This window comes from Delphinus delphis, chromosome X, assembly GCF_949987515.2.
Source record: "Delphinus delphis chromosome X, mDelDel1.2, whole genome shotgun sequence".
Taxonomy (NCBI): domain Eukaryota; kingdom Metazoa; phylum Chordata; class Mammalia; order Artiodactyla; family Delphinidae; genus Delphinus; species Delphinus delphis.
This window is the reverse complement of record NC_082704.1, coordinates 84,364,746-84,653,103: the sequence shown is the minus strand read 5'-3', so window position 1 is coordinate 84,653,103 and position 288,358 is coordinate 84,364,746. Positions and strand designations below refer to the sequence as shown.

The 288,358-nt window shown below is 40.6% G+C and overlaps 2 protein-coding genes and 2 pseudogenes across 2 annotated transcripts; 2 read left to right on the top strand and 2 right to left on the bottom strand.

The window, feature by feature from the left end:
- The first annotated feature begins 39,090 nt into the window (after nucleotides 1–39,090).
- Nucleotides 39,091–40,931, top strand: USP27X (ubiquitin specific peptidase 27 X-linked). Its single transcript, XM_060002054.2, has one exon. It carries the CDS (start codon nucleotides 39,323–39,325, stop codon nucleotides 40,637–40,639), a length of 1,317 nt encoding a protein of 438 aa, XP_059858037.2. The 5' UTR covers nucleotides 39,091–39,322; the 3' UTR covers nucleotides 40,640–40,931.
- Nucleotides 40,932–83,229: 42,298 nt separating this feature from the next.
- LOC132418197 (cleavage and polyadenylation specificity factor subunit 1 pseudogene) lies at nucleotides 83,230–83,921 on the bottom strand (annotated as a pseudogene).
- Nucleotides 83,922–93,756: 9,835 nt separating this feature from the next.
- Nucleotides 93,757–253,282, top strand: CLCN5 (chloride voltage-gated channel 5). Its single transcript, XM_060002985.1, has 14 exons — nucleotides 93,757–93,885; nucleotides 95,977–96,133; nucleotides 206,749–206,895; nucleotides 226,015–226,166; nucleotides 228,787–228,886; nucleotides 232,282–232,469; nucleotides 235,177–235,299; nucleotides 236,499–236,705; nucleotides 239,538–239,618; nucleotides 239,849–240,391; nucleotides 242,745–242,931; nucleotides 244,146–244,544; nucleotides 244,992–245,208; nucleotides 246,554–253,282. Exons 2-14 carry the CDS (start codon nucleotides 96,118–96,120, stop codon nucleotides 246,642–246,644), a joined length of 2,451 nt encoding a protein of 816 aa, XP_059858968.1. The 5' UTR covers nucleotides 93,757–93,885; nucleotides 95,977–96,117; the 3' UTR covers nucleotides 246,645–253,282.
- Nucleotides 253,283–283,802: 30,520 nt separating this feature from the next.
- On the bottom strand, nucleotides 283,803–284,448 carry LOC132418923 (peroxiredoxin-1 pseudogene; annotated as a pseudogene).
- Between the last annotated feature and the right edge of the window lie 3,910 nt (nucleotides 284,449–288,358).

Genomic DNA, 288,358 nt, shown 5'->3' with positions numbered 1-288,358 from the left:
AATATTTGCAAATCATATATCAGATAAGGGGTTAATATCCAAAATATATAAAGAACTCATACAAGTCAACAACAAAATCCTCAATAGGATTAATAAATGGGCAGAGAAACCAAACAAGAATTTTTCTGAAGAAGACATCCACGTGACCAACAAGTACATGAAAAGATCTTCAACATCACTAATTATCAGGGAAATGCAAATCAAAACCACAATGAGCTATCACCTCACACCTGTTAGAATGGCTATCATCAAAAAGACAAGAGATAACAAGTGTCGGTGAGGATGTGGAGAAAAGGGAACACTCTTGCATTGTTGGTGGGAATGTAAATTGGCACAGTCACTGTGGAAATCAGTATGGAGGTTCCTCAAAAATTAAAAGTAGAACCACCCTATGATCCAGTAATTGCACTTCTCAGAATATATCTAAAGGGAATGAAAGCAGGATATTGAAGAGATATTTCCACTCCCATGTTTATTGCAGCATTATTCCCAATACATAAGATATGGAAACAACCTAAGTGTCCACCAATGGACTAAGGGATAAAGAAGATGTGAGATATATATAGTGGAATGTTATTCAGCCATGAGAAAGAAGGAAATCCTGCCATTTATGACAATATGGATGAACTTTGAGGACATTATACTAAGTGAGATAAGTCAGAGAAAGACAAACACTGTATGATCTCACTTATATGTAAAATCTAAAAAGGCTGAACTCCTGAAAACAGAGTAGAATGGTGGTTACTAGGGACTGGGGGTGGGGGAATAAGAGAGATGTTGTTTAAGGGTACAAACTTGCAACTGGTAGATAAGTTCTGGAGATCTAATGCACAGTATGGTGAATATAGACAACAATACTGTATTATGATCATCAAACTTGCTAAGAGACTAGATCTTAATTATTCCCACCACAAAAAAGAAATGATAATTATGTGAGGTGATAGAGGTGTTAGTTAACCAGTGATAGCAATATGAAATCAACACACTGTACACCTTTAACTTACACAGTGTTACATGTCAATTATATCTCAATTTTAAAAATTAATAGAAAGAGAATAACTCCTGAAATTCTGAAATACATGCAAATATATAATTTTTTAAAAGCTTAGAAAATGCCACAGAGCATTTAAAAATTAATCAAATGTCCAAATGGAAAGCCTAGGAACGTTCACATCCTCAATTTTGATAGAACGGTGTATGGTATCAAAATAATATCAGAGACTGATAAAATTGTGAAAATGAAAAGCTTACTGAATATGAAAGAAGCATTCAAAACAAAATCATTGTTTCAATTGTAAGTGAATTTTTAAGAATCCACAAATGAAAAAGTGTTTTGATGCCAGAACAGTAACATAAAATAGTTCAAATATGAATACAGTCGGGGCTTCCCTGGTGGCGCAGTAGTTAAGAATCTGCCTGCCAGTGCAGGCGGATTCTTGGACCAGGGTTCAAGCCCTGGTCTGGGAAGATCCCACATGCCGCAGTGCAATTAAGCCTGTGTGCCACAACCACTGAGCCTGCGCTCTAGAGCCCACGAGCCACAACTACTGAGCCAGCATGCCACAACTACTGAAGCCCACACGCCTAGAGCCCATGCTCTGCAACAAGAGAAGCCACCGCAATGAGAAGCCCACGCACCAAAGCAAAGAGTAGCCCCCGCTTGACACTAGAGAAAGCAGCAACGAAGACACAACACAGCCAAAAATGAAAACAAATAAAATAAATAAACTTATTTAAAAAATGAATACAGTCGGGAGATATTTGCTTTGAGCCAATTCAAAAACTCAAAAGGCTTATAAAAACTTTAGAAATCAAACAGAATAAAACTACTTATCTTAAAATGAAATTGAAATAAAAGTAATAATATCAAAAGAGCCACAACAAGGAAATGACTCTGCAAAAAACCTGAAACAAGTCTACTTGACTCATAAAATCATTGAAAAGCAAACCCCAAACCATTCAAATTTATTGAAAGATCCTAGTTATTGATTGGAAACGTTTAATTTCAAACCAATTAAAAATTTGAGAATTTTGCTCCAATTGAACAATGCCACACCCTAAAATTTCTTCTTTTCCAAGTTCCCCTGTACTCTATTCAAACTAAATCCCCCATCCAATTAGGCAGCTGAGCCGGCCAGGAGGCATTCCTTTGGCACTTATAAACAGCAACAGTCCACCCAAAGGTCAGGGCTCTCACTTCTGCCTTTCACACCATGACACAAGTTTGCCAAATCAAAACTCTCAAGTCTGCTCTTCACACCATGAAGATGTGGGTCTTTGCCCATAGCGAGACCCCAGAGAGACCCCAACAGTTTCCAAACAGACCTAGGTGCCCCCACCCTCCTCAGTAGCATTCTCTCACCCTGGATTGAACGAGGAGCTTTGTCCAGAGCTTCTGGCAGTGCCAGATCACGTGATGTGATGGGACGAAAACCCTACCTGCTTCTGCTCCCAGATGGCTGCTGCAGCTGGGTGATGATGGTCAACCTTGGCCTTTTCCCCCTTTGTTGGCTTCTGGAGGTGACTCACAGATTCTTTTGCTTGTTGTGAATGTCTTCCATAGGCAGGCCAAAGGCTGGAGCAATTGGGTGGGGTGTTGATGGAGAAAAGGTGAGGTCCAAGTCTGGGGATTGGAGGAGGTTGAAGAGGACAAGTGCTTCACGTTGTGGGGAGCAGAAGGCAGGGCTGGTCTGGAATGGAGCTGCATCATGGTCAGGTGAGAGTTGTCTGGGGTGGGCTGCCTCATTCCAGGAGTAGCTGATGCATGGGTCCTGATCTAGGCATGAGCATCCTCAAGGTGTAAAGGTCAGAGGTGAATGACTTGGTCAGAGCTGGGCTGTAGGAAGCAAAGATATTCACCCAAGTCTAGTTAAGGGCTATTCCTAGATACTGTATTTCACCAAATCTGTCATTGAGTGTAAGATGTACCATTATTTTATGTATCACTACACTAAGAAAGTAAAAAGGCTGCCAATTAAACCATGCCATAATGTTTTCTTTGCACTTATAATTTAAAATTTTTACTTATTGAAAGATTTATTTTAGTCTTATATAGACATAGTATCTTATCAGATATCACTCTTATGAGTGCTTTAAAAATATAAAGAATATAAATTGCTTAAAGTATTTCTAAAATTCCTTCACATCTATAACCTGAATATTCTGAATCACTTTTCAGCTCAGAGTTGGAATTGTCCATGTTTTCCCACACGATGCTGTCCTCTGTGCCATCAAGATTGTTGGTGATGTAGCATTTCTTAAAAGAAATGTCCAGGGGATTTTCTTCCAAATTGCTTCCAAGCTACAAGTTTGGACATTGGCTTGCTCGCTAGGCTTGTAAAAAGCAATCTGGTTGATCATATCTGAACAACAAAATACAACGAGTGTTTCAGCTACGTGTAAGTATCTTCCTTGTTTTGGATTCAAAATACACTTTGTCGTTGCCCTGCATGAAAATGTGGAATTGCAATAATTTTTCCATTTTTTCAGGTGTCTATTGCTTCATGACAAACCGCAGCTACACAGATCACCATTTCTAGCCTGAGGGTGCCCATTACTCTTTGTGCTAATATGCCTCTGAGAGTTGAACTTGCTCCAAAGCTCGCTCTTTTTTTTTTTTAACTTTTGAAATACTTTTAGGCTTGCAAGAAGTTGAAAAAAGAGTACAGAGAGGTCCCACATACTCATCACCCTGCTTCCATCAATGGTGACATCTTACACAGCTTATTGTCAAAACCAGGAAACCAATTGGCACAACACAATTAACTAGACTACAGATCTTAACTCATATTTTACCGATTTTTGCATGCACTCGTTTATTTTGTATGCTTGTGGATCATTCAATGACATTTTATCACATGTATATATTTGTATAACCACCACCACAATCAAGATGTGTTCTGGCACCACAAAGATCTCCCTCATGCTACCCCTTTATGGTCACACTTTTTATGAGGGCAAATACTCAGCCTTCTCCTCCATTCTTGGCTTTATCTGGTTGTAGGTGCTAAGCAGTGCCTTTGTGGACTACCTGTCTATTTTGCCTCCTAAGCATGCCATGTTCACCATCTCCACAACACGCTACATAGCAAGCCCCCTTGGCTTCTCTTCTGACTTAAAAATACTGTCAGTCATTATGGTGACTGCAGCCTCCTGGCTTCTGGCAGTTAATTGCCGCCACCTGGCTCTGTTAATTCAAGGCTCCATGATTCCCATGGACATTAATGAGCAGTAACCACCTCTCCTACCCTCAGCCCTAGCCAGCAAGTGAGAGCCACCCCTGAGCTTCTTAGTGATGCTGGTGTCCCTCTCACCAGTACATTCCTGATGGCTTTGGTGAATAGTGAGTTTTCTTGGCCCTCCATGGAACATAATCTTCTGGTAGTATTTCTGACCTCACAAGGTCTGTCCATTGCAACATGTTCAATTCCTTCAGCCTCTCTATTCCTTCTTCTACCATCCTTCAGGTAACACAGGCATTTCCACTTCAGCCATCATGAGCCTTTGTCTACTCCCGGCTTCTAAGAGCCACCCCAGCAATGACTTTGCCCCATCCCTTGGGTGCTTGCCAGGGTGTTAAATCAATCTCCTAAGAAAGTACCCTCAAATTGATAAATTCTTACTTCTTCAATGTTATGTTCCAGCTACCTTGATCGAGCAGCTCAAAATCTAGTCTCAGTGGTAGTCACTGAGTAAGTACTCACTAAGTACTCAGGGGTACTTAAACTGGCTCATGCCAATCTGTGTTAGCTAATTCTTCCAGCTCCTTCAGTATACAATCTATTTCCTTCTTTATCAGGCCCAGCATATCTCCAGTTGGGTTATCCTGGGATTTAACAAAGATTATTATCTTGGCAACCAGGAGAAAAGATTGGGGCAGCTCCTGAAAGGGAAACCATTTGTTTTGTGGGGTGAGGACTTGTTGATATCTTCCGGCATGAGAGATGTGCTAGTTCTTACTAGGGAAGGGTGAGCTACCTCTGCAGTTTCTGAGAGTTCAGTTTCTACAGAGCTGACATCTTAGAAGTATCCATCCAGATGTCTCCATCCTACTTTTCAGGTTCCAGGTTTTTCCAACCAGGGCTCTGACTTTAGCATGACAGACTTGCCTGGGATTGGCATTTAATCATTTTGAGGCTTTTGCTATCAAGTCTAGAGTCTACTCCTCTGATGTGTCTGCTTGTTACTGAGTCCACACTCTTACTGCTCACCACATAGCAGGCCAATAAATCAAGAGACAACTTTATTCTGAAAGTCAGCAGACCAAGAAGATGGTGGACTGGTGTCCCAAAGTACCATCTTGCCTGAGTTTGGATGCTAGTTTCTTTTACAGAGGAAAGAGTGGGAGGTGAGGAGGTAAAGTAAGAAAGACAATAAATTGTTGTAACTATTTCCTGGTTCCAGCCAGACTGGGGAGGGGATGTGTTAACTTCATCTTTCCTGCAGCCATTCACAGGTGGCCCCGGGTCAGGATGTTTCTTGTGAGCTTAAACAAGGGTATTTCAGCTTAACTCTCAGGCATGGGAAGGCAGTGTTCTGGGAGATGGGCATTATGTATACTTTAAGATATAAGCAACATTCCTTTAGTGATTAACTTGTAGCACAAGCAATAGAATACAAAGGTTAAAGTAAAAGAAACAGATCCAATATGGAGTCATATTTGTTCTTCCCTATTACATGCTCTTCTACTGAAGGAGAAAATTGTGTCTTTATAAGCTATCGACAAGATCCTTTGGCTCTTACACTTAGCCGTCAATTGCTTGTTAACAGCCCTCAATCTCATTATCCATTTGTAGGACATTAATACAAATTAGTAATAACCAGTCAACTTTGCTGACCTTTCTTTCAAATGCCAGAATCATCATACCTGCAATAGTGTTCCTTTCCACTGGACATTTTCCAAGGTCACTAATGATGAAAGAGTCAGCATTTGCATTACCGCCTTGTGGAAAGGAATACCTGTTCCCATCTACAACTCAGGATGGCATCTTCTTTGCCCAACAGGTGGTGAGTGATCCAGTCCCTGAAACCCATCTGACCATCTACTTTATTGGATCCCATCAACAGTATACTTTATGTCTATTCAAATGTTCCAAGAAGCTGATGCCAAGATGGGATTAGATTTGCAAGAAACTTATTGGGAGAAATGCCTGTGGGTGATAAAGAGGAAGAAGTAGATGTAGGCAAGGGAGAGCTTTCAGATTACAATGTAGGTCTGACACCAGTGAAAGGAGAGTGGGAGGAAAAGGATTGGCTCGAGAGAGTTCCAGTCTGTAGCACAGTTCAAAGAAAGTTTGAACCCATCAGAAAGGTTAGAGAAATATTGTGTACCACAAGAATGGGCCAGCACTAGTATTTGCACCATGTTCAGTCAGTGCTATTGGCAGCCTGGGGGAAGCATGAACTTGGTGCAAACTTGGTGGTGGACCAAGTTGGGTGGAAGCTGGGGCTATTAGTCAACCATGCTTCCTGCATCAGAAGATCTCAGTGGTACATTTTTATGGCTACTACAGGTGGCATTCTACGAACAAACCTTGCATCTATCCCTGGTTTTGACCCCTGGAGAAAGGATTGAGGGCTTCTGCCTATGCTTCTTTAAGTGCAATGCATGGACAAACCAGGGATATTTTTATGCCCCTTGAATACACCCAGTATGAGCTTCCACATTACCGAGAAAGGCTCCCTCATCTTCCACCCCTCACTCAAGTTTGGGAACAGGAATGGGACCTAGAAATGTGCCATGACCAACTTTCAATCATTTTAGGGCCTTCTCTTTGGCTTGTGTAGAGCCCTGGCCTGGACCTTAGACTCTACCATACACCTTATTTATTTAAAATGTAAAACTCTGGACTAACTTTTGTAACTCTTTGCCAAACTATGTTTTACGTCTGACTCCCATTCTTGGACTCTCAATGTATTAAGGCCTCCACACAAGGTAGTCAGCCAGGCCTTAATATGTATGTTTTTTGCTTTCTCAGGTTTATCAGCATGAAAGGAAGGGATTTAGCACCATTAAGCCCTAAGACATGACAGCCCTTAGGCAGAGCAACTTTAGACCTGATTCATTGTCTCTATGATGTCCACAGAATTGAGGATGTGAGAGATATGTGTGACTGTCCATCCATTTCTGTTGCTGTTTATCAGGGTGTTTCTTAGTTGAAAGTAACCCCCTTGCCTTAGTAGCAAAGTATCTTAATTGGATGAATTCCAGTATGGGTGTTGGGGGGGAAAACCTCCTTCATAGTTAGAATGGTCTCAACTCAAGAAGAGTGGCTGTGAACTACCACCAAGAACAGTGTTTTACAAAGATTACCTTAAGCTATGCCCCCAACTAGAGGTTGCCTGAAAGGAATTCTTAGAGAGGTTGGTTTGGGGCCATCTCAGGGAGAACTCTAGCATTCCCCTTCAATGTTTACTTCTTTCCACCATCCAGTATGTGTGATGGCATAATTGTTTCAGGTATACTAAAATGTTTGTTGTCCTAGATCCTGTCATGGGTTGTGTCTCTCAAAAGATATGTTGCAGTCTTAATTTCCAGTACCTTATTTGAATGTTCCCTTATTTGGAAATAGGATCTTTGCAGGTGTAATCAGGTTAAGATGTGGTCATTATGGTGGGCCCTTAATGTGATAGGACTGGTCTCCTTGTAAGAAGAGGAGAAGACACACAGAGACAGAGACACATTGGGAGAATACCATGTGACAACAGAGGTAGAGATTGGAGTGATATGTCTACAAGCTCAGGAATGTCAACCATTGCCGACAACATCAGAAGCTAAGAGAAAGGCATGGAACATCTTCTCCCCTGGAGCCTTCAGGGAGAGCATGGTGCTACTGACACCTTGATTTTGGACATCTAGCCTCCAGAATTGTGGGAGAATAAATTTCTATTGTTTAAAACCACCCAGTTTGTGTTAATTTATTATGGCAGTCCTAGGAAACTAACATAGATGCCTATACTGACTTTGGTTAGTTATGGTAGGACTTTCCAGAAATATAAAGGGGAAAGTTGGGACCTACCCATCAGAGAGGAATGTGTGCAATACTTTGATGTTCCTGGCCCTCCTCCAAGTTTTATTAGCCAGGAACAAAAATGCAGAGAAGAGGATCCAGCTCAGGTCTCTGGTTCCGAAGTCTTACTAGTTAAGAGTCTCACTGCACACTTTGGCCAAGGTATCCAGTGTTCCCAATTCTTATTTCTCCACTTGCTTTGGTACTTTGGGCCCCTGGAAATGAAAATAGTAATACTACTAGATAATACTTATCAGAGCTCTTGCTTGTTCTGAGTTCTTTTACATTTATAAAGTTGCAACTCACAACAATGGTAAAATGGAGTCATTGGCATAATATATCTATTTTTACATATGAAGAAACTGAAACAGAGATGTTAAATAATCTGCCAATGGTCCCATAGCCAGGGAATGGCGGAGATAGGATTTGAACACTGGCAACAATGGCTCCAGAGTCTGCACTGAACTGTTATGCCAGACTACTTCCTTCTCGAACAGGAAACATGGCAGAGGTGGTAGCAAATAGAATTCACCAAGGGCTGGATGTTTCAGTAGTCCCGCAACCTACTGACTGTCAGAAATATATAGGCTGACTTTGTTGCCATGGTGTTTTGACATCCTCAAAATGGATTGCTCTTTTGGAAGCCCCAAGGCCACAATTTCAGTCTCCTAGATCCAATTCCATTTTCCAAGGTAGCTTATTGAAATCCCAGGTCCCTGGACTCCCATTCCAGCTTTTCCTTGTACAAAGGAGTAATCCTCAAAATATAATTTGCTTTCTCCTGCAGTTAGTAGTTCTCTCCCAAGATTATTTAGAAGATAATAATAAATATGTTATAGAAACATAGTCATTGATTGATATTGATATAGCTATTTCCCATGGAGAAGTTGGAGGCTTCTCTGAGAATTTCTCCACTCAATTAATGGTCATAGGCTACCACTAATGCCAGGAGTTTTATGAGCAAATTGAAACCTCCATAATAGAGTGTAGTTATTCACCAAGTTCCATTTGGCTTCCAAATCAGGCAGGAATGGTTATGGATGAACCTTGTAATAGTGCTATTTCCAAGCCAAAAATTTTTGGACTATTGTCTTCATTTCTTCAATGACATCAACAGCATTGGGGTTATGTTTCTGTTGGAGTTTGGGGTATCCATAGTCCTTATACCAACTTGAGTTCAAATGTGAATACATGACTTGCCATCTAGCTGATTCCTCCATCAAAATTAATTGTATTGTGGCAGCTGTTTCTTTCTCCACACCCTATTACAAAACTTGATGACTCTATTAGGTTAGAAAAAGAAGAATAAAAAAATCCTTGAGGTTCCTAAGACATGCTCACTTTAAGCCCAATTCAACCTTGGGTGCTGCTTGTGGGATTTCAGGTACTCCTGCCAATTTTCCCATCCCATAAACAATACCTACAGTTGAGAAGTTTTAAATAAATTATATCTGTACCCAGAATTCAGTGGGGAAGTCCAGGTATCTATTCCTTCTGTATTCTTCTCAACAAGCCCATTGTGGCCTTGGGAAGTAATTATGTGCTGGGAACCCACTACTCCTGCTTTCTTAGTTTGAAATTTGCGAGGCCTAAATGTTCAGATGTTTCGGAATATTCTTGGCTCAGAACCAAAACAACTTCTTCCATTTCCCCCTGGATGCAGAGTCCCATACGTAAAGTACAACAAGAGTCAGGCAAAATGTATTGCTCATCATAATGCCTCAGAATATATCCATTTTCCCTGAGGAGTATAGACACTGGTCTCTTCCCAAGGATGATAGATGAGTTCACGTGGGTTTTTGGTTTGGGGCTCTGCCCTTGATCTGAAACCAGGTCCAAACAGGAACCAACCAGACTGGCCTATTTGATCCAATGTAGCCTCTTTGGATAATCAGGGTTTTTTTTGTTGTTGTTGTTATTTTTGCGGTACACGGGCCTCTCACTGTTGTGGCCTCTCCCGTTGCGGAGCACAGGCTCCGGACGCGCAGGCTCAGCGGCCGTGGCTCACGGGCCCAGCCGCTCCACGGCATGTGGGATCTTCCCGGACAGGGGCACGAACCCGTGTCCCCTGCATTGGGAGGCGGACTCTCAACCACTGCGCCACCAGGGAAGCCCTGGATAATCAGTTTTAAATATGTTTTAACTCAGCATTTTTAAAAGTCAGGTTTATCAAGATACAATTTATATGTACTAAGCCTCCCCTTTTTCAGAAGTACAGTTGCATGAGTTTTGACAAACTTACACAGTTGTGTAATCAACACCACAATCAAGATATAGAAAATTTCCATATCACAAAAAGTTCCCTTGAGCCCCTTGGTAAACAGTCCCTCTTCTTGCCCCCAGATGCTGGTAACCACTAATCTGTTTTCTATCCTCATAGTTTTGCCTTTTCCAGAATATAAATAGAATTACACAGTATGTAGCCTTCTGATTCTGGTTTCTCTTACTTAGCATAATGCATTTTAGATTCATCCATGTTATTGTGTGTATCCATAGTTCACTCCCTTTTATTGTTGACAATTGTCCTTTTATTGTAAGGACATACCAAAATCAATATATCCATTCGGATTGTTTCCATTTTGGGACTTCTATAAACATTCATGTACAGGTTCTTGTGTGAACATAAATTTTCATTTCTCTAGGGTACATACCTAGGAGTGGGATTGCAGGGTCATATAATAAGTGTGTATTTGACTTTATAAGAAACTTAACACCCTTCTATTCTTCCCTAGTATCTGCCCATTCCTCTCTGAAAAGATAACTACTGTTGGCTTGTTGCAGGGATTCACCATCCCCAAGCCTTTAGTTCAACACCAAAAATTTGTTTTCTAGAAGGTTTCTAGAAAGTATCAGCATCAACCATTTGTTTTGACTTTCTAGTTTTTCTGGTTGTAATAATTGAAAAGTCATATAGTTTTTCCGTATTTCACATTACTGGGGGCAAGTGCTGAATTTTCAAGTTGTCTTTGAATGTCTATTGCCATTCTTGGGGTTGGTAAGACCAGGGCTTCCATCCTAACTGAATGGCATGGCTGCCCAGTGTGTAGCCCTTGTGATGATCAGCAAAAAGGCTTCTTAGTGATTCTCATGAGGATCTCTCTCTTGATTCACCATTGCCTTGTAATTGACACAATCCCTAAACACTCCCTATATGTTCTCTGACCTCCTTCTACAGATCCCCATACCAACTGCCTGAGCAAAGGCCCCCATAACTTCCTCTTGTCTCCAGTGTTATGTTGCTCCATACCTAAGCTCGCTCCATCAGTCACTTGGAAAACTTTTCAGTTCTTAGGGCACCCTCCCTGGACTTGAAAACCTTCTTGGACTCACTGGACTTCAAGGTTTTCAATGATAAATGTCCACTTCAGTGTGGATGGATGGCAGAGCAGAGTAGGTTTTGGGGGTGTTTCCCCAGGCTGCTCTGTCCCCCCTCCCTCCTGCAGGTTTGTTGTCTGCCTTGCAAATCATCTTCCTTGTTTGATTCACCTTGACAGATTCATGTGCAGACCTGCCCTCCTAGTGAAGCACAACTGGTGGTGGGTGCACCATAATGAAAGAGGTTTGTTCCTTGCCTTGGCATTCTTCAAATACCTCATGATTTTCAGGCAAATTCTTTCCATTTACTTCTTGGGGTGGAGTCCCTAGTGAATCACTGAGACTATCTCTCCAGCTCCTCACAATTTTCTCTCCATTTGTTAGAGCTGTTGCCCTTTGACCTTTAAAAGCTGAAACTGACTGGCCTGCCACTTTCATCTGTCCACGAGAAATCTGTCAGTATTGTACTATGCTTTATTCAGTTTGTTCATGCTCCCTCTCCCCATCTCATGGAAAGGGAAAGCTCTGTCACAAATTCTGGTAATGTGATCCCTTTCTCTGTTTTTAACTTTCCTGTTTCCTGCCCCTCCACTAGGGACATTGTCTTCACCCAAGAGAATGTAGCTCCAGAATCTTCTGCCCATCCCTCCCCAATCTATCTTGATCTGACTCTTAAGTAAAGTAAGCTCATCCTAGGAATGAGTCTTTCTTAAGAAACCCCATCCCAGTTGATCACTCAGCTCTTAGTGAAACACTCCAAAATTCCCCAGGATGCTGAAGTCCCCTCCATGTCACATTTATTGGCAGCAGATTTTTCTGGCATTCTTAGGGCTCCCCAAACCCATATTGACAATGTGAAGATGTTAGAGATCTTTCCAATTCTGTGGGAGGTCTTCCTGATAAATTTGCTGACTCAGGGCTTACCTAGTTCTGATCTGCTGCTATTCCACTCAAAAATAATAATAATTTTTAAAAAGGATGAATTTATAACTGGGTAAATGAAATTCTTGTTGTTGGTGTTGTTTTTACAATAAAAGTCACAGAGGCATTTATGATGATAGACAGAAAGAGCAGCACTTGGATCTTCTACTGCTCTCAACTCCAGGTCCTGAGATCCAGGTTAAATATCTTGCCTAAGCTCACCTACAGTGTGACTTCATGAAACCATTTCCTCACTTTATCCCTCCTAGAAGGACAACATGGTGGTCAAGAAGTAGCAGAGTGCCAGCCAAGATAGCAGACATGGGGTTATATTTAATTTATACAAATCACTTTGGTGTGAATGAATGAGCATGTTTGTATGAAAAGATCTAGTATTCACCAGTCACTGATTAGGCTGGATTGGAGGGTATTTAACTCTGATTTAGCTGGAGGCCTATGGCCTAGAGCACAACAAAAGAGAGCCAAGTCAGTCTGTTAAGGCTCCTTGTTGTGGAAGCATGTCTAGTGAGAGCCTGCATGGTTCTGAAAGCTCCTCCTATAGCTGTGGTCTTGGATGAAGGCCTGGGCTTCCTGTATTCCACCAGTGTTGCCCAGGGGAGCAGCAAAAGACATGTTGTCACATAGACCCTTGGAGTCAGGCTTATTAGAGCCTCTGGAGACACTTGGGAACCTCTGCTTTCAGGAAAAAAACCCTAACATTCTAGTTAAAAACAACATGATAGAAAATTATTGCTGTGAATTCAATTTCCTCTTGTTTTTATTTTAAATTCCTTTTTCAAGAGATTATATTTGTTTTGTATAACCTTAACCCAGTTTCCCCCAAAACTTACATCTTGTGTGACAAAAAATTGGCATTGGAACAATGTGTGTGCATAGTTCTATGTCATTTCATCATGTGTAGTTCGGTGTAACCACCACCACAATCAAGATACAGAACTATTCTATGAAGTTCTATGAAGATCTTCCTGCTACCCCTTATATTCACACCCACTCCCCTCCCACCCACCATCCCTAAACCCTGGAAACCATTAACCTGTTCTCCATCTCTTGATTTTGTCACTTTAAGAATGTTAAATAAATGGAGTCGACCTTTCGAGATTGACTTTTTTCACTCAGCATAATGTCTTTGAGATCCGTCAAAATTATTGTGTGTATAGTTTGACTTTTTTATTGCTGAATAGTATTCCATAGTATGGATATACCACAGTTTGTTTAACCATTCACCTATCAAAAGACAGTTTGGTTGCTTCCAAATTAAGCTATTACTAATAAAGCTGCTATGACCATTCAAGTACACATTTTTGTGTGGGTGGAAGTTTTCATTTCTCTGGCATAAATGCCTAGGAGTAAGATTACTGAGTCATATGGTAGTTTAGTCATTTAAGAAACTACTCTTCTACAGAGTGACTGTACATTCCCACCAGCAATGTATGAGAGCTCTAGTTTCTCTGCATCTTTACCAATATTGGTATTGTCACTATTTTTAATTTTAGCTGTTCTAATAGGTATATGGTGATATCTCATCATGGTCTTAATTTGCATTTCCCTAATGGCTAATGATATTGAACATTTCTTGATATGCTTATTTGACAGCTGTTTATCCTTTTCAGTGAACTATCTCTTCAAGTCTTTTGTATGCTTTCTAATTGGATTTTTTTTACTGTTGAGTTTTGAGGATTCTTTATATATTCTAGTTATGAAATCCTTGTCAGATAGGCGTTAGGCAAATAATTTTTCCCAGTCTGTAACTTATATTTTAATTTTCCTAAGAGTCTTTTACAAAAGTTTTTATTTTGATTTAGTATAATTTATCAATTTTTTAATTTTCTGGATCATGCTTTTTGGTATTATGTCTAAGAATTCTTCACCAAACACTAGGGCCTGAAGATTTTTTCCTATGTTTTCTTCTAAGAGTTTTATAGTTTTACATTTAAATCTATGATTCATTTTGAGTTAATTTTGGTGTAAGGTTTGAAGTCTAGGTGGAGGTTCTCTTTTTTTTTGGCCTATGGACATACAATTACTCCAGCACCATTTGTTGAAAAGACTATCCTCCATTGGTTTCCTTTTGCACCTTGGTCAAAGATCAGTTGGACATTCTTGTGTGGGTCTATTTCCAGGTTCTCAATTCTATTCCACTGATCATTGATTCTTTATCACTGATCTCTATTCTTTTCCATTGATATGTCTATCTCCATGCCAATACTACACATTCTTTTTTTTATTAACATCTTTATTGGGGTATAATTGCTTTACAATGGTGTATTAGTTTCTGCTTTATAACAAAGTGAATCAGTTATACATACACATATGTTCCCATATCTCTTCCCTCTTGCATCTCCCTCCCTCCCACCCTCCCTATCCCACCCCTCTAGGTGGTCACAAAGCACCAAGCTGATCTCCCTGTGCTATGCAGCCGCTTCCCACTAGCTATCTACCTTACGTTTGGTAGTGTATACATGTCCATGTCTCTCTCGCGCTTTGTCACAGCTTACCCTTCCCCCTCTCCATATCCTCAAGTCCGTTCTCTAGTAGGTCTGTGTCTTTATTCCTGTCTTACCCCTAGGTTCTTCATGACATTTTTTTCTTAAATTCCATATATATGTATTAGCATACAGTATTTGTCTTTCTCTTTCTGACTTACTTCACTCTGTATGACAGACTCTAGGTCTATCCACCTCATTACAAATAGCTCAATTTCGTTTCTTTTATGGCTGAGTAATATTCCATTGTATATATGTGCCACATCTTCTTTATCCATTCATCCATTGATGGGCACTTAGGTTGTCTCCATCTCTGGGCTATCGTAAATAGAGCTGCAATGAATATTTTGGTACATGACTCTTTTTGAATTATAGTTTTCTCAGGGTATATGCCCAGCAGTGGGATTGCTGGGTCATATGGTAGTTCTATTTGTAGTTTTTTAAGGAACCTCCATACTGTTCTCCATAGTGGCTGTACCAATTCACATTCCCACCAGCAGTGCAAGAGTGTTCCCTTTTCTCCACACCCTCTCCAGCATTCATTGATTCTAGATTTTTTGATGATGGCCATTCTGACTGGTGTGAGATGATATCTCATTGTAGTTTTGATTGGCATTTCTCTAATGATTAATGATGTTGAGCATTCTTTCATGTGTTTGTTGCCAGTCTGTATATATTCTTTGGAGAAATGTCTATTTAGGTCTTCTGCCCATTTTTGGATTGGGTTGTTTGTTTTTTTGTAACTGAGCTGCATGAGCTGCTTGTAAATTTTGGAAATTAATCCTTTGTCAGTTGCTTCATTTGCAAATATTTTCTCCCATTCAGAGGGTTGTCTTTTGGTCTTGTTTATGGTTTCCTTTGCTGTGCAAAAGCTTTCAAGTTTCATTAGGTCCCATTTGTTTATATTTGTTTTTATTTCCATTTCTCTAGGAGGTGGGTCAAAAAGGATCTTGCTGTGATTTATGTCATAGAGTGTTCTGCCTATGTTTTCCTCTAAGAGTTAGATAGTTTCTGGCCTTATATTTAGGTCTTTAATCCATTTTGAGCTTATTTTCGTGCACGGTGTTAGGGAGGGATCTAATCTCATACTTTTACATGTACCTGTCCAGTTTTCCCAGCACCACTTATTGAAGAGGCTGTCCTTTCTCCACTGTACATTCCTGCCTCCTTTATCAAAGATAAGGTGACCATATGTGTGTGAGTTTATCTCTGGGCTTTCTATCCTGTTCCATTGATCTATCTTTCTGTTTTTGTGCCAGTACCATACTGTCTTGATTACTGTAGCTTTGTAGTATAGTCTGAAGTCAGGGAGCCTGATTCTTCCAGCTCCGTTTTTTGTTCTCAAGATTGCTTTGGCTATTCGGGGTCTTTTGTGTTTCCATACAAATTGTGAAATTTTTTGTTCTAGTTCTGTGAAAAATGCCAGTGGTAGTTTGGTAGGGACTGCATTGAATCTGTAGATGGCTTTGGGTTTTAGAGTCATTTTCACAATGTTGATTCTTCCAATCCAAGGACGTGGTATATCTCTCCATCTATTCGTATCATCTTTAATTTCTTTCATCAGTGTCTTATAATTTTCTGCATACAGGTCTTTTGTCTCCTTAGGTAGGTTTATTCCTAGATATTTTATTCTTTTTGTTGCAATGGTAAATGGGAGTGTTTTCTTGATTTCACTTTCAGATTTTTCATCATTAGTGTATAGGAATGCAAGAGATTTCTGTGCATTGATTTTGTATCCTGCAACTTTATCAAATTCATTGATTAGCTCTAGTAGTTTTCTGGTAGTGTCTTTAGGATTCTCTATGTAAAGTATCATGTCATCTGCAAACAGTGACAGCTTTACTTCTTCTTACTGGTTTGGATTCCTTTTATTTCCTTTTCTCCCCTGATTGCTGTGGCTAAAACTTCCAAAACTATGTTGAATAGGAGTGGTGAGAATGGGCAACCTTGTCTTGTTCCTGATCTTAGTGGAAATGCTTTCCGTTTTTCACCATTGAGGATGATGTTGGCTGTGGGTTTGTCATATATGGCCTTTATTATGTTGAGGAAAGTTCCCTCTATGCCTACTTTCTGGAGGGTTTTTATCATAAATGGGTGTTGACTTTTGTCAAAAGCTTTCTCTGCATCTAATGAGATGATCATATGGTTTTCCCCCTTCAATTTGTTAATATGGTTTATCACATTGATTGATTTGCGTATATTGAAGAATCCTTGCATTCCTGGAATAATCCCCACTTGATCATGGTGTATGATCCTTTTAATGTGTTGTTGGATTCTGTTTGCTAGTATTTTGTTGAGGATTTTTGCATCTATGTTCATCAGTGTTATTGGCCTGTAGTTTTCTTTCTTTGTGACATCCTTGTCTAGTTTTGGTATCAAGGTGATGGTGGCCTTGTTGAACGAATTTGGGAGTGTTCCTCCCTCTGCTATATTTTGGAAGAGTTTGAGAAGGATAGGTGTTAGCTCTTCTCTAAATGTTTGATAGAATTCGCCTGTGAAGCCATCTGGTCCTGGGCTTTTGTTTGTTGGAAGATTTTTAATCACAGTTTCAATTTCAGTGCTTGTGATTGGTCTGTTCACATTTTCTATTTCTTCCTGATTCAGTCTTGGCAGGTTGTGCATTTCTAAGAATTTGTCCATTTCTTCCAGGTTGTCCATTTTATTGGCATAGAGTTGCTTGTAGTAATCTCTCATGATCTTTTGTATTTCTGCAGTGTCAGTTGTCACTTCTCCTTTTTCATTTCTAATTCTATTGATTTGAGTCTTCTCCCTTTTTTTCCTGATGAGTCTGGCTAATGGTTTATCTATTTTGTTTATCTTCTCAAAGAACCAGCTTTTAGTTTTATTGATCTTTGCTATCGTTTCCTTCATTTCTTTTTCATTTATTTCTGATCTGATTTTTATGATTTCTTTCCTTCTGCTAACTTTGGGGTTTTTTTGTTCTTCCTTCTCTAATTACTTTAGGTGCAAGGTTAGGTTGTTTCTTCGAGATGTTTCCTGTTTCTTAAGGTGGGCTTGTATTGCTATAAACTTCCCTCTTAGAACTGCTTTTGCTGCATCCCATAGGTTTTGGGTCATCGTGTCTCCATTGTCATTTGTTTCTAGGCATTTTTTTATTTCCTCTTTCATTTATTCAGTGATCACTTCGTTATTAAGTAGTGTATTGTTTAGCCTCCATTTGTTTGTATTTTTTACAGATCTCTTCCGGTAATTGATATCTAGTCTCATGGCGCTGTGGTCGAAAAAGATACTTGATACACTTTCAATTTTCTTAAATTTACCAAGGCTTGATTTGTGACCCAAAATATGATCTATCCTGGAGAATGTTCCATGAGCACTTGAGAAAAATGTGTATTCTGTTGTTTTTGGATGGAATGTCCTATAAATATCAATTAAGTCCATCTTCTTTTATGTATAATTTAAAGCTTGTGGTTCCTTATTTATTTTCATTCTGGATGATCTGTCCATTGGTGAAAGTGGGGTGTTAAAAGTCCCCTACTATGAATGTGTTACTGTCGATTTCCCCTTTTATGGCTTTTAGTATTGGCCTTATGTATTGAGGTGCTCCTATGTTGGGTGCATAAATATTTACAATTGTCATATCTTCTTCCTGGGTCTCTCCCTTGATCATTATGTAGTGTCCTTCTTTGTCTCTTGTAATAGACTTTATTTTAAGTCTATTTTGTCTGATATGAGAATTGCTACTCCAGCCTTCTTTTGGTTTCCATTTGCATGGAGTATCTTTTTCTATACCCTTACTTTCAGTCTGTATGTGTCTCTAGGTCTGAAGTGGGTCGCTTGTAGACAGCATATATATGGGTCTTGTTTTTGTATCCATTCAGCCAATCTGTGTCTTTTGGTGGGAGCATTTAGTCCATTTACATTTAAGGTAATTATCGATATGTATGTTCTTATTCCCATTTTCTAAATTGTTTTGGGTTCGTTATTGTAGGTCTTTTCCTTCTCTTGTGTTTCTTGCCTAGAGAAGTTCCTTTAGCATTTGTTGTAAAGCTGGTTTGGTGGTGCTGAACTCTCTCAGCTTTTGCTTGTCTGTAAAGCTTTTAATTTCTCCATCAAATCTGAATGAGATCGTTGCTGGGTAGAGTAATCTTGGTTGCAGGTTTTTCTCCTTCATCACTTTCAGTATGTCCTGCCACTCCCTTCTGGCTTGCAGAGTTTCTCCTGAGAGATCAGCTGTTAACCTTATGGGGATTCCCTTGTGTGTAATTTGTTGTTTTTCCCTTGCTGCTTTTAATATGTTTTCTTTTTATTTAATTTTTGACAGTTTGATTAATCTGTGTCTTGGCGTATTTCTCCTTCAATTTATCCTGTATGGGACTCTTTGTGCTTCCTGGACTTGATTAACTATTTCCTTTCCCATATTAGGGAAGTTTTCAACTCTAATCTCTTTAAATAATTTCTCAGTCCCTTTCTTTTTCTCTTCTTCTTCTGGAACCCCCATAATTCGAATGTTGGTGCGTTTAATGTTGTCCCAGAGGTCTCTGAGACTGTCCTCAGTTCTTTTCATTCTTTTTTCTTTATTCTTCTCTGCAGTAGTCATTTCCACTATTTTATCTTCCAGGTCACTTATCCATTTCTGCCTCAGTTATTCTGCTATTGATCCCATCTAGAGTATTTTTCATTTCATTTGTTGTGTTGTTCATCATTGTTTGTTTCATCTTTAGTTCTTCTAGGTCCTTGTTAAATATTTCTTGCATTTTGTCTATTCTATTTCCAAGTTTTTGGATCATCTTTACTATCATTATTCTGAATTCTTTTTCAGGTAGACTGCCTATTTCCTCTTCATTTGTTAGGTCTGGTGAATTTTTATCTTGCTCCTTCATCTGGTGTGTGTTTTTCTGTCTTCTCATTTTGCTGATCTTATTGTGTTTGGGGGTCTCATTTTTGTAGGCTGCAGGTTTGTAGTTCCCGTTGTTTTTGATGTCTGTCCCCAGTGGCTAAGGTTGTTTCAGTGGGTTGTGTAGGCTTCCTGGTGGAGGGGACTAGTTCCTGTGTTCTGGTGGATGAGGATGGATCTTGTCTCTCTGGTGGGCAGGTCCATGTCTGGTGGTGTGTTTTGGGGTGTCTGTGGACTTATTATTATTTTAGGCAGCCTCTCTGCTAATGGGTGGGGTTGTGTTCCTGTTTTGCTAGTTGTTTGGCATAGGGTGTCCAGCACTGTAGCTTGCTGGTCGTTGCGTGAAGCTGGGTGTTGGTGTTGATATGGAGATCTCTGGGAGATTTTCGCCGTTTGATATTATGTGGAGCTGGGAGGTCTCTTGTTGACCAGTGTCCTGAAGTTGGCTCTCCCACCTCAGAGGCACAGTATTGACTCCTGGCTGCAGCACCAAGAGCCTTTCATCCACACGGCTCAGAATAAAAGGGAGAAAAAGTAGAGAGAAATAATTAGTTGAAGTAGGAAGAAAGAAAGAAAGAAAGAAAGAAAGGAAGGAAGGAAGAAAGAAAGAAAGAAAGAAAGAAGAAAAGAAGGAAAGAAGGAAAGAAAGAAAGAAAGGAGGGAGGGAGGGAGGGACGGTGGGAGGAAGGAGGGAAGGAAGGAAAAAAGAAAGAAAGAAAGAAGATAAAGTAAAATAAAATAAAGTAAAATATAATAGTTATTAAATTAAAATATAATTATTAAGAAAAAAAATTAAAAAAAAAAACGGACGGATAGAACCTTAGGACAAATGGTGGAAGCAAAGCTATATAGACAAAATCTCACACAGAAGCATACACATACACACTCACAAAAAGAGGAAAAAGGGAAAAAATCATAAATCTTGCTCTCAAAGTCCACCTCCTCAATTTTGAGATGATTCGTTGTCTAAAGGAGGGAAGGAAGGAAGGAAGGAAGGAAGGAAAGAAAGAAAGAAAGAAAGAAAGAAAGAAAGAAAGAAAGAAAGAAAGAAAGAAAAGAAAGAAGATAAAGTAAAATGAAATAATTAAAATTAAGTATTAAGAAAAAAATTAAAAAAAGACGGACAGATAGAACCCTAGGACAAATGGTGGAAGCAAAGCTATAGAGACAAAATCTCACACAGAAGCATACACATACGCACTCACAAAAAGAGGAAAAGGGGAAAAAATCAGAAATCTTGCTCTCAAAGTCCACCTCCTCAATTTGGGACGATTCGTTGTCTATTCATGTATTCCACAGATGCAGGGTACATCAAGTTGATTGTGGAGCTTTAATGTGCTGCTTCTGAGGCTGCTGGGAGAGATTTCCCTTTCTGTTCTTTGTTCTCATGGCTCCCAGGGGCTCAGGTTTCGATTTGGCCCAGCCTCTCCGTGTAGGTTGCTGGAGGGCGTCTGTTTTTTGCTCTGACAGGACGGGGTTAAAGGAGCCGCTGATTCGGGGCCTCTGGCTCACTCATGCCCGGGGTGGGGGGGGGGGGAGGGAGGGGCGCGGAGTGCGGGGTGAGCCTGCGGCGGTAGAGGCCCTCGTGACGTTGCACCAGCCTGGGGCTCGCCGTGCGTTCTCCAGGTGAAGTTGTCCCTGGAACCTGGGAACCTGGCAGTGGCGGGCTGCACAGGCTTCCCGGAAGAGGGGTGTGGATAGTGACCTGTGCTCGCACACAGGTCCCTTGGTGGCGGCAGCAGCAGCCTTAGCGTCTCCCGCCCGTCTCTGGGGTCCGCACTTTTAGCCGCGGCTCGGGCCGGTCTCTGGAGTTCCTTTAAGCAGCGCTCTTAATCCCCTCTCCTTGTGCACCAGGAAACAAAGAGGGAAGAAAAAGTCTCTTCCCTCTTCGGCAGCTCCAGACCTTTTCCCGGACTCCCTCCCGGCTAGCCATGGTGCGCTAACCCCTTCAGGCTGTGTTCAGTCAGTCAACCCCAGTCCCCTCCCTGCGCTCCGACCAAAGCCCTAGCCTCAGCTCGTAGCCCCGCCCGCCCCGGCGGGTGAGCAGACAAGCCTCTCGGGCTGGTGAGTGCTGGTCGGCACCGATCCTCTGTGCGGGAATCTCTCCGCTTTGCCCTCCGCACCCCTGTTGCTGTGCTCTCCTCCGCGGCTCCGAAGCTCCCCCCTCCGCCACCCGCAGTCTCCGCCACCCGCAGTCTCCGCCCGCGAAGGGGCTTCCTAGTGTGTGGAAACTTTTCCTCCTTCACAGCTCCCTCCCACTGGTGCAGGTCCCATCCCTATTCTTTTGTCTCTGTTTTTTCTTTTTTCTTTTTGCCCTACCCAGGTACGTGGGGAGTTTCTTGCCTTTTGGGAGGTCTGAGGTCTTCTGCGAGCATTCAGTAGGTGTTCTGTAGGAGTTGTTCCACGTGTAGATGTATTTCTGGTGTATCTGTGGGGAGGAAGGTGATCTCCGCGTCTTACTCTTCCACCATCTTCCTTCTTTTTTCTACTACACATTCTTGATTACCATATAGGAAATCTTAAAATCAGGCATTGTGATTCCTCTAACTTTATTATTCTATTTCAATATTGTTTTAGCTATTCTAGTTCCTTTGCCTTTTCATATAAGTTTTAGAATAACTTTCCCTACATCTGTAAAAAAAATCTTGCTGGGATCTTCATAGGAATTACATTAAAAATGCTGTATATAAATTTGAGGGAGAATTGACATCTTTATATGTTGAGTCTTCCATCCCATCAACACAGTACATCTCTCCACCTATTTAGAAAGAGAGAACTTTTTCTCTAGGTATTACACATACATAACTTATCATAGTCTACTGGTATCAACATTTTCCCAGTTTGGATGAAATGTAGAAACCTTATTCTAGTTCATTTATAATATAATTGTCTTATATATGTCCACTGCATACATTGAAGACCACATCAGATAGTATTTACAATTTTTGCTTCAACCATCAAACATAATTTAGAAAAGTCAATTGGAGAAGGAAAACCTGTTGTATTTATCCATATTTTTACTCTTTCTGTTATGCTTTTTCTCCCTCCTGATGTTCCAAGATTCCCTCTTTGATAATTTCTTTTCTGTTTAGACAACTACTTTTAGCCATCCTTTCAGGTCAGGTTTGCTGGTGGCAAATTCTCTTAGTTTTCCTTTATCTGAGAATGTCTTGATTACCCCTTCATACCTGAAGGATATTTTCACTGGGCATAGAGTTCTCGATTGATAGTTCTTTCCTTCACCTCTTGAAAAATATTGTATCTGTTTCTTCTGAGCTCCATGGTTTCTGATGAGAAATCCTCTGTGATTCAAGTTGTTTTTCCCCTAAAGGCAAGGCATCATCTCCCTTGCTGCCTTTTTATTTATTTATTTATTTTTATTTTTTTGGGTACGCGGGCCTCTCACTGTTGTGGCCTCTCCCGTTGCGGAGCACAGGCTCTGGACGCGCAGGCTCAGCGGCCATGGCTCACGGGCCCAGCCGCTCCGTGGCATGTGGGATCTTCCCGGACCGGGGCACAAACCTGTGTCCCCTGCATTGGCAGGCGGACTCTCAACCACTGCACCACCAGGGAAGCTCTGTGTGGATTTCTTTATGTGTATACAGTTTGGAGTTTGTTCAGCTTCTTGAATTTATTGGTTTACGTCTTTTGGGAATTTTTCAGCCATTATTTCTTTGAATACTTTTTCAGCTCTTTTTCCTCCTCTCCTTTTCTAACTGTGATGACACAGATGTCCAAACTTTTGTTATAGTCCCACACATTCCTTAGGATCTGTTCATTCCATCCTTTCCTGCCCCCAGTCTATTTTCTTTCCATTGTTCACACCGGATAATTTCTATTGTTCTATCTTCAAGTTCACTAATTTTTTTTTAACATCTTTATTAGAGTATAATTGCTTTACAATGGCATGTCAGTTTCTGCTTTATAACAAAGTGAATCAGTTATACATATACATATGTCCCCATATCTCTTCCCTCCTGCATCTCTCTCCCTCCCACCCTCCCTATCCCACCCCTCTAGGTGGTCACAAACCACTGAGCTGATCTCCCTGTGCTATGCGGCCGCTTCCCACTAGTTACCTTTTTTACGTTTGGTAGTGTATATATCTCCATGCCATTCTCTCACTTTGTCCCAGCTTACTCTTCCCCCTCCCTGTATCCTCAAGTCCATTCTCTAGTAGGTCTGCATCTTTATTCCTGTCTTGCCCCTAGGTTCTTCTGACCATTTTCTTTCTTTCTTTTTTTTTTTTTTAGATTCCATATATATGTGTTAGCATACAGTATTTGTTTTTCTCTTTCTGACTTACTTCACTCTGTATGAGAGTCTCTAGGTCCATCCAACTCACTACAAATAACTCAGTTTCGTTCCTTTTTATGGCTGAGTAATATTCCATTGTATATATGTGCCACATCTTCTTTACCCATTCATCTGATGATGGACACTTAGGTTGCTTCCATGTCCTGGCTATTGTAAATAGAGCTTCAATGAACATTTTGGTACATGTCTCTTTTTGAATTATGGTTTTCTCAGGGTATATGCCCAGTAGTGGGATTGCTGGGTCGCATAGTAGTTCTCTTTTTAGTTTTTTAAGGAACCTCCATACTGTTCTCCATAGTGGCTGTATCAATTTACATTCCCACCAACAGTGCAAGTGTTCCCTTTTCTCCACACCCTCTCCAACATTTATTGTTTCTAGATTTTTTGATGATGGCCATTCTGACCAGTGTGAGATGATATCTCATTGTAGTTTTGCTTTGCATTTCTCTAATGATTAATGATGTTGAGCATTCTTTCATGTGCTTGTTGGCAATGTGTATATCTATCTTCTTTGGAGAAATGTCTATTTAGGTCTTCTGCCCATTTTTGGATTGCGTTGTTAGTTTTTTTGACATTGAGGTGCATGTGTTGCTTGTATATTTTGGAGATTAATCCTTTGTCAGTTGCTTCATTTGCAAATATTTTCTCCCATTCTGAGGGTTGTCTTTTCATCTTGTTTATGGTTTCCTTTGCTGTGCAAAAGCTTTTAAATTTCATTAGTTTCCATTTGTTTATTTTTGTTTTTATTTCCATTTCTCTAGGAGGTGGGTCAAAAAGGATCTTGCTGTGATTTATGTCATAGAGTGTTCTGCCTATGTTTTCCTCAAAGAGTTTGATGGTGTCTGGCCTTACACTTAGTTCTTTAATCCATTTTGAGTTTATTTTTGTGTATGGTGTTAGGGAGTGTTCTAATTTCATACTTTTACATGTACCTGTCCAGTTTTCCCAGCACCACTTATTGAAGAGGCTGTATTTTCTCCACTGTATATTCTTGTCTCCTTTATCAAAGATAAGGTGACCATATGTGCGTGGGCTTATCTCTGGGCTTTCTTTCCTGTTCCATTGATCTATCTTTCTGTTTTTGTGCCAGTACCATACTGTCTTGATTACTGTAGCTTTGTAGTATAGTCTGAAGTCAGGGAGCCTGATTCTTCCAGCTCCGTTTTTTGTTCTCAAGATTGCTTTGGCTATTCGGGGTCTTTTGTGTTTCCATACAAATTGTGAAATTTTTTGTTCTAGTTCTCTGAAAGTTCACTAATTCTTTCCTCTGTCTTTTCTATTCTGCTGCTGAGCCCATCTACTAATTTCTAAAATTTCAGCTATTGCATTTTTTAGTTTTACAAATTCAATTTACTTCTTTTTTATACATTCTATTTCTTTGATGAGACTTTCTTTTTAAAAATTTGTTTCTATTATGTTTGTAATTGCTTATTGAAGCATCTTAATGAACATCTATGTCATATTGTTTCTGTCTTTTAGTTGTCATTTCTCATCAAGCAGAGATTTTCCTGGCTTTTGATATGATGACTGATTTTTGATTGAAATCTTGACATTTTGGATAATATTTTATGAGACTCTGGATAGCATTTAAATCTCTTATTTTTTTATGCTTCTGACACTGCTCTGGCAGGGGTAGGGGAATGCCACTTCATTGCTGCCAGGTGGAGTGGAGTCCAGGTTCCTAATTCTGCCTCCATTGACACCTGGGGGTGAGGATCTCCTCATTAATACCTGGCAAGGTGGGAGTTCTGGCTCTCCCCTATGCCTCTGCTGATACTCTCTCACGCTGGCTGAGAGGAGCAGGAATGCCTTGTTGTAGCTCTCATGACCGCCACTGGCACCACGGTGGTGGAGTGATACTAGTTACTGCTAGATGGCGGTAAAAGTGCTGATTCTCTACTGGGACTCCTCTGATAGCACTCCAGTGAGGAGAAGAGGAGGGGCCCCTTGTTATCACCAGGTGGGCATGAAGTCCTGGCTTTCCATGTAGTCTCCACAGACACTGCATCAAAGGGGCCTTTTTACTGCCCAGTAGGAATGAACGTTCAGGCTCCCAACTTGTCTTTCTCTGACACCATCCTAGCATATTACAGCCTGCCAAGGGTGGAAGTTTAACCTTTCCATTTGGCCTTTGTTGGCATGGATGGTGGCTCAATTTTTTCTGTGGGATTTGCTTGGAGTAGAGTGGTTATTATCTAAAACTTTTCTGTCTTGCAAGGTTGCCCCTTTCCTGGTCCTCTGCCTAGAGAGAGCAGGCTTTTTTTCTTTGCCTTGTCTTTTCTTTTCCTTTCATTTCCTCTCCTTTTCTTTTCTTTTTTTCCTATACCCATTGATGTTTCCAGGTTTTCAGCTTCTCCAGCACCCAGCATAGGATATATGAAGCAAAACAAAACAGAACAAAACCTCAGGGAACTCACTGCTTTGTCATTCCTTGGGTTCTGAGTTCTAAAGCCAGTCTGCCTTCTTGTCTACTTTTCAGACTCTTTTTACGTTTGTTTTATAACCAGTGTCCAGGGTTTTAAACTGTACTTAGCAGGAGAAATAGGGAGAAGTACACCTACCACATCTTTCTAGAAACAGAAGTCTCACTCGTTTTTTTTTTTTTTTCGGTACGCGGGCCTCTCACTGTTGTGGCCTCTCCCGTTGTGAAGCAGAGGCGCCGGACGCGCAGGCTCAGCGGCCATGGCTCACGGGCCCAGCCGCTCCATGGCATGTGGGATCTTCCCGGACCGGGGCATGAACCCGTGTCCCCTGCATTGGCAGGAGGACTCTCAGCCACTGCGCCACCAGGGAAGCCCTCACTCGGTTTGTTTTTAAACTTCATTTTATTATGGAAAAATTTAAACATACACAAAGGTAGAGAAATTAGTAGAATGAATCCCCTTTACTCAGCTTCAACAATTTTCAATGTTTTGCCAATCATGTTTTATTTATTTTCTCCACCCCAAGGTTTGTTGCAGTCTTTTAACTCAAATCCTAGATATAATATTACCTCATTCAATGTGAGTGTGTATCTATAACAGAAAATAGTTTTTTTACATAACCACAATGCCATTATCACAATTTACTAACTAATAATAATTCCTTAATGTAATTAAATACTAATTCATATTCAAATTTTCCTGATTGTTTCAAGAAGTATTTTTAAAATTGATTTGTTTCAAAATAGGACCCAAACCAAATGTAATGTTGCATTTGGTCATTATCTCTCTTAAGTCTTTTTTAAAAATCTTTAAATTTCCTAAGCTAGGCACAGAAAGACAAATACTACATGGTGTCACTTATATGTGGAATCTAAAAAAGCCCAACTCATATAGCTGAGAGTAGAAGGGTGGTTTCCAGGGGTTGGAGGGTGGGGGAATGGGGACATGTTGGTCAAAGTGTACAAAGTTTTAATTATGTAGGATGAATAAGTTCTGGGGATCTAATGTACAGCATGGTCACTGTAGTTAATAATGCTGTACTGTATACTTGAAATTTGCTAAGAGAGTAGATCTTAACTGTTTTCACCATTAAAAAAAGGTAACTATGTGAGGTGATGAACATGTTGATTAGCTTCATTGTGGTAATCATTTCACAATGTATACATATATCAAAACATCACATTGTACACCTTAATATATACATTTTTTATTTGTAAATTATACCTCAATAAAGCTAGAAAAGAATTTGTAAGTCTCCCATCTTTCTTTTCCTCATTCTCTGTTATTTTCAATTAAAAATACACTTTAATTTTTAGAGCAGTTTTAAGTTTACAGCAAAATTGAGTGAAAGGTACAGAAAATTTCCATATACCCTCGTCCCTCACATATGCATAACCTCCCCCATTATCAACAACTCCCACCAGAGTGGTACATTTGTTATAATTGATGAACTTACCTTGACACGTCATGATCATCCAGAGTTCATAGTTTACATTAAGGTTCATTCTTGGTATTGTACACACTTTGGGTTTGGATAAATTTATAATGACATGTATCCACCATTATAGTATCATACAGAGTATTTTCAGTGCTCTAAAATCCTCTGTGCTCAGCCTATTCATTCCTACCTCTCCCTAACCCCTGGCAACCACTGATATTTTTACTGTCTCCATAGTTTTTCCTTTTCCAGGATGTCATGTAGTGGAATCATACAGTATTAGTTTACCTTGTAGTTGTTTTATTTAAACATTTATTGTTTTCCTCATCTTCTTTTAAATGCCACTTATCATTTAAAAATGGGTCATTTTTCCTATAAAAAATTCCACATTCTGGATTTTGCTGATTGTTTCTTAGTGGTGACACTGAACTTGTTCTTCTATTTCCCATATTCACCATCAACTGGGAATTAGAGCTAGATACTTGATTAGATTTAGGTTCAGTTTTTATATTTTTGGCATCAATATATAATAGATGATGCTGTATGATTCCTACTGCATCACATCAGAAGGCACATAATATCTAGCTGTCCCACTCTTAGTGATGCTAAAATTGATCAGTGGGTTCAGGTGGTATCAACCTGATCCCTCCATTGTAAAGTTCCCCATCATCATTTGCCTAATCTTTCTTTTCAATCCATTCATGATCATTGCCCTAGATTAGTGGTTCTCAACCAGAGATGATTTTGTCCCCCAGGGGACATTTAACGATGTCTGAAGACATTTTTGATTGTCACAAGTGGGGTTGTGTGTGTGGTACTAATAGCATCTAGGGAGTAGGGACCAGAGATGCTGCTAAAAATCCTACAATGCATAGATAGTCCCCAAATAAGGAATTATCTGGCCCCAAATGTCAATAGCACTGGGGACGAGAAACCATGGCCTAGATTTATTATTTCACTAGGGATTATAAATAGTGATATAGTAATTCTATCATTCCTTCTGCATTTGCTATCTGGAATTGTTGCATAAAGAAGAATATTATTAACTATGGGAAAGGTGGGATAAGTTCTTAATTTTTATCTTTATTAATTTTTGCAACAATAATTTGGTGCCCTAGCATCACCCAAGGGTGACCAATGTTTTTTTTTGGTTTTTGGTTTTTTAAAGTTATTTTTGGCTGCGTTGGGTCTTCATTGCTGCATGTGAGATTTCTCTAGTTGCGGCGAGTGGGGGCTACCCTTTATTGCAGTGCGCTGGCTTCTCATTGTAGCAGCTTCTCTTGTTGCGGAGCATGGGCTCTAGGCACGCAGGCTTCAGTAGTTGCAGCACGTGGGCTCAGTAGTTGTGGCTCATGGTCTCTAGAGCGCAGGCTCAGTAATAGTGGTGCATGGGCTTAGTCGCTCCGCGGCATGTGGGATCCTCCCGGAGCAGGGATTGAACCCATGTCCCCTGGACTGGCAGGCAGATTCTTAACCACTTGCACCACCAGGGAAGTCCCACCAATGTTTTTTTAATGTCATTATGAACTCATATTTTATACATTTGATGGTTGATTAATTGCAGATTTTTTGATGCTCTAATATAGGCAATAGGAATATATAGGCAAATATAGGCAAATAGGAACTCCCCTTCATCTTGGATCCTGTGTTCTTTTGACATGACTACTTTAGTCTTTGCTATCTTCCTTGCTCTTTGACAAAAAAAGATGTCCCAGGATCATTTTGTACATTTCCTGTTAAATACCTATAAACAATTATTTCTTCAAGGAAGATTGGTTCCTTTTGGTAGGAAATGAGATTTAGAGACCACAATCTAGGCATTAAATATACACACTGCTAGTAGGTTGTCATTGTTGCTATATCTTTTCAGTGGACAGAGCTAGGAAATATTTATTTTTAGAAAGAGAAAAATAAATAAATCATAAGTTCATAATGTTTCTGTAAATATTTGTATTTCCTCATCTTTCTTACACAAAAGCTAACATACTACTGTATATATAATATTCTATACTTTGCTTTTTCCACTTAACAATATATCCCAAATATTACTCCTAAATATTATATAGAAATCTATCTCATTCCATAGTATTCCATTTCATTTTATTAAAATTTTTTTGCAGCTTTCCATTTTATGGCTCCACTATAATTTATTCAACTGGTTCCCTAGTGGTGGACATTTGTTTTCTCCCAGTCTTTTGTTATTTCACATAGTGTTGCCCTGTGCATATGTCATTTTGCACTTTGTGCATAGTGTTGCACTTTGTGCATAGTGTTGCCTCGTGTATGTGTCATTGTACTTTTGCTGGTGTATGTTTGGTTTATATTCCTAGAAGTGGGACTACTGAGTCAAATAGTGAGTGCATATGTAATCTTGCTAGACATTGCTAAACTCCCCTCTATTGAGGTTATATAATTTTGTCTATATTGCTTTTTGTGGTTTTAAAAACGAATAATACTTACTTGCAACTAGTAGATAAATAGATCTTGGTGATCTAATGCACAGTGTAGTGAATATAGACAACAATATTGTATTATAATCATCAAACTTTCTAAGAGACTAGATCTTAATTATTCCAACCACAAGAAAGAAATGATAATTATGTGATGTGATAGAGGTGCTAACTATCTCTACAATGGCAATCCTATTACAATATATAAATGCATCAGATCAACACATTGTATACCTCAAATTGACACAATGTGGTATGTCAAATATATTTCAATAAAAATAAATGAAATAAATAAGAATTTAAAAAATAAAAATAGGAATAAGGTTTTGAAAAAGAGGAGAAAGTGTGATTAAGATTTTAAGTACCAGTTTTGGTACAATACTACAAGATCTACCTTTCCCACCCTTTGAACTTGAAAGAGACATTTAGAACAAGCACAGAAAGTCAGATTCCACACTTTGGTGAATAAAATGGGAGAATATGTTTTTCATTGTGCCTCTGTCTAAACTCAGACCCAGGGCCATGCTATATTCCACAGGGCCAACCTCCAGCACTGGAAACAGATTTTGGGATTCAGTGTTTTTCTAAAAGGCAGAGGTAAGATAGGTGGTTGGCCAGATGTGCACCAGCATGCAGGAGGCTGTTCAGAGCCCATGTTATGAAGCAGAGAGGTAAGGAATCAAAAGTGTAAGTCATTGCAGCAACACGGATGGACCTAGAGATTATCATAACAGGTGAAGTAAGTCAGACAGAGAAAGACAAATATCATATCACTTATATGTGGCACCTAAAAAAAATGATACAAATGAACTGATTTACAAAGCAGAAATAGATTCACAGACATAGAAACCAAATTTATGGTTACCAGAGAGGAGAGGGCAGGGGGAGGGATAATTTAGGAGTTTGGGATTAGTAGATACAAACTCATACAAACTACTATATATAAAATAGATAAATAACAAGGACCTACTGTACAGCACGAGGAACTCTACGCAATACCTCATAATAACCTATAATGGAAAAGAATCTGAGAAAATAATACATTATATATATGTATAACTGAATCACTTTGCTGTATGCCTGAAACTAACACAACATTGTAAATCAACTATAAATCAATACAAAAAAAGAAAGAAAAAACATATAAGTCAAATGGGGCAGCAGTCTGAAGAGGTATAGTCAGAGTTGCTGAAGACTGAGGGAAGCTAAGAAACAGACTACTGGAAGCAATATGTGGTGAAAACTGGGAAAATGGCTGGTTAGCATATGATGTAGTATATAACCTACATCTTTGCTGTCATCCCTCACACGCCTGACTTTGCTCTCTCTATGAGCCTTTCCTTTCGTTCAGCCAACAAAAGGCCTGGGCCATTGGAATCACATGGGTGAGGCTACCCAGGGCTCTATGTGTGCTTGAAGAAGGCCTTAACTTCCATTCTCTGCCCCCTTCCACACCACTAGGCCTGCTGCTTCCTTTTATAGGGTTTGCATCTCCCGGAAGCCTGTGGTGGATCCTGATGAGCCCATCACTTAGTTCCCTGGTTGCTGGTATGGCTCTGGGGATGCAGGGTGCAAGGCCCTGTCCTGCTACAACGATGAGCAGGGCTGCTGAGCTGGCTACCTTGGTCATTATGACCAGGCCAGGAGGCTGGCTATTCCTGAACTTAGGGCAGCTTGGCATGGCCCAAATGGGATGGGAAGAGCTCAGCTGACCAGCTCCCAGACCTAAGGGCCTTAGTGCTGAGTGAACTTGCCTTTTTCCCTTTCTTTAGCCCAGTGAAGACTTGCGGACCACTAGTGGGACGTCAGGGGCCTGGACAAAGTAGGTTTCGGATATCTTATTGTTGATGGTAGATATATTCTGAATGGGAACAGGTATAGAAGCAGAGAGTAAGCATGAGCAAATTCAAGGTACTTATTGTTTTTGTGCCTTGGTTTCATTTGTACAGTGAGAATAATATTGGGACCTACCTCATCAGGGTGTTATGAAGTTTAAATAACTTAGTAAAGTACTTATCAAATAGGTGTGCCTGTAGTATCAGAAACAATAAATGTTAGTTACTTTTACTTGATTATAATTATTGTATGTAAATCATAAATTATATCATGTCATTCCCTTGCTAACCCCCCCAATGATTCCCATCATAATTGGGATAATATTCAAATCCTATACAATGGTCTATGAGGCTGCAGGTGATCTTGTCCCTGCCTACATCTCTATACTCATCATCTTGTACCACTCTCCGTCTTCCAAATTCAAGCCAATCTGGCCATATTTTCATTTCTTAAAATCATCAAGCTTCTTGTCTCAGGACCTTGCACTTGCTCTACATGTTTATACTCAGAAAAACAAAACAATACAACAACAAAAAACGTGAGAAACTAAAAATCCAGAATCCATAAAGTTTGTGAATCTTGACTACATAATAATATTAAACACCATATGTTTAATATCACCAAATGAAATAAAATATAATAGTTAAATGATAATTGGGAAAATAAACATATGACAGCCAAAGGACTAATACCTAGTAATCTAAACTCTAGATTCCAACTGCTGGGTTTGAATCCCAGGTACATCATTTACTAGCTGTGTCACCTTGGGTTTCATTCAATCTCTCTATGCCTCAGTTTCCTCATCTGTAAAATGGGGATTTTAACAACACCTACTTCTTAATATTGTAGTGAGGGTTAAGCAATTTAGTAGAATGACTCTTGGTATACTTCAAGCAACATGTAAGTTTTACTTATTATTAGGGTTACTAAGAAGCCAAAAGAAAACTAGGTAAAGGATGTAAGCAGGCATTTCACACAAAAAAAGGTAATACAAAATAATCAATAAACCTGAAAATATGGTTGACTTCACTCATGATGAAAAGCATTAATTTGTTTATTTCACATGTATTTACATATGTTTTAAGTGCCAAAGAGGCATTGGGAATAGAATAGTGAACATCTTACTCTCATGGAGTTTACATTATAGTAATTGTGTGTGTGTGTGTGTGTGTGTGTAATATTTAATACATCATGTGGTAATAGTGTTTTGAAGAAAAATAAAGCAGGGATGGGGTATCATTTTATATAGAGGCCAAGGAAGGGCTCTGAGATAAGGTGATAGTTAAGCAGTGATCTGAAGAAGTGAGGGAGAAAGCCATGAGGATTTCTAGGGCTAGAGCTTTCCAAGCAGAGTGAACAATAAGGGCACAGGCTTGGAAGCAGGAGCCAGCTTAGCTTATTCAAGGAACAACAGTACGTATAGTTTGTTTGAGGCAAGGCTGAGTTGATAGAAAATGAAGTCTAAGAGACTGAGGCCAGATTCTACAGGGCTTTACAGAACAGGATAAGGACTTGGGACTTCACTAAGAGTGAAATGGAAAGCCTGCTCACTTGGGAAATGTATTCAGCTACGCATAACAGGGATCCAAATAACAAAGGCTTAAATAGGATGATGTTTCAAGTGTTATATTGATTCCAGGACACATCATTATTTGATGTACCAAGAAAGAGGAAAAAAATGCTGGCAAATATAATCCACAAGCTGTCATTCAAAGATTTCAGAGATGTTGAAGCATGAAGAGATGTACCTTTTAGAGTTGGTAACATACGGCATTTTTTTCTCATGTAAGATTAGGTCCTGAGGTAATCAGTTTTTTGGTTGCAAGATGGCTACTCAGCTATAGACATTAAATCCTCATTTCCAGGAGGAAGAAGGAGAAATGAAGAAAGGGGAAATGCCTTTTATTCTTCCATATTAATTTTGTAAAATTCTCCTCCAAAAATCTCATTGGAATTTTTATTGGCATTGCCTTGGTTGTGTAGATCAACTTAGAGAGTGCTGCCTAATGTCCAGCATATAGTGCTAAGTTGCTGGTCCATACGTATATTACAGTCTCATTTATTTTTCATAAAAAGGATAAATGTATAAAACATGCTTGTATTTGCATAGAAAATTTCCCAAAGGATACATGACAAACTGTTAATAAGTGGTTATTTTAGGGGAATAGAACTGGGTTTGATTGGCAGGGGAGAGAGGGGCTTTAACTTTTCATGTTATGCCTTCTTTTATCCCCCTTTTAAAAACCACAAATATTGTATATATTACTATATATATATACAATAATATATACAATGTATATATTATTTTATAATAACAAATATAAACCAGCAACCTTAAAAGTGGAGTGTGGGGCTTCCCTGGTGGCGCAGTGGTTGGGAGTCCGCCTGCCGATGCAGGTGACACGGGTTCGTGCCCCAGTCCGGGAGGATCCCGCATGCCGCGGAGCGGCTGGGCCCGTGAGCCATGGCCGCTGAGCCTGCGCGTCCGGAGCCTGTGCTCCGCAACGGGAGTAGGCCACAACGGTGAGAGGCCCGCGTACCGCAAGAAACAAAAACAAAAACAAAAACAAAACAAAACAAAAAAAAGTGGAGTGTGTATTACCCTGGGGCTATAGGACTTTCCAAGGGGTAAATAAGCACTTACAGTTTTAAGGGGATCGATTTCTACATCCTCAAATTTCATTTTCATATTTCCTAAAATTGATCTGCCAGAGAACACACTAGCCGTGGAAGAATCAAGCTGGATCTCTTTTTCCATCTCCCTTTTCACAATAGTCCTTTTTGCACTTTACAAAAGAAAAGCATATCTTTGAAAAAATCCTCAGGGAACCAGAGAGACAGTTCCAAACACTGCTGCCAATGGTGAAGAAACAAATTGCTCAAACAAATGAATATATTGGTATCAAATCCTTTTGCAATTCAGATGGCTTCCAGTAAAATTGAAAGCGAACCCAATGGAGCTGTCAGCTGGCTAATCATGAAAAATAATTTTGAAGGTAAATCATTGTGTAATTTCCCCCCATATATCTTCAAAGGAGTTCAAATACTTGAGTGATACTGCTAAAACAAAATATTCATTCCCATTTACTTATTTATATAAAAGAGGTTTCTGTGTGCTAACGTTTAACCAAAAAAAAGTAGGAAGAGAACTGATGCTGAATCCTGCCTCACTCTAAAAATAAGCAATATTTATCTATGGATACACCAACCTTTAAAAAAAAAAGACTTATCTATCTTTAGTAAATTGTTGTTTTTATGTTTAATAATTACCCATCAAAATTTGTAATATGTTTACAATTTTTTGTAATATGTTTACAATTTTTTTGATCTATCATATTGCAATACTAATTGTCATGATAACTTGAGCAAAAGTAAATTCTGAACAACACTTAGAGCTTTAGGATCACAGCAACATTTAAAAAGCATTTAAATAGCAGAATATACACATATTTTTGCTGCAGGGAAATACGATAGGATAATCAATAAAATCATTTCAAGTGCAAAAATATATATTATAAAGATAAAATTCTATTAGAAGAATAAAATGGAATTGAGAATCCAGGGAGAAAAGGGAAAATGTACACCTTCTAACTATCAAAGAAGAGCTCGGTTATGAATTTTTAAAACATGACGGTGGCTCTCAAATCACTAACGTATTTAGGCTTCACTGCTTTCACGTAAAACTGTCACGTTTTGTTTGTGAATGTTAATATCTGTCAGAAATCACATTATGTGCAGCTTGACATTTTGGATGCAAAATTTGAGATGTCAACCTAAATGTGTGTGAAGGAGCACAACGTTAAAAAATATTTTAGAGAGCATTTTGATATAAACCAAGTTTTATATAAATATACAAAACAAATATCAGAGGGAGCATCATATACTCTCTTGCCACCTTGTGGCCAGAGTTGTATTCAACCCTAGGCATGGCAGCTGTAATGAGGAGGGGGGTCTCTTCTTAGGTCAGTCCCTCTGGCTAGCCTTCAGTCAGGTCTTTGTGAGGCAGAGATGGTGGCATTCGCCCAGGACTGAATCCAGACCCATACAAGCACGAAGCATCGAAAGGATTATGCTGACCCCCCCACCCGCCCCCGCATGTGATTCAGAGCAAAAGCAACATGCAATCAGGAAAGGAATGCAAGGAAGTACAATAAAATTCTGACTTTTCCCATGAGGACTGTTTAAAAAAAATTGAATGTCAAACTGTTTCTGATATTCTTTTCTTGATTCTTTTGTTTTTGGTGTCCCTTCTCTGCTGGTGGCCTAGACACTTCCTCAGTCTGCCTTTTGGGGAACCCAGCCCTGATTCTGGCCCTGGAGCAAGTGTGTTTGGTACAGCTCCTAGTACAACACCTGGTCTGGGTTGGAGCTGAATAGACATTTGTCGAGTGAGTGAATGATGGCAGAGTCGCCCCTTCCATTCCAGAACATGCTGGACGTGGGGCCTTCTGCAGGAAGATGATCCGTAAAGCAGTCAGGTTGCCATGGTTAGTCTTCAGTGGCAGATAGCCTTGGGTGCACTGAGATGTTTAGGTCTCTTTGACGTCTGTTACTCTGTGGAGGTGGGATGAGAGTATCTCCTGTGCTTCCCCGCCTCCACCCTTGCAGGAGCAGGATTCCTTCAGTGGGTGCTCTAGTTGCAGTTCCTCTTGTTGCAGGCCAAAAAGGGCAGGCATTTATTGGAAGGATGCTGAAAGGGGAGGCACCAGGGCAGCTCTGGGGACCTCAGGTGTATGGGAACCAGCATCCTATCCTCCTTAGGGGCTCCTGATTCCTGACAAGCACCTCCTGCTGCTGACCCCAGGAGGCATAGGCACATCCCCCTACCTGGAGGAAGGGGCCAGGTGGAGGGGTGATATCCAGCGCTAACCAGGGAGAACTCTGCCACAATGTAATCAGGCAGCACAGCCCCACGGGCCGGGCCGGGCAGTGCAGTGTGTACTGGGCCAAGGCCGGCTTTCACCAGGACTCAGGGGCCAGACTCTTCCTGGAACAGTCTCCCTGGCTCTCGAGCATGGGCTATCTGCTTCTCTTGAGCCTTGTGCTGACGCCTGCCCTGGGCTGCACTCCCTGGGACCAGCACCTGCGGTCGCTTCCCAACATCCCCCAGCTGCCCAAGACCTAAGCCGCTTGTCCTGGGCTCAGTCTTCGTGGGCCCCTTGGTGCTGCTGCCCACTGCCAGCAGCTCTCAGCGCAGCAGCGCTTCCCAGACGCGTGGCCGCCCACTCCCCCCACCGGTAGCTCCACAGATGGAAGCTGCTTCCCCGCCCCTCCCACCTGCTGCCCGACCCGGGTCTCTGCTACGGCTTGAGGGTCTTGGGACAGTGTCCTGTAGTTCAGGCCCCTCTCTCAGCTGTAGGGGAGATGCCAGCAGCAGGCATGGCCTTGCTGTGCCTTGTTCCTCCCACTGCTCCCGGGGCGGCTCAGCGTCTGCTGGGCCAAAAGGCTGGCTGCCAAACCCTCAGCCCACCCTTGGCCTTGGGAGCCCGAGGAAAAGGTGAAGAGGAGGCGAGGAGCAGGCACAGACTGTGCAGAGCACCAATAAGATGGGCGTGGGACATGCCTCTTCGGGCCCGGTGGCCTTGGGAGCTCTACCCCTCTGGATCTGGGGTCCAGGCCTGTCCCAGAATGGAGCTGGGGCTTCATCCTTATGGGGCAGAGCAGAACCTAGGGTGGGCGGAGAGCCTGGGACAGGGATGGGGACACGCTCAGTCTCAAAGATGATGGCCTATCACAGCTTCTGCCAGCGCTCCTCAGGACCCGGCCTCTGGGGGCCCATTGCCCAGCCCCAGGGGCGTTTCTGGACTTGGCTACCCTTCCGTCCCTGGCCCCGCAGGGCTGGGGGAGGATACATGGATGAAGGGAAGGACGAGGAGAGGGGAGGAGACGATGAAGGGGGTCAGAGCAGCGATTGGAGCCGAGAACTGGAAGCGCCTTAAAGAGACTGCGCGGTCCCCGCCCCCCTTCCCGCCAGCCTCAATGAATTAGAGCTGTGTTTCCCAAACTTGCCTGATCATAAGAATCCTCTCGGGCCCTAGTTAAAGATACAGGTTCCGGAGCACGTCCCTTCGAGACTCTGATTCAGTGGGGCTGCGGGTGGAGCCAAGGAATCTGTAATTTTAACACGCTCCCCACGTGATTCTCGTGAACAAGCAAGTTTGGGAAATATTGAATTAAAGGAAACGGGGCCTGGCTGCCGAGCGGCCTCCGCTAGAGGGCTACGGCGGGAGGATTCCCGGGGGCGTCGCCTGCTTCCGCCGCCGCCTCCTTCAGTGAAAGTCCCTTTTGGTTCCAGCTGCCACAGCCACCGCGCTCCCTCAGGCCGGGCGGGGGACACCCCAGGTCTGCGTGGCCCCCGCGCCACCACGCCCAGTGGCCGCCCGATCCCTGCGAGCAGGGGGAGGAGCCGCCGCCAGTGGAGGCGGAGGAGCAGAGGAGGCGGAGACGGCGGAGACGGCGGAGAAGGCGGAGAGGAAGGTGGAGGCGGAGGCGAAGGTGGAGGGGAAGGTGGAGGCGGCGGGGAAGGTGGAGGCGGCGGGGAAGGTGGACGCCACCGAGAAGGTGGAGACGGCAGGGAAGGTGGACGCTGCCGGGAAGGTGGAGACGGCGGAGGGTCCGGGCCGCCGGGTAGAGCTCAAGCTGGAGCCCGAACCCGAACCCGAGCCGGCACGGGAGGCGGAGCAGGGGCCGAAGGGGGAACCGAAGCAGGAGCCAGAGGATGAGAACCCGGCGCGGAGCGGCGGTGGCGGCGGCAGCGACGAGGTTCCTCTCCCCACCCTTCCCTCCGACCCCCCGCGGCCCCCCGATCCCTCCCCGCGGCGCAGCCGTGCCCCCCGCCGCCGACCCCGGCCGCGGCCGCAGACCCGGCTCCGTACCCCGCCGCAGCCTAGGCCACGGCCCCCGCCCCGGCCCCGGCCCCGGCGCGGCCCTGGGGGCGGATGCCTGGATGTGGATTTCGCTGTGGGTCCACCAGGCTGTTCCCACGTGAACAGCTTTAAGGTGGGAGAGAACTGGAGGCAGGAACTGCGGGTGATCTACCAGTGCTTCGTCTGGTGTGGAACCCCAGAGACCAGGAAAAGCAAGGCAAAGTCGTGCATCTGCCATGTGTGCGGCACCCATTTGAACAGACTCCACTCTTGCCTTTCCTGTGTCTTCTTTGGCTGCTTCACAGAGAAACACATTCATGAGCACGCCGAGACAAAACAACACAACTTAGCTGTAGACCTTTATTACGGAGGTATATACTGCTTTATGTGTAAGGATTATGTATATGACAAAGACATTGAGCAAATTGCCAAAGAAGAGCAAGGGGAAGCTTTGAAATTACAAGCTTCCACCTCAACCGAGGTTTCTCACCAGCAGTGTTCAATGCCAGGCCTCAGTGAGAAATATCCAACCTGGGAGACAACCAAACCCGAGTTAGAACTGCTGGGCCACAACCCAAGGAGAAGAAGAATTACCTCCAGCTTTACCATCGGTTTAAGAGGACTAATCAATCTTGGCAACACGTGCTTTATGAACTGCATTGTCCAGGCCCTTACCCACACTCCGATCCTGAGAGATTTCTTCCTCTCCGACAGGCACAGATGTGAAATGCCAAGTCCCGAGTTGTGTCTGGTCTGTGAGATGTCTTCGCTTTTTCGGGAGTTGTATTCTGGAAATCCATCTCCTCACGTTCCCTATAAATTACTGCACCTGGTGTGGATACACGCACGGCATTTAGCAGGGTACAGGCAACAGGATGCCCATGAGTTCCTCATCGCAGCATTAGATGTCCTGCACAGGCACTGCAAAGGTGATGATGCCGGGAAGGCAGCCAACAATCCCAACCACTGTAACTGCATCATTGACCAAATCTTCACAGGTGGCCTGCAATCTGATGTTACCTGTCAAGCCTGCCATGGTGTCTCCACCACGATAGACCCATGCTGGGACATCAGTTTGGACTTGCCTGGCTCTTGCACCTCCTTCTGGCCTATGAGCCCAGGGAGGGAGGGCAGTGTGAATGGGGAAAGCCACATACCAGGAATCACCACCCTCACGGACTGCCTGCGAAGGTTTACGAGGCCAGAGCACTTAGGAAGCAGTGCCAAAATCAAGTGCGGTAGTTGCCAAAGCTACCAGGAATCTACCAAACAGCTCACAATGAATAAATTACCTGTCGTTGCCTGTTTTCATTTCAAACGGTTTGAACACTCAGCCAAACAGAGGCGCAAGATCACCACATACATATCCTTTCCTCTGGAGCTGGATATGACACCATTCATGGCCTCGAGTAAAGAGAGCAGGATGAATGGACAGTTGCAGCTGCCAACCAATAGTGGAAACGACGAGAATAAGTATTCCTTGTTTGCTGTGGTTAATCACCAAGGAACCTTGGAGAGTGGCCACTACACCAGCTTCATCCGGCACCACAAGGACCAGTGGTTCAAGTGTGATGATGCCGTCATCACCAAGGCCAGTATTAAGGACGTTCTGGACAGTGAAGGGTATTTACTGTTCTATCACAAACAGGTCCTGGAACATGAGTCAGAAAAAGTGAAAGAAGTGAATACACAAGCCTACTGAAGTGACACACAGACCTACCTACCTGTAATGGAAGATGACAGCACCCATACTACAACTGGCATTGAGATTTAAAGGACCTACTTGCATGGCCCACGGGCCTGACAGAGTAAGAATTGAACAGTTCCCAGTGTCTAAAAGGTCCTGATTGGAAGAGAAATAGAAGGGGCGGGAGAAGAGGCTCTAGTCTAAGCAGTCATTTAAAGGAAGATTAAATGGCAGGATGCTCTGGGTGGGGAAGGCAGGAGCAGGGAAATCTTGACACTGGTACATATCCTATATTCCTCCAAAAGATTGTGTGGGAAAGTGTGGGGTGGGAGGGGGGTGGTGTGGGGGGGGGTGTGTGCCCTTGTAACCATAAAACATCTTTCTCCATGGGTGTTTCAGCTTCAACTGACCAATCACATAACAGTTATATGTCTGGGGGGAAAAAGGAAAAGTTCATACAAATGTAGCCCATTACATATATGGGTATGAAAGCGGAAAAGTGGAGGAGGCAGGGATATCTCATTGACAAACACCTTTGCCAGTTTCTTTGTATTCGTGATTTTTTGTGCTATTAAATGCAGTATTAAACAAAGAAAAGCCCACATGGGCCTGTGAAACAAGAAAGAAGGGGGCTTTTGTATAAGGGGAGCAATTGCTCCAAAGGTAGAGAAGACAAGAGACACTGTAAGATAAGCAACCAACACAGACAGGCCTCAGCTAAGAGTATAGTGTGTGAGTGTTTTTTTTTTTAAAGCTGTATGATATACTTGAGCAAATCAATGAACCTCTTTGCGATTGTTTTCTCATCTGTACAATGCAGATAATTCCTACCTTAAAGGGTTACTGTTAAAGATTAAAGGATATAAAATGTGTCAAAGTATAAAGTAAAAAGGCTTGGAACTTTGTAGGGGCTCAGTAAGTGTTCGTTGGATCTGAAACTTCTTTGGACCAGGACCAGAATGCATTAGAGGTGAGGGTCAGCCCTACCTGAGACCCATGGACAGAAGGGACACACATTGTGTCACATGTAGTCACACACACACACACACACACACACACACACACACACACACTCTTATAACTCCCTCCCTAGTACTGTCTACTTGGAGCCCCAAGGCAGTGGATCCCACTATTTTCCCTGTGTACAGGGCATCCCAGTCGGTTCCACACCTGGGACTGGGGGGAGAACCACAGCTGTCCCCCCAAAGTCATTATTCTGTCCATTTGGAAAACTGTCATGTTGTTATCATGACTCAGCACCCCAGTGATGGGACTCAGGGCCAGTAGACTGACAGGCTTCCACGTGAGGGTGTTGGTGGTCTTTGCCCTCCAAAAGCATTATGGGCATAGCTATGTTCACCTACAGGCATAGATCAGGAGAAAGACTGTTTTCCAAAGCTCACTGGTCCATCAGCCCAGAGGTAGTGGGGGAGTGGCATGTTGGCCTCCTCTCTTGATTCTCACGGAGGGCAGAGTGGCCTGTGGAGGGCTAAGCTCAAACAGATGGGATGTGCCCAGGATGGGTTAAGCACTGGTGGTGGTTCCTTCTTTTCTCCTCAGCATCAGATACAAAAGGACCTAGTACCTAGAAAATCCTGAGGGGGAGGAGGGGAACTGAATGTTTCAGACCCATGGGGCTTGGATTCACTGGCTCTGGTAAGAGGCTGGGCTCCCCCAGGGCTCCCCAAGTCTACTTCATGGTCAGCTCATTTGGAAATGTATATTTATTTGTGTGGTTGTGGATGCATCCCCCGCTAGCTCATAGGCATTTTTAGGACAGGGGTTTTGTCCCCTCTTGTACCCCGGGCTATGTCCTCAGCCCCTAGCACAGACCCTGGCACATAGTATTTGAAACATTTTCCAGATGGATGAATTAACCGAATCACCTTCCTTTCATAACCAAATTTTCATCATCCCCCCACCCCAAGGCTCATAATCCTCAGGAGAAAATGTAAAAAGTGTTATTTTTGATATCTTGTAGGCTGGGGGAGAGCAAGAGGTAAGTGGCCTCAGGTGCCACTTGGCACCTTCATGCAGGTATCTGACTCCCCTTTGGGATGTGCAGGAGCCCTGCCTGGGAAGACCGCCATGTCCTCCTTCCTCATCTCTGCCACAGGAAGAGTTCAGTCGGGCATGTGCCACCAGATCCTGACTGCTTGCACAGATGCTGTCTTTTACATTTGTAAAACGTTTTCATTTGGAAATAATTTCAAACTTACAGGAAAGTTTCAAAAAAACCAAATAGTATAAAGAACAGATTTACCTATTGCTAACATTTTACCCCATTTGCTTTATCGTTTGCATGTATGCACTCCCGTGTGTGTCTGTGTGTCTGTGTGTGTGTGTGTGTGTGTGTGTGTGTGTGTGTGTGTGTGTTTGGACCGACTGAGGACAGATAACATCATGGCCCTTTATGCCCGAGTACCTCAGTGTGCACTTCCTAAGAATAGGCATGTTCCCTACATCACAGTATAGTTAACAGCTTCAGTAAGTTAAACATTGGTATAATACTACTGTTTACCATTTGTACTCCAGTTTTGTCTGGTGACCCAATAATGTCCTTAATAGCATTTTTCCTCTTCATCACAGGATCTGGTCCAGGATGAGGTATTGCTTTTAGCTGTCATGTCTCTTTAGCCTCCTTTAATCAGGAATATTTTCACAGCCTTTCTGCATCTTGTATGGCATTAGCATTTTTAATAGAATATTCTTCATTTTGGGTTTGTCTGATACAGAAACTGTCTTTTAAATACCCTGTACTCAGGAATAGTTCTAAGAGATATGAATGGCGCGAGACTGCTGAAGCTGATCTCCCTGTCTCCACCAGAGGGAGCAGCTGTACCTGGCAGTTCCTGATTGAAGCATTCACCTCTGTCTGGAAAACACCATTGTCCCTCAGCAACAGGGGAGCCATTCAAGCCCAGCCCTATGCCCCTACCCATCACCAACCCCCAAATTGAGCCATGGAGTGTAACAGCAGCAGGGCCTGCTTTCAGATCACATCACTGTGGGAACCAGGGCATCATGTATTTGGCAGGTATGTGGTACCTTGAGCTCAAATGCCATTCAGGCATGTTTGAGCATGTCTTGTACATGGGCGGGCACCTCCATGGTTGGGGCCTTTAGGGGGATCAGGAGGTAGCACCCTTGGCACCTTCATCAATATTCCCATGGTGGGCACAGCAGCAGTGGGGTGGCAGGGAGGGCGTAAATACTCCTGAAGGAGATTCATGGGCAAAGCACATAAAAGTGGGGCCCAGAATAAGTGAGGAAGAACATGGGAGATGCCCAAAACAGATTGGTTTGTGACATACTGGGGACTTTCAGACACAATTGGGCTATTTTACATGGGGGCTGGAATTCCTGTGTGAGCAGATGTGGGCAAGAGCTGGTGAAATTTAAGCTAATTCTTTAACTGAGACTCTCTACTTCCACAAGCTGATAAAGCCAGGGAAACCCAGTTCATATGTAGGTTTATGATCTGGGCCCAGAAGGGTACAGGCAAAAGATGGGTGCTCACAATTGGGGGCCTTATCCACCCATAGAGCTCAGGATGAGGGACCAAACAATGGGGTACTTACCTTTTACCCACTACACATGCTTCCCACAGTTTCTTGGCCTAAGAAATTGGAAATCCAATTTCCAATTGGATTTGGAAATCCAGAACCCTATCACTTCCCATTTCCTGGAGTAGCCAGGTGCTAAAACTTACTCTGGCCTATAGTTCACATTTGGTAACTGCCTCACTTCTTCCCCATCCACAGGGAATCCTGATCAGGGATGCCATCAACCAAGAGGTCTTTTCCAATCAAGAAAAAGCACTGTATAGCACATAGAATTCGACTCAACACACTGTAATCACTGTAAGAGAATATATAAGACTGGTAAGAATATGGAAAAGAATATATATATGTCTCTCTGTAAGTGAATCAAGTGGATGTACACCAGAAAGACACAGCATTGTAAATCAGCTTTACTCCGCTATAAAAATAAAGATAAATTACAAACAAACAAACAAACAAAAATGGACCCCATACTACTCATTGTCATAACGCAATAGACCTGGTGCCAGGAACCTATGTTTGCACCAAATGTGTATTTCACACCCAGAAGCAAAGGCCCTGGTCCTCTGAGAGTATGTATCCGAGCACCCACAGTAGTGTGTCATTTACACACTGACCTTCCCCTGCAGGTGACCTAATGCTACTTTTAAACTCTTGCATTGAAGCATATCAAATATACAGGAAATACACATATCATCAGGGTACAACTTCATGAATTTCTACAAAATGAACACACCTCTGTAAACAGCACTCAGATCAAGAAATAGAACATTACCCATAAGTCAGGCCCCCTTTCTGCTTCCTTATAGTCAATAACCCCGAAGGGTAATCCCTATTCTGACTTTTTTCACTGTAGATCAGTGTTGCCTTTAAAGTGCCATCTATAAAAGGAACTGTTCAGTATGTACACTTTTGTGTCTGGCTTCTTTTGCTCAACATTATTTTATGAGCTTCCGATCTGAAGTCTTGTTGTCAAGAAAAATTATGTAGAGTGTCATTATTTCTGCCTAATGAACTAAAAGTAAGGGTTTCCTACTCTTCCTAGTGATTTCTCACTTATTGAACCAATTCAAAGGGACCCAGGCCATTGCAAAGTTGGACCTTGAGAGGGTCTTTAATCACCTTCATGTACAAGAAAACAGTGGATGGAAAACAGCCTGCCAGATAAGTTTGGGCTTATTTAGGCACCCAGAAATGTTAATTTTGGGCAAATACTCCAACCCTGTTCCAATAGCTCCTGAATAGGCTACTCTATTCTAGTGAGGCCTCAAACTTAAACGTGCGTCAGAATCACCTAGAGGGCTTGTTAACATGCAGATTGCTGGGTCCCACCCCAGAGTTTCTGATTTCAGTAGTCCTGGGATGGGGGCAGCATTGAGAATTTGCATTTCAAACACATTTCCAGTTGATGCTCATGCTTCTGGCTCTGGGACCACACTCTGAGGACCACATTCAATTTCTTTTCACACTGTGGTACTTGGTGCCCAAGGAATCTATGAAGATGGCCCTGGAGAACACCTTGGGGAGCTAGAGGAGGGGCAAATTGGTGAGAATCAGGAACTCTGAAATATAAAATTAATAAGAGGGAGTTATTGATTTTATATTTGGGGGTTCCAAGTAATATCTGAAGAAAGAGTTCTGCTACTAAAATTTTGTGAAGTTGAAAATCACTCTGCTAAGGAACTTTAGACCCCAGGGGAGTGATGTATTTAAACTACATAGGTGGTGTATCCAGAGAATGATCCAACATGCTACAGAGACCTGGCCTCATATGTACCCTTAATCTACATGGTCCTGAGGGGGACTTAATTTCCTTGGAACTCAGAGAAGTGCATATTTATGAGGATGGATGTGATAAGAGAAAATGCTTAAGTATAACTACAGTGCAAAATCATATGTATAAAGTATGATTTTCTTCTGGCAATATAGCACACTAAGACGACATGAATAGCGCCCCCCTCAACTACAAACACATAATAACACTAGATAAACTGTAACAAAAATTTTAACTTATAGCTGAGCTTAAAAAAACAAAAGGTAAAATTTCCAGAGAAAAAAGAAAAAGCCAGTCTAGTAATTGTAAATGGACACTGCAATAACCTATTTGTGGTATTGGTTCTAGATATCAGGCCGTAGGGGCTGGGGCTCAGAGCTGCGAATCTAGTGCTCATGCAGGTACTGGCAACACAGCCTCAGGTCCACCAGAGGCAGAGAAGCTGTAATTAAAGCCTCTGGATAAAGCCTTTAGTAGCTTCTCTGTTCATTAAAAAGGGGTTTGGAGAGTAAGCCATGAAAAGTCTTATGCTCTCTCTGGAGCCACAAGAAGAAATAAAAATCCCAGGCCTATGTCATATGTGGATATGGGGTCTAAATTTACCCTACTGTGTATAATGGGAATCACATGCTGAAAAATTAAAACAGAAATTGGAGCAGAACAATTCAAACCTCTAGAACCTCAGCTAAAGCAAACACATTTTTACAATACTGGGCACATAGAATCCCACAGAAAAAGACAATATCTGCCCAAGATGTACTCAGAAACAAACAATAAAAAGATTGTACTTGCAAAGAAATGACATGCCACGAAGGTGAGTCACCAGTTGCCACAAGGAGGAGAATTAGTACTCCGAAGAAATACTGATGAGATGGACTTCTACTCTTTTTTTTTTTGAGAGTGGAATAAGGACGTTTTCAGAAAAAATAAACCTAAGAAAGTTCAGCAATAATAGACAACTAAAATAACTACTGAAAGATGTACTTCAGGAAGAAGGAAATTGAAATTGGAGAGGAGGAATGAATAGGAGGCAAGGAACAGTGAACAAAAATTGGTAAACATGGAGCAATCTAAATAAGCATTAAGTGCATAAAACAATAATGTTGAATCATATGGAGGTATAAAAAAACTGGCACTAGAGCACAAAAACCTGTAAAACAGCAGGAGGCTATTAACATTTAAAGCATTCTAAGGCTCTTGTATTGTTTGGGAGGAGAGTAGAGATATTGCCTGCGTTTGGACCTTGTTAAGTCAAGTATGAATGTTTAAACATTTAAGAGTGTGGACTTCTAGTTTCTGGCAATGGCAGGCTTTGTTATTTGATTCAACTTTCCTACTGAAGTAATGAAATATACTGGATAAAAAGTTTCAAAACCACTGAAGAGCTGAGAGGACAAAGGGAAACTTTCAGGCCAAGTTTTGGATGAAAGCTTGTAACCAGACAGGTTAAGTAGAGTATTGGCACACCAAAGCCAATTTGCTCTGAGGGCATTTGCCTACATTGCCCACCTGAGCTTTGAACCAGTGGCCACACGGGGCTGGAGGGAGAGAAGTTAAGGCTCAGGGCCAGCCCATGGTAGGGGTTTAATAGGAGACCCTCTCCACATTAAGCTGAGACCCCAAAGAACTACATCAGCTGTGTAAGGGCCAACCAGAATGAAATCTGCCCCTGTTCCCAACAGTCCCAGAGAACTGTACAAAAGGCTGTCTAGGCACCAAGCAGAGCTCTCTTGCTAAAAATAAAGGGTATAAAAAAGGGGAGTGGGGGGGCTTCCCTGGTGGTGCAGTGGTTGAGAGTCTGCCTGCCGATGCAGGGGACATGGGTTCGTGCCCTGGTCCGGGAGGATCCCACACGCCGCGGAGCGGCTGGGCCCGTGGGCCATGGCCGCTGAGCCTGCGCGTCCGGAGCCTGTGCTCCACAACGGGAGAGGCCATGACAGTGACAGGCCCGCGTACAGCAAAAAATAAAAATAAAAAAAAAATAAAGAAAAAGGGGGAGTGGGATGGAGAACAGTATGGAGTTTCCTTAAGAAACTAAAAATAGAGTTACCACATGATTCAGTGATCCCACTCCTGGGCATATATCTGGGGAAAACTCTAATTCAAAAAGATACATGCACCCCAATATTCATAGCAACACTATTTACAGTAGCCAAGACATGGAAGCACCTAAATGTCCATCAACAGAGGAATGGATAAAGAAGATGTAGTACATATACACAATGGAATATTATTCAGCCATAAAAAGAATGAAATGATGCCATTTGCAGCAACATGACCTAGAGATTATCATACTAAGTGAAGTGAGCCAAACAGAGAAAGACAAATATCATATGATATAGTTTATATGTGGAATCTAAAAAAAAATGATGCAAATGAACTGATTTACAAAACTGATATAGACTCACAGACATAGAAAACAAACTTATGGTTATCAAAGAGGGAAGGGGAGGGATAAATTAGGAGTTTGGGATTAAAATATATACACTACTATATATAAAATAGATAACCAACAAGGGCCTACTGTATAGCACAGGGAACTATACTCAATATCTCATAGTAACCTATAATGGAAAAGAATCTAAAAAGAGAATATATTACATATATATATAGATGTATAACTGAATCACTTTGCTGTACACTTTGCTGTAACTAACACAACATTGTAAATCAACTATATTTCAATAAAAGTAAATAAATAGATTATAAAATTTTTTAAAAGGGGGGAGTGGGTAAAAAAAAGTCATCCCTGAGAAAATGAGGCCACACTCCAGTCCTCAGATTTGCACCCCTATCACCCATGGCCTGAATCAGCCAGGGAACTTCAAGCTATTACTTTGGATTTAAGTGGCTTCCAGACAGGTAGTACTCCATAGTACTCAGTAGAAACAAATACAAAGCCTCTGGAGGAGAATCTATCCATTCCAGGCCTCAGGGAACCCCCACAAATAAGTTTTCAAGGGCACAATGACCAGAAAACAGACTAAAATTGGCATACAAAGAAACAAGGCAACTTGAGTTAGAAACAGCAGGGATGAGAAATAACAGAAACAGACTCACACAGATTTCAGATAAGGGAATTACCAGACCCATATTTTAAAACAACTATGCGTACATGTTTAAAGAAACAAATTGTTAATTTGAAAATATCCACAGGGAAGAGAAATCTATAAAAAGTGATATCGCATATTGGGAAAAAATGAAAAATAACTTCTAGAAGTGAAAAATACCAACTCAGTAAATGTATCTGGCAGAAATGTGGACATAAGTGAAGAGAGCATTAATGAATTAGAAGATAAACCCGAAGACATGATCAAGAATGCTTTATGGAGAGACGAAATGAAATAGAAAATACAGGAAAGAGAGTAAGAGACGTGGAGGATACAATGAGAAAATCTAGCACACATCTGATTATAGTGTGAGAGAAAGAGAATATGAATATTGATGGGGCAGAGTCAATATTTGAAGAGATAAAGGCTGAGAATATTTCTCATCCTAATAAAAGAAATCAACCCACACATTCAAGAAGCCCAACAAATCCTAGGTAGGATAAATAAAAAGAGGTCTAACCCAGACTCTGCAAAAAAACAAAGAGAGAGAAAATGAAGTCAGAGAAAGATGACAGATCATGTCATAGGAACAGTCATTAGACTGACAGCTGACGTCTCAACAATCAGAAGATAGTGGAATGATCTTCAATTTGCTGATTGTTAACTTAGTATTCTATGCTCAGCAAAATTTTTTTTAAAGAATGAGAGTGAAATAAAGACATTTTCACACAAACATTGAGATAGTTCCTCACCAGCAGATACTCACTGAAGGAAATTCAAAGGAGTGTATTGTGAGTAAAAAGTAGAAGGAAAATTATCCCAGATGGAAGATATGGGATGAATGAAAGAATGAAAAGTAAAGATGATGGTAAACATGTGGACAAATGTAAATAAATATGAGGTATTAATAATCATTGGTAGTCTAGACTTGAAATACTAGACAATAATAAGCATGTGAGTTGGGACAGTCAATGGAGTTAAAATGTTCTAAACTCTTGTATTATGTGGAAGGAAGGTAAAGGAATTTTTTTTCATTTTAGACTTTTGTAAGTTAATTATGCATGTCATTATTTCTGAGGTAATCATTAAAAAGTAGAAACATAGTGCAGTGCATAATTTCCTAATTTACACACTAAGGGAGGGAGAAAATGGAATAATTTTTTTTACTTTTTTTTTTTTTTGAGGTAAGTGGGCATCTCACTGTTGTGGCCTCTCCCGTTGCAGAGCACAGGCTCCGGATGCACAGGCTCAGCGGCCATGGCTCACGAGCCTAGCCGCTCCATGGGCAAGAACCTGTGTCCCCTGCATTTGCAGGCGGACTCTTAACCACTGCGCCACCAGGGAAGCCCTGGAATAATTTTTTAAAGACTATATAGGGCTTCCCTGGTGGCGGAGTGGTTAAGAATCTGTCTGCCAATGCAGGGGACATGGGTTCAAGCCCTGGTCCGGGAAGATCCCACATGTCGTGGAGTAACTAAGCCCACGTGCCACAACTACTGAAGCCCGCGTGCCTATAGCCCATGCTCTGCAACAAGAGAAGCCACCATGGTGAGAAGACTGCGCACTGTAACGAAGAGTAGCCCCCACTCACTGCAACTAGAGAAGGCCCGCGCACAGCAACAAAGACCCAACACGGCCAGAAACAGAAACAAAAACAAACAACAACAACAAAACCTATATAACTTCCAAGCTACTGAACGGGAAAAACCCCATCAATCAAATTGAAGGCAAGAAAGGAGAAGAAACATAAAGAAGTGCTGAAAAATTAGGGTAAATAGAAAGCGCAAATAAAAATGGTGGTAACAAATCCAAATACAATAATACAAGACAACAATAATCCACATGGATTAAATTCTCCAGTTAATAGTGTCAGATTAGATTTTGAAAAATCTAGCCATGTGCTCTTTAAAAGAGACATATCTAAAACAGAAGGTCACAGACTGGAAGTATTAAGGAATGAAAAAAGATATTCAGGAAAATCCTAAATGAAAGAAAGCTGGCGTAGCTCTGTTTATAACATACAAAATAGAGTATAAGACCAAAACCATTATTAGTGAAAGAGAGCATCACTATGTAATGATGAAAGAAACAGTTCAGTAGGAAGATATAAAAATTATAAATTTTATATAGTTTGTAACATAGCTTCAAAATATATAAAGGAAAAATGGTCAGAATTATGAGGATAAACTGACAAATCTATAATCATAGTGGGAGATTTTAGCATACCTTCCTTAGAGACTGTTAGATTAATCAGACAAAAAAGCCAATAAGAACATATATCTGAACTGTACAATTATCAAGTTCAATCTAATGGATGGATATATATATATACACACACACAATAATATATATTACACACATATATATATATACATACACAAACACACACACACTCACAAATACATTGCCATGCACATAAGAGGTAATACATACACTTTGTTTTCAAGCACACTTGGGATATTGACCACATTCTTGGCTATAAAGTAAGTCTCAATAAATACCACAGAATTGGTTTCATCCAGATCACTTTCCCTGAACTAACTTAATTACAAATAAACAACAACAACAAGCTTTAAAAATTGTTTGGAATGTTTAAAAAACACTTTTAATTAGCTCATGGGTTAAAGAAAAATCATAACGTAAATTAGAAAGTATTTAGAACTGAATGATAACATTGATATTGAAACTTGTGAGAGACCGCTTAAGCAGAACTTAGGGGGAACTGTATGGCCTTTAATACTTTTTATTAGAAAGAAGGCTGAATTTTAAGGACTTAATCATCTAATTCAGGAAGTTAGAAAACTGACAACAAATTAAATGTAATGAAAGCACAACAAAGGTATAAGCTATGTAAGATCATAAATCAATGAAATAGAAAACAAGAAAGCAATAGAGAAGATCAATAAAACCCAAATCTGGTTCTTAGAAAAGATAAACCTCTAGCAAGACTGAACAAGAAAACAAGAGGCACAAGTGAATAATATTAAGAATGAATAGGGGGCTTCCCTGGTGGCGCAGTGGTTAAGAATCCACCTGCCAATGCAGGGGACACGGGTTCGAGCCCTGGTCCGGGAAGATCCCACATGCCACAGAGGAGCTAAGCCTGTGCGCCACAACTACTGAGCCTGCGCTCTAGAGCGCGTGAGCCACAACTACTGCGCCTGCGTGCAACAACTACTGAAGCCCGTGCACCTAGAGCCTGTGCTCCACAACAAGAGAAGCTACCGCAATGAGAAGCCCGCGCACCGCAACAAAGGGTGGGAGGGAGATGCAAGAGGGAGGAGATATGGGGATGTATGTTTATGTATAGCTGATTCACTTTGTTATACAGCAGAAACTAACACGCCATTGTAAAGCAATTTATACTCTAATAAAGATGTTAAAAAAAAGAAATAATAAAGAGTAGCCCCCACTCACCACAACTAGAGAAAGCCTGCATGCAGCAATGAAGACTCAATGCAGCCAAACATAAATACATGAATAAATTTATTTAAAAAAAAGAATGGAGTGACAAAATACAGGTACAATGGATTTTAAAAATAATTTTAAAATACTACAAACAACTTTCTACCAATAAATGTAAAATTGTAGATGAAACGAGCAATCTTCTAAAAAAATATAACTTTGCAAAACTTATTTAAGGAGAATAGAAAGCCTAAAAGTTATATAAATATTTTAAAAATTTGAATCAATAGTTAGTAAAAATCTTCTCTCCCCTAAACTAAATTAAAAAATATGTTTCTAAGGTGAGATCTATCAAATCTACCTAATAGAAACTGTTCCAGGAAATATAAAAGGACGGAATACTTTCACATCATTATGTGCAACAAATATATAATCTTTATGGATAATAACCAACTTCACTTAGAAACCTAGACACAAGAATCCCCAAAATGCTAGCAAACGAGCAATGTATAGCAATGTATATGAAAAAGGTATATCATGTCCAAAGGATGCAAGGATGGGTTAATACTAAAAAATCTATTGAGACATTTGGCTAAAGATGGAGGGTTGAATCCCGCATTAGCTCTTCCTCTCTCCCAAGACCCCACTAAATTAATAGTAAAGGAATTTTATTTATTTGTTTGTTTATTTAGTATTTATTTATTTTGGCTGCACCGGGTCTTAGTTGCGGCACGCAGGATCTTTTAGTTGCTGCACATGGGCTTCTTAGTCGCAGCATGTGGACTCTTGTGGCATGCATGCAGGATCTAGTCCCCTAACCAGGGATCAAACCCGGGACCCCTGCAATGGGAGTGCGGAGTCTTATCCACTGGACCACCAGGGAAGTCCCTAAAGGAATTTTAAAAAGCAACAAATCCACAAAGATAAGGAGAATGAGAGAGTATATAACAGCAATAAAGTTGGGAGATCTAGAAAGTAGCTTTGGTTTCAGCTCCAATATGTAAAAAGCTTAGAAGTTATTACTCCCATTCTTACAACAAGAAAGCTGGGTGAACTGAAAATAGATTATTTTCTTATACCGTCAGAGAACTGAAGTCACAGGGCAAACTACCATCTTGAAATCTAGAGAGACAGGCAGATTCAAAGAGATTCAGCACCCAAGATGTGCTTACCTGGAATAGAAGCCAGTGGAAGCCATAGCAGTAAGGCCACTTACTTAACGAGTAATTTTGACATATTGCTGAAAACTGAGTTTGGAGAGGGAGAGAGAATATATATATATACAGAAGAAATATTTGAAGCAATAATGGTCCAAAATTATTTACATACACAAAACTGCAGATCCAGGAAGCTCAGAGAACACCAAACAAAACAAAATAAAACACAAAAAAACCCACACCTAGGCATATTCAAACTTCAGAAAACCAAAGGCAGAGAAAGTCTTGAAAGAAGCCAGAGAAAGCAGATGGATGAATGACAACTGACTTAGCAGACCCAATGAAAGCTGAATCCTAAAATGGCAGTGGAGCAAATAGAGAGCCAACCCAATTTATGCCAAGAAATTCTCAAAACTCTCAGGAATTGATGTCGCCAAGAACCTCTGAAATTAGGGGTGATGGTGAGACCAAAAATAGAGGGTTTATTTGAAAATTTAAGAAGCAGTTAGTACTCAAAGAAAAGCCCAGGAGCAAATGGTTTCGCTGGTAAATTCTACCAAGTGTTTACAGTAGAATTAACAACAATCCTTCATAACTCTCCCCCAAAATACAGGAGGATGGAACACTTCCCAACTCATTCTATGAGGTCTGTATTACAACTCATACCAATGCCAGACAAAAATATTACAAAACTATAGACCAGTAATATACTTTATGAAAGTAGATGTGAAAATCCTCAACAAAATACTAGTAGACCAAGTCCAGCAGCATATAAAAAGGATTATACACCATGACAAAGTGGGATATATCCCATGATGCAAAGTTGGGTCGACATATGAAAATCAATCAATGTAATATACCCTATTAATAGAATGAAGGAAAACAGGTGATTCTCTCAATAGATGTAGAAAAAGGATTTGACAAGAAAAAAAAAGACAATAACAAGAGTTGACAAGGATGTGGAGAAATTGGAACCCTCGTACATTGCTGGTGGGAATGTAAAATGATGCAGTTCCTTGGAAAACAGTTTGGCAGTTCCTCAAAAAGTTAAACACAGAGTTATCATATGACCCAGCAATTCCACCCCTAGGAATATACCCAAGAAAGGTGAAAACATATGTTCATACAAAAACTTGTACATGAGTGTTCAAGGCAGTATTATTCCTCATAGCCCAAATATAGAAACAAGCCAAATGACCCTAAACTGATGAATGGAAAAACAAAATGTGGTATACCTATAAAATAGTATATTATTTAGCTATAAAAAGAATGAAGTACCAATACCTGTTACAACATGGGTGAATCTTGAAAACATTATGCTAAGTGAAAGAAGCCAGACACAAAAGGTCACTTATTGTATGATTCCATTTATGTGAAATGTACAGAATAGGCAAATCCACAGAGACAGAGATTAATGATTGCTGGGGGCTGGGGGAGGGGAGAGTGGGAGTAACTGCTAGTGGTTGCAGGGTTTCCTTTGGGGATGATGAAAATGTTCTGGAATTAGATAATGGTAATTGTTGCACACAATCCTGTGAATATAGTAAAACCCACCAAATTGTACACTTTAAAAGGGTAAATTTTATAGCCTGTGAATTGTACCTCAAATTTAAAATGTAGATTATAATAACAGAATATTTCTCAAAGAGTTGTTGTGAAGGTTCAAAGAGATAATGCATGTTTAGTCTTTAGCAGAATTCCTGGCATCATCACACTATCATAAGTATTCAATAAATTAAAGGTGCAATTCTTTCAAAAAAAAAAAAAAAGAAGCAGCAGCAGCAGTAGTGATACCAAGCAGGACCCTGTGGAGCTCCTTGGCACAAAAGCCTTCCTGTGTCCGCCATTTCTTTGATTACAGGAAATAGGCTTCATTCAGCCTCCAGGAGCTTCCCTGAGTTCCAATGGGCAGGTTCAAACAGTTGCTAATTAGGGAAGGGAGGAGATGCAAAACCAAAGAGAAATAGTCAAGAGAAACAATAGTGCAGGCTTGGGGCAACGTCTTGGTTCCCCACCGATGGAGACACACAACAATATCTTTGAGCCCTTTTGCAGATACTGAAACCTCCACCAGGTGAGAGAAGTTAACGGTTAACGATGGTATGCTGCCCAAAGCTGCCCACAAGCACGTAGACCCCTGACAGGTTGGAACCAAAAGGTTAATGATGCCGACTCCCACTTACCTCACCACCAACCAACCATAAGACTGCCCACGAGCTGATCATGCCCCCTTTGAACCATTACTATAAAACTTCTCACTACCCTTTCCAGGTTGGGACACACAGTTTTGAGGGCATTAGCTTGCCGTGGCCCCCTTTGCCTGGCAAAGCAATAAAGCTATCTTTTCTGCCTCATCCAAAACTCTGTGTCTGAGATTTAATTCGGTGTCGGGGTACAGAGGCCGGATTCGGCTTCGTTAGTTATACCCCAGAACCTGTCCCCTCTTCCTGTCTTCAACCATATAACTTCCTCTCTCCCATCTAAGCTGAGAAGGAGATTTATTCTTTGGAGAGGGTAAAAAAGGATCTCCATACCAGGGGACAAAAAACATAGTTGAAGATGGGGGTGATATCCTGAAAACAGGGGGTTAAGTGAAATTTTACAGAACAAATGACCCACCTAATTGCAAGGGAAGCTGCAGAAATGCTGTGTGCCCAGATAGATTTGGATGAGCAAAACTAACAATCTCTGCCACAAGGTAAAAACTGACAAAGATTTTCTCCTTGACCAAACTTTAGTCAGGCTCCTCTGAGACCTCTTTTGGACTAGATCTCATCCCTGGACCTTGTCATCTGCCTGCCTAGTCCAGTTTTACCAGGAATCCTGCTAAGTTATTTTAGAGAGAATCCCCCACTTTGATGTCTGATCACCCTGGCTTGCCTTCAGCAAGAATCCTGTTAGGTCAGTTTAACAAGAATCCCCCTACCGCGATGTCTCCTCTTAGTAATTTCTCATCCACTGACCCCCTTATTCTGCCCACTGGCTATAAATCCCCACTTATCCTTGTTGTATTCAGAGTTGAGTCCAATCTCTCTCCCCTATTGTGATAGTCTTGACACCTATCACAAAAGTCCTGAATACAGTCTTCCTTACCATTTTAACAAGTGTCAGAATATTCTTTTTAAAAATAATATCAAAATAAAATAACATGAGTTGGAAGTTGTTGCCTCTGGGGAGTGAGAAATGGGGGAAGGCTAGAGGGGAATGTAGTTTTTCATAAAAAGCCTTGTAGAATTATTTGACTCTAAATGCTTATGTAACTTTGATAAGATGCAAATCTAAATTTAAAAATTATTTAAAGGAAATCTATAAAATTTATCACATTAACAAATTAAAGAAAAATGATATTAATAAATACATTTAAAACATTTAATAAAATACCCATTCATGATTTTTAAAATATTTCAAACTAAGAGTAGAGAAATTTTTCTTAACCTGATAGAGAACCAAAACTCTACAGCAGATATCATACTTGAAAATAAAATATTAGAAGCATTCCCTTTAATTTCAGAAATAAGACTAGGGTGTCTTTATCACTTGACTTTACATTCTATTTTATATTTAGTCTGTACTGGCGGTGGGGGAGTTCCTAACCAGTGTAAGACCAGGAGAAAAAGGTATAGGAGTTGGAAAAGACTCATTATTTAAAGATGATAAGATTAACTAGATAAACCATTTATTTTAGTTAGGATTCTCCTAAGAGCAGACCCTTAGACAGTAGGATTTGGGGACAGGTAGTTTATTTGAGAGGTGATCCAAATAAGCACAAGTGAGGGAGTGAGGAAGTTATATGGGAATGGGAGAAAAAACAATACAAGATATATTAATGAGCTGGTTAGCACTATGCGTATCTGGGAATCAACCTCACTAGGACCCCCTGTGTGCCACACATGTGGCACATGTGTCAGAGCCACTCCGCTGAAGGACAGGGAGATAGGAGCATTTATCCACTGACTCTCCCCACCCCCATTGGTTGAATATTACCCCAGAGGTGTTAGCTCCCCCACAGCCTTCCCGGTGGTGTCTCCAAGCTCTTGTTTTGCTGGACAAAGCCCTCAAGGAAAGAAGCAGAGACACTCATGCCTTTTAGGAGGAAAGTAGTCAGCTTGACAAATACCTTCTACCACAGCTGTAGATGAACACAGAGATGAGTCAAGGGGTATGGGACAGGGCATCAACAGTACCCCATTCGAGAGAGTTTACAACAAACTATTAGAACCAACAAGAGAGTTCAGCTGTGTTGCTGGAGACAAGATCAGTGTACAGAAATCGAACATTCCTATGTGCCAGCAACAACCTATTAGAAAATGTTTTTTTAAAAAAACTTTCAGGGGCTTCCCTGGTGGCACAGTGGTTAAGAATCTGCCTGCGAGTGCAGGGGACACGGGTTCAAGACCTGGTCTGGAAAGATCCTACATGCTGTGGAGCAACTAAGCCCGTGCGCCACAACTACTGAGCCTGCGCTCTAGAGCCCACGAGCCACAACTACTGAGCCCACGTGCCACAACTACTGAAGCCCGTGCGCCTAGAGCCCGTGCTCCGCAACAAGAGAAGCCACTGCAATGAGAAGCCTGCGCACGGCAATGAAGAGTAGCCCCTGATCTAGAGAAAGCCGGCGCGCAGCAACCAAGACCCAACGCAGCCAAAAATAAATTAATTAAATAAATAAATAAAAAATAAAAATAAAAGACTTTCACAATAGCAACTAAACATATAGTGTTCCTAGGAATATCTAACCAACAATGCAAAACTTACATGGAATATGTTAAAAATTTCATTGTAACACATAAATATGACCTAGATAAATGGAGAGATAGAGCATGTTCATGGAATTTTTAAAAATCTCACTAATTTAAAATTCAACACAAATCCAATTAAAATACCCAAAGATTTTTTCATGTAACTGGGAAAACAAATTTTAGAATTTATATGAAAAAACAAAGGGCCAAGGACAGCCAAAATAATTTTGAAGGAGAAGAAGGTATAGATAAATAGATCAATGGAGCAGAATAGAGAATCCAGAAAAAAAAATCCACACGCATATGGAAACTTTGTATTCAACAGAGGGAGCATTACAAATTAGTGGGTAAAGATAGAAAATTTAATAAATCTGCTGGGACAATTGATTACTCACATGGAAAAATTAAATTAAGCCAGTACTTGACATCGTAACCCTGAAAAAAATTTCAGATAGGTTAAAGTCTTATATGTGAAAAACAGAACTTTAAAACCTTCATAAGAAAATACAGGAGAATATAATAACTTCAGGATTTCTTATACAGAACATAAACAGCAAAAGGCATGAAGGAAAATATTCCAGATGTAACTTGAAGCCAAAAAAATTTGTTTTATATATTGAAATTCTATCAGTCCCTTGAAGAATAAAGTTTTATTTATTATTGCAAGAGCAAATTCTGCAATAATTAATGATTGGGCAAGCTGTTAATTTTATATCAAAAAGTGATTAAGAGATTTCAAATAGTTAAATAGGGACATAGGTTGACCTTTAATGCCAATATTAAGAGACAGTATGTTAGCTAGACAATTTTAGGAAAGGCATTATATGCTTTTTGAACTAACAGATGTTTATGTTATTTTATATAATAATCCAAGGCAGAGTAATAGATATTTGATTATACAATAATTTTATTGTTTGTAAGAGTTGTTTCCACACAGAGCATTCATAACGTTAAACAAAATAAAATTTAAGAATTACATTTAATTTTTAGTTGCTTAGTTCCATTTAGACTATAAGCCTTATTTGAGAATTCCTCATAGCTTGTGAAGATGGATTAAGAGCAATATGTCATCTTTTCCATGTCAAAATTTCGTGTGGTAGAAAAACTCCAAAATCATGTATAACAACATTTATTATAAATCACCTTTAGTTCAGACTTAAAGATTATAAAGAGTTCAAAAGAAAAAAGTTTTAGAGAAAAATGAGAAGTGCCCTAAGTATCTTATTCTTTTTTAAAAATTTTATTTTATTCAAATATAATTTGCATGTTGTGTTAATTTCTACTGTACAGCAAAGTGATTCATATATTCACATTATACATATATATATATATATATATATATATATATATATACATTCTTTTTCATATTCTTTTCCATTATGTTTTATCACGGGATATTGAATATAGTTCCCTGTGCTGTAGAGTAGGACCTTGTTGTTTATCCATCCTATATAAAATAGTTTGCATCTGCTAACCCCAAATTCCCAGTCCATCCCTTCCCCTCCCCCGGCCCCTGGCAACCACAAGTCCGTTCCTACATCTGTGAGTCTGCTTCTGTTTCATAGATAAGTTCATTTGTGTCATATTTTAGATTCTACATATAAGTGTAAATATCTTATTTTTCCACTGATCTCAGTGGAAGGTGAGTAGTGTTTAGTACTAAAAATGTGCACTCTAGTAAGCACAGGAGGAGTCTAGCTGCTGACAGCACTGAGAAATTCATATTCCTGCATTATAATGTCAAATTGTTAAAAGTTTGTTAATAAAATTGTAATTGTAAAAACACTTACTGATAAAATTTCAGAATTATTCTTGTAATTCAGGAGTTTATGCTATGATAATGATATTCAGCTTTGGCCTTGACTTTGACTGAACATGGACGTCATTCATGTGTGTTCCGTGTACCTCTATTATCCAGAATATAGAAATCACTCTTATAAAGCAATAAGAAGTATATACAAACCAATGGGAAAAACGAGCAAACAGATATGAACTGGCAATTCACAGAAGGGGAAACCCAGATGGATGACATTCAATTTGACTAGCAATTAGGAAATGCAAATTAAACAATATTGAGACACATTTTCATACTCATCAGACTGGAAAATTTTTAAAGTCTGAGAATATCAAGTTGGTATCAGCAAGGATGTTAGAATAACTGGGATTTTCATATACTGCTGGCTGGAGTATATATTGGTACCACTTTAGAGAACAGTTTGGAGTTTGGTTGTTTTATTTTGTTTTCTCACAGGTTTTGAAAGGGACGTGGTACTAGCCAGCCACTGGGCTTCTAGGTATAAACCCTAGAGAACTCTTGCACACAGAGTGTTGCTTTTTTTTTTTTTTTTTGTGGTACACTGGCCTCTCACTGTTGTGGCCTCTCCCGTTGCGGAGCACAGGCTCTGGACGCGCAGGCTCAGCGGCCATGGCTCACGGGCCCAGCCGCTCCGCGGCATGTGGGATCTTCCCAGACCGGGGCACGAACCCGCGTCCCCTGCATCAGCAGGCTACTCTTAACCACTGTGCTACCAGGGAAGCCCAGGGTGTTGCTTTTTATAGTAAAATTTCCACCAGTGAGAGATGAGATGACTAAATGTTGGTATATTAATATGTGGAATGCTTTATAAAAATAAAAATCAGTTAATTTGGTCTATATGTAGCCACAAGGATAAATCCTACAAACATAATATTGAGTAAAAAACAAACTTGAAAGTTATACATACAGTTTGATATTATTTATATAGAATTTAAAAAATACACCAAACAGTACTAAGTACTGTTTTTATGGACACATACCTATAAGTGAAAGTATAGAAACATTGATGGGAAGAATACAGATAAATTTCAGAATAGTAATTACCTTGGGGGAGGGAGAGAGGGGAGTGGATCTGGAAGGAGAACAAAAAGGGGCTTCATCTGTAGTATCTTATTTCTTTAAAAAGACAAATAGGGACTTCCCTGGCGGTCCAGTGGTTAAGATTCGATGCAGGGGATGCGGGTTCGATCCCTCGTTGGGGAACTAACATCCCACATGCCGCACAGTGAGGCCAAAAAAAAAAAAAAGTATGTAAGCATGCCCAAATAACAAAATTTAGGGTACATGTGTATTTGATATATTATTCTGTGCACTTTTCCATATGTTTGTAATATTTTATAATAAAAGTGTGATTTATTGCTCTAACCCACCATAAGCAACACCAAAAGACTGATAACAAACTGTAAAAAATAGTTACAATTCATATCACACAAGGCTTATTTTCCTAAAACACAAAGAACTCCTACAAATCCATATGAAAAAGACCACAGTAAAAAATGTGGGCAAAGAATATTGACAGTTCACAGAAAAAGAAATAAAAGTCTCCTACATGTAAATGTTTCTCAACTTCAGTCATAATAAGAGAAAGGCAAATTAAGACTAAGTTGAGTTGCCATATTTTCTATATTAGATTGGCAAGGATTAAAAAAGATTACTAACCCACCATAGTGGTGAGGATGACAGAGAGATATTGTTGGTAGCTATTAAATGGATACAGCCTCTGTGTAGAGCAATTAGTCAAAATCCATTGTCCTAATAACTGTAATTTATGGTAAGTCTTGAAGTCAGAAAATATAAGCACTCCAACTTTGTTCTTTTTTTTAAATATTTGTCCTGGCTGTTTTATATCATTTGTATTTCTACCTAAATTTTAGAATCAGGGAATTCTCTGGCAGTTCAGTGGTTAGGATTTGGTGCTTTCACTGCGGTGGCCCATGTTCAGTCCCTAGTTGGGGAACTAAGATCCCGCAAGCTGTGCAGGGCGGCCAAGAAAAAATTTTTTAGAATCAACTTGTCAATTTCTACCACAAGGGCTTCTGGGATTTTGATTGAGATTTCATTGAATCTATGAGAAAAAGTTTGAGGAAATTCCTTTCTATGCCTAATTTGATGAGAGTTTTTGGTTGTCGTTGTTGTTCCTGAGTAGGTGTTAAATTTTATCAAGTGCTTTTTCTGAATCTATTTAGAGAACCACGTGGATTTCCTTTTTTAGTTTGTTAACATGGTGAATTTCGTTGATTATTTTTAAAAGGTTAGACCAACTTTCTGTTACTGGGGTAAATCCCACTTGGTCATGATGCATTATCCTTTTTATATGTTGCTAAGTTAGATTTGATAATATTTCGTTAGGAACTTTTCCAAGTAGGCTGAGGAGAGAGATTGGTTTTTAATTTTCTTTTCTTGTGATAGCTATACTTTTGGTGTCAGAGTAATGGTAGACTCATGATTAGTTGAGAAGTATTCCCGCTATTTTCTGAAACTTTCTGTAAGACAACTATTATATCTTCCTCGAATGTTGGATAAAATTCACCAGTGAATGCATATGGAATTAGGGTATTTTTTGTTGGAAGATTTTAAGTTATTTCTTTTATTCAGATGATATAGGGCTATTCAGGTATTTAATGTTTTTTTTTTTTTTGCCGGTTTTGGTTTTGTAAATTTTTTTAACATCTTTATGGGAGTATAATTACTTTACAGTGGTGTGTTAGTTTCTGCGTTATAACAAAGTGAATCAGTTATACATATACATATGTTCCCATATCTCTTCCCTCTTGCGTCTCCCTCCTACCCTCCCGATCCCACCCCTCTAGGTGGTCACAAAGCACCGAGCTGATCTCCCTGTGCTATGTGGCTGCTTCCCACTAGCTATCTATTTTACGTTTGGTAGTGTATATATGTCCATGCCACTCTCTCACTTTGTCACAGCTTACCCTTCCCCCTCCCCATATCCTCAAGTCCATTCTCTAGTAGGTCTGTGTTTTTATTCCCGTCTTACCCCTAGGTTCTTCATGACCTTTTTTTTGTTTCCCTTAGATTCCATATATATGTATTAGCATACGGTATTTGTTTTTCTCCTTCTGACTTACTTCACTCTGTATGACAGACTCTAGGTCCATCCACCTTACTACAAATAACTCAATTTCGTTTCTTTATGGCTGAGTAATATTCCGTTGTACATATGTTTTGTTTTTGTTTTTTGGGTTTTTTTTTTGCGGTACGCGGGCCTCTCACTGTTGTGGCCTCTCCCGTTGCGGAGCACAGGCTCCGGACGCACATGCTCAGCGGCCATGGCTCACGGGCCCAGCTGCTCTGCGGCATGTGGAATCTTCCCGCACCGGGGCACGAACCTGTGTCCCCTGCATCGGCAGGCAGACTCTCAACCACTGCGCCACCAGGGAAACCCTCCATTGTATATATGTGCCACATCTTCTAGGACTTGGTCTGTTTCTTATAAGTTGTCAAATTTATTGCAATAAATATGTTTAAAACAAAACAAAACAAAAAGCATATATTTATACTAAGCAAATTCACTTGTAGGAATTTATCCTATAGACATACTTGCATACAGGCAAAATGATATATAAGGTTATTTATTGCAATGTTGGAGACAACTAAACGTCTATCAATAGAGAACTGGTTAAATAAATTATGGTATCTCTAGGCAATGGACTAAAATGCAGATGTTAAAAAGACAACTCTTTATGTACTCAGATGGAATAATTGTCAAGATATGTTAAGTGAAAAAAAAGCAAAGTACAGAACAGTAAATATGAAATGCCACCATCACATGTGAATGTACTATCTATTCCAAAGATATGGTTTCAATTATGTTAGCTATATATATGTGTATGTAGTATTAACCTGTTGTCCACAAACTTGAGTGAAATAAATACAACTTTATTTCAATAATTCAACCTAATTTCTGCCCCTGAGCCCCCATTTCAGTTATACTATCTCAGACCTATCCCTATCTACCACCAAGTTGGTGCTATAATCCTGATATTTTATTTATTTGTTTGTTTGTTTATTTATTTAGAATTATTATTCTATTTTTTAGAGAACAAAAAGATCTATTTTTACTTTATACTTATTTTTCCAATAAAGGCAGAATTAATAATTAATACACTGTAAATAGAGAATGCTCATTTTATATATAGTAGTGTGTATATGGTAATCCCAACCTCCTAATTTATCCCTCCCTGCCTGATATTTTATTTTATTTATTTATTTATTTTATTAATTAATTTATTTTTGCTCTGTTGGGTCTTCGTTTCTGTGTGAGGGCTTTCTCTGGTTGTGGCAAGCGGGGGCCACTCTTCATCGTGGTGCGCAGGCGTCTCACTGTCGTGGCCTCTCTTGTTGCAGAGCACAAGCTCCAGACGCGCGGGCTCAGTAGTTGTGGCTCACGGTCCTAGTTGCTCCGCGGCATGTGGGATCCTCCCAGACCAGGGCTCGAACCCGTGTCCCCTGCATTGGCAGGCAGATTCTCAACCACTGCGCCACCAGGGAAGCCCCTCTGCCTGATATTTTAGACACTGCCAGGATATCGGAGATTGGCAGCTAGTCCTCAATCATCTGTCCCCATAGTTTGCTGCTGAGTAAATCTTGGACCTTACAGCCCCATGAAGTCTGGTGGCTATCTGATGAGTCCATACCACAGTGGGACATGTAAATCTTTCATAATGCTGCTTATTGTACCATCTGCTGAGATGCACCACACAGCAATACAGATAAACATATGACCATGGTCAAGTAGATAGATAGATGATAGATAGATAGATAATCACCTACTACATGTCAGGCACTTTACTGGACACTGGGAAAATAGCAGTGTCCCTGCTATCTGTGAACAAAACAGAAAAAAACCCCTGACTTCATGGAGCCCATATTCGAGTGGAAGAGGAGAAGCCTAACTCCAGAGTACTTCTTTTTTTTTTTTTTTTTTTTTTTTTTTTTTTTTTTTTTGCGGTACACGAGCTTCTCACTGTTGTGGCCTCTCCCCTTGCGGAGCACAGGCTCCAGACGTGCAGGCTCAGCGGCCATGGCTCACTGGCCTAGCCGCTCCGTGGCACGTGGGATCTTCCCAGACCGGGGCACAAACCCACGTCTCCTGCATTGGCAGGTGGATTCCCAACCACTGCGCCACCAGGGAAGCCCCCAGAGTACTTTTATGAGGATGCTGGAGTAGAGGTTGAAGCCCATCTTGCCAGTGGAGTCCTAGAGAGGATTTGGAGGTTTGTAGGAATGAGAAGTGGGACTGAAAACAGGGGAATAGAGTATAGATCTGCAATGGAAGTAAACATAAGCAGCCCAGCAAAAACTGGAAGGCCCCTTTGTGAAGATATTGTGTCACTAAAGGGCTTGACTCACATGGATCTGATGAATCAGAGGCATGGGCAGGGAGGGGAGTGGGGGGAGGGCCATGGGAGCATTCCCCGGGTGTTGGGGAGGAGTATTTTATCACTGATATTTATTTACAATTTCTGATGTTTGGTGATAATAAAAATCAGATTGAGTTTTAGTTGTTTTTTATTATTATTTTTAAATTATCTAAAGACAATACACTCCTTTATTGCCTTGCCACCCAGTGCAGAACGCTGTTCCCACTACCCTTGCCCTTGGTAGGGCATGACAAAGATAGAGATGTTCTCCTAGAACAAATAAATTAATATGATTTGAGACAAGGTATTTGATACATTAAACCTATATCAAGGATGTGGACTGCTTTATAGTATTTTGCAACAGGTAGCTGACCCATCAAAATATGAGTGGTAACCAATTCAAGGCCTATGCATAGAAACTAGGGGGAAATGAGGAAAAGAGAAAGGAACATAAGCAAAAGGCAAATGAAGAGCATACACAGTGAGAAAGGGTACCAAAGAAACACTGGAAGTATTATAGATATCATGATGGTATATAGATACCATAGGTTATCATGATGGTATATAGTTATTATAGGTATCATGATGGCTCTTTAAAAAGAGAACAACTGAAAAATACTAGGGTCAAAAGAAGATATTGAAGACGGTAGGAAATTAAGAAAACAAGCTTTAAATCTCAAAACAAAATAGAAAAGAAAAATAAATTACAAAGCCACATTAGAAGCAAACAAGAAAAGAAACCCCACAACTGAAAAGGTAGAAACACTGTGAAAAGGCACAAGGAAATCACACCAAACAAAACAGAAAAGATCAATAGCACAATGATTATATATAGAGAGAACTACAGCTGATAAAGAAGATGAAGTTGGTGTGATATGTATCCCACTTCAGATACATAAATGCTGGATACATGTAATGGAAACAGAATACATATAGCCATGTTTAGAATCAAGAAAAGGAAATTCCCAAGCACCATAAACAAAGAGGGAAGGCCAAGTTAGATCAGTGACGCCGAGCTGAAGCTGAAAATGACCTAAGCAGGTATCAGATTTTGGCATACACTAGCAGTGATAATGAAAGGGAGGTCTAGGGACACCTCGGGGTCCCCAAGATCCTTTTAGGGGTCCACAAAGTCAAAAGTATTTTCACAGGAATGCTGAGATTCTCTTTGCATTTATCACTCTCATTTATCACTCTCTCCATCAAGTGTTTAGCAGTTTTCCCGAAGCTACATGACCTATGATACTGCAACAGATTGATGCAGAGCAGATATGAGAATCCAGCTGTCTTCTATTCAGCCAGACATGAAAGAGATTTGCAAAGATGTAAAACAATGAGATTACATTTTTTGCATATTTTGGAATATATAGTCACTTTTCATTACAAGTATGTTATTTACGTAACATGTATCCAGCATTGTTTTAAATGAATTAACAAATTAATATTTAATTTTTAAATCACTTGTAACTTCTATAATGGCAAATACTGATAGATATAAACCACATAAACAAAAGCTCTTTAGGATGTTCAATAATTCTTAATTTTTGTTTTTAAATGAATGTATAGTAAAATTGATTTTGTTGGCATACAGTTTGGTGAATTTTAACACTTGTATAGGGTCATTCAACGATCACCACAAACAGAATAATAAAAAAAAGTTCTATTACCCCCCAAACTCCCTTGTGCTACCCCTTTATCATACCATCCCCCCACCCCTAAGCCCTGACAACCACTGATCCGTTCTCTGTCACTATAGTTACATCCTTCTGATAATGTCATATAAATGAATCATACAATATATAACCTTTTGAGACTCGCTTCTTTCCTTCAGCATAATGCCTTTGAGATCCATTCCAGTTGTTGGGCGAATCAATAGTTCATTCCTTTTTATTGCTGAGTAGTACCACAGTTTGTTTATCCATTCACTCACTGAAGAACATTTGGGTTATTTCCACTTTGGGGCTGTTAAAAATAAAGCTACTGTGAACATTCCATGTACAGGTTTCATGTGAACATTTCTCTAAGGTAAATACCCAGGAATGGGATTGCTGGACCATATGGTAAGTGTATGTTTATAAGAAACTCTAAACTGTTTTCCAAAGTGGCTGCAACATTTTGCATTTAGAAGAGCAATGTAAAAGCATTCCAGGTGCTCTGTATCTTTGCTAGCAATTGGTTTTGTCTGTTTCATTTTAGCCATTCTAATATATATGTAGTGGTTTTAATGTATATTTTCCTAATGGTTAATGATGTTGAAAATCTTTTCATGTGTTTATTTTCATCCATAAATCCTCTTCGTTGATGTGATTGTTCAAGCGTTTTGGCCATTTTGTTTTTTGGGGCGGAATTTTTTTTTATTCAAACAGAAATTCACAAAAATTATAATCATCCTCATCAGTTCACTCAGTCCCATGTAATTAATTTTTTTTCATCTTGATCTTTTGTTAGCACTTTTATGAATTCATCAGTTTTCCATTAGAGTTCTGAAAATGCTTATTCATTCAGTTCAGCAGTATAGTCAGTTATCAGAAACCTGTACTTGTCAGAGTCTTTTCCATGAATTCCTTGAAGATGAAACCCTTTTATAGGAACATTTTTGCAAAAGCATCAGAGTACACCCAGAACTGTCTGTAAATGACAAAATACTTAAAAGTGACCATGGTTAAAGATTTGACGAAAGTTCATAATAATGCAATTGACAAGGAAATTCAGTTATTTCTGATATACATTTTAAAGTAATAACTAGAATTGTGACTTATAACATTATACCAGACCATATAAGATTTTTAGAAATTTCATGTAATGTCTGAAATATTTATATTAACATATTTCCATACAATGGCCATTTTTTAATGGAGTTTTTATTTTCTATCTGTTGAGTTACGAAAGTTCTTTATGTGTGCTGGATACAAGTCCTTTGTCAGATGTGGGAATTGCAAATATTCTCTCCCAGTCTGTAGCTCCTTTTATCATTCCCTTAACAGTGTCTTTCACAGAACAAAAAGTTTCTGTTTTGACAAAGTCCAATTTAGCATTTTTTTCTTTTATGGATCATGTTTCAGTGTCATGTGAAAAAAGCTCTTTACCTAACCTCAGGTCATGAAGCTAGTTTTCCTACGTTTTCTGTTTAAAGTTTCATAGTTTTATGTTTTACATATAGATCTATTTTGATTTTGAGTTAATTTTTCTGTAAGGTATAAGGTTAAGGTTGAAATTCATTTTTTTGTACATCTAATTCCAGTTGTTCCAATGCCATTTATTGAAAAGACTACCTTTCCTCCATTTTAGGAAGGTATGAAGGTGCCTTTACACCTTTATAAAAAATCAATTGGTCATATTGGTGTGGTTCTGCTTCTGGACTCTCTATCCTGCATTGATCTATGTGTGTGTCCCTTCACCAATACCACACTGCCTTGATTTCTGTAAGTTCAAAGTAAAGTTCACAGTTAGTCTTAAAATCAGATAGTGTGATTACTTTGACTTCATTCTTTTCAAAATTGTTTTAACTATTTTCATTCCTTTGTCTTTTCATAGAAATTTTGGTATCAGCTTGTCAATATTTTTTTAATATCTTTTTTGGAGTATAATTGCTTTACAATGGTGTGTTAGTTTCTGCTTTATAACAAAGTGAATCAGCTATACATATACATATATCCGCATATCTCCTCCTTCTTGCGTCTCCCTCCCACCCTCCCTATCCCACCCATCTAGGTCACAAAGCACCGAGCTGATCTCCCTGTGCTATGCGGCTGCTTCTCACTAGTTATTTATTTTACATTTGGTAGTATTTATAAGTCCATGCCACTCTCTCACTTCGTCCCAGCTTACCCTTCCCCCTCCCTGTGTCCTCAAGTCCATTCTCTATGTCTGCGTCTTTATTGCTGTCCTGCCCCTAGGTTCTTCATAAAAATAGAACTACCATACGACCCAGCAATCCCACTCCTGGGCATATACCCTAAGAAAACCATAATTCAAATAGAGTCATGTACCAAAATGTTCATTGCAGCTCTATTTACAATAGCCAGGACATGGAAGCAACCTACGTGTCCATCAACAGATGAATGGATAAAGAAGATGTGGCACATATATACAATGGAATCTTACTCAGCCATAAAAAGAAACGAAATTGAGTTATTTGTAGTGAGGCGGATGGACCTAGAGTCTGTCATACAGAGTGAAGTAAGTCAGAAAGAGAAAAACAAATACCGTATGCTAACACATATATGTGGAATCTAAAAAAAAAAAAAAAAAAGCTTGTCAATATTGACAAAAAACTATTGCTGGGACTTTGATTGGAGTTGTGTTAAATGTATAGATTAATTTGGGGAGAACTGGCATATTTACTATGTCGAGTCTTCCAATCGATGAGCATGATATGTACCTCCATTTATTTAGGCCTTTTCTGATTTCTTCCATCAGCATTTAGTAATTTTCAGCATACACTTTTGGGTTTTGGACTTCCATGAGTCCAACCAGGTTACACCAGAAGAAATAAAATGGTAAACTTACTGATAATTCAGTAATACTACAAAATCTAGTCTTCTTCCCCTATCTACTCTATTATTTACTTTCAGAGTACTCAAATAGCTGTTCCATGAATTCTGTCCAGGTTTTACAGCTATATTTAGTGGGAGAGACAGTTTGGAATTTGTTTACTCTAACTCAGCAAAACAGAACAATAATTTTTAAGTGTAAATAGGTTCTGAGATGAAAAAGTTTGAGAATCGCTGCATTTTAGGTACTGGAGTTATAATACCCTTCCAGAGATGGACGATGTGGCCACAAAGCAGAAACTGAGTTCTATCCATTAAGCCCTGAGCCCTTTCACACAAAGGGAACTAGTAAAATTTCACCTACAGGGCCTGAAATACAGCAAAGAAGCTCATCATTTGTCCAAGACAATAGGTGGAAAATGGTCACCTATAAAAGAAAGGGCATATAGTGAATAACTTCAAAATCATTAGGGATTTTTAAAAAAGTGATTAATCCAAGAGAGGCAGGAAAAGAGGGGGAAAAAGAAGAAACTATGATTCAAAGATAACGCAGGGACTTTCTCTTCCAGTCATGATGGAGTAAAAGGAACTGGGCTTACCTTCTTGCCTTAAACAACTAAAAAGAATGGATAAATTAATAAAACAATGTTTTTCAGACATTGGACATAAGGCAGCAAAGGACACTGATCCTTGAGAGAAAGGAAACAAACAAAGTGAGCCCTATGATTACCTCAGCTTACTGCCTGGAGAGTTTTCAGGTCACAGCACAGGCAGGGGGAATCTAAACAGAGCTTGGCAGTCTTCCTGAGTCAAGAAGACTGAGCTGAAAATTCAAGGAGTACAAGGTGATTAGATTCACAGGGCATAGTATTGGGTTGGGGGGAAGGGGAGAGGGAGAGAGAGAGACAGAGACACAGAGAGAGAGACCAAGAGTGAGAGAGAGAGCATACTTGAGAGCTCTGGAAATATGCAGTGGGTTCTCCTAGACTCTTCAGCTGAGTACTGATCAGCACATGTATGTGAGGAAACTACCCAAGGCCAGGAAACGAATTACAAGAAATGAGAATAGAGAACAAGTTTATGAGCTCAAACTGGATTGGGAAGATTTCATATCCCCAATATCCAGAGTAGAGAGATCTTGTAATACATAGAGTTTTGGGTAGAGTACTCAGAAGAATAGTGCCACAGTAGAGGACAATATTAGCCTTAAACTGCTGTCTGATCTGTTGGAGAAAAACTAAAAGTACAATTTTCTGCCAATCCAGGAAATCCTCTCCATGAATCTAGACAAGAGAGAAAAAGTTTTATTATTGAATAGGCATTAAACCAGACTGTGATGCATTACAGGCAATCTGCTAATGAGATTGGAAAGAAAGAAATAAATCCCATTCTTATGTATGCCATGTATCTATTACATACATGTTTTTAAATTATAACGTGTCCTTATGTAAGAGGACTTGAAAGTACTGTTTGCTACACATTCTTTCATAGTTCATCCTAAGTTCACCTGGTAATTGGAGTAGCCATCTGTGCTAGTTAATTGCCTTTATCTGAAGGAAAAATACAGCTTCTCATATCTCTGTAACAGGCAGGTGCTTACAGCTTAGGGCAAAGCACCTAGGCTAAACTCCCAGGATGCCAGAGAAATATAGGGGTGCTATCTTCCTTGATGTTTATTTATTTATTTATTATAAATTTATTTATTTATCTATTTATTTTTGGCTGTGTTGGGTCTTCGTTGCTGCCCACAGGCTTTCTTTAGTTGTGGTGAGTAAGGGCTACTCTTCGTTGCAGTGTGTGGGCTTCTCATTGAGGTGGCTTCTCTTGTTACAGAGCATGGGCTCTAGGTGTGGGCTTCAGTAGTTGTGGCATGTGGGCTCAGTAGTTGTGACTCGTGGGCTCTAGAGTGCAGGCTCAGTAGTTGTGGCACACTGGCTTAATTGCTCCACAGCATGTGGGATCTTCCCGGACCAGGGCTTGAACCCGTGTGCCCTGCATTGGCAGGTGGATTCTTAACCACTGTGCCACCAGGGACGCCCCTTCCTTGATGTTTACATTTCAGAGAGATGGCTCCCAGTCTCTTCATAAAAACATTTCTGGATTATAAGGCTGGCAAGAAGCTTATTTAGTCCTTAAAAAAGATTTACATACATATCAAAGCAACAGAGGATGAATTCACAAATACTGGGTTTCTCAAGGAAAAAACTCTAAGAAAAGGGAGAGAAAAAAAGATATCTTTCCTTTTTGGCAGTAGGGAAAGTTCAATTTTATTTTTATTTACTCTTCCAGATTTTACCTTACAAAGATTAAAAGCAACCCTCAAAAGGATCAAATTCTTTCCAAGTAAGTTAACTGTATCCCAGAGAAAGCTAAAAATCATTAAGAGAAATACAGAAAATTTAGTACCAAACAAGATAAAATTCACAATGTTTGGCATCCAATAAGAAATTACCAGGTATGCAAAGAAGTAGGAAAATATGACTCATATTAAGGAAAATATAATCAATAGTAACAGACCCAGAAATGGCACAGATGATATAGTTTCTAGATAAGGCCATTAGAACAACTGCTATAAATACATTCCATATATGTAGAGGAAAGTAGGGGTATGTTAAGGAGAGAAAAGGAAGATATAAATAAAGATCCATATTGAATTTGTAGATATGAAAATATATGTCTATGATATAAAATACAGTGGATGGGATTAAGAGCAGATTAGACATGACAATAAAAAAGACTAGTGAACTTGAGGACATAGCACTTAAAATGATTCAAAAAAGAAACACAAAAATGAAAAGTCTGAAAATAAATGAACAGAACACTAGTGAGCTATGGGATGACTGCAAGTAGCCTAATATATATATATGATTCCCAGGAGAGGAGAGGGAAGAGGGCAAAGAAAAATAATTAGGAGAAATAATGGCCCCAAATTTCCCCAAAATGATAACTCTATAAACCTATAAATCTAAGAAATTCAATAGACTGTGAGCACAGGAAACATAAAGAAAACTATATTAAGGCATATCAAAATCAAATATCTCAAAAAACAGTGATAAAGAAAAAAAATACTAAAACAGACCAGAGAAAAGACACATTATATACAGAGGAGCAAATATCAAAATTATACATATTTTTCACCAGAAACCATGAAAGGCAGGAAACAGTGAAGCAACGTCTTTAAAGGATTGAAAGAAAAAACTGTCAACATTGAATTCTATACTCAGTAAAAATATTTTTAAAAATGAAGGAAAAATGAAGACCTCTGCTGACACATAGAAGCTGAAAGAATTAACCACCAGCAGACCAGTACTATGAGAAAGGCTAAAGGAAGTCTTTCAGGCAGAAAGAAAATACCCAGTGGAAACCTGGATCTACATAAAGAAATGAAGAGATTGAAAAAGGAAACTATGTGGGTAAATACTGTTTCTTGTCCATATATTACAAATTTCTAGAATAGATCATAGGTAGCTTAAAGCAAAAAGGATACAATGTATTATGAGGCTTATATGTAGAAACAAAATGTATGAAAACAATTGCACAAAGGCAAGGAGAGGGAAAGTGGAAGGATGTTGATGTAAGGTTCTTATACTGTACATGAACTGTTATTACCTCAAGGTTGATTGTGATAGGTTAAAGTATACTGTAAATCCTAATACAATCAGTAAAGTAACACAACAAAAAGTTATATTTAATAAGCCAAAAAGGAGATAATGTGGGATCCAAAAAAAAATCTCATTAATCCATAAAGAAGACAATAAAAGAATAAAAGCGGGGGGACTTCCCTGGTGGTACAGTGGTTAAAAATCTGCCTTCCAATGCAGGGGACACGGGTTCAAGCCCTGGTCCGGGATGATCCCACATGCCGTGGAGCAACTAAGCCCGTGCGCCACAACTACTGAGCCTGCGCTCTTGAGCCTGCAAGCCACAACTACTGAGCCCATGTGCCACAACCACTGAAGCCCACACCTAGAGCCCATGCTCTGCAACAAGAGAAGCCACTGCAGTGAGAAGCCCGTGCACTGCAACAAAGAGTAGACCCCACTTGCCGCAACTAGAGAAAGCCAGCACGCAGCAACAAAGACCCAACGGAGCCTAAATAAATAAATAAATAAATAAAAGAATAAAATGGGAACAAGAACAGATGGGATAAAGAGAAAATCAATAGCAAGATGGCAGAGTTAAATATGATTATATCAACAGTCACATTAAAGACGTGTGGTTTAAATACCCCAATTAAAAGGCAGAGATTGCCAGATTGCATGAAAAAGCATGACCCAAATATAGGCTGCCTACAAGATACTCATTTTAAATATAAAAAGATAGGACTTCCCTGGTGGTACAGTGGTAAAGAATGCACCTTACAATGCAGGGGACAGGGGGTTCGATCCTTGGTCAGGGAACTAAGATCCCACATGCTGCAGGGCAGCTGAGCCCACTTGCCACAACTATTGAGCTCACGCACCTCAACTAGCACCCATAGGCTGCAAACTACAGAGCCCATGCACCCTGGAGCCTGCACACCACAACTAGAGAAGAGAAAAACCTGCATGCCTCAACTACAGAGAAGCCCGTGCACCACAACGAAGAGCCTGCATGCCTCAATGAAGATCCCACATGCTGCAACTAAGACCCGATGCAGCCAAAAATAAATAAAATAAATAAATAAGTAGTAAATAAATCTTAAAAAAATAAAACTGCTGCACACTTAAACAATAAATATAAAACCACAACTATATTAAAAATAAAGGGATAGAATATGATATTCTGTGCTAATCAGAAGGAAGCTGGAGTGGGTATATTAGTGCAGGACAAAATAGATTTCAGGGCAAAGAATTTTACCACAGATAGAGTGTCATTCATAATGATAAAATGGTCAATTCATCAAATAACTGAACTTCAAAATGCATGAAATAAAACCTGAGATCTTCAAGGAGAAACAGATAAATTCACAGGTATGAGATTCCAACATCCCTCTCTCAATAAATGATAGAGGGCTTCCCTGGTGGTGCAGTAGTTAAGAATCCACCTGCCAATGCAGGGGACCCGGGTTTGAGCCTTGGTCTGGGAAGACCCCACATGCCGCGGAGCAACTAAGCCCATGCGCCACAACTACTGAGCCTGCACTTTAGAGGTCGTGAGCCACAACTACTGAGGCCATGCACCTCATTTACTGAAGCCCACATACTTAGAGCCTGTGCTCCGCAACAAGAGAATCCACCACAATGAGAAGCCCGCACACCACAACAAAGAGTAGCCCCTGCTTGCTGCAACTAGAGATAGTCCGCACACTGCAACAAAGACCCAACACAGCCAAAAATAATAAATAAATAAAAATAAATTAATTTAAAGAAATGATAGAACAAGGAGACAGAAAATCAATAAAGGTATAGAAGACAAACAAAACTATCAACCAACATGACCTAATTAACATTTATAGAACACTTCACCCAAAACAGCAGAATATACATTATTAAGGGTCATACAGAATATGACCAAGACACCAAATTCTGAGCTATAAAAAGTATCAATAATTTTAAATGGCTTCAAGTAATACAAAGTATGTTCTCTGACCATAAAATAATTAAATTACAAATCAATAACAGAAAGATATCTGGAAAATCCCAAGATATCTGGAAACTAATTAATGCACCTATAAATAACCCATGGGTCAGAGAATAGGAATCACAGGGGGGACTAGAAAGCATTTTGGGCTGAATGAAAATGAAAATATGACTTACCAAATGTAAGGGCAACAACAAAGCAGTGCTTAGAGGGAAATTATAGCACTAAACATTTACATTATAAAAGAATAAAGGTCTCAAATAAATGACCCAGGCTTTCATCTTAGGAAACTGGAAAAAGAGAAGCAAATCAAACACACATTAAACAGAAGGATAAAAATAGTAAATATTAGATCAGAAATCACTGTAATATAAAATGGGAAAAAAATCAATAAAACCAAAAGCAGTTTCCTTGAGAAAAATCAATATAATAAATAAATATCCACTCAGACTGAGTAGGGAAAAAAAGAGAAGATACAATTTACTTGTATCAGATATAACACAAGGGAACATCACTACAGGTCCTAGACATATTAAAAGGATAATGAGGGAATATTATGGACAATAGTTCACTCTAGAAGAAATAGATAACATACACAGACCCATAACTAATAAAGAAATTAAAATTTTATTTACAAACCTTCCCACAAAGTAAACTCGTGGCAAGATGGCTTCACTGACAAATTCTACCAAACATTTAAGATGAAGGAACACTTTCTAACTAATGCTATGTGGCCAGCATTACTCTGATACCCAAAGGAGACAAATAAATTTGAAAGAAAAGAAAACTACAGACCAATATCTCTAACAAACATAGATGCAAAAATTCTTAAGATTTTAGAAAATAATCTAAAATATCATGAACAAGTGACTTATTCCAAAACTACAAAGAGGATTTAATATCTGAAAACCAACCAATGTCTTTCACAATATTAAAAGATGAAAAAATAACAAACCATATGATCACTTCAGCAGATTCAGTAAAAGTACTTTACAAAATCCAAGATCCTTTCATGATAAAAATTCTCAGCAAACTAGGAAAAGAAAGGAATCTCTTCAATCCATTAAAGAAAACCCACAAAAAAACTCTACATGTAACATCATATTTATGGTGAAAGATGGAATGCTTTGAGTCCAATCAGGAACAAGGGAAGAATATCTACTCTCTGCTTATATTTGTTATTCTACTGGAGGTCCTAGCCAATACAATAGAGCAAGACAAAGAAATAAAAGGTATACAGAGTAGAAAGGAAGAGTTAAAATTCTATAGTCAGATGACATGATAGTCTACATAGAGAATGCTAAGGAATTCACAAAAGAAGCTACTAGGACTAATAAATGAGTTTAGCAACACTGTAGGGTACAAGATCAATAAACAAAAATCAATTGCATTTTTATATACAAGTTGCATACTATTGGAAGTTGAATTAAAAAACTATGCCATAAAATACTTGGAGATAAAAATCTAACAAAATATGTGCAAGATCTATGCATTGAAAACTAGAAAACATTGCTGAAAGAGATTACAAAAGATGTAAATAAATCAAGAGGTATATCCTCATCGTGGATCTGAAGACTCAATATTGTTATAATGTCAGTTGTCCTCAAATTGATTTAAAGATTCAATGTATTCTCAATAAAAACCCTAAAAGAATTTTGTACAAACTGACAAGCAAATTCTAAAATTCATGTTAATTCCAAGAAGTTAGAATAGTCAAATACAATTTTTTAAGGGGCATGCAATTGATTCCAGGGTCAGATTGTATCTTCATTTAAAATTTTATATTTTATTCAATATGAATTTTTACATTAATTTTGATTTTTTAAAATACTGAAATAAAGCACTATTTATTACTGAGTTATCTTGGTGTCTGCTTAAATTTATTTCCAACTTTTTTGAGATACAATTGACATATAACATTGTGTAAGTTTAAGGTGTACAATGTGATGATTTGATACACATATTCAAATACAATTTTGAAAAAGGAGAATAATGTTGGAATGCTTACAACAACTGACTTCAAGACTTATTATAAAGGTACAGTAATCAAGACAGTGTGGTATCGGCATGAATATTGGTAAATAGATCAATGGAACAGAATAGAGAGTCCAAAAATAGGCCCACAGGATTGATTTTTGACAAAGATGCAAAGGCAATTCATTTGGAAAGGATAGCATTTTCAACAACTGGTGCTCAAATGATTAGATATCCACCTGCAAAAAAGTAAACTTTGATGCATGCCTCTCCCCATTTATAAAAATTAACTCAAAATGGTCATAAATCTGAAGCTATAAAACTTCTGGGAAAAAACATAGTAGAAAATCTTTTTTTTAAACCTTGAGTTAGGCACATATTTCTCATAAATAATGCCGAAAGCATGGCCTATAAAATAATAAATTGGTAAATTGAACTTTATCAAATCGAAATCTGTTCTTAGAAAGATGTTGTTAAGAGAATGAAAAGACAAACATCAGATTGGGATAAAATATATGCAAATCCATACTTAACAAAGGACTTGTATCCAAAGTGTATATAGAACTTTCAAAAGCTGAATAGACCTTTAACAATTAAATAAGTCAAAATGGTAGTAAAAAATCCACTTAAGGAAAGGCATGAGGCCAAAATGACTTTACCATAGCTTTTTTTTTTAAAGCCAACCTTCAACAATTATATAACGTCAAATTTCCTGGTGAATAGGACACTCATTTTTTGAGGCTAGAATAACCTTAGTGTCCAAACCTGACCAAGACAGGGCATGAAAAAAATTTTAGAGGCCAATCTTGATTATAAACATAAATGAAAACCTAACTGAAATACAAGCAGATTTATTCCCTCATGTATATTTTAAAAATATGAACAAGTAGGGTTTTCCCATTGTTCAAAAGTGATTTAATTAGAGAAACTGTTAATATAATTCACCACACTAATAGTTAAAAAAGAGAAAAACCATATGATCGTCTTAGTTGTAGAAAAAGTAACTGTTAAAATTGAACACCCATTCATTATTTAAAAACAAACAACAAAACATAAGAGATATAGAGTTGAAAAAGGATACCTGCCCAAAATCTACATGAAACCCAGTGCCATTATCATCCAACATTAAATTGGAGGTTCTAAGAATGCACTAAGATGATAAAAGGAAATAAAAACAGGAATAGAGACTGAAAAAGAAGATAAAATATATATAATTCACAGATGACATGGCTCTCTATGTAAAACAGCTACGAGGATCTATAAAACTATTAGAATAAGAGAATTCAACAAGGTTGCTAGATATAAGAATTTCTCATAAATGTCAATAGAGTTCCTGTATGGTAGCAATTAACAGTTAAAATGTAATTTTAAAGAAGGATTTCATTTGCAATATAAAAAAAACTTATAAGGTATCTAGGAATAAATCTAAAACCAGTATTTTACTTAAAATAACATATATACATATAATACCACTTAAAATTTATTTCTATCTATTTAATTATTTATACCTTTGTCTCCATTCAATCAAAATTTTGAGTACCTACTATGTACCAGGCACTGTTTTTAGGGCCGTAGATATAGTGATAAATGAGACAAAGTTCTAGCCTTCATGAAACTTATATTCTAGTGGGAGGAAGTGATAATAAATGAAATGAGTAAAATATATAGCCTTGTAAAAAGTGCTTGAAGAAAAATAAATCAAGGGAATTGATGACAAAGGGGGTGGCATTTTAGGAGTGGTAGAAGGGAAGGATAAGACATGTGACTAGAGACCCAAATGAAGTGAGGAGCTTGCCAAGGGGATATCTGGTAGGGGTGAGGGTGAGGGTGAGGGTGAGGAAGCGCTTTCTAGGCAGAGAGAGCAGCAAGTGCAGAGGCCCTGAGGTTGAAGAGTATGGCAAATCCAAAACAGCAATACAAAGTTAGTGTGTCTAGAGGAGAGTTGTGCAGGGAACAGATCATAGGGCCTTTCTTGCATGCCATGATAAGGTGTATGGATTTTTGTTTGAGTAAGATGGGGAAGCTATTGGAGGGTTTTGAACACAGGAGTAGCATAATTTGATTTGTGTTATGAAAGGATCACCTTGACTTCTGTGTTGTGAACAGAATATAGGGTGGCAAGAGTAGAATCAAGGAGACCAGTCAGGAGAATATTATGGTAATCCAGGTGAGAGATCATGGTGTTTAGGAACGGTAAGGTAGTGGTGGAGAAGGTGAGAAGTGTATAATTCTGGGTACATTTTGAAGAGAAAACCAAAAGGATTTGCTAATACATTGGATGCGGGGTGTGAGAAAAAGAGACAAACCAAACAGAATTGGGGATACAATTAGAGTTAAAGCTATGGCCAATGTATTTTGGCCTGAGTAACTGGAAGGATAGTTTTCTATCAACTGAGATGAGGCATGGTGGGGGTGGAACATATTTTTAAGGAAAAAATCAGGGGTTCAGTGTTGAACATATTAAGTTTGAGACACCTATTAAACATCCAAGTTGAGATTTCAATAAGGCAGTTGTATGATCTGAGATTTAGGGGAGATATTAGGTCTAGAGTAATAAGTTTGAAAGTCATAAGCATATTTTTAAAATTTTATTTTATTGAAGTATAGTTGATTTACAATGTTGTGTTAGTTTCTGGTTACAGCAAAGTTATTCAGTTATATGTATATATAGTAGTTTGCATCTGCTAATCCCAAACTGCCAATCCATCCTCCCCAACCCCCATTCCTCTTGGCAACCCCAAGTCTGTTCTCTATATCTGCGAGTCTGTTTCTGTTTTGTAGGTAAATTTATTTGTGCCATATTTTAGATTCCACATACAAGTGATATCATATGGTATTTGTCTTTGTCTTTCTGACTTACTTCACTTAGTATGATAACCTCTAGGTGTATCCATGTTGCTGCAAATGGCATTATTTCATTCTTTTTTATGACTGAGTAGTATTCCATTGTATATATATATATATATATATACCACATCTTTATCCATTCATCTGTTGATCGACATTTAAGTGGCTTCCATGTCTTGGCTATTGTAAATAGTGCTTCTATGAACATAGGGGTGCATGTATCATTTTGAATTATAGTTTTGTCCAGATATATGCCCAGGAGTGGGATTGCTGGATCATATGGCAACTTTATTTTTAGTTTCTGAGCAACCTCCATACTGTTTTCCATAGTGGCTGCACCAATCTACATTCCCACCAACAGTGTAGGAGGGTTCCCTTTTCTCTACACCCTCTCCAGCATTTGGTATATGTAGGGAAGTCACTAGCATATTAATGGTAATTAAAACCATGAGACTAGATGAACTCACCTAGGGAATGAACATAGAAAAGAGGAATAAGAGACCTTATTAGCCATTAATAAGCAGCGTATTAGCCATTCTGTTCTTGTGCAGTTAGGTTTTTAGATCTAAGTGGTGGACTCTATATTTTTTCCTATTCAGCATGGTATTTTCTACTTTTGTCAACGTTAGTGTCTTTCCCTGTAGTTTCTGTTGGAAATACCACTGAGTCCCTTGTCTCTCCCATCCTCACCTTTTCACAGCTAGGTCTATTAATTTCCTTAGCTGCAGTCAGTCCAGTCCCAGTTGCCCAAATAATTCATACTGGAAGCACAAAGAGTTTCAGAAATATCAAGGTATTCCTCAGTGGGGCTTAGGATCCAGCTGCTGTCTGGCTGGGAATAGAACTCCCGTATCCAGGACTCTATCTCCATTGGTAGGAGTGAAGGGCAGGCCCTGAACACCCACCCTTTTCTCCCTCTAAACACTCACAGACTTGCCACCACGATTTGCCTTAGTATCACAGAACTAAGCTCTTTATGCCTTTCAACTTTGTTTATGTCAGTCATCACAAAAATCCTGGGACTCCTTGCTCACTATCTGAATATTTCATGTTCTATCCCCATCTCTTAGCCCTGAAATCCTTCCACTTTGTCCTCTAGAATCATGGTTCTGGTTTGCGCAGGACAATTCCAGTTTACACACGGTGTGCCACCATCCTGCCCAGTTTAACACTTGTCATTCTCATAAGTATCCCAGATTGGATGATAAATTATATAGTCATCTTAACTAGTACTCAAAGTCTTCAGCAAAATCCTCTATATTCTTTCCTGGTTTGCTGAATGCTTCCTTCACCTTCTTAATCTGATTGAAATCTAGATCTACCCAAGGACCTTACAGCCCTCTCGAGCAGTGGTTATTTTTATTGCCACAGCTTGAGGTCCCTCACTGCTATTTTCAAGTCATCCTCCCTTTCTCCTCCCTAAAAATCCCCATCTTTGAATTTCTGTCACAGAGTATGTTAAATATATTATACATGCTATATAATATTTTAGTTTCTGTCTCACTGTAACTCTCTGCAGTTAATCCTGTCTTAATTCTTTGTGATTTCAGTATCACAATACCTGATCCTTTTAACACCCTAGCCTCTCAGTCCCTTGAAATCCTCTCTTCCAGTTTTCTCCTCCACCTAATTGCAGTCTCTTGCCTCCATTTTGTCATTACCAATGACTCCTATCCCTCTCCTATATCACTGGAGCTGAACATGGCTGGAGAAAAACACAAAATGACACTCTCGCTTTAAATTCAAGACCACGAACCTCAAGTGGGCACTTAATGTTGCCAGGAAATCACATAATATTATCCCAGTCCATTTACTCTCCCTGTTTCCTAGACAACTATTTTATACCTTCTCCCTTTAAACCTCTAACACCTCCGCACCCGTCCTCACTCTCAGCTCATGACCTTGCTTCCAATTTCACTGAGAAAACAGAGGCAATCAGAAAACAGAGCTCACAAATTTCTACCACTGCATCTACTTACCTACCTAAATCTATGTATATATTCTACCCTTTCTCCTATGACTATGGATGAACTTTCCCTGCTCTTAGCTGAGGCCAACCCCTCCACTCCTCTTTTGGCAATTTTCTCCTCTCTTGCCCCTCAAGCATAATTTTTTTTCCTTCTATAGTGTCTTTCCCATTAGCTTCAACCATGCTGTTATTGCTCCCATTCAAAAATTTTTAACATCTTCTGTTGAGCCACCCTCCCTTGTTCTCTACCCACTTGATTTCTCTGTTCCCCTTTACAGCAAAATTCCTCATTAGAATTGTCTATACTCGATGTCTACAATTCCTCTCTTCCCATTCTTTAAAAAAACTTTTAATTTTGAAATAATTATAGATTCACCAGAAGTTGTGAAAATACTACGGAGGTCCTTTGTAAACTTCACCCAGATTTCCCCCGCAGTTACATGTTACAAACTATAGTATAATATCCAGTCCAGGAAATTGACAGTGGTACAAGTGTGTGAATACTTCTATGCCATTTTTATCACATGTGTAGATTTGTGTAGCCACCACTGCAATCAAGATACAGAACTGTTCCATCACCATGGAGATCTCCTTCATGCTATTCCTTTCTAGTCACTCCCCTCCCTTCACTATTCCTGATCCATGGCAACCACTAATTTATTCTCCATCTCTACAATTTTCTCGTTTTGAAAATCTGAAGTAAATGGAATCCTATAATATGTGACCTTTTGAGATTGCTTTTTTACACTCACCATCCTTGAGATCCATTTAAGTTATTGCATGTATCAATCATTCCCCGCTTACCCATTTCCCCGTGTTTTATACAAAAAGGGGGTAGAAAGCAGTGCATGGGGACGGTGGCAGCGTCCCTGGGTCTAGAAGTGGGTGGTGATGCCATAGGTCTCAATCAGGTCATCCACGACAATGCCAGGCATGGTGCTGATCTTGGCCAGCTCACAGTGCTCCTCGGTTCTGAAGTGAAGACAGCAGTTGAGAAGCTGTGGTGAGGAAGGTCAACACCACATTCTGTAGGACATAGTCCACACGCTTCATCCACCCGTTGCAGGACTTGTGGCCAGCGCAGGTGTGGCAGCACAGTGGTCAGCCTGTTTTGCAGCTTCAGCAGCTGCTGAAGCCCGATGCCACTATCCAGTGTGACAAACCACGTGAAATGCTTGTTCTCCCACACTACTGACTTTTTGCTGGGCCCCTAGGTGACCCTCCACCTGGGGTCCTCCAGATCATGTTCACTTGGGTGCCCACGTGGACGTCTGCCCACTGCAGCAGGCATATGCCCCCAGAACTCTCCTTGGCTTTCAGCAGGTACAGGTAGACCATGAGCTTGTGGTCTTGGACAGACACGCTGAAGCCCAGCTGAGCATTGTCCACCATGAGGTCCACGTTGTACACTTTGAGGGGTCTTGTCATCCCAGAACCTGAGGCTTAGAGTCTTGCTGTCCTACTGGTAGCATAGCAGTGAGATGCTCTTCGGGACAGCCATGGCCAAGATGAAATGCTTCACAGTGATTACCTGGTGGAAGTACAGTTGGGCGCTAATGGAGACCATGCCCCTCAGCTTGCTGGCCCACAGGCTTCACAGGAAGCTCTTCTGGCTGATGGCTGATACCAGATGGCAGTTTCAGTGACACAGGGTGGTCATAGGCCTCTTCTGTTCCGTCTCATATAGCACCTTGAGCTTGTTCTTGGTTATATGCTAAGTATATATTTAGTTTATTAAGAAAATGCTAAACTGTTTTCCAGAGTGGCTGTACCGTTTTACATCCCCACCAGAAATTTATGAAACATCCAGTTTCTCCACATCCTTGCCAGCATTTAGTATTATCACTGTTTTTTTTTTTTTAGCTTAGCAGTTCTAGGAAGTGTCTAGTGATATCTCACCATAGTCCTAATTTGCATTTCCTTAAACGCTAGTGACATTGAGCATCTTTTTAGGTGTTTATTTCCTTCCGTTTATCCTCTTCAGTGAAATGCTTCTTCATGTCTTTTGCTCATTTTCTAGTTGGATTATTTGTTTTATTTTACTGTTCAATTTCAAGTGTTCTTTATATATTCAATTCTTTTAGCCCTTGAAAAATGTTGTGCCATTTCATTCTGGCTTCCATGGTTTCTGATGAGAACCATGCCTTCATTCAAATAGTTCCCCTCCCCCTAAGTAAGGTGTCATTTCTCACTTGGTGCTTTCAAGATTTTTTCTTTGCCTTTAGTTTTCAAAAGTTTGATTATGATGTATCTTGGTGTGGATTTCTTTGCATTTATTCTGTTTGTGATTTGCTCAGCCATTGGATCTGTAGGTTCTTTCCCCAAATTTTGGAAAATTTCAGTCATTGTATTTTCCAGTTCTAAAATTTCCATTTGGCAGTCCCTATCAAAATACTCATGACATTTTGAGAAATCAATCTTGAGAAAAAAGAACAAATCTGGAGGTATAACCCTCCCAGACCTCAGATTATAGTACAAAGCTGCAGTAATCAAAACAGTTGGTACTGGCACAAAACAGACACATAGCTTGATGGAACAGAATAGAGATCCCAGAAATAAAACCACACACCTATGGTCAACTAATCCATGACAAAAGAGGCAAGAATATACAATGGAGAAAAGACAGTCTCTTCAACAAGTGGTCCTGGGAAAACTGGACAGCTACGTGTAAAACAGCAAGAACATGTGCTCACATTATATACAAAAATAAACTCAAAATGGTTTAAAGACCTAAATGTAAGAATGGAAACCATAAAATGCCTAGAAGAAAACATAGGCAGAACATTCTTTGACATAAATCATAGCAATATTTTTTTTTAGATCAGTCTCCTAGGGCAAAAGAAATAAGAGCAAAAATAAATAAATGGGACCTAATTAAACTTAAAAGCTTTTGCACAGCAAAGGAAACCATCAACAAAACAAAAAGACAACATACTGAATGGGAGAAAATATTTGCAAATGATGTGACCGACAAGGGGTTAATATCCAAAATATACGAACAGCTTATACAACTCAATATAAAACAAACAATCCAATAAAAAAAAATGGGCAGAAGACCTGAATAGAAATTTTCCAAAAAAACATACAGATGGCTAACAGGCACATGAAAAATTGCTAATTGTTAGAGAAATGCAAATCAAAACAACAATGAGATGTCACCTCACACCTGTCAGAATGGCTATCACCAAAAAGTCTACAAATAAGAAATGTTGGAGAAGATATGCAGAAAAGGGAACTCTTATATACTGTTGGTGGGAATGTAAATTGTTGTAGCCACTATGGAAAACAGTATGGAGGTTCCTCAAAAAATTAAAACTAGAACTACCATATGATCCAGCAATTCCATTGCTGGGTATATATCCAGGAAAAAATTAAAATACTAATTTGAAAGGATACATGCACCCCAATGTTCATAGCAGCCCTGTTTACAATAGCCAAGACATGGAAGCAACCCAAGTGCCCATCAACAGACGATTGGATTAAGAAGATGTGGTGTGCGTGCATGTACTGTAATATTACTCAGCCATAAGAAAGAATGAAATTCTGCCATGTGCAGCAATGTGAATGGACCTAGAGAATATTATGCTTACTGAAATAAGTCAGACAAACACTGTATAATATCACTTATATGTGGAATCTAAAAAAATACAAATGCATGTATATGCGAAACAGGAACTGACTCACAGATGTAGAAAACAAACTTGTGGCTAGTAAAGGGAAGAGGGACGAGGGGAGTGACAAATGAGGGGTATGGGATTAACAGACACAAACTACTATTTATAAAATAGATAAGCAACAAGGGTATACTGTATAGCACGGGGAGTTATAGCCATTAGCTTGTAATAGCCTATAATGAAGTATAATCTGCAAAAATACTGAATCACTATGCTGTATACATGAAACTAATATAATATTGTAAATCAACTATATTTCTATTTAAAAAACTGTACTAAGGATACAATTTCCATTTGGTTCTCCTTTATGTCATCTATTTCTTTGCTGAGACTTTTTCATTCACTTCAAACCTGTTCAGAACTGCTCTTTGAAGCACTTTTATGTTGAATGTTTTAAAATCCTTGTCATATAATTCCAACATCTGTGTGACATAGGTCTTGGTATCTGTTGGTTGATTTTTCGTATTTGAGATTTTCCTGTTTCTTGTTATGACAAGTTATTTTCATTTGTATCCTGGACAGTTTTGACATTATGTGATGGGACTCTGGATCTTACTTAAATCGTCTGTTGAGCTGACCTCCTCTGATACCATGTCAGAAAGGGGATGCGGCCTTGTTACTACCAGTTAGAGGTGGAAGACCATATTTCCTACCTTGTTTTCACTGTGAGGCAGGAGAGGCACTTGTTACTATTGGGAAGGAGTAAAAAGAAAGACAAGAAGGGCACAGTTTACTGATCCCATTCTTAGCAGAGAGCAACGTTCTCTTCTCAGAGCCATGTTCTTTACTCCACCAGTAGATGGCGCACATTTCCACGTGATTAGATTACAGAGCGCGTCGTTCAATGGGGCCCTTCTAAACCGAGCCTGATTTTAATAATAACCATTCTTTCTGAACTATGTACCTGGCTATTTACATTCACCATTTAGTTCTTAGCGCAGCGTTGTGGAGAAGCTATCATTATCCCCACTTTAGAGATAAGGAGTCAGGCTCAGAGGTAAAATCTCTTGCTCAAGCCTGGATTCCAAACTACCTCTCTGATTCCAGAATCTCTGTTCTTTCCATCACACCATCACGCCAAGCGGTCTTTTGGAAAGCCTAAGGCAAGTTTTTCTAATTGGTGGAATTCTTGGGAGGCTCTCTTTGACTGGAGGGCTTTCTTAGTGCAGCTGCCGCAAAATGCAATAGGAGTCAGAGACTAATTTGGGCTGTTTCAGACCAGGCAAATCACTTAATCTGCATGCCTCATCTTCCTCATCTGTCAAATGGGAATGATAAAATCTGCTCTACTTAATTCCGAAGGTGGTGTTATGGTAGAAGCGGGAGAGAGATGTGAAAACACTCTGCAAAATAGGAAACACTAGAAGTATGATGTATTCAACAGTTTATTGCTGGTCCATGACAAGAAATTGAGATTAAATGTTTCAAAACCTTAACAGAAAATTGACAGAGTAATTTTATGTCTGTTGAATACAATCAGAAAAGAATTGGGCTTGTATTTCTCTTTTGTTTTGATTTCATTTTTCTAGTCATTCATTTTTATTGTGTTATATAAAATTATTGGTACACAATGGATTTGGGGGAAAAGGGTCCTTCACCATAAATGGTTTGAGAAGCTCTGCTGATGAATATAAAGGAAGTATAGGACATGGACCGTGTCCTCAAGGAGCTCTCACGGTCGTAGGTGAAAAGGCATCACAGTGGTTCTGAGAAAACACCACCACTACTCTGTGGGCTTGCACTGCTGCATGGAAAAGAAGGCAATACAGACCTGGATGGAATACAGAGTAGAGACCTGCACATCCTCAAAACCACTCTCTAAATGAACTCTCTTATTTGCGCCCTTAGAGCTTAGCAGCTCTAATCTAAATAGAATTGGACTTCTCTCAAATAGAGGGCAACCTGATATGGGATTTATACAAAGTAAAATTTCTCATGAAAACCGTCTGTCAAAAATTCTGCTGGGCCCAATTAGAGAACTATAAAGACTGAGTTTTTGCACAACATAGACTTTCTAGTATATGCTCACAGGCTAACAGGATCTTTCTTTAGCTGACACTAAGGCAGGAAGCTGACCAACTCTCTCTTCAATCTAAATATCATCCTTGACAGGCTATTCAAAAAATTTTTCTATATTACTTTTTAAGATGCATAATTGAATAGGTAATACACTTCCATGGCACAAAATTGAGAAAGTACACAGCTCCACACCTTCCTTTTTTTCATAGAATTTTACATATAAGCACATAAAGAGCATATATAAAATAGAAACTGAATCACTGTGCTATACAGCTATACACCTGAAACTAACACAACATTGTGAACCAACTATACTTCAATAAAAAAGTTAAAAATTACATTAGTTATTTGATCAATCCTCTTCTGATGGAGATCTTGTTGTTTTTTATTTTTATTACTACAAACAATTGCACACAATAGTTTACACCTATGCAAACATAACTGAAGGAGAGATTCTTAGAAATGGAATTTTTGGATCAAAGCCTCATGTATTTAAAATTTTTATTGCTATTTCAAAGTTGCCCTCAATTGACTAATTGCACTCCCACCAGCAATTTGAGAGGACTCCTCCCACCTCCAGCTTTGTCAACACAGTATATTACCAACATTTTTATGCTTTACTGAGGGTAACTCACTGTGGTTTTCATTAGTGTTTCTCCAATCATGAGGTTAGCTACCATTATGTCCTAGAAACCATTTGTTAATTTTGATACTCAGCTCTCTAGGTACAAGGTGATTGGTTTTTTTGCTTTTTATTTTTTAATTAATTAATTAATTTATTTATTTTTGGCTGCGTTGGGTCTTCGTTGCTGCACACAGGCTTTCTCTAGTTGCAGTGAGTGGGGGCTACTCTTCGTTGTGGTGTGCGGGCTTCTCATTGTGGTGGCTTCTCGTGTTGCAGAGCATGGGCTCTAGGCGTGTGGGCTTCACACGCCTGGGCTTAGTTGTGGTGCATGGGCTTAGTTGTGGTGCATGGGCTTAGTTGCTCCGTGGCATGTGGGATCTTCCTGGACCAGGGCTCAAACCCGTGTCCCCTGCATTGGCAGACGGATTCTTAACCACTGCACCACCAGGGAAGTCCAGTACAAGGTGACTGCAAATGATCTTAGATCACTCTATTTTCAGACTTAACCTACTGTCTTGATAGATTCCCTGAGCTACAGAACTTTGTTCATTTCCTTTTATTCTGCCCCATTTTTTTAGAACTATTCCAGGCATCCCTTGGGCACCCCAGATATTTTATTTTATTTATGCATGGTATTTTATTTTCTTTTTTAATTGAAGTATAGTTGATTTACAATGTTGTGTTACTTTCTGGAGTACAGCAAAGTGATTCAGTTATACATACATACATATATTTCATATTCTTTTCTATTATAGGTTATTACAAGATATTGAATATAGTTCCCTGTGCTATGCAGTAGGACCTTGTTTATCTATTTTATATATAGTAGCCTGTACCACTTATTTTATTTTAAAACTAGTATCCCTAGGGGCTAACACGTGCCTGGCACAATAGTAAAGACTCAAACAAAATGTGGAACAAATAAAGAACAATACCAGAAACATTCACTTACTACTTTACATGGCTATGTACTCATGTAACTATTTCACTCTGGATTTGCAATGACAATTTCAAAATTAAAGATAAAGCTGCTTTATTATTTACAATAGCCAAAACATGGAAGCAACCTAAATGTCCATCAACAGATGAATGGATAAAGAGGATGTGGTATGGAATACCACACACAATGGAATATTACTCAGCCATAAAAAAGAATAAAATAATGCCATTTGCAGCAACATGGATGGACCTAGAGATTATCATATTAAGTGAAGTAAGTCAGGCAGAGAAAGACAAATATTATATGATACCACTTATATGTGGACTCTAAAAAAAGATACACATGAACTTATTTACAAAACAGAAAAAAGACTCACAGACATAGATAACAAACTTATGGTTAACAAAGGGGAAACGGGGGGAGATAAATTAGGAGTTTGCGATTAACATATATACACTACTATATATAAAATAAACAACAAGGATCTACTGTATAGCACAGGGAACTATATCCAACATCTTGTAATAATCCCTAATGGAAAAGAATCTGAAACATTATATATATATATATATATATATATATATATCTGAATCACTTTGCTGTTCACCTGAAACTAACACAACATTGTATATTAACTGTACCTCAATTTTAAAAAATGGTTAAAAAAGATAAAGCTGCTTTAGATATGACAGTTTAGGTGCCACTGTGACCTATTGCTCTAAAGGTTTTTCTTTTGCAAAATTAACTCTAAAATGCTACATTTTATTATACAGAGAAATCCACTGTTTTATTGTATCTTTATAATTAACTTTTAAGATCACATTGTGTTTACTCTTTACTTTGTAAGACCTGAAATGGCTCTTGACCGAAAGTCTGCTGACCACTGTGGGGGGTTGGGCGGGAACATTTTTTCAAGTTTTTCCAAGGATGGGGGAGGAGAACAGAGGGTCTCATTTATGTTGATCTATCTACACTCTTTTGGCCAGATCCACTTGTGACCGTGTACACACACTTGTGGGGCACCTGGCTAAGGTTCTCATGGGGAAGAGAACAGAGTTAACAGAATCCATACCTCCTGATTAAATTATTAACTTTGCCTCATTAGCACCACACTCTAACCATTTCACTTGGGAAGGTATTGTTGTATAGGCATTTATTACTCACCACATAAATAACTCCTGCAAAACTTGTGGATCCAAAGGAGGCTTATTAATCATCATCACCATTAATAGTAATACTAGCTCACATTTATTGAGCACTTAACATTTTCCAACTATTTAAAATCTATTAATACATTTTATCCTATTATTCATGTTACAGATAAGAAACCTGAAGGAGAGTGAAACTTGAACGACGTGACACAGCTAATAAGTGTCTGAGTCTGGTTGGTTCTGAGCCCAGGCAGTCTGGCTCCAGAGTCGATTCACGTAACTGGTTTTGTTTTGCAATTCGCAAAAGATAGAATGTTCTTTTATGGAGTGTACTCCTAAAACAGGAGCCCTCCGAGCTGTCAGCGGTCAGTGGCGACACCACGTGGTCATCTGGTTGTACTGCAGCCCTCATACTCTCCATAAATCACTCCTGCCCAAGCTCTCCCAAATAAACCCGTATTCCACGTAAAGCCAATATTTGCTCGCTCTACAGTGGTGGCTTCCAACCAGATTGCCATCCTGCAACCATCTTTTTCTTGTCTCATAGGGAAAGGCATCTTTTCCAAGCTTAGCTTGTATTTTGCATCTCATTTCTATTTCATGTATTTTACTCCACTATTTATCCCCTCCTTTTCTTGCCTCTTCAATTTCTGTTTCACTAGTGTCTCTTCCTGCTCAACCTACAGGTAAGCTCTGGTTTCTCCTATCCTGCAACGACAAAAGCCAAGCAACCAACCAACCTCTCCTTGAACAATTACTCCAAATTCACCTTCTTAAAGAAGAGTGACAGATATTAACTAGACTTATTGTGGTAATGATAGCGAGTCAGCACACCTGAAACTAATATAATGTTATATGTCAATTATACCTCAACTACAAAAAAAGAAGTGTCTCAATAAAGGGATTACCTTGCTCAAAAACCTTCTTTTTCAATCACTTTCTGAATTAAGTACAAATCTCAGTCCAACATTCAGGATTCTCCAAAATTGGGCCTGAATTTACCTTCTGGTTACATCGCCTACAACTTCCATACACTTCTTTACCCTAAGCTTCAACCATGGAGGACTACTCACAGGTCCTCATATGTGATTTCTTGCCTGCATACCTTTGTACAAGGTGTTACCTCTGCTTGCATTTACCATCATCAGAGGACTCAGCACAACCTGCCCTGATTCTTTCTAGTCGCCTGTGGCTATCCCCCACCCATGCACCCACCCACCTATATACTGCCAGTGCCTGAAAGCAGAGAATAAATGTTCTCAGGTGAGAAAGTAAAAATTAGCTTGGACTGAGAAAGCAAAAACCTGGCCTTTCATCAGGCTGGAATAACAGACACAAACAAAACCAGCTGTAAATTTAATGGGGAACAATATTTCTCCCAGAGACATGCTGCAGCTGTAAGAGGATAACAGTCGCCTTATCTGAGTGACCACCATGTTTTTTACTCACTGAGAAACTTTGTTTTCTACAATCATAGACTATCAGGAACTTTGCTGCTTGAAATCATATCAGTGAGAATAAAACATTCCACATCTGTCTGGAGTACATACGTTTCTTGGATCCAGAGAAGCAGCCTCAATTTCCAATCCAGGTGCAGAGCTTCAGATAAGGGGTATCTGGACACAACATTCCACATCTATCTTTACTTTGTGGTTCCCAAGGAAACAGGACTCTGGGTTCACTTCGAAGTCCAGACCTGATGTTGACCCCCTCACACAGCCCTGCTTTGAGCTTACTAAAACAATGCTTCGTTTAAAATTCACTTAAACTCCACCCTTCCCCCCAACACCATAATGACTTTTTTTTTGTTTGGTAAGATGTCCCATGGTTTCTCTGGTGTGCCGTCTCCCTTGTTGCAATAGGTCCAAAAGCCGGACTTTTTTGATTATAGATTTGTCCTTGGTGGCCTAGTGCTGACTGGTCTAGGATACAGGTTTTGTATCCCACACCACTTAGCTTGCCCAAAGCAGGCGTTCAAAATTGTTCACTACAGTGGACTCTGAATTAGCGTACTGGGGTTCTACTTAGATTACCTGGATTGATTATATAAATTCTAGTCTCAGTTCTGCCAGTAAATAATTAGCTGGATCATGTTAAGTAGGTCAACAAACCCCAAGGGCCTGTTTTCTCTTTTGTAAAATGAGGGGCTGTTTCTTCCAAACCTAGGCCAAAGGGCTTTGGAGTCAGGTAGACCTAGGTTGGAATCCCAGTTCTACCCCTTACCAGTCCTGTAATTTTTGCTTTCCTGAGCCTCTGTTTTGTAATTATTAAAATGGAGACAATACCAAAAACCGCAGTGTAGATTTTCCAGTGTTACTATGAGGATCGAGTTGGCTGTTACAAGCATCACTATATTTGATCATTATTCATACTACCACTATTATGTGAGCTCGGACAACCTTTCTGTGCCTCTGTTTTCTTATGAATAAAAGTGGAGAAATAATAGTACGTACCCCAGTGGGGTTATTGTGCACGTTAAATGAGATGAAAAAAGTAAAGGGCTTAGAACAGTGCCCGGCATATAATTAGAGGCTCAAAATACGTGAGCTAATGTAATTAGTATTAGATTTCTACCACTAACTATTCTGTGGGCCAGAAGCTCAGGATAAACAGTTTCGTTTTAAGAACAAAACCAAAAAAACATACCGTAGGCTCGAAAGAGTGAAACATAAAGGAGCATTTCTTTTTCAAAAGCAATTGACACGCCCAGCACTGGGTTAGGACCCGCCCAGTCCTCATTAAATATGGCAGCGAGCAGGGCCGACCTATTGCGGCTGCGCGCGCGGAAACTCCTCTGAGCACCGCCTTCTCCGCGGATCTCCCCGCCCTGCTGCCTCCTGGGCAGGCATCACCTCCTCCGCGCTTCGGCAGAGGTGTGGGGAGAGGGCTGGACGGGGCGCGCACGCGCAGGCAGCGGCCGTGCTTGGCAGATCCTTGCGAGGCGTCTGTCACATGAGCCGCGCGCCCGCTCCGTTCCCCCTCCTCCCGGCTGGGCTGTGAATGAAGCTCTGCAGGCTACGTGGGGCGCTAGCTCAACTTAGTGTCCCGGACGCCAGAGCCGACTGAGCGCTCGGCCCGCCGGCGGCGGGCACGGGCTCTGCCGCTCCGGACCTCGGCGACAGGTAAAGACGAATGGGCTGTTCCTACCCCAGCAGGTCCTTGGCGGGCCGCTGGCCCCCGGCCCACCTCCGGAGCACTCGCTTGGGCTCAGCGACACAGGGGAAGCGCTCCCCCGCTGGCTCCGTACCCGGGAGATGGGGGTTCCCCGTGCCCGGCCGCTGCTGCTTGGCACTCGGAGGAGTTACACCGGCCAGTTCTAGCCAGTGCAGGGCGGCATCTTCCAGGGAGCCCAGCCCTATTCTCCGAGCCAGGGTCCCTGCGCTGTCCCAGCGAAGTTTCCTAGCGGAGCCGCGCCAAGCCCGCCCCGCTTTTGAATGGGGGAGGTTAGCTGCAGGCGTCCCCTTTCCAGGACTGGGGCAGGGTGGCTTTGGCTGGTAAAGCCCTGTCGAGGCCCCATTCTTATCCATCCTGCTCTGGACTGGCAGGTTCGTGTGGGTCGTAGCGAAGCCGAGTCCACACTCTCGGAAAAGTAGTTGCTCCGTTTTCCTTTTCCCACTTAACGCGGGGAGCTGGTTCTCTCTAGACTTTACAGGCTTGCGCTTGAGCGCCTTCACCCACCCCAAGGGCAAAACTTTACCTTCACATTGATGCGCGTGTACTTTATTAATATTTCAGAGCAAATCAGTTTCCAGGAGTGCCAAGTGAAGTTGTACGTGTGCCCGTGTGATAACGTCAGTGTAAGCTACCCCGAATAAGTGAGGGAAATCCAGAAGTGTGGAGTACAAAAAGCCAGTAAGAATCTGCTTTATGAACGCTTCATACATTTATTAGCAACTACCCGGGTTTGACTACGGAGATGTTAAATTCTCCTGGTCCCACGAGGCGCGGAGCAGTACTATTTAACTGCGCGCTAAATAAGAGGGAAAAAAAGGCAAACCAAAACAAACTGTCCTGGGTGCCAGATAAGTCATCAGAGCGCTTTTTCCTGGTGAATTCATCCTGGGACTTTGTGAGTTCCTAGTTTTCTTGGACTTCACAAGCCTTTCCTTATCCAAAGCGTTGTCTTTTCTCTATCGGCTTTTTGGGATTAGTGTACACATTCACACTTTAGTCCTTTAAAAAAAGGTATTTAAAAAAGGCCAAAATGATGGCTCTCAAGTTCGTATTAGTCTTCAGTATGTATACGTTAGCGTTTTCACTTAAGGGGTGGAGGTGTTGCTTGTATGAAAGCTATGGAAATAGCAATCTGCTTTGAAGTTCCCCAGGTCAAAAAGGTGAGGACTTTTTCTTAGAAAAAGCAGATTGGCTTGTATGCTACAAAAGGAAGACTTAATGAAGAACTTGTTTAAATGGACAAGAAAAGCATTTAATATATTCACCTTCTGAATCAAATGAAGTAGTCAGGCCTTTCATTTTTTTCTCCCATTCCTAGCGCCTTTCATATCCTTCCAAGTAGTACTGTCCTAAGACTGAATTTGACATTTTAAAAATAGGAATTATCTGAATTAATTTGGTTTTACTTAAATTAGTATTCTTTTTTTTTACATTTTTCTTTTCCTTTGGTTCTTTTCTTTCCTGATTTTAAAAGCAGTCTATGCTCTCTACAGGACATTGGCAAAATGTGGGAAAATATAATGAAGCGGAGAGGAAGCACCACGACCTCGAGGGCATCGCTCTTCAGTTTTTATTATGCCTTCTTTTCTTTTCCTATACGAGATCTGTTTTAAAACTTTTAGTCACAAAATTTCCTCTCCTTTCTACAAATATTTTTGTTGCAGAGTTGGGTGTTTTGGGGAGGTTGGGGAGGGCATCGGATATTATGCTGTTCTTCATTCCCCCAAAGTGTGGAACTTTGAGATAGGAGAGACACTTAATGGTTATCTCATCCAACCACCCATCCTTTGAGATTCTGAAACCCACTTAGTGAAGATCCAGTGATTCATGCAGAATTGGACAGCACTCAAGGGCAATATTAACTGACTCCAGATCTCCCCATTTTTTTTTTTTGGTGAGATCTTGTTGCTTAGGTGGAAACCTAACACTGTCCATGTCTGCTTATCTTTGAAAGAGAGGTCCAGAGAGGGACAGGAGATGATTTTCAAGGATTTGAATGTTTTTCATTTAGGTATTTGTTTTCCTGTTGATATTTTCAGGTTCTGGGCTTGAGCATCTTGCAGAAAACGAGACGACACAGCTGCTGTTCCATCTACATCCCAGTCGAGTCTCCCTACAAAACTGGGGGGTCCGGGAAACTCTGAGCCTGTGACCCCAGCGTGGGAGAGAATAGGATCAAGATGGCCATGTGGCAGGGTAAGAAGTTAGCACTTATGCCTTCAACTGGTTTTTCCTCCTCTATTCTCTATCCCAGCCCAACCCTCCAAGCCAGTGGCAGGCAGCCAGGCAGCGGTTTCTTTAATTTAACCCTTTGTCTTCGCCAGGACAAAGCATATTGGTTTAAAAGGAGTTGCTGCTAGCTGGAAGTTCAGATTATTTTAAAGTAGGGGTGGAGGGGGGTGTGTGTTTGGGGGGGTAGGAGTAGCGGGAAAATGTAGTGCCAGGAGCATTTTCAAAGAACTCCCTTCATTTTAACGTGTGCTCGTGGGGGTTGTAGGTGAAGAGATGGAGGATATCTTTTCATATTTCTGTTTTTTATTTGGTTCCGGCAAATTTCTATCATAAGGTTTTCAAAGGTCGGGGAGACAGATGTCAGCACCTCCTTGACTTCCTCTTCGCAGTAAAGACTTGAAAGCATATTTAGCGTTATAATGATTATATTTGGTGATAGAAGGGAAATGCCTATTTTAATATTATGGAATGACTTGAGAGCAAAGCTCAGTGATGTCTTGCCTGATAGACTATATCTCTTGTGAACCTGTGAATTCTTACCACATATAAAGTTACTTTTTATTTTGGTGGGGTTGGGGATGGTGCCCTTTGGGAGAGTATCAGAATCTCCAGGGGTGTGTGGGATTTTTATGTTTATCAGAAGGGAATGTGGGTTTAAGAAATGGTAGACAAACACTACCCAAATTGGTCTGTGACCCACAGAAGGTTAAGGGCCACTTATATGCAGTAGAATGAAAGGAGCTTGAATGTCCATAAATATTCAATAGGTAGGTTTGTTGGTGGTCTAATGTATCTTTTAAAACCGTCTCCAGTTGGTTACAGCCGTAAGAAGAATTTTTGATGTGTGAGGGTTGTCAATTTAAAGATACTTTTTGATGTGAGATTCGGCCTGTATCCCTGCTTTGACTCACACAATGGGCATTTATCAGGAGGAGTTTGAATATTCTTGTTTAAATCCTGAGACATTCTTTCATTCAACAAGTAGAATACAGAGATGAGTAAGATGCAGAACCCTAGAGGGTTCCTTGTCTTATGGGGGAGACAAACATACAAACAAATAATTGTGTCAGGTTGAATAAGTGTTATAATAGGGAGAGATGCAAAATGTGATGGACGTCCAGAGAAAAGCATGATGAACTGTGAGTTTTGAGCTGGGCTAAAAAAAAATGAGTGGGAGTTTGCCAGATGGGCAACTGAGAGAATTGCATTCTGGGCAGACAGAGAAGCACTGTTTGGGAACTTCCAAGTTGCTCTGTTGGACTCGTGTGAGATGTGTGGGCCACGACCTCAGATGAAGCAGGGAAGGTAGTAGGAGGCTGGATAACAAAGAACCTTGTATGTCCTAGGAAGGATTTTACACTTTATCCCGAAGACAAAGATTCTAAACAGGGAAGTAACATAATCAGATTTTGTTTTAGAAAGATTACTTTGGCAGCAATGTTGAGGTGGGGTTGGAGCCGGAGAGAATGAAAGCCAAGAGGCAGTTGGGAGGTTTCTGTTATAGTGGTTTAGGGAAGAGATGGTGAGGGTCTGAGAAGAAGCAGGGGCAGCAAGGATAGAGAGAATGGGATGAATTCTAGAAACGTCCTGTGACTAGATGCAGGGAGACACCGAGCCTGGGTTGACAGCCAGTTTGGGTGCCTGGGGCCGGTGGTGCCGTTCACTGAGATGGGGAACATGGGAGGTAATGAGAGGGGCATGGGGACTGTGGGAAGTTACTGTGCAGCATTTGGTTTGGCCTGTTTTGTTTGAGACACCTGTGAGCTGTCGGGTCAATGTTTAAAAGACAGTCCTGAAAGTATAGAATTAGAGTTTGTGTAAGTGGGGAGCTAAAGTTTCCTAATGATGCATAAAGAGCTTGTGTGTTTTCTCTCTTTTTGATGGAAATGTCATCAGTAGTTAATGATTTATAATAAAAACATTTTAATGGATAACAATTCTTAATAAAAATGTCATAATTTCTTAATAAGTAATATATTTTGCTATCTCAGGCCCTGAAATCCGATCTGCTTAAGATTACATTGGAGGAAAACAATTTTCCTAGCATTAGTGAAGAGGGGAGTATTCCACAGAAATAACTGCAATCATTCCTTGTTTTCTGCAACCTCTGAAGTGACAAGCATAGTACAATGATAGTTTGGGTGGCAGTATGGTAGAGTAGTTAAAAGTATGGGTCTAGGTTCAACTCCGTTGGTTCTGTCACTTGGTAGCTGTGAGACCTTGGGCAAGTCCCTTAATCTTTCTGTCTCAGTTTTCTCTTTTGTAAAATGGGGATAACAATAGAACTCACCTTATAAGGCTGTTGTGATGATTAGTTAATATTAAACAAAACACTTGGAACATAGTAAGTGTCATATAAATGTGTGCCATTATTATTAGTAGTAAGACATTTAGAATATTGTCTATCATATAAGTGCTTAGTAAAATTTAGCAATAGCTGTTATTGTTACTACTACTACTTCTACTGCTGTCATTATTATTTGCTATAGCCTGGAGTGGGCCTGGCACCCTGTTCTGTGGAGGGAATTTCAGGTTGTCCTTGGAAGGCCTGCCCTGTAGTCATCTGTTTGGGTCTTTATGTAGAGGTTTAGATATGAAGAGATCCTTAGAAAACATCTAGCCCAACCCCTAGAGGTTAAGTGACATACCCACAGTCAAAACAGGTTAATAGTAGTGATAGGACTAAAACCCAGGCCTCCTGATTCCCTATTCCAATTTTCTTTCCATGGACTTGTGGAAGAGGGAATGTGTGGGTCTGTCCCCAGCTCAAGGGAGCTCTGAGTCAATCTCTGGATCTAGTAGAGGAACTCTAAAAGCTAGAGGAAGCCAAGTGTCGTTAGTCTCTTGGGTCAGTCCTGTCTAGTTCCTTCATGGAGAATTGGATCCGAATTCCCATGCCTCTTTAACATGGCCAACATTATTATTTTTGACTTCGTTTGATGGAGTCCTCTAAGACATTTCCTGGCCATTTTAAACAGAGTGTACTGGGCATAATTTAATATCTTTGATAACTCAGGGTCATCATTAATAACATCGGTTTCATTGGTCTAATGGTCAAGGAAATATTGAAGAGAATACTAGCCAGTTTAGGGCGGGATGAGAGTGGAGACTTGTGTTGTCAGATCTCATTTATTTATTCAATTAACATCAAGCACCAGTTGTGCACCAGGCACTGTGCTGAGCTCTAGAGATGCAGTGGTCAGTAAAAACAGGTGTGGGCTCTGCTCTCACGGAACTTACCAACGAGGATAAAAGTAGAATTTCAAGCTTATGAAATGCTTTATTTAACAAATGTGCTGAAGTAACTTGGAAAAATGACACCAACGTAAATTTAGAAGGATTAAAATAGGGTTTCTTAATAAAGGAGGCTGGTGCATCGGAATTGCCTTTTAAAAATATTCCTGCTCAGCTCTATTTACAATAGCCAGGACATGGAAGCAACCTAAGTGTCCATTGACAGATGAATGGATAAAGAAGGTGTGGCACATATATACAGTGCAATATTACTCAGCCATAAAAAGAAACGAAATTGAGTTATTTGTAGTGAGATGGATGGACCTAGAGTCTGTCATACAGAGTGAAGTAAGTCATAAAGAGAAAAACAAATACCGTATGCTGACACATATATATGGAATCTAAATAAATAAAAAAATATATATATATGGTTCTGAAGAACCTAGGGGCAGGACAGGAATAAAGACACAGACGTAGAGAATGGACTTGAGGACACAGGGAGGGGGAAGGGTAAGCTGGGACGAAGTGAGAGTGGCATGAAGTTATAAATACTACCAAATGTAAAATAGATAGCTAGTGGGAAGCAGCCACGTAGCACAGGGAGATCAGCTCGGTGCTTTGTGTCCACCTAGAGGGGTGGGATAGGGAGGGTGGGAGGGAGACGCAGCGGGAGGAGATATGGGGATATATGTATACGTATAGCGGATTCACTTTGTTATAAAGAAGAAACTAACACACCATTGTAAAGCAATTATACTCCAATAAAGATGTTAAAAAAAAATTCCTGCTCAGTTCTCATCCCCCCCAGTTGTGATTCAGTCTTAAGACCTGAGCATTTAAAGAAGTGCTGTAAGCAATTCTGATGTGTAATCCTGTTTGGGAACTGCTGCATTAAAGAATTAAAAGTTAAAAAAAAATTATAAAGAAACTGAAAAAATACAGAATACTCATATAATCGTGGGATAGGGAAGATCTTTGTATGCATAATATGAAAGGTAGAATAATACAGTTTTAACTGTGTGAAAATTTAAAATTTCTGCACAAAACCATAAAATTAATGAGAAAACTGGAAACAGTTGCAAAAAGACTCATTATCCTTAATATGTAAAGACTTAACAGCTCAGTGAGAAAAATACAAGTATTTTACTAGAAAAAATGTGCAAAGCATGGGAGTAGGAAAATACATACTCAGAAATCCAAATGGCCAATAAACATGAAAAAATGTTCTATCTCAGTAGTAGTCAAAGAAAGGGGGAATTAAAATAGCATACTATTTTCTCCAATATAATTTGCAGTGATTGAAAAGGAATGACAAAACGCAGCTTTGGCAAGGACCCGAGGGAGCAGGCATTTGCATACACTTCTGGTGGGGATGTCAATTTGGCAATATTCATCAAAAGCTTTAAAAACCGTGTTTACCTTTTCACCCTGCAATTCCTTTTCTTGGAACTCATCCTAAGGAAATAATGAAGGATGTGCACAAAGATGTATCAATAAGGATATCGATTGCAGCATTTTCTATACTAGGGAAAATTGATAACACTTGCATTCTGATGCATTGATACAATGCAATACTATAGTTACTAAAAATGATACTGTGGAGTTATTATACTTATTAACGTAGAAATAGGTTCATGATATGGTGTTAAATGGTGGGGTTGGGAAGCACATCCCAAATTATCAGTAGTTAACAGTGTGGCCTCTGGGCTTAAGAGCTGGATGGAAATCCCAGCTTTATGAGCTTCGTGGTTTTGTGAAGTTACTTACCTTAGTGTTCCTCAAACTTCCACATCTGTTAAAAGAGGGATAAAATAGCAGCGAACCTAACAGTTCTTAACTTGTACGTCCATTAGGATCACCTGGGGATCTTTTAAGCCCACCCAAGCCCAGGCCTCACACAGGCCGATTAAATCTGAATCTCTGGGAATGAGATGCAGCACTCCGGGAATTTTGAAGCCCCTGGTGACTCCAGTGTGCAGACAAGTTAGGGAACTGCTGAGCTAATATATAGGATGGTTGAAAGGATTAAATCAGAAAATCACGGTGCCTGGCATGTGGTAAGTACTTAATACATGATAACTATTATTAGTAACTGTTACTTTTTCTTATTAATAGTATGGTCCCATATTAATATATGTGGTGTGTCCATGTATGTTTTGTACAAAGAAAAGTCTAAGAGGATAGACACACGAGTATTTTAAAAAGAAATTACGGTTGACTTTATTTTTACTTATTTGTATCTTCCATTTTTTCTGTACATAACATGGGTTCCTTGTTAATTTTTAAAGGTATAATTTCTGAAGGAAATATCAGATATATGTACACAGCTTTATATACTAAGGTATTTATAAGTGGTGAAAAACTGAAGACAATTTCCATAGTAGGGGAATGTTAGTAAATTATGGCAGGTCCACAGATTAAAAATCCAGACCAATGCTGAGGAAAATCTTCATGACATAATGGAAGAGTATTGGGATTATTCCTTTTCTGTCTTCAATTTAAGTGGGGCTTTGTGTATATCTCGGTCTTTACATGTTATGTATATACCTGTGAATATATATATCCACCTTTGCCAGCGTGGATCCCTCAAGTTGGGACTGCATAACTAAAGCAGTTGCAGTTTTATTTTTTTACAGCTTTTTTTCCCCAAAATGATTTGTAGTTGTGTGTGTAGCACTTTGCCCTGCTATGTGTGCTCTGCAGTAAAAACCAAATCTAATATATTTCAAAAAAGAAAATACCTATGAATGTGACAATAAATACAGAATAGATGGGAATTATCCAAAGTTGTTGACATGGCTATCCCTAGGTAGTAGGATGCATTTATATTTTTTCCCTTTTATTTTTACTTTCCAAATTTTATGTAATAAATGTATTACTTTTAATAATTTGGAAGTGAGGTATAAAATAGCAGTGCCTCCAACAAAGAGTGAATTGTGTGGGCTTCTGTACAACTGTTTCAGCCTCTCTGTGCCCCCCTGCCTCCAAATTAAAGGAAAAAAAACAACCAAACTCCTGAGGGTTTGGTTAGAGCAGTTTTTTGCTACTAATACTTCCTCAAGTACTCTTGTAACTTTTAGCTGTCTCTCCTACTGACTCCAAAAACTCTTTTGAGAGTGAGATTGGGGACAGGGAAAGTGTACAAAAATGGAGAAATTACACTTAATTTAGTGTGGAAGTTACATAATAAGGTGGAGTGGCAAAGTATGTCAGGTAAGGGTGAAAATAAAACAGTTGCAATGAGAAACTGTTCTGTTGGCTTCAGATCCAAAGGAAGTAAGTTTCAACTTTGCAGTTTTTTTTTAAGCACATCACAGTGTATTTGTAAACACTCTGGTGATTTAGCTAACACTTGGGGGCCGAGGGGAGCATCACAAAGCAGTCAGTGAGTTGATAACAGAACTTCAGTGTGAAATCTAGATGGCTGTGTGGCTTGATAGTTGGACCACCATCACCTAGGAAAAGCCATCTGGTTCTGTTCTGTTGATCAAAACGTTAGTATCTGTGTGTCTCATCTCCGACAGGTACAAGAAATGACTTCTTTGTCTCTCTGCATTATTGCCCTTCCACAACTCCTCAGCGGGGCAGAATGGGGGCGGGGGAGAAGGATTATGATGAAAAACGTTGAATAGGGGGTAACTAAAACCAGTCTTTCAGAAATTTTTTCTGTAAGAGCCAGTCATTCCTTCCCAAGCGTACACTGTGGAAGGAACATGGGCCTTGGAATCCGATACACCTGGATCTGAACCCAGCTCTGCCAGTTGGTAGCCAGAGTTCCCTAAGCTCCAAAAGCCTCAATTGTCTCCTCTGGGGTCAAGTGTAGTCTCTGGAGACAGACTCCCTGGGTTTGTATCCTGGCTGTGTCACTGATAGCTATGGGCAAGTTATTTCATCTGTGGGCCTCACCCTCTTCATCTGTAGAATGGGGTTAATAATAATCATACTTCAGGGGGTATATGGCCTTACTCTGTACTATTTACAATTGCATGTGAATCTACAAATAAAGTTTTTACCTCAATATAAAATTTTAATTAAAAAAAGAACAGGGGAACAAGGACTTTCTCCTACATAACAATAATAGTGTTCACACGCGGGGAATTATCATCTATACAATAATTTTATCTAGTTTATAGCCTATAATTACATTTTTCTCAATTATCCTAAAATATCTTTTATAGCATTTCTTGAGGGGGCATTTAGTATCCAATCAAGGAGGAGGTATTTGATTATCTCTCCCTTTAATCCCCTGTTCCTTTTCCTTTGTTTGTTTCAATACATTGACAGTTTTGAAGAGTCCAGGACAGTTGTCATGTAAAACATTCCTCAGTCTGGCTTTGTGTGATTGTTTTCTTGAGATTAGATTCCAGTTCTGTGCTTTTGGCAAGAAAATTACATAGATGATGTTGTGTATGTCCCACTGCATTACATTTTGGTTGAAGACATGTAATGTCAGTTTATCCCATTATTGGTGATGCTAAGGTAATCGCTTATTAAGGAGGTGTCTGCCATATCTCTTCATTGCTGAGGTTCTGTTTTTCATAGATAATTAACTAAAAAATCTATGGTATGGTACTTTAAGACCTTGTGAATATCCTGTTTCCCAAATCATTCATCCAGTAATTTTAGCATTAATTGGCAATCTTTACCTGAATTGTTGAAAAATGATAATTTTTCTAATTTTATCATCCCTCTTTTTTGAAGCTAGAATTCATTTATAATGAAAAGTTCCCCCACATTTTATTTTATTTTATTAAATTAATTAATTTATTTTTATTTTTGGCTGTGTTGGGTCTTCGTTGCCGCATGCAGGCTTTCTCTGGTTGCGGCGAGCGGGGGGCTACTCTTCGTTGCGGTGCACAGGCTTCCATTGCAGTGGCTTCTCTTATTGCAGAGCACGGGCTCTAGGTGCGCAGGCTTCAGTAGTTGTGGCACGTGGGCTCAGTAGCTGTGGCATGTGGGCTCTAGAGTGCAGGCTCAGTAGTTGCGGTGCACAGGCTTAGTTGCTCCGCGGCATGTGGGATCTTTCCGGGCCAGGGCTCGAACCTGTGTCCCCTGCATTGGCAGGCGGATTCTTAACCACTGCACCACCAGGGAAGCCCCCCCACATTTTATTTTATTTTATTTTCTATTTAACTATAGTGGATTTACATTATTGTGTTAGTTTCAGGTATACAGCGTCAGATTCTTTTCCATTATAGGTTATTATAAGATATTGAATATAGTTCCTTGCACCATACGGTAAATCCTTATTGTTTATCTATTTTATATATAGTAGCATATATCTATTAATCCCATACTCCTAATTTATCCCCCCCTCTTTGGTAACTGTAAGTTTGTTTTCTGTGTCTGTGAGTCTGTTTTGTAAATAAGTTGATTTGTATTATTTTTTAGATTCCACAAATAAGTGATATCATATAATATTTGTCTTTGACTTACTTCACTTAGTATGATAATCTCTAGGTCCATCCATGTTGCTGCAAATGGCTTTATTTCATTCTTTTTTATGGCTGAGTAATATTTGTGTGTGTGTTTGTGTGTGTGTGTGTGTGTGTATTTCTTTATCCATGCATCTGTTGATGCACACTTAGGTTACTTGTGTGTCTTGGCTATTGTAAACAGTGCTTCTGTGAGCGTTGGGGTGCATGTATCTTTTTGAATTAGAGTTTTCATCTTTCAACTGGAAAGGATCTTTTGAGGTGATCTGTTTCCAGTGTCTCATCTTGCAAAGGAAGAAACTGAGGCCCAGGGAGACTCATTCTGGGTCATACAGCTGTCTCGTGGGAATGCCAGTCTGTTAGCTCTACTGCATTACACTGCCCCCCATTCCCCCAGGCTTGACTATTTTATAATTTTCTATAATTGTTAGTCTTTCCCTACTATTGCTTTTCCTACTTTATTGCTGCTTTGGAAAGTTTAGGGTTTTTTCCCCCAAAGCATTGTTTTGTCATTGAGGTTTCCAGGATGTGTTTTTCTTTTTCCTGTGCCTCTGTTAGCATTTTTGAAATAAACTATAGGTTCCTTAGGTTTTAACCGGGATTATGATTCAGAGCTTCCTGTTTCATGTAACGCTGTTCTGTGTGTGGTGGGGCAGGGGGAGGGGGGCACTATGGGTGGCAACAAATGCCAGATTCTTCTTCTTCCTACCTTCTGTTAACACGCAGGTATTTATAGCCCTGTGGTCAGACCAGAGAAGCTGTTGAGGAGTTAATAGGATGAAGTAACCCCCGTAGTAATGACATATTTTCATGCTTTTCAACCCAATACCATTCAGGGGTGAGGTAGCATTTTATTGTATTTATTTAGGATTTCTGCCCTGACTACTTCCATGAAGAGCATCACAGAAATTGCAACATAGAAATAAATCCAGGACAGGGACGATCTAGTGGCAATGAAATAGATGTTATCAGGTGTGTGAGATATTCTGGGCACTGAAATTTTTTTTTTCCTTTTTTCCCCACCTCTTCTTTTCTTCTGGCCCCCACACAAAAAGATAAGCACACTAAATTACATCACTGACATCTCCTGGCCATAAAAAGTGTTCAGATATAGAGGAGCCCCCTGGCCCTGTCTGTACTGGGTCTTATGGTCCTTCCACTGCCCTTCCTTGGCCTGGCCTGCTGTGTGGCCACCTATGACTAAGCACTGAATATTCCCAGGTTGAAATCATGATCTTTCCTGTTTAGTTTGAGAGTGATGAGAAGCAGGTTGGCAGGGGAATGGCCACCGTCCAAATGCCCAACTCTGCCAAGGGCTTGTTTTCCTTGGGTTCTGGACCCTGGTAATAAATAATAATAGTAGAACCCCTCTTCTTACATTCGCTGTATTAATTGAACTACCATCTACCCAGATATCAAAGCCAAAATTCTGTGTGGCATCACATGGTTCTTGCTCTTCCCCACGTGCAGTCCACCTTTGGTGGCCTAGAGCATTTCAGTAGGTCACATTCCTGGCAAATGTCTACTTATCTTTCAGCTATCAGCTCAGAGGTCATCTCTTCTCTATAGCCTTTCCTGAAACCTTGCACATCCTCTGGTAAAATTCGCCTTTCCTCTCTTTGTGTGTTTCCACACTATATTGTATATCCCTTGAAGACATTGACTATTTTTGTTTAGTACTTTTGTTTTTGTGTCTGCCATGTGCCAGGCACTGCATTAGGTGGGTGCTGGGGGTATAGTAGTGGCCACAAAAGTCATGATTCTTGTTCTCCTAAGTCTTACAGTCATATGGGGGAGTTGGAATGCAAACAAATAAATACAGAAATATTTCATTGTGAAGTGTCATGAGTGCTATAATGTCCTCTGAAAAAGAATAATAAATGAGACATAATTTATTGGGAGGGAGGGTCTGGGAGGAAGTGACAAGTTCGGCTGAGACTGAAAGATAAGCAGCAGTCATCCAGGTGAAGAGTTGGGGGAAGAGCATCCCAGGCAGAGGAAACAAAGTGGAAATCCCTGAGGTGGAAAGAACCTGAATTCTTCCCTAGCATGGCCCAGTGGGGCTGTACCATAGTGAAGGAGGTATAAAGGGGCACGGGATGAAATTGGAAGAGTGGGGACTTCCTTGGTGGTCCAGTGGTTAAGACTCCACGATTCCACTGCAGGGAGCACAGGTTTGATCCCTGGTCAGGGAACTAAGATCTTGCAAGCCGCGTGGCACAGCCAAAGGGAAAAAGAAAGAAAGAAAGAAAGAAATTGGAAGGGTGGGCAGGGGCTGGTACACAGGGTTTTGTAGGCCATGTAACGAAGTATCCTAAGTGCAGTGTGGAGGCTTTGCAGATAGATTGGACAGGGCAGGATATCAGTGAAGGAGAGGGTAGTGTCTCGTTCACCTTTGCATACCAGCTGTCTAGTAGAGAGTGCCTGCCACATACTATGGGTGATTGAGTCTTTGTTTAATGAGTAATACTTGCCTGGCCTTCCTGCCACGATTGCCATGAAGATTAAAGAAGGTAAGATATGCTAAAGTGCTTTGCAAAATGTAAAATGTTAAACAAGTGTTATTCTAGATGCGATTCACTAGATTCTGTGCAGTGATGCTTACAGATGTTCACTACCACTGGGGGAAAAAAACCCCAAATTGTTAAACTAGCAAAATCTCTCTGGTGTTAGAGATAATTGTGTTGCCAGGAGAAGTATAGGTTTCTCTTCTGTGCTGAATTCACTCAATAAAATCTCCGAGCCTAAAGAGCCTAAAGAATTCGTTATTGAAGAGCTGGATGAATTGTGAGGAACAGTACCTCTGAATTTGCATTTGGATGGGGCAAGGCTAATCAGGCTAATCACAGCAAGGTGTGGCTGCCACCAGCCATGGCACCTGGTTTTCTAGACTGTGTTAAATAAAGTAAAAGATGTAACAAAATCATCAGTGTGCTGCTATTTTTTTTTTTTTTTTTTTTTGCGGTACGCGGGCCTCTCACTGTTGTGGCCTCTCCCGTTATGGAGCACAGGCTCCGGATGCACAGGCCCAGCAGCCATGGCCCACGGGCCCAGCTGCTTCGCGGCATGTGGGACCCTCCCGGACTGGGGCACGAACCCGTGTCCCCTGCATCGGCAGGCAGACTCTCAACCACTGCGCCACCAGGGAAGCCCATTGTGCTTCTATTTTTGTGTTAAATATTTAGTTCCCTATTTGAGCTGCAGGAACTTCAGACCAGGTGATTGATTTTAAAAAGCCCACCCTCTGTGCAGTGTTGGTGGGAGTATAAATTGTTAGAGCCCATTTGGAGGGCAGCTTGGAAGTCCTTATCAAAATGTAAAATTCACCTTTTGTCCCGGTGAATGTAGTCTAAAAAGGAACTGCACAAAAGTATATGTTACAAAGATGTTAGTTGCCTCGTTGTTGCCATTTTTTCACTGTCGATAATCATGATGTCCATCATGAGAGACTGGTTATATTAATAACGGTGTATACGCACTATGGAATGTATTTCATTAAGAAGAGTGAGATAGCTCTCTATATAATGACAGAGATTGATGTCCGAGATACATTTTAAGTGGGAAAAGAAAGGTGCAGAATGGTATTGTATGATCCCATCTGTACAGCATAAAGAAGGGGAGAGTTATAGGATAGATAGATCTAACTTTGTAAATATATATACTTACATATGCATAGACATTTTCTGGAATGATGCACATGAAACAATTATCAGTTGTTACTTGTGGATTAGGGATGGCTAGGGCTTTTTCATGTTCACTTGACACTTTTCTGTACTGCTTGACTTGCTTACAACAAGCTATAATGCCTTTAAATAATAAACTTTAAATAAAACCTGTATTCCACACAATTCTTTTCTTGACACTATTATACTAAGAAATAAAAGGTGTAATAGTGGTTGAGGTGAGAGGTCAGGTCTGAAGCACCAGAGGCAGAGTTTGGGCAAATCTAAGGCCTCAGAAAGCTACCAGGGAATCATCATGACCAGGAGGCTTGGGGGGTGGTGTGGGGTGGGTGTGGCTCTGTTTAAAGCTTAATGCTAAGAAAGTGAGATAAAATTAGGTAAAAATCAGGATTTTGTTAGTTTTTTTTTTGTTTTTTGTTTTTTTTTTTGCGGGACGTGGGCCTCTCACTGTTGTGGCCTCTCCTGTTGCGGAGCGCAGGCTCAGTGGCCATGACTCACGGGCCCAACCGCTCCGCGGCATGTGGGATCTTCCCGGACCGGGGCACGAACCCGTGTCCCCTGCATTGGCAGGCGGACTCTCAACCACTGCACCACCAGGGAAGCTCAGGTTTTTTTTTTTTTTTTTTTTTTTGATGAAGCAATTTTAATTATGTCATTAGTTTTGATCTGTGGGTATTTTAATACCTAAGTTGCATAGTAATTGTATTTTAGGACACAATTAAACAATTACGTGTCTCAGTGTCTGGATAAATAGTTCTTGTTCTTGTTCAACTTGTTTAAATATTGTAAGTGAATGCTAGGCTACAGTTTCTCGAGCTTTTTGCTTAAGGACCCGAGGAGGAATGCAGGTATGGTCTTAAGTTTGAAGCGGAGAAGATTTAAGTTGACTATATTTACGTAATAAAGTTTTGATTAAATTAAATCCTCAAATGCTTCAGGTTCATTTTAGCCCACTCTTCCCCCACCAAAAGAAGGCTTTTGCCTGAGCTACAAGAGGTAAATGGAATTTCTAGCTGAATGTCCTCTTGATTTGGTGTAATGAATATTTCTTTCACTCAACTGTGTGCACGTAGAGGTGAGTCACTAGCCAGTCTTAACTGACCCTGGTTCTCTAATATTTGGAATTTTAGCCAGGTGATGGATGGTAGAAGACTTAAAAATGGGTTAAGAAGCAAGACATGTTTTACTCTAGGATGTATAATTGTATGTGTAATTGGGCAGGTGGCAGAGGCTGGAGTGAGAAAGGCTAAGCAATTTCAGGCTGTAGATTGGTGTAGAAGGACTGGAATCATAAAGAGTGCAACTTTTGAGAGATGTTTCTGGTTGGTGAAACCGTAGAGCATGAGGAGTTGCCTGGAGTGTGGCTTTAGACTGAACCTGAACCTGGACCTGGAAGTTATGCTTAGAGAACCAGACAGGAAGATTCTTGTCTTTGCTAGTGATCAGAGAAGCTGTAAGAAACAGCCCCACCTTGGACTAGGCATAAAGGAGGGGGAAACTGGGACAAGAAACAGAAATCCTAGAAAGACAGAGAAGGTCCTGAGCGACAAATGGGCTGAACTTTGTATCTGCTGAGAGCCAGAAGTTGACTGCCCTGTGTAGAAAATGTTGCTGAGAGGCCTAACTCCATAGTAAAGTGTTCTGATTTGACTGAGGTCGAGGAAGAGAAGAGAACAAATAATAACGGCTATCATTTATCCAGTACTTGCTGTGTGCTTCTTCCAAGTGCCTTACATGCATTAAAAAAATAAATTTATTTTATTTATTTATTTTTGGCTGCACTGGGTCTTCGTTGCTGCATATGGGCTTCCTATAGTTGTGGCGAGTGAGGGCTACTCTTCATTGCGGTGCGTGGGCTTCTCATTGTGGTGGCTTCTCTTGTTGCAGAACATGGGCTCTAGGCACGTGGGCTTCAGTAGTTGTGCTCATGGGCTCTAGAACGCAGGTTCAGTAGTTGTGGCGCATGGGCTTAGTTGCTCCACGGCATGTGGGATCTTCCTGGACCAGGGCTCGAACCCGTGTCCCCTGCCTCGGCAGGCGGATTCTTAACCACTGTGCCACCAGGGAAGTCCTGTAACATGCATTTTTAACTGGTAACTGATAGAGCCTAGATCCAAGGCAGTCTGGCTCTAATGACCTTGCTGTGGTACTAATGAGGAAGTGAAACGATCTCAAGGCAGTTAAGAAGGCAGAAGACTTGAATAAACAGTTGATGGATAAGTGAAATGGAATTTTGTGGCCAAAATTCTGGATTCTTCCTAAATTTAAGTAATTTAGTGAGTATCTTTTGTGTGAAAGACACTGCTAGGTGTCACAAGTGGGACTAAGAGGAATCAGAAGTAAACACTGTCCTCCCCACAGCTAATCTCTGAGTAAGTTAAAACGTGTAGAAATAACTGTGACCCAAGCTAGTGTTAGATACACATGATAAGAGAGGCTTAGAATACCATAGGGGTTAGGCAAAGGTGAGGAGGTGGCACCTGAGGTAGACCGGGTAGTATGGGGTAGGTTCTTCTATAGTTGTTGATGTTAGAGATATGATTTCAGGCAGCAAAGTACAAGGTACATTTGAGAAAATGAGAAAAAGTGTCATGCCAGGCCTGTTATATGCGTTATATGCATTGTCTCATTAAATCCTCATAACAACCCTTTATTGACCAAATGATTTAATGTCAAAACCAGGACACTTTTAATCAAATGGCATTAGTCTAGACAGAGACTGATCCAGGAAAACCAAGACATATGAGGCAGTTGGTATCCTCATTTAACAAACAAGGAAAACGAGGCTCTTAAGTCACATAGCAGGACGTGGTAGAGCCAGGACTTGAATCCAACTCTGGCTCACAAACTAAAAGGTCCATACTTCATTCTGCAAGCAGTGGGGGCGGGGGGGGGGGCAATTGAAGGGCTTTTTGCAGAGAATGTCATGGTTAGAACTATGTAAGGCAGATGGGAAGGAGATACTGGAATTGCAGAGATTAGTTAGGAGATCGCTGAAAGAGATTCAGGTAGAACAGTGTGAGGGCCTGGATATAAGAAGTTAATTTGGGGGAATTAAAGGAAGGGATAAATGTGAGAGCCATCACAAAGGAAAACATGACAAAGCTTGATTACTGGTCAACTTTGGAGGGAGAAGAGTAAAGGACAACTCAGGATTTCAAATTATTTAGTGAAAACGTTGTTAACCAAAAGTAGCCATTGTAATGTAGAAAGGTAATGTGAGTTTTCATTAGCATTCTAGACTAAGAGGAAATCTGCTTCTCAGTACAGTTGACTTACTGGGTTATAATCAACAAATTATTTAACCCTCCTTTGCCAATATTTACTCACCTGTAAAATGTAGTGTTATCTGTCACTAAAAAGCCCCTGAAATAGCACAGCTTGTCTGAATGGATTTTTTTACCTCCATCTTTTCAAAATTTGAGAGCTTGTGCTCAGTAAAGTGAACTTGAATCCCAGTGTTGAATACATTCATTTTTATATTATATCAGCAAAACAATAATCATAATATTGATAATGATGTGTTGTCTCCCTCTTCTGAACTTCTGCTTCTGTTACCGCCTTTAACTAACTGCCAGATGAATTCTAATGCCCACCTTATAATATCTTTTCTATCATTGTCTTAAACTGTTTCTTAAAATCTTTATTATGGTTTAACTTATTGAAATGTTTATCTTAGCTCCCCAGATAGAGTGTAAAATACTTGAGGGACAGGAACATACATGTTCCTAATGCCTTAAATAGAAGCACCCGGGAAATAGTTATTGATTTGATTTGACCAGTTCATATGGTACAATATGACTGCCCTCCTTTTGTTTTGTCCATTATACTTTATTAATATGGCCTCAAATAGTATTGAGTTTTTGGCAGCTACATCTTACTATGAGCTTGTAATGAGCCTAAGGCCTACTTCTTACTCCAAGTATGTCTATGTCTGTCTGTCTCTTTCTCTCTTTTTAATTATTTTTATTTACAAAAACCTTTCTATCTAGGCTTTTACTTAAACATTAATGTAGTTAAATTTTTATTTGTTTGTCTTGTTAGTTTTTGCATTATTATTATATATATTTTATGAATATCTTTATCCAAGTAATTAATAAAATTTTGCTTGGTGTATTAGTTTTCTATTGATGCATAATAAATTACCACAAACTTCGCGGCTCAAAACAATACCCATTTATTATCTCACAGTTTCTGTGAGTCAAGTCTTTCATGGCTTGGCTGGGTCCTTTGCTCAGTCTCTCAGGCTGCAATCAGTGTGTTGGTTGGGACCACAAGTCTCATCTGAGGCCTTGGGGTTTTCTTCCAAGCCTACATGGCTGTTGGCAGAATTTAGTTCTTTAGTTGGTTGTAGGATTGAGGCCTTCAGATCCTAGGGGCCACCTGTAGTTCCCTGCCACATGGCGTCTCCAAAGGCACTTTACAACATAGCAGCTTAGTTCTTCAAGGCCAGCAAACCATAAAGTCTTTATGTCACCACAGCAAGAAGGAATTATAATAATCATGGGAGTGACATCCATCATCCTTGCTGTGTTCTGTTGGCTAGAAGCTACTCACAGGTCCCACCCACACTGAAGGCAAGGGCATGAACACCAGGAGGTACGAATGATTGGAGGTGGTCTACAAGTGACTGCTACACTTGGCATAGAGCTGAATGAGGCTAATTGAAGACGTGCAACTTACCATTAAGACATTAAGGGACACTTACTGAGTAAGGCTGCTCTAACAGCTGTGACTCTAACTTTATTGTCATCCAGTGAATGTTTTTTTTTTCATCTTGCTTACAAAGATATAATGAGAGGTGATGTTCAGTTATTCGCCTAATATCATTCATCATGTGGGGCCTTCCACTGAGACAAAGAGCACTGGAGCAGGAGTAGACTTGTGGAGACAGAGATTCCGGTTTGGATGCCTATAGGTATCCAAGTAGAGATTCATCTCCCCCAGGTCTGGGGCTTACGAGAGGGTTTGGGCTGTGTAATAGAGATTTGGGAGTCTTTCATATAAAGATGGTAAATGGAGTCTAGGGTGTGTGTATAGTTTGAGAGGGGAAAGGTGCCAAGGGTGAAATTCTGGGGAAACCCAAGTACTTTGAGTGAGTCCCCTGACCTCCCAATCTAACAACCCAAATGAAAAAGGAAACAAGTTATGCTGCTTCAGAGGAAAAGTTGTATTATTTTTGTCTGCTTCTGTCTTCAGTCCCATCTCTTCCTGTCTATTCTAGGTAGCATGTATCCAATTATCCCCCCTTTTCTTCTGGTATCTTTTCTTTCTTTCCACTGGACCCATTCGCTAGACTATCCATAAATGTTGTGGTCTCCCTTTGCTGTGCCCTCTAGCTACTAATACCTATCTAGCAAGCAGCCTAACCTTTCTGGGCCTCAATTTTCTCAAAGATTGAGTGGCAAAATATAGGCAGAAGGTTATGATTTTTAAGAAGCCTCTTTCAGATCTAAATTCTGTTCTGCTATCTTATTTTTCTCCCCCTTTCCCTTTTTGGTCCTGTTGACAGTTCAGTTCCTTTTTGAAACTTCCCTCCCTTGGCCACAGAGTTGTTGTACCCTGCTAGTTCTCTTTCTGCCTGCCTCTCCTGCTGTTGCTTCCTTCTGCCCCCTAATTATATCCATATTTGGGAGTGTCCTTTGCCTTTTCTCCCTTTATATTCTCTCCCTGTGAAATTTTGTCTTCTCTTCTGGCTTCACCTCTTTTGGTTTTTAATTATAGAAGTAACACATGATTACATGTTTATCTTAAAAAAATAATACAGAAGCATCGTGAGTAAAAAGTGAAAGTTCTCTTTCAACCTCCTCCTTAGAGGTAACCACCATTATCATGTTGGTGTCCTACCTTCCAGGTGTTGAGTCACAAACCCATAAACTTAGCTCTAAACTCTACTTTTTCACCTATAACTGCAGTCTGAATACCCTTAACTTGAATGCTCTACTATCAGCCTATCAAATGAGTTAGCTGAATGACTTTGGGCATGTGGTTGATGTGATTCTTTCTGTGGTTGTTTCTATTCTGTGGTTCTTTCATTGTCTAATGTGTATTTATTTTTGTGTCCCCATTGCGTTAAAGATATTCCTTATATGTTTGGTTGATCCTATTATTTTATGGCTGATAAGCTCTCATTAGTACTCCTTCCCAGTTCTAATCCCAAAGAAGTAGAATAACCCTCTGTCAAAACTTTAGATGAAAAGGTGGATGACTGGGTATAGGGCCCAGTCACTGGGAACCAGAACTTGTGAGCGGTTAGGTGAGTAAGAGGAAGCATGGGGATTTGTTGGAGGAGAATAAAGTGATGGATAGTTTATTGGAAACTTTGATCAGTAAATTAAAGCCAGGGTTCTAACATTAAAGAAAAATATCATGGGCTCTAAAACTTAAATATCTTAATCTAAAATATTAGCTACCAGAATCACTATTTGTGTGAAAACATTGTTTTGGCTCTGAAAAAGATATATGGATAAGCTCTGCAGTGTAATGGATCACTTTACAAAAGTATTTTCCGCTGTATGTTTATTAAACGCAAATTTACTGGTAAGGTCATGCCTTTTGAGAATCCAGATTGCCAGTGGAAGTTGATTACTCCATGTCATTTTTTTTTTTTTTTTTTTTTTTTTTTTGCGGTACGCGGGCCTCTCACTGTTGTGGCCTCTCCCGTTGCGGAGCACAGGCTCTGGACGCACAGGCTCAGTGGCCATGGCTCATGGGCCTAGCTGCTCCGTGGCATGTGGGATCTTCCCGGACCGGGGCACGAACCCGTGTCCCCTGCATCGGCAGGCGGACTCTCAACCACTGCGCCACCAGGGAAGCCCACTCTGTGTCATATTAATGAAGCTGTGTCATAAGCAGATGACACACTGAAAATTGCAGGTCTCGGTATAAGCTTAATTACAAAGGAATTGAGGGTCACCTCAATGTCTGGAGGCATTTCTGGTTTTCACAACTGCGGGGGATGTTACTGGCATCTAGTGGGTAGAAGTCAGAAAAACTGCTAAATATCCTATAATGCCCCCCACAGCAAAGGTCAGCCCCCTACAACAAAGAATGATCTGACCCAAGATGTCAGCAGTGCTGAAGTTGAGAAACCAGGGAATTTGGGGTTGAGAGAGATCCATGGAGGTGGTCATTGATGCCCCTTTGTATTTATGCTGATGTCCTGTAATTCTTAACCTTGGAAGATAATGATGATTGTTTGGATTCCAGTGATAGTAGCATAAATATCAGATAAAAGACCCTTATTTGCTTTTCTAGCTATTCTAATTATTTGGATACTAAAGGAAATTATTCCCAAACTTTGTCAATACTCATTTTTTCAAGGGAAACTTATTGCCAGAACACTTAAAGAGAGATAAACAAGAATGCTAAGACCTGATGCAGTTTTCAGTTATTGCTCTGGTGTTCTAATTCTTAATCCTGAATACTGCAGGTGACCTTATCTTAAACTGAGATATAGCTCAGGAGTTTAAGTTGCGTTGCCCAAGGTCACATAGTGATTTAATCAACCCTGGGCCAGAAATCAGGTCTCCTGATTTCTAGGCTATTGTTCCTTCAGTTCTGCCATCTCTTCTGTGTTGCTGCTTTTCCTGAAGAGCACAATCAAGTATGTCAAGATTGGATAGTCTTAGGTGCTGGGCATTTTGCAGATTTTTGCAAGAATATTCAACCTCACCAACAAAAATAACCTAAAATACTGCAGAGTAAAACTCAAGGAGTTATACTTCTCCACCAATTAACATGGATGCAATATTACACAAATGGGGGGTGGAGCTTAAAGGAAGTGGTAGGGTAAAAGGACTGTTAGTATAATATAGCTGGATGGCATTTCTCTAAGCTACCATTTTGAAAAATGTTGCCTTTTGGACTGACTCCCAAGCTCCATTTGGCTAGCACTTCGGAATTTTAAATGGGTAAAAAATATGATTTTCCGTTGCTCCCAGCTGCCCTGCATGGTTTAATAGACGAGTATTTATTTATTTATTTATTTAACATCTTTATTGGAGTATAATTGCTTTACAAGGGTGTGTTAGTTTCTGCTTTATAACAAAGTGAATCAGTTATACATATACATATGTTCCCATATCTCTTCCCTCTTGCATCTCCCTCCCTCCCACCCTCCCTATCCCACCCCTCTAGGTGGTCACAAAGCACAGAGCTGATCTCCCTGTGCTATGGGGCTGCTTCCCCCTAGCTATCTATTTTACGTTTGGTAGTGTATATGTGTCCATGCCACTCTCTCACTTTGTCACAGCTTACCCTTCCCCCTCTCCATATCCTCAAGTCCATTCTCTAGTAGGTCTGTGTCTTTATTCCCGTCTTGCCCCTAGGCTCTTCATGACCTTTTTTTCCCCCTTAGATTCCATATATATGTGTTAGCATACAGTATTTGTTTTTCTCTTTCTGACTTACTTCACTATGTATGACAGACTCTAGGTCCATCCACCTTACTATGAATAACTCAATTTCATTTCTTTTTATGGCTGAGTAATATTCCATTGTATATGTGTGCCACATCTTCTTTATCCATTCATCCGATGATGGGCACTTAGGTTGTTTCCATGTCCTGGCTATTGTAAATAGAGCTGCAATGAACATTTTGGTACATGACTCTTTTTGAATTATGGTTTTCTCAGGGTATATGCCCAGTAGTGGGATTTCTGGGTCATATGGTAGTTCTATTTGTAGTTTTTTAAGGAACCTCCATACTGTTCTCCATAGTGGCTGTATCAAGTTACATTCCCACCAGCAAAGCAAGAGTGTTCCCTTTTCTCCACACCCTCTCCAACATTTATTGTTTCTAGATTTTTTGATGATGGCCATTCTGACCAGTGTGAGATGATATCTCATTGTAGTTTTGATTTGCATTTCTCTAATGATTAATGATGTTGAGCATTCTTTCATGTGTTTGTTGGCAATCTGTATATCTTCTTTGGAGAAATGTCTATTTAGGTCTTCTGCCCATTTTTGGATTGGGTTGTTTGTTTTTTGATATTGAGCTGCATGAGCTGCTTGTAAATTTTGGAGATTAATCCTTTGTCAGTTGCTTCATTTGCAAATATTTTCTTCCATTCTGAGGGTTGTCTTTTGGTCTTGTTTATGGTTTCCTTTGCTGTGCAAAAGCTTTGAAGTTTCATTAGGTCCCATTTGTTTATTTTTGTTTTTATTTCCATTTCTCTAGGAGGTGGGTCAAAAAGGATCTTGCTGTGATTTATGTCGTAGAGTGTTCTGCCTGTTTTCCTCTAAGAGTTTGATAGTTTCTGGCCTTACATTTAGATCTTTAATCCATTTTGAGCTTATTTTTGTGTATGGTGTTAGGGAGTGATCTAATCTCATACTTTTACATGTAGCTGTCCAGTTTTCCTAGCACCACTTATTGAAGAGGCTGTCTTTTCTCCACTGTTTATTCTTGCCTCCTTTATCAAAGATAAGGTGACCATGTGTGCATGGGTTTATCTCTGGGCTCTGTATCCTGTTCCATTGATCTATATTTCTGTTTTTGGGCCAGTACCATACTGTAATAGACGAGTATTTAAAAGGGAATAGGGCTTCCCTGGTGGCGCAGTGGTTGAGAGTCCGCCTGCCGATGCAGGGGACGTGGGTTCATGCCCCGGTCCGGGAGGATCCCACATGCTGCGAAGCGGCTGGGCCTGTGAGCCATGGCCGCTGAGCCTGCGTGTCCGGAGCCTGTGCTCCGCAACGGGAGGGGCCACAGCAGTGAGAGGCCCTCGTACCACCAAAAAAAAAAAAAAAAAAAAAAAAAAAACCCTGAAGGAATAGAACCAACATTGATTTGCATTATGAACTTAGGAAATATACTTAGTTTCTTCATATGCTCAGTTCCTTCGTAAAGTAAATGGAGGATGTTAATGATAAAAGTAGTTAATTTTTAAAAATATTACAGGTATCTTTTACTGAGGATTAAGAACATCCAAAGGTACAATGCTATTGATAGAACCACAAAGGTTGGAAGGGTATGAGGTTTGTAAATTGTCATAACAACAACAACATAAGAAGTTCTTTACACACATTATCTCAAATTATCATAATTACCTTACAAAGTGGGCCATGTTATGTTATTTTACAGATAAGAGAAATGAAACTCACAGAGTTATTCTGGGTGGAATGTAGAACTACTTATTTAACTTCCTACAGGTAGTTAATATTTATTGAGTCCTTACAATTTGCCAGGTACTGTTCTAAGCCCTTTACACATATTATTAAACTTCAGTACAGTGCTATAAGGTGAATATTGTTATTCCCGTTTTGAAATTGAGGAACCTGAGGTAAAGAGAGGTTAAATAACTAGCTTTTATAGCTAATAAGAAGTGCCTGATACGGATCGAGATATGCTCTAAGTGGAAAATACCCACTGGATTTCAAAGAATTAGTATGATAAAAAATATAAAGCATTTCAGTAATTTTTAATATTGATTACATGTTGAAGTGATAACATTTTGGATATATTGGGTTAAATAAAATCTATTATTAAAATTAACTTCATCCTATTTCTTTTTACTTTTCTTAACATGGCTTCTAGAAAATTTAAAGTTAACATATGTGGCTGGCATAAAGTTAAAATTTAAAGTTGACATAAAGTTAACATGTTTTTTTGTTTGGTTTTTTTTTTTTGCGGTACGCAGGCCTCTCACTGCTGTGGCCTCTCCCGTTGCGGAGCACAGGCTCCGGACACGCAGGCTCAGCGGCCATGGCTCACGGGCCCAGCCGCTCTGCGGCATGTGGGATCTTCCTGGACCGGGTCACGAACCCGCGTCCCCTGCATCGGCAGGCGGACTCTCAACCACTGCGCCACCAGGGAAGCCCAACATATGTTTTTATATTTCTGTTAGATGACACTGCTCTAGAGAGTTTTATCAGGCTAGCTCCTGTGGGTGGGTGATATCTTACCCTATTATGTACATGAAGCTAAAAGCTGAGGAAGGCAAAAATATTAAATACCTTGGGCTAAAGTTTGCTGCGGTCACCAGTAAGTCTCTAAGGGGGAACTTCAGGGCTATTCTCTAATGCTTGCATTAAGGGGTGGGGAGGGAAGATGCTTTTAAACTTATGTAAGTTCTAAAGTTTTAGTCCTGTGCACATCTAATGAATAACTGTGGAAGACACTGTGTTGACAGTATGGCTCAGATAAAAATCAGTGACTTGGACCTTGCCACCAAGAAGCTTATTATCTACTGATAGTGAAAGAACCTGTACCCACGAGACTCTACATAAAGTCATATGTAATGAGTGGTAGAATAGAAACAAAGGGCTTAGAATCTTACGAGGACAAGAAGTAATTTGCAGCTGTGGTGAGGAAGAGGGAAGGCTCAGGAAGGAGGTGACATTTGAGCTGGTTGGAGAAAGATGGATAGGATTTTAATAGATGTCCCTTCTGTACTCCCAATGACATGCAGAAATTGGTGACAGTTCATTGAGCTGGCATGGTTTTCTGCTCACCAGACGGAAGCTCTGTGTGGCACAAGATGGAGAGAGGTCCTGTACATTGAAATGGGGATTTGTTAAGGACCCGTTTGTGTTGCTGTGCCTTCCTTTGGCAGATCCTTTTCTTGCACAGACATGGAAACTTCCGCTTACGGAACAGCCTACTTATCTAAGTCTTTTGATTTCGAATCTCCTGGATTAGCCAGAGAGCAAGTGTTGCTTAAGCACGTATCTCGTGCCCGTGCATATATTTTTAAGTATGTATAGATGGATGGGCAGGCAGATAAATTGTTTTTAAACTGTGGTTACAATGGACCAACCTTGAAATTTACATTTAACACCAATTTGTTCTTATAAATTGTTGTCTAAACTCTCAAGAAAATAATTGTAGCTCTTTCCATGGGGAGGAGTAAGTAAGGGGGTAGAAAGAGGCCAGAAATGTTATTCTAACAGAAGCTTCTCTACCTTGAAATGGAAGAAGTAGAAAATAAAATCATTCCCTCTCCCCCCACCAATACCACTGTGTTTAATTCTCTCCTGTCCTTCCACCTACCAATTGTGCATCATATTGACTGGTTTTGGTTTTGTGTGGAAGTCATTTGGCATTAAAAGACTGTAAAACTCTATAGCTTTAAGCGGTGGGGAGTCTCCACCCTATACTTGCAGGGCCTTTGTCTTCTAGGAAGGTTTTGTTTGTTTGTTTGTTTGTTTTATGCTAATAGAGTTTTGCCGCATTAATGTACAAGATGCTGCAGTGACCCCTTCCTGCTCTCCAGAGGATACCATACAGTTCATTAGTTTTTCCTTTCAGAGTCCAAAATGGTGAAGCTACAAAGGGATGCTGTTGTAGAATGTTAGTGTAACTAAGTCCCTTAAAAATGAAAATCCATCTCTTCTCTTAAAAATATTAATGTCATTCATTTTTATTGTAACCAGTTTTTAAAAACTAGAAAATACAAATAAGGGACAAAGAAAAATTTTAACATCCCAAATTTTAAAAAAAAGAGAACATTTTTAACACCCATGTGTGTAGGCTTCTAGGTTGTGTGTATAACTTTAACAATAAAATGAATTGTACCACTTTATAAACCACCTTTTTTCGTTTTTACATCATGGACCTATTTCTCTATTGTCATCTCTTCATTTACAATAACACTTCTGAATGCCCCATTGTATTGTTGTACCATGATTGATTTAACCAATCCCTTGTACATTTGTTTCCAGTTGTTGTCTATCATTACCAGTGTCACCATGAACATCCTGAGAGTTAAATCGTTGGTCATGTCCTTCACTGATGAATACTTTTATTTTACAGAATTGGCGTGGTTTTGTTTTTCTTAAGGCTTCTAATGAGCTATTCAGTCACCCCAGCCCTTAATTCCCTTGAAATGCTGTAAGCATAGCCATTGGCTGCTTCTGAATGCAGGTTGCTTATTGTGACGACCTTGGTTTATTTTTCTCTAACTTTTTTTTCAGAAATTCATCTGGATTTGACTCAACTTTTTATCTTCTTTCTCTACTTTTAATCATATACTCCATACCCCAAAGACAGTTCAGCCTACCAACTATTAAACTGACTTTCAACACGGCAGGTTTCTTTCTTTTTTTAATCTTTAATGAAGGAAAACCCTACTTTTATTTCCCCAGAGATAGAAATCTCAATTTATGTTCAAGCAGAGAAAACTTGTTAATTAAAACTGTCAAAGTGGAGTGAGCTTTGCGAATTTAATATATGTTGCATCAGTTGATGGGGGCAGGGGTTGAAATAGGAAATAATTCCCAGGTACTTTTGTGATTCAGTTATGATGACACTGATCTTCTGTTAGATCTTCAAACTGCAGATTTTGATGAAACCAAAACTGATCTGAATGTGTGGAGAACTGTACCACTACTTCCAAGGTGTCTTAGCTCTTTGGGCCTTATCCTGTTGGCTTCACTCTCAGACAACCTGCTTTAGAGCTAGTATTTTTTTGTTTTGCTTGTTTTGCTTTTTTTAAAAATATCTTTATTGGAGTATAATTGCTTTACAATGTTGTGTTAGTTTCTGTTGTACAACAGAGTGAATCAGCTATAAGTATACATATATCCCCATATCCCTTCCCTCTTGTTTTACTGTGTTTGTTTGTTTGTTTTCAGTTTAGGGGCAATGTGGACATAACACACAATAGCATTGCTCTTTTAGTTACTATGCACATTGCATTATGCTGTTTTCCTCACTCATAAATCTAGGATAAGACTGAAATTATAGAATTATGGTCAAAATACTCTGCAAAAAAACAAAGGAGAGCAGATGTATAAGGAAATAACATATACAACCATTACAAGATTAAAAATATATGTGTAAGAAATATTTTGACAGCAATGTCCCTTACCTTCCTAGTAAACTATATATTTCTTTTAAAAATGTTACTTTTTTTTTTGTACTAGAGCCATACCACTTTCAGAAGGGCACCACTTTGTATTTCCAGTCCAAATTAGCCTGTCATCTAAGATTCCTAGAATCCTGTTGGCTTACATTTGATTTAGTCCAGCCTCTGACTCAGGCTAGCAGTCCACTCACCCTGCAGTGGCCTCAGCGGGTGATTGTTCCAAATACCCCACATGTAGTGGTTCTGGAGTGGGGCTGCCTGAATTTGAATTCTAGTTTTGATACTTCACTAGCTGTGGTTATAGCCTTGGGCAGATTATTTAACCCCTGTGTACATTACTTCTCTCATCTGTGACATGGGGATAATGGTACCTACCTCACGAGACTGTTGTGACAGTACTTATATCTTCTAGCACTTTCTTGTTGCTCTTACCGCTATTGGTATTTCACTGTCATGAAGATTGAAATGTTTGAAAATCCTTCTTTATTTTGATCTGAAATATCTATCTTTGTAATCTCTAACCACTGTGCTGCACAGAAAGAAAAAAATCTAACCCTTTCCCTACTTGCCAGACATTCAGATATTGGACAGGTAGGGACACAGTGTGAAAGCACGTTGTAAATTGTAAAATGCCATGCTACTTCCAAAGGAGTATTTAATATTATCATTATATCATGGTCTACACTATAATTATTACTTTAAAATTTATTTTATTTATTTATTTATGGCTTTGTTGGGTCTTCATTGATGTGCAGGGGATTTCTCTAGTTGCGGCGAGCGGGGGCTACTCTTCTTTGCGGTGCGCGGGCTTCTCATTATGGTGGCTTGTCTTTGTTGTGGAGCACTGGCTCTAGGCATGTGGGCTTCAGTAGTTATGGCACGTGGGTTCAGTAGTTGTGGCTCGTGGGCTGTGGAGCGCAAGCTCAGTAGTTATGGCGCATGGGCTTATTTGCTCCATGTCATGTGGGGTCTTCCCAGACCAGGGCTCGAACCTGTGTCCCCTGCATTGGCAGGCAGATTCTTAACCACTGTGCTACTAGGGAATTCCCTACACTATAATTATTATCTAATGTGTCCCTTGCATCTGCCACATTGTATGTTCTCCAGGCTAAGTGTTTTGCGCTCCTTCTAGTGTTATTCATATAACAAGATTTCTAGATATTTAATCATCTTAGTTGCCTTACTTGGGATATACTCTAGTTTATTCATGTGTCCTTTAAAACATGGCCCCTAGGACTTGAACTTGGTCCTCTATATGCAGTCAGATTAGTGCAGAGCACAATGATAATATTTACCTCCACCTGCCCTTAAAAAATATATACTTCGTCATGAAGTGGAAAATTGTATTGGTTTGAGGGAATATTATCATTGTGTTGGCTAAAGGGCCTTTTCTTTTTAATTAATTAATTAATTTGGCTGTGTCGGGTCTTAGTTGCAGCATGCAGGATCTTCATTGCGGCATGCGGGATCTTTTAGTTGTGATGCATGGGCTCCAGAGCACGCGGGATCTTTCATTGTGGCACATGGGCTCTAGAGCACGCGGGCTCAGTAGTTGCAGTGCATGGGCTTAGTTGCCCCATGCATGTGGGATCTTAGTTCCCTGACCAGGGATTGAACCCACGCCACCTGCACTGGAAGGTGGATTCTTAACCACTGGACCACCAGGGAAGTCCCTAAGGGCCTTCTCAAGTGAACTCCCATTAAACCTGTTGAATATTTTAAAACTTGCCTTCACTTACTTTTTCACCATTTTTTGAGCCCTTTTCTTTGTGCCAGGCATGGTGCTGTGTGCTTGGGATACAATATGGTGGGCTCCACCTTTGTCTCTATTGTATTTCAGTCCCTAGCACAGCCTGTTGATATTTTTGGATTCCAGTTTTGTTTGAAACCAGATTAGCTGAGTCTCTATGTTTTATATCATTCATAAACTTGATCAACATGCTTCCTCTGTGTTCCCTAACTTGTTGGGTTAAAAATGGTGTCTCAGTTGTGTCAGTACAGAGCCCTGAGATGAGCAGCTAGATCTCCTTTTGTGAGGTGGACATTGATTCGTTAATTAGTGCTCTTTAAAAAAAAACCTTGGGACTTCCCTGGTGGTGCAGTGGTTAAGAATCCACCTGCCAATGCAGGGGACACGGGTTCAAGCCCTGGTCTGGAAGATCCTGCATGCTGCGGAGCAACTAAGCCCGTGCGCCACGACTACTGAGCCTGCGCTCTAGAGCCCACGTGCCACAACTGCTGAGCCTGCGCGCCACAACTACTGAAGCCCGTGTGCCTAGAGCCCATGCTCCGCAACAAGAGAAGCCATCACAATGAGAAGCCCGTGTACCGCAACGAAGAGTAGCCCCTGCTTGCTGCAACTAGAGAAAGCCCACACACAGCAAAGAAGACCCAGTGCAGCCAAAAATAAATAAATAAGTAAATTTATAAAAACAAACCAATAAAAAGACCTTTTTTTTTTTTTTTTTTGCCTGCACTATGCGGCTTGCGGGATCTTAGTTCCTCAACCAGGGATCGAGCCTGGGACCCAGCAGTGAAAGCGCCGAGTCCTAACCACTGGATCACCAGGGAATTCCCGTAAAAAATCTTTTTAATTTGAAATAATTATGGATTCAGAGGATGTTGCAAAGAAATATATAGAGAAGTCTGTGCACACTTCCTTCCAGCTTCTCCCAGTGTTACCGTCTCACCCAACTATAGTACAGTATCAAAATCAAGAAATTGAACTTGGTACGATCTGTAGAGCTTAATTCAGATTGTGTGTGTGTGTGTGCGTGTGCATGTGTGTGTGTGTGTGTGTTTAGCCCTATGAAATTTTATCATACGTGTGGCCTTGTGTAACCACCACCACGATCAAGATACTTAACTCTGGCATCAGTGCAAGACTCCCTTGTTCTACCCCTTTATGGCCACATCTCTTCCCCCTCCCGCATGTCTACCCCCTTGGCAACTGTTCTCCTTCTCTATAATTATGTTGTTTCATGAATGTCACATAAATGGAATTGTGCAGTGTGTATCCTTTTGAGATTGTTTTATTTTTACTCAGTGCAATTTCCTTGTGGTTCATCCAAGTTGTTGCATGTATCGATAGTTTGTTCCTTTTTGTTGCTGAATAACATTCCATTAGCATTCTTTTTGAGTATTCCATTAGTATTCTTTTTGCGTAAGGTTATTCAATCAATCATAAATCAACCTATCTGTATAACAGTGCAGAGCACATCTCGCTGTCTCATGTGAATGTATTCTACAGGGGAAAACACTTGGTGGCATTACCTCAATCTACCAGTCTCACTACCTACCCATTGCTCATAACTATAAGTTTAATACCCCATTGTAGACTGTTTTTCATCAAGATCAGCAGTCTTTGATTTCTGAGCTGTTTTAGAAATATCTGACTTTTGAAAATTGGGCTGTTAGTTGTCCAGTTATAGTCTTCCTTCATTTTTGTAGTTGGCTGTGATTTTTCAGAGATACCAGTAGTGGCTTCTCAATCAGGAATGTTGGGTATCTCAGTAGCATGCGGTATTCTTTTTTTTTTTTTTTTTTTTTTTTTGCGGTATTGCGGGCCTCTCACTGCTGTGGCCTCTCCCGCTGCGGAGCACAGGCTCCGGACGCGCAGGCTCAGCGGCCATGGCCCACGGGCCCAGCCGCTCCATGGCACGTGGGATCTTCCCGGACCGGGGCACGAACCCGCGTCCCCTGCATCGGCAGGCGGACTCTCAACCACTGCGCCACCAGGGAAGCCCCGGTATTCTTTATGTGGGCCAACAGACCCAAACTGATTTGAAACTGTTTGCTTGTCTCAATATTTCAATATCTGTTGGGCTCTGACAAACTATTGTTCACATTTGTGCCACCATTTTCAATTTGAAAATGATCCTTATCATTTAAGACGGAATCAAAATAGGAACTGAGTCAGTCATCCCACTGGTGTTCTTGCTCCCTCACTTGCTCTCTTTGTCACCTGTTCACATATATCTTCTATTTAGGGTTGATGATCTTAGCTCGAAAAATCTGAGCTTGCTATAGCTACATTAGTTCCTGTAGCCTACCAGCATGTTTCCTGTGTAGCTACATTGGGTTCTTTACTCATTTCTCCTTTGTTCCTTTCAGGATCATGGACGATTGATATTATGAGAACTTTCCCCTTGAAATCTTTTATTCCTCTTAAACAGTAGTCCACTTAAGAGTCACTATGGTCTCTTGTAGAAATGTCCATCCTTAATATCTGGGGAATATCTTGGTACCTATCACACTTTTTTGTTCTTGATCATTACCCAACAGTACTTAAGATGATATCATGGCTGTATCTCCTAAAGTTTCTTTAACTTCTACTTTTACCAATCAGTTCTTCTTTCTTGGTCAAACTTACAAAGTTGTAGTTCCCTTGCTGCTTCCTCAGCCTCCTAAAGGATGAAATTTCCCTCTTATAAGTTCAGTACAGCCCTTCCCCTTCCATAGACATATTGTTCCCTGGCTGACACTCCCTTCTCAGGTCCCTTGTGGCCTCCAGAACTCCTGTTCTTTGGTCAGGAAATGTCCGTATATTCTCAACTATTTTTCTGGAACTCTTTGCCTTGATGACACTATTTTCTTCACTACCCTCTTAAATGGAAGCTGCTCATTCTCTCATAGTTCCTCAATCTCAAAGCTGGCTTCTGCTGCCAGGATGTTGTTCAACACCATCCTTTTCCTTATTCTTGAATGCACATGCCATTGGGTAGTGTACCAACTCTCTTCATTGGCATAATCTGATCCCTGGCTTACTTGCTCAAATTCTTTGAGACCTCTGGCACCTAGCTTAGTGTTCTGTGCTATCCTGACTCCTGGCATAATCCTAGACCATGTCAGTGGCCACACTGATGCATCATCAAATGCTCCAGCATAACACTTCCTTGACCTCCAATACTGTGACCCTCATTTTTGGTCTGCCTCAGTAACTTCATCTTATGGCCACACTTTGGGCCTTGTCACCAGCTGGTACTGTCCTACCTCTGATATTTCAAACGCTGAAGTTCAGTTTTTTGACTAGTACCTTTAGCCTTCCACATCCCATATTCCCTTCCTCTCACAGAACCTTTCTGACCTCATCGTCCCTTTTCTTTTCTTCCTGACTTTCAGTCCTCTCCTACTTCTATGGTCTTTCCCACTCAGTCAGCCATTTCTCACCCCTGCTAAACCCTGCCAGCCATTTGATATCAATTCCCACCAGTATCCTCAATTACCTCACGTCCCTCTTGTTCCCCTGCACCTGCCCTGCCAATCCTTGAACCTCGATGGACTTTAGCATATGTTTTCTTCCGTCCTGTTCCCAGGCTGCTGAGTTGTCCTCGGGAAAATCACCTCACCATGCTGATTATATCCATGACCAAACTGTGATTTCTGACCACAGCTGGATCCTCAACGGCTGCTCACTAATCCTTTTTTACACATTCCTAGTTGGTTCCTTTTCCAATTTCCCACAGCATCTGTTCCATTTTCTTACTGCACCCCTCCATTGCCCTAATTTAGCCTTCCCTATCCCCAATTCCTTTCAGCAGATAATGTAGTTACGTACTTCCCTGAAAAGACAGAGCCCACTGGTCACAGACTCTCTTTCCCTTGAAACATTTATTTCCATGGCTACTTTTATCTTCATTCTTCTCATATCGTCTTTTCCAATGCTTTTTACTTATCCCCCGATGCCTCCTTAATGATATTCTCTGTTCCATTCATCTCTTCCTTCTGTCTCTTTAGTATTTTCCTCAAAGAACTCTTTTTCTTCTACTTGCACATATCCAAGAATCCCTCTTTCACTTACTTCCCCCAAATTCCATCCCTACAGACTAATGGGAAATCTTTTTTGTTTATTTTATCTGAAAATTTCTTGAAAGAGCCATCTATGCTTCCTCATTTTTCAGCCTTCAACTCATAAAATCTGGCTTGTGCACCCTTCCCTCTAGTAAAAACTGACCTCTCATAGGTTAGCATTGACTTTGAAATTCAGACTGTGTGGATTCGATGTCCCGAGGTACAGAAAACAGAGGAGGGAAGGAAGGAGTGTGTGTGTGTGTGTGTGTGTGTGTGTGTGTACATACAAGATTGCCCATGCTTGTTTAGAGGGGAAAAGAAGTATCAGGGAGAGGGGATAGAATTCAATACTATACATTTCTTCTGTTCCAGAAAAGTTCATAAATAACACGATGTAATAACATCACTTCTTTCTCTTTGCTTTATTCTCAGCTGTTGTTCACTGTGTTTCCACCATCTGGTTTATTAAATTCCATAAGAAAGTACTACTGCCTTTTTACTACAAATGATGATGAGGATGATGATGGTGATGATGGTGATGGTGATGATGATGATGATGATAATGGCCACCTTTGGGGTGCTTACTCTGTGCCACATACTGTGATAGATACTTGAATGTATTAAATAGCCTTTGCTTTTCATAAGAGCTTAGTGAAGTAAGTATTCTAATACCCATTTTATGGATGGGCCAGTGATGGTTCAGAGAGGGTAAGTGTTTTAACCAAGATTACGTGACAAGCAAGAGCCAGCACCCTGGTCGGCCTGACTTCAAACCTCTCCTTAACCATTATACTTTACTGCCTTCTGTGATCTAGTGCCAGATGCCATCTCACTCCTTCTTGATGATGGTAACTGTGAGGTCATTGCTTTCTGGTGTTTGAAGTGCCCCAGTGACTTTGTGTATTACTACTACTCTTTAAATCAGTCTGAGGACTTCTAAAGCCCTAGGCATGATTCTAGCTCTTTTTTTAAAAAAAAAAAACATCTTTATTAGAGCATAACTGCTCTACAATGGTGTGTCAGTTTCGATTCTAGCTCTTTTGTCTGGTTATCTCTTGAAGAGCAGAGGGTGTCTCTTCCACTGTGGTTTTTCTTTCTACGTCACATTTTTGGTGGTGTTTTTTTCTTTTCCTTAACATTTTCTTTTAAGTCCATATTCATCATGTTAATGAATCTCCAGCAAAATCATTTCCTCCTTGTCTGTGTGAAATTTCCCCCTCCCTTGCCAGAAGTTCATCATTCTGAGATCTTAAGTGATTATCCAGAGAACTACATCCTATTCTTTGACATCATCTAAGTAGCAATACTCATTTCCCATATCTTCCCTTCTGGTCAAGAGTCATGACCTTCAACAAGGAAGAAGAGGTAGAAAGCTCCCACGTGCCCCTAAAGTCTTCAGTTTTCTGCCTAAACTTACAAAGTCAGTAGATATAGTCCAGGTTCTTCTTGGTTGTATAATTTGTTGCCAGATCTAGACATTTTCAGGACTGAAAATAAACTGGAAGATGCATGGCATCCATGTCCATCTCACTGAAAGAGTCAAAAAAGTCCAGGATGGGAGAATTAGCTGGGACTGAAAAAAAAAAGTCAGCTCTTTCTGTTAATTGGGCTGGAAGGACAGACACCAATGAAGACAACTACAAAGTTAACAGGAAACATTGTTTCTCCCAAAGTCAGGCAGCAGCTGTAAAAAGCCATAAAGATATACTCTTTCAGTGAATACTGCTTTCTTGTTAATGGTGCCCGAGATCCACTTTGCTGTTCCCATCCGTTACTGGGGATTCCCAATTGCTGAGCTGCCCTTGCCTCAGAAGAGCACCCAACCCTTAGTTTATCGCCGCTTCTCCTAATCCTGCCTCAAAAATAATAACCAATCCAGAACTGATCCCCACTTTCCTTAGGCCCTTCTCAGAATCATTCAGAAACATCCCTGAAAGATGTTTCCCTTCTTCTCGTTGAGCAGCATCCCATGGTTCCTCTGGAGTGCCCTCCCTTATGATGCATGAATAAATCTGACTTTGTCAGACTATAGGCTTGACCTTGGTGATCTCTAGGTGATTAAGCTTGAAACGTCATTCTCACCTTGAACTTACCCCAAATGAGAGCTTGGCCTATTTAAAAAGTTCAAGCCTGGCCCAGTTCCATATTTTCTGCCTTGAGAATGAAGGTCCCCACCCCGTTCCTGGCCCAACCAGGTATAGTGCCGATAACAGATTGATAGGGTGCCATCTTAGCCTAGAGGCAATAGCATGAGCTGAAAATCCAGTACTGGAACGAGATTAGGGACCTGACATACCTGGGCCAGTACTACAAGTGACGGTAAAAGGGGTGCAGACTTAATGAACAGCCAGCCAGTGACTCCAGAAAGAGGTGGGTGGTGAAAGAAGTGAGAGACATACGTTGGTTTTAAAATTTTTTTAAGGAAGTGTTTGACTTGAGGTGGGGGCAAGAGCAAGTGATTCTGGGTAGAGCAGAATGACTTGTGTAAGAGGATGGAAGCCGGAATGAACAAGTCATGTTGGAGCAGTAACCCTTCCCTTGAGACTGGAGAGGCAAAGAACAAGAAAGCTGTGTTTGATCTCTCTTCCCAGTGAAGTACATGGTTTGAGGACTGGGGAGAGGCTGATTAAGATTTAAGAAGAGACTATTGCAACAGGTGGCCATCACAGTAATGTAAAAGTAGTCTAGAAAGGAGGAGGAACAGAAATGTCTGGCAGTACCCAGGACAAAGTGGTAACCACTTGGCTGCTTCTTTGAGGACACTTTACTTGCTACCTGTGGAGATGATGCTTTCAACTTCTGCTCACCTGGGCCACTCAAAGCAAGGAAATATTTCTTCCTGCTTGATTCCAGCCTTTCGTTAGGAAAAAGGGAATTTGATTTCCCACCTTAGAAGGTATCTCAGGACAAACGTTACAAACCAGCTCAGTATTCCCTGCAAAAGAGGGATAACAGGTGAATTCCATGTCATTTACTTTGTTTTTGTTTTTTTTTAAACATATTTATTTATTTGGCTGCACCAGGTCTTAGTTGCAGCACGTGAGATCTTCGTTGCCGTGCACAGGATCTTTGTTGCAGTGTGCGGGATCTTTAGTTGCAGCATGTGGGATCTTTTAGTTGCGGCATGCGGGATCTAGTCCCAGGGATTGAACCCGGGCCCCCTTCATTGGTAACGTGGAGTCTTAGCCACTGGACCACCAGGGATGTCCCCATGTCAGTTACTTTGAAGACCTGTGCTGTTTCCCAGTGAGGCCATTTAGGGTACAGTCCATGTTCTTGCTGTTTGTGGACCATTAAGTCTGTCTTTTTTTCTTGTTCTCACCAAAAAGTGCTAAGGAATGCCTGCATTGCATCATCATTTTGGCTTAAACCAAAGCCTTAATTCTGCTGCTTTTGCAGTGAACTAGCACCTTTCTTATCTTGGGCAACTTCATTGAAGTTGGTTAACCGGTTAGGTGGTAACTCTACCTCTTTTGGGTTATTTCCTATTTGGATGGGATGCATGTTGCATTTTTAACTCTGACTATAAAAACAGTAATGTTACTTTTGGTACATTTGCTTTGGTCTGGAAGAATATTTGTTCAGCAACCATTTATTGAACACCAACTGTGTGTCAGAAAATATCAAGCAATGTTTTGAATAATAGAGCTGTTTTTGTTGAAATTAGAGCAGCAAACAAGGTATGTTCTTTTGAAAGAACTGTTACAGGAGGAGTAGGTGAGAGATTACTTCTTGAAAAAAACTTCATTAATTCCATCCAATTGTAGGTAAAGTCACTGTATTATAGCAAAAAGTGTAGCTTGAAACAAACTTTTGCCAGTTACAGCTTTAATGAACAAGTAGCAGTGTAGTGCCAGGCTTTGTTCTAAGCACCTTACAAATAAGAACTCATTAATCCCCAACAACCCTGTGAGGTAAATACTATTTTCACCTCCATTTTATAAGTGAAGAAACATGGAGGTTTGACATCTTATTCAAGGTTACAAGATATTAAGTCATGATGTTAGGATTTGAAATGCAGGCAGTTTGTGCTACCTGTATTAAGCTGCAAGTAGATTCTTTCTGAAGGACGTGTAAGTTTAATTTGCTTAATTGAATTTGTCATGCCCCCGAAATCCTGCTTATGCTGTTGATCTGTTTATTGAACTTTCTCCCTTTTTGAAGATATTTTTCTACCTAGCTATAATCCAGTTTATGACAGATTCTGAATTAATAGTATTTATTTTTAATTTTTTTTATTTTTATTTTTTTTGCGATACGCGGGCCTCTCACTGTTGCGGCCTCTCCTGTCGCGGAGCAACAGGCTCCGGACACGCAGGCCCAGCGGCCATGGCCCACGGGCCCAGCCGCTCCGTGGCATGTGGGACCCCCCCCGGACCGGGGCACGAACCCGTGTCCCCTGCATCGGCAGGCGGACTCCCAACCACTGCGCCACCAGGGAAGCCCTAATTTTGTTATTTTTATTATTTTTTGCTTATTTTTTGAGTATCTACTATGTGCCGGGCACTTGTCTCCAAGGCTCATTCTTTCAGCCATCAAGAGTGTTCAGTTCCACAAGCCGTCTCTTCCATTGCTCCCTCAATAGCAGATTCCTACAGATCCCACATGGGACAATTTTTATCCTGCCTTAGTCTGTTAGTGACTGAGTGTCCCAAGTTCAAGGAAAAACCTTTCTTGAACTTCATCAATATCTACATGACTGAAAATTGTGTCACATACAACAAAGCATATGTGCTTCCAGAGCAGCCAGCAGGGGGATTGAAATAGGTCTGTCTTGTGTTGTCTCGTGCTGCTCATTCCACTTGGAAGTTGAACGCACAGGCTCATACTCCTCAGCTTAAACCAGGAACATCAAAGTGACAGAGGGGCCGAAGGATCTGCCCAGGATTGGTTTAATGATTTGTAAGAATCTGTTCGGCCTTGAGAATGTGTGATTTTTATCTTTTTTTTTTTTTTTTTTTGGCGGTACGAGCAGCCATGGCTCACGGGCCCAGCCGCTCCGCGGCATGTGGGATCTTCCCGGACCGGGGCACGAACCCGTGTCCCCTGCATCGGCAGGCGGACTCTCAACCACTGCGCCACCAGGGAAGCCCTTTATCTATTTTTTAATCAGCTTTATTGAGACATAATGACACGCAATAAACGGCACATATTTAAAGTGTACAATGTGATAAGTTTTGAAATATGTATACACCTATGAAGCCATCACCACAATCAAGACAATGAAAATATCCATTACCTCCAAAAGTTTCCCTTTGTTAATTCCTCCCTTCTCAGCCAGTGGAGACACCGCCCCGCCACCGACCCCCCCACCAATCTGCTTTCTATCACTACGTGTTAATTTGCATTTCCTAGAGTTTTATGTAAATGGAATCATACAGTACGTAGTCTCTTTTGTTTGGCTCCTTTTGTTCAGCATAATTATTTTGAGGTACAGCCGTGTTGTACATACCAACAGCCCATTGCTTTTTATTATCCTATTGTGTGGACATACTACAGTTTATTTATCCATTCCCCTGCTGATGGACATTGGAGTTATTTATGGTTTTTAGCTACTGTGAATAATGCTGCTATGAACATTTGTGAGCAAATCGTTCTATGGACATATGCTTTCATTTCTCTTGAGTAAATAGCTAAGATTGGAATGATTGCGTCATATGGTAGGTGTATGTTTAACTTCTAAGAAACTGCCAACTTGTTATCCACAGTGGTTGCTGATGGTAATGTAAAATGGTAGAGTCAGTGAGTTTCAGATGCTCCACGTCTGTCCCAATACTTGATATGGTCACGTATTTGACTTTGGCCATTCTAGTAGGTGCATGGTGGTATCTCATTGTAGCCTTAAATTGTCTCTTACTTTTAACTCATTTGTGTCATTATATGTATATATTTTTTAAAATAAATTTATTTATTTATTTTTGGCTGCGTTGGGTCTTCATTGCTGCGCATGGGCTTTCTCTAGCTGCGGCGAGTGGGGGCTACTCTTTGTTGTGGTGCGTGGGCTTCTCATTGTGGTGGCTTCTCGTTGTGGAGCATGGGCTCTGGGCGCGTGTGGGCTTCAGTAGTTGCAGCACATGGGCTCAGTAGTTGTGGCTCGTGGGCTGTAGAGTGCAGGCTCAGTAGTTGTAGCGCACGGGCTTAGTTGCTCCGCGGCATGTGGGATCTTCCCGGACCAGGGATGGAACCCGTGTCTCCTGCATTGGCAGGCGGATTCTTAAACACTGCACCACCAGGGAAGTCTCTATTTATTTATTTTTTAATTGAAGTGTAGTTGATTTACAATGTTGTGTTAGTTTCAGGTGACAGCAAAATGATTGTTATACAAACATATATTCTTTTTTAGATTCTTTTCTGAATGTTTTTCTACTGATAGACCTGTGCAATAAAAAGATTTGTGAAGCAACCCATCAGAGTTTGACAAAATGCTTTCACTATCAGCTCAGCTGATCCTACCACCACTCTGTGACGCAGGCAAGATGTATTTTCCCACCCCTATCAAATATGGAGAAACACTGAGGAATTTACTAAAGATATAAAGCTTAGCGATTGTTAGACCTGGGCCTCAACCCCAGGATTTCTGACCCCAGAGTTCATATGTTTCCACACCAAGTGACCTTGCTGAATAAGCTCTCAGCTGTCTACATGTGACTTTTCTACTTAGGAATTTTAAAGCCATTTAAAATCATATGATTCTACAGCCTGTGCCGGCTGCTTGCAACATACAGATTTGAAGACGTTGTGGCTCAGTGAGGTTAAGTGGCTGTTAACTTCCTTAAGCAAAGTAGGAAAAAGGAAACCTTACTGCCATTTCCCTTCCTCCTCTCACAAGGACCCCCCCCCCACATCCTCAGAAATGTTTGACTTGACTAACAGCAACATTTATATGGTGCTTTACCAATTATAATGCATTTTAATACATTCTTTCATTTTAGATCCACACCAACCCTGGGAAAACAAGTCCCCAGGTGATGCATGTGTACCTTCAAGTCTGAGAAGCACTGGTCTAGGGCACTGACCCTTCACTTCTACTCAAGCCTGGCTCTCACCAACCTCTCTGGCAGTGCCTTGTCATGGCCTTGTCATGGCCGGTGCCAGAGAAACTTTCTCTGTAGTCAGACAGTTTCTCTTTAGTCAAAGGTGGCAGTCTTCAGAGTGGGATATACAAGATAATCTACTAGGATGTAGGAAGGAAATAATTAGGAAAAAACTTTTTGGACATTTCTCCAGCTGTTCTTCTATCTTCTTTTTTAGCAGCTTTATTAAGATATAATTCACACACCATCAGCTCACCCATTTAGAGTATATGATTCAATGGTTTTAATTATATTCACCCCCAACCCTAGGAGACCACTGCGCTACTTTCTGTGCCTATTCTAGACATTTCATATACATGGAATCATACAATACGTGGTCTTTTGCGTCTGGCTTCGTTCAGTCAGCATAATGTTTTCAAGGTCCATCCATGTAACTGTACTCCATTCCTTTTATTACCTAATAATATTCCATTGTATGGATGTACCATATTTTGTCTATCCATTCACCAGTTCACGGACATTAGGGTTGTTTCCACTTGTATACTATTATGAATAATGCTGCTATGAACAGTTGCATACAAGTTTCTTGGTGGACATATATTTTCATTTCTCTTGGATATTAACTGTGTTCCTTGATCAATATAAACGTTATGTGTTACATTTTGAGAAAAGAAAACAATAGAAAAGTGAACATGATTCTTTAAGGGAATTAAATTTTTATTTCTTATTTGGCTTTCCATGTTATCCCTCTCACTCTCTCCCATTTTATTGACCTTTTATTTAGCTCTTTACATGTCTTCCTGACCGCTGCTTACTCCTGTCAGGGATGCTGTGAGGAGAAATGAAACATTTATTATTGAGTAACATTGAAGTGCTAAGTACTTCACGTTTAACTTCATAAAAACCTATGTAAGGTTGGTGCTGTTAAACCCACTTAAGGATAAGGAAACTAAGGCTCTGAGATTATAACTTGTTCAAAATCACCTAGTGATTAATAGGCAGATGTGAGATGAGCCCACTTCTATTTGATTCCAAAGCCCATGCTCTTTCCATAGATTGTCTACCAGATGAATATTTATTGAGGTTTAGAGGACAGATCTTGCTTCTCACTGAAGACACCAAAATGGATGTATGGAGTGAGAAAAATAAGAAGTGAGGGATTATGCCAAGATTTTGATGAGAATACATGAATGGGGTATGTGGGAGGTGGAAGGGATGGTAGAGGAATATAGAAGTAGAACCTAGTTTGTGGAAGGAAGGTGTTGGCGAGTGTTCAGTCTGGAACATACAGAATTTGAGGACATCATTCATTCAGGTGATACTTAATTTGAGTGGCTTGTCTGTGCCTGGCATAGTTCAGGATTCTGGAGATACATTGAAGAAAGGCCTAGTCATGGTTCCTGCCCTAATGGAGATTGTGGGCTTAGTAGGGCAGACAGACAAAAACAATTATAACTAAGTGTAATGGGTGTCATGATAGAAGTGAGGAGAAGGATTTAATTCAGGCGCCTGGAGAAAGTGATTCTATGAGGCTCCGGGGTTAGTAGAAAGAAGTTTAAAATGGCTATAGCTTGGATAAACAGTAAGGTCCTACTGTATAGCACAGGGAACTATATTCAATATCCTGTGATAAACCATAATGGAAAAGAATATGAAAAAGAATGTGTGTGTGTGTGTGTGTGTATATACATATATATGTGTGTATAACTGAATCACTTTGCTGTACAGGAGAAATTAACACAACATTGTGAATCAACTATACTTCAATAAAACAAATTTAAAAAAATAAAATGGCTATAGCTTAAGGTACAAATGGGGGAAGGACAGAGAATTACCAGAGACGGATATAGGAGATAAAAAGATTGAAGGGTTGATAATGTTGTTTTCCCCTAACTAACCCCTTCCTACACGGGGGGTGGGGGTGGGGTGGGGGGGGAAGATGGTTGCCTACAGCTACAAGGAACAACTAGTAGTTCCCTGACTCTCATGCTTGGTTGCCTCCATGCCTTTGAGTGTGCCATGACCTCTGCCTGGAATTTTCCTACCCCATCCCTTTTGTCTAGCCAACTCCTGCCCATCTTTATCGTAATCTTTCAGAAAGTCTGCTGTGACCCCTTGTTCCGTGTCCCCACAGTTTCTTGGGTCTACTGATCACACTGGCTCTTCTATTAATTGTAAGTGCCTTAAGAGCAGGGACCTGTTCATCGACCTGAGTAGCCCCCCAGTGCTTGACACATAGTAGGATAGATGCATGGATGAATTAAACAAAAATGATCACATCTGGAGAAAAATCTGCATTTTATGAACAAGAGGAGGAGGCTTCATTACTTCATTAAAAAGAGAGCTTGGCTGTCAGTCTAACTCAGTGGTTCTTAACCTGGGGTGATTTTGCCTACCCTGGCCTCCCCAGCCCAGAACACTTGAAAATGTATGGGGACATTTTTGGTTGTGACAGTTGACTGGGGGGAGGGGGCAGGTGTCTACTGGCATCGAGTAGAGGCCGAGGATGCTGCTAAGCATTCTGTAGTGTACAAGGCAACCCACCACAAGTTACCCAGCCCAAAATGTCAGTAGTGCTGAGGTTGAGAAACCCGGGTCTAACCAAGTTTAGCTCTCTTCTATGTAAAGCAGTGGTTCTCAAAGTGTGGTCCCCACCCCGGCAGTGGCAGCATCCACCTGGGAACTGATAGAAAGGCAAATTCTAGGGTGCCATCCCAAAGCCACTGAAGGAGGAACTCCAGGGATCAGCCCACTCTGTTTGAACAAGCCCTCCAGGGGGTTCTGGTACAGGCTGACATTTGAGAACCACTTCTAAAGTCAAAAAGTGGGTTAGCAGGAATTCCCTGATGGTCCAGTGGTTAGGACTCTGTGCTTTCACTGCGGGTGGGGGGTGGGGAGGTGGGGGGGGGAGCGGGTTGGTAACAGAGCCAGAACCAAAACCCCAAGAGACTCCCAGCATGGGAGTGGTGGTTAAGGAATAATGGTAGAACAATCCACAGGAGGTAATGGTTACCAGGGTGAAGTGGTCCTTGGTATCAGATATTCCTGAAGAACTGCTAAATATGAGAACAGGCAAAGGGAGTTGAGACTGCTGCTGATAGTTAAGACTCCTGAAATGGAGGGCAGCGAGGATAATGTCATTCAGAAGTGACAGGTTTGAGTAGGGGGGACCTGAAAGCTTTCAGTTTGCAGTCATCTATGCAAAAGAACTGCTTGTTAAAATTTGTATTTAATGTTAGGCTTCTGGAAATAACTTGCCAGGACTCTCATCCTTCTAACACAGCAGCTCTTATTCTTTTTGTGTTTTCTTTCAGGCTTTGTCTATGTACATAAGTATTTTTACAGTGGAGTGTTGCTGTAACAGTACATAAAAAGGTGTTTTCAAAGGTTATGCCAGAGCGGTAGGCAGCAAAGGTAAACTGGATCCCATGACCAGTTTGTTCTGCTTGGGGGAAGGGTGGTTTGGTGGACTTGGAGGTCCTAGGAAAAGCTAAGCAGGTGCCTTAGGCTAATTTTGGTTCTCTGGGAAGAAACCAATAAAAAAGCCAACTTCAGAACAGAAATTTTTCTCAAGCCTCATTAAGGAAGTCAAGGATATAGATAAGACAATGGGAGAGGAAAAGTCTCCTTCAGGGGAAAAGCTTGTATCGTAAATAGTAGATACCCAGAGCGATTTGGATTGGATAGTTTTCTAAAGAAGCTTTTTATTGAGTGGGCGTGAGGGTAGAAAAGAATTTTAGAGCCTTGTCTATGTTGGGGGAGGGAGAGTTAAAATAGGTGCTGGTATTAGGGATTTGTTTCCCTAACAAGTTGAGTATGTTAGAGAAATGCTGACATTGAATATAGTTTTTTAAAGCAGTTATTTTCCATACAAGGCTTTAAAAAAATTCTCTTTAAAAAGAAACTTCATGACTATATGTGTGTCAGGCACAGTGCAGTGAATCTTTAAGCACACTTCATAAGCCAGGGAAATTAATGGTGGTATCCCCAGTTTGTAGGATGAGGAAATTGAGGCTATAAGAAGTAAAATGATGGGCCTGGAGTCAGGCAGCAAGTAAGTGTCAGGGCTAGAATTCTAAACCCTGGTATGTTTTTCTGCAAGTCTACTGTAATTAACATAGCAACAGAGTTGCTATAGTGATCAGTTTCCTAGAGGTATGTGATATATCTTCATACCTCTCCTTATTGGACTACAGTCAGTACCCAAGGTTGAACATCAGGACCACAAGGGGAGTTTTCAAAATATGTGTGTCTAGACTTCCCCCAAAGAGGATCTATGGAGGGAGACTGAAAAAAAAAAAAAAAAAAGAACCACTTTCCCCCCACCCCCATTTCCTCCTAGTGCCTCCTCTTTCCCAGAAGCCAGGCTGTACAAAGGCTGATTTTAGAGTGTGGAGCAGGTGGCGGGCAGGGCTGGGCCAGCCAGCCTCAAGCCAATTCAGCTGTGATGGTGACAGCTGCTCCTCTCCAGTTGCCCATAACTAGCAGATCTCAATCACCTGGAAGAGGGACAGGGAGCAAAAGGGTCTTTTGTGGCCATGGGCAACTGGCGTCAAGCTTTCTGGATTCCAGTTTTCTCTCTGTTGCACATCAACGGTGTGACATTGGGTAAGCTGATCCCTTAACTACTTTTTTTTTAAAGCAGTTATTTTGCATAGAAGACCAGGAGACAGGATAAAGTAGTGGTTGGGTAGGTTTGGTCTGTAGACTCTCCCAAAAGGATGGACATTTTTTCCAACCAAGGTGGAAGATAAAGGTAGGAGCAAAGTATCTATGGATGGAGTGGGGTGTATATTACTTGAGGGGACAGCAAGATTGAAGGAGTGTCTGTGGTTCTGTTTTAAATGGAAGGAGTGGACCACGTGTCACTGGAGATATAGGGGTCCCTTGGAGGCAGTTGAACCAAAGGCCCGCACAAAGGTGAGGAAGAAGGTAGTCAAAATGCAGGTTAGGGGGCCAACTTTGCAGAGGATGGGGGGAATTTCATCCTCTGAAACAAGGAAAAAGGTTGAATATAATATGTTTTTCTTTACTGTATACTAATATACCTGAAAAGAGGGCAATATCTTCCCCACAACTCTTACCTCTGTGTCCTTATGATTTTTAGTGAAAGACAGATGTTTTGTGTTCTATCTTCATTTTATTTTATTAAAGTCTTGCCTACAGCCCACTTCTTTTCACACCCTCCACCACGGGCCACACATTTATCATTTTTCATTTTTGATGGCTAGATTTTAGTCCGTCACTAATATACCACAGTTTATTTAACCATTTACCGATTTTAAAACTTTTGGGAAGCAGATGATTTCTTTGAAAGAATGAACTTGTCCACAGTTTTCTCACATTGCTCATTTCTGTGTATCGCAGGATAGTTCTGAAGCTTTGCATCTGCCTTGAATTATTTCTGTCCATTCTTCAGACTCAACAAAATATAATTCACTTTCAGCCCATCATACATATCTACTCGTTTGGCCGTGTCTTTGTGAATTTAAAAAATATCCTCCATTATTAGGTAAGCGTTAGGTGACTTTTTAGCTCCTCTGCTTGCTTCACTTCTTTGGCTATGCTTTCTCTACTTTTTGTTCCCTATAATTTTTTTGTATTGAAGCAACTTTACTTTTATAAATTCTAATTAGTCACATTAAAGGTCTAGTACTGTCTAATGTATTTAGGATTAAAGATATAAATATTCTTATGATTATTGGGATGCCGAATTAATTATATATCTGTATGTATCTCTTAGTTTTATATTACAGAGTTAAAATAACATTTATTTTTATTGATATAATTAACATATAACATTAAGATGTACAGCATGTTGGTTTGACACATTTATATATTGCAATATGGTTACCACGGTAGTGTTAGCTAACACCTCTATCATAAAATAATATTTAACATCTAATGCCACTTTTAGAATAAATTCAGCCAGTCCTTCACTGTTGAAAGCTTTGTTTCTCTTCATAATATAGGCTTTAATGAAACAAAATGATTAAAATAGCCCAAAATGCCTTTTTAGAAGTATGTTTTAAATGTTGTAAAATCACCAGAAAGTGTATAAAAGTTATTTATTGATAAAGAAGCTTGTGACTGGAAATATTTTCAACCAAATTTGCAAAAGCAGTTTCAGTTAATGGCAGAAATAAACTGGAGAAATATTTATGAAAGATTGCCAAACAGATTTAGGCATAAAAGGCTAAAAATCTGAAATTAAAAAAAAATCTGAAAGGAACTGAAATGCTAAAAACATGCCCTAAAGGTTACAGAACTATCCTAGTGGTGCATGGAAATAGTATAAAAAATGCCAGGGACCAAAAAATATGGATTTTTTTCCTGTTTGTTGCTTTAACTAATTCATCTGGAGCCAATAGAGTACTGTAACCTTAAAAACTAGTATCATTTGTCAGGAGAATAAAATGTGGCTGTAGCATTGAATTTTATTACAGAGTTAATAGGTAGTGCTTTAATCGCCGATGAGGCTAAACAGTTTTCAGTGTTCCTTTCTTGGTGACTGACGTAAGATTTTTATATTTTTTAGCTACTTACCCAAAGGAAAGTAGTATTAACTATCAGGTTGTATCAGATCTTTATTATTTTCTGTATTAAGTTCTTTTTCCATCAAAATCATGGCTGCTTTTATCTGTATTGCTTTCTTTTTAAACTTTGTAATTTTTTAATGTACGAAAAGCTTTATTTTTATTTAGTCATATTTCATCACCCATAGGTGATAATTTCTTCTTTTGCTTTGGTATTAATAAAATTCTTTCACACATTGATTATAAATGTACCTTTCCATTTTGTTATAGTGTCTCATAATTTAAAAAAAAACTGAATCCTTGACTCATCTGGAATGAATTTTAATTGTTTTCCCAAAAGCATTTATCGAAAGTTCCTTTCCCCAGTGAACCGTCATTTCTCACACTGTAATTCAAAGACATTGTGTGAATTCTTTTTCTGCTATCCATTCTCCCACATAGTTGAAGTTGCTTGAATCCTATTCTAATTTCAGATTTCATGGTAAATGCATTCCTCCATCTGTGAGCCTTATACATATCTTTCCCTACTTAAAAAAATATATTTCCCTACTTTTTATTCTGGAAACTCAACCCTATACTACACCCTAACCAAAAGAAAAACAGTGATAAAACAAACAAAAAAACTGCATCTTGAAATTGCATGGAAAGATACCATAGGTATTTTATTTTATTTTTCCATGCCTCAGCATCTCAGTTTTAGCAGATTTTTATTCCATTTATTTACTTATTTTTTAAGTCAAGTTTTCAAGTACAGAAGTCAGGCCTTTCAAGATTCAGGATTTAAATCCAAATATTACTAAATTCATTTCTTTCTGTTACTAGTAGCCAGAGAGCAGCAGCTGTTGAGCTTTTGAGAGAATAGCAAAGAACACAGAGAATGTATTTGGACTACCGTTAATTGTGTTCAAGCTAAAATATGAAGCTGAAACCAATAGAATAAACCTTCTAAAGATTAAATTCACCAAACTCTCAGTGGCATCATTAAGGAAATTAGTCTAAGTCCTCGGGTCCTGTGTTGAAGGCTTTGTGATGCTTCTAACTGGAGCCAGTGGCCATACGTCTTCGGGAATGGCGGGGGGGGGGGGGGGGGGGCGGGGGGCTGGGAATTATCTTGGCTTTTGCTGCCGTTCCTCTTTTCCCTTTGACTGCCATTATCATCCGTGCTCATTTCTTTCTGTGTTTTTGATCTCCTAATTTTGAGCTGTTTTTCAAAGTGGCAACAGAGACAAAACAGTGTTTTCAATGCAGGTGACATTTAGGAACAAAATAAGTTGGAAGTTTTAAGACTAAATATAAAATCCCTTTAAATGTCCTGAAGGGCCAGGGGGAGCCTAAATGTAGAGGAGCCCCTTGCCCCCTGGTGGGAAACTTGTAATGTCGACTTTCAGGATTCCTTTTTACATTCCAACAAGTAGCATCATATAAAACAGGATGGGGGAACTTGTATTTTATTTTTTCTATCAAGGGTCACTGACCCACTGAAAGATTTCATTTAAGGATCACAAGTTTAAAAAAGCAACTTTTTAAAAGTAAAGAAATATAACATGTTCCGTTCATCTGTTTTTAAAATTAGAAAAAGGGAACATAAAACCCCCTATTCAGTAAATGCAGCAAGTACAATAATTTACAAGAAGTACTTGGGTTTTACGTTATTGGGAGTTAGAAGAGAAACAGAGGAGAAGGAAAAAGCGGGGAATACTGAGTTACATTTACATAAAGGCTGGTCTCCCTGTAAAAAAATAGAAACAGAAGCAGCTAGATAATGCCAAACTTTGCCATTGAAAGCATTATAGAAGTTGCAGTGCAAGTTTGTATGCATGTGTGATTTAAAACACCAACTGTTTATATTATTGTACATTTCTTACACATTCTTGTCTCTCTCCTTTGTTTCTATTTGTGTGTATAGAGAGAAAATCTTTCCACATTGCTTTTACCATTGGTTATGCAGTTTTTTGTTTTTGTCATTGATAGACCTTTTCAGCTAACATTAGTTTTTACACTTCCATGTATCATGATATAACACTTATTTAAATGGTTGAATTAAATAATATCACCCAAGTTCCTTGGTATTAGAGAGTGCATGTTTCGTTCATGTGTGTATCACTTGAACAATCAGTGAGTGAGGGGAATAAGTGCTATATTGGAGTTGGTTTAATCACATCTCTGGGATTTTTAAAAAAGATTATGAATGCAATTGTGACAATTATCTTTTGTGCAAAGCACCCTTTATAAATGGGAGAGGAGAGATTTACTTTGGGGAGGGGGGCGACCTGTTCCTGAACTGAGAGTACTGGGTCAGACAGTTGGTTTATGGGGTAATATAGTCAATAGCATCTTGAGTGTGTCTTCATTATCCCAATAGCCCACAGTCATTTGGCTTTATTGTTTTACTAACACAGTGGGTGAATATGGTACTAAGTAATCATTTACTTGTGGTTTGTACATCATACTGTCACATTACAGAAGTAAACTTGACAGGATTCAGCAAACGTCTATGCAGAAATGAAGGCCTAAACATTTCTGTATTGTATTAAACTGTTGTCATCTTTGCCATAGTTAGTCCCCACAAAGTATATGTGGCCCAGTTAGGATAACTCTTGGGTTAACTTTTTTTGGTGGCCGTTGCTGTGGTAAAACAAATTTCTGTAGATGTTTATTATTGGCATGCAATAGATTTTTGAGATTTTATCTTATAATTTGCCCCTTTGTTGAAGTCATTACTTTTAATTTTGTTTCTTGAATATCTTGGTCTTTCAGGTTATATAACTACATAATGTGCAAAAACTGCTGTTTTAATTTTATCTCCTTATACTACTTGCTCATTTTTCATGTGCCGTTACAATGGTCCAGTTTTCTAACATGATTAATCAGGAATGGTGACTAGATATCTTTGTGTTTTTCTGCTTTTTTTTTTGGATGAATACCTCCAGTGTGTCTGCTTTAAGAATAGTGTTGACTTCTTTCAGACATATCATATTTATAGTTAAAAGAAAATCCTTTTTAAAAAATCAGAAATGAATTTTCAGATTATTTAAACCATATTTATTCACTTAATTTTGTGTTTATTATTTTTCTCGTGAATCGCTGGTCTTATTTAGAAATCAGCCTTGCAACCTCAGGCTAAAACCTGAATGCCCATGAAGATCAATTCTTATAAAGTGTTGGTATATGGTTTGCTAAAATTTCATTTAGAATTTTGCATCTACGTTCACAGATAAGACAAAACTATAATTTTCCTTTTCAGAGTTTAGCCATAAATGAGGTTTAGTAATCAAGCTGATGTTCACCTCATGAAAATGAATTTGATACAACACTTTTAGGAAACATTTGTGTAATAGGATTATTATTCATTTACTATTTAGACATTTAAGTGCCATTTTTGTTTCTTTTGAAGTTTGTTGATAATGTTGCTTATTTCTCTGGTCTATTTAGAGTCCTTATTTCACTCTGGGTACTTGGGCTTTTCTTTTGAAGAAAGTTATTCCTTTTCTTTTTCAAAAAAAACATATTTGCATATGGAATGCCCTAATAATGTAAATCATCTTTGCATGAATTATATATCTTTAAAGTCAGTAATTTGTGTGCTTTTCTCTTTCGTTGAATTGTACTACCAATTTCTCAATTTTATTAGTTATTTTAAACCGCTCTTTTCTTAAGAGTGGCATGTAGAGCTATGAATCTATTTTGATTCATATTTGAATTTTAAATAGTCCCTTACTTTCTTGGTTTAGTTGTCATTTAAGAAAGATATATTTTATAATTTCCATGTGGTTTGTGTTCTTTTATCCCACTTTTATCTTACTGCTTTGTGCTGTGTAAAAATCCTGCCACTTCATATTTATTGAGAATGTTTTTGTGTCTGAGTATATGATAAATATTTTGTGAAAAAAATTTTCTCAAAATTTTCCAGTTGAATATTATGATAAACCTGATAGTTGTATTGATTGTTTTGTTTAGATATATTGAATTCTTTCATTGTTTTTGTTGCTAATTCGATTTCTCACATTCAAATAATGGAGCAGTTCTCCAACTAAAATTGTGTTTGTCATGTTAAATTGATCAATTTTTTGTTTTGTAAAAAAACATTAGATTTTCTTTTATTTCCAGGATATTTAAAAAATCATTATCTAGAGCTTTAAAAAATCATTTTATGGGCTTCCCTGGTGGCACAGTGGTTGAGAGTCCGCTTGCCGATGCAGGGGACACGGGTTCGTGCCCCGGTCCGGGAAGATTCCACATGCCGCGGAGCGGCTGGGCCCGTGAGCCATGGCCGCTGAGCCTGCGCGTCCGGAACCTGTGCTCCGCAACGGGAGAGGCCACAACAGTGAGAGGCCCGCGTACCGGAAAAAAAAAAAAAATCATTTTAAAATGTCTGTTTTTGGTTTAAAATTTGCTTTTTTTTAAAAAAAATTCTGTGACTAATATCTTTTAAATTACATTAGCAAACCTAAAAGGAGTAGCCTTTTTAAAAAGAATGAAGTATAGTTGATTTACAATATTGTATTAGTTTCAGGTGTACAGCATAGTGATTCAGTATTTTTGCAGATTATACTCCATTATAGGCTGTTACAAGATGATGGCTGTAATTCCCTGTGTTGTACATTGTATCCTTGTTGCTTATCTATTTTATACACAGTCATTTGTATCTGTTAATTCCATACCCTTAATCTGCCCCTCCTCCCTTCCCTTCTCCCTTTGGTAACCACAAGTTTGTTTTCCATATCTGTGAGTCTGTTTCTGTTGCCATTTGCAGGAGTAGACATTTTTTAAATGTATTTTTATAGGGACTTCCCTGGTGGTCCAGTGGTTAATACTCTGCAGTCCCAACGCAGGGGGCACAGGTTTGATCCCTGGTTGGGGAGCTAAGATCCCACATGCCACATGGCGCGGCCTAAAAAAAAAAGTAGTTTTGTAATCAGTTAGGGTCAGATTTTATTTAAACCAATCTATAATTATTTTTATTGGATTTACTGCATAAAATTTAGCATTGTGATTATCCTGTATTTTTCACTTAACAATGAACTGTTTTTCTTTTTAAATTCATGCTCTAATAGATTTACTAGATGGTTCAATGATGTGGAAGGATAGCCTTAATTCCTTAATTTATAATATTGCCTCAGTTTCTTATAGACGTGCTCAGTGATTTTTTTATTTTTAATAATCTAATGGCTATTTGCCATCGAATGGTAGTCTTTCTTATATACTTGTTAGGCCATCTATCTTATATTTGTTTTTCTTATACTATCTTAATTGCTACTGTTTTCACCCTGTCCTTGTGACTTTGCATATTTGCTTTTAGTGTTGTGAAACTTTTTACTTGGACCTGGCTTGCTTTTTAAATAATGGCTGAAAATTTCCCTAACCTGGGGAAGGAAACAGACATCCATATCCAGGAAGTCCAGAGAGTTCCAAATAAGAGGAACCTAAAGAGACCCACACCAAGACACGTAATTAAAATGTTAAAAGTTAAAGACAAATAATATTAAAAGCAGCAAGAGAAAAACAACTTGTTACACAGAAGAGAACCCCCAAAAGACTATCTGCAGATTTTTCAGCAGAAACTTTGAAGGCAAGGAGGGAGTGGTGCAATATGTTCAAAGTTCTGAAAGGAAAAAAAACTTCCAACCCAGAATACTACCTGGAAAAGTTATCATTCAGAAGTGAAGGAGAGAGAGAATTTTCCAGAAAAGCAAACGATAAAGGAGTTCATCACCACTAAACTGGCCTTATAAGAAATGTTAAAGGGACTTCTTTAAGCTGAAAAGAAAGGGTGTTAATTAGTAACACATGTGAAAGACTAAATCTCACTGGAAGGGTAAATATATAGTAAAGGTAGTAGTTTAATCACTTATAAAGCTAGTATGAAGCTTAAAAAAAACAAAGTAGTAAAAATAACTATGATTACAGCAATTAGTTAAGGGATATACAAGGTAAAAGATGTAAAATGTGACATATAAAACATAGTGGGGGGAGAGTAACAATGTTGAGTTTTAAAATGGGATCAAACTTAAGTTGTTATCAAGTTAAAATAGACTGTTATAGATATAAGTTATTATATGTAAGCCTTATGGTAACCATAAAGCAAAAACCTATAGTAAATACACAAAAGGTAAAGAGAAAGGAATATAAGCATACCACTAAAGAAAGTCATCAAACCACAAAGGAAGAGAGCAAGAAAAGAAGAAAGGAACATAGAGGAACTACAGAAACAGACAAAAAACAACTACAAAATGGCAACACACACATACCTATCAATAATTAATTTAAATGGACTAAATTCCCTAATCCAAAGAGAGAGAGTGGCTGAATGGATTAAAAAAAAACCAAAAACAAACCAAAAAAACCCACGACCCATCTATATGTTGCCTACAGGAGACTCACTATAAATATAAGGACACACACAGACTGAAAATCAGGGAATGAAAAAAGATATTCCATGCAAATGGAAACTAAAAGAAAGCTGGAGCATCTAGAAAAAGAAAAACAAAGCCCAAATTTAATAGAAGGAAGGAAATACCAAAAATTTAAACAGCAATAAATGAAATCGAGACTAAAAAGACAGTAGAAAAGATCAGTGAAACTAAGAGCTTATTCATTGAAAAGATAAATAAAATTAACAAACCTTTAGCTAGACTCACCAACAAAAAAAGAGAGAGGTCAAATAAAAACAAGTGAAAGAGGAGATGTTACACCTGGTGCCATAGAAATACAAAGGATCACTACCATGAACCAATTACATGCTAATAAATTGGACAACCTGGAAGAAATGGATACATCCCTAGAAAAGTACAGCCTACCAAGACTGATGAAAGAGAAAATCTGAACAGACCTATTACTAGCAAGGAGATTGACTTAGTAATCAAAAACCTGCCAACAAATGAAAGTCCAGGACCAGAGGCTTCACTGGTCATTCAAAGAAGACAGCTTCATTTCATTCAAAGAAGAATTAATACCAATCCTTGTCAAATTCTTCCAAAAAACAGGAGAGGAGGGAACTCTTTCAAGCTCATTTTACAAGGCCAGCATGACCCTGATACCAAAACCAGATAAGGATGCCACAAGAAAAGAAAATTAGAAGCCAATGTTCCTGATGAACATAGATGCAAAAATCCTCAGCAAGGTATTAGCAAACTGAATTCAACACTTATATTAAAAGGATCATAATAGGATTTATTCCAGGGACCCAAGGATGGTTCATCATCAACAAATCAGTCAATGTGATGTACCACATTAACAAAATGAAGGATAGAAATCATATAATCATCTCAATAGATGGAGAAAAAGCATTTGGCAAAATTCAACATCCATTTATGATAAAAACTCTCAACAAAGCAGATATAGAGGGAATGTACCTCCACATAATAAAGGCCATATATGACAAGACCACAGCTAACATCATACTCAACAGTGAAAAATTGAAAACTTCTTCTAAGATCAGGGACAAGATAATGATGCCCATTCTCACCATTTTTATTCAGCATAGTACAGGCATACCTTGTTTTATTGCACTTTGCTTTATTGTGCTTCGCAGATATTGTGATTTTTACAGATTGAAGGTTTGTGGCAACCCTGCATCAAGTAAGCCTCTTGGTGCCATTTTTCTAACAGCATTTGCTCACTTCATGTTGCTGTCACATTTTGGTAATTCTCACAATATTTCAAACTTTTTAATTATTATTTGTCATGGTGATCTGTGATCAGTGATCTTTGATGTTACTATTGTAATTTGGGGAGATGCCATGAATCGTGCCCATATAAGACCGCGAACTTAACTGATAAATTGTGTATGTTCTGACTGCTCCACTGACCAGCTGTTCCCCTGTCTCTCTCCTTTTCCTCGGCCTCCCTATTCCCTGAGACATAGCAGTATTGAAATTAGGCCAGTTAATAACCCTACAATAGCCTCTAGGTGTTCAAAAGGAAAAGTCAGTTGATGGGGCAAACTTCACTGTTGTTTTGTTTTAAGAAATTGCCACGGCCACCCCAACCTTCAGCAGCCACCACCCTGATCAGTCAGCAGCCATCAGCATTGAGGCAGGAGCCTCCACTGGCAAAAGGGTTATGACTCGCTGAAGGCTCACACGATGGTGAGCGATTTTTAACAATAAAGTATTTTTAAAATTAAAGTATGTACATTTTTTTAGATATAAGGTTATTGCATACTTAATAGACTACAGTACAGTGTAAATGTAACTTTCTTATGTGCTGGGAAAGCAAAAGATTCATGTGACTTGCTTTATTTTGATATTTGCTCTATTGCTGTGGTCTGGAACTGAACTCGCAATATCTCCGAGGTATGCTTGTATTGGAAGTCCTCGCCAGAGCAGTTAGGCAAGAAAAAGAAATAAAAGCATCCAAATTGGAAAGGAAGACGTAAAACTGTCACTATTTCCAAATGACATATTATATGTAGAAAACCCTAAAGTCTCCATCAAAAAACTGTTAGAACTAATAAACAAATTCAGTAAAGTTGCAGGGTACAAAATCAACACTCAAAATCTGTTGCTTTTCTATAAATTAATAATGAACTATCAGGAAGAGAAGTTAAAACAATCCCATTTACAATTGCATCAAAAAGAATAAAACACCTAGGAATAAACTTAAACAAGGTGGTGAGAGACCTGTATATTGAAAACTATTAAGACATTAATGAAAGAAATGGAAGATGACACACAAATAAATGGAAAGATATTCCATGCTCATGGATGGGAAGACTTAATATTTTTAAAATGTCCATATTACCCAAAGTGATCCACAGATTCAGTGCAATCCCTATCAAAATACCAATGGCATTTTTCAAATAAATAGAACAAACAATCCTAAAATTTGTGTGGAACTATGAAAGACCCCCAATAGCCAGGGCAGTCTTGAGAAAGAAGAACAAAGCTAGAGGCATCAGGCTTGCTGATTTCACACTATATTACAAGACTAGAGAAATAAAAACAATATGGTATTGGCATAAAAACACACACACATAGATCAATGGGACCTAATAGAGAGCCTGGAAGTAAACTCATGCATATACGATCAATTTATGACAAAGGAACCAGGAATATTCAATGGGGAAAGGATGGCCTCTTCAATAAGTGGTATTGGGAAAATTGGATAGGCACATGCAAAAGAATGAAACTGGACCACCATCTTATACCATACACAAAAATTAACCCAAAATGGATTAAAGACTTGTACATATGACCTGAAACCATAAAACTTCTAGAAGAAAACATAGGCAGTAAGCTTCTTGACATAGGTCGTAGCAGTGATTTTTTGAACCTGACACCAAAAGGAAAGGCAACAGAAGCAAAACTAAACATATGGGACTACACCAAACTAAAAAGCTTCAGTTCAGCAAAGAAAACCACCAACAAAATGAAAAGGCAATGTACTGCTTGGGAGAAAGTATTTGCAAATCATATATCTGATAATGGGTTAATATTCAAAATATATTAAGAACTCATACAACTCAATAGCAAAGACCAAACAATCCAATTAAAAAATGGGCAGAAGATCTGAATAGACATTTATGCAAAGAAGTCATACAGATCGCCAACAGGTACATGAAAAGATGCTCTACATCATTAATCATCAGAGAAATGCAAATCAAAACCACAATGAGGTATCGCCCCATTCTGGTGAGAATGGCCATCATCAAAAAGTAATAATAAATGCTGGGGAGAGTGTGGAGAGAAAGGAACCCTCCTACACCGTTGGTGGGAATGTAAATTGGTACAGCCACTATGGAGAACAGTATGGAGGTTCCTTAAAAAACTAAAAATAGAGTTGTCATATGATCCTTCAGTCCCACTCCTGGGCATATATCTGGATAAAACTCTAATTCGAAAAGATACATGCACCCCAATGTTCATTGTAGCACTATTTACAGTAGCCAAGACATGGAAGCAACCCAAATGTCCATCGACAGATGAATCAATAAAGAAGATGTGGTATATATATACAATGGAATATTACTCAGCCATAAAAAAGAATGGAATAATGCCATTTGCAGCACATGAATGGACCTAGAGATTATCATACTAAATGAACTAAGCCAGACAAAGACAGATATCATATGATATCGCTTATATGTGGAATGCAAAAAAAAAGATACAAATGAACTTATATACAAAAAAGAGTTAGACCCACAGACATAGAAAGCAAACTTATGGTTACCAAAGGGGAAAGGGGGGGTGAGGGATAAATTAGGAGCTTGGGATCAATGTGTACACACTACTATATATAAAATAGATAACCAACAAAGGTCTACTGTATAGCATAGGGAACTCTACTCAATATTTTATAATAACCTATAAGTGGAATAATCTGAAAAAGATATATATATATATATTTATATTTATATATCTGAATCACTGTGCTGTACACCTGAAACTAACACAACATTGTAAATCAACTATACTTCAAAAAAAACACACAATGAGATATCTCACACCTGTTAGAATGGCTATTATCGAAAAGACTAGAAATAACAAGTGTAGGGGAGGATGTAGAGAAAAGGGAACCCTCCTACACTGTTGGTGGGAATGTAAATTGGTGCAGCCATTATGGAAGACAGTATGGAGATTCCTCAGAAAAGTAAAAATAGAGCTACCATATGATCCAGCAATCCCACTTCTGGGTATTTATCTGAAGAAAATGAAAACACTAGCTTGGAAAGATATTTGCACCTTCACATTCATTGCAGCATTATTTACAAGAGCCAAGATATAGAAACAATTTAAGCGTCCATTGGTGGATGAATGGGTAAAGAAATTGTGGTGTGTGTGTATGTGAGTGTGTATACACATATACATACATACACATGATAGAATATTGTTCAGCCATTAAAAAAAATGAAATCTTGCCATTTGCAACAACATGGATGGATCTCAAAGGTATTATGCTAAGTGAAATAAGTCAGAGAAAGACATCATATGGTCTTTGTTATATGTGGAATCTAATATATATAATATATATATATATTACAGCTTATAGATACAGAGAATAGATTGGTGGTTGCTAGAGGCAGGGGGTGTGAGGTGGAAAAATCGGTGAACTGCTTTTTGGGTTTTAGTTTAAATAAATAAAAATAATTAAAAATAATATGTATTGAACATTGTAGTTATGAGCTTTATTAGGTGTGGTGCTAAGAGGTTTACATATTATCCCCTCCTCAACCCAAGAAATAAATACTTTTATTATCTCCATTTTATAGATGAGGAGAAAAGATATCATAGTAATTGCATCCTATCTTGATTAGTTTTTAATTAATAATATTCATTATTCTTTGAGATTTGAAAAAAATTTTAATGTGTTTAATTTCAAAGGAGCTGTTGTTTTACCATATCTGCTGAGATGTCTGGCTTCTTGTACAGCTTTAGTTATTCATTTTCTCTACTATTAAGAATTAGTATGTTTTTAAAACATCTGTAGAATTTTTTTCTAAGGACATGAAAATAAATTGCTTTTTCCTTAAGTCAAATGTATGTAAGGATTTGTTTGTTTAAATTAAAAAAATATTTATCTTAGGTGTGGTATTTAGCACATTCATATGTGGCAAACCTTTAAAGATGATTGTTTTCCTTTGCATTCATGGTTTAATTTTCCATCTTTTCTCATCATTTTTAATTTAGAAAAATGTCAGTTATTGAAGAAAACATTAGAAATCAACCTTCCTCTATGCACTAGCAGCTCTAATAAACTGTCTTAAAATTTAGCAGTGTATAATACAGCAAGTTTTTTTCCGACAAGCAAAGTGACTATATTATCTTCTAGCTTGCTTATTACACTGTATCTTAACATTTAAAAATACAATTATGTAATATATATGTAATACTAAATCATAAATATATATATATTTATAAGCTTTAAAAATATATCCTCAGTCAGGTCTTTCTGTGAATGAACAGTGTGTGGCTACATTTACATCCCACCTGCCTTCCTCCTGCCGCCTGTCTGATGTTTTGGCAAATGCTCTCCATCAGTGTCAGGAATAAAAATGAAAAGTATGGAAAGTACAGCTGGGAAAGTACATATACTTTAAAAATGTGAAATGAATTGTGATACCTAGTATAAATGACTTTTAAATACTGATTTTAAAATACTGTGCTTAGGCAAGGCAGCACTTCCTACACAAAACAATGTTTTCCAGGAGGTTCAGAAGCATTCTAAGAGGGGGAGAAAAGGTTTTTAAAGACCATAGAGCAATCATACTTAAAAAAAATTTTTGAGGTAACATCTCATGTAACCAGGTGTTCCATAATTCACAGTTTAGAGAATGCTGGTCTAAGGAATATATACTTGCACTCATTCAAAAGAAGCTGCTGGACTTGATAATCTTCAAAAACAGAAGATTATGTAATAAGGAATAATGCAAGACACGCTCAACAGTTAACACAGGTGTAGACTAGGTCAAAAGCTTGAGTGCTGACAGGAGACCCAGCTTATGTTACCCAATACATTTTTGAAATGACATTCTCATCCTCACCCCACCTTGTGTCTCTAAACTATTTCATTGGCAAAAGTTCATTGACATTGCCTGTTTATTGAAGTTTCAAGAAGTTTGACCCCTTAGGAGACTGTAGCCCCGTAATGCTTTCTTATCTTCTGAACCTGTCCAAGGTTGTTTGTGGTCCACCCTACCCTTACCCCCTTGGTGGGTGGTGTAAACAACACATTTCTTGTACAAGATAGGTGATATCTGATAAGACTTCTCTCAGCCAGATTCTGGGAGCAATTTGTCTGTATATCCTTTTGGAAAGTTACTAACAGTAATATATTTATATAGAAGCAGTCTATTAAATATTGCTTATTAAATCCATTAGAATCAACCCCTGCCCTTTATATAAGACCAAATGTTAACAGACCAGTGGTGTTATAATTGTAAACTTTGTATGAAGATGTTTTCAAGTCATTATAAAACTTTTTTTTTTTTGGTGGTGGTACACGGGCCTCTCACTGTTGTGGCCTCTCCCGCTGCGGAGCACAGGCTCTGGACGCACAGGCTCAGTGGCCATGGCTCACGGGCCAAGCCGCTCCGTGGCATGTGGGATCTTCCCGTACTGGGGCACGAACCCATATCCCCTGCATCGGCAGGTGGACTCTCAACCACTGCGCCACCAGGGAAGCCCTATAAAACATTTTTCCTGGAAGTCCTCAAGCAGAGGCCATCTTAATTAGACTCCTGTTAAATCTCAGGTAACATTCTCTTGCCTGTGCCTGTGAGAAGAAGCTCAGGGAAGGTCTGCTATTTAGACCTTTACAGAAAGGCCCCTGCCCCAAAGTGCAGCCATTTTAACATACACTAACTCCAGTGTGGAGGAATCTCAGAGTAGAAACTGTATAGGTTAGTTTATAGATTATACAGATTCGATGAGGTACAGATACATAGTCTCAGTGTTTATAGTGTTACTCTTCTAGACCTTTCTTTCTTCCCATGGTTATACCCCTTGCCTTCCCCCACTCCCAGAAAAAGCCCTCCATCTTCCAAGTAAGTGTTTTGGGTCTCCCACGTTCCTTACTAGTCTGTCTTTACCTGTCATCCTTGTTCAAGGCTTAGCTTCTCCTTTTAGAGAAGTGAGGTCCCTTTGTGTCTGGCCTCCAGCAAGAAACCTTGGAGTTCTGTTTCACCTTTTTCACCCCCAGATAGCTAGTGTACTAAACTTTACCCCTTGTTCCACAGTGCGATTGTCCATCACCCCAGGCTAGGGGAGAATCAAGTTCAGCTTCTTCACCAGGTTTCCAAATTACTCCAATCCCTTTATTTTCCGAGAGATTGAGCTCCTTTCCAATCCAACCCAACCAATGGACTCTGCCCTACAAAATAACTGCTTTCTTCATGTCACTTCCTTATTGATGAACCTAGGGTGATTTTCCAATGCTTATTGTCTCCAGTGTAAACTCCTCCATGTGTTTGGGTTTCAAGGTCTTTATTATCTTGCCTCACCTCATTTATCCATCTTTGTCTTCCTTTACCTCTCCTCCACACCCCAGCCCCTTGAGTCAGACGTACCATCAATCTTAACCAGTGCTTCTCAAGGAGCTGTGCTGAGAGACCCACTGTTTTTTTTGCTTTTGTTTTTGTTTTAGCTTCTAACCCATCGTGAATTGATACTTTTGCATAACACAATAAAAATCGTTCAGAGAATCAAATTATAAAGACATAGAAAATAAAGACATACAAAGCTTCATATTTATTATTAGTCATGAAACATAAAATTACTCTGTCAAACAAAGTTTCTAAATGCTTATTAATTTCTGGACTTGCCTTGGTGAGCACTGGTAATAAAGTTTGGGGCCTGGCACTAGGCTTTGAATTATGCTTTGAGTACCACAGCTCTGCCTCCTGCTGATTTACACTGCCTTGCCCTTTGTTTAGACGTACCTGCCCTGGCTCAGAACGCCCTATTTTTCAGTAATCTTACCTGCCCATGCTAGAAGATCCAGACTGTGTGCCCCCTCCTTCCTCCACTTCTGCAGCTATACTAAGCCATACTGAATATACCCCTTCCTTAATCTGCTGCTCTACTTACAGTTAATACTGCACCGCTTAGCACCTGATTACACACCATATTTTATTTTTCTACAATTGTTCCATCTCTGTTAATACCGCCCACCCTCCTGCCTTCCCAAGTAGCCTGAGATGCTAAAGAGTATAAAATGTGTCTTCCAAAAAAAAATTGTATCCTGGCACCTAGCCATGTAAGTTCTTTAGTATATATTGGTTGAACAAATGAATGAATCTTCTTTTATCCAAATAAAAATAACATTTTCTCCCCCTAAAATGTGTCTTCCACAATGCAGAGTAGGCACTTGATTGAAACATGTATTTTAAAAGTATATTAAATTGACTATAGTCTGGGTACATGCAGAGTACTCACTTTCCAATACTGCCCTGTTACATAATCTGTGGGCCACTGTATGGGGTTGACTATGGCACAGGTTAGGTGTACCGCCTCACATAGGCATTTTCTGCTGCTTCAGACTGGTTATTCTCAGCCCTGATTTGATGATTCCATGGAGTGTCACATGTTAAGAATGTTGTGAAACTTCAAAAATTGATTCCTATTTACCCAATTTCTATTAATTTTTGTTACACATTTACACACCATGCAGTGCTTTTTCCCTTTAAAGGTTAGAGGAAACTTTAAACTGAGAGAGTATTACAGTTGCCCCAAATTTGGAAATTGTTGGATTGCCCTGTTCTAGGTTAAGTGGCCCAGTCTGCACACCCCTTAATCAATGAATAATTTCTCCCCTATGCCTTTATTTATTTATTAATAAATTTATTTATTTATGTATTTATTTTTGGCTGCATTGGGTCCTCGTTGCTGCACACAGGCTTTCTCTAGTTGAGGCAAGCAGGGGCTACTTTTCGTTGTGGTGCGCGGGCTTCTCATTGCGGTGGCTTGTCTTTGTTGTGGAGCACGGGCTCTAGGCGCGCAGGCTTCAGTAGTTGTAGCACGTGGGCTCAGTAGTTGTGGCTCGCGGGCTCTAGAGTGCAGGCTCAGTAGTTGTGGCGCCCGGGCTTAGTTGCTCCATGGCATGTGGGATCTTCCCAGACCAGGGCTCGAACCTGTGTTCCCTGCATTGGCAGGTCGATTCTTTTTTTTTTTTTTTTGCGGTACGTGGGCCTCTCACTGTTGTGGCCTCTCCCGTTGTGGAGCACCGGGAGCACAGGTTCCGGACGCGCAGGCTCAGCGGCCATGGCTCACGGGCCCAGCCGCTCCGCGGCATGTGGGATCTTCCCGGACCGGGGCACGAACCCGTGTCCCCTGCATCATCGGCAGGCGGACTCTCAAGCACTGCGCCACCAGGGAAGCCCCTGCAGGCGGATTCTTAACCACTGCGCCACCAGGGAAGTCCTCCCCTATGCATTTAGATGCAGGGTTGGTTCTTATCGTCCTTGTGCCAGTAGTCCACAAGTGCTTATGTTTCTATCTCAACCAGCGAGTCTATTCCAAATGATTGGAATGCTATGCCATTTAAGTGTTTCTGCAGCAAGGTGTTTAATGATGCTACTAGTTTAGTCAGAGGATGCTGGGAAGGGTTTATTTTTTTTAACTTTTATATTATAACACACCTACAAAATAGTGTGCACTCCTTTCACAAACCCAATGATGGTTCCTTAAACATGTGGTGTTAGTTGGAGTGTACATTATGAAGTGTAAATTGTAATCCATGTACAGAGGTGCTGCTCAGTTGACTGAATTAAGCCTTTGACTTGTGTCATTGTCCTGAGAGTATTGACGCCATCTGTCTGGCAGCACAAATTCTGACAACTGCCCAAATCTATAGGGTCTTTCAGTTCACTTCTTAAAAAAAAAAAAAAACTTTCCAGGTGTTTTGAATTATATTTAGTTGTGGTTAGTGGCAAATTTATGAGCTGGCTGGCTACATCTTCTTGACTTGTGCTGTAGAATCTGCAAAAGGTACAAAAAGATATTGGGGTCAGTCTCTACACCGTGCCCCACCCCAGTCTATTTTGTTTTCTCTTTTGCCTTCTGCATTTCAGCTTGGAAAAATTATAAAAAGTTTCCCACATCCTTATCTTTCCATGGTTACTATTTTCTTTGGGCTTTCAAACGATGAATTCTGACATACTACTGGGTTGGCCAAAAAGTTCCTTCGGTTTTTAAGTAAAAAGACACATTTTTCATTTTCACTAAAAACTTTATTGAACAATGTATTCACCATTTTGTTCCACTACCTTCTGCCATTTTTCAGGCAACTTCGTAACTCCATCTTCCTGAAACTTCTTATCTTTTTGAGCAAGGAACTGTTCCAGATGCCTTTTACAGTCTTCCAAGGAATAGAAACTTTTCCCATTAAGAGAATTTTGTAAAGACCAAAATAAATGGAAATCCGAAGGTGCAGTGTCTGGTGAATACGGTGGATAAATCAGAACTTCCCAGCCAAGCTGTAACAGTTTTTTCCTGGTCATCAAAGAAACATGCAGTCTTGCGTTACCCTGATGGAAGATTATGGGTTTTCTGTTGACTAATTCCGGGTGCTTTTAGTTGAGTGCTGCTTTCAGTTGGTCTAATTGGGAGTAGTATTTGTTGTAATTAATCGTTTCATTTTCTGGAAAGAGCTCATAATAGAGGACTCCCTTCCAATCCCACCATATACACAATATCACCTTCTTTGGATGAAGACCAGCCTTTGGTGTGGTTGGTGGTGGTTCATTTCACTTGCCCCACGATCTCTTCCGTTCCACATTGTTGTACAGTATCCACTTTTCATCGCCCGTTACGTTTAAGTAGAGAATCGCATGCTGAAATATGGCCAAGAAGTTTTTTTTTGCTTACCTTATGTGGAACCCAAACATCAAAGCGATTCACGTAACCAAGCTGGTGCAGATGACTTTTAACGCTTGACTTGGATATTTTGAGTATGTCGGCTATCTCCCGCGTGGTATAACTTTGATTGTTCTCAATTAATATCTTGATTTGATCTCTGTCAACTTCAACTGGTCTGCCCAACTGTGGAGCATCATCCAGCGAGAAATCTCCAGCACGAAACATCGCAAACCACTTTTGACACGTTCGATCAGTCACAGAACCTTCTCCATACACTGTGCAAATCTTTTTTTGTGCGTTTCAGTTGCGTTTTTACCTTTTTTGAAATAATAATGCATAATACGCTGAAAATATTGTTTTTCCTTTAATATTCAATATTAAAATGGCTACACAAAAATTCACCAATTTTGATAAGTTTTTTAAAAATGCATGCTGATGTGACAGCTGTCACAGTACAATCTAACAAAATTGTTTTGAATGTAGTTAAAGACAACTAAGTGCTACTAGAGCCATTTTACAGAAAAAACCGAATGAACGTTTTGGCCAAGCCAGTATTTTATGTGTCCTACCATGGGATTAGACACAGCGCTCATAAAGTACCTGCGCTGGGAAACCTGCCTGTTTTCTTCTTCGAGGTCCTGTGTGGTTTGTGGGGTTGGCATTTTAATCAGTACCCACATTAAAATACCCAGTTACCATCCAGGTGCATCACTGGCAGAATCTCCAAGACCTCTGTTTAGGAATAAAAAAGGAACAAAGAGAAGAAATACTTAAATATTGCGGTTTGTGTCAAGGAAAAAAAAGGGCCACATTCCTAAAATCTATTGCAACAAAACTCGCACTTTGCTACTACAATATGCTAAATGTTCTGCACGTTGTTTTCTTCATTCTCCCCCTAGCAATAATTTCTTTACTCAATGATATATTAATTTTGCAGCAAGCCAGCAACCTTTTTTAAAGATTGTTTTTAATGCAAGTAATTTGCTTGCCCTTATGGTTAATTGAGGAACATATTGAAAATCTAAAGGTTTGCATATATGTGGAGCTATAATTTTTACTTGGTTTATAACGTAGTTACAAGTAAGTTCTGCTGGCCCATAAAAAACTAATTGTTGCAGTTACTCTTAGGCAGAGTACAGAAGGGTGTGTGACTGGTGTGCTGTTGTTTCCTTCAGCTAACTAGAAAGGGCTTGTTACTTGGTGGCTGGTGGGTGATGCGATAAGCAGTACAATAACTTAAAGAGATTTAAGCGTACAGCAAGACAAATTAGGAAATGAGACCCCCGCCCTTGAACTTCTGGTGTTAGAGAAAGATGTTCTGGGCCCCAGTGGATTTGGGTTTCTTCCTCTCTTGGCTTGAGCCCTAGATTCTAGTTTCTTCCCCACACCCACCTTCTCCACTACCAATGTCAGCTTCAGAGCAGCATTTCCCCAGGGACCTGAAGAGGAAAGGTTTCCGGTTGTCCTTGCTTTTTAATTTAAGGGCTTTGTTTAACCTGACTCCTGTGGGCGGGAAAGCAGTTTTTCACATTTAAGGGAAGTATCTAGCGTTATTTTGTGGTCCTTTGTTACTAAAGTTCTCAAATTACAGACTTTTAGTACCATATGTATGTTTTTCGTGTGTTATGTTTCATGTGTTAAAGGGAAGGAGAGGAGTAGGGAGGTGGACCAGAGTGTCATGACTCTCTTGGGCCCTTCTAGATTCAATATGTGATCACTGAGGAGAGAAATTAGAGCAGAGGCTTTCAAATTAAATAATATAGTTTGAACGTTAATCATTGCATAACCAAAAAGCACTTCTTGAGTACTCGTTATGTGTCTAGCACTGTGGAAGAGGATATAAGAGAAAAATGCCCCCAACCCGGCTTCTCTTGGCCTTATTATTCAAGAAACAACAAGGGGGGTGGAGGATGAGAATATTGTCAACAAGTGAGTAGCATTGTCCAGTGGGAGTTTGGGAAAAGCAGAGTGTCTTGAAAGTGAGTCTTGAGCTGGGCCTTTAAAACAGTTAGCATTTGGACATGCAGAAAGGGGAGGTGACAGTCCAGTCTGGCCCAGTAACACAAGTTTGGTTGGGGGTGGGTAGGGGTTGACCATGAAGAAATTGTCTTGACTGAGCAAGAGGATTGTAGAGATTCTGAGTAGGAGGGCAGGGGAGTCTGAGATTGAATGTGGCAGTGGGAATGGTCTTGGAGAGGAATAACAGATCATGAAGGGTGTAAAGCAGCCAGGGCCAGACTCCTGTGAGAAAGGTGGGGATAGAAAGTAAAGGAACAAATATGAAACATTGCAAACCAGAAAGTTTGGACTTGGTAACTAATTAAATATAGAGATGACAGTAGGAGGGAGCAAAAGATAATTAACATTCTAAATTGGTAAGCTCAAAATAGCAATAGCAACTGCAGGCAACTTGGGGGTTAAGGAAATTTGCTTTGGGGAAAAGTAGTGAGTTTAGCTTTAGGTATGTTTTTTAGGTGTCAGCCTTTTTATTTTGTGATAAATGCTTTGTGATAAATGCTTTGAAATATCCTGTGGCTTGAATGGGAGAGCAGGAATAGATACTTAGAATTTGTTTGAGAACAATGACGTCTGAAACCTGAAATAGAACTCAGAGAGATGATTAGAAAGCCAAGGATGTATTTTTGCCAGGGGGTAGGAGGGGTGGGGGAGGAGGGAAGACAAACAGTAGGAACCCTGAAGAAGGAAGAGGTGGCAACAAAGATGGAAAAGAAGGAAAGCTCAGAGAAGCAGTAGGAGAACCATACTACAGTACAGGATAACACAAACAAAGATGAGGGCATTTCAAGGATTGGGGAGTCACCTTATGTCAGATGCTTAAAAGAAAAAAATGAGAAGAGTAGGAAGTGTAAAAAATTCCCTTTAGCTGCGTTAGGTTCTGGAAGATATTAAGCCCTTTTGACCTGGTAAAGTTAGAATCTCACTATAACACAACTTTTTTTTTTTTTTTGTGATACGTGGGCCTCTCACTGTTGTGGCCTCTCCTGTTGCAGAGCACAGGCTCCAGACGCACAGGCTCAGCAGCCATGGCTTACGGGCCCAGCCGCTCCACGGCATGTGGGATCTTCCCGGACTGGGGCACGAACCCGTGTCCCCTGCATCAGCAGGCAGACTCTCAACCACTGCGCCACCAGGGAACCCCTAACACAACTTTTAATAGTGCAGAATTTGATACAGTCTTGGACTCCATTCTAAGAAGGGATATATTTCTAGAAGAATCTTACCCATGACTCCATTCTGCTGCATAAACCTGAGGGACAGCATAAAATACAGGCTTATGCATGTTATCTTCAAATATATATGATAGGTCACAAAAGTTAAACAAGATTGGGTGAATTTTTCCACAAAGTTTCAGCAGACTATTTTCTCCCCAAAACAAATGTTTAGTCATATCACCATGAGTAGCTGAGATGGAGACATCAGTGACAGGGTTGGAGCTAGAATCCAGTTCCCCAGATTGGTTAATATGTTTTTTGTTCCTCTAGCCCATTGAGAAAATAAGGATTAACCTTCAACTCTATATATCTTATCTCTTGGAACTAAATTCAGATCAAGACTTATTCATAAGCTTACATTTAAGAATTACAGAGTGAGGTGTAGGCGGTAATTTGTCAGACTAGTAGTTGCCATGCCTTGCGTGGGCGGTTAGGCAGAACAGTGACTGAAGAATGGAGTATGTGTGTGTCCCCAAACCTGACACACCCTGAAATCTTCCTGAATGAGTAAATCATTTTATCCATATCTTCTTGCACAATAATGGGGAAGGGGAAGTAATTTGAAGAGCCGCTGATATGACCTTTGTGGGGCCTTGTAATGGCAGTACTTCAAACAGAATCGGAGCAGCTGTACTTAGGTTAAAAGCAAACGGATTCATCTCACAGTTAGTTATGGAGCTTCTACCCTGTATCTGAGGCCTCCAAGTGAAGTTAAGGTCAGTCTCTTCCCTTTGGGAGAGATAAGACACAGTGCAAATAACTGGATCGCAAGGCCGAGTGTGTGTACGTGCTATGGGAGCCAGTCAGAGGAGAGACAGTGCAAAGGCCTGACAGCTACTAAGAAAAGCATAAATGAAGACATAATGACTCTATTCATCCTGCCAGTCCTCCAAGTTGTAAGACGTAATAAGTTTATGTACCAAATGAATGGTGTAACTGTGTCTATTTTTAGAGGGGACTTCAGCTCATGAGTCAAGTCCTTCCAAGTTGTCGTTTTTTGTTTAAATTTCCCTTGAGTAATAAAATAAAATCCACTCAACTGCCAGTTTTATCACATGTTATATCTTGGCTTTCGAGCTACAGGGGTTGGGAAATGAGAGGAAAAATTAGTGTTTCACCTTGGGAACACCGTCACAGATAGGTAGCTTGCCCAGAATTCAGAGTAGCAAAAGTATATTAAATGCATTGGTATCTGTGCAGCAAACGGCATTCTGTTGTTTAGTGCTTTGCAATACAACATGATCATTTCAGTGAAGGATGCTAAGACCCCAAATACCTAATGCTTAGCTCAAAGCCATTATCTGTGTGTTAACGCTGGAATCCTTGGCATTTTCTGATGTAATCATGCCCCAGCTTAATCATCCAAGTTCTGTACATTGTTTAAAGCATCCTTCATGCCCATCACATTTATACTGACTCAGCTACCACCCTCATCAAGCCTTGTTTCGAACACTGTCACAAGACTCATGTTCATAAAACACCGGATAGTGTGAGTTGCCAATTCCTGCTCTTGAAATCTACCGAATCTCTCACCACCCTGCCCAGCATCACTTCCTCTCACAACTGTCAGTCATGAGAGCTGAGCTTTTAAATTGATCCCCCTCGTGCCAATCCATATTTCCATTTGCTGCTAGACTAAACTTCCTGAAGGAGCATTTTGTTCTCCAACTTATAAAACGTTGGAAACTGCCCATTGCCTATAGCTGTGTTTCGCAGGCATCCTAGTCATTTGCATCCTGCCTTCACAATCTTCATGTCCATCCGGACTTGTTATCTTCCTTTGAATCAGCTCATTTTAAAAATTAAATCTTTTGGGCTTCCCTGGTGGCACAGTGGTTGAGAGTCCGCCTGCCGATGCAGGGGACACGGGTTCGTGCCCCGGTCCGGGAGGATCCCACATGCCGCAGAGCGGCTAGGCCCGTGAGCCATGGCCGCTGAGCCTGCGCGTTGGGAGCCTGTGCTCCACAACGGGAGAGGCTACAACAGTGAGAGGCCCGCGTACCGCAAAAAAAAATTTTTTTAAATAATAAAATGAAAAAAAGAAATTAAATCTTTTAGTCTCATCTCAAGCAATAAACTCCATAGAAATGCAAGTTGGAGTTAGTTTTAGTTTATTCCTCTTTGACACTAAAGTGGACGCGTTAAGAATTCCCTCTCCAGAGTGGTTGCTCACTGCATGGATAGTCCAACTCGTTATTGTTCTTGCAGCATTTAAGGACCACAGCATGGCCTTGGCCTTATCCACCCTCATCTTCCTGGCAGAACTTTCCACTCCAGCTAAACTGGTTTATTTGTAGCCTCTTAAGTAGCACCTTAACATATTCTCCTCCACCTTCTGGAATACCGTCCTCCACCTCCTCTTCCTCTTGACCTGTCAGCATCTTTCCCATCCTCTTTGGTCACTCTTCAAGCCAACCCATATGGTCTACAGCAGTGTCTCTCCTCTCTAAACTCCTGCATTTTACCCCTGCTGCCTTGTGTCACTAGTTCAGCATTTCATTTGATCTGGCTTAAGTCTGTCCTTAGGGCATCACAAAGTCTCAGAGCTGGGATGGCGCTTAAAGAACTTTGCCTAGGACTTTCTTACTTGATGTAAAGACTGCAAGCTCCTTGAGGAAAGCAGTCACATTATACATATCAAGCCTTGAACATATGGCTGCTTTTTAGGGTTTTCTGCACTCTGGATGCCATTAAATGTGTCATTATCTCATGATTTTTCAGGAGCTCATTATCTAGCCTATCCTGTTGATCACCAGTGTTTCCCGCAGAGCCATCAGAGTCACCACTTGATTATCTTGCCTCCCATGTGTCATGTCCCCATTGTACAGTGTCCGTCCTTCACCCCTTACCTCAGTAGCTCCTTCCTCTCTTCCAGAACACATACATACAGCCATTTCGGTCTCCAGTCCATTTTGCCAGCTCCTTTACTTCAAAATTAAAACAGTGAACATTTTTATGGCAGATTCCACCCCTGGGTCTATCTTCTTGGTTCTCTCTTTCTCCCTCTCTCTGAGCCCCAGGTTGTTGAGCACAGAGTGGAGTCTGGGCCTCCCCTTCTTTAGCAGCTCCTTTCTGGCCCCAGACAAGGGAGGAGGTGAACGGTTGGGATGTGCAGGTGCCCTACCGCCTGCCACTGAGCGGGCACCTGCACATCCCTGCACAGAGGGATGGACTGTCTCATGAGCAGCCCCCAAAAAAAGGTGCAGAGAAACAAGGCTTCTCACCTCAGATGTATAAGCACATGCACTCTCTGACCTGCTTGCTACCTCACAGGCCTTATATATGTCAGAGTGTGACTTAAAATTTTTTTAATTCACCAAAATTTAAAAAAAATTTTGAACAGTGTGATCTTTCTCAGTCTGCTTCCCACACCAAAGGTTTGCAGGCAAACGAGCCTTTCCCCGTCTCCTCACACAGAGAGCCCAAGAGAAGAGCCTTCTGACCCCATCACCCTTTTATATGGCTTCACCCGAGGAGAGTGAACTTTCCGAATTCCACCCCCAGCTGTGGAGTTTGCAGAAGTGAGCCTTCGCCCAGCAGGCAGGACGGAGATTTCTTCATGCCCTTCTCATAGGCACGCTGCACAAGACTGAGCTTTATTACAGTGACACCCTCCCTGCCCCAACATACACACAGAGATGATGCACACCGGTGGTGAGAGGAGGAGGCTCCTGATTATCCCCCCACCTCCCTGTACCTGTGTCGGTGCACGTTCTCTGTCTGAGGACCAGCAGCCTTCTGACCTGTTTGGGCTCTAGTGCCTCACATGTTGGGTGTGAGCTGTCTCAGGTCCCCTCCCACACACAAGCTTTATAGGTATACATGCTTTCTGAGCTGTGCCCTGTCTCTTACACCTAGCATGCCTTAAAGTTCCCTTCTCATAAGCATGCTTTGTAGAACAGCAGTGAACTTAAAAAAAAATTGCCTCAGACTCACAGGCACATATGTATTTAGATGTGTACACAAACACACACCCACGAAGCGAGGGAGAAGAATCCTTCTGCCTGTTAGTATTTGTCTTGGATGGTGGAGTGTGTGGAAGAATAAAAACTATCTGCCCCTCTTAACTTAGTGGGGACAACAGAAGGATCAGAAACTGGAGTTTATCCTTCAAGGATGGCATGGAACTTCTAAGCTTTCATCTGTTGGCCAACAAGATTGAAAACTAAAGAAAAAGTGCCAAGGTGAATATACATTGGGCTCTTTACACTATAATTAGCGTTGTCGAGCAACTGACATGTAAGGAAAAGAGTATGAGAATCATCCTACAGCTGATAAGTTTGCTTGCTTAGTCTATACATTAAAAGCCCTTTATCTTTTAGTTGTTTCAAAGGTTTTGGAACTTTGTTCAAATAAGTATTTACATCATAAAAATAGTGTGACTATTTCTGTTTTAACATTTTTATAAGATTCATCAGTAAGCATTCTTCTTCTTTTTCTTTTTTAACATCTTTATTGGGGTATAATTGCTTTACAGTGGTGTGTTAGTTTCTGCTTTATAACAAAGTGAATCAGTTATACATATACATATGTTCCCATATCTCTTCTCTCTTGCGTCTCCCTCCCTCCCACCCTCCCTATCCCACCCCTCCAGGCGGTCACAAAGCACCGAGCCGATATCCCTGTGCTATGCGGCTGCTTCCCACTAGCTATCTACCTTACGTTTGGTAGTGTATATATGTCCAAAGCATTCTTCTTATACCTGTCCCATCTCTGCCTCTTCTTTCCCCTCAGCCACCCCCCACTGTCAATGCAAGAGTGCAAGCCTCTTGAATTGTCCCATCTTCTCTACCTTGAACATGTAGGACTATGAGCTTGTTCTTTCTTTAAGCTTACCCAAACACATACATACACACACACACACCGAGTGACCCTGCTGACAACGTATTCTCTCTCTTACGTGTCCTGTCTGTTGGTGTGTGTTTTCCCACCCCCGTCCCACTAGCCTCTCTCTCTTATCCCGCAGTCCTCTTTCTTTCTTTCCCATGCACACGTGCGTAGTCCGCATTGCTTGTGCTACAGTGTCAGTCTCCCTATTACTCCTTTCTCTGTGCCCACCCCCACACATCTATGACAGCAGCTTGAGCCTTCTTAGGACACATCCTTCATCTTTTTCCCTTCTATTTCCCCGCTCCCTCTCCCATACATGTGTGCCCAGGATGCACCGAAAGTGAGTCCTTATTACCTGTGGTTCTTGTACGTGCATGGGCACACACAGCTTGGGGTTTGGTGGTTGGGTGTGCTGTCTCGGCAGTCAGACTACCTGTGGTGGAATCCTGGTATGATCCCTTACCAGCTTCGCGATCCTGGACAAGCGACTTTTCTTCTTGTTGTCTCAATTTCCACAATATATATATTAAAAACTGAAAAAAAATTAAATTGAAAAAAATTAAAGAACTAAAAGGCACTACCTCCTTCCTTGACCCTAAAAGCTCCTCCAGTTTCTCCCCATTTTGTTGTTCCACTTTACAGAAAAACTCCTTCAAGGAGCTAACTCCATTTATGCTTCTCCCATTGTCTCTTGAACGCCCTCCAATTAAGGCCTTAATCCTCACCACACCACTAAAATCACTCTTGTCAAGGTCCCTGATGCCTTTAGCACCCCCCAGTTCATTGGACAATCTTGTCGTCTTTTTTGACAGATCCACACACAGTTGCTCATTGCCTCTCTCTGGTTTGCAGGACTCCATTGTCTCTCAGTTTATTGTCCTCTTACCTCAGCAGCCTCTCTTTCTCAGTCTCTCTTTTTTTTTTTTCTTTGCAGTACGCGGGCCTCTCACTGTCGCGGCCTCTCCCGTTGCGGAGCACAGGCTCCGGACGCGCAGGCCCAGCGGCCATGGCTCACGGGCCCAGCCGCTCCGCGGCATGTGGGATCTTCCCGGACCGGGGCACGAACCCGGTCCCCTGCATCGGCAGGTGGACTCTCAACCACTGCGCCACCAGGGAAGTCCTCTCAGTCTCTTTTGATAGCTCCTCTTCTTCTTCCTGAATTCTAAACCTTAGAGAGACACAGGGCTTAGTCTTTGGATGACTTCTTTCTACTTCTCATTAGTCCTCAGCAGTTCTTATGTTGTCCTGTGGTTCTTAACACCATCCTATGTGGATGACTTCCCTATTGATATTTCCAGGCTGGGCCTCTCTCCCTTTCTCCCCCTCCTTTATCCCTCCCCCTCCCCCCTCCCCCTCTCCCATTTTGTCTGGTTCTGTCTTTTTCCTCTCACTGTTCCCTTTTCCCAAACTCAGCTTTCCTCTGACCCTGCCCCCATATGCAGTCTGAACAAAAGGGAGGCTTATTGCAGTCCCTCCCCTGCCTTTCAGCCATCACCACACATGCATAGTTCAGGGACACAGGCCTGCAGGAAAATGAGCCACCTTATTTGGCCCAGGCCCTGGCTTTGCTTTTCTACCTGCCTACCCATGGCTTACACACTCCACATTCTTTCTGCATCTTGTTTGGGGCATGTACACACACACATCCATACATACAGGTATTCAGGAGAGTGAATCATCTCACCTCCTTTGCTTGCATCTTTTGCCCAGTGGAGGGTGAGCTTTCTGAAACCACTGCCGATATGCAGGAGAGGGAACCTTGGCTTACCTTGCTCACATGCCAGTAAATAAGGCTTTTCTTCTGTTCCCTTTCCATCTCACATCCTTTGCCTGCAGAAAGTGGTACTTTTTAAAAAAATTAATTAATTATATTTTTGGCTGTGTTGGGTCTTCGTTGCTGCACGCGGGCTTTCTCTAGTTGCGGCGAGCAGGGGCTACTCTTCGGTGCGGTGTATGAGCTTCTCATTGCAGTGGCTTCTCTTGTTGTGGAGCATGGGATCTAGGCACGCGGGCTTCAGTAGTTGTGGCATGCGGGCTCAGTAGTTGTGGCTCGGGGGCTCTAGAGTGTGGGCTCAGTAGTTGTGGTGCATGGGCTTAGTTGCTCTGCGGCATGTGGGATCTTCCTGGACCAGGGCTCGAACCCGTGTCCCCTCCATTGGCAGGTGGATTCTTAACCACTGCCCCACTAAGGAAGTCCCAAAAGCTGTACTTTTTGAATCTCCCTCTTATGATCTGGCATCAAAGGGAAACTTCTTAGCAAATTGATCACCTTGTCTCTCCCTCTGACACTCTTGTGCTTTGTTTTCCCACACCCAGACCCTATCATTTTTCATGCCATGTGTGTAGGGTTGTGGACTTTAACACCTACTATAAGCAGGAGAATGAACCTCCCTGTTGCATACAGCACACACGGAACACAGATCTCCTCCACCTCATTTTCTCACACTCACACGTCCTTCCCTCCATGCAGCACAAGGGGAATATGAGACGCTCGCCTATGCCTTGCACAGCCTAGGATTCCTGCCATCTCACTCCCTCATATGCATACAATTGTCAGCAGGTTGCGCCGCCTTTGTGGGGCCTCTTTCTAAACAGCAGCATCTAAGATTCTGAGGTTTCTTATCACGTGTCCTCTCTGAATGGTCCAGTGTTGTTTCATACATAAAATAGAGTGATGATTACCTTGTATATATTTTATGGGGATATAATAAGTTAATATATGAAAAGCACTTGGAACAGTGCCCTCTAAATAATGAATGCCATACTGGTGTTTGGAATAAAAAGAAAGAGAAAGAAAATGGAAAAAAAATAGGCAATAGTGAACATTCTTGAAGGTACATATTGTGCATGGACACACAGACACACAGTCTCATTAAATGGGAAACATTTTATATATGGGGCACAGTCACATACATACCTGTCCAAAGTATCTGGGGCACACACACACACACACGGGCGCACACACACACACACACACACACACACACACACAGTGTACAGGAGAGCGAATCTCCTGACTTGCTTTCTCTCTTACATGCCTTGAGTGTAGGACCGTTGGCATCTCAATTACCCTCCCACACCCAAGGCTTGCAGGAGGGCCAGCCTTCTCCTCCCTCTGCAGTGCACAAACATGAGCACAAACACGTAGACACTGTAGGTGATCCGGGTCTTGATGTACCCCTCCCTCCTAAGCCGTGTGTGCGCTACACCAAACCCCCCACCGTGGCTGTCCCGCTCCATGTGTGCCCCTCCTGGCTTACCCCCCAACACTCCTCCCTCACTCCTTTGCTGCCCATGGGCAACCCCCAGGCTGCTGTATCTCACTTTCTAGAGGGTACCCACACCTTGTGCCAAGAGAGTGAGCCTTTCCCTGCTCCCTCTCTCACATCCCTTGCATGGTGGAGGGTGAGCTTTCTGAAAACCCCTCCCACATGCAGGGTTTGCAGGATGGTGAGCCTTGGCTTTCCTTGCTCTCTTGTGCCTTTACGCCTACACATACACACACCTTCAGAAAAGACGGACATATCCACCGGCAGTGGGAAGGAGGACAACCCTCTGCCCTATGTCCTTTCTCCCATCTCAGTCATATGTAGATCTTGCAGGAGAGGGAGTTTTCTCTTACCTTTATCTTGTACAAAGTGCAGGTCCTCATACTCAGGGATGAGGACAACTTAGAAGGAGGGTGAGTCTTTTGACCTGTTCCTTCCTTGTCAGCACCTGGCGGGGAGAAGAGAGAGCCTTTTCAGTATTCCCATACATGGGGTATGATGGAAAGGGAGCCTTCTAGCTCATTCTCACAAACCCAAGGTGTGAGGGAAATTAAGAAGTGTCTGTTCCTTAACACATATGGAAGTGTGCATACACGCACACATCCATATAGGGTGCAAGAAGTGGGGTTCCTCACTATCCCATGCCTTACCCAATGCACATTTATTTGCACAAGAGGGCGTGTGAAGGTCTGTTTTCTTAGGCGTTTCCATAGACATGAATCAGAGTGTGAGCCTTCTCTGTTCTCTTCCCAGATGCAGAATTTGCAGCTTATTCAGTGAGCCATTCATTCAACAGATATTTATTGAACATCTAGTATGTATCGGACAGTCTCCTACGCACTGGGGAAACATCAGTGATGGAAAGAAAAGAATTCCTTCCCTAGTGGGAGGGAGACAGGCAGTGAACAAAGTGAGCAAGGAAAACGCATAGTGTGTCAATTAGTGATAAGTGCCAAACGAAATAATGCCATATGCAGCTACATGGGTGGACCTAGAGACTGTTATACTGAGTGAGGTAAGTCAGACTGAGAAGGACAAATATCATATAATATCACTTATATATGGCATCTAGAAAAATGGTACAAATGACCTTATCTACAAAAGAGAAATAGAGTTACAGATGTAGAAAATAAACTTATGGTTACCAGGGTGTAAGGGAGGGGGAGGGATAAATTGGGAGATTAGGATTGACATATATACACTACTATATATAAAATAGATAACCAATAAGGACCTACTGTAGAGCACAGGGAACTCTACTCGAGACTCTGTAATGGCCTATATCGGAAAAGAATCTAAAAAAGAGTGGATATATGTATATGTATAAATGATTCACTTTGCTGTACACTTGAAACTAACACAACATTGTAAATCAACTATACTCTAGTAAAAATTAAAAAAAAAAAGAGAGGGCTACTGTGTTCTAGGAACAACAAAGAGGCCATTGTGGCATGGGAAGTAGTAAGATCCGATGGAGGAAATGGAAAGCTGATGATTAGTATGTATCTCTAGAAGATGAGAACTCTTGTTTAAAAAATCATAACCATAATACCATTATCACACAATAATAGTTAATAAGTTCTTAATATCATCAAATACTCATTGTTCAAATTTCTAGTTTTCTCAAGAATATCATAAATTAGGATCCAGGGAATTCCCTGGTGGTCCAGTGGTTGGAACTCCGCACTCTCACTGCCAAGGGCCTGGGTTCGATCCCTGGTTGGGGAACTAAGATCCCACAAGCCGTGTGGAGTGGCCAAAAAAAAAAAAAAATTAGGATCTAAATAAAGTCCATACACTGCATTTGGTTGATAGAGATCTGAAGTCTCTGAATTATACCTTTTCCCACCATCTGTCTTTTTTCTCTGATTGTAATTTATTTGTTGGAAGAAAGTGGGCTATTTGTTCTGCAGTCTCCCACAGGCTGGATTTTTCCGATTGCATCCCTGTGGTGTAGTTTACATGTTGCTTTTCCTTGTTTGTGTTTCCCGTAAATTGTTAATTGTATCTAGAAGCCTGATCAGATTCAGGCTTAATTTTGGGAAAGGGGGCAGAAGTACTTCTGTCAAGAGGCACATAATGATGGGTTGTCCCTCCTTTTGTGATGTTAGTTGCCATTGATGCTCAATTCCTAGAGCCATTATTTCATTAGGTTTGCAAAATGATGATATATTCTCTCTTATTTGTTAGCTGAAATACTTCTGTAAAGAAAAACTTCCCCTCAACTACTGTTTGATTACCCAGTGGTACAGTTTTTATAGAAAAGGCAGGATAAATGCTTGATTCTCTTTATCAGTGCTCAAAATAATGAGTTGTCTCACTAGCTTACTCCAAAGAGAATCTTTAAAAAAATTATTATGATAAACTCATGGATTTAAATATACTTGATCTTTCCATTGCAGTTCTTGTCCTCAGTAAAGCTAAAATGTCCCATGTTTAGCCAGGAGACCTTCAACTTGGTTCCTGAGTTCTTTTGACATGGCCCCAGTATTGATTCAATAGCTTCTCTGCTTTCTGGATTGAAAAATTGTTCCAGGCTTATCTCAGACATCTCCTTCCCCAGACCTGGAATCTGCCATGTCTTCAGTAAGCCTTGGTTCCTTTTATTAGATGCGGTATTTGGAGACCACATTCTAGGCCCTAGGGGTGCTCACTGCCTCTGGATTAGTCATTGTTTTCAGGCTTCTTTAATGACCAGAACAAAAAAAAAGGTTTTGTTATTGTTGCTTTGTCTTGTTTCTAGATAAAACATGAGATCAGGGAGTTCCCTGGCCGTCCAGTGGTTAGGACTCTGTGCTTTCACTGCCGAGGGTGTGGGTTCAGTTCCTGGTCAGGGAACTAAGATCCTGTAAGCCACGTGGTACGGCCAAAAACAAAAACAAAAACATGAGATCATTCTTACACTTCCAATTCAAAATCATAACAGGGGTTTTACATGCCTTTGTTTCAAAAGTATCATGCTGACTGTTGTGTGGTGAATAGACTATAAGTGCAGAAACAGGGAGAACGATTGAAATAATTCAGGTGAAAGATTGATGGAGACATGGTGGTATTGGTGGTAGTGGTGAAGGTGGTGAAAACTGGTCAGATTCGGATCTATTTTAAAGTTAGGGCCAATTGGATTTACCAATATATTGGATGTGAGGTATGAGAGAAAGAGGGGTCAAAGATTGTTCTTTTTCCTCTTTTTCATGTGTCAGTTGGGCACCTGTGCCGACACTGCTTGTGTGAGTGCCTGAGTTTTCTGCTCTGTTCCCCCCTCTCTAATCTTAATACCCAGATGGAGGTACTGTCTTGGTGCAATGTACCTGAACAAGGATTCAGAGGGTGAGTGTCTTCTACACAGAGAGAACAGTGCCTATCTATCACCTCTCCTCATTCCTTTCACAGATCTTTTTGAACATCTCTTGGATTTGAGAATCTAAGCAAAGCATCAGGGGCCCTGGGCTTACTGTCCTGTGAGCTTGTGCCACAGAATAAAATTCCTCACTCCCGTTAAGCCTGCCTTCACGTGTTCAAGGGGCTGGGAAAAGTGAGATTTTTCTGTCCTTCTTCCCGCACCACCCTTGGGAGCCCTCTCACTTGCTCCTTCTCTCTAATCCTTGTTAGCTGGTTGCTAGTGCTTTGTACACGCAATGCACCTGGGCAGGAATTTCGAGCAGGCTGAGCCTCATCTGCAGATGGAAGCACAGATGTCACCTGTGATGGTGCCTGTATATCACCTCTCTCTCCTGCCTGCCTGCCATTATTTCGTTACCTCCTACTATGTGCCAGACAGTCCACTGGCTGTAGGGAGCCAGCAGCAAACAGGACACTCATATTCCCCTGAGCATACTGGCTAGTGGGCACATAAAGGAGGATGAACCTCATTTGTACCCACTGCGCAGGTGTGCACACACGCTAGTGAATGAGTTTTTACTCTTTAGACTCCACTCGCCAAGCACCCTGCCTCACCCCCAGGACAGCCGGGCATCTACGTAGGGGTGTGGACCTGCATGCACAGAGTCCCACTGGCGGGGTGAGCAGGGATGGAGCCTTCCTGCCCTTGACCCTGCTCTCTCATACTTCCCAGGAAGAGCAGTGAGCTGTCTCAGGGTTCTTCCCTTGAGAAGTTATTGAATGAAGGTGCACTCGCTTGTTAATGCTTGCTCTCACGTTCACAGATACACAGATACCAGCATTCTCATACACACCAGCAAGATAGACGGGAGGGTGAGCGTGCACAGGAGGCCCACGCATGGCCAAGTTTCCAGCGTAGACAGGCAGGTGAGCTTTCAGAGATGGGAGACAGCTGGTGCCTTTGGTTTTATACTCACAGGGGCAAATGCCCCATTCTCATTCATCCACTTGTATGTTTTCTCTATTTTTCTCTCTCTCTCCCCACCCCTTCCCTCCCCACCCCTCACCACAGGCACATACGGACTCTCACTCAAAGAGTTCACTTTCTGACTTCTTCTCCTCACCTGCTCCTTCTCACATCCCTTGCCTGGGAGGGTGAGCTTTCTAAAACGCCCTCCAACATGCAGGGTTCTCAGGAGGGCAAGCCTCATCTGCCCCATTCTGGTGTGGGGGCGTATGTGCTGCCCCCGCCCCCCACGCCTGCATGCAGAACTTCATGCATAATGGATCCCCAGGACAAAGGCACAGGCCCTCTGGTTCCACTGTTCTTGCAGTTGAACAGTGAGCTCTCTAAACCCCATTCCTATGTGCTACGTTTGCACAAGGGTGCCAGGGTGCATCTTGTTGCAGTGGTTCCCCACTGCGCCCCTCTCTCTCTCTCTCTCTCTCTCTCTCTCTCACACACACACACACACACACACACACGCACATGCACGCCGAGTAGAGGAAACTTCTGATGTTTTCCTTCATATTCTTTATATATGATGGGGTGTGAACTTTGTTGATAAGGGAGATTGAGGGAGAGACAGACTCGTCAACTCACGCACACAAGGAATTCAAGAGAATGAATCTGTTCATCCCCCACCCTTGCAGGTACTCAGTCTCACAGGTATTCAGGCCTCTTCCCTCTCATGTGTCCCTTGCTTGCAGGAGTGTGACCCCCACCCTTAAAAATGGACACTCATTCAAATACACAGACACATATAAGTGGAGGGTAAGAAGTACAAGTGACGACAGACGCGTGACAGGTGCGGCACTCCACTTTGCGTTTATTTGTCATCCTATTTCGTTTTCTTGGCACCGTAAGGAGGTAGGCTTTATTGACCCCATTTTTCAGAAAGTGTTGATTCTCTAAGCTCATTCGTGGTGGAGCTTGAATTCGAACAAGGGTAATGTGAATACCCTGAGTATTCACAGGGTCCATGGTTTTCCCAGCACACCACTGTAGTCCCAGACACTAGCAGTGGCAGCAGCTCCTGGGAACCTGTTAAAAATGCAAATTCTTGGGCCCTTCCCCAGGCCTGTGGAGTCAGAAACCCCTATAACCTGTGTATTACCAAGCTTTCCAGGTGATCCTGATGCATGTTGCAGTTTGAGAACAACTGTGCTCGACTGTATGTGGTCACATTCACACAAAGGATTTGGGGGATAATGAGCCTCAGTGATATTCATTTGTTTTCTCTTTCCTCTCACACTCTTCTCTCCTCCTGGTCTCTTTGTCCTAACAGGTTTATACTTCTTTGTTGTTGTTATCTGAGAGAACAGACAAAATATCTGTTCAACTGGACATCTTCAATGTGAAGCTCCAGAACCTTGTCTTTACTTCTGTGCCACAACTAAGCAGCTTCTGTGAAGAAGAGGGAGCCCTCTGATTAAGTCCACGCGGGGCCTTCTGTTCTGGTTCCCCTCTCTAATCCTTGCTACCTGGGTGAGAGTGCTGTCCGAATGCAATGCACCTGGGCAAGGATTCTGAGAGTGAGAGCTCCATCTTCATACAGGACAGAGCACCTTTCCAGCCACCCCACCAATGTTTATTGATCACCTCTTCTATACATGGTACTAAGCTGGGCATTGAGCCTACAGTCGTCAACAAGGCACACCGCTTTCCTACCCTCATGTTGCTTACAGTTGAGGGAGGAGAATGGAATTCCTCATCAGCCATTACCCCTACCTGCCCCGAGAGTGGGTGGTCACAGAGTGGCCTTCTCATTGCTGCTGTCACCCACAAGTACACAAAATCAGGAACCTTCTCTGATCTCACATGGAACATTCTCTGCCGCTCTATACCATCACTCATCAATGTATATACATGAGGCCAAGACTCTTTGTCATAGCTACACACACACACACACACACACACACTGCAGGTGCCTGAGCCTTCTTGTCTGCTCCCCCTCTCGAATCCTTGGAACCTAGGTGTGAGTGCTGCTCTAGTGCAACACACCTATTCAAGGATTCAAAGAGGCTGAGCCTGGTCTGCATGGAGAAGGACCGAGCACCTCTATATCACCTTTCCACCATCCCACCGTCTTTATAATATTTGCATTTGCTATGAGGTGCGCTGCACTGGGTGTTAGAGATTCACTGGTGAATAAGATGGACTGGCCCAGAGTCCTCGTCCCTGGGTTCTCTGGAGGGCACATGTGGGAGAATGGGCATCATTCCCCGTGGGCAGGCTTATACCTATGTCAGGGCATGAGCTCTCTCTTTATTCTGGCTTCCTACGTTCAGACACTGTAATGGAGAAATATCCAGTGGGTGACGAGGCTCCCACAACCAGTTGTTGCCCTCCCTGAGCTTATAGTTTAGCAGAGGAATGGAAGGGGGCAAAGTAGCCTCTTTACTGTACCATCCTGTAGCATGTGCATGTACATTGGTGATCATCCCAGCCTTCTTGTTAACCCACACACACAGCCAACACGCATAAACTCTCATGTACGATCTGAAAAAGATGCTGCTCACGGTCTTTATTCAGAGGCTGTCTGAGAGAGAATGGCCATGGGACCTCGTGTATGGAGATGAGTACACATGCACATGCTGGGGAAAGGGATCAGTCTCATTACATGCACATAGTGATACTTCGTGGGAATGGGACCGTGAGAGTTAACTATGTACATATGCACACATATAGGGTGCCAGCACCAGTACTTTCTGCTCTGTTCCCCCCTCTTCTTTTTTGTCCGTGGGTGAGAGCGCTTTCTGAATGCAGTGCACCGGCGCAGAGGTTCTTGAGGGCGAGCCTGCTCTGCATGGAGCAGGACAGAGGATATGGACATCACCTCTCTGCTGCTTGCTGCATGCTTGCCTGCCGTCTGTCCCTCATTCATTCTTTCATTTTACAAAAATATTTATTAGGCACCGTGCTGGACATGGGACACAGAAGTTGGACAAGACCGACTTGGCCCCTGCCCTCCTGGATCTTACAGTCCAGGGAGGAGAGTGGACTTTGTCATCACCCATCACCCCTGCATGTACCCAGGGTGAGTGGGCCACGTCAGGGACTTATCTACCCCACCCCCCAACATACAGACAAGTATGACACTTCTCGTTGCCGCTTTCACACTGATCTGTGTAGGAGAACCTTCTCTTAGCTTTAGTTCAATCCTACATAAATGCACTGGGCAAGAATGGTGAGCCTCCTTGTTAAATACACATGCAAGGCATGCAGGTTCTGGAATCTTCTGTTCTGGCTCCCCCTCTCTAATCCTTGCTACCTGGGTGAGAGTGCTTTCTGAATGCAATGCACCTGGGCAAGGATTCTGAGAGAGGGAGCACCACCTTCGCATAGGACAGAGCACCTCTGTGTCCTCCTCCCCTCCTTTCTACAGCTACCTACTGAGTACCTGCTCTAGCTCAGTTGCTGTGCTGGGCAACCGGCCCACGAGAGAATGAGCCGCGTCTGGTCCCTCCCTGCAGGTTGGAGAATGGACCCCTTTTCGTTCATCATGCCCACATGTCCTGAGGGTGGGCAGGCTGCACACTGGGACTTGACACGGCCACCACCACCCCCAATCCTGGTCACAGCCAGATGTGTGTAGGAGAATCTTCTAAGCCTCAGTACAGTCCTACATAAATGCGCTGTGTGCAGGAGAAGGGCCTGACTGGTTGCACACACACAGACATGTGCCCAGGCTGGGTGCACCACCCTCCCTCGTTCAGTCTAGGAGCCCATGCTGTCTTGAGTCACTGCCCCTGTTTAGGACTCCAAGGGAAGGAGCCATGTCTACATTTAGAAGGACAGAGCTCCTGTGCAGCAACTTTCCTTCCTTCTTTCCCTTCCTTCCGCAGATATTTGAGTGTCTACTAAATGCCAGTTACTATGTCATCACAGAGGATGTAGCAGGGATCAAAACGGACATGTTTGCTACCCTTACATTCTGGTGGGGGACTAATAAACACACTATGACACATGGATGCTGTGCACGAATAGGCCACTGTTCAGAGGAATGAAGGAGATCTCTATGTTCCCTGCTGCCCATTCTGCAGACACAAACATGTGCAGGATATGCCACAGTGCGATTTCTCAACACCCCAGCCTCCAGAAATGCTCAGCAATGTGGACCTGTGTGCAGAGACTCCCGCTTACAGCAAGGGCAGGAGATGGAGCCTGTTGTGCCCTCCCACTGCCACCCCAGCGTGCAGACCCATCAGCTTTCCTAACCCTCCCATGGATAGGAGTCAGTGAGGGAGGCCTTCTCACTGCTGCTCCCATTCATGCTGCTGTGTGCAGGAGACAGCCTTGTCTTTCCCTCTCTGTACGATTACATGTGAACACACTGGATGCAGAAAAGTGAGCCTTCCCTGTAAACACACACACACACAGAGCACTCAGGCATAGAAACACAGAAGGTGTGTCCCCTGTACCCAGAACTGCATCCACGGAGTGTGCAGGATACTAAGTGTCACTGGCAGTGTGCTCTTGCCCGTATCCAGTGTGCAAGACAGTGAGCTTTCTGCACGCTTCTTCCACAGCCAGAGCCTCAGTGGAAGTCACCCTTATTTATTGCTTATCCCACACATGCATATGCAGAAAGGGCATGTCATCTTCGCACAATCATAGGAAAATCACCTGTGAGCAGGAGAGTGATGTTTCTTGTACCTGCGTGCGCACACACACACACACGGGTGATAGACTAAGTCTGAAGAACCCTGAGCCTTCTATTCGGGTCCCTCTCTCATTCTTGGTACTTGGAGACAAATACTGTCCCAGTCCATTGCCCTTGTACAAAATTTCCTAGAAAATGAATCTCATCCATGTTTAAAATAGTAGAGAGTCTTTACATCACCCGTCCCAGTCTTTCATTTCTTTCATGTCTGTGTAGAGTGGTGGCTCTTGGGACTTCCCTGGCGGGGTCCAGTGGTTAAGACTTCGCCTTCCAGTGCAGGGGGTGCAGGTTCGATCCCTGGTCGGGGAGCTAAGATCCCACATACCTCATGGCCAAAAAAACAAAACATAAAACAGAAGCAGTATCGTAACAAATTCAATAAAGACTTTAAAAATGATTCACATAAAAAAAATCTTTAAGAGTGGTGGCTCTCAAAGCATGGTCACTGGACCGGCACCATTAGTATCACCTGGGAAGCTGTTAGAAACGCAAATTCTTGGGCCCCACCCCTGACCTACTAAATGATGGACCACAGCCATCTGTATTCTAACAAGCCTTCCTGCTGACTCTGATGTTCGCTCAAGTTTGAGAGTCACTGATTTAGTGGAAGTGCTGGGGATGCAGTGACAAGCAAATCAGCCTCCGAGTGACTTAGCCCATAGAGGGTGGAAGGGAACACGTTTCCCCATTTGTCATGTATGTGCCCAGTGCTGTGTCCCCGCAAGCTGTGGCAGAGGGTACGTGTGCTCATGACTAGAGCCACACACGTGGTGAGCAGAGGAGGTTATGTGAAGTCACAGCCAAGACTCTATCAAGGAAGAGCCTTATCATTACTTTTCAGGGTATGCACTTAACATTAGACACACACACACACACACACACACACACACACGGTGTGCAGAAGAACGAACTGCTCCTTCTCCCGTACCCATTGCATATCGGAGTTGTGAATTCTCAAAGCACCTCCTATGTGCATGGATTACAGGAGGGCGAGCCCTGTCATCGTGCACCTTCTGCTGAACGATCCAGTCATTACATGTGTATTGATCCCTTTCTGTGTTCCATGAACTGGGCTGGGAGCATCCTGCTGAATACGGGATAGCTTCTCTCTTTACAGGACTTCCTGTCAGGTGGAGGTGTGTGGTGAATGAACTCCCCCAAGCCTAGAACACAGGCACGCAGGGTGTGCCGGGAATTGAGGCCTCTCATTGTGCTGTGCGTACCCATGTGCCCCCGTGCACATGCACACAGACACACCTAAGTAGAGACAACATTTCTGCCCCAAACTGAAAGGCAGGAGAGAGACTTTGTTAGTATTTACACTTGTTTGTAGAAGCTCGAACTTCCTTGTTGTGCACACACGCTCAAAAGCACGTATGGCGTTGCCTGGACCGTGATTTTCACTTCTGCTCCCCTCTCCTTGCAACCTAGGCTGAGTGCCAGCTTTGTGCCGTGAGCTTGCGCAAGGATGCAAGATGGGGAGCCTGGTCTCCGTGTAGGACGAAGCCTGTACAGCACTTGCTTTGCTGTGCTTGATGCTCTTTCAGTCAGTTATTTGTGTGTGCATTTTTTTGTTCATCCATTTAACACATTTACTGAGCTCCTGCTATTTGGGGGTGCCACGGTGAGCTAGCTGGTCAGGCACGCCAACCTCACTGTCTAGAGGGCCCTGGGACAGTTGGTTTTCTCACGACAGTGCCTGTGGATACACAGGCTCAGCGTGTGGGGCCTGGGCTTCTCTTTATCCCCTCACACAGATGCGCCTGTGGTGTGCACGTTCCAAGCCTTCTGCTCTGCTCCCACTTCCCTTGAGCCCCAGATGTGAGTGCTAGCACCTACTCCAGGACCCCAGTGCACCTACTCCAGGACCCCAAGCGGGGCCCTTTTCTACAGGTGGAAGGACAAAGCGCCTGTGAATCACCTCTCCTCCCTTTCCCCTCCCCCTCCCTTCCTCAAGTACTTATTGAGCAAGTGTGCTGACATTGGGCTGAGAAGATGGATGTGGTCCTTATCTCAAAGGATATGTGTAGGTGAGTGGACTTCTGTGGCACCTAATATCCTGCATGTGCTGAGTTTGGGTGAGCTGCGGAATGGGGCTTCTTAGGAATTCCCCTCCCAGGGCACACAGTGTGCGGACTTCTGCTTCCTGCTCTTGCAAAGACTTAGGTAATAGAGAACCTTCTCCGTGTTGAGCTTGAGCCTTCTGCCCTGCTCCCCCTCTCTAATCCTTGCTATCTGGGTGCTAGTGCTGTCTTGATGCAATGCACCTGAGCAAGGATTCAGAGAGGGTGGGCTGAACTGCACCAAGGACAGTCTATAAATCACCCCTCCCTCCCTCCCTCCTTCTCTCCTTCCTCCCCTCTCTTCTCCCCTCCCTCTTCCCCTTCCTCCCCTCCTCCTCCCCTCCTTCCTTCCCTCCCTCTCTCCTTCTCTTCTTCCCTTCTTCCCTCCTTCCATCCCCTCTTCCTTTCCAGTAAGAGTTTTTGAGTGACTGGTGGATATTGGGAAAGCACAGGAAAACAGAATAATCAGGGATTTGGGGCTCTCTGTCTAGTGGGCTTGCCAGTGTTCTAGAAGAGATGTCCTATTAAGTAATGTCTATGTGCTCAGATGTGCAGAGTGCTAGAGAGTGAGCTTCCCTTTTACTCCCTTCCTGCCTTCTCCACCTGGGGTGGCGGGCGGAGACCAGAGCCTTCCCACGCCCTCCCTCCCTCCTTCCCTCCCTTTCAGCCCAGAAGTGAGCACTATCTCAAGTGTTGTCTCCAGTCAGGGCTTCAGATAGCTGGAGCTTTGCCTACATAGGGCAGGACTGAGTTCGTTCTGTCTCCCTTTTTGCCTTCCTGAATATGTACAGAGTTTCTGCCACATGTCAGGCACTGTGTTGAGTGTTAAGGATACAGTAAGGAATGAGACAGGCAGAATCACTGGACTTGCCCTCTGGTGAGCAGCTTTAGGAGAATGAACTTCAGATCCACAGTGCAGATGGGCATGAATGTTGGGGGTGCCAAAGAGTGAGTCTTGATATTCCCCCAAATCAAGAGGGCACCCTCACCCCCTCTCCTCTGATGATGGAGAGGTGCGCACAATTGTGGAGAAACTTCCTGCCTATAGGATGTGTAGGAGTTTGCACTCATAAGCTGTCCCTTATCTCCCAGGACCTGCAGACAGGACTGTGAGCTTCCTTAAGATGCCTACCACAGACTCTTCTTGAACTCGGTGGGGGATAAGGGCAGGGGGCCCATCTTATTGCTCATCTTATATGCATACCACACACTATGGAGATGAGAACACCCTAGATTTTTATGTTACCATACTGTCTATTTCCATCTCTCTCTGTCTCTGTCAGTGTGTCCCTGTCTGACTCACCTAGGGCATGCAGGTGCATGTGCGGATTTACTCCGTCTCTCCTGTCCTTGGTACCTGGGAGCGAGTACTCTCAGTGCAGTGCCCCAGTAAAAGGACTCTAGGAGGGTGAGCCTTGCCTGACATGGAAAAGTGTAGAGTGCCCTTAGATTACCTGTCTCTCCCATCATTTCTTTCTTTTTTAAAAAATTTTTTATTTATTTTACATCTTTATTGGAGTATATTTACAAGGGTGTGTTAGTTTCTGCTTTATAACAAAGTGAATCAGTTATACATATGTTCCCATATCTCTTCACTCTTGCATCTCCCTCCCTCCCACCCTCCCTATCCCACCCCTCTAGGTGGTCACAAAGCACCCAGCTGATCTCCCTGTGCTATGCGGCTGCTTCCCACTAGCTATCTGTTTTACGTTTGGTAGTGTATATATGTCCATGCCACTCTCTCACATTGTCACAGCTTACCCTTCCCCCTCCCCATATCCTCAAGTCCATTCTCTAGTAGGTCTGTGTCTTTATTCCTGTCTTACCCCTAGGTGCTTTATGACCTTTTTTTTTTTTCTTAAATTCCATATATATGTGTTAGCATTACAGTATTTGTCTTTATCTTTCTGACATACTTCACTCTGTATGACAGACTCTAGGTCCATCCACCTCACTACAAATAGCTCAATTTCGTTTCTTTTTATGGCTGAGTAATATTCCATTGTATATATGTGCCACATCTTCTTTATCCATTCATCCGATGATGGGCACTTAGGTTGCTTCCATGTCCTGGCTATTGTAAATAGAGCTGCAATGAACATTGTGGTACATGACTCTTTTTGAATTATGGTTTTCTCAGGGTATATGCCCAGTAGTGGGATTGCTGGGTCGTATGGTAGTTCTATTTGTAGTTTTTTAAGGAACCTCCATACTGTTCTCCATAATGGCTGTACCATTTCACATTCCCACCAGCAATGCAAGAGTGTTCCCTTTTCTCCACACCCTCTCCAGCATTTATTGTTTCTAGATTTTTTGATGATGGCCATTCTGACTGGTGTGAGATGATATCTCATTGTAGTTTTGATTTGCATTTCTCTAATGATTAATGATGTTGAGCATTCTTTCATGTGTTTGTTGGCAGTCTGTATATCATCTTTGGAGAAATGTCTATTTAGGTCTTCTGCCCATTTTCGGATTGGGTTGTTTTTTTGTTATTGAGCTGCATGAGCTGCTTGCAAAGTTTGGAGATTAAACCTTTGTCAGTTGCTTCATTTGCAAATATTTTCTCCCATTCTGAGGGTTGTCTTTTGGTCTTGTTTATGGTTTCCTTTGCTGTGCAAAAGCTTTGAAGTTCCATTAGGTCCCATTTGATTATTTTTGTTTTTATTTCCATTTCTCTAGGGGGTGGGTCAAAAAGGATCTTGCTGTGATTTATGTCATAGAGTGTTCTGCCTATGTTTTCCTCTAAGAGTTTGATAGTTTCTGGCCTTACATTTAGGTCTTTAATCCATTTTGAGCTTATTTTTGTGTATGGTGTTAGGGAGTGATCTAGTCTCATACTTTTACATGTAGCTGTCCAGTTTTCCCAGCACCACTTATTGAAGAGGCTGTCCTTTCTCCACTGTACATTCCTGCCTCCTTTATCAAAGATAAGGTGACCATATGTGCGTGGATTTATCTCTGGGCTTTCTATCCTGTTCCACTGATCTATATTTCTGTTTCTGTGCCAGTACCATACTGTCTTGATTACTGTAGCTTTGTAGTATAGTCTGAAGTCAGGGAGCCTGATTCTTCCAGCTCCATTTCTCGTTCTCAAGATTGCTTTGGCTATTCGGGGTCTTTTGTGTTTCCATACAAATTGTGAATTTTTTTGTTCTAGTTCTGTGAAAAATGCCAGTGGTAGTTTGATAGGGATTGCATTGAATCTGTAGATTGCTTTGGGTAGTAGATTCATTTTCACAATGTTGATTCTTCCAATCCAAGAACATGGTATATCTCTCCATCTATTTGTATCATCTTTAACTTCTTTCATCAGTGTCTTATACTTTTCTGCATACAGGTCTTTTGTCTCCTTAGGTAGGTTTATTCCTAGATATTTTATTCCTTTTGTTGCAATGGTAAATGGGTGTGTTTTCCTGATTTCACTTTCAGATTTTTCATCATTAGTGTATAGGAATGCCAGAGATTTCTGTGCATTAACTTTGTATCCTGCTACTTTACCAAATTCAGTGATCAGCTCTAGTTGTTTTCTGGTAGCATCCTTAGGATTCTCTATGTATAGTATCATGTCATCTGCAAACAGTGACAGCTTTACTTCTTCTTTTCCGATTTGGATTCCTTTTATTTCCTTTTCTTCTCTGATTGCTGTGGCTAAAACTTCCAAAACTATGTTGAATAAGAGTGCTGAGAGTGGGCAACCTTGTCTTCTTCCTGATCTTAGTGGAAGTGCTTTCAGTTTTTCACCATTGAGGACGATGTTGGCTGTGTGTTTGTCATATATGGCCTTTATTATGTTGAGGAAAGTTCCCTCTATGCCTACTTTCTGCAGGGATTTTATCATAAATTGGTGTTGAATTTTGTCGAAAGCTTTTTCTGCATCTATTGAGATGACCATATGGTTTTTCTCCTTCAATTTGTTAATATGGTGTATCACATTGATTTGCGTATATTGAAGCATCCTTGCATTCCTGGAATAATCCCCACTTGATCATGGTGTATGATCCTTTTAATGTGCTGTTGGATTCTGTTTGCTAGTATTTTGTTGAGGATTTTTGCATCTATGTTCATCAGTGTTATTGGCCTGTAGTTTTCTTTCTTTGTGACATCCTTGTCTGGTTTCGGTATCAGGGTGATGGTGGCCTCGTAGGAGTTTGGGAGTGTTCCTCCCTCTGCTATATTTTGGAAGAGTTTGAGAAGGATAGGTATTAGCTCTTCTCTAAATGTTTGGTAGAATTCACCTGTGAAGCCATCTGGTCCTGGGCTTTTGTTTGTTGGAAGAATTTTTTTTTTTTTTTTGCGGTACGTGGGCCTCTCACTGTTGTGACCTCTCCCGTTGTGGAGCACAGGCTTCGGATGCGTAGGCTCAGCGGCCATGGCTCATGGGCCCAGCCACTCCGTGGCATGTGGGATCTTCCCGGACCGGGGCACGAACCCGTGTCCCCTGCATCGGCAGGCGGACTCTCAACCATTGTGCCACCAGGGAAGCCTTGTTGGAAGATTTTTAATCACAGTTTCAATTTCAGTGCTTGTAACTGGTCTGTTCATATTTTCTAATTCTTCCTGATTCAGTCTTGGCAGGTTGTGCATTTCTAAGAATTTGTCCATTTCTTCCAGGTTGTCCATTTTATTGGCATAGAGTTGCTTGTAGTAATCTCTCATGATCTTTTGTATTTCTGCAGTGTCAGTTGTTACTTCTCCTTTTTCATTTCTAATTCTATTGATTTGAGTCTTCTCCCTTTTTTTCTTGATGAATCTGGCTAATGGTTTATCAATTTTGTTTATCTTCTCAAAGAACCAGCTTTTAGTTTTATTGATCTTTGCTATCGTTTCCTTCATTTCTTTTTCATTTATTTCTGATCTGATCTTTATGATTTCTTTCCTTCTGCTAACTTTGGGTTTTTTTTTTTTGTTCTTCTTTCTCTAATTGCTTTAGGTGCAAGGTTAGGTTGTTTATTCGAGATGTTTCTTGTTTCTTAAGGTAGGATTGTATTGCTGTAAACTTTCCTCTTTGATCTGCTTTTGCTGCATCCCATAGGTTTTGGGTCGTCATGTCTCCATTGTCATTTGTTTCTAGATATTTTTTTATGTCCTCTTTGATTTCTTCAGTGTTCACTTCGTTATTAAGTAGTGTATTGTTTAACCTCCATGTGTTTGTATTTCTTACAGATCTTTTCCTGTAATTGATATCTAGTCTCATAGAGTTGTGGTTGGAAAAGATAGTTGATACAATTTCAATTTTCTTAAATTTACTAAGGCTTGATTTGTGACCCAAGATATGATCTCTCCTGGAGAATATTCCATGAGCACTTGAGAAAATGTGTATTCTGTTGTTTTTTGGATGGAATGTCCTATAAATATCAATTGAGTCCATCTTGTTTAATGTATCATTTAAAGCTTGTGTTTCCTTATTTATTTTCATTTTGGGTGATCTGTCCATTGGTGAAAGTGGGGTGTTAAAGTCCCCTACTATGAATGTGTTACTGTCGATTTCCCCTTTTATGGCTGTTAGTATTTGCCTTATGTATTGAGGTGCTCCTTTGTTGGGTGCATAAAGATTTACAATTGTTATATCTTCTTCTTGGATCGATCTCTTGATCATTATGTAGTGTCCTTCTTTGTCTCTTCTAATAGTCTTTATTTTAAAGTCTATTTTGTCTGATATGAGAATTGCTACTCCAGCTTTCTTTTGGTTTCCATTTGCATGGAATATCTTTTTCCATCCCTTCACTTTCAGTCGGTATGTGTCTCTAGATCAGAAGTGGGTCTCTTGTAGACAGCATATATATGGGTCTTGTTTTTGTATCCATTCAGCCAGTCTGTGTCTTTTAGTGGGAGCATTTAATCCATTTACATTTAAGGTAATTATCGAGATGTATGTTCCTATTGCCATTTTCTTAATTGTTTTGGGTTTGTTATTGTAGGTCTTTTCCTTCTCTTGTGTTTCCTGCCTGGAGAAGATCCTTTAGCATTTGTTGTAAAGCTGGTTTTGTGGTGCTGAACTCTCTCAGCTTTTGCTTGTCTATAATGGTTTTAATTTCTCCATCAAATCTGAATGAGATTCTTGCTGGGTAGAGTAGTCTTGGTTGCAGGTTCTTCTCCTTCATCACTTTCAGTATGTCCTGCCACTCCCTTCTGGCTTGTAGGGTTTCTGCTGAGAGATCAGCTGTTAAACCTTATGGGGATTCCCTTGTGTGTAATTTGTTGTTTTTCCCTTGCTGCTTTTAATATGCTTTCTTTGTATTTAATTTTTGACAGTTTGATTAATATGTGTCTTGGCGTATTTCTATTTGGATTTATCCTGTATGGGACTCTCTGTGCTTCCTGGACTTGATTAACTATTTCCTTTCCCACATTAGGGAAGTTTTCAACTATAATCTCTTCAAATATTTTCTCAGTCCCTTTCTTTTTCTCTTCTTCTTCTGGAATCCCTATAATTCGAATGTTGGTGCGTTTAATGTTGTCCCAGAGGTCTCTGAGACTGTCCTCAGTTCTTTTCATTCTTTTTTCTTTATTCTGCTCTGCAGTGGTTATTTCCACTATTTTATCTTCCAGGTCACTTATCCGTTCTTCTGCCTCAGTTATTCTGCTATTGATCCCATCTAGAGTACTTTTAATTTCATTTATTGTGTTGTTCATCGTTGCTTGTTTCATCTTTAGTTCTTCTAGGTCCTTGTTAAATGTTTATTGCATTTTCTCTATTCTATTTCCAAGATTTTGGATCATCTTTACTATCATTATTCTGAATTCTTTTTCAGGTAGACTGCCTATTTCCTCTTCATTTGTTAGGTCTGGTGGGTTTTTATCTTGCTCCTTCATCTGCTGTGTGGTTTTCTGTCTTCTCATTTTGCTTATGTTACTGTGTTTGGGGTCTCCTTTTTGCAGGCTGCAGGTTCGTAGTTCCCGTTGTTTTTGGTGTCTGTCCCCAGTGGCTAAAGTTGGTTCAGTGGGTTGTGTAGGCTTCCTGGTGGAGGAGACTAGTGCCTGTGTTCTGGTGAATGAGGCTGGATCTTGTCTTTGTGGTGGGCAGGTCCACGTCTGGTGGTGTGTTTTGGGGTGTCTGTGGACTTATTATTATTTTAGGCAGCCTCTCTGCTAATGGGTGGGGTTGTGTTCCTGTCTTGCTAGTTGTTTGGCATCGGGTGTCTAGCACTGTAGCTTGCTGGTCGTTGAGTGAAGCTGGGTGTTGGTGTTGAGTTGGAGATCTCTGGGAGATTTTCGGCGTTTGATATTACATGGAGCTGGGAGGTCTCTTGTGGACCAGTGTCCTGAAGTTGGCTCTCCCACCTCAGAGGCACAGCACTGACTCCTGGCTGCAGCACCAAGAGCCTTTCATCCACACGGCTCAGAATAAAAGGGAGAAAAAGTAGAAAGAAAGAGGATAAAAGAAAATAAAATAAAGTAAGGTAAAATAAAATAAAGTTATTAAAATAAATAATTATTAAGGAAAAAAAAATTTTTTAAGTAAAAACAAAGAAAAAAAACGGACGGATAGAACCCTGGGACAAATGGTGGAAGCAAAATCTCACACAAAAGATTTTGTGCACACAAAATCTCACACAGAAGCATACACATACACACTCACAAAAAAGAGGAAAAGGGGAAAAAATCATAAATCCTGCTCTCAAAGTCCACCTCCTCAATTTGGGATGATTCGTTGTCTATTCGGGTATTCCACAGATGCAGGGTACATCAAGTTGATTGTGGAGCTTTAATCCGCTGCTTCTGAGGCTGCTGGGAGAGATTTCCCTTTCTCTTCTTCATTCTCACAGCTCCCAGGGGCTCAGCTTTGGATTTGGCCCCGCCTCTGCGCTGAAGGGCGCCTTTTCTTCGCTCAGACAGGACGGGGTTAAAGGAGCTGCTGATTCGGGGGCTCTGGCTCACTCAGGCCAGGGGGAGGGAGGGGTACGGAGTGTGGGGCAAGCCTGCGGTGGCAGAGGCCAGCGTGACGTTGCACCAGCCTGAGGCGCGCCGTGCGTTCTCCCAGAGGAGTTGTCCCTGGATCCCGGGACCCTGGCAGTGGTGGGCTGTACAGGCTCCCTGGAAGGGGGTTGTGGATAGTGACCTGTGCTCGCACACAAGCTTCTTGGTGGCGGCAACAGCAGTCTTAGCGTCTCCTGCCCGTCTCTGGGGTCCACGCTTTTAGCCGCGGCCTGCGCCCGTCTCTGGATCTCCTTTAAGCAGGGCTCTTAATCCCCTCTCCTCGCGCACCAGGAAACAATGAGGGAAGAACAAGTCTCTTGCCCCTTCGCAGGTCCAGACTTTTCCCCGGACTCCCTCCCGGCTAGCCGTGGTGCACTAACCCCCTGCAGGCTGTGTTCATGCCGCCAACCCCAGTCCTCTCCCTGCGCTCCAACCGAATCCCAAGCCTCAGCTTCCAGCCCCGCCTGCCCCGGCGGGTGAGCAGACAAGCCTCTCGGGCTGGTGAGTGCCGGTCGGCACCGATCCTCTGTGTGGGAATCTCCCCGCTTTGCCCTCCGCACCCCTTTTGCTGTGCTCTCCTCCGCGGCCCCCAAGCTTCCCCCCTCTGCCACCCGCAGTCTCCGCCCATGAATGGGCTTCCTAGTGTGTGGAAACCTTTCCTCCTTCACAGCTCTCTCTCAGTGGTGCAGGTCCCGTCCCTATTATTTTGTCTCTGTTTATTCTTTTTTCTTTTGCCCTACCCAGGTACGTGGGGAGTTTCTTGCCTTTTGGGAGGTCTGACATCTTCTACCAGCGTTCAGTAGGTGTTCTGTAGGAGTTGTTCCACGTGTAGATGTATTTCTAATGTATCTGTGGGGAGGAAGGTGATCTCCGCCTCTTAGTCTTCCGCCGTCTTCCCCCCTCCTCCTCATTTATTTCTTTGATAAATATTTATTGAGTGGCTTTTGGGGGGGTGCAGTGGCCTTACTGTCTAGGGGATTTGTGTGAGAATAAACATCTTTATTATCATCGTGTCTGCATGTTCAGTGTGCACGGAAATAAGCCTTGTGTTTCATCCTCTCAGTGCACAGAAAGGCAAATCTTCTTTTTAGCAGACCATTGGAAGCATATGGAAGAGTAGATTTCATCATTATCTATTATGTACACGTGTAGTGTGTCGGGATGGGCCTTGTCATTGCAGGTAGGTGGAAGTGCTTGCACATGTATGTACACACACTTTTCCCATACCTGAGCCTTCTGATTGGCTCCCTCCCTCATATTCATTACATGTAGGTGCTGGGCTTTCTGAACCCATCATCTATATGCCTGGGTCTAAGGAAAGTATGCATTGTGATCATATAGGAGGACCGTTCAGATTTACATCACTTCCCTCAGATTTGGTCACTCTTCCAGCAATTATTTAGGGAGCATTTACTATGCGCCAGCCACTATGCTGGTTGCTAGAAAAACTGAGGTGAACGTAATAGACAGCATTGGATGTTTGGCTTTGTGGGCACATTTAGGAGTTTCTTAGAAACTCTTCTTATGTTCTCCATCCACCTTTTGACTACGTACATGTTTGGGTGTAGAGAGTGGCAGAGGATATTGTGCCAGAGTTCAGAGTTGCTTATCAGCAGCCTGTTTTGTCTCCTGGAAATGAGGGATAGTCCAATGAGTTATGCTATCTAGGATCAATCTTTAAGAGAAAAGAGGGAGGGGATGGAGAATGCAGATTTAGTCTAGCATTTTTAGGAGGCCTTAGCAGTATTCTCCAGTGCACTCTCCATTTCAGCTAGGCTGATCTGTTCATTCCTACCTTTCTTAGTGCCTTTGCCCATTGCCCATTACAGATTTATGATTTCAGGTCAGTATAGCAATACAGTATTACAGATGGTGAGAGAGACACAGAGAGAGAAAGAGTGTGATAGGAAAAGACAAACAACTTTTCAATCTTTTCTCAAGTTCTTAAATAAGTGGGACTTGTTCTCTCCCAACTTCGCCTAATGTACTCTGCAAAAAAAGACTCAACTTGTTTAATATGTGCCTTGTAACTTTTTGTGTACTCTAAAACCCCATTTTGGTGGCTGCTCGGCCTTGCTCTTATTTTTCTCAGACTTTACATCTTTCTTGATGCACAGGGCCAGCAGCACCAGCATTCCCAGGGACCTTGTTAGAAAATCAAATGGTCAGGTCCCACCTCAGACTTAGGGAATCAGAAAATCGGGGGTGGGCTCCGGTAGGCAGCCCAGCAGTCTGTGTAATAAGCCCTTCAGGGGATTCTGATGCACGGTGCGCTTGGAGAACCACTGGTTTAAATAACTTTAATACAGATTTCTGTGTTCCACAGGATGATTTTTAAGAGTCAGAATTTCCTTATGTGTAAACTCTTTTAAGAGTTCTTGGGAATTCCCTGGTGGTCCAGTGGTTAGGACTCTGCAGTTTCATTGCTGAGGGCCCGGGTTCAATATCTGGCCGGGGAACTAAGATCCCATAAGCTGCGCAGCGTGCCCAAAAGAAAAAAAAAAACTTCTTTAAGAGTTATTTGTATGTTTTGGGTACCAGTCCCTTATCAGGTGTGTCTTTTGCAAATATTTTCTCCCATATGTGCCTTGTTTTTTTCATTCTTTTAGCAGTGGCTTTTGCAGAGCAGAAGTTTTTAATTTTAATAAAGTCCAATTTATCAACTTTTTTCTTTCATAGATCATACTTTTGGTGTTGTAGCTAAAAAGTTATCTCCAAACCCAAGGTCACCTAGGTTTTCTTGCAGGAGTTTTATAGTTTTGCACTTTACATTTAGGTCTATGATCCATTTTGAGTTAATTTTTGTGAAAGTTGCAGATCTTTGTCTAGATTCATTTTCTCTTTTGCATGTGGATGTCCAGTTCCAGTACCGTTTGTTGAAAAGACTGTCCTTTCTCCATTGAATTGCCTCTTGTTCTTTCTCAAAGATCAGTTGACTATGTTTGTGTGGGTTTATTTCTGGGCTCTCTAGTCTGTTTTATTGATCAATTTGTCTATTCTTCCACCAACACCACATTGTCTTAATTACTGTAGCTTTTTAATAAGTCTTGAAGTTGGGTAATGTCAGTGCTCCGACTTTGTTCTTCTCCTTCAATATTGTGTGAGGTTTTCTGACTTTTTTGCCCTTCCATATAAACTTTAGTATCAGTTTGTTGATATCCACAAAATAACTTTCTGGTATTTTGATTAGGATTGCATTGAATCTATAGATCAAGCTGGGAAGAACTGACGTCTTTGACAGTATTGAGTCTTCCTGTCCATGTGCATGAAATATGTCTCCATTTATTTAGATCTTTGATTTCTTTAACCATATAGATCTTGTACACATTTTATTAGATTTATACCTAATTATTTCATATTTTTGGTGCTAATGTAAATGGCACTGTGTTTAATTTTTTTTTATTTTTATTTTACAGTTTTATTCTTGGCCAAACCTAGATGTGTGATTCTGGAGCTAAGACTTACCACTGCCCTCAAAGAGTTTATGATCCTTGGTGGGTGGGGTGAGGGAGCACATTTTACAAATGTGAAAACTGATATTTAGAGAGGCAGAGGAGGAAGGGACACAGGACTGGGTTTCCTGACAACCAGTCCTGAACTCTTTCCTTCTCTCCAGTCCTTTATGTGTATTTTCCTACTATGTTAGGGGTTTACATCTCATTCCATCAGTTGAGCTTTTGATACTAGGGCATCTGTTTAGGAAAACACTGCCAGGTTCTCTGTAAGAGTGGTGTAGAAAGAGATTTCATGACATGATCTATTCCGAGATGACATGCATCGTGGAGAGGCTTCCTGCCCTCCAAGCCCGATGACTTTCTGGGAATCACTGACGTTGTTATAGTTCTCTGATGAGTATCTCTATAGCCACAATCTCCAATTGAAAAACTTTATTATAAACTCTTTCAAATACCCCAGAGTGGCTGTTCATGATACAGGCAAAAAAGATTGTTTCCTATGGTGTAAACTAATGTTGGAGATTTTCCAGGCTAGAAGGAGTAATGATTTCTGGTTCATTTAGTCCTCCCCACAGCAGCACATTTTACAGCTCTAATGGCATTGTGCTTTTAATTTGAAATTCCATTTGTTCATTGCTGATATACAAGAAAGTAGTTGACTTTTGTATATTAACCTTGTATCCTGCAACCTTGCTAGAGTTAATCATTAGTTCCAGGAGTTTTTTTCTGTGTAGACAATCATGTTGTCTGTGAACAAAGACAGTTTTATTGCTTCCTTCCCAAACTGTATACCTTTTGTTTCCTTTAATTGTTATTGCATTAGTTGGGACTTCTGGTATGATGCTGAGTAGGAGTCGTGAGCACAGACATCCTTGTCTTATTCCTGGTCTTAGCAGGAAGGCATCTAGGTCCTTACCATTATGTTTAAAATGTTAGCTCTAGTTGAGGAAGTTCCCCTTCATTCCTGGTTTGTTGAGAGATTTTATCATGAATGGATGTTGGATTTTTGTCAAATGCTTTTTTTCTTTTTGCATCGATTGATATGTTCTTACGATTTTTCTTCTTTAGGCTTGTTGATGTAATGCATTATACTAATTGATTTTTTAATGGTGGACCTGCCTTGCATGCCTGAAATAAATCATACTTGGTTATGGCATATAACTCTTTTATACATTGTTGGATTTGATCTGCTAATATTTTGTTGAGGCTTTTTGCAACTGTGCTCATGTGAAATATTGTAGTTTTCTATTCTTGTCTTTGTCTTGTTTTGGTATTAAGATAATGCTAGTCTCATAAAATGAGTTAGGAAATAATCTCTCTGCTTCTATTTTTTGAAAGAGATTGTGGAGAATTGATATAATTTCTTTAAATGTTTGGTAGGATTCACTAGTGATTCCATCTGGGTCTGGTGCTTTCTGTTTTGGAAGGTTATTAGTGATTCAACTTATTTAATAGATATAAGCATATTCACTGATCTGTTTCTCTTTGTGTGAGTTTTGGTAGACTGTATTTTTCAAGGTATTAGTCCATTTCATCTAGGTTATCAAATTTGTGAGCATAGATTTTCTAATAATATTCCTTTATTATCTTTTTAATGTCCATAAGATGAATAGTGATGGTTCCTGTTTCATTTTTGACATTATTAATTTGTATCTTCTCTCTCTTTTTCTTAGTTAACCTGGCTATAGGTTTATTAATTTTATCGATCTGTTAAAAGAACCAACTCTTGGTTTTGTTGATTTATTTTATTAATTTCCTGTCTTCAGTTTCATCGATTTCTGCTCTAATTTTTATTATTTATTTTCTTGTGCTTACTTTGGGTTTAATTTGCCCTTCTTTTCCTAGTTTCCTAAGGTGGAAACTTAGAGGGTTGATTTTAGACCTTTCTTCTTTTCTAATATATGCATTGAATGCTATAAATTTCCCTCTAAGTGCTGGTTTTGCTGCTTCTCACAAATTTTGATTTTAAATTTTCATTTACTTCAAAATGTTTAATTTCTCTTGTGACTTATTCTTTGACCCATGTGTTATTTAGAAGTGTGTCCTTTAATCTCTAAGTATTTTCGGTTTTTCCAGCTACCTTTCTGTTGTTGATTTCTAGTTTAATTCCATTACGATCTGAGAGCAAACTTTGCATGATTTCTGTTTTTTTTTAATTGTTAAGGTGTATTTCAGGGCCCAGAATGTCATCTGTCTTTGTGAATGATCCATGTGAGCTTAAGAAGAAAGTGTAAAAAAAAAAAGTGTATTCTGCTGCTGCTGTTAGATGAAGGATTCTATATTTGCCAACTTGATTCAGTTGGTTGATGCTATTTAGTTCAGCTATGTATGTACTGATTTTCTGGTTCTGGATCTGTCCATTTCCAGTAGAGGGCTGTTGAAGTCTCCAACTATAATGGTGGGTTCATCTGTTTCTCTTTGCCGTTCTGTCAGTTTTCGCCTCATGTATTTTTATGCTCTGTTGTTAGGCACATACACATTAAGGATTCCTATGGCTTCTTAGAGAATTGACCCCTTTATCATTTTGTAATGTACCTCTTTATCCCTGATAATTTGCCTTGCTCTGAAGTTAGCTTTTTCTGAAATTAATATAGCTACTCTAGCTTCCTTTTAATTAGTGTTAGCATGGTTTCTTATAGACAACATAGTTGGGTGTTGTATTTTTATCCACTATGGCAGTCTCTGCCTTTTAATTGGTATATTTAATAGACTATTGATGTGTAAAGTGATTACTGATATGTTGAGTCCACATTATCTGCCATATTTGTTACTGTTTCCTATTTGTTGCCCTTGTTGTTTTCTTATTTTATCTTCCACTCTTTCTTTGCCTTCTAGTTTTAATTGAACATTTTGTGTGAGTCCATTTTTCCTCCTTTCTTAGCATATTAATCATACTTTTTCCTTTCCTTTTTATCTTTTTACTTTTTTTAGTGGTTGCCCTTATGTTTGCAATATACATTTACAGCTAATCTAAGTCTTCTTTCAAATAACACAATTCTACTTAATGAGTAATAATGCAAGTACCTTATTTTCAGAGTATTCCCACTTCCTCCCTCTGTCCCTTATAATATTCCTGTCTTTCATTTCACTTATCCATAAGATATCATCACTGAATATTGTTGCTGTTATTATTTTGCACAAACTGTTGTCTGTAGCTCAATTAAGAATTAAAAAATATTTTATTTTACTTTATTCTTTCTCTAGCACTCTTCCTTTCTTTACATAGATATGAGTTTCTGACCTCTATCATTTTTCTTTTTTCTAAAGAATATCTTTTAACATTTCCTGAAAGGCAGGTCTACTGCTGACAAATTACCTCAATTTTTGCTTTTCTGAGAAAAGTCTTTATTTCTCATTCAGTTTTGAAGGATAATTTCTCTGGATTCAGAATTCTTGATCCGTGGTTTTTTTCAATACTTCATATTTTTCACTCTTCTCTCTTCTTGATTGCATGGTTTCTGAAGAGAAGTCTGGTGTATTTCTTATCTTTGCTCTTCTATAGGTAAGGTGTTTATTCCTCTGGCTACTTTCAAGACTTTGATTTTCTGCAGTTTGGGTATTATATGCCTAGTTGTAGTATGTATGTATGTATATATTTATCCTCCTTCATGTTCTCTGAGCTTTCTGGACCTGTGGTTTTTATTGCTTCATTATTGCTTCATTATTATTGCTTCAAATATTTCTTTTGCAGCATTTCTTCTTGTTATTGCCGTTATGTGTATGTTACACCTTTTGTAATTGTCCCACAGCTCTTGATATTCTTTTTTTTCATTCTTCTTTTCTCTTGGCATTTCAGTTTTAGAAGTTTCTATTGACATTTCTTCAGACTTGCTGATCCTTTTCCTCTGCTGTGTTCAGTCTGTTGATGCATCTATCAAAGACATTCTTCACCTTTTTTTTTTACAGCATTTTTCATTTCTAGTATTTCCTTTTGATTTTTTCTTTTAGTTTCCATCTCTCTGTTTACATTACCCATCTGTTCTTGCATGTTGTCCACCTTTTCCAAGGCCCTTAGAATATTAATCATAGTTACTTTAAATTGCTGTTCTGAAAATTCCAACATTCCTTCCACATCTGACTCTGGTTCTGATGCTTGCTCTGTCTCTACATGCTGTTTTTGTTTTTTTTTCTGGTCTTTTAGTATGCCTTGGAATTTTTTTTGAAAGCTGGACAATGATATACTGGGTAAAAATAACTAAAGTAAATAGGCCTTTAGTGTGAGATTTTATGTTTATCTGGATGGGGGTTAGGATATGTTTACTGTTTGCTGTATCTGTATGTGTCAGAGGCTAAAATTTTCTCTAATGTCTTTGTTTTTGTCCCTCATATGTATTTGGGTTTTGCAGTTCTTATAGTTATATTCTCCTATTGTTATTCATGAGCCCTGTTGATGTTTTAGTAAGGCATGGAGGAAGGGATGTGTTCTATAGTCCTATGATTAGGTTTCAGTCTTTTAGCAAGCCTGTGCCCCCTTGACTGTGAACTTCACAGGTGCTTCTCAGTTTTATTTTCTTTTGTTTTTTCTCCTTTATGTGAGACAGGAAGGCTGGAGGGAGCTAGACTTCAGTTTTCCTTTCCGCTAAGTTGGTTAGGCGTTGGTAAAATAGTTTCTCCTGAGGATCAGCCTTGTAAAAAGAAGAGAATGCCCTGTTCATTTTCCTGCCCCTACTGGAAGCACGAGGGGATTTTTCTCTGGTCTTCACTGGGCCTTTTCGAGTTCTTAACTCTCAAATTTGTCCACACTAAGCCTCTAGCTATTCTTCAATTACAGTTTAGGTTCTCCTACCCTGGCACTGGTTCTCAAAGAGGGTTCCGCTAGTGTAAGCTATGATTCTCTGTATCCGCCTGTCTGTCTCCCTAAGTTTGGAGACGGTAGTTTGTCCTGTAATCTGAGTTCTCTGATGGATCTAAGGAGAGTTGTTGATTTTCAGTTTGTTCAGTTTTTTCTCATTGTGAGGATGAGAATGAGAACTTCCAAGCTCCTTATTACATTCTTGACCAGAAATCCTCCTTTAATCTTTACTTGAATATGTGCATCCACCTTTTTTATTACCTTTATCAATGATGACACAGATTTGTTCCTCTGTTCTTTTCACTTCATTTTATTACATACATTCCCTGATGCAAAATGTTATTTATTTTACTACATATCAATTAATCCATTTTGTATGTGTCCATGGTCAGAAATAACTTTGCCTGTCCACCACATCTGGAATGAATATACTATTCTGTGTTATTTTAAAAATCAACCCTAAAAAAACCCATTTGGAATTTATCACAATGTGGTATATGTTGTAATTGTACATTGTTTTCCATTTTGATATCTAGCAATCCCTCAACTATTTACTAAAAAGTGGTTGATCCTTTCCTTATAGTTGTGTTGCTTCTGGTTTATCAGCTATTAAGTTCGTAAAATAGTGCGTGTCCACTGCTAGAATCTCTATTCTTAATCCAGTGCCATAAGGTTTTGATGATTGTTTCTTTGTAGAAGATTAAAATCTGACAGGTTATGTTTGCCATATTTACTTAAGAAAATATATACACTAGTATCCTTGCCTACTTATTCTTCCAGGTAAAGTTCACTATCAATCTTTCAAGTTATCTAAAGGATGCCATAGGGACTCTAGATTAATATATAGTTGTAATACAATTCAGATTGGTGTCTGTTTTGTTCTTACTATATTTAGACTTTCTATCCATGAGCATGATACTTCTTTGTTGATTTATGTCATTCTTTTTTTCCTCCTACTTGGATTTTATAAATTTTACAGTAATATTGTGTTTCAAGTGTATGTCTCTATCATAAATAAATTATTGTATTTTCTAGTTCTGTGATAGTACATGGGAATGCAGTTGTTTTTTTGTCTATTTGCCTTATAATTTCTGAATTCATTTATTACCTTTAGTTATTTTTAGTTAATATTTTTAGAGCTGTATAGATATGTATTCATGCAATCCAAACATCAAAATATATTTCTTCCTTTCCTATATGCATTCTTCACTTTTTTCCTCTTAAAGTTTTCTTTTACCATGTTAAATATAATAGGCAACAGGAGGCATCATTATCTTCCTGTATTAAGGGGAATGAGATTTTGCTTCTTGGTTTTAATTTAAATTTTCTGTATCATGTCAAGAAACAAATTTTCCACCTGGAATATTTTTAAAATATTTTAATCTGGAATAAATATAAACTTTTAAAATCTGTTCTTGACATCTGTTGAGATAATTATGGCTTTTAAAATTTTATCTGTTAGTCTGATAAATGATGTCGACAATTTCCCTTGTGATATCAGTCTTGTGTTCTTGGAATAAACTCTCCTTATTTATAGTAGGCAAATCTTTCAATGTAATGCTATATTTCAGTTTCTTAAAGTTTATTTTGGTGTTTTACTCATATATTCCAAAGTGAAAGTGATCTATAAAATATGAGTGGTGTCTTTGTCAGGCCTGGCAGGCTCTTGTCCTTGAACTTCAGGGTGCTTCTCTAGCCATCTTATTTGTCACTCTTGAAAGCCTTTCTATCAGAGTGTTACCATATTTGAAGAATCTCTGAGGGAATTCCCTGGTGGTCTAGTGGTTAGGACTTGGCACTTTCACTGCAGGGGCCTGAGTTCGATCCCTGGTTGGGGAACTAAGATCCCACAATCTATGTGGCACAGCCAAAAAAAAAAAAGAAAGAAAGAAAGAAAGAATTTCTGAGATAAAACCAAAGAAATGCTAAGGGACAATAGCATATTATTGTTTCAATTTTAATTTCTCTGAATTTTTAAAACCCCTTTCCCCGTTTCCTTTAATAAATTATCTACTTACCAATATCTTTTGCCCTTTCATCTGTTGGGATTCAGTTTTAATGATTTGAACAATCTCTTTATATATCAAGGCTATTTCTCCTTTGGAAAAATATTTATAGGAAATATTAGTTTGCTTCACTTCCACTTCCTTCATCTGTCAACACGGTCTCATCTGACTGGTTTGTCCTCTTCCTCCTTCTTACCAGTCATGAGTGTTGCCCAAGTATGGTTTCTCCATTCTGTGTTCTTTCTCTCCTTTAACAATTCTCAAAGAGTGGTCTGTGCTTCCTGAGACCCTGTCATGGGGTCTGCAAAATCAAAACTATTTTCATATTAATATTAAGATTTTCTTTGCCTTTTTCATTCTCATTTTCTCATGAATATGCAGTGGAGTTTTCTAGAGGCTGTATGACAGGTGCTGATGTCATTGCTCTGATGGCTAATGGAATATGTGTCCTCTTAAAGCAGACATTAAAAAGATTTGTGGGAATTCTCTGGTGGTCCAGTGGTTAGGACTCTGAGCTTCCACTGCAGGGGGCCCGGGTTCGAACCCTGGTCAGGTAACTAAGATCTTGCAAGCAGCGTGGTGAGGCCAATAAATAAATAAAAGTAAGAATAAAAAATTTAAAAATCTAAAAAATTAAAAAATAAAAAGATTTGCAAAATGCCTCTCACTAATTTTTTTTGGAAAATATAGATTTTTTTTCCAAAAGTTAACATAAACATATAATGGGAGGAGTATTATTATATTTAAATACATTAATAAATATTTATTTTGAACATTTCTGGGGTTTGATTTCTAATTCAGTAAATATCTATAGATAGAACCCCTATAAATACAAGCTCTTTAGGTCCCTCAATAATTTTGAGGACTAAAGGGATCCTGAGACCAAAAAATTTGAGAACTGCTGTTCTCGTACTGCCTGCTCTGAGTTCTGTTTTTTCTCATAACCCCTACTTGTCTGTGAGGATGACTCCCAGATGAAGACCACACTGTGAGAAGAAGCATTGTTATTTCCTCCTGGAACTTTTTACTTGAAATTTTGACAGGTAGAGAAGGTGACTTGGGTTAGGATTGGCCCAAACCTCTGAAATAAGGCACCTCAGAGACTACTGTCCAAGATTTGCATTTCATTTCTGCCTCTCAAAATAAAGTAACTAAAACTGGAATCGGAGTATAATCTAGATTATTTACTGAGCTCTCTTTGTGTCAGGCACTTAGGAATACAGATTTAAGGTACCCTGTCCTCAAGTAGCTCAAAGTATAGTGGGTAGAAAAAGGGTGATTTTATGTATGTGCCAGTTCTTGTCACCTTCAATGTTATACTTAGGATTGACTTAATGTTCTTTCTTTTAAATGATAAGACAATACTTGTATCTTGGTAGGTTGTATAATGCCTCTCTTACCCTTTTTTCCTTTTGCATCCTCCCTTTTCCACATTTGTGGTATCTGGCATATTACGTACATGGAATGCCATGTGCAGGTCAACAGTTATCGTTCTTGAACCAAAATAAGAAATAGAAAAGTTTATTGCTTCTTTGTGTTTGTTAGCATTGGAATATGTGACATACTTTATATTTTTATTTGAAGGGTTGTGGGTATCAGCCTGCCCATTGGTTTATACATTTGCTTTTGCCAAATGGGCTAGTTGAGATGGAGGTATTAATTTGTTTGTACCAACATGTGTTGCTGTCACTAGTTAAACAAGATGCTAGTATGCCATACCACAAATTAGCACCATCCCACCCCATCCCCACCTGGCTCTTTCAGTACAGCTGTTGGGAATATGCACTCCTCCTCCCCTTTTCCCCCTTCTTCCTCCATCCTAAATGACCTACGTTGAAACTGGAAGTGGTGAACTGCCTTCCTAGCCTTTTCATCCTCTCTCTTCCAGTCCACTGCTGCCACACTTACCTCCTAAAGTTATGTTTTTATCATGTTGCTCCTCAAAAACTACAGCGACTCCATTGGCTTCCCAACCATTTGCTCACATACAGCTACCCTGTCCTCTAGTCAAGCACAGATGCCAGCCTCATTCTCATCTCAAGCCTTTGGCCATTTTGTTTCCTGGTCCTCGAATACCTTCTTTCCTCCATGAAGGCTTCTCTAGCTTACAATCTCCCTTCCATTTTCTAAATGCCAGTTTCACTTTTATTCTAGCAGTTTAACACTTAGCTGTTGTATAATTACATTATGTGGAAGTTTCCTCCCCAACTAGATAATAAATTCTTGAGAGCAGTGACAGGGTAACAGATGTTTTTTGTATCCTTAATCCTCTACCCTCATAGTGCAAGGCATAGATTTATTGAGTATTGGCTATGTAAATATGTTGACTGGCTATTAACCATTCCTCCCCAACTAGAATCCTCCTCAATAAGCATTTATTGAATACCTTCTCTGGAACAACACTAGAGTTGTTAAGACCACAAAAATGAGAAGGATACGGTGTAGTCACAAGACTCAAGTGGAAGAGATTATGCAATCAGCATAGATGTCTGAACAAAGGGAGTGTTGAGGAAAAGCTTGTATGAGCTGGCCCGAGATGGATTGAAGGGGATTTCACCAGGCTAAAAAGAGGATGGGGGCTGGGTGGGATTTCAGATAGAATATATGGCCTGAGCAAAGGTATGGAGGTGTTAAAGTACATGGCCTATGTGGAGTATAACAAATCTATGGCAGGAGATAAGTCTGTCTGGGTAGATGGGATCTAGATTTGATAGGGCTCTGAATACCATACAAAGAAATGTAAACTTGACCCAAAAGGCAATGGGGAACCAGCTTATGATTTTAAGCAAGAAGGTGACAAAAGGCACTGAAAGTGTCAGCTATGTAATGCAGATATCAACCAAACATTTTTCCCTGTTTGCCCTCCCCCCATAACCCTTCCTTGTATGACGAGCCCTATAGTAATCCACTAGTTGGGATAATAAATCCTGTTACTTTGTTCCTGGTCTACCCTAAATTCCGGCTGACCTCAGGCTTGTGACCATCTAGAGGTTTGATTTATTCCAGATGTGCCATTCTCTGGACTGACATGTCATAGGGAAGCCCCAGAGTGTTATGGAAAGAGCAATAGGCTTGGAGTTCAACTAAATGCAGGATCAAATCTCAACTTGGAGGAACTTTAAATTATTTCCTCATTATTCTGCTGCTTTAACTTTTTGTCTGGAACTTTTTTATATCTGCAAAATAAAACCAACTACTACCAGAATGGATTATCCACGGGCAAAATATCACTTTGAGTTTTACTGATTATGTTCTTTTTCTTTGTTGAACTCCAGTTTGTTGCATCTGTTTTGCTTGATCTGCTTGCTGCTTCTAATTTTCTTTTGTTGACCCTTTATTTCTATGTACTTATTAAGGAAGCACTTTATAACCCAAACACTGAACCAGATAACTGTTCCATGAAATGTTTGAAATGAGGCAGCTCAATTTAGCTGGGTTGTTCTGTGTCAGTGGGTTACAGGAAGGAGTTTGTAAGGTCCTAATGGGGAAACGGAAGAGTTTTCCAGCTTCTCCTTTGTTGAGTCTTCATCTTGTAGCGTCATTATTTTGTTTTAATGAATTCCCAGAACAATAGGTACACCTTCTGAAAATATGACTACAGGACATATTCCAAAGCCAAATATAAATTATTTTTGGACTCCCCATACTTTTTCTTCCTATGATTTGTGTGGCTAATGTAGAGTTGCTGAAACTGTGTATTTTAAATCATTTCCTGAATGAAGCACATAACCAGTGAAGAGAGAGGGAAAGGATTCTGCATCATTTTGCAAATTTTCTTGCCTACTTTCAGTGCTAGTCACTGGAATTCACAGGCGTTGGATGAATTTAAACAGAAAGAAAATCTCTCAAGTTCTTCTCATCAGCTAAAATGGTGCTCGTTTTCCGTTAAGATTTCTAGAAACCTGGAATACCTACTTTTGAGATTGCTTTTATAGGTTCGTTGAACGTAGTAAATCCCAGAGTTAGACAAATATTAAGTGCAACTATTGACTCTGATGCCACCTACATTTAAAAGGGAAAGTTGATATGAGGGGTGAGGGCAGGAAACATGCTTTGTTTGGATTTTGTTATTTGTGTTTAGGCTAATGTTATTTCTGCTTGTTTTTCATTTTCATCCTGTTGAGTTTGAAGCAGCAACGGAAGTGTCAAATGGAATTCTTGGGAATTAAGGACTGGAGCTTGAGATAGAGATGAGGGCTAGAGATAGTAGGTTTCCTTAAAGGATAAGATAAAGTAACTCAGAGTAAGGCAGGTAAGGATCTGCTATCTCAGTCAGATCAAGAACAAAATAGAGAGACTAATTTTTTTCTTAAATAAAGATTAAAGACACTTCCTCCTGGATGACAGGAGGGAAGACTGAGAGATTCAGAATTTCCTGTGTCGTTGGTAATAGGAAAAACCTGCTAAGGATCCGTGGTAGTCAGGTTAGACTTGGAAGCAGCGGCAGAGTCCGCTTTTTCACCCTCTTGCTTAGAATCATAATTCAGAGGAATTCGTGTAAGTGCATTTTTGCAGGTGTGCTCAGAGAAGGGGCGTGAAGGAAGCAGGATAGAGCAGGAGGAAGAGTCTAGCGAGGATGAAGGATTGGCTGGCAGCGAGGGAGCTGGGCTGAAGATGCAAAGCATGGATTCTTAGTATCCTAGGAAACATTTGATCCACATAGGAAGGTTAGAGGTTTTGTAGCTGAGGGAATGGTTTTATGATAGATAATTTTCTAAATTATTAGTACCTCTGGGTAAATGACCCTACCGTCTCCACCTGACCATATGTCACCATGGAAGCATGGTAATGTTCCTGGAGAACCTGTTGTTTAGATTCATGTCTGCACAGAGTTCAAGCTATTGGTGTATACTAAAGAATGTTGTTGAGAATGTGTTTCTTTTATTTATATTCATCCTTATCCATAAGTGAATGGCAGATTTCCCTTAGAATATCTGTTCTCTTGATTTCAGTCATCACCTTGATGTTGATAACTCCCAAGTCTTTGCCTCTCAATCTTCATCTCATCTGGCCTACCCAGCATCATTTCTGTATCTGTCCCACTATCCCACAATGCTTCATACATAATAGGTGGTTCATAAATGTCACTCATGCTGACCTCCTCCTTCAGGCTGACCTCTTTATCATAAGTGAGATGTTGTGAAATTGAACACATGATTTGGAGCTTACCGTCTTTTAAAAACACTAACTGGGCAGGTTACTTAGTCTCTCTGAGCTTTGGTTTCCTCATCTGCACTAGGAGTGCTAATGCCACAGCTTAGGAACGCTGGAAAAATTAAGTGAAAGCGTTCACTTTAAGCGCATGGCCCAGGGCCTGAAAATTAATTGAAGTCCTGGTAAATGTTGCTTATTTCTCCTTTATGCTCAATGTTTAAAATATTTAATTTAACTGCTGTGATTCCAATTTTTTTAGGCCTAACATTTAATTAATTAATTTTAAATTAATTAATTAACTATGGCTGCTCAGGGTCATCATTGCAGTGCACGGGCTTCTCTAGTTGTGGCGTACGGGCTCTCCAGTTGCAGTATGTGGGATCTTAGTTCCCCGACCAGGGATCAAACCCGGGCTCCCTGCATTGGGAGCACAGAGTCTTAACCACTGGACCACCAGGGAAGTCCCCCTAAAGTTTAATTTAACGTATTTGGTATTTACCACATTCTTGCACATAATTCTGATAACCCAGAGTAAGAAGTTTCTTAAAAGAGTATTATTTAGGGCTTCCCTGGTGGTGCAGTGGTTAAGAATCCGCCTGCCAATGCAGGGGACACGGGTTCGAGCCCTGGTCCGGGAAGATCCCACGTGCCATAGAGCAGCTAAGCCTGTGCACCACAACTACTGAGCCTGTGTCTGGAGCCCGTGAGCCACAACTACCGAGCCCGCTTGCCACAACTTCTGAAGCCCGCGCGCCTGAAGCTCGTGCTCCAGAACAAGAGAAGCCACCACAATGAGAAGCCCACACACCACGACGAAGAGGCACCCCCGCTCACTGCAACTAGAGAAAGCCTGCACACAGCAACAAAGACCCAATGCAGCCAAAAATAAAATGAATGAATGAATGAATGAAATTTTAAAAAATAGTATTATTTGCCTAATCGAATAGAACTTTGCTGGCTATGAAACTTGATCAAGATTTCATCAAAAACTGGGGTGATGGTGGTGCAGGGCTAGATAAAGTTGGCTGTAATGCTGTTTTTCTTTTTTTTTTAAATGATCAATATACTAAGATTTTTTTGAATAAAATTTTATGATCTGAAGATTCCCACTTGGGATGTGGAAAGTGTTTCATCTTTAATATTAAATTCTTGAGCAGAGAACAACATTGAACAGCACAGTATGCCTCTTTTTCCCAGTATTTCTGTGCATCTATATTGTGTTAAGAACTCTGGGAGAGCCGGAGGCATAAAATAATATTTTTCCACTCCCAGATGGCTAGCACATTTCTGAATACTGCTGTCTAGTTTTTATTTCAGATTTTTATTGTGAACTCCCATGAGTTTTGTATGCATGTCCTCATTTGATTTGCTTATTTGCAATGGTTCTCAAAAAACCAATATCAACTACATTGTAAGGGTAGTGGTATGTTATATCTGGAGGGTAACTGACTATGCTAAGTAGTTTGTGTGTCTATACTGTCAAAGTAAGAGCACGAAAGAGGACATACGAATAAGTGGTAACCCAAAAGGTGAAAACTACCCAAATGTCCATCAACTGATAAATGGATAAATAAAATGTGGTATATCCATACAATAGGTGTTATTCAGTTCTAAAAAGGAATGTCATACTGATACATGCTACAGCATGGATGAGCCTTGAGAAAATTATGAGAAGTGAAAGAAGCCAGACACAAAAGCCCACATCTTATATGATTACATTTATATGAAATATCCAGAATCAGCAAATCACAGACACAGAAAGAGAACAGAGGTTATAAGGGGCTGGGGTGGGAGGGAGATGGGGAGTTATGTTTACTGGGTAGCAAGTTTCTGTTTGAGATAATGAAAAATTTCTGGAAATGGATAGTGATGATTGCATATCATTGTAAATGTGCTAAATGCTACTGAATTGCCAGTTTAAAATGGTTTAAATGGTAAATTTTATGTTATGTGTATTTACCACAATAAAAAAAGAATAAGTGGTAAGGGACTTGGAAATCATTGTAATAAGCCTCCTGTTTTTTTTTCTGTACAGGAGCCATGGATAACAGAGGCTTTCAGCAGGGGAGTTTCAATAGCTTCCAGAGCAGCTCCAGTGATGAGGACTTGATGGACATACCAGGGACAGCTATGGATTTCTCCATGAGAGATGATGTTCCTCCCTTAGATGGAGAAATAGAAGGTATCATTACTGCTGATGACAATTTATCTTTTTAAAAGTTATTTCCAATGTACATACAATAACATTTATTTATCTCCTGGCACACAGTCCTATGAATTTTAACACATGTGTAGATACTTGTAATCACCACCACTGACAGGATAAGAACAGTTCAACACCCCCAAAGCATTCCTTCTTATTACCCTTTGCAGTCAGTCCTCCCTGACCCCCAAGCCCTGGTAACCACTGATTTGTTCTCTGTCCCATAGTTTTTCCTTTCTGAGAATGTCATATACATGGAGTCACATAGTTTCAACTTTTGAGACTGACTTCATTCACTCAGCTTAATGCCTTGGAGATTCATTTAAGTTGTTCATTCCTTTCTCTTGCTGAGTAGTATACCCCGGAGTGGGATCACTGGATTGTGTGATAAATGTATGCTGAACTTTGTAAGTAACTGCCAAACCATTTTTCAGAGTGGCTGTACCATTTTGCATCTGAACTAGCCATGTATGGTAGTTCTTCCACTTGTTCTGCTCTTAGTATTTTCAGTAATTTTAATTTTAACCGTTCTAACAGCTATGTAGTGTTATCTCATCACGGTTTTAATTTCATTTCCCTAACGGTTTATGATGTTGAACATCATTTCATGTGCTCATCTGCCAACCTTATATCCTCTTCGATGAAGTGTCTGTTCAAATCCTTTCCCCTTTTTATAATTGTTTTCTTATTATCTGGAATATATTTATAAAATGAGAATTCCCCTTATCTATTATTTGGTTATGCAGTAACATCATTCTCTTCATTGGCTGCATACAATTTCATGGTATAGCTGTACCATAGTTTACTTAACCAAGCTTCTATTGTTGCACATTTCAGTTGCTTCCAATCTCTTGCTATTACAAACAGTGCCACAATGGACAACCATGTGCGTGTGTGTGTGTGTGTGTGTGTGTATCTTTTAAGTGTATGAGAGCATTTCTGTAGCATGAGTGTGTAAGAGTGCTTATTTCCCCTTTCACCAGCCTTGCTGGTGCTAAATATTATAATTCTTTTTTCATCTTTACAATATGATAAATAAATAAATACATCCCTATTATTGTTTTAATTTTCAATTTTTAAAATTAATGAGCTTGAGCATATTTTCATGTTTATTAACCATTTAAATTTCTTTTTCTGGGGAATTCCCTGGTGGTCCAGTGGTTAGGACTTTGCACTGTCACTGCCGAGGGCTTGAGTTCAATCCCTGGTCAGGGAACTAAAACCCCACAAGCTGTGCGGTCTGGCCAAAAAAAATTCTTTTTCTGGAAGTTTCCTGTTCATATGATGTTCCTATTTTTCTAATGGGCTGATTATCTTTTCTTATTTTCTCTCACACTTTTTTTTTGTTGTTGCGGTATGCAGGCCTCTCACTGTTGTGGCCTCTACCATTGCAGAGCACAGGCTCCGGATGCGCAGGCTCAGTGGCCATGGCTCACGGGCCCAGCCGCTCCACGGCATGTGGGATCTTCCCGGACCGGGGCACGAACCCGTGTCCCCTGCATCGGCAGGTGGACGCTCAACCACTGTGCCACCAGGGAAGCCCTTTTCTTATTTTTTTATAAGAGCCCTTTATATTATTATTATTAATCTTTTGTCTAATGTAGGTTGAATATGTATATTTTCTATTTCTGGTTTGCTTTTGTTAACTTTGTTTTTTTTAATCTACAAATATTTTAAAATTTTTGTATAGCTAGGTATATAACCCTTTTATGACTTCTGAGTTTCTTGTTGTAATTAGAAAGGACTGTATCACTTTAAGATTAAATTTATATACTTTATTGTCTGGTTCTTTAAGTGATTGGGATTGCCATTCTCAAAGTGAAATCAGGGGACAAGAAACTACTGTCAGAATTCATTATTTAGCAAATTTGTATTAAGGGCCTATGACATTACAGATATTTTGCTAGGTTCTGGGAATTAGCAAGGCTTTAAGGCACCATCCCTGCCTTCATGAAGTTGATTCTAGCTAGCCTAACAGACACATAAGTACTTATGATAGTACCTACCTACCTACCTACCTCTTAAGAGTTGTTTTCAGGATTAAATGAGATAATAACATATAAAGTGCTTATGTACCCAGCATAGAGTTAATGCTCAATAAAATGTTAGCTATCATAATCATCAGCATTATTATGTCTATTATAACCCTATATTACAAGGACTTAGCAGAGGACGCATTCTCTCTCTCTCTCTCTCTCTCTCTCTCTGTGTGTGTGTGTGTGTGTGTGTGTGTGTGTGTAGGATTGGAAAAAATTTCACAGAAAAGGTGTGTTTGAGAAGGGCCTTGAAAGGTAAATTATTTGGTAGGAGGAAGAGCATTTGAGGCAGAAAGCAAGCTTTTACAGAGATAGCAACAGGCATAATATACAGAGGTATAAAAAGACAGAATATAAGCCCAAATAAGTAAATTGGGGCCTGAATGTCATGCTGAGAAGTTTGAATTAACCTTATTGTCACTGTGAGGACACAACTCCTTCACATACTCATTCAACAAATACTTTTCGAGCACCTGGTATGAACCAGGTACTGCTATAGGCACTGGGAATACAGTGGCAGGATTAACATAGATAAGATGCAAGCTGATCTGGAATTTAGATCTAGTTGGGTAAATAAACAGATTCTCTAGTTAATTACACATTGTGATAAGTTTGAGGATGGAAATAAACTGAATGATAATAGATGATAACTGGGGAATACCACAATAGTTGGAAAGGTCAGGGAAGGCTCCTCTGAGGGGAGGTGCCCAACTTGGGATGAATATACAGGTAAGAAAACCACAGGTTCAAAAGGATAACAAGAAATTTGCCTGGTAAAGGTACCTCAGGGCAGTGACAGTAGAAGAGAGCCCCTGAATTTAAAGTTCATAAAAGAAAGGTACTCATGGTTTGGTATTTAGTGGGTTTTCCTATTTGCCTACTAATATAAAAGGGACATGTGTGTGTCATGTCCATTTATGAGTACTTACAACCACAGTGAGTCAGTCATACCAATTACTGGCTCTAGTGAAGTGGTCAGTTAGGGTATCCATTAGCTTAAACTGGCTACCTCTACTTAAGCCTTCCGGCTAAACCAGAGTGGTTTAGCATAGTTACCATCATTGCTTCTAATGAAAAATGATTTCATATGGCATCTGTATGACCAAAGTAGTTTTTCTGTGTTCACGTTGCTCTGGGTAGGTGATTGGGGCAAGTATCCATTATTCCTATTTAATAAACTAGAAAACTGAGGCAGACAAGATTTTGACATTGCTTATGATTGTGGAATATAGTTTTAGGTGAGTAGTCCTTCATCACTTATCACTAGCCTTTACAGGAGAATTACTACTTGTGGCTTCCAACGTCTGACCGTATAATAATGAGGCTGTTTTCCATGAGCCACACACAAAAATCAGTCCACTTACAATACTCCGTAGTGTTATAATTTTCTTGCTTTGCTTTTTAATTGTTCTTATTTTATTTAATGTTTTCACATGGGATTTCCTAGTGAACACAACAACAGAAAAAAAAAGGTCATAAAGTCCTTGGTATTTGGTGGTGAAACTGTGCATAAAATATTACACTTTGTACCAGGCACAATGGCACGTACTAAAAAGATTAGTTAAAAGGAGCTTGAAAGGCAGTAGAAGTGGTCCTTGTTTTCCAGATGGCTGGAGGGATTGATTTATGAGTAATGAATAAATAAATTATGCATGTCATGGTTAAATGCATCTGAGGTAGTGTTATAGTAGTCTGTAAATTAGAAGAAACATAAACACAGAGATCTGAAAGAAGGGGAGGAGGAGGCAAATAGAAAAAGGGTTTGAGTAACAGGAAGAAATTCAGAGCTATTCTCATAGTCCATCTGTTCTCACTTGCCTGCCTCCGCAGCCTGGAACTCCTGGTCAGCAATTCAGCGATTCATTCATTTATGGAACACCCAGATACAAACTGTGTTGTTTTGGTAACGTTCTTCGATTCTCTTTTCCCCCTCGCTTCCTTGTCTTTCTACCTAGCATGCCTTGCTGCTACTCCCTAACTGTAGAATGAGGAGACATTCCTGGCAGAAAGAGCAGCACAGGTAAAGGCACATAGCAGCATGAGAGAGCGTCCTCTGCTCAAGAAACAGAGTCTGTATGTCTGAGGCCTGAGACTCCAAGGGTGGGGATGGTGAGAGTTGGAGCAGGATATAGGCTGGGTGATCTAGTTAGAAATCTAGGTGGGGTCCAGATTGTCTGTGCTTTTGGACCTCATCTTGTAACCAAGGAGTCACCAAATGATTTAAAAGCAGAGGAATGATGTGATCAGATCGGTGTTTTAGAGAATTATGGCAGTGTGGAAGATAGGTTCAGGGGAAGAGTATGCTGGAGACTGGAAGACCAGTTAAACTGTTAGTTTTGAACAATCTAGGCAAAAGAGCAAAGGCCTGAATTAGGACAGCAGGAAATGGAGAGGGGGAAAGAATAAGTTCTGGAGAAATTTCAGAGTGGGGATCAATAGGACCAATTAGACATGGAGAATAAACCAGAAGAGACACAGATGACTTCAAAGCCCAGGTGGAGCATGAGCAGGCCATTTCCCTCTCACGTGTGAAAACATGCCCAGACCACCCCTGCCAGCCTCAGCATAACCTCCCGATGTCCCAGGGAAGGGAAAAATCTTTTAAAATGAAAAACATGACGGTGCATGAAATCCACCATGGAAGCTGTGAAACAGTTCTGTTTGTTCTGCCCCGCTGTAAAGAAAGATCATAGTATTCCTTCAGAGAGAAACAGAAAACATCTTAGGCTTCAGCTCATGGAGAATCCTCCCTTCATCATCTCAGTTAGGCTCTCCCAAACTGACTCATTTGTGTGGATGGTGCCAGGAGGAGAAGGAAAGGGAATTTGGGAACCGTCACCCTCATAATATTCAAACTTCCCTAAACGCTTAGCCTAGGAGAATGGCAATTGTTATCGCTGCTTTTTGAGCTTGAAAAAAAGAAAAAGTAGCCCTTATCAAAAGCTCCGTGGGGCCATAAACCTCACCTGTTTTAATATGCTGACCCCATAAAATGAGGCCTATGGTTATGGTCCATAGGCTTTAAAGGCTTCCTTTAGGTTCTTTAATGGGAAAATACCCGGTCAGATTTCAGAATGTATGCCCTCTAATCTCTCCCCCATTTATATATTTATATTTTTGTCTTAAGTATATGTTTTATTCAGGTCTACTGAGTTTTTACCGAATGTCCCATCCAGGACACCGCATTACATTTAGTTGTCGTGTCTCCTCGGGCTCCTCTTGGCTGTGTTGGTTTCTTAAGACTTTCTTTGTATTTGGTGACCTTTGACAGTTTTGAGGATTACTGGCCAGGTATTTGTAGAATGTTGCTAAGTTGGGATTTGTTTGATGTTTTTCTCATAATTGGACTGGGGCTTGGGGGAAGACTAGAGGTAAAGTGTCATTCTTACCACATCATATCAAAGGTATATACCATCAATATGACTCATCACTGCTGATGTTCACCTTGATCACGTGGCTGAGGTAGTGTTTGTCAGTTTTCTCCCCTGTGAAGTTACTCTTTTTTCATCCTTTCCATAATGTGTTCTTTGATTAAGGAAGTCACTGCGTAGCTGACACTTAAGAATAAGGAAGTTATTCTCTACCTCCTTGAGGGTGAAGTATCTACAAACACTATTTGGAATTGTTCTTCATCGGAGATTTCTCTATTCTCAGTTATTTATTCATTCACTTATTTATATCAGTAGGGACTCATCTGTTTAATACTTTGGGCTATAATCCATTATTACTTTATTTTATTCAAATTTTTCTAACTTTGCATTTGGAGCTCTTTCAATTGGCTCTGTCTCCCTTTGATGTATCCCTGTCACTGTGCAGGTTTCTTAAGCACTTATTTACTTTCTGGTACTACAATATGCTCCAGGCCCATGTTATATACTTCCTGCCTCAGTCCTAGAATCAGCCATTTCTCCAAGGAGCCCTAGTTCCTTTCAGCGGAGATTGGTATTAGAAAGCAAGATCTGGGCAGGAGGTGTGCTTTTTTCTGTTGGGGCGTTGTTGCTTCTAGGTCCTCTCAGTAAGGAAATATAAATATATGTGTATTCTGACCCATGTATTTACACATACCTGTAAATAGATTATCTGTATGTAACTATCTGCATCTATATTAAGCTAAACATGAGATCATACTGGTGTCTCTAACTGTAATCCGTTACCACATGGATCATTCTTGCCTCCTCCCCTTGCTTGTCTGTAACCTTCCCCTCCAGGTAGTGAGAAACGTGGCTCCCACCATCCACCATCCAATATTTAACTGTTCATTTCCAGTGTATGTGCATGGTTTCAAATTGTTAACCCATACCCTCCGTGGGAAACTACTTTATCAACTACAGTAAAGTGCTTATACAAAATTCTTTTACCTTTAGTCTTACAAACTCCACTCATTTCCAGTTACTTGGGTCAGCATCTTTTTCCTTTAGTGAGGCTGTTTCACAAATTTGTGATATAATTGGATTCTTTTGCCACATTCTGCATTCCATCCTGAGATTTTCTTTTTAATTGCATACATTAAGGTTCACTCTTTGTGCTGTAAAACTCTATAGATTTTGGCAAATGCATAGTGACATGTATCCACTATTACAGTATCATGCAGAATAGTTTCACTGCCCTAAAAAATCTCCTGTGTCTTACCTATTCAGCATCCTTTCTTCTGAGTCCCTGGCAACCATTGATCCGTTTTCATCTTTATAAATTTGTCTTTTCCAGAATGTCTTTATAAATGGAATCATACAGTACGTAGACTTTTCAGATTGGCTTCCTTCACTTAGCAGTATGCATTTAAGGTTCTTTCATGTCTTTGTGTGGATTGATAGCTCGTTCCTTTTCATCCCTAAATAATATTCCATTGTCTGGATATACCACAGTTTGTCTATTCATTCACCTACCTACTATAGGACATCTTGGTTTCTTCCAACTTTTGGCAATTATGACTAAAGATGCTACAAACATCTGTGTGTAGTTTTTCCTGTGGGCGTTAAGTTTTCAAGTCAGTTGGGTAAATATATAAATGCAATTTCTGGATTATATGGTAAGACTATGTTTGGTTTTATAAGAAATTGCCTAACTGTCTTCTAAAGTGGCTGTACCATCTTGTATTCCCAGCAGCAATGAATGAGAGTTCCTGTAATTCCACATCCTTGTGAGCAATTGGTATTGTCAGTGTTTTAGGTTTTAGCCATTCTAATAGGTGTGTAGTGGGAACTTGTTGTTAATTTGCATTACCCTAATGACAAATGATGTTGAGCATCTTTTCATTTGCTATTTGCCATCTGTATGTTTTCTCTGGTGATGTTCAGATCTTTTGATTTTAGCTCTTCTTTTCTAATATACACATTTAATATTATAAATTTCTAAGTACTGCTTTTTGCTGTATCCCACAAATTTTGTTATGTTGTATTTTCATTTTCATTTACTTCAAAATGTTTTAAAATTTGTCTTCAGACTTCTTTGACCCATGGGTTATTTGGAAGTATGTTGCTTAATTTCCAGGTATTTCGTCATTTTCCAGCTATTTTTCTGTTACTGGTTTCTAGTTTAATTCCCTTGTGTTAAGATTTATGTTAAACTGGCTAGGAGTTGGGCTTTGTTTAATGTTTGGTGTAATTATTAGTGCCAGGGGTTAAATTCCTGTAGTGTCCTTGTTTTTGTCTTCTCTCTTGATTTTGAGTTTCCTTAAGTACAATTCCTTGAAAGAGATTCTGTGTCTTGCAGCTGTAATCCACTGTTATTAAGATATGGGAGCCCCATTGGTGTGGTTGTATGGTATGGGGGAGCAGGTTATTTTATAATCTTCTGATTAAATTGCATTGTCTGTTGGACCTGTGTCTTGTGTCTTTAACCTTCACAAAGTGTAATCCGGTGTTATAGCTTTTTGTTCTCCCTGCCCCCTACTCCTGTCTCTGACCTCAGCATTCCCAGCCCATTTCCAGGAAGCCCAGACCCCTACTGACTTTGCTTTTTTTCCCTTAAGTGAGACGGGTTACGGCTGGAGAGGGAAGAATGCCCTTCCCCCAACTGGGATAAGGCTCAGGCAAAGTATTTTCCCCTGGAGCATAGGCCTTTGTTACAGAGACAGGTCTGGCCTATTTCACAATGATAGCTCTTCACTTCTTCTCTGAGCTAGGAGGACATGTTTCTTAGCTCTTCATTTTGAGAACTTGGTAGGGTTCCTGGAGATAAAAGCCACCGAAGTATAGGCTCAGGAGATCCTTACTCTCACACAAGTCCACACACAGCCTTCAGCAATTCATCAAAGTTGCCTTTAAGTAGCCCTACCAGTTATGGTTCTAGCAGTTTCTACTCCAGGTAAGCAGATCTCTCTGTGTCTTTTTGGATAAGCCTGTCTCTTCAGATTTGGGGGTCAGAGTTTCCCTTGCAGCAATTCTCCGGTGGGTTCAAGAAAAGTTATTGATTTTTTAGTTTGTCTAGCTTTTTCTTGCTGTACGAATGGGAGCAACAACTTTTTTGTTTTTTTAATTGAAGTATAGTTAATTTATAATGTTGTATTAGTTTCAAGTATACAGCAAGACAATTTCTGAGCTTTTTACTTGCCAGAGCTGAATCTGGAAGCTCCCCGTTTATTTTCTAATTAGTGAGACCACTTTGGTCCCCTCTCAAAGGGAGAAAAAAATTAGAGGGCGTTTGGCCTCTAATAAATCCTGAGTGGATTATTATGAACCTCACCTTCTTCCAATTTATGGCATTATGTGGTAGATGAGAGGGTTGCTGTGATGTTTCAGGAGTGTGTGCTGGGTGTTTCCGGGGTCTGTGGCTAGCAGGTACTCCAGAGGTACCGTGGCCATGTTGGTATAGTTCTAGTTAGGCACAGACTGGAAGTGTTGGGTCCCAGGTTGTGCTCTACTTCATCTCTCAGCTGAATCTTACTTTCCTAAGGATTGGTAGTACCATTTATTGATCTTGCCAGAAGGGTATTCTGTGATAACTCTGCAATCAAAATACCATTTGGAATTCCTCAAAGCTAATGTCTTCTCAGAAGTCATTCAACACAATGTACGAATAACCCACAAATAATCATTGCTAAAATTATAGAGTACGAGAGTTGGAAAGGACCGTAAAAATCATACATGCTGATATGCCCTCATTTTTGCGATGGGGAACCTGAAACCCACAGAGATCAAGACAGTTGCCCAGGGTGACACAGTTAGTGAGTTATGGAGCTAGGGTTGGAATCTGTATCTTCTCACTGCTGGACAATGGATCTGATCACAAAGACTTCCTTCCTTCCTTCCTTCCTTCCTTCCCTTCCCTTCCCTCCCCTCCCCTCCCCTCTTTCTTTCCTTTCTGCATTGGGTCTTCATTGCTGTGCGTGGGCTTTCTCTAGTTACGGCAAGTGGGGGCTACTCTTCGTTGCAGTGTGCGGGCTTCTCATTGCGGTGGCTTCTCTTGTTGCGGAGCACAGGCTCTAGGTGTGTGGGCTTAAGCAGTTGTGGCACGTGGGCTCAGTAGTGGTGGCTCACAGGCTCTAGAGCACAGGCTCAGTAGTTGTGGCGCACGGGCTTAGTTGCTCCATGGCATGTGGGATTTTCCCAGACCAGGGATGGAACCTGTGTCCCTTGCATTGGCAGGAGGATTCTTAACCGCACTGTGTCACCAGGGAAGTCCTCCCATTGACTTCCATGTAAAAATTTAGTTAAGTCATCTTCCTCTTGGTGCTTTCCTCCTAGTGTTCTACAGAAACTGTCACCTGCTTTGTTTCTAAATACCCCAGTGGTCTGCCTCTCAGAATGGAAGTCTTCCCTTTGCAATGTCTTGTCTCTACTCTTCTAGCTGCATTATCATTATTTTTATTTTTAGAAACACTTATATAACACATAAATACACGTCACTGTTAAAGATTCAAACAATACACATGTATATAAAATGTGAAAGTTCCCTCACTACTTCCCACTCCAGAGATAACCCTTCAAAATAACTCAGTTATGACCCTTTCAATTCTTTTTCTATCAAGTTAACACAGAGACACACACTTTAATTTTTTTAAAAAATCTACTTATTATTTTGTAACTTGCTTTTATCACATAGTAAGTTTGGGAGATTTTTCTATTTCAGTACACATCAGTCTACTTCTATCCTTATGCTATTCCCCCATTACTGGACTCTTTCATTGTTTCCAGTGCTGCAGTGAATAGCATACATACATTGGTGTGCACAGGTACAAGTGTTTCCTTAAGAGCAATTCCTAGGTTATGTGTGTGTGTGTGTGTGTGTGTGTGTGTGTGTGTGTGTGTGTGTTTAACTGTTTTGTTTTTTTTTTTTGTCCATGACATCACACTATTCCCATGAATCCAAGAAGAATCTCCTACTTGGTATTTCCTCTCTTGAAGTTTTTTCTCCTGCTAAAGAATAGTTGCTAATCTTTTTTCCCCAACTTCCTTTTGGAGATTAATAGAGAGAAACCAATGCAGACTCAATATAGAAGAACTGGAGAAATGCTGCTTCTAAAATAATAAGCACAAGTAGTCACACAGGATCGTGCTAGCCAAAAGCTTTCTCAATACTCTGGTATGGAATGTGCATTTTAGAGCAGGGTTTCCCTACCCATTACATTTACCAGTCTTCTTGTCAGTCCCTTTTATGTATAAATCTGAGAAGGAAGGAATGAAAAACAAGTAATGGAACAGAGGGCTATTTTCTTTATGTGGACAACCCTCTCAGCAACATTGTCAAACCTATCCCCTCTACTTCTATTTCTACATTGATTTTGTACAGTGGGGGTCTGCAGATATCAAGCCATACTCCTCAAGCTATTTTTCCTAACACTGGTAACTCTGGCAATTAGCACCCTGGCTCCACTGGTAATGAAAGTGATTTGGGTGGGGAACTTCCGCATTAGAGTAGATGCTGGGAATAGAAGGCACAAAAGGTACACTGTCAAGCAAATGTCTACAACCCAGTGGGGGCAGAGCTGTATCCAATGGGAACCAAGGAGTCTGAAGGTGGTATAAGAATCTAGATTCACGCATATCTCGAAAGCCTTTTCCCTATCCCTTTCTCCCATGCCCCACCTTCCTATATACTTCTCATGGCCCTCACACTTCATTTTAATAGTACATATCATAGATTCATTATTGTTTTTGCAGTCCCGTTCCCCACCTCTCTCACCACCTCTCTGATTGTCTAGCTCAGCAGAGCTGGGATAGAGAGTTTCCTCTTTGTTGTCCTTCCTGCCTCTTAGCTTCACATTTTAACGTGCTGTGAGCAGGAACCAAGCAGTCAGTCCTTAAATGAAATGGGTGCAGGGTGACAGTCAAAACAACACAGGCACTGACCCGTCAGATTGGATGTCAGATATAGCTGCGGGTAGTGTTCTGGAGCCTCCTAGTGTTCCAGCTGCTGCATCATGGGAAAGTTCAGGAGCCTTGGGGGGGATGGTTGTGGGGGAGGAGAGTCCTTGGGAAAGAGTAGTTACTTATCTACAGCCACAGGTATTTCACTGTTTAACAACCAGTATGGCTGTACAGATGTGTATCAATGGAATAGTCACCCTGAATAAGTGTCCTGGGGCCGAACTAAGGTAGTATATTAAAACATAACATGGTCCTGTGACATTCTCCAGGGCTTACATAGGAAGACATTTGCTTTTCAGGGCAATCCCCTGGCGGTCCAGTGGTCAGGACTCTGTTATTTCATTGCTGTGGTCCTGGGTTCAATACTGTAAGCCGCAGGGCGGTGTGGCCGGGGCGGGGGGGAGGGGGGGAAAGCATTTGCTTTTCAGCCACTGGGTTTCGGTAAGTGGGGAAGCAAAATGGAGGCACAAGTTGATATATAGAAAGGTCCTAAAAATGTTGACTAATTATTGGGGCTTCAACTGTAATGTATTCTCAAACGTAGAGATGAATGGAATGTGAAAGGGTTCATGGCTTATTGGGAGATCTGGAATGGATGAACCAGTACAAGAAGGGAAAAGGGTGCAGGTATGGAAGTGAGAAGTGGCTCATAATAGACCCTTAGTACTTGCTGTTGAATGAAGGTACAGTTTAAAAGATTGCAGGATGAATATCTGCTGATGTGTGCTAGGTCGAGTGTTGACTTTTTTGTACACGTGCTTTTAGCCTTGCAAAAATACAATATATCCCTGTAAAAACTGAAATACATTCTAAAAATGGAACTATTTTCAAGTCCTGTGATACGTACCAATAGCCCTGCTCCATTTCTTTGAGTGCTTATTTCTTTCTTTAGGCTGCTGCCAATAAGTGAGCCCTCATGCAGCTGTGGTTATCGCTAAAGCAGTACTTCAGGGTGCACGAGGTTTCCTTCTATCCTCTTTCCCCTTGTGTCTTTGTTAGTGTTTAACTAATTCACTTAATCAGTTACTGTTCAGCTCCCCAGGGAAATGTCTAATGGCATATTGGTTAGGGATTGAAATAAACATTATTCTCAAATTGGAGTTTCTTTTCTTGTATTTTAAGGGGTTTTCCAGTTTTAAGCATCATGTGATTTTTAGAAAAAAATTAGAAAGTGGTTTCCATAAAGGAAAATGAGCTAAATACATTCATTTATATGCCTCCTCATTCAAGCAGTGTGCTTTTAAACACCCATTAATTAAGTTTTTAGACCTAAGTGTAACTTACCGGGAAAGCTGTTTCAAGGTTGACTTATTTTTCTGACTTGTTTTTTGTACGTTTTTTCCCAGACTCAAGCAATCCAGGTTAGCTCTTGGGTGACTTTTATCATTTAAGAGCTAGATGTACTTTAACCTGAATCATTTTCCTGCTAGAGCATTAAATCATTTTAAATATAACTTACTTTGAAGGGCACACTATGCCTTCAAAAACCTAAGTTTTACTTTTTTTTTTTTTGTATAGAGGCAAGAATCTAGAGTTGCCTAATAAGCACCCCAATCTGATATTTAGGGTCGTTGTTTAATTTTACTCTTCTTCCCTTGGTAGAGTATTTACACACCAGAAGCTTAAATCTTTTAATTCCTTTTTTTTTTTTTTTTTGGTACGCGGGCCTCTCACTGTTGTGGCCTCTCCCGTTGCGGAGCGCAGGCTCAGCGGCCATGTCTCACGGGTCCAGCCGCTCCGTGGCATGTGGGATCTTCCCGGACAGGGGCACAAACCCGTGTCCCCTGCATCGGCAGGCGGACTCTCAACCACTGCGCCACCAGGGAAGCCCGCCTTTTGTGTTTTACTACTCTCTTTGTACCTCAGTAGTTGGTCCTGAATGGAATAATCTCTACTGCCATTCCTGACAACTTAGTTTTATGACATTAATATTTCTTTCTGCTAAGTAATAAAAATGCTAAGAAAAGAAACCAATTGGATGTGGAATAAGACCCACAGCTTAAGCTGTTTGTCATCAAGTCAGATATAGATACCTCTGTGAAAGAGTGCAAACAGTTTCATCCCTCTCATTGGTAAAACCTTAAAAAATTAGCAGTGTCATTGTCATCATCCTTATTATACATTTAAAAATATTTTTTTCCAAAGTGGTTGGAAAAATATTTCAAAATCTTTTTTTTAAACAACACTGCTCTCTTTTGTAAAAATTTACTTATTTAAAAAAATAAAATAATTTTTTCCTATTCTAAAAATTATAATGAATATCTTACAATTCCTAGTCCACACTTGTGCCAAATGCTCATTAAGTGGTCTTCCTATGTTGAAAGTTTTAAAAACATTGTTGTACGAGCCACTAACGTGTTAGAAACAGAAAATGATCTGATCAGATCTGTGTTCCACAAAGATAACTCTGTTTGTCCCCAAATATTAACTTTATCATTGTGGTTTTATCATAGGATGCATTAAAAATTGGTAAGCATTTCTTTCTCTTATTTCCATAATAATATGTTGACCTGGCAGTCTGTATAAAGAAACATGTGCTAGAGATTACAAATTTGGCAGAGAAGGGAATAGAGGGGTAGAAAAGAGTAAAAGAAATATGTCAAATTCTGAATACCAGTGCCTCATTTCTTTTTTTTTTAAATTGAAGTATAGTTGATTTACGATGTTGTGTTAGTTTCTAGTGTACAGCAAAGTGATTCATATATATTTTGGGGGGGATGGGAGAGAATTTTACTACATTCACCAAGTTAAAGGACAAGAACATACTGTAAACACAACTTAAAACAATTTAGAATCATAAGCAAAAAGTGAGGTAGACTGACTACTAAAATTCACCAAATTTTGGTTAAGAAAATTTTACAATAATGAAGTAACACAGGTGCCTCCTTTTCTAAAAAATCACAAAAAGCAATTGCATAAATTATAGCCAAAAAAATACAACAATTCTCATTGTAATTTTAGTGTGTGTGTGTGTGTGTATTCCTTTTCAGATTCTTTTCCCTTATAGGTTATTACAAAATATTGAGTATAGTTCCCTGTGCTACACAGTAAGTCCGTGTTGGTTATCAATTTTATATATAGTAATGTGTATCTGCTAATCCCAAACTCCTAATTTATCCCCCTCTCCTTCCCCTTTAGTAACCATAAGTTTGTTTTCTATGTCTGTGAGTCTGTTTTAATTTTGTAAATAAATTCATTTGTATCATTTTTTAGATTCCACATATAAGTGATATCATATGCTATTTGTCTTTCTCTGAGTTACTTCACTTAGTCTGATAATCTCTAGGTCCACCCACGTTGCTACAAATCCAGTGCCTCATTTCTTAATCTGAATTGTAATTAAATCTCATTTTAGTATGAGGACTGTGTCATGGCTATCAGCCCTCTAATTTTCAAAAGAGGTAAATTTACATGGAATAAAAAAGTTCCTCCCCTAGAAGCACTGATGGAGTATTTGAAAAACACATGAACTTTCATCAGAAGTTATTGACATGGTACTGGTTATGCAATCCAATCACTGTACATTGAAGAACTACACACTTTTTAAGTACCAAAAAGATAGTATCTTAAAGTATAAAATAATCTAAAAAGATAATGTAAATCTTATTAAAGTAAGTTAATTCTGTAGTGGTCTTCAGATACTATAGGCAGAATCCTATTGAGTAAAGAATAACTTTGAAGGAGGCTTGTGAGGTTGGCCCTGTCATCCTCTCTAAGTAAGATATACATACTTTTCTAAAAGTGTAATTGTATAAGACAGTCACACTTGGGCCATAGGTTTTGCTTTTTAAGCTTTTTAGTTCTTTGCCACAATACTTTCCATTGCCACTTCATTTTACTTCTCATTAGTGCTAGGTTAGTTTATCAAGAGACTGAGATGTCATCATATATGGTGATATATGATGGACGGACCAAAAGCATACAGGTTCCATGAAGCGCCTCACATTTCCTAAGGTTTTGTTGTACTGACATTTCAGGATGCATTGGGCGTTAAGAACTGATGAGAGTAATCACAACATTTGAAAGCCCTACATTCAGGTCTGATTATTGGAGCACACTGACTAGATTAATGTTCAACAGTGGCTGTTCTGTGGATTCACGTAAGGAGTTCGGAGATGGCAGGTTTTTTCTTTTCTTTTTTCCAGTTCTATTGAGAAATAATTGACATACATCACTGTATAAGTTTAAGGCATACAGCAGGATGCTTTGATTTACATATATTGTGAAATGATTACCACAGTAGGTTCAGCTAACATCCATCTTCTCATATAGATACAATAAAAGGAAAAGAAAGAAAAGAAAAAAGGAAAAAGTTTTCTCCTTGTGATGAGAACTCTTAGGATTTACTCTCTTAACAACTTTCCTATATATCATACAGCAGTGGTAGGTATAGTGAGAGATGGCAATTTCATTCTTCTTTACTGGACTAGCCTTACTGCACAGTTTATTAAAACCTGCTTAAAAATAGCCTTTGGAATAAGACAAGAGAAGGGAAAGCCTTTGAAACAATGCAACTGTAGTAGTGAATTAATTTTCATGGCTGAAATAGCTACTTTTACTCAGGTTGGATTAATGAGATCAGACTTGATGTTGCTTTCTAGGTAGAGCACTACCACTAACACGCCTCATTTTCTCGACTGCTTTCTGAGTTTTCAAAGTTACTAGGTGGTATTAAAGAACTGACTTTGTATAGTAAGTTCATATGTGGTTCAGTTTTTCATAATTTTCTCTATGATGTGTGCAGAGAAAGACATAAAACATGTGTGTACAGTTTAAAGAATAATTATAATGTGAATACTCAGGTAACCCCTGCCCGGATTAAGAAAAATTGCCAGCCTTCCAGAAGCCCCACCCTCATCATGTGCTCCATCCAGATGGCGACCCCCTCTCTCCTCTGGTTTTACTTCTGGCTTTATTGTCTTTACTTCTGTCATTTTCTTGCTTCTCTTTGGAATGTAGTCACTTACATTTGTGTCCTAAAATGATATAATTTAGGTTTGGCTGACTTTGAACTTACATGAATAGAATCATATTATGTGCTCTCTTGTGTCCAGCATCTGTCACTCATTTCACTTATTTAGCTTGTTACATTTGTGAGATTTTATCTGTTATTGGTATCCAGTGCCCTTTTTTAAAAAGCCTTTCTATATTTGCCTGTCTCCCCTGCCTCGTTTTTTTTTTTTTAAACTTAGGGTCTCTGTAACTCTAAATGCTTTCCGATATTTCTACTTTGCCTTCATAGATTTCCCGCTAAATGAGGTCTGAAAACTAAAACTTCTGGATCCCAGTTTTCTGAACTGACCTGACTGCCCCAAGTTTGATGACATTTGTTTAGATGAGACTACATCTTTAAGGCTTCTGTGCTCGGTTAAAAATCTTCCTTTCTCCAAGGCTGGTCCAAGGGTCTGGTCACGTGATTCCAACGGTGACATCACATTCTGACCGCCAGGGAACACTGGTGGTTCTTTAGGTGGCGTTTGTTCCTGTGAAAGGCAGAGAATGCAGCAAGTGCCCTTCTAAAGCAGTTCAGACAGGGGCTCCTTCTGTAAAAGCTCCTCAACCTAAATGAGCAAATGCGGGCTGCCAAGGTTATTTCTTCCTTGAGGCAGAAAAAAAGAAAGCTGTGATTGAAGGTAAGCAGACTTGAGCCTGGCCAAGGACCGAAGCGTGACCCCAGGGAGAAGGGGATCTGGAGAATCACAAGCAGTCTGTTGTCGGATTCTAATCACTGCCTGCTCTTTTAGAGCTGCCTGACAATTTGCATTTATAATAGGAGACTATCTACAAAGAAGGATGATGCAGTGCTCATGTTACCTAGTGATGTAATAGGGTTTTTTCTTTCCTGTTAGGAAGCTTGTTGCAGATCTTCATTTTGTCTTAATATTCTTCCAGCTGGGGGCCTCATTTGATATACAGCGTAACGTTAGGTAACTATTGGGTGCTTTTAAAAATCAGTTTCACAAAATCCTTTGAAAATTTCTCCTGAAAGGAGCACACTTAAACCAGACCAAATTCAATTGAAGCATTAACCTGCTTTAAAAAGTCAGTTTCTGGTTGGTTGGTGTCCTGTGTTCATGTCAGCGTTTGTCTTGAGAATTGAAACAGCTTGGTTCCCCCCTGCCCCACATACTTTAGTCTCTTTCTGCCCTCATTTCCCGGTTGGCTGTTTCCCTCCAAGCTCTCAAACAACGCACCAGCATTAATCTTTATCAGTATGCCACTGACATGATAGGAAATGCAGCCAACCATTTTATGGCCAGGTATGCTTGAAGATATGGAAAGGACTTTGGTTAGGGGTTTTAAGATTAACTTGTTCATCTCCTCCACTCCACCCTCACCCCACCCCCACCCTTATTATGATTTGGATTCTGCAGAGCTTTTCCTTTCATGTGTGTGTGTTGCTTGGGAAAGGTACGCTGAACTAGGTATTCAGGAGACTTAGACTTTGTAAACCAGGTGCAACTTGGGTGTTAATTCAAACTTATCCTTTGAGGGTGCTCAAGTTTGTCTATTAGGAGTTTAGAGTGAAGGTGGGGGTATGGATGGGGGAAGAGGGGGTCAGCTCAGGCCCACTTTGGCCTTCTTCACAGAGGGATTCATCACCAAACAGTCTCGCTAGAACTTTGTCCCTGCCAAGGTTGATGCTGCAAATGTGAGCTGTGGCTGGTTGAGTTCATTGATGGCATTACTCTGCATTTTTCCTCATTGTGCATTTGCATGCATTCCTGAATACGGTTTTACATTTTGTGTTTAATAGTGAAATCTTGTTTCACCAGAGGATTGTGGAAATATTTTGAAGAAGTTTGTTAAGCAATACTAAGGAACCTTGTGTAAGTGCAACTTCTGAGTTTGAACACTCCTCCCTCATCCCAACTGTTCATCAAACAAACATGGGTTCAGCTGATATTTATTGGGTCGTAGCCATGTGCTAGACACTGGAGAAGGCAATGGTAAATCAGATAATAGGGCTACCCTCAAAGAGCTTATAGTCTAGAAAAGAAGATAAAGCATTTGCTTAAGTAATTGTAGTAGAAGTGCTAAAAACGAAGCAGGTGAAGGACTGTGATTGTTGGCCAAAAGGATATGTTTCTTCCAGTTGAAGGATCAGGGAGGGACGTGTCATCTCTGAGCCATGCACTTTTTTAAAAATCTCTACTTGGAAATCTTAGACTGTCCTGGTATACTCAGTAAAAGTTTCCACAAACCCATGGCATCAGGAATCAAAGTCTTATAACTATGGAAGGGAAATATGTACATTCCAGCCAGCTTAACTCTAGAAGAGACCTACGTGCTTTCTTTGGAGTCCCCACTCAGGCAAAAGCCACCTCTGAGGATGGAATTACTGCCTTATAAATGTAAAATGGTTTCTGACTTGATTTGTCTGCAAAGACCTTTGACCCTTTTGTCTTCATCCTAGAACAGAAACTGAAATACCTAAGCTGCTGCAAGCTCCTGTTTTTTGTTTCACAAATCCTTTCCCACTGAACTTCAACCCCTGTCAATTCTCCCTTTGTACTGTGGCTCTCATACGTCCCTTTCCATTCACACTGCCTCGAGATGCTCATCGTTTTGTGCCTAAGCCACAGAAACTTCTGAATGTGATGGATGTTCCGACCAGGTGATTATTCTGCTTTATCAGCACACCCTAACAGCAGTCATCTGATAGTTTAAGGGCTCACCTCTTGGTGCTCAGAAAAGAGGTATTAAAAATGTCCAGAGTGTCTGAAGTACTAATGTCTGTTTTCTGTTCAATCCAGAGGACAAGTCATACAATGGTGGAGGAATAGGTTCTTCAAATAGGATGATGGACTTCTTGGAGGAGCCAATCCCTGGTGTGGGGACCTATGATGATTTCAATACAATTGATTGGGTGAGAGAGAAGTCTCGAGACCGGGATAGGCACCGAGAGGTAAGACGAAAGGATGCTTTGTGAGTGAGTGTTAGGAAACTTCAGGAGAAGAAGTTGAAGATATAGATTCTTTATATGTATTCTTTCCCTCAACACTGGATGTGGCTGAATCTGTTTTCTGTTGGACTTGTAGGGTTTTATTTTTAATATATTTTTATTTTTAAGGTATCTTGTATATGATTTTGAAAAGAATTTATATTTAATGGTGATTTATCTCCCGATAGTAAGTGGTTGAAAAGGATCCTTGGGTATAAATGCCTGTGCAGAGAGGTGAAAACAAAGTTGGTGGGAGGAACCAAATTAAATTTCAAAGATCTTCCTTCCCCATCTCATCTCTCTTTTATGGTTTTCCCTTGAAGCAGGATTTTTACACCTAAGAAAAGTAAATGGGCTCTTTTTAAAGGAGTAAAAGAAAAAAAATCTCAGAGCTGTAGTGTTTACTGAAGCTTACAGGGTAAACCCGTGATTATAGCTCTTGTACAACCATAAAACCAAAGCAAATTTACGCATTCAACTCACACAAAACCACAAGACCAATCAAATTCAAATCAATGACATTAATATGATAGGTGATAGATGGTACTTATAGCTATGGCCCAGTTTGTTTTGAATATGACAAGAGAGTCTCCCTACTTTTCTCTTTTCAAAGTACTGTGAAAACTTTTCAGAGCAGTCCACCAAGGTCATTTGCCTTTAACTTATTGCTGTGTATCATTTAAATCAGGGAATCACAATTTCTAGTTTGTGTCAGGAGCACATAGAGCGCTTATTCAAAAGGTAGGGCCCCAGCCCCAGTCATCCTGATTCAGTAGGGAACATTTCTTCAGCCAACAGTAAGTATGATTATTTTTTCTTCCTTACTATTTCTGCTTTGATTCCAAATTTAAAATTCGATTTTTAAGTTGACTCCATTCTCTCCTAAATTCATGATTTCCTCCTCTTAGACCTGAGTGAATCTCCTGAGCAGTCAGGTTCAGATCACTTTTCATTCCTTTCCGAGCTCCTGACTGGCTTTCTCAAGACCACCTAAACCCAGGAGTCAGGTTGTCCCAGGTACAGGTTTTGAGAAATTTCTTTGTAGTCCTTGGATTTGTCATAATCCCATAGAGTTTTCTTCTCCTAACTCAAAAAGGTGATCTCTGTAAAACATTCATTTTTTTTTATAAGATTCCTGCTATTTGGGAACATACACACATATGCTTTCTGTTATATCAATTCATCAGGCAGCCTTTAAAATATAGAATCTTACGGCTTTAGAATTTTTGCTATCTGTATTCAGAGTTCAGTTTGTCACCATTTGCTTATTCAACATGTTACTCAGATTGTGAAAGCCACCTGTGATATGACAAGGGCACATTTCCCGTTATATCAAAATGGTTGCATCTGAGGCACATTATATCAGCTAATAATAATTTAAAATCAATTAAAATGTGTTTCTCAAATGTTCAAAGGTGACCTTTTTTAGCATTAACTGTTCATCATCTGAATGGAAACAGTGTCATAGGGAAAAGTATCACCTCATCTACTTTCAGCACTTAAATTGGAAACTTAAAGTCATAAGTCAAAATGAAATTTTAAACTGCTTTTAAAATTTTATAGTAATTTATTACTTGTGATGTTACTGCAGATCAAGATGGGTAGCTAACTTACACTTTCAAAGATAAGAAATAGAGGTACAGGGCTTCCCTGGTGGCGCAGTGGTTGAGAGTCCACCTGCCAATGCAGGGGACATGGGTTCGAGCCCCAGTCCAGGAAGATCCCACATGCCGCGGAGCAGCTGGGCCCATGAGCCTGTGCGTCCGGAGCCCATGGCTGCTGATCCTGCGCGTCCGGAGCCTGTGCTCCGCAAGGGGAGAGGCCACAACAGTGAGAGGCCCACGTACCGCCAAAAAAAAAAAAAAAAAGAAAAAGAAAAAAAAGAAACAGATACAGAGAAGGGGGAAGCACTAATGACAAAGCTGTTAGAATGCTTGGTTTTGAAGTGTGGGCACTGAAGGGTTAAATTAACAAGGCTAGGACCTAAAAGGTAAAAGTTTCTGCACCTCTTGAAAGCTGCAGATATTCCCAGCAGGTTTTTGAAAATGAAAGAGATCATCCCTGATATCATTTAACATCTGTGATCACTGTACAGTAAGAGGTTTGTGGTATCAAGTCTTGGAATTTGCCTGACCTGAAGCACAGCCCCAGGTAGAAAACCACAAATTGTACTTTTAACCCCTCAAATAAGCCCGTGTTTGTTTATTCTTTGAAAAACAATCAAACTATTTGCTGTGAGTCAAGAGACCATCTTTGGACTATCTGATGTCCAGGCTAGAAAGAGACCGCTGCAATAAGCAAAACAGATTGATGTTATAAGAATTTAGCAGCTAATAGGGAAGTCCTGAATAAGGTACTTGCAGACATTGCAATACTGGAGATGAAGGTGGGTTCAGTAAGACAGGGTTCAATAAAGCTCAAAGTTCGCGGTGGCGTTGGTTCAGCCAAAGATTTGAGAAGTAACTCTAAATTGGAATCTATTTCCAATGAATAGGTTTGTCTTTGTGTTTCTTTATCGCACATTTTGAGGTAAAAAAGCAAGAGTGTGTGTAGAATGTATCAATGTTTTCTCATCTCTCCCTAGATTACCAATAAAAGCAAGGAGTCAACATGGGCCTTAATTCACAGTGTGAGCGATGCTTTTTCTGGCTGGTTGTTGATGCTACTTATTGGGCTTTTATCAGGTATGGTAAACCATGTGAGCTTTCTAAACAAATCTCCTAAAATTGTGGTGTGCCCCTCTCCCAAGTCATGAACTGAATTGAATACTGTGCTTTACTGTTTTCCTACATGAACGGAATTGTTTGTGGACCTTTGGGAAGCTTGATGTCCCCGTCTATAAAGAGGTAGTAATACCTCATCTCCTTCCTTAAATAAATGAGGTTAAATGAGGAAATGCATTTAAGTGCATTTGTATGCTATAAAATATTGTATCCATTTAAAGGTGCTGTTAGTACTGCCTTTTGGTGCTTGTCTTGAGGAAGAACCTTTCTATTAGAGACAGGGTTTTCTTTTTTTGTTTTTTGTTTTTGTTTTTTTGCCGTGCTGCGTGGCTTGCAGAATCTTGATCCCCGACCAGGGATTGAACCCGTGCCCTAGCAGTGAAAGCACTGAGTCCTAACCACTGGACAGCCAGAGAATTCCCCCCCTTTTTTATTAACATGTTAGTAAGCATGGGGTTTAGGAAAGAACATGTAGAAGAGGACTTCCTGAGAGATTTTTGTAGCTATTTCTTAAATATCTGCTCTCTCATTTGGGAGTAAAGAAAAGCATGTAAGATATGGCTCATACCCTTAGGGGGCCTAAATTCTTACTCTTTCATGGTGACCGAGGACTGGGATGGTACCACCTTTTCCTATCTTCTCCATCAACCTTCTAAGCCACTCCAAATAATATATAATCTTAAACACGAATAGCACACTTGCTATGCAATACAGCTTTAAAGCAGGTTCCCAAGCAGGCTTCCCCTCCCATGGGGAAAGCAGAAAGCCAAGAATACCAGGCAGAGATGCTGAGACTTATATCCTTGTGGCATTAGAAGATGGGCCTAGGAAGATTTAGAATATTGAGCTAAAATAAAAGGTGGGAAATTGGATGGCGGTTGGGATGGAATGGTAGTTAATAGCACAGGCTCTAGTTTATGGCTACCTGGATTTGAATCCCAGCCCCACCGCTTGCTAGTTTTGTGACTTCAGGCAAGTTTCTTAACCCTTGGAAGTTTTAGTTTACTGACTTGTAAAATGGGGATAAGAGTACCTATATTACAAGTTTGTTGCGAGAATTGAATGAAATACAGCGATACAGCACTCAACACAGCGCCCAGTTGTTCACAATGCTGCTGTTACCTAGAGATAATTCATGAGCCATGGAGTATAAAATGATCGCAGCAAATGAGAAATGGTTCATCCATAGCAGAGTTTTCTAAGATTATCTGGGCCAGGGGTCAGCAAGCCTTTTCTGTAAAGGGCCAGATAGTAAATATTTTAGGATTTGTGGGCCAAATTGTCTGTATAGAAAGAATGTAGCCATAGAAAGTAGGAAAATAAACTCGCTGGACTGTGACCAAGAAAAACTCTATTTAAAAACACAGAGGCAGATTTGACCCTCGGGCCATAGTTTGCCAACCCATGGTCTAGGGTGTTAATGCTGTCCCTTTTCTGGCTCGCACAGAAGAGAGACATGGTCTGGACAATTTAGAGCTGGCTCATAATAGACTGAGTGGTCTGTAATGTCGAGTATTGCACAGAAGCTGCCAAGAAGGAAGGGGACTGAGAAAAGGTTATGTAGTTTAGCAGTTAGGAGGATACCAGTGACCTTGAAAAAGCATCTCAGATAAATATTAGGAGCCAGATTTCTTTTTTTTTTTTTCTTGGCTGCGCTACGCGGCTTACAGAATCTTAGTTCCCCTACCAGGGATCGAACCCAGGCCCCTGCAGTGAAAGCACTGAGTCCTAACCACTGGATCACCAGGGAGTACCCAGGAACCAGATTGCAAGGGAAGGCAACCATTGTAGAAGTTTTGGGGGTACTGGGTAGTCACTGGAAGGAGAGAAGGGACAGAAGCTTGAAATGGTAGCATAGACAAGGGGAAGCATTTCATTCTTTAGGGTAGGGGAAACCTGCTAATATTTGTAACCAGGGAGGAAAGAGCCAATTGGGAAAAGAAGGAGAAGGAGATGTAGACGGGAAGATAGGATGAAGGGTACCAGTGTTAGGTAGAATAAGACATGCACACGTGAAACAACCAGAGAATTAACCAAACTCTTTAACATCGTGTTAGTTTTCTGAATCCAGGCAATAAGTGCAATAGGAGTTAGAAGGAAGAGACAGCGGGAACTGGAGTGGCCAAGAGTAGGTGTCAAACAATTTGTTAGATTTGACTAGGTTATTCAAATATGTAAATAACTAAGAGAGTGTGTTAACACTCTTAGCGCCTACCAAAACATACACATGACATGGCCTCCAGCCTGTTGGAACGTAGGCGTAATATCCTCAACTTTTTAATGTATATCTTGTCACTAGGTGGTCAGTGAATATTTTTCTTTCCCTCATACACACAGGGTATTTTGTTTTTAAGCATTGGAGAGCAACAATAGAAGCAGTGTGTCAGAATGCAGGAACAGTCTGGGAATTCAGGGGCTGTGAATTTTATGATGTCTTTGCTATTTCCCTAAAGCACGATTCTAGACCATTTAATTTCTTTATGCCAGCGTTTCTTCATCTGGACAGCAGAAATGATGAGAAGGGCAGAATTGAAAGTACTATAACTATCTTAACCCTATCAGTCTATTAGCCGCAGTGCATTAGTCCCCATTCATTTTCTCATAATTTTCTTTGAGGAACGTTCTGTATAAAATATTATTTGTTCCTTGTCACTAAGAAAACTTCAGAATGTTCACATCCTAGGCTCAGGAGGCTTCAACCTACCTACAGCTTCATCTAATCTTCCATGTACATCACAGTTTGTGCTTTTATAACTTCAGTTCCCTTAGCCTAGAATGCCTTCCTGCCACCACTCAAATTCCCTCGCTGCTGGAGCCAAATCGGTGTGGAGACTGAGCCCTTTTCCTCATAGTGTTCATCAACTGCCCTTGGCAAGCCATCTCAAATAAATATCATATAATATTCTTCAACGTGGGCAATTCACATTTTCTCAGTTTTATGTATAAAGTGAGAATAAAATAAACTTTAAGAAACTTGACCGTCTTTATGGATCAGTATTCATCAACTCTAAGTCAAAGCAGAGTCTTTGCCGGGGAAGCAGCTAAAAGTCAAATCCACTCGCCCCCTGCTCCCACCCCACCACTTTGCTCTCCTCTAAGTTTCCCATATACAATAAAGATCCTGCACACACAGTGTTTAATGCAGACAATGTTGTTGTTGTTATTTTTTCCCCTCTTGAACAGGCATTTAATAACAGGTAAAATCCATTAGAGATAAAAGGTGAAAAGCAAGCAGACAGACAATCAGAAGGAGGTTGCAGATGGAATGAGAAAGTATATACTTGTCCATTATTTTGATTCCTTTTCCCTTATTTTCTCTGACAACTGTGGCCTTTCCTTCCCTCCCCTCAAATCAGGTTCCCTAGCTGGCTTGATAGACATCTCTGCTCATTGGATGACAGACTTAAAAGAAGGTATATGCACAGGGGGAATCTGGTTTAACCATGAACACTGTTGCTGGAACTCCCAGCACGTCACCTTTGAAGACAGAGACAAATGCCCAGAGTGGAATAGCTGGTCCCAGCTTATCATCAGCACGAATGAGGTAACACGTAGTGACGATTTCTGAACCACTGATTTAATTATTCTTACATTTACTTCATTTCTTATACTGTCCCTGTGGCAAATGTGGAAGCTTCCTTTATTTTCCTTTTCATGAAAAGGGGAACCAGTGCCAGCTGCCTTTCTCTGTGGTTTAAGTGCAGTCCTATTTCTATCTCTTCTGACATGTGGAGTTTTTTGATGCTTACACAACAACTTAAAATGTTTTGCTTGTTTTAAACAAGCCTGATGTTTCTTCTTAGTTGTTAGTACACCGTGTGACTGAATCTTTCTCTAGCTATTTCCGTAGAAATGTCAGAGTCAGCCAACAGGTAAGCTATAATTTCTAACAAAGGATGGAATGGGTTAAAAATGTGTTTAAGCGATTTTTCCCTGAGCATTGCATTAGAACATTAAAAAAATTATGATACATTCCATAGCAAAGTAACAGAAACCCAGGGATAAAATTGCCCATACATTTTGAGATTAAAATGTTCATTTGTCATTGTCTTTTAGCGTATCTTTTTGGATGTAAAAGTAATTTTGTTTTTTGGTTCCTTACCTTTCTCTTACCATTTGGTTTGTATGTTAGATCTCTCCTACTAAACACGAAAGCACACAAAACAACTCTCAACTCCCAATTCCACTCTGGCTTCCACCAACTAAAACAGGTACTATCTCAGCTCACTCCTCATCTACTCTGTTGGTAAAGTGAGGGGGACAAGACTAGGATGTTTGTTTGTACTTTTAAAATTTATTTTCGTACCTATCTTGGTCCACAAACAATTTGAAATGGCACACACCCCCACAGATTCAGTGAAGGTAAGAGAAGGATAAGAAAATAATAAAGTCAGAAATAAGAGTGTTTATGTACATATATCTGACTGTGCATATTGGCTTGGGTTAGCTACATACTATATGTGTGAGAGGGTTTAAGTCTGTGCTTCTCAGACTGGGGTTAGGTCAGCGTACCAGAGGGTATGTGAAACCTCAGGATACATGCTATGTGCTTTCCCAGAATATCAGTTTTTCCTGATCAGTATTTGGAAGAAAATTTTTTTCAAAAATTAAATGTAAACAATCATTAAAAAGGAATGCAAAAGTCCTATGTTTAAGATAAAACAGAATATCTATTTCAGCTCTGCTCTGGGTACCCCACCCCCTATCCTCTCTCCTAGATTAGGAGTATGTACTTGGGTTGAAAAGTTTGAGAAGCTCCGGATTTAGGGTGAGTCTGTGTGTGTGTGTGTGTGTGTGTGTGTGTGTGTGTGTGTGTGTGTGTATAGTTCTCCACAGTTTTAGCACATGTGTAGATTTGTGTAGCCACCACCACAATCAAGATGTAGAACTACTGTTCCATCACAACAAGGCTCCCCCATGCTACTCCTTGAGAGCTGTGTGCATGCGTTTAAGTGTTCCAACCATAACTTTCAAACTGGAGCCAGAGATTTGCACAAGTGACAACTTTCTCTGGCCCTCCTTTTAATGAATGAAATTCTTGCCTGAGGAAAAAGTCTTCTAGGTTTTAAGAAGAGTTCTCCTGCCAAGAACTTGACCTCCTGGTCTCTGCCTCTAGTCAGTTTCAGCTACTTCCTCTTTCCCTCCCTTTTCCTCTTTGTCTCCTACTTCTAGAGTATTCTTCCTCCCTAGCTACATTCTAAAGGCCAAGAGAGCAATTATTTGTTCCTCTGAGGGACTAAAATAATGGGAAACCTGTGTCAAAATTATAACTCAGAAAAAACCTGAGCATTTTGGTTCTCCTTGTCTAGGTCAATGAATTATTTTGATAGTGTTTTAGGTTTTAAAAAGTCGAAAGTCCCTTGAGTTTTGTGTTTCATGTAATTTGAGTGAGTTTCAACTTCAAATGTTTCTATGAGCAAGCATCATCTGGTAGTGTTCAAAATATCTTTTTTTGTAAGGCATAGCTATTTTGCGAGCCCTTTAATGTTGGTGAATGCTTGCTAGTGGTCAAAATTAGATTTCTGGCAGATTTCATTATAATAGGGGGATAGTCTCATAAATATATTCTCTCCATTTTTAAAAATAGCTGTTGCTGTTTTATTCTTTGGGATATCTGGCATCTCACTGATTTTGTTTGATGGTCAGAGCCCAAAACTTTCTACTGCATTTTCTTGTTGCCAGTCAGCAACTACACCTTTGCTACGACAGTGGCAAAATTCTCTCAAAGATGTGGTGGTCTCTACAGAATGTCATTGCTTATTTTAAGAAAAATACCAAAGAATTTTAGATACTCTAACCTATGAGAATTTGACACCAAGGTAGGTAGTAGGCAAGGATGAATTTAATGGAACTCTGGAGCCAGTCTTCACTTCAAATGTGTAGTCAAGGTTCAGCCATTCCAATAAAAGGGCTGTTAAGACTCTTAATGAAATTGACATAGTATCATATATATTTGACTACAAAATCTATCAAAGCACTCATATGGAAAGTGAATTTGCTTCTTCGTTCTTGTCCATCCTTAGAAGGGATTGTCAGTGTCCTCTGGGTGTAACAAAGCCTCTCATTTTCAGTAGCAAGTGGGCTGACAGTTGCTTTGCTGACAGTCTGGGAAGGAACATCTTGAGCAATTTAATGTTGTTTTTTTTTTCTTTCTGACCTCCGCTCCTGAAAACCCATTCCTCAGAAGAGATGCATGCCTCACTGGGGCTGTCTGGGCTAAAACAAGCGTCTTTCTTTTTCCCCTGTTCCAGGGAGCCTTTGCTTACATAGTCAATTACTTCATGTATGTCCTCTGGGCTCTCCTATTTGCCTTCCTTGCCGTATCTCTTGTCAAGGTGTTCGCACCGTACGCCTGTGGCTCCGGAATCCCTGAGGTGAGTCTCTAAAATGGTTTATAAATGGTAACAATAATGAATCCTTTTTAGTTAAAACGATTTAGTATGTATTCCAGCATATACCACAGTTGAATATCAAGCAGGATCAGATCACGAGGCAATCTAGGGCCTCTCTAGATCTTCCCTTCAGTCTCCTCCCAGGCTGGGCTACCTGGACATTAAAGGGAGTTGAGGGACTTCCTGGTGGGGCAGTGGTTAAAAATCCGCCTGCCAATGCAGGGGACACGGGTTTGATCCCTGGTCCGGGAAGATCCCACATGCCACGGAGTAACTAAGCCCGTGTGCCACAACTACTGAGCCTGCATTCTAGAGCCTGAGAGCCACAACTACTGAAGCCTGCGCGCCTAGAGCCCGTGCTCCGCAGCAAGAGAAGCCACTACAATGCGAAGCCTGTGCACCGCAACAAAGAGTAGCCCCTGCTCGCTGCAACTAGAGAAAGCCTGAGCACAGCAACAAAGACCCTACACAGCCATAAATAAATAAATATTTTAAAAATAAATAAAGGAGTTGATTCCTAGCCTCCTCCGGGTTCCTGGTGAACCAGGCCCCTGAAGACCTCCCCGACTCCCTAACCAAGAAGCTCCTAGGGTAGATCCCAGGCTTCTGGTCTGAAAAAATAGTGGTATTGTTAACTTTGTTAGAGCAGAAGAAATAAAACTGTTTTGCTACATTTCCTGCAATATGATTTGGGCTAGAAGGAGGGTGACTAAAACCCTATTTCTAAGTACTTTTGGTTTAGATTGCTTGACAGTGACTGAAACCACAGAGATTTTAGGTTACCTGGATGACCTTGCCCCCTCTCTGTTTCCTGACCAAGTCATAGTTACAGATTCCTTGGTAGAGAATCAGGGCTATACTAGCCTGTAAGGATTAAGTAAGGGAAACACCCTCCCTCTCTGCCGCCCCTTCTCCATACAATGCACTCTCATACTTACAATACTACCTTGCCCAGCTATCACATGGCCAAAAAGAAAAAAAGGAACATGAAAGTTTAAAGAACATTTCTCACTTTCTTGGGCTGCTGGGCTCCCTCCCAAACTGGGATCACTGTGGGTCAAGCATTTATATATCAGTTGTTTTCAAAAGGTGCAGTTTCTATAACGAGGACCAGATTTATAGCTTCTTAGCCTTGTTTCCTTACTTAGTCTGTATTCAATCTCTCTGTGTTTGACCTGCAGATAAAAACTATCTTGAGTGGTTTCATTATTAGGGGCTATCTGGGTAAGTGGACCCTGATTATCAAAACCATAACACTGGTGCTGGCAGTGTCATCTGGCCTGAGCTTGGGCAAAGAGGGCCCCCTAGTGCACGTGGCTTGCTGCTGTGGGAACATCCTGTGCCACTGCTTCAACAAATACAGGAAGAATGAAGCCAAACGCAGAGAGGTAATAACAAACGGCCTTAATAGTCTCTTTTTTGGTGAGAGCATAAATGGTACAACCTTAGGGATGAGAGTTGGGAGATTCTACCAGTGTTAATGCAAATGCCCTTTGACCCAGAAGTTCCACTTCTAGAAATGTATCCTACAGACATCCTACCATGTGTGCACAAAGATGTATAGGGATGGACAGTGAAGCATCTGTCAACATCGTGAAAAACTGAAGCAATCAAAATGTCCATCAATGGGGGACTGATTAAACAATATTCTGTCCATACTCTAGAATACTGTGCAACTGTTAAAAAGAATGAGATAATGCTATGTATACTCACATGGAATGATGGCTATAAAATACCATTAAACTTTTAGAAGCCAATCTCAGAATAATGTGTATAGTAAAAATCAGTTAATGTTTTTGAAAAGTATGTATATATGCACCTAGAAAGAAAATGACTGGAAAGTGGTTTCACCCCAAACTGTTAAAAAATGTCTACCTCTGGTGAGGGGGAAAGTGAGGGAGAAGTAAGGACGTCAACTTTTTATTATGAATAATTCTATACAAGCATGTGCTATTTCTATTACAAAATAAGTACAAAACTAATGGAAGATTATTTTAAAAGAAAGTTGTTTATCCCTGTGAAAGAATATAAAATTCAGCATGTGTTTAAGATGCCAGCTTTTCCATCTTTTATTTCTACCTAACAGGACGCTGCATTGGTTTCTCTCTGTATTGGATCTCTCTCTCCCTTGTCTTCTGGCTCAACCCCGCTAAATTAACCCCGCTGCAGCATCTCTATAGTTGTTCTCGTGTTTATACAGTTGTTAATGTATGTCATTTTGAGGAGGAAGAACATTTTTTTAAAAGTTCCAAGTCATTGGTTACTTTTGTCCTGCTATAATTAAGGATTTAAGAAAATGGTTCTTGCTCTATTTTCCTTGAATTACAAAGAAATCACATATGGAATGGGTCAAGACCAAGGTCATTTCATTGGAAAGGATTTTTCACAAAATTGGAACCTAATGATTTGTTCTGAAAACAAAACAAAACAAAACAAAATTCACCATAACACTCGGAAGGAAACTCAAACATGTTGAAATTTCAAATATGGAATACATTTTGATAGTTCAAGGGGGAAAGTTCCTGGCAGGAGAGGTAGGCTAGCAGGAGAGAGAGGGGGAAATCTGAGTAGGTTGTTTAGCTATCTGTCAAATGTAGAGGGACATAAAGGCAGTATTAAATTAGTGAGGTTGTTAGACAGGAATAATGTATAACAGAAGCTAAAGACATGAAAAAAAAAACATTTTAACTGTCAAGAGTAAAGTGTTGATTGTTGCTGGTTTTGCATAGGTAGAGGTAACTTTGAAACTGTAGATTGCTGGTTACTTTCATTCCATAAAAATTGGCATTTTTGTTCAAATAGTTCTTTATAAAATAAGAGAGGAGTTTCATTTGGCTGGTTCTCTGTACAGATGTCATATATATTTCTAACTAAACTCATGAATATTTGAATGTCATTCACTTCCTGTTGCTTATTCAGACTTTGCAGTTATTTTTTCCTGTTGTTCTCACCATCAGCAGTAACCCTTTTATGTCCCAGGGCCTTGTCAAAGTGGCCAGATGGTTGAGAGTAAAATAGAGATTTGAGAAGGTAGGGTGTAGATAGACCCTACTCTACAACATAATATTAAGGCAAATAGGCCACTTCGATTCTTTCTTCTCCCTCATAATTCAACCTAAACAAAGTCACTGAAATCCCCTTTCTCAAGTTCCATGTTAAATGTCCTCATCCTTCTCAGATGAAAGTCATTCTAGCCTTGAATTTCAAAGTCCTCCCCAGCTAGCACCAGAGATCACTCTTCCCCCCCACCCCCTTCATTTTCTTTGGCCATCCTGCACTCCCAGAGAAACCTGCCTATTTCTTTTTGCCAAGAACCATTTTTTCTTCAAAAACTCTTAATTTTATTCAACTTCCTTTTAAAAATAGTTCCTCACTACCACAAATTATATACCACCCCACAGCAACCAGAATCCAATGAAAGGACTTTATGCTTCTATTAATTCTGGTGTGTTTGTCATGCACCTTTTACATACACACGCCAATGCCTATGACATACAAAGATGGTGCTCTCGAAATATCACTTGCTCTCTTTCCCCATCTCCTTGTCCCTTTTAATTTCTCTCTCACAGCTTCTTCCTCTTCCCCTCCCTCCTCACCCTTTTCCTTGCCACACCTAAACACATTTAGGTCTTCTCTTCCTTTCAAAATCTATCCCCAATTTTGCCTCTAGTCGCCCCCCTACTTCTGTTTCCATAGGTCACTAGGCATGGAGTAGGGCACATAGTACAGGAAACTCTAAATACTTATTGTCTGAATATTTTCAACTTCTGACTAGCTGTGAGCCAATCATTACTTCAGTTTTGTATCATTAGAACCTTTAAAATCTCATTTTAAAAGCTTTCCTTTATAAAGAAAGTGCTATGTAAATACATCACTGGAAGTATCTCATTTAGGTGATAAATAGGTCTGCAGACTCAAAATCAGTTACGGAATTGGGAGTGTTGGGGATGGGGGCATAATTTGGGATCAAGTACATGCCTAAATTAATTACGAAGGAAGGCCCTCTACATGTACCAGCATGTGAACCATGTGTTCAAAATTCAGCATACAGTGTTTGCTCTCAAAGTAAATATACATTGAACTTCATTTTTGATAAACTGGATATGGAGCATATAAAATTGTTTTTTTATTTAGTAACCACTAACATTCCTTTTTAAAATGTGATTGAAGGTAGGAAAGTGGCCTTGATCTATTCACTAATTTTGGGTTTTGCATCATAGGTCTTGTCAGCTGCAGCTGCAGCCGGTGTATCTGTAGCCTTTGGGGCACCTATTGGCGGAGTATTATTCAGCCTAGAAGAGGTAATACTTTTATCTGTCTGTAGAGCCACGCACATGATTTTGTGTCAGGAATTCTGGCCATTGTCTGTGTACATTGCAGTCCCAAAGTGCTCTGCCCAACTCCAGTGCTTTGCCACGGGGCCAGAGATCTCCAGGCCATTTTCATCCTCAACTCTAATTCCTGCAGCACCAGTTTTCACCCCAGTTTATGCACGTTGACTGAGCTTACTTTCTCATTTTCTCTCTTATAGGTCAGCTACTACTTTCCCCTCAAAACACTGTGGCGTTCGTTTTTTGCTGCTTTAGTGGCAGCATTCACTCTACGCTCCATCAATCCGTTTGGGAACAGCCGCCTGGTTCTATTTTATGTGGAGTTTCACACCCCATGGCATCTCTTTGAGCTCGTGCCCTTCATTCTATTGGGCATATTTGGTGGTCTGTGGGGAGCTTTGTTTATCCGCACCAATATTGCCTGGTGTCGGAAGCGTAAGACCACCCAGTTGGGCAAGTATCCTGTCATAGAGGTACTCGTCATGACGGCCATCACTGCCATCCTGGCTTTCCCCAATGAGTACACCCGTATGAGCACAAGTGAGCTCATTTCTGAGCTGTTCAATGACTGTGGCCTTCTGGACTCCTCTAAGCTCTGTGATTATGAGAACCGTTTCAACACAAGCAAGGCGGGTGAGCTGCCCGACAGACCAGCTGGTGTGGGAGTCTACAGCGCAATGTGGCAGCTGGCCTTGACACTCATACTGAAAATTGTCATCACTATATTCACTTTTGGCATGAAGGTGAGGAGATTCTTTTGGTCCTTGGTGGATATTTGTGTGGCTGTAAGTTTGGAGGGCAAAGCCAAGATATTGTACGATTCTCATAGTTCGTGTGGCGCATCCAACTTCAAAGACCCAAATCCCTTTTTACCCCCACGTGTTCTCATAACTTCTTAGATGATTGTACCTCTATCTAAAACTGTGCAAGCCCAGTTTTAGGCCAAATGCAAACCTCAGTGATGAGATTTCAAGTAGAAAGATTTTCTCCTTTTCTGTGGAAAACATATTTTGCCTCTCAAAAAGGATGCTGAGGTATTTATTCCAGTGCATTTTATATCAAAACAATATCTGACCAACACATTTTTGGTCCTTATAAAGTGGCTTTAGAGTTACGAATAAAGCAAGATAGTAGGTTGAACCAAAAGAAGTTGCCGACCATTTTGACCACTAAAATAGCAATTTCATATGGCTCAACCCAATAGGTAGCTAAATGTATTTTTTACAGTTACCAGTGTCCAATTAGCAAGAACTTCACAGGTGATCCTAAATTAGTATTTAGATTATCAACAGCTGGTATCAGGCCAGCATCTTTTATTTTCAGTACCCATTATCATTTCCGTGTGTCAGAAGAAACCAGGAAGGAAAATTTGTAAAGTATTTTCCTTCTCTTCCTTGGTTTTCATTTGTTTCTTTCTTTTTTTAGCACTCAGCTACCAAGGTATTTCCTCTTCTCTAGGGAAATGGAGATTCAAACCAGAAAATAAGAGCCAGCAAGTCGGTTTAGGCAGTACTGTAATCTCTGAATTGATATGCATCCTCCTCAACACCCTGGACAGATTTTCAGTGCTTCTTGAGTTACTTTTTACCTCGTGGCTTCATTCTTTCATCTAAAGTGAATTTGCAGACCATCAGACCCACCCTGATTCAAATATATTCCAGAATTGAATACAAGCTATTTTAAAATAATCTGCTGTTTGGATTATCTCTGTCATCATTTTCCCTCTCTTAGCACAGAAAATTGAGAATGCACTATTGTATCCTAGGAGTCAAAAAAAGAGTGGGGACAGCTTACCCTTCCCCCTCCCCATATCCTCAAGTCCATTCTCTAGTAGGTCTGTGTCTTTATTCCCATCTTACCCCTAGGTTCTTCATGACCTTTTTTTTTTTTCTTAGATTCCATATATATGTGTTAGCATATGGTATTTGTTTTTCTCTTTCTGACTTACTTCACTCTGTATGACAGACTCTAGGTCCATCCACCTCACTACAAATAACTCAATTTCATTTCTTTTTATGGCTGAGTAATATTCCATTGTATATATGTGCCACATCTTCTTTATCCATTCATCCGATGATGGACACTTAGGTTGCTTCCAGTGGCATGGACATATATACACTACCAAACGTAAAATAGATAGCTAGTGGGAAGCAGCCGCATAGCACTGAGAGATCAGCTCAGTGCTTTGTGACCACCTAGAGGGGTGGGATAGGGAGGGTGGGAGGGAGGGAGACGCAAGAGGGAAGAGATATGGGAACATATGTATATGTATAACTGATTCACTTTGTTATAAAGCAGAAACTAACACACCATTGTAAAGCAATTATACTCCAATAAAGGTGTTAAAAAAAAAAGAATGGGGAGACAGATGGGGGTTCCTTTTTGGGACAGTCATGCAACCATAGTCACTATCTCATTAAGAAAACTTAATCATTTATTCTTTCTTTATGCTGTTAAAATAAACTGAAACCTCATGTGCCATCCTTTTTGTGTGAGTAATGGGTCAAGATTCAATACATGAGAGTGGTTACAAGCATTGCATTTAAACCGCAGTACCAGCGTTTACTAAATCTTGGCCTTGGGTGAGTTCCTTAACCTCTCTGCACCTTAGGTCCTTTGCGAGTTGGGAATTATAACACCTGCCTCCTGGGGTGGTTGTAAAGAACCCATGAAATCTGGTCCATAGAGCATCCAGCATTGAACATTGTAGGTAGTCAATAAAGGGTAATTGTTGTTGATTAGAATTCAAAATTGGGGAAAATGTCTGCATATATGAGAAACTCCATCTATTTTCCTTTTTCTTTGGGAAAGGCTTAATTTCTGCCTCCAGTTCTGTGTTGGTCTGGAGAGTTCAGGCTCTTGCCTGATGGACCCCGAATCAGGGTAAGCGTCTTTGCAGTCGTCCTTGCCTGCACGTTCCAGAGAACCTCTAGTCCCTGTAGTGTTACACAAATCTTTGCGGCCACTTGCTAGCGTAGTGCATAGTTAAATTGTCATTGGCCTGTTCGCTTCGCAGAGGGTCAGTCCTCTAGCCCTTACCATGTGCCGGACGATCACATCACTTCTCACTGACCATCTTTTGCTTTCTCTTTGCAGATCCCTTCTGGCCTCTTTATCCCTAGCATGGCTGTTGGTGCTATAGCGGGTCGGCTTTTGGGAGTAGGGATGGAACAGCTGGCTTATTACCACCATGACTGGGCCATCTTCAATAGCTGGTGCAGTCAAGGAGCGGATTGTATCACCCCTGGCCTTTATGCGATGGTTGGGGCTGCAGCCTGCTTGGGTGAGTACTGTTTGCATTGATTCCAAAGAGATTGCTACCCAGGTGGCATTATAAAGACGAGTGATATTAAACACAATTGACTGTAGATTTTTTTTTTTTTTGCGGTACGTGGGCCTCTCACTGTTGTGGCCTCTCCCGTTGCGGAGCACAGGCTCCGGACGTGCAGGCTCAGCGGCCATGCCTCACGGGTACTAGCCGCTCCGCGGCACGTGGGATCTTCCCGGACCGGGGCACGAACCCGTGTCCCCTGCATCGGCAGGCGGACTCTCAACCACTGCGCCACCAGGGAAGCCCGACTGTAGATTTTTTTAAAGATGACTCTCCATTTCTTGTTGGGCTTGCCATTTTCAAGTGCTTTAAGAAAGCATTCTTTACCATATATCTCCATTCCTCCCCTTTGAGAGTAATTCTTCTCTCAAATTCCGTCATATTGAGGAAATAATCAGAAATTTGGGCAAAGATGATCTGCACAAGAATGTGCATCATGGTATTATGTGTAATAGCAAATAACTGGAATCAACCTAAAAGCACAATAAGGGACTGGTTAAATAAATTATGGTATAGTACATCCATATAATGCCATACCATACAGCCACTGAATGTGATGCTAATAGGTTTAATATCTTTAAATACAATGTTAAATACATTTGTACTAATATACAAAGTATTCCTAATATAAAGTTAGGAGAAAAAGCATGGTGGGGAATTTAAACGTATAATACGAGTTCATCTGTATAAAAACATACGTTTTTGAAAAAAGTCATTTGAAATTTTTACTCAGCATATTTCTAGACAGTGAGCTTATGGATAATGGCTTTCTTTTATATACTTTAAAAATATATGTATTTTCTTATCTTTCCACCGTGGGCCTGCACATCCCAGAGAACCTCTCGTATCTGTAGTGTTACACAAATCATAGAGATCTTATGCAATTACTTATATAATTGGGGGGTGGGGAGCAACAGACAAATGAAAAAAAGACGAAGAATGAAGGAGGTATCTTGTACTTTTGTAGAGATTATTTTTAGAAGTCTGACTCATGTTCACTGTAAACTTGCTTGAATGCAGTTGCAGGGGTCTATAGGTGAGGCCTCCTTTTAGTGATGTTTCTGGTAAGTAGCTTTTTCTGGATGGGGCCTGTGACAGGCCCATAACTGTAATGAATCCTATACTTTTGCTCCCTTCAGTAAGTAGCCTGTGTCTGTTTTTTGCAGGCGGGGTGACTCGGATGACTGTTTCTCTTGTTGTCATAATGTTTGAACTAACTGGTGGCTTGGAATACATTGTGCCTCTGATGGCCGCAGCCATGACAAGCAAGTGGGTGGCAGATGCTCTTGGGCGGGAGGGCATCTATGATGCCCACATCCGTCTCAATGGATACCCCTTTCTTGAAGCCAAAGAAGAGTTTGCTCACAAGACCCTGGCAATGGATGTGATGAAACCCCGGAGAAATGATCCTTTGTTGACTGTCCTTACTCAGGACAGTATGACCGTGGAAGACGTAGAGACCATAATCAGTGAAACCACTTACAGTGGCTTCCCAGTTGTGGTGTCCCGGGAGTCCCAAAGACTTGTGGGTTTTGTCCTCCGAAGAGACCTCATTATTTCAATTGGTAAGGATTTCAGAAATGGGATAAGGGAATCCACTATGGAAATAAATAAATATGCATGAGGGGAAGGGAGGGATAAATTAGGAGTTTGGGGTTAACAGGTACAGACTACTATATATAAAATAGATAAGCAACAAGGCTACTGTATGGCACAGGGAAGTATATTCAGTATCTTGTAATAACCTGTAATGGGAAAGAATCTGAAAAAGAATGTTTATATATATCAATATATATATATAATTATATGTATATATACATATATAAAACTGAATCACTTTGCTGTATACCTGAAACTAACACAACATTGTAAATCAACTATACAATCAATCACTAAGCATGCATGCATGCGTGAAAAGGGGAAGGACAGAGTGGAGAGGGGACTGGTTAGGGGCCAGAAGTTTAGAAGTAGTCATTCCTTTTTCAACCTTTTGTTTTCTACTTTTCAAATAGAAAATGCTCGAAAAAAACAGGATGGAGTTGTGAGCACTTCTGTCATTTATTTCACCGAGCATTCTCCTCCAGTGCCACCATACACCCCACCTACCCTCAAGCTTCGGAACATCCTGGATCTCAGCCCCTTCACTGTGACTGACCTTACACCCATGGAGATCGTGGTAGATATCTTCCGCAAGCTGGGACTGCGGCAGTGCCTGGTTACACACAATGGGTGAGAGCTCTTTGGTGAAGGCAAATTGGATTTGGGAGGAAAAGAGAATGTAGAGAGATAAAGAAAGAAGAACCCAACTCACATGAATATTTGTAGCATTTATAGACCTTTTTGAAGCTCTGAGATGAAGATGAATGTGTTTCTTTTTTTGTCATAATTAATAGAAAAGGAGTTTGGGGAAGATAGTGGGTTTGAGAGATGCGAACTGCTAGTTGTACATTATAAATAACTCAGTTCCTCCCCCACAAAGGAAACAACTATGTTCTCATGAACAGGCAGCACTGAAATTATAATGGTATTAGGTAGTATATGTATAGTATTTGGTGCTTACGATACCTTTGTTGTTATTATTTGAGGGTGAGAAAACCAAGTTCCAGTGAGGTTTAAAGATTTGCACAAGGACCCTCAGTTACTGTCTAGTAGTGGTAGCCTTTATTTATTTATTTATTTTGGTCTCGCCACACAGTTTGCGGGATCTCAGTTCCCAGACCAGGGATTGAACCCAGGACATGCAATGGAAGCCCGGAATCCTAACCATTAGGCCACCAGGGAACTCCCTAAACACAAGTCTTCTGACTTCCAAGGCTAAGGCTCTTTCTTTCTGGGATATTTCTTATCCAGTAAAGGAAGCCATGCTATTTTTATTGGAAAAGAAAGGAGGTTGAGGAGAAGGGTGCGTGTTTTTGTTTTTGTTGTTGTTGTTTTTGACCCTGGTATGTTAATCTAATGATTATATAAGAATTTCGCCCTCTACAGTTTCTGAATAGCGTAGCAGGTGTCTTGCAGGATTGAGATCAGTTAGGGGACTTTTCCTAACTGATCCATTCAACCTTTACTGAATCTGTACTTCATGTAAGAAGGCATTCCACTAGATTCTGGGGAGAGGCAAAAAGCAATGAGACCCTTCTCTGCCCTCAAGGAGCATACAGTGTTTATAGGGAAGCTGAGAACACAGCAAATTGGACAAATGCTACGGAAGAGGTGTGCACAGAACATGCTGTTCCCAGGAGGAGGGCACAGTTATTACTGGCTCGTAGGATCAGGGAAGGTGTTCTGGAAGAGGGACATTTGAACTGGGTTGCAAAAGGTAAGATTTGTATATAGAGAGAAGAATATTTAAACCACAGCAAATAGCAGGATTTAAGACCTAGAGGAAGAAGTGCTTAGAGCATGCTTCGGGACCCATGCATTGTCCCATTTACCTGGTACATGTAATCTAGTCCTGTCATCGTTCTGTAAGTACAGATAGTATTCAAAGACAAAGATGAAAAGGACCACAAAAAGTGTCACCTTTGAGAATGTTATTTTAACTACAGATTAATTTTTGTCTTGTTTTATCTTTTAGGCGATTGCTTGGAATCATTACCAAAAAGGATGTGCTAAAGCATATAGCACAGATGGCGAACCAAGATCCTGATTCCATTCTCTTCAACTAGAATCACAGGGTTGTACTGGATATAAAACAGGAAGGACATTGCAGACCATGGATATATTTTATTAACTGGGTACCCAAAAAACATTTCCCACATTTGGATGGTGAAGTTATATTTGTGTGTTGTCTCTTTCCTACAAGTTAACCAGTTGCACTACATAATCTCTGGAAATTAATCTTCTCTTTAGGAGAAAATTCAGTTAGGCTTCTGTGATATTGCATTAGGAAGATTTCATGAAAGAGTAAACAAGATTGCTATGGTTTAATTCTTTTTCTAAAGATTTTTTTAATTTAAAACATAAGTATTAGCCAATATGCAATCACTGAAAACTATGCAAGAAAAATTCCAACCGTCCTGACCTATAGCCTGCAGGAAGCTCATGAAAAAGTCACTTTTTTGGACTCTGTCATTGGTGGAAGATGAAGTGTAAACCAGGGACTTTGCTTTTCCAACCACAGAAAGGAAAACCAGAAGGAAAATAGGAATGGTATTTTCCAGACTGTGAATTCAGTTCAAATGTTATCTTGTTCTTGTTACAATATTTAGCATTATTAGTTTATGTGTGTGTATGTGTATGTTAATTTTAATACCTGATTATAAGACAATGCTGCTTTGGTTAATCTCCTCTAAATGAATGTAGAGAGGTTGACTTTTATAGCTTGCTTGTTCCTGGTACTCTTTTGAAGTGCACAAAAGATAAGTTATAGAATTTTCTCCTTGTCTGCAAAAAGGGTAATTTTCCAGATGGCCTTTGTTAGCTAGTAGACAAGGACTTTGCCACGAATTTGTTAGTAGCAAGGAATGATTTCTCCATCTTCCTTGAAACGAATGATTAGTAAAGTTCTAAGCAAAGTCAATAACCAGGACTTTCACATTTTTGTGAGGTCCCAACTCTTACCCAGATGCCACCTCCATGAGTGATGGTGCTTTTAGCTTCTGGAATATGTAAGAATAGTAAAGGGAACCAAGTCTAGACTGCATACTGGTAAACCAGGGAAGATCCCGAACTGTATCTGCGTTCTCATGCATTCCTTCATAACAACCACCAGTACTAAAATGACTGGGCACTCATGCCTCCTCCCAGTGTTAAGTACATATATATAACAGGCCAGTGTTGTCCCCGTGATCGTGAATTTAGACTTGGGGTACTTTCAGGTATATTCAAGGCATTGGAACAGGATAGGCAGCTGTGACTCTCTTGAGGCTCCTTAGAATTCTAAATAAAATGCAGAACCTTCCTGAGACCCAGGGGTGTGGACAAGGCCTGGTGACACCAAAGGTGCTTGTATACAATTGAAAAGGTGCCTGTCTCAATTTCCTACCACCTTTACTGCAGTAGAAAATATCACACTCTAGGGACACCTGGTGGAGTTACAGAGCCACCATCATCATTCCGACTACTGTTTCGTTTTCTACAGTTTTACCCACGTGCTGTTGTTCCCCCTCCATTCTCCCTTTCCCACGCCTCAGTCCTGAGTCCTGTCTTTGGGATTGAGTAGTGTGCCCGGTTAATCATTCCTGTTACAAAAAAGTAACTCCCAGGGCTAGTTAAATTGTAAACCCAGCCTCTACAATCTTACAGCCCATGGACGAGAGGTGACGCACAACCATTTGCTTTGCTTTATAGCCCAGTAGCTCCATTTCCATGCTGACGCCCACAGCAGTGAGACTCAAATGCTAGGGGTGGGAGTTGAGCCTTTCCCATTTTACAAGTCTGTTCCCAGCGCTTCCCACCATGCTTCTAGCCTAGAATCAGCAGTCACTCGGCACAGCCTCTCCTCCCACTCCAAGCACCTCAGCGTACCTCATTTTAAAAGTTGTCTATCTCTGATTCTAGGATTTTTTACCCCTAGTTTCTTATCTTTCCAAAATCTGAAATTCTTTTATTGCCTAGAACTGGGGAGCCAAGGCTTATTTTGATTTTTATCTTTAAAATATCAAGGCAGTCACCAGAGTTTCTCCTCTTAAGTATATCACTCTAGCATTTTAATGAAAAAGACAAAAACCTCCCTAGGTTATATTATATTATAGTCACGACTCAGTAACTTCACGTCTTTTGTCCCTTCTGTACCACTGATTCCCTCACACGAGATGAGGCTATTTGCCTGACCACCGCGTCTGTTGTGCGCAAATCAAAGTTCTTATGTGTGTACTTCTGGTTCACTACCTGTCTTTTCTTATCAGCCGTCCAACTAAAGTTTGCAAAACAGGAAATGTTAGTATCTCTGGTATTTGGTGATGGTGAAAGGTTTGGTCGCATTTCATAGTACAGCAGTGATATGGAGAGTGTCTAAGTTTGCCTTTGTGTTTCTTCTAGGCTCTGTTTTTGATTTGAGACAGATGAGCCAGTGTTCAGGTGCTACTTCAGAGAATAAATTCAAGAAATCAGATAACACTGTGCCAAGGTATACTTTCTAGATACTAAGCACCGATTGGCCCTCCAGAGAATAATATCCCTTTGATACCTCACTCCTGATAAATCTCATTCATTAACCTCAGCTTCTCAGGAATCCTTGTAACTCATATGCTAGAAGTAGCTGTAGTGTATGGTATCCATTATATGTCCAGTCCGATGGTTTGGCTCCAAGTTTGGCTAATTGTGGTAGAGCTCTCTGCTAGACTGCTAGCTCAGCACCTTAACACTCAGAGTTTCTTGTCTTGAGGCAAAGGAAAATGTTCTTTCTGCCATTGCCAATTCAGCAGTTGGACATACTTAAACCAACAAAGCTGATATAGGGGGGTCTGTCAGTAGTCTCAAATGGCCACATACCTCAATGGCAAAAGACTGGATAATCTGTGATTTAAAAATTAGTATGAGCCGAGACCAGTCGATTCTGGTAATAAGAAAGAAGGTTTCCCGACACACGGAAAGGATTTACAAAAGAATGCCAATAAGTGCTTCGAGAGAGTTAGGGCTTTCCAAGCCAAAATATCTGGTAGGCATCCAGGCCACGAAAGGAATGAGAGTCTATGGATTTGTAAAAGTCTAACTGCTATATTTTGTATCTTCAGATCTGTGATGTAAAGAATTAAAGAAGCCGAAATAGTTAAGGCATGATTAGTTACGCCACTGCCAGAAGCAGGGGACTGAACAAGCAAAATAATGGCCACTTTTAAGATCACTTCTATTTGGATGTACGTTCAGACACTCCCCCTCTTTTCTGGCTCTGGTGTCCTTCAGGCTCAGCCCAGCTGTGGAGTAGAGGTGGTATAATCCACAGAGCAGATATCCTCTGGTGGATAATCTGACATTGATGGTACTTTGGATTTGCCAGCTGGCAGAGCAGTCGATTAATTTGCTGATGGAACTGCAAAGCAGTTCCGTTGTTTTGGCACCAGAGGCTGAATCTGAACCCTTTACAGGAAGAGCAGAGAAGAAGCATAAATGTCTCTAGCAAGTCTTCAGTTGTGCTTGAACACAAGAATGATAAAGTAATGGGGACTTTGTGTGGTCTAAGGCTGTGAAGTAATTCTTAACTATGAATTTATGAACCCATTCAGGTGTCGGGGGAGCAAATGTGTTTTTTAAAACAGCGTGCAAGAGAGTCGATCAGGGAATGTAATCACTGCTGTATGTTTTAAGTATTTGGATCACCTGTCCCGGTTGGATCCTGACCTTGATTTGTTTAGTTAGGTGATGAGTAGGAAGGTGTACTTGTTACCCCACAGTATCTTTTGGTTTTATTTTTTAATAAATCACAAGGAGTGCAGTTTTTGAAGTTGAGTTTTTAATAAATGATAGTGAAGACAGTTGAAAATTTGACATGACCAGTGTGTTTTATATTGCCAGAGTACTTACTGATGACTGACCACATTGTATTGTGAGGAATCGGTTTACTTTCACTGGATCAGAGCCAAACGCAGGCCACTCATCTGTTCAGAGAAAGCAGGAGAGCATCTTTCATGGTGGTGCATAGAGTATTGAGCTCTTAAAAACTCTGAGAAAAAATGAGGAGTTCAGAAAGTAAAAGGGAGGTGAAATATTGAGTCCTTAAAAAAAAGGTGTCTAAATATGTGGTCTGAACTTCAGTGTCCGACGACCTTGATTTTTTTTTTTAACCACCTCTGGGATAACCTGGATTCCCTTTGGAGAGAGAATGGAAAGTTATGGCAGTGGAAAAAGCCTAGTAAGCAAGTATACGAGTTCTTGTAAGATGGTGGGAGGAAGGCCATTCCATGCCCCAAGCCAAACACCCCGACATTTATAAACTGCTTGATCATGTGCCTCAAGGAGAGAAAAAATTAGTAGTCTACCAAAGACCAGGCTTTCCAAGCAACCAAGAGGCTCAAAGCAGCATTTGGTGGAGGCAGTCTACTTTTGTGGAGAGGGCTGACCCAAGACCAGACCCTCTTGCGGAGGAGGGCAGCGTCTACTGCCATTGCCTAAGTGATAAGCTTTGGGTAGCTTATCTTGAATTTTGATAGCAAAATATTTAAAAAATCTATATTGTTAGCCTCCCTGGTATGTACTTATTGTAGATTAAAAAGAAAAAGGTGAGGCTTTCTCAGAGCTCAGGGAGCTGTGTAAATTTGACCTGTGGTAACCACTGAGCTGTGCTCAGCCTCAATTTTGGTTGCTTGCCCCAAGGGGAAGAGTTCCTGGACTAGTAGGTGTTAGCAACTTCAAGTTACTCCCTAAATGTTTGCTGGTCACAGTCTCATTTCTAAACATCTGCATCTCGGCAAAGTTTTGAAGTGACGTAGGGAGCAAAATCGGTTTTTCCACCTTGTAGTCTGATTTTGCCAAATCACCCAAGAAAGAAAGAAGGTCTATGATGTGCGGAGTTTGCGTTTCTTGGATGGGACCTATCAGGTCATCCAGCCCAATCCCGCAGTCTTAAATTCCTACCTCTAAGTTCCTGCCAAAGGGTCTTCAGCCTCTGGGTGCACACTCGTTGAATGAATGCCTTGCTTAAAGTTTGGCCTTTTAAGGGGAAGAAAGTGTGTGATGGTATAAAAATATGAGGGTTTAAATAAATGATCTCTGGCTCTCCTCCTCTTTCCTCCCCACCCCTGTCTCTCTGTCTCTCCTCACCCCAATACCCTGAATTCAAAAAATTTTCTCAGTTACTCTAAGTGTATTATTTTGAATGTGGACCTTGGGGAGGGAGAGGATCATTCTGAGAGTAGAGAATGGAAGATACTTCTGAGTTGATGGAACCAGTGGGGCTTTGCTCCACTGTAGGGGCTAAAGCCAATGGTATCTGTTGGCAGTGTCCAGGGCTTTAGCATCTTAATGCAGACATGTGAAGTATTCATTGCTAAACCTTGTTATCATCTACTAGTCCAAATCTGTTGAAAGTCAGAGGCGGTCTAGGGTTTGATGAGTGAAATGCCACCTGGCAGAATGGAGATAAGGGAATGGCCCGAGATGGTTTTGTCAGGGTAGGAATGTTTAGCCTCATTATCTTATTGAGTGTACCTCAAATATATGGTCCTTCAAGAGTGTTCCTTTTCCCTCCTCCATTTCACTTTATCCCTTCTCTCTCTTTCCCATTGTCCCGCCTTTTTAGCACTCAGATTTTAATAAATATTTACTTTTTATTATATATTTGGTCCCTTGGGACTATGTAATGATTAAGAATTAATTTCATTCTAGGTAAAAAAAAATGATGTGTTTAATATTTTGTTCTTTTAAACTGTCTTTTGAAGCTATGCTGCTAACCAGGTACAGGCCAGAAAGGAGTTGGGCTTGACGGACAGCACCCTGGTCATGTCACCTAAGGATGCCATTGATGTAATGATGGTGACTCTTCTTCATTTGACCAAGGCCAGCCTCCTGCTCTTACCTCTGTCCATTCATTTCTGGCTGTGGGAAAAATACCACCTGTCAGGTGAGCCAGTGAGGCCAGGAGGATCAGAGGGGCCGGTTCCAGCCCATGGACCACTATATGAATGTCTCTGTAATAAGCTCATTTGTAGGGCCGGCTCCAACTGCAGTAGCCAAAGAAAACCTGTCTGACTCGACATTTTAGTTCCTGAGAGTTGGTAAAAGTTCAACCGAAGCTAAGGTATAGACATTAGCAGTAGCTAGGCGTCCAGAAACTAGAGTCAACTAAAGCTAATAGAGTTTCCACAGGAAACTTGGTGCTGAGCTGTTCAGAGCAATTATTTATCTGAGTGTTGCCAACCCTTTAGTCACGCTTTCTTAGCTTTATTCTAACTTTTAGAGACATTGGTTCCTGTTCATAGGCACAGCCTGTACCAAAGCTGTGGCTCACTGCACAGTTCATTCTGCTCCCTGGTCAAGCATAGGAACATAGTCCAAAAAGGAAGATGTGGGCTGGGGAGTTAGGAGACCTGGTTTCTATTCCCTATGCTTCTACTAACTAGCCTCGAGATCTTAACCGCTCTGTGCCTCAGTGTTCCCATCTGCAAAATGGGGATAGTGTTAATTGCCCTACCTACCTCACAGGGTTGTTGTGAGGATAAACTGAGACAATGAAAGGAAAGTACTTTGACAAGTAAGTGCTATGCAAATTGTAAGAAAAGGAAACAATCACGTTAAAGGCAATGGAATGGACTTTGGCAGAAAGGTTAATGGGATTGTCCAGCCCTTTCTCTGTGTGGCTTAAACCCAGGTCGCCATTGCTTTATACATTTTTCACTTAGCACAGATTTGTAATTATGCATGTAATAAAGCACAGCCTTATCCAACTTGGTGTCTGGTGTGTTTCTGAAGACTCTCAATTTTGTAGCTATTGATTTCTGATCATAAAAGCTCGGTGTGGAGGTTGGGGGAGGGTAGTGTAAAAGGTACCTGCAAATTCCTGCTAGTAGGCTCACTTCTTAAAATGATTTATTAAAGACTTAATTAGTTTTACAGATCGAGTAATACTTTTTACCATAAGGAGACAAATGAGGAGCACCTTGTATTTTCTGAGAGATTCCAGATACCTCATTTATTATGGCTACTTAAATGTTCCTGTCTCATACATTGGTGATCCTTTCCTGATGAAATGAGGATTAGCTGGAGCTGTGTTTTTTCCCTCTCTTTTTAAGCTTTTAATGATGTAAGATTATGGGCTTTGACAGGCCTCTTGCCTATAGTCAGTTCTTACAAGGAGTAGGATGGGTGATGGAAATGTTCCTCCAATGAATAGTAGGGCTAGTAGTATCCTCGCTATGGTGGGTTGGGATTAAAATGTTTTCTGTGGGAAACCCTTTGAAGTAACTGAGGAGTGGGGCTTTTCGGGGAAGTGGTTGAATATGCAAACATTTCCATTTCACACCTCTCTGGAACCCAGAAAACAAAGGAAAGCTATACTTTGAAGTATGGTTTTCCTACTTTCTCACTCTATTTTTCCTGTATCTGATTCCTCCTCCCCTCTCCCTCCCTCTCTCTGTTAGCCAGACCACCAGGAAGGCAGTTTACTGTGTGTCCAAGTTTTCATTTAAGAGTTTCTCCCGTTGACATTTGATTACATCTGCACTGGTGTTGACTTGATACCTTGTTGCTACCAAGAACTTTAATGACTTTGGCCTACTTGGTATCATTTCAAGAAGGACACCTCTATGTATAAATAACTCCCTCATAAGCCTGAAATTCCACAAGGAAACTTCAGTTTTTGATGTTATTTATCATTTTACTGGACCCCTTCCACACTTATCATCATCCCTGCCTCTAATCTAAATACCTTCTAAGAAAAAAAACACTGCATCTAGCTGTTACCAGCTCTCAACAACTTGCGAAGAATTAGAGTATCATGTCTAGTTGCTGTAGGGCTCAGATAAAAATGGCTTTGATGGAGTATGGGGTACAGATTAATCCATCATCTAGTACAGGAGCTGCCCAGAGAAGAACCTGGAAATGACCACCAGATGTCAGTGCAATCATTAAAATACTGGTATAGCTCTGGTTTGGTCAGAAAAAAACTGTCTGAGGGTAGTAGGCAGGGCAAAAAGCGTTAATTCATACGTACAGCTAGATGCTGGGAATACAAAATTCAATCACAAGGTATCTCTTAGTTGATCAGATATTCTCTTTTTAACGTATATAATAAACTGTGTTTTTCTTATTGTTAAAACAAGTCAATCACATGGCAGTCCCTGCCTTTAAGGAGCCTATCGTCCTGGTGTCTGAAAGTTGTAGTTTCTTTTTAGAAGCAGTGCCTCAGATAAAAACAATGAGGAAAGGACTCCAGTTCTTCCTTCATTAGGATCGCCATATAATTTATTGTGTGACTAAGACACTTCTGACAGTGGGATGGTGGTGTTAATAATTACCCAGGGACAACAGGCACAAACTGGGACTATCCCAGGTGTGTTAATCAGCTCAGGCTGCTATAACAAATGACTGTAGACAGAGTGGCTTATAAACAAAAGAAATTGATTTCTCACAGTTCTGGAGGCTGCAAGTCTGAGATCAGGGTGCCAGCATGGTGGGGTTCTGGTGAGAGCCCCTCTCCCAGGTTGCAGACTACAGAATTGTTGTATCCTCACATGGCAGAAAGAGAGCTAGAGCGCTCTCTGGGGTCCTTTTTATCAGGGCACTAATCCTGTTCATGTTCAGGCTCCACCTTCCTGACTTCATCACCTCCCAAAGGCCCTACCTCCAAATACATTGAGAGTTAGGATTTCAATGTATGAATTTGGGAGTGACACAAACATCCAGTCGATAACACTGGCAAACCAAGAAGTGTGGTCAACCGCTCTTCCTGAGGGATCTCCAGCTCCTGTCCTTTGGACTCTAGCTCCAGGGCTCCTAAGTTCCTTCCCTAGGATCAAAGGTTCTGCCCTTCCCTTGAGCTCCCAAAGCCCCTCTCCTGGCCTCTCTTCCCTCCTTCATAATAAGCAATCTCATCTTAACTGCTACTGGGACATGGGGTAGAGAGGTGTTCAGACAACCACAAAAAAATTTTATTCTCAAAAATAATAATAGGACTCTGAGCAGAGAGCAACATTCAGGGTAAGAGAAAGACACTTATGGCTTTTGGGTTCCCTTAGGCCTCCTCAAGCTGTTGGGTTGAGGAAGTTCTGTGTCTATACATTGCCCACTGCTAGTGTCTCTAAGTAGACATTTTAGGATCTTGATTCAGGAGGCTGCAGATAGAATAGAAGACGGAGAGAATGGAAAAAGCATAGAATTTGGAGCCAGGGGGCCTGGACTTGAGGCTTCCTATAAAGGAATTGCTACCTTTCTCCATCAAACAAAACTCAGGATCTCTGAGATTGGCCTTGGAGGAAGAGTCTTCTCTTGAAAAGGGGCTCCTGGACCACACAGTGCAGCTGTGTGTTCCATAAGATTCTCCTTCCTGCTGAGACAATCTTTCTGGTTACCTCACTGGCCTTGGGGTGTAGTGGAGATCACTCCTTTTTAATATTCTAGTCTGAAAGTGCCTCTATAGCACAGCTGAGATGGAGGTAGAAATTTTAATTTAAAAGTTTGGGGAAAATGAAGCCATCGTGATGTGCAATGAGCTCATCGGGCTGACCCTGACTGTGCAGCAGAATCATCTGAAATGGGTATTAAAATATAGATTCTTGGTGGTTTGGTGCCAGGTCTTGGACTAGTATTTGAAAAACCATATGGGGGATATTACAGGCTTCACCCTGCCCTGAAGCTTTATCAGACTTCTACGTGGTGGGCATCAACTTAGTACCACCTGGGAGAATTCATTGTCCCTCCTCTTGTTCACTCTTGTATCCCAAGTGCCAGATAGAGCGCCCAGCACAGAGCAAGACCTCTGAAAATGCAGTACTGGTAGAATAGCAGCCTGTGTAAAACTTGCCTTCTTAGTTCCTGTTGCCTGCCTGAAGATGTGTCTCTTCCCTAGATGTATACCACCTTCCAGGGACACCAGGCTTACCCACCCCCAAGCAATTCTTATAATTTATACTACAAGTCACAACCTGATAAGCACCATCTCATACAACCTTTGTAAGTGAGGAAGAGCATGTTTATTTCAGGCTCTGCTACTTATTCACCATGTGATTCAACCTCTGTGACCTCAGTAACCTCATCTGTAAAGTAGTAATGATGATAAAACCTGCTAATTGGACTGTTGAAATGAATGAAACTAGGTAAGAAAACAGGGTTTTACAAGTTGGCTATGCAAACATCATTGTTATTCATTTGGTCCTGAGGGCTAAAGGAGGTAATGTATGAGAATAGTCAGTTCGCTCAACCAGTATTTATTGAGCACCACTAGGCAATGGAGATTCAATGAAAGGAAAAAATAGACCCATTCCCGAGATGACAATCCAAAACACAGTCAATTAAGAGTGGCATCAACCAGCAGTCTGTTCTAATGACAAAGAGATTTTTTTCCAAGTCCGATATCTGTGGGCTTAGCAGCCTCTGCTGAGTATTAGCAGAATCTTGGCACCTCCTCTCCCACCAAAATGTTTTCCAATTATTTCTGCCTCTGAGACTCTGGAATCAGGGCATCCCAGCTACACTCAAACCAATCTGTCAGCTATGGTTGTCAAGAGGGATGCACCTATATTTTTTCCCTCTAGCTCCAGCCCCCACTTGACCACAGCTGAAGCCTGCAAAGCCACTCGGAGAACCCTTCCCTACCTCAGGTATCACCCAGCCTGAGAAAATCGATTGTACCCTTTCCTTTCTTGCCTGTCCTCCAGCATAGCTTCTCTTTCTAGTTCTAGTTACTCCCTCGTATGTGGGTGAATACCAACAGATGCGGCTGTGTGAATATGGGGAGTGGAGAGGAGGGTTGTCTACGCTAGCAGCAATATACTTAGAAATATTTTGTTGCACAAATACCCTTGAACTTCACATCAACCCCGTGAGATAGGCAAAATATGAGGATACTAAGACTAAGACTTGTTTGTGATTTGCTCAGTATCTCAGAGGCAGGAAGTGTTGTAACAGAAGCTGGAACTCAGTGTTTTTGACCCCAGATCCAGACTAATCTTATGGCTATGTGCTCCTGTTGATCCTGACTGTTTCTAGGCCAGTTTATGGGAAGAGAGTAACAGGAGCCTGCCTGGTTGGGCAGTTGGCCTAGTGTTAAAAATTTACTGTGGGTAAGAATCTGTATAGAGGCGTGTAGAGGTGATCAGAAGCAATCCTAGGAAGGGGATCGCCAAGGAGATTTTTTTTTAAATGTGCTTGTGTAGAAAAGTGAGAAGTGGGGATGGATTGGGGTTGGGGAGCAGTGTCTGGGGGGCCTGTATTTACTAATTGACTTCCCTTCGTATTATTTGAAGTTTTTACCGGGAGCATATGTCACTTTTATATTTTTTTAAAAGTAAACATCCAGGAAAGAAAACAATATTTTTATATGTGGCTATAAATATGTGTTTATCTCATCAGTTGGAAGCTAAATTTGTTTTTCTTGCAAACTAATGATAAATAAAGAAAATTAAAGCCTCAGGTCCAGTAGATGGTTGTTATGATGAGAATTCCCATCCCCAGTAGGGGAGCCATATGACTCATGCAGGCACAGGGGCTGTTTTCTTTCATATTCTAACACAGCAGACAGAATGATCCTTTTCAAAGATAGATCATGTCAGTTGCCTGATTTGAAACCCTTTGGTAGCTTCCCATTACATCCAGAGCAAACCCAAACCCCCTACCCTGGCCTCTGAGGCCTTCCATGACCTTCATCTGGCCTATCTTGCTAACCTCATGTTATGCGTTGAATTGTGTCCACCTAAAATTCATGTGTTAAAGTCCTAACCCCCAGAATGTGACCTTATTTGGAAATAGGGCCCTTGCAGATGTGATTAAATTAGGATGAGGTCATACTGGAGTAGGTCGGGCCTTAATCCAATATGACTGATGTCCTTATAAGAAGGAGAAATTTAGAAGCAAGTGCGCGCGCACGCGCACACACACACACACACAGAATGCCAGGTAAAGATGAAGGTGGAGATTGAGGTGATGTGTCTACAAGCCAAGGAAGACCAAAGTTTGCCAGCAAACCACCAGAATCTAGGAGAGAGGCACAAACAGATTCTCCCTCACACCCATAGAAGGAACCAACCCTGCCAACACCTTAACCTTGGACTTCTAGCCTCCAGAACTGAGGCAATAAACATTTCTCTTGTTTAAACCACCTGGTTTGTGGCACTTTGTTATGGCAGCCCCAACAACCTAATACACCTCATCTCTTAGTGTTCAGCCTCTCTCTCACTTGCTACCAGCACACTCCCTTTTTTTTTCTTCAGTTCCTCACACACCCAGTTTATTCCTGCCTCAGGATATTTGCACTAGCTGTTTAATTTTCCTCAGATGTACCTCCCTCAGACTTTTGCATGATTAGTACCTTCTTATTATCAGTTTAAATGACCTCTCTTATAGAAGCCTTCCCTCACCTCCCAGTCATTCTTAATTACTTCCTGCTCTTTTTTCTTCAGAGTAGTCATCGTCATCTGAGGTTTTCTCAGTTATGTGTTTATAGTATATTTTCCCCAATTAGAATGTAAGTTCCATAGGGATTTTTGTCCACCACTATATGCCCAGCTTCTACCTAGACGTACCTGGCACACTATAGGCACTCAATAAATATTTATTGAATGAATGATCGAATGAATGAGAAGAGTTCTTCACTGATAGATTTGTTTATTAAGCATTTATTGAATCTCTACTACTTGACAGCCACTCTGACAGAACTCGAGGCACAAAGGCAAATAAGATAGGGTCCCTGCCCGCTGTCTTTCTAAAAGTCTGTGGCTACTGCCAGATCCCAATACTGCTGTAGTAGAAAGAGCATAGGCTTTGGAGTCTGACAGGCCTAAGTTCATGTCCTAACTCTCAGTTACTAGCTGTGTGATCCTGGGCAAGGCACCTAACCTCTCTGTACCTCGGTAATCTTTTCTGCCAAAGGGGGATAATGTTAATACCTAACCTAGAGACTTGTGGTAAGAAATAAATGAGACAGATAATGTGTGTAAAAACCTCAGCAGTGCCTGGTAAATGCTTTAAAAAATGGCATTCTAGGGGCTTCCCTGGTGGCGCAGTGGTTGAGAGTCCGCCTGCCGATGCAGGGGACACGGGTTTGTGTCCTGGTCCGGGAAGATCCCACATGCTGCGGAGCGGCTGGGCCCGTGAGCCATGGCCGCTGAGCCTGCGCGTCCGGAGCCTGTGCTCTGCAACAGGAGAGGCCGCAACAGTGAGAGGCCCGCGTACCGCAAAAAAAAAAAAAAGGCATTCTACTTCTATTTCGCTCTAATTAAATAACCAGGGCCCTTCTGCTCACAGTTATTTGCCTCCCTTTGGGGGAAATTAACTATTCCCCAAGACAGTAGTAGAAATAATTTGGTCTAAAGGGAGTCCCTGGATGGCCCCAGTACTTGTATCAGGGATCTCTGGGGAGCCATTCAAGTGGAGAAGACACATGTTGGAAATAAACACCCAACCTACTTCCCTTCATGCCCCATTATGAGGTAGTCATTCATTCATTCATTCGTTCATTCATTCAGCAACTATTTATTGAACATCAATTCTGTCCCAAGCACTGTGTTGAGTGCTGGATGTACAGCGGCCAACAACACAGACATGGTCCTTGTCTTCACAGGGCTTACAGGCTAGTAGAGGCTTTTTGTTTCTTTTCCTTGTACTCTTTCAGCAAATATTTATTGGGCCTGGTACTTCCAGGCTTTTGCTATCTAGAGAGAATGGTGACATCATGCCACTACCAGTTGTTACCCGAGATGACCAAGTAGCCCTGGATCTGGGGCAGCCATAGGCAATGGTGTTCATCCTTGGGGTTTTGCAGGCTTAGGAACCCTCCACAAATTAGCATTTACAAAATTTCCACGTATTGAGTGCTTGCTTTGTTTGAAGTGGTAGATTCCATGCTTTACATCTATTATTTTGTTTAATCCCCACAACAACCTTGAGAAACAGATACTGTTATTATACCCTATGTCAGCTGAGGAAAGGGATGCTCATGCTGGTGGGAGGGTGAAGTGACTTGTCCTAGGTTATACAGTTAGGAAGTGGTGGAGGTGGAATTCAAGTCCAGGTCTGTATGACTCCCGAGCCTCTTTCTATAATACCACGACGCTTCAATATTTCCATAGGCTATTGGCTATTTTTGCTAAGGAAGCATTACACAGGACTGACTTACTGAAAGCTAGGAGAGCTCTTTTTTTTTTTTCTGTACATGCGCCTCTCACCGTTGTGGCCTCTCCCGTTGCGGAGCACAGGCTCCGGACACTCAGGCTCAGCGGCCATGGCTCACGGGCCCAGCTGCTCCGCAGCATGTGGGATCTTCCTGGACCGGGGCACAAACCCGTGTCCCCTGCATTGGCAGGCAGACTCTCAACTACTGCGCCACCAGGGAAGCCCCTAGGAGAACTCTTGAAAGAAAAAATAGGACATTAAATAGAAAGGAATCTCCAAGTTTCCATACCTTCTTTTATTAGTTGTCTATTGCTGTGTAACACTATTACCACAGACTTAGTGGCTTCAAACAATACACATTTATTATCTCACAGTTTCTGTGGATCAGGAGTCTTGGCAAAGCTTAGCTGGGTTGTTTGCAAGGCTGAAATCAAGGTATTGGCCAGGGCTGTGCTCTCATCTGAGGCTCACCTGGGGAAGAATCCACATCCAAGCTCACATGATTATTGGTAACATTCAATTCCTTGTGGGCTGCCCCACTGAAGGCATCAGTTCCTAGCTTAGTGTCAGCCAGAGGTCACTCTTGCTTCTTTGCTGTATTAGTTAGGGTTTGCCACAGAAACAAAACCAATTGTGTGTGTGTGTGTACGTACAGATATGGAGAGTGAGAGGGAGGCGGGGGAGAGAGAGAGAGGAGGTTATGAGGAATTTGCTCATGTGATAAGGGAGGTGGCAAATTCAAAGTCCACAGGGTGGGCCAGCAGGCTGAAGACCCAGGGAAGAGCCAATGGTGTAGTTTAAGTCCAGGAATTCCCTATTGCTCTGGGGAGGTCAGTCGTTTGTTCTACTCAGGCCTTCAGCTGATTGGATGGAGCCCACCCACAGTATGGAGGGCAATCTGCCTTGCTCAAAGACATCAATTTAAATATTAATCTCATACAAAACCACCAGAAACATCCAGAATAATGTTTGACTAAATATCTGGGCACCATGGTCCAGCCAAGTTGACACTTAAAACTAACCATTACACTTGCCATTGTGGGCCTCCCCAACATGACCACTTGCTTCATCAAAGCCAGTAAGGAAGAGAGTGTCCTAGCAGGAAGGTCCTTACAAGATTATGCAACATAACCACAGAAGTGCTAACCTGCTACTAGTGCCATATTCTGTTAGAAGAAAGTCACAGGTCCTGCCCGCATTCAAAGGGATGGTGATGATGGGGGTTCTGGGGGCCATGTTAGAGCCTTTCTGCCACAGTCCACCTCTTGACTTCCAATGATTCACATCCCTCACACATTCAAAATACATTCACTCCCTCCCAAAATTCCCCGAGGTCTCGTCCCATTATAGTATCTGCTTAAAGTCCAGAGTATCATCACTTAAATCAGGTCCAGGTGTGGATGTGGTCCTTTAAGTATAATTCCTCTCAATATGATGATCTATAAAACTAAAGAGACAAATAATCTACCCCTATACAACCAACAGAAAATGGTGGGGAGGCATAGAATACCCACTATAGACATTTCCATTTGAAAAGGGTGCAGGGGGTCTTGGGAGGCATCGAAGAGTCCATGGCAATTTTGAAATCCAGCTAGGCAAATGTTAAATATTCCCTGATTAGTTCTGAATCACTTGGTTCTGCCCTCTGACTTATCCTTCCTTTTTCATGAAAGGTGGCACAAGTTTGCAGCTGAGTAGTTTTATCAGCCTGCTTCCTGCCAATAGAATTTTGGGGGGTCCAAAATTTCTTTAATTTTTTACTCTCTGTCTCAGTCCAAGCTAACAGTGTCTCTGCTGAAATAACTTTCTCAAAAACTTTAGGAGTCTTCAGTGGATTTAATTGAGGTTCACTCCATTAGAAAAAATACATACACACAGATCTGTTCAAGATAAGCTCTTCTCTACCTTGGACTCCTGAGATGGCTAGGTACATAGCTCTTAAGCTTCCTAGAGGCCCTATTGTTTGAAAGGTTCCGGGAGGCATACCCTTAATCTCTTGAAAGGGCCCATTGTATGAGTGAATACCACTCTGATCCTTTGATCTTTCTGAGGTTTTAACAGAAGGTTGTACAGCCACTCTCTCAGCCTTTTCTCAATGCCATGCTTTCTTAAGAGTGCTTGGAAGCCATTTCCTTCTTTCTTTCTTTCTTTCTTTTTTTTCGCCACACCGCGTGGCTTGTGGATCTTCCCCGACCAGGGACTGAACCTGGGGCCACAGCAGTGAAAGTGCTGAGTCCTAACCACTGGACCACTAGGGAAGTCTGCCATTTCTTAATTTTTGCATCTTCTGCCATCTGGAGCGGCTGAGAATCAATCATGTACTGGTTTCTTCTAGTTTTAACAGTTTTTTTCCTTAATTTATTTCTCCCCTCACATTTTATTATGGGTAGCAAGAAAATACCAGGCCACACCTTCAACACTTTGCTTGGAAGTCTTGTTGAGTAAATATGCAAATTTATCACTTTCGTGTTCTACTTTCCACATTAACTTCAGGCAACAATTTCAATAAGCTTTTTTTCCACTACTTAACAGGGATTCCCCCATAACCCTGTGCCTGTCACACGGTAAATGCTTAATAAATTTTACTGTTGTTATTATTACATATACAAGGGGAAAAACAACACTTGTCTTCCAAGATTGTTGTGAGAATTTCGTAAGATTATTTGTTAAACTGCCTGGTCTTTAGTAGTTATGTAGACCCCTTCCCTTTACTTCTGTTATGGACTGACTATTTGTGTCCCTCTAAAATTCATATGCTGAAGCCCTAGACCCCCCAGTATGGCTGTAATTGGAATAAGGACGTAATGAGTTAAATAAGGTTGCAAGGGTGGGGCCCGGACCCAACCCAATAGGATTAGTGTCCCTTTAAGAAGAGACACCAGAGAGCTCACCCTCTCTTGCTCCCTCTGTGTGTACTTACTGAGGAAAGGCCATCCATGTGAGGACACAATGAGAAGGTGGTTGTCTACAAACCAGGAAGGGAGCTTTCATCAGAAACTGACCATGTTGGCACCCTGATCGCATACTTCAGCCTCTAGAACAATGAGAAAATAAATTTCTCTTGTTTAGGCCACCCATTCTATGGTATTTTTTGTTATGGCTGCCTGAGCTGACTAATACACCTTCCTTGGGTAAAGTTCTTAGAATCTAGCGATCAGAACCCACCTCCCTCAGTTCCCAACTGCTCAACAGATGACACTGGGACATGTGAAAAGCAACAGTCTGCTTTTTAAAACTATAATGTTCCATTTTCTCTGATTATAAAATGTAGGATCATTGTCAAAAAATACAGAAAATCATAGTGAAGAAAGTAAAATTACCTATAATTCCTTCTCTCTGAGATACCACTGTTAAGGTTTTAGTGAATTTATTTTTAGTATTTGTTCTATATATTACAGTTTGTACATACACACACAGAATTAGAGTGATGCTGATTCATAGTGCCTTATATTTCTTTCTCCCATTTAATATTTATTAGAGCAGATTGCTTTTCACAGATGTCTTTTCCTCCAGAATGATCTCTCTCCTGGGCTTTTGACTTCCTGTTCTCCAGCCTATTCTGAGCCAGCTTCAGCCTGTTTCAGGCTCTGGCTCCAAGCCCAAAGGAAGTTTGCCCCCTGTGGACTTGCCTCAGGTCATATGACTGTTCAATAACTATGTTTTCACCTGCAACCTCACTGGGGAAAATGAGAAATGGCAGCTCTGGGAACAGGTAGAAGGAGTGAACCAGAATCTGTGACTCCCTTAAGTCACAGATTCAAGCCCTTTTTTACTAAAGCACAGCAATAGCACGAGAGCCATAGGCTATGATTTGTGGCATGGGAGCAAGAGAATGCAAATGGGCACTGGGTGATAAGTAAGACCCAAGGTTAATAATGAGCCAATGATCAATACCAAAAGTGAAGAACAGAGCTTTCAGTAAAGTCTGCTACATACACAGATGTCTTTTGTGAGTGATTTTGGAGGAAATTAAGGAAAAGGGACTGAGTCTCATGGAGTGGTTGCTTCAGAGAAAGAAGAGATCAGCCACAGGAGGTAAGATACAAGTGAGATGCAGAGTACTTCAGTAACAGTGGGTTCTTCGAGCCAAAAGTGATCAAGTGACATTGAGAATATAGACATCTTGGAGAGACAGTCGAACTCCCAGGTCTGGGATAGGGGAAAATTTGTCAACTGACATATGGAATTTAAGCCTGTGGCCTCTGGAGTCAGACATACTGGTTTGAAAATGTGGCTCCAATACTAATTAGCTATGTGAACTCGGGCAAGTCAATTAAATACCCTGTACTTCAGTTTCCTCATCTGTTAAATGGGGATGATAACAGTACCTGTCTCATAGGTTTGTTGTGAGGCATAAAATTATTTTGAAGGTTAAATGAGAAGCTATCTGGAAATTACTTAGAATAGTACCTAAAACAAGGTAAGTGCTCAATGAAAGTTAATGTTAACTGCTAATATCATCATCTAGCTGGGTTACAGAAGTAATAATATATTTATTGAATATATAACTACCACATTTCCTCAATTCTATGAATTGGTATCTTTTTCAAATTTCTGAAATTGGGACTCTACATACATATCCGCATGTTTTACATTTGCATTCAAAGTCATTTTCTCCCTATCCTGCCCCAAAAGAATCCAAAACCTGTCAGACTCCCAAAACCATGCTCTAGGTCAGTGTTTCTCAGACTTTCATGTGGGGACCTTGTTAAAATGCAGATTCTGATTCAGCAGGTCTGGGGTGGAGCCTGAGATTCTACAGTTCTAATGAGCTCCCAGGTAATACCATTGCTGCTGGTCCTTGGATCACACTTGAAATAGCAAGGGTCTAGATCTCTGGACCATAACCAGTCTGAGGCCAGAGAAACCATAGGTTGGAATGGGCACCATTTTGGAGTCAGGCCTCAAAGCAGCCTTCTTGATGTAGCAAACCCCTGGTCCACCAGGCCTGGGACTGAGGTTTTGGAATAGTGCTGAAATCTGCAGGTGAAAAACAATGTCTGAGGAGGATAGTGAGTGTTTCTAAATTAGCAACCTTGGTTACATGTAATAGTCGTGTCAGCCATTCTGAATTGGAACTGTTTAGAGGCCAGAAATTTCGGAAAGGAGATCTGAAGACCTTGGCCTTGTTGATTTTACCTCTAGGTAAACCTTACTAATTGGAGTCTTCTGCAGTCACTGCACACATACCCAATATGAAGGAAACAGACTGCTGGCCTCAGTTCTCCACCTAGAGTAAAACCAGCCCTCTAGCCATTCAGCAAACAAGTATAGTTTTCTCTTCTCCCTTCTTCCCTAATACCTTAAATAGTTAGGCATCAGGGTCTGGGGATTCTTTCTTTTCTTAAATTTTATTTTTAAAAACTTATTGTGATAGCATGTAACATGATAGCTACTCATAAATTTTCAAGTGTATGATATTGTTGTAATGTATGTATGTATTGTTGACTATAGGTACAATGTTGTACAGCAGATCTCTACAGCCTATTCATCTTACTTAACTGAAATTTTATGCCTGATTAATAGCTCCCCATTTCCTCATCCCCCCAGCCCCTGACAACCACCATTCCGCTCTTTATCAATTTGACTATTTTAGATACCTCATATAAGTGGAATCATGCACTTATTTTTGTCTTTCTGTGAGTGGCTAATTTCATTTAGCATAATGTCCTCAAGTTTCATCCATGTTGTTGCAAGTGACAGGATTCCCTTCTTTTTTAAGGCTGAATAGTATTCTGTTGTATGTATATACCACATTTTCTTTGTCCATTCATCTTAATTCACAACATTTCTGCCATCTGGTTCCTCCTGTGTTAGTATATCCCTGACCTGTCTCCTGTACTGCCACAGCCTCCTACTGCACCCCCGCTCCACTGACTTCCCCATCCCAAACTGTTCTGCCCACTTCTCACAGTGATTTTTGCCTAAAATGTCTCCATTTTCCCCACTGCTTTAATACTTTTCCTCCCCAATCATTCCTTTCCTGCACAAATTTTCCACTTCTGGTCAGGTCTCATCATTGTCCTAAGAACATTATCCGCATTACTGAATCCAAGCTTTGATTCATTCCGTGCTTCCTATCCACAATACCTTCCCCCTTCCAGGAAAGGTTTTAGGAATAGCTAAGTGTCGCTACAATTTATTGAGTACTTACTCTATGCCTAACTCTGTGCTAGGCACTTTACATAGATTATTATTTACTATAATAGCCCTATGAGCTAGATATTTTCTAATTATTCCCATCGGATGTGAGGAAATTAAGGGTCAAATAATTTACCCCAGTCTGTCTCTATACATGTAGACTATGCCTTTGTCTTTTCTTACTAATTCCCCCCCTCTCTCCCTCTCTGTTTAAATAACCATCTCACTACTTTCAAAGCATATAGGAAATAAATTAACTAAGCTTTGGTTCCTTGAAGTGCTTCTGGATTCTGCTTTCATGAACACATTATTTATGGTTTGCTGTAGGGAAATGGTGCCTCTAAAGCTTTTGAAGGACTTTTAAGCCATTTTGTTCACATACATTGTTTAGCCATTCTCTGCAGTCTTTATTAGTATTGAAGTGCTCAGCACCCCCCCTTCTTTCTGGATATTATAAAGCTGAACCTCAGCCATGCCCCGGCACAAGCATTCCAGTCCCAAATGAGAGGACTCAGAATGAGTGCTGGTGCATTGGCATCTAGCAGAGTGAAACTCATGGGCACACAGCAGTGTCTCTGCAGCTCTGAGGACAGAGTGGGACTGATGGGGTTGGGGAGGAGAAAAGGGATTTTCCCTTTTACTCTCTATACTTCTTTATTGTTTGATTTGTCTTTATACAATGAATGTTATTTAGTACTTGTCTAACAAAAAGAGATACAATTATTTAATTAAAAATAAAGGACAACAGACAAAGAGGGAAGTTCGGAGAAAGACTGAAGAAGAATCATAATCATCCAAAGCTAGTTATCTCCAGGAATAAACAAGTGATGCCATTTGTGGTCTATCAGAATGACAACAAATATTTTAAAGTTTGATAATGCTCATGGTCGGCAAGCATAAGGGGAAATAGGTGCTACCCTCCACTGTTGATGGATGATTGGTACAGGTTCTCTGGAGGCAATTTTGCAGCGTGCATCAGCATTTACCATTTATGTATCTTTGACCCAGCAAGACTACTGCTAAGAATTTACCATATGTATATATACTCAAAAGCATGTCATGGTGTAAGTATATAAAGATACTGCAGAATTTTTCATAATGGCAAAACACAAAGTGTCCATCATTGAAGTTTGGTTAAATAAACTGTGGTTCATCTATTAATTCTGAGAACATTAAGCAGCTATGTAAAACCAGGAGGTAGAGCTGTAGTGCTGATGTGGAATGATCTTTTTTAAAAATTTATTTTTTTGAAGTATAGTTTATTTACAATGTGTTAATTCCTACTGTACAGCAAAGTGATTCAGTTATACAGATATAGTAATTCCTTTTCATATTCTTTTCCATTATGGTTTATCACAGGATATCGAATATAGTTCCCTGTGCTATACAGTAGGACCTTATTGTTTTCTCTTTCTCTATATAATAGTTTGCACCTGCTAATCCCAAACTCCCAATCCATCCCTCCCCCACTCCCCCCTTGGCAACCACAAGTCTGTTTCTGTTTCATAGATAAATTCATTTGTGTTCATTAGATTCCACATATAAGTGACATAATATGGTATTTGTCTTTCTCTGTCTGACTTACTTCACTTAGTATGATAATCTCTAGGTCCATCTATGTTGCTACAAAGGTCATTATTTTATTCTTTTTAATGGCTGAGTAATATTCCATTGTGTATACGTACCACATCTTCTTTATCTATTCATCTGTCGATGGACATTTAGGTTGCTTCCATGTCTTGGCTATTGTAAATAGTGCTACTATGAACATAGGGGTGCATGTATCTTTTCGTATCAGAGTTTTGTCTGGATATATGCCCAAGAGTGTGATTGCAGGATCATATGGCAACTCTGCTTTTAGTTTTTTGAGGAAACTCCATACTGGTTCCATAGTGGCTGTACCAGTTTACAATGATGTGGAATTATCTCAATGATTTGTTCTTAAGTGTGAAAAGTAGGAACTGTGACTATAGTATGCTACCACTTGTATCTTTCTTTTTCCTGGAAGAATACACAAAATTGTCAAAAGTAAAATTACATTTGGATAGAAGGACTAGGGTTCTGAGGCTGGAGAGTTGGGTTTTTTTGGCCATGCCCCATGGCATGTAGGATCTTAGTTCCCTGACCAGGGATCGAACCCATGCCCCCTGCATTGTAAGCGTGGAGTCTTAACCACAGGACTACCAGGGAAGTCCCCTGGAGAGCTTTTAATCTAAGATTTTAACTATTCGTACATTACAAATATTTTATCATGTGTGTATAGCTTCTAAAGAAACAAAAATACCATTCTAAAATATCAAAGAGGGCACTGACAGACTTGAAAAGCTTGGTCCATGGACTCCAGGTTAAGAACATTTGTTTTAGAGGAAAGAGCCTGCCCAAATATTTAATGTTCCATCTCTTCAGTCTGGTAGTTCCCCAAGATCAAGGGCTCTATAGAGACACTGGTGGCAAGGTTTATATCCTGGAAAGTCACCCCTGGGCAAATAGTCTTTAGCAAACAAGGGCCATGTGAGTGTTAGAAAATTAGGGCATAGCTTTAACTACCAACTCTAGGTTTCTTTCTTTTAAAAAAACTTTTCATTTCTTAATTATTATAAACTCACAAGAAATTGCAACAACACAGAGAGGTCCTGTGTCCCCTTACCCAGTTTCCCCTAGCAGTAACATCTCACATAATTAAAGTGCATATCAAAAACAGGAAATTAACTGGTTCAATACAATTATCTAGACTTAGCTCTTACTCAGATTTTACTAGTTTTTGCATGCACTCATTTTTGGGGTATGTCTTTGTGTATAATTCTATTACATTTCATCACATGTGCAGATGGATATAACCCTCACCACAATCAAGAGACAGAAGTGTTCTGTCACAACAAAGGAACTCCCAATGTTGCTACTTTATAATTATATATTTCCTCTCATTCCCTATATGTTCTTAGCTGTTCTCCATCTCTATATATAATATTGTCATTTTTTGAGAATTTTATATTCTCAGAAGGGAATGGAATCACAAGGGATTAGCTTTCTTTCACTCAGCGTAAGCCCCGGGGGATCCATCCCTGTTGCTGCCTGTATCAGCAGCTTGTTTCTCTTTATTACTGAGTTGTAATTCATTGGGTGGATGTATTACAATTTGTTTAATCGTTCACCCACTGAAGGATGTTAGGGTTGTTTCCAGTTTTGTGTAATTACACATAAAGCTGCTTTGAATATTCATGTACACGTTTTTTTGTGTGAACATAAGTTTACATTTCTCTAGGATAAATACCCATGAGTGCAATTGTTGAATCCCATAGTACAAAATTGCCAGAGTGTTTTCCAGGGTAGCTTTACCAGTTTTTGTTCCCACCAGGAACGTTATGAGAGTTCAAATAACTCCATTCTGGTCAGCACTTAGTATCTTCAGTATTCTTCATGTTAGCCATTCTAATAGGTGTGTAGTGATATTTCATTATGATTTTACTTTGCATTTCACTAATGGCTAGTGATGTTGAACATGTTTTCATGTGTTTTTAGATCCATATCGTCTTCTTTGGTAAAGTGTCTGTTCAAGTCTTTTGCCAATTTTTGAATCAGATTCTTTGTTTTCTTATTGTTCAATTTTAGAGCGTTCTTTATATATTTATATATTCCGTGTACAAGTTTCTTGTTGGACCTGGGATTTGCAAATATTTTCTCACAGTTGATGGCTTGTCTTGTCATTCTTTTAACAAGGTTTTCCCACCGATAAAAAGTTTTAATTTAAAAAAAGTTTTAAAATGATGGGAATACAATAGGAGACTTAAAAAAAATATCTCTTAAGTTCCTTCAATTAAAGACCCATTGGATGTGTGTGTGTGTATATTTTTTTAAAAAATAAAAAAGTTTAATGTATCTATTTTTAATGGATTCTGCTGGCACCAATCACTGGTCAAGGAAAAGAGTGTTGCTGTAACTGTCATAAACCAATCATGGGCTCATCTCCTAGTGCTGGCCCACCCCTCCCTGAGGTCAAGAGTTCTCTGTTGGAGACTTGATCAGTGTTGGGGTTCTGTTAGCAAAAAGATAGGAGAATGCCTGCCAAAAGTGTCTGTCACAGAGTGTGAACTCACAGAGGATAGGCTTCTTGTGGTTTACTCCGTCTGATGCTGGCTTCCTTCAACTTGCAGGCCACCTCATCCAGACCTTCATTTTCTTCCTCTGTTTTCCTCCTGTTGCATGGTATTGGACCAGTTTGTGGCTTCTACCCCATCTCCTAGAAGGGGAATAGCTCTGGGGAAAAGGAACAGATGTGGCAAAGAAAGGTGAGTGAAAAGTTTCAAGTTACTATTTGCATGTTCTGTCTGCCTTCTTGCAGGAAGCATTAGGTAGGAAATATCTAACATACAAGGCCACATAGCATAGGGGTAGGCGCTGGACTCCAGAGGCAGAATTTCTGCATTCAAACTACAGTGTCAATAGTTAATTGTTGTGGTAACTTTGGCCAAGTAAGTAGACTCTCTGTGCCTCAGTTTATTATGTACCTCATAGGGTTGTTGTGAATACTGAAATGAGATAATAAATACAAAACCCTTAGTATAGTGCTTGCACATAGTAAGTACTCACTAAATATTACTAGTTATTACTCTATTATTCACACTACTAGAAAAGTCTGGAAGGAAACAGTGCTGTGTCTGAATGGTGGCTTTCAGGGGATTTTTAATTTTCTTCCTTACACTGTTCTGTATTTTCCAAGTATCCTACAATGAAGCATATATTTCTTTGACAATCAGAATATGACACATCAAATTTCATTAAAATTAATAAACCTACCTATGGAGACAAAAGAGCTGCATGCAGAAAACTATAAGACACTGATGAAAGAAATTAAATATGATACAAACAGAGAGAGAGATATACCATGTTATTGGATTGGAAGAATCAACATTGTGAAAATGACCCAAAGCAATCTACAGATTCAATGCAATCCCTATCAAATTACCAATGGCATGTTTCACAGAACTAGAACAAAAAATTTTCACAATTTATACGGAAACACAAAAGACCCCGAATAGCCAAAGCAATCTTGAGAAAGAAAAATGGAGCTGGAGCAATCAGGCTCCCTGACTTCAGACTATACTACAAAGCTACAGTAATCAAGACAGTATGGTACTGGCACAAAAACAGAAATATAGGTCAATGGAACAGGATATAAAGCCCAGAGATATACCCACACACATACAGTCACCTTATCTTTGATAAAGGAGGCAAGGATATACAATGGAGAAAAGTCAGCCTCTTCAATAAGTGGTGCTGGGAAAACTGGACAGCTACCTGGAAAAGAATGAAATTAGAACACTTCCTAACACCATATACAAAAATAAACTCAAAATGGATTAAAGACCTAAATGTAAGGCCAGACACTATAAAACTCTTAGAGGAAAACATAGGCAGAACACTCTATGACATAAATCACAGCAAGATCCTTTTTGACCCACCCCCTAGAGAAATGGAAATAAAAACAAAAATAAACAAATGGGACCTAATGAAACTTAAAAGCTTCTTCATAGCAAAGGAAACCACAAACAAGATGAAATGACAACCCTCAGAATGGGGAAAATATTTGCAAATGAAGCAACTGACAAAGGATTAATCTCCAAAATATACAAGCAGCTCATGCAGCTCAATATCAAAAAAACAAACAACCCAATCCAAAAATGGGCAGAAGACCTAACTAGACATTTCTCCAAAGAAGATATACAGATTACCAACAAACACATGAAAGGATGTTCAACATCACTAATCATTAGAGAAATGCAAATCAAAACTACAATGAGGTATCACCTTACACCAGTCAGAATGGTCATCATAAAAAAATCTAGTAAATGCTGGAGAGGGTGTGGAGAAAAGGCAACCGAGTCTCCTTTTGCCTGGCCAAACTCAAAGGATCTGAGGCTAATTATCATGATCCTATCTGCACATATGTGCTTCCAGTCTTGCAAAATATTTTCTTATCCAACATTTCATCACTTTCTCCCAGGAATCCTGTGAAATACTGGCCCAGGATTTTGTAGTCATGCTGATAGGCAGTAACATGTATTCTTTTTGATGGTTTCAGATGTCCCTATTTAAGACCATTCTTGAGTATCATGGTGAGTTAAGGGTAGGAATACTGATTTAATTTTAATGAAAAAAAATTTAACATCTTTATTGGAGTATAATTGCTTTACAATGGTGTGTTAGTTTCTGGTTTATAACAAAGTGAATCAGTGATACATATACATATATCCCCATCTCTCCTCCCTCTTGCGTCTCCCTCCTACCCTCCCTCTCCACCCCTTTAGGTGGTCACAAAGCATCGAGCTGGGACGAAGTGAGAGAGTGGCATGGACATATAGTGATGAAATGTTGGATGAGAAAATATTTTGCAAGACTGGAAGCACATATGGGCAGATAGGATCATGATAATTAGCCTCAGATCCTTTGAGTTTGGCCAGGCAAAAGGAGACTGGGTTGCTAACAGCTGAGCTTTCTGAATGGGCAGGACTTGGGCCCAGAGTTATGAGGCTGGAGACCAGTTGGGCATTTTGAGTTGAGACTGGGGCTTGGAGAGACAGTGGTACTGGGGCCCTGTCCTGAGGGCATAGGGAAAATAGGAGTAAGGGAACTAGCATTTGTTAGCCACCTGGAGCTGTCAGTTACTTTACATAAAATTTCAAGGAACTTAATCCTCACCCACAATTCTGTGAAGTGGATTTTTCGGTCTGCAATTAAAGATGTGTGAATTAAATCTCAGAAAGGCAAAATGATTTTCCCAAGGTCCCAGGAGACACGAGCATGGATTTATGGATTCAAACCATATGGATTTTATCTTTACAATGTTGGGGCCTTTATCTTATGTTATACCATGTTCCTTGTGGGTAGAGTGACCATACAACTTGGTTTGCCCTGGGCCAGTCCCAGTTTATACCTGTATTCATGGTATAATAATGAATAGCATCTTTTTACTTTCAAAAGTGTCCCAGCTTGGATGATACATTGTATGGTTACCTTACCAATGGAGAACAGCAATGGGGGACAACCAGGTCAGAGGGGTTCACTCTCTGGTCCCTCTGTCTTCCTTGAAATGCAGTATAACTTATACGCTTTCTCCTTTGATCAACAGACTCAGTTCAGCTTTGTCTTCTTGTTATGAGTAACAGCTACCATTTTTGAATTCTCATTTAATCCTCACAACTCTATCATTAGTCCCAATTTAAAGATGAAGAAGCAGGTACAGAAGGACAAGTGACTTGCCTAAGGGTCCAAAGCTAGTAAGTAGTAGAGGCGGGGCTTCAACACAGGTCTGTTTGACTCCATAATCCAGGACCCACTGGAGAATCTCCATGTGAACCTGCCCAAGCCACAGGGCTTAGGATCTATGATAATGTCATACTAGGACACTGCACAACACTCTGATTTCACTCCCTTTTCTGTAGCAGAGGGAGGAAAAGTTCATGGTATCCCTGTTCTCTTCCAGATGGTCTCAAAGTCCCCCAACATAGTCCATACTACAAATTTCAGAGAGACATCATATCATTGGAGTATGTCCTTCAGACATTGTGCTCAAGTCATCAACCATCTTTTCATTCTTTTACTCTTAGATGTCTCTTACCATGGTTTTCGTACATGAAAATCCCATGAAGCAACTATCCTGGTGGACTTGGGATTTTGAATAATTGGTCCATTCACAGGAGAGCCCCGGGAAAATACAAGCAGGAGTCTTCCCATTAAGGAAGAATTTGATCAGAGCCAGGCAGAGGGTCAATGACAAACTCAAAGGCCTGTGTGAAGTTCCAAGAGGACCCCAATCCCAACAAATTGCTAGAGTTTTGAGAGGAGAAACTGAGGCAAAAGACTGGGCCTTTGTAGCTAGTTGATACCTGGAGCCTGGAGAGAATTACAGAAGAAAGAAAGGAAAGAAATAGGAATGGTTACAACTTGGAGGCCAGTCTCAGGTGTACTAGGAAAGACTAGAATAAGGAGAAGGAAGTGACGGATGACAAAAAGCCTCTTTAGCAGCCTTACATATTTATTTAATAGAAATAATCAACAGGAACAGATATAAACACAAGGGACTGCACAATTCTCAAGTTCAGGGGCAGCAAGAACCTACTTCTCTCCTTCCTTCAGCAACAGCATTTTTATCCAGTAGGTTAGCCTTCCCCACTTCCTTCATGCTCTGAAGAAAAAGTAGGTGCTGCTTGTCCTAACAAGAGCCGTCAGGAAGTGCTCAGTGGAGTCACTGTCTCATAAGCCACTCTCAGAGAATTCAGCTCTCAGTCCCTGGCTATACTCTGCCAGCCCCAAGGGTGATGGCACGGAGGTGGGCAACTGCTGTTTTCCTCTGAAAAGGTCTCCTGCTTCTCTTCATCCTCAGCTCTCTCCTCAGCCTTGTTCACTTTGGCCATCAGGCTCTACATAGGCAGAGGGGATGATGTCAGGCCTTCAGGCATCTCATGGACTAGGTTCTTGAGAAGGAGAGGGGGAAGGGGACCCAAAAGGCCAGCCCTAGATGCTTGGCCACAGTACTGGCATCTGAGTATCTGGTTATTTTTAGTTTTCATGCTGAGGGTTCACAAGTCAAGAAAAATGTGTGATCTAGTCTAGCTACTCCCTAACTCCAGGCCACGAGCTTGGTCACATGGCCAGATGGAAAGTCCCCAAATAATTGGGTGTCCTGTCAGTGTAATCTACAGAGAGGGATGATAAGACACAAAGAGCTCTCCCTACTCCTCAACTCAAAGATGCCCAGCTAGAATAGAGCCTGTAGGCTACACTTGATCTTGAGTGACCAGCACTTGGTGGCCATACCCTTGAGGAGCAGAATGGGATGGTGGTAATCAGTGTAGCAGTTGATACCTTGTATCAGTACTGGATTGTGAGGAAGGGCTCCTTGTCTTTAGCCCTGTTACTGAAGCAAAGGTAGACCTAGGTGTACACATGGTACTTGCCACCCTGACTGAGCCAAAGTGCCTCTGCCTGGTAGGTGAGGTTGTGCAGGGAAGACAGCAGATCTCAGGGCTTCCAGTTGTGTAGGAGTGATGACTGGGGCAGCTCCTCAGGATGGATTGGAGTTTCTGGAAGGAAAAGAGTAGCGGGTGGCTGTTAAGGATGAAGGAGACCTTCAGCTTAGAGTTCCATCAGCTCTTCGGACTCAACTCACCTCTATCCCAGCCTTCCAAAGGACCTGAAGGTTTTTTAAATGGGAGAGCAACTTGTTTAAATTGTCTAAAGAGCCACAGACCTAGGTTTGCGGCTGGGCTATACCACTCACTAGCCAGGTAACCTTGAGCAAGGGATTTTAACTTCTCTAAGACTCCACTTCCTCAAAACGTAAAACAGGGTAAATATTTTCTACTTTAATGTGGAGATTATATTAGACAATGTAGGAAAAGTACCTGGGACAGTTTGGCACATAGGGGACGTTCAACAAACAGAAGTTATTACTCTTATTACTGAAAGGAAGACCAAATGAATTAGCTAAATTTTCAAGCCCCTCTATTACATGGCCCTAACCTGTGTTTCAGACTTGGTCTCCTACCACTTCTCTATTGTGGCTTTCAGCTCCAATTGCATGGGATAAATTCCTGTCTCCTCGTCCTGTCCATGTGTGCTTCCACTTCCATGTCTTTGATCATGCTCTTCCCCAGCTCAGATTGTCATCACTCTCCTCTCTGCCTAAGCAAATCCAGCCCATCCTTCACATTCCCATCCATCCAGGAGGCAGAGCTGCAGGGCAACAGAGTGAGGTGAGCAGAGGTGAGTGAGGAAGGGGTGGTCAGCTGCCCCTCAGATGCACTGGCAGTGTCCATCCTGGCTCTTGTTGGGGAAGTGGAAAAATAAGCCTCGTTGGTAAAGAGCATGGGACAGAGGTGGGACAGTGGTGCAGAAAAACACCATTTGAAATTTCTGAGACCTCTGTGTCCTTAGATTGACACAGAGGGAAGGGATTGCAGGCCACTCCAGTTAATTAGCCCACACCATCCCAATAAGAATCTAAGTTCTCAAGGTCCATAGACCAAGTGCTTCTGGGCCACAGAGCTGAGACCAATTAGAGTTAAAATTTCTGGAAATTTACTTTTAAATACTTAACAAAGAGAGTGGGATCCATGTGTGTGTATCTGGCTAGTGTTGATCAACATCCTAGGAGCTTTTGGTTAACATTTGAAGTATCTTAATTAGAAATGCACAAGCCATGTGTTAGTTTTCATTTGAAGAAGCCCACACTCCAGAGGGCTGTCACCAATACTTAAGTTTTCTCCAGTTGATACCAGAGATTGTGAAATAGCATAATGCAAATTAGAAATGATTTTTTCATTGGTGAAATGAATGCTGCTCAAGACATGTAGACTGGCTAGAAATACACAGGCTCTCCCACCTCTTATGTACAGGCTACAAGAATTTAGCCAGCCCAGTAGCATAATTCCTGTGGAATGGTGCCTCTAGGCTTGCAAGTCCCAACTGGTCCAGTGTTCTGAGGCTTACTGCAGCATTTGTCACCTGAATCCTACCATTAAAAGATGTGACATGTCCTTTGCCTCCTTCTGCTACAGGAGGACACAGCAAAAAGACAGCTATCTATGAACCAGGAAGCAGTCCTCACCAGACACTGAATCTGTTAGCACCTTGATCTTGGACTTTCAGCCTCTAGAACTCTTTTCTTGCAGCCACCTTCTTCCCTGTATATGAACTGGTGCCTTGCTGGGAGTAGAAGCAACAGTAGCCAGCAGCATCTCACCATGTTGCCCACAGATAGCAGCGCTTCCACAAAGGAGACAACGTATGACGACCACAAACAACTTCCTGCCCATAGTCCTCCAGATCCAAGCCATCAGTAAAGTCCAGGATATTCACAGCTGTTTTGTTCACTGATGTAGCCCCAGTGTCCAGGACACAATCTGGCATGTAGAATACCTTGAGAATATTTGTTGAATGAGAAAGCAAACCAGTCTTAAGTCTGACCTTACAGGTGAGTTACCCCTTGGAATTAGCGACACTGCCTCTGGAAACACCTGTTAGAAGTAGTATATTTTCTATGAACACCACACAACAGAAGGGAAACTCTTAGTCTCCATCATCCTAAGTGTCTGCATGAAATAACACATGATCCTGAAACTCAGTTTAACAGAATTTTCATAAAGACTACAGATTCTCAGTTTCTCTAGCCTCTTAGATGAAGGTACCAATTCAGGTCAATCAACATTTTCTAAACGCCTACAGTGTTCAATATGGGCTGTATATTACTGGCCCATCTTTTCAAAACCAACAATCATCAGCATGATACATTCATTTACATTTATATTAAATTCTTTTTCTCAGATCTAACCAAAAATGTTGAAAGTCAAGGTTGACAAAAATTAAAACAGTAAACACAGAGATAACTTTTTCAATTAAGATAAGTAGGATGTGAATTTTCTTTTTCATACTGGAAGTAAGTAAAACACACGTACACACACAATTACCAAAATAAAATAGAACCTCTGGGGGAAAAAAATACAACAAAACGATGTCACATGAAAAGCACTAACAGGGAATCTAAAGGGATCTGAGATTTTAGTGAACTTATAGAAGAGGCCGTATTTTTGTGCCTGCTTATTCTCTCCCTTATACTCTACATCTAGTCTGTCAGCACATCCTGGTGGTTTGACCTTGGAGATATTTATCCAGAATGCAACCACTTTTCACCATGCCCACTGCCATCATTCTGGTGCAAGCCGCCAGGAATCACCTTTAACATGATTGCAAGAGTCTGCCAACTGGACTTCCTGTTCTGCCTTAGACTCCCTTAAATCTTTCTTTCTCCATAGAGCAGCCAGAATGTTCCTTTTAAAATAGACATCACATAAGTCAGGTCATATCACTTCTCTGCTCAAAACCCTCCAATGGCTTCCTGTCTCATTCAGAAGAAAAGCCAAACTGCTAACCATGGATCCCAAGAACATAGGGGATCTGGTGCTCCGCTCACCCACCAATCTCCATAGTTAGTCTTACTTTATTACTCTCTCTCCTCATTCGCTCCCCTCCAGCCTCATTGGCCTCCTCACTGTTCCTCAAGTATTCCAGGCACCAGGCACCAGGCACCCTCTCTTCTCAGGCCCTTCTCACTTGCTTTTTTCTTTGCCTGGAGTGTTTGCCCCCAGAGAGGTGAATGGCTATTTCCCTCACTTTCTTCAGCTCTTTACCCAAAAGTCTTTTTTTTCTTCTTTTTAAAAATAATAACAGCTGCTGTTTTTTAAAGAAATCAACTAATTAGGCTGCGTTGGGTCTTCATTGCTGTGCGTGGGCTTTCTCTAGTTGTGGAGAGCGGGGGCTACTCTTTGTTGCGGTGCGTGGGCTTATTGTGGTGGCTTCTCTTGTTGCAGAGCACGGGCTCTAGGTGCGCAGGCTTCAGTAGTTGTGGCACGTGGGCTCAGTAATTGTGGCACGTGGGCTCTAGAACGCAGGCTCAGTAGTTGTGGCACACGGGCTTAGTTGCTCCGCGGCATGCGGGATCTTCCCGGACCAGGGCTCGAACCCGTGTCCCCTGCATTGGCAGGCAGATTCTTAACCACTGTGCCACCAGGGAAGTCCCAAAGGTCGTCTTCTTAATGAGGCTTTCTCTAGCCACACTACCTCCATTCCAATGCTTCTTATTCCCCTACCCTGTTTTCTCTCCTTAAAACTTGCAAGAATCTAACATACTATATATTTTACTAATTTCTTTTTTTTGTTGCTGTTGGGCATAGGTGTTTATTAATTAATTAATTTATTTTTGCTGTGTTGGGTCTTCATTTCTGTGTGAGGGCTTTCTCTAGTTGTGGTAAGCGGGGGCCACTCTTCATCGCGGTGCACAGGCCTCTCACTATCGTGGCCTCTCTTGTTGTGGAGCACAGGCTCCACACGCGCAGACTCAGTAGTTGTGGCTCACGGTCCTAGTTGCTCCGCGGCATGTGGGATCCTCCCAGACCAGGGCTCGAACCTGTGTCCCCTGCATTAGCAGGCAGATTCTCAACCACTGCGCCACCAGGGAAGCCCCTATTTTACTAATTTCTTATTTGTTGTTTACCTCCCCTGGGAAGATGTAAGCTCCACAAGTGCAGGAATTTTTGTGTCTGCTTTATTTCCCACTATTGTCTTTAGTGACTAGGGTATGCATGTAGTAGACATTCAATAAATATTTGTTGAGTGAATGAATGAATGTTTCTATAAGACTGGTATGGCAGATTAAGGTTAATAGCAAATCTTTTGCTACCCTTCTCCCTGAGAGGTAGAGTCTAATTCCCCTTGCCTTAAATCTGGGCTAGACTCAGTGATTTGCTTTGCCAAAAGAATTCAGCAAAACTGACATTCTGGAACTTCTGAAGTTAAGTCATAAGTCTTGTAGCTTTCACACAGGTTTCTTATAACACTCACTCTGGAAGCCTTAAGCTGCCATGTAAGAAATCCAACTACCCTGAGACTGTCACGCCACAGAGTTCCCATGTAGGCACCTTGCACAACAGTGTCATCTGAGCCCAGCCTTCCAGTCATCCCTACTAAGGTGCCAGATATATGAGTGAAGCCATCTTGGACGCTCCAGACCATCCCAGTCCACCAGCTGAGAGCAATCTCAGTCATGTGGGACACAAGAATCATCCAGCCAAACCCTGATGGAATTCCTAACTCACACAATTATGAGATATAAGAAAATGGTTGTTTTAATCCACTGAGTTCTTTTTTAAAATTTTATTGGGGTATAGTTGATTTACAATGTTGTGTTAGTTTCAGGTGTACAGCAAAGTGAATCGGTTATACATATACATATACCCACTCTTTTTTAGATTCTTTTCCCATATAGGTCATTAAAGAGTACTGACTAGAGTTCCCTGTGCTACACAGCAGGTTCTTATTAGTTATGTATTTTATATACAGTAGTGTGTATATGTCAATCCCAATCTCCCAATTTTATCCTTCCCTCCCTTTCCCCCCTGGTAACCATAAGTTTGTTTTCTACATCTATGACTCTATTTCTGTTTTGTAAGTATGTTCATTTGTATCACTTTTTTGATTCCACATATAAACAATATCACATGGTATCTGTCTTTGTCTGACTCTCTTAGTATGATAATCTCTAGGCCATCCATGTTGCTGCAAATGGCATTATTTCATTCTTATTATTTACTTATTTAATTTTTTGGCTGCATTGGGTCTTCGTTGCTGCACACAGGCTTTCTCTAGTTACGGTGGGCAGGGGCTACTCTTCGTTGAGGTGAGTGGGCTTCTCATTGTGGTGGCTTCACTTGTTGCGGAGCATGGGCTCTAGGCACACAGGCTTCAGTAGTTGTAGCACGTGGGCTCAGTAATTGTGGCTCGTGGGCTCTAGAGTGCAGGCTCAGTAGCTGTGGTGCACGGGCTTAGTTGCTCCACGGCATGTGGGACCTTCCTGGACCAGGGATCAAACCCATGTCCCCTGCATTGGCAGGCGGATTCTTAACCACTGCGCCACCAGGGAAGTCCATATTTCATTCTTTTTTATGTCAGGCATTAAGTTCTGGGGAGGCTTGTTACACAGCCATAGATAATTAGGACCCCCAGGAAATATGAACCTATCTTTCTCAAAAGTCCTTCCTGGGTCCCTGGGGAAGCAACTGACGTTTCTGGATACTGTGCTAGAGAATATTATCAGTCCCTTGAAGGAAAGCTAGACAACTCTGAGAAGACCAACTTCTGGTACGGCCCACCCCATCCCCACATTAGGGGCAGAGGACAGAGGCTAGAAGGAGGAGGCTGTCGTCACTGGACAGCCTGTCAACCTTCTCACTCGCTCACTGAGGACACATATTTCTTAATACTGTCAGCCAGCTTGAGGCACATCTGGTCAGAAGTCAGGGGACACTGGCAGGCCCTTGAGCAACTGTAAGTATTTCAATTCTTCAGGACTTCCAAGTGGTTGGCTCTTTAAGAGAAAACATAACAAACCGATGACTTAACCTTCCAGATGGTAGGAAGCTGAGCCTGAATTACAACAGTGTTATCTGTCCCTGACCTTGTTCCAAAGGAACCTGAAGAGGAAAGAGAGGCCCGTTCACTAGTTACACTTTCTAGTCAGGTCTAATTCCCTTTTAAAAGTGGAAGATTCATCATGATGATCATTTTGTAATATGTAGAAATATTGAATCACCATGTTGTGTACCTGGAACTAGCATAGTGTTATAGGTCAATTTTACTTCAATTAAAAAAAGAAAGAGAAAAAAAATCAGTGCTTAACATCCTTGAGTGTATTTCAAGCTTTAACCTGAAAAAAGTCATATGTATAACATTTATTTATTACTGATAAATAAATATATTTTTACATTTTCTTGTTAGCTTTGAGGCGAACCTTATGTCTACTCACCAAGTGGCAGTTATAATCTGGAATGTAGAGTGTGATCCATTTAAACCAGATCAATTTGAAGTAGGTCCAGGCCTAGAGTCCTTGGTCCAGCACTAGAAACTGACCAGATGCCTATTATTAAAATAAATTCTTTTTTTTTTAATTTGGCTGGGCAAGACTTTTATTGCGTACAAGATGATCTTTTTTTTTTTTTTTTTTTTGCAGTACGTGGGCCTCTCACTGTTGTGGCCTCTCAGGCTCCGGACGCGCAGGCTCAGCGGCCATGGCTCACGGGCCCAGCTGCTCCGCGGCATGTGGGATCTTCCTGGACCGGGGCATGAACCCATGTCCCCTGCATTGGCAGGCAGACTCTCAACCACTGCGCCACCAGGGAAGCCCCAAGATGATCATTTTTGATAAAGAATTATAGTAAAGATCTTAAATGAAGATAACAAAGCTCAAAGAAGTTTGGTCAAAAGACCAAAGCAGATCCAGACTTGCCACCTGCCTTGGAATATGGGATTACTACCTGTTACCATTTCTCTGCAGTGCTTCAAAATGCTACTTGTTACAGGGCTTAAGAAGCAACTATCCCCTAAATAATGGTACCTGCCTCAGAGGATTCTTATGGAGACTGAATAAATACTACCTGGCATATAATAAGCTATTATTAAAGGCCCCAGGAATCCTATACTGTCGCTCATAGTTCTTGCTTGTCTGAATACTGGAGGAGTAGGTAGGCTGGGGTAGCCGTGTCTGGAAGGTGTCTAGAAGGGCACCACATGATATACAGAAGGATTCTCAGTCCTGAATCTGCCCTAGCCTCAAGAGCCCAGGAGGAATCCACCTTTGCCCCACTGACAACCCTCCCTCAGGACAATGATATGAGGGCAAGAAAGAACTACCCTTAAATCAAGGATAGAAACCCAGGGAAGCCAAGAGGTGCCCAGCACTGTGCTTTTGACACAGAAAGCCCTACCCTATGAACACCAGTGCTTGTGTTTGTGTCCCCCTCTCCCTTTTAGTTCCAAAGGTACTGAAGCCTCTAACTCTGATCTTTTACAGAACCAGTACCAGGCATTTATCAGAAGAGGCCAAGCCTCAGGTTTTCATATAGCCCTCCCAGTAGTGTAAAAGTAAATGTCAGTAATCTCATTGGGCTCTTAACCTGCAACCCAGCCTATAGCATAAATTGCAGTGCCTTGGCCAATAGTGTAGTAGGTCTTGCTCTTCTCCAGATATGGTGAAATGAAACACCTTGCTTCAGGTCCATTCCCTGTATCTCCTTGCATTTCCCCTCAATATAATTTCCTGATTCTGAGGCAGCTCTCACACCTCATTTTCCCCTAAAGAGGGAAAGCAAAAAGTAAATTTCTCTTACACTCAAAGGCTAATGCCTCCCTAAAATGAAGAATCAACAAGGTCTCAGCTCAAGTTTAATAAAACTACAAAAGACCAAAAGCGATAACCTAGTACTATACACATCAGTTTGCCTGCCGCATAATACAGCTCAGGCCATTCCCTCCAGAGGAAGAAAGGCTGGCCTCCCCAACCCCTGCAGGAAAGGCCTGTCCTGTTCCACACCACATCTGGGCTGAGTGTAAGGTCCTGTGTTTTAAGCATTACAATAGTACAAAATACAATAGTTTTGTTCTCATGGCCACCTACTGCAACCTGGCCCTAAAATGGCCCAGTGCTCACTTCTGCTTAGAGAAATATTCTTTGCTCTTCTGGACATCAGGCTTGATGGTATCACTGCCAGGCTTCCAGCCAGCTGGGCACACTTCCCCATGTTTGTCAGTAAACTGGAAGGCCTGAACTAGTCTCAGTGTCTCATCCACAGAACGGCCAACAGGAAGGTCATTTATGGTGATCTGTTGAATGATACCTTTATCATCAATAATAAAAAGGCCCCTGAATGAGATGCCTTCATGGGCCTTTAAGACCCCATATTCCTGAGCAATGGTGTGCTTGGGGTCTGATATCAAGGGAATGTTCATGGGTCCCAGTCCTCCTTGTTTCTTGGGTGTGTTGATCCATGCCAGGAGACAGAAGTGAGAATCCACAGAAGCACCAATCACTTGGCAGTTGAGTTTCTTAAATTCTTCTGCCCTATCTCTGAAAGCAATGATCTCTGTGGGGCACACAAAGGTGAAATCAAGAGGGTAAAAGAAGAACACAGCATATTTTCCTTTGTAGTCAGATAGACTGATATCTTTGAACTGACCATCTGGCATTACAGCAGTTGCTTTGAACTGGGGGGCATTGTGCCCAATTTTGGCATTTCCTGAAGACATATTGCTATCAGCAGTTCTCACAGACAAACCACAGAAGACAGTCAGGAAAGAGACACGCCAAAATAAATTCTTTGTATCCTCAAAAAGAAAAGAAAAAGTACTCTTGTGGAAAGATCCTCACCTCCCCCAGCTCAGCCATCAACTTGCTGTGGGGACCTCCTGTAAGGCATTTCATCTCTCTGGGCCTCAGTCTTCTCATATGTAAAATAGAGATGTCTTTCAGCATTTTAGAAGCTCCAGTTAGTCTGGGCTCAAAGAAAGGGAAAGAAAGAAAGGTATGAGGTAGTGTCTAAAATGGTAAGGTGACTTCAGCAAAAGTGCAATAGTAGTCCTAAGTCCTATTAGCTCAGAGTCCACAAGTCCTGGCCTTTTCTTCTACCCCCCTCTCCATCTTCCCTCTTGTCCCTGGTGTAAGGTTGTGTTTGGTTCTGAGACCTTCATTCCATCAATAAATATGTATGGCGATGGAAGCCCCAAGATTCAGATTGCCTCATTTCCTGTTCTCAAGTACCCCTCACAACCATACCCCTCCACTTCTCATTTCCTTCCACTGCCTACACATACCTTCCCTCTCTTCGGTAAGTGGTCCTCAGTGGGGGCGGGAGTGAGGGTGGGGGTCCATATTGCTCCCTAGAAGGCATTTTGGGAAATATACGGTGGTACTTTTTGTTGTCACAACAACCGGGGGGGGGGCGGAGGGTGGGCAGGGTTCAGGGTTGCTAAAGTCCTGCAGTGCACATGATGGTCTTATCTCATGTAACTTTTGAATGTCTGCTAGACATTCATGTAGGTGAAAAGACTGTTTACGATTATCCAAGCTTATAGCCCAACTCCATATTAAACAAAAACACCACGTATTTTTAAACAGTTTAAATTAACACTGAAGTTTTCAAAAATGCAACAATCATGTAAATCAAGGGAAGATTGTGCGTTGTTTTATTCAGAATTTTACCAAGAGTTGTTCATCATTTGGAAAACCACATTGTAACCAAAAGTAAGGTCCAGCTGCTCGCCTCTCAAAAGCCAATAAAGAGGCAAGTTGGTGGAAAGGAAAATTTGCTTTATTTTGGATGCTGGCAACCCGGGAGGAGGGCGAACTCCTGTCCAAAGGCCAGCTACCCCCGACCCCCAACAACCAGTGTGCAAGAGCTTTTATAGACAGAGGGAGGGGGCTACATGCAGAAGCAAGAGTCAGCTCTGACAGTCCTCTTGAAATTGGTCATGTGGTGGTCTGACCAGCATCATCTTGATTGTTTTAAGTACAGTTAATCTTCAGTTCCAGGGTCGGTTTGTTCCCATTTCCTTGAGCCCAATTCTCAGAATTGTGGCCGCTTATGTCATGGTTATAGTCTGGTCATCCTGTAGTTAACTTCTTCTACCTGGTGGGGGTTTCAATATCTACAAGATAGCTCACAGAATATGGCTCAGAATATTACCTATAGCCCATGAAGAGGAACTAAAGGTCCTTGATTATGCTTAGTGACTATTATTATTTAGTCTTGGACTGTTTTCCTTTGTTTCTGAATTTTCTCACTCTCTGATTAAATTTATTCTTTAAGAAAAGTTTTTCCACAGACAAAAGGCAGGCAGAGGACATTGTGGGGAGGACCATAGGGTTCTGCTCCATTTCAACATCACTATGGCAATGCCATCTGTGGTATTTGAGTGACCAATACAGCACACCTGTATCAGTTAGCATTTTCAGGTGGAGGTCACTGACTTCATTATGTCTTCCAGTATAATCATGATTAAGCATTTAGATATTGAAATATGTTTTATTTTGTTAAAAAATATAATTTTATGTCCTTAATATTACAGTTAGGACATTATGCTCATCTTTTCAAATTAGGTATATAGGTAAGTTACTTATCCACAAACTCCATTTCAGGAAAATAAAAGGGTATTACAAAATATTTGTTATAAAGTCATTATTGAGTTTGGTGGTCGAGAATAACTATCTTAGAGATTCATTTTTTAATAATCCTCAATTCTTGTTCATGAGCCTGTCTCCTGGCTTCAAGTTGTCTATGCTTCACAGCTGACATCCTCTACTTTCATGCTTTAAAATTCCCTCAAAATTCCTGTATAGTTTGTGGTATCCAACCTTCAAGATGGCCCCTGATGGGGTAAGGGGAGGGAGGGATGAATTGGGAGATTGGGACTGACATGTACACACTACTATATATAAAACAGAAAACTAATAGGGACCTACAGTACAGCATAGGGAACTCTACTCAGTACTCTGTAATGGCCTATATGGGGAAAGAATCTAAAAAAAAGTTGATATATGTATATGTATAATGGATTCACTTTGCTGTATACCTGAAACTAACACAATATTGTAAATCAACTATACTCCAATAAAAATAAATAAAGATGGCCCCCAGTGATCCCTGCCTGCTGGTATTCATACCTTTGTGTAGTCCCCTCCCACACTGAATAAGGTTGACCTGTGTAATCAATAGTATATTGTGAAAATGATGGAATACTGTTAAGGCTAGGTCATAAACGACTTTACAGCTTCTGCCTGTCTCTCCATCTTGGATGACTCTTCCTGGGAACAGCCTGCTGCCACATGATGAGGACACTTAAGCGGCCCTATGGAGATGAGGAACTGAGGCCTCCCGCCAACAACCAGAACCTTGCCAGCCATGTAAGTAAGCTATCTTGGTAATGAATCCTCCTGTCCCAGCCAAATCTTCAGATGATGGCAAGCCCAGCTGACATCTTGACTACAATCTCAAGAAAGACCCCGAGTCATCAGCAAGCTATTACCAGATTCACGACCAGTATCAACTGTGTGAGATAAATATTTATTGTTTTTTCTTTCTGATTTCAGAGCCTATGCCTTTTTTAAAAGAATTGGAGTATGGTTGATTTACATTGTGTTAGTTTCAGGTGTACAGCACAGTGATTCATATATATATATATATATATATATATATATATATATATATATATAAAATTAGTTATATATATATATATTCTTTTTCAGATTCCTTTCCCTTATAGTTTATTACAAAATATTGAATATAGTTAGTTCCCTGTGCTATACAGTAGGTCCCCATTGTTTATCTTATTTTATATATAGTTGTTATTTATTTTATATATAGTAGTGTGTATCTGCTAATTCCAACCTCCTAAATTATCCCTTCCCCTTTATTGTTATTTTAAGCCACTAAGTTTGGGGATATTTTGCCAGTGATGACTGACTTTTTTTTTTATTATTGAAGTGTAGTTGATTTACAATGTTGTGTTAGTTTCAGGTGTGCAGCAAAGTTATTCAGATATATATATATATGTATATTTATATACATGTATATATTCATTCCTTTTCATATTATTTTCCATTATAGGTTATTATAAGTTACTGAATATACTTCCCTGTGCTATACAGTAGGTCCTTGTTGTTTATCTATTTTATATATAGTAGTGCGTATCTGTTAATCCCAAACTCTTAGTTTATCCCTCCACCCCCTTCCCCTTTGGTAACCATAAGATTGTTTTCTATGTCCATGAGTCTGTTTCTGTTTTGTAAATAAGTTCATTTGTATTCTTTTTTAGGTTCCACAAATAAGTGATATCATATGATATTTGTCTTTCTCTTTCTGACGGACTTCGCTTAGTATGATAATCTCTAGGTCCATCCATGTAGCTGCAAATGGCTTTATTTCATTCTTTTTATGGCCGAGTAATAATACATTGTATACATAAACCACATCTTCTTTATCCATTTGTCTGTCAGTGGACATTTAGGCTGTTTCCATGTCTTGGCTATTGTGAATAGTGCTGCTATGAACATTGGGGTGCATGTATCTTTTCGAATTATAGTTTTGTCTGGATATACGTCCAGGAGTGGGATTGCTGGATTGTATGGCAACTCTATTTTTAGTTTTCTCCATAGTGGCCG

Coding starts and splice junctions, on each gene's coding strand:
- USP27X (XM_060002054.2), top strand. CDS start 39,323: ATGTGTAAGGATTATGTATATGACAAAGACATTGAGCAAATTGCCAAA.
- CLCN5 (XM_060002985.1), top strand. Junction 206,896..226,014: donor CTTAGATGGAGAAATAGAAG/GTATCATTACTG, acceptor TGTTCAATCCAG/AGGACAAGTCATACAATGGT. Junction 245,209..246,553: donor TGCCTGGTTACACACAATGG/GTGAGAGCTCTT, acceptor TTTATCTTTTAG/GCGATTGCTTGGAATCATTA.